We start from the raw sequence: 243,793 nt of genomic DNA, 5'->3' as shown, positions 1-243,793 counted from the left end.
ACAGCATGTGCTTTGCAATTGTAATTAAGTTATTCAAAGTAAACTCCATGTGACTTTCTTGCTTTCACTTGATTACTCAAAGAGATTTTGCCATTTTGAAATTTCTTCTGAGCATGAATTGCTATATTGCTTTCAACTCCGTACTTACAGAATTGCAGGTGAAGACAATCCTATAAAAATCTTCAGTGGTGACTCATGGTGACCTGCCAGGAGAAAAATATCTGATATCAAGAGTATTATTCTTTATATTTGTATAATCTTAGGGCACTGCAGGAAGAAGGAAACAGTTGCCCAGATACAAATTATTAGAAGGTGTATGTAAGCAAGTTCTCTTTTTCACAACTGGGTAGGCTGAAGAATGATTAAAGCAAGGCTGTGTTACAAGTGAGAACATACCCATGTTTCACTACTGCCAGTGGCTCCTGTTTTCATTGGAACTACCCTGCTTCTTCCCAGAATGGAACTTTTAAAACTTTCTTGATAAATTCAGCCAGCTCTTAATTCAGCATGCACTAATACATTCATTCCACTTCCTGGGACACCTGAATGGGGAAAAGGGAACAGGTGGGGCCTCCTTTATTGACTCTTCTGTGTTTACTTATCACATTCAGAGTAGCTTTACTGATCATAAACTGAGCTAGAAGTAGAGAATGGCCTACATGATATTCAGAAAACTGAAACAACAGTCTGGTGACTCAGAAAACTCCATTCCCCACATGGCCTTTGCCCCACTTTAAAGTGGGAAACTGTCTATTACATACAGTGTAGAGTTGTATGTATGTGAACTGAACAAAGATTAGGAAATCATATAATGAAGTGTTTATGACTACTGTTTCTGAATATGGAATTAAGGGTGTGGCAGAATGATCACCACCCCCCTCCCCAGATGTCCACATCCTAATCTCCAGGACCTATGAGAGACAAAGGTGCTGGCTTTGAAGACGCAGGAAGGGGACAAGCCTCAATTAGCTAGAAAAGGCAAGGAAACAGTCTCCCCTAGGCCCTCCGGAATGAACAGAGCCTGTTGATATCTTAATTTTAGCCCATTGAGACCCACTTCAGACTTCTGAGCTCCAGAACTATAAAATACCAAATTTTTTTAAGGTTCAAATTTGCGGAAATTTGTTATAACAACAGTAGGAAACTAATGGGTGATTCTGGTTATCGTCTGGGCGGGGGTTGCTTTTGAAAGGGAAGGTGTTTGATACTTTCTGAGTTTTATATGATGTATATGCTTTACCTTTAAAATTAAGAAAATTTTATGTTTATTTTTTTTTCATATAATACTAAAATAGCAATGAGGGCTATGGTAGAAACTTTTCAGCATTTAGGCTCAAAACTAACAATGCCAAGATTGCTCCTTAAAGTTCTTAATGTCATTTGTTGAGAAAATTGACATAGGAAGATTCACACAAAGTGGTAGTTTATTTTAATCCTCACCTCCTAAACCATTAAAACTTCATTTAATAGTTATTTATGGAGGATCTGCAGAGCATAAGACACCATCTGGGTCCCTCAGCTGACACATATCCTTTCCACATAATTCTGTGAATGAGCAAAGCATGGCATTCTCAAGCAGGACAGCGTGCAACACAGTCTGACACATCTCTCTCACATGAGCTTCCTCTGCTGTGCTTGGTGGCTGTAGTGGTGACTCCAGCATTTGGAGGTGGTGGGGGAGGGAGGTTGTCAGACATGGTGGGTGGAGTTAATGGTGACTTGTGGAAGGGATGGTAGCAGTACGAGTAGGAGAGGGGTTGGAGTGAGCAGAGTGTAACGGACTATTTCACAATTCCTTAATTAGGACACCAGGGCACCCCAAACATGTTCTTGTTTGTTGGACATGTGGCTTTCCTTACTCTTCTCTGGTAATTTTTGATCACAGGTGAACCAAAGAAAAGCTGATGACATGTCTGAAGGGGTGGAGGGGTAAAAATAACCACTGTTTTCCTTGTTTGTTCCCAACTTCATGGCATGTTACACAAAACTACCAGGAATTTGTCTAACAAAACTTCCACATCTTATTTTCTCTCTCCAGGCACCTGTCGTTGGAAGCACACCATCAACTCTTCATTCCCCATTTCCCTCCTGAGCCTCAAACTGCCACCTGTCTTTCTCCAGGCTGCTACCTCAGCCTGGAATACCCTTCTCGGCATTTTAAATTTGTTTTATACTTCAGGGCTCAACTCAAATGCCAACTGATTCTTGAGTCAATAATTGAAACCCTGTGCCAAAAACTTTCATATACATTGTATTATTGAATCCTTTCCATTTGAGTCTTGCTTTCTCAGATGAGAGTGTTTATTTGAACCTGGGGTTTGTCCACTCCTGCATACTGCTACACAAAACTCCATTCAAGCAAGAACCATGGTTGGTCACTCTTGCTTCTTTCCTCCCATAGTTATACAAAAATTTATCCCTATATTATTACTTATTTCATCCTGCTTCACAGTTAGTTACTGTTTTACATGTTTGAATCCTCCCTTCTAACTCCACTGTCAGTTTTTTTAAAACAAATACATTTTCTTACTTATACTCCTATGCCCATGAAGTGTGGCATGTAGGGCTTTATGAAAGGCAGGCAAGCAGGCAGTGTGTATAGATAAATATACACACACACACGTGTGTGTGTGTATTTTTTATAAGTCAAAGATTTCTTTTCCAGCTTCTACTTCCCACGAATTTTGCAGAATCACAAGGTTTCAAAAAGTTTAGAGTTTTCCCTCCACCCTACCACCACTCTTAATATGGTAGGTTCACAATTATGTCTCAGACTGTAGTTAACTAATTTTACTAAAATTGTTACTTGCTGCTATTGTTTTTTTTTTTAAAGGCTTTAGCTAACAGGGCCAGTTGCTTAATGAAGTGTAGTAATGACGCTTGTAGAAATGGCTCAAGGATTTCAAGATGGAGTAGTAGATAATATCACTGGAGAAAGAAGTACAGGGAAATAACTCAAGACCACCCCACCCCTCCCAACTGAACTCACCTTGGTCACGTAAAATGTGCTGGAGGACAGGGGGGAGGGTCGATGGGGCAGACTCTGGGAGACTGGTTTAACCTGCTGGCTTTAATGCTCAGACAAACGAGGCAATGGCAGTTCAGATCTGAGATTCTCAGGCAGTTTATTGAAGAGTTTCAAAGCCAGTTATAGGAAGCTTTTAAGTAAAAAACTAAGTAAATTCCATTCAAATGCTTTTGGTTGTTTGAAGAGAAAGTGGGTCTGATAATTCTTATAGGAAAGAAATTGTTGATGCCTTTCAAGAATGGCATCTCCCCAAATTATGTTGTCAGTTTGCCATTAAGTGAGGCAAGGCTCTAGAAACTAGTACATGTTTACAAAATAAAAACCCTAATGGAAGAAATACAAAGAGATATCTCTTTTGCCAAGATTTGTTTCTAAAGATAAGGGTTATTTTCTATACTTTGAAAGCTTCTCCCTTCCTCTCTCTCTCTTTCTCTCTCTCTTTGCTTCCTTCCTCTCTTACTAAAATCAACTTTTAAAAATATCCTCAAATCAGGATTTTTTTTAAAAAGTAAAGTTTTTTTCATTACCATATCCTGTATTTTGCCATACTATTTAACTTAGAAAAACAAGAAAATACATCTTCCCAAGACGAAGCTTCCTTATACCATTTTTTTTTCCTGAAACAAATATTTCCAGGAGAGACTTCTTTTTGTGGAATGTGTTTTTCTATTTGCAAATGAGATAAAGCGATTAAAAGATCCATAATTCCCTGTCACTGGCTAGAGAAAAAATAAAAAAAAAAAAATCCTTTTTGCTTTCAAGCATCTTCTCTTCTACATCAGGAAGGAATGATTATCAGCGTCCCTCCACACTTTCTGCTGTCTGGTAGTGAGAAGGAAAAGGCTAACAAAAGCCCAGTGCTGCACATTCTGGAACCAGACATACTTAATCTTTAACTATAAAAGTAGAAAGGAGAGGCAATATATAAATACCATCACATAAAAATACCATCATTTTTCTTTCTAGTCTTTTTCTCTGAAACATATATTCGGTTACAAAAATGTTATCCAAAAGGCACATTTTAGAATGCTGAGCAATTTTTACAGGGAGGAGAATGAGAATCCATTTTACAAGCTCTACATTTTACTTACTCTTTTCAATGGTCAATTTTTTTCATTGTCATTTAGAAGTTATGTTATAACTTCAAGATTAATGATGGTTTCCAAGAATGTTGTTGGATCAGAATCCTTCTTACTCTCATTTTTAAGAGAAAACAGTGGAAACAAGAGAAGGAAGGACTGGAGCAGGAGTAAGAAATTTTGCAGACACCTTCTTCATGTTAATTTTTATTGACATTACTAGGCTCCGAGTCACAGTGAACTAACCAAGTCCCAGTTGTAGTTCATGGAGCAAATTTAACCACCTGCAGCAGTAGTGCTCAAGCTTTAGTCCATCAGAATCACCGCAAGTTCTTGTTGAAACACACATCACTGAGCCCACACCCAGAGTCTCATGTTCAGTAGATATGGAGCAGGGCCTCTACCCTTCCAGCTTCTTTTGGCTGGTCTAATAATTAAATTGAAATAGCAGATTAACAGGAGAGAAAAATTCATTACATACATGTAGGGCCTCCATAGGAACAGGAGACCCACAGGCAGTCAGGCATTTGAGCATTCTATGCCATCTGAACTAAGGAGAAGAGAGTAGGGTCTGGGACTTCAATGCAGAGAAAGATGATTTTCAGGAAATGGGGAGAGCAAATGTTTGATAAACAAATATTGGCCACGCAGAGGGAGCAGGGCACTGAGAGGAGTTTGATCTCCCAAGGTGCTGCCAAGCCCCCACAGGCTACCAACACCTGGCCCACACTCTTCATAGTTGTCTCTGGGGATCGCTCTCTTTCTGGGCCAGACCATCTTTCTTTCGGGCTGGCGAAAAAGTTTGTTTGGTTTCTTCCATGAGATGGCTCTAGTAGAGCTTAGTTGTCATTAACTTCACTTAAAACAATCTTGGTGGATTGTATTGTGACAGCTCTCATATCAGTGTGCATTAAAAAATCTTACCAAAATTTGTGAATTTTTGCGTAGCTATTTTAATATTTAAGTTGGAAGGAAATATGCAACACTTTGGAAATATTATGTGTTATTATTTCAAGAAAGGTAAAAACATAACTGAAACACACACAAAAAAGGTTCGTGCAGTGTGTGGAGAAGGTGCCATGACTGATAGAATGTGTCAAAAGTGGTTTATGAAGTTCCATGCTGGACATTTCTCACTGGACGATGCTCCATGGTTGGGTAGACCAGTTGAAGTTGATAGCGATCAAATGGAGACATTAATTGAGAACAATCAATGTTATAATGCATGGGAGATGGCCAACACACTCAAAATATCCAAATCAATGAAGTTATTGGCACAAATAAAAAATGTCTTTTTTATGAAGATTTTATTTATTTCTTTTTAGAGAGAGAGGAAGGGAGGGAAAGAAGAAAAGAAACATCAATATGAGGTTGCCTCTCTCACACCTCCCACAGGGGACCTGGCCCACAACCCAGGCATTTGCCCTGAATGTGAATCTAACTGGTGACCCTTTGTTTCTCAAGGCAGCACTCCACCCACTGAGCCACACCAGCCAGGCTGAAAAATGTCTCTTATTTTATGGAAAACATTAAACAGGCTTTTTAGCCAACCCAATAAATTCTTTTAGATGGTTAAAGGAAAGGTAAACATTTGTTGTTGTTTTTTAATCTGCTGGGTCTTGATTGCCTTTGCTCAAAACATGCCAAAGCTGCACATTTTGGGAAGGCTCCTTCTGAACCGTTTCAGGACTTAAAATTGGACTTTCATGAATGCGCTCAACATATCTTCAGGTGCCCTGCTTCTAAAGTGCATTTTCATAACAAATTCCTAGGTGATAATACTGTTGGTCCAAACGCCCAACTTTGAGAACCACTGTTGTAGAGCTTTTACTTGCAAGACTCTTCTTCCGATGTTTGATAAAATCCTGACAGCTACACCTCACCCTGGGCCCACTGAAACAGAATCTCTGGGCTCGGTCTGGTCAAAGACAAATAAATCTGGCCTCTAGTTAAAGCAGTAAGGATAGATTTTTATTCAGTAATAACTATTGCAGTAGGAAGAGAGCCCAGGATGAAGAAATCAACTTTGTCAAAACAAAAGCAAGAGACTTCTTAAAGTTGATTATGCTAAAGAAAAGGCATTGAGAGGTGTGAAGGGTCCATGTGACCAGGCCATCAGAGTTTGTTGACTGGCTCTTATCCTGAGGAGGAGTAAACTTCTGATATTTTTAAAACAGGAGGCAGTAGTGCAGGTTAAAGCACTGCACCCACCAAAGTTAGCCCCCCCACCCCCTCGCACAGGGTGTGGGAGGGAAAGTTAGATCTTGAATGTTTGTGTTTCAAAGAAAGACCCTTAAGATTCTTGAGAAGCCAATCTAGGTAGTAGAGATTTACTTCGCAGAGGAGCAAAGAAAGCATAATTCTTCCAAGAGGTTTAGGGGCCTATCACCAGGTTTTGGCAGGAACAAACAATAAACTCTTCTGACAATCTTGAACTTTCTCAGGTAGGAATTTGAGGAGTCTGGTGGTATCCTAGCAATGCAGACTTGAGCTGTTAGAAACCATGCTAGTGTTTTTTTCAAGTCTCATAGTGTGTGCATGTGGAAGATGGGGTAAGGAGGCAGGGGATGGATGAAATTATTTATGCTGACAGTCTGTGGTTTTTACAGGCTAAGGTTGAGGCCTAGTGGAAAAGAAGAATTTGACTAGAGTTTGGTCAAGGAAAGAGAGCTCTTGTTAGTCTGGGCATCTGTATGTTGATATTTGTCCATAGATAATTCTAGTGATCAATTGAAAGCCAACTCCTATGGTAAAGAGATTTACAATAGCAGAAGAAAGGCAAAGTTTGCTTAAATGTATTTGTTTTATAGGTTGTTCCTAATACTTACACAACTGCAGAAGCAATTGGCAAACAGGAAAGATTTCTGCACTACTCTGTGGTATAGGCATGTAGCATTTCAGAACAGCTGCAATTACCTTATTTTATAAAGTAATATTTCATTCCAGTCCCAAGTCAAGGATGATAAGGCATTGAGTGGTAGCTACAACAAATATCCTGGCCTTTGTTTTCCCCTCAGTATTTAAAAATACATGTTCAGGGACATCTGACTATTGACTGTGAGAGGCTTCTCTCCAGAGCCACCCCTACACAGACTAGGAGAAATCATATCTGATGACATCTCCTGGCTGCAGCATTTTTGTTCAGGGGAAATTACATAAAAATAAATACTAAATACAACCTTAAATGGGACAAGACTTTTTAAAATGTAGCTTAAGGGGACAATTTTCTTAATGATTGTATGAGTGAACTGGTTATGGGATCTGCTATGGGCTGAATTGTGTTCCCCTCAAATTCATATTTGAAGCCCTAACTAACAATGTGACTATTGGGTGATTAAATCTGTGAGCAAAGAAGGGGGTCCTCACCATAAACCAAATTAGCCTGCGCATGATCTCGGGCTTCCAGCTTGCAGAGAGAACTGTGAGAAATAGACTTCTGTTGTTTAAGCCACCCAATCTATGGTATTTTGTTATGTTAGCCTAAGTAGACTATGTCAGAATCTTTCGTTCATTCATTCATGTTACAACAATCCCTCTTTTAGGCACTGGCAATATAGCAATAATCAAAATAAAGTCCTGAACTTTGAGGAGCTTACCTTCTAGAAGTGAGGAACAAATACTCCAAAATCAAAACAAATAGTGTAGCCCTGGCTGGTGTGGCTCAGGGGACTGAGTGCCAGCCTGTGAATCAAAGGGTCACCAGTTCAACTCCCAGTCTAGAGCACATGCCTGGGTTGCAGGCCAGGTTCCCAGTAGGGAACATGTGAGAGGCAATCAACATGGATGTTTCTCTCCCTCTCTTTCTCCCTCCCTTCCCCTCTCTAAAAATAAATAAAATCTTTTAAAAAAGAAATAAAATAAATAAATAAAAACAAAAAGTGTGACAAATGGTAATCAGCGCTATCAGGAAAAAGCAGAGCAAGAGAGGAATGGGGAGAAGTCATTTTATGTAGTGTGGTCAGGGAAAGCCTTGCTTATTAGATGACTCTTGAGCAGAGACCTGAATGAAGAGGATCATAGGAATGGAAAAATGTAAAGATCTGAAGCAGAGATGCTTCACAAGTTCAGGAAATAGCAGTAAGGCCACCATGGCTGGAGTTGAGCAAGCCAAGAAGAAAGTAGTTAAGTGACCGTGGAGGTCAGTGCATTGTGTATAGTCTTGTGGGTCTGCGTTAGGACTCTGGCTCTTACTCTGAGTAAAAAGGGCAGATGCTGAAGGGTGTTGAATGTAGCTGTGATATGATTTAACTCCCATTCGAGAAGAAATCCATTACTATTAGATAAATGGTGGTGGCATGGGGGAAAGGCCAGAGGCAAGGAGACTTGATTGAAAGTGGATAGGTTCTTATCAAGAGTTTTTTTATTTGGACTTAGCTTTTGAAACAGCATCTCTTTGGGAGTCTCCAGTGATAATTTCTATATTCTTGGGTTATTCACAGATTAAATAGAAAATGTATTACAATCTTAATTACACCCAGGAGCTAGGATTTCCCTTATGACTTTACATTCTATGTTTTTCCTAAGATACTTTTTGGTTCTTTAACAGACTTCACCAAAGCCTGATCAGTGACCTTTCTCTCTGTACCTTGATAGAACGTCAGTTTTCCTAATATCTCAGGGCTATTGGTACTGTCTTCCTCCTGCCTGCTGGAGAAGTACTTCTCACACTTTCAGGTGCACATGAATCCCCATGGGGGATTTTGCTAAAGTGCTGATTCTGATTTGTGATGTCTCCAGTAGAGCACGAGGATTCCGCATTTCTAGACAGCTCCCACCGCTACTGGTTCTCAAAAAATACTTTGAATAGCAAGGTATTAGAGTATTCAAAGAACCCTACACATTCTAAATATTCTTTTTTTGAAGAAAAAAATCAGATAATTTTGTGCAACGAGAAATTTATTCATCAGTGCATTTCTATTGAGTGAGACTGTTGGGCCCCAAGAAGCAAATTGGATTATTTTATTCTCTTTTCAGGCAATTTAAAAATACATAAATACTATTTGCTTGAAAATGGAATAATTTTTATTTATTTTTATTATATGCAATACATTCACAGGTCTCAAAATGTGAGAGATATGAAATGGTCACCATTGATGTATCTCAACTGTCACCCGTGAACACCAGTAGAGATAGTCTAAGCAAATTTAAGTAAATACAGTGCATAACATTCCTCCCATTTATGCACAAAAGATAGTTTATTATGCCTACTATTGAAAGTTTGCTTTTTTATACATAATACATATAAGACCATATCAGTATGCTAAATCATCCTCATTCTTTATGATAGCTACATAGTGAGCCATTAAATGGATGTGCTATAGTTGAACTAGCCTCAAATTAATGTAATTGAAACCAGCAGCTCTTAAAAACTGCAAATGAAAACAAATCACAGTCCTGTTTTCCAGCCACTGGGGGAAAAACATTCATACACATGAAAAAGAATAAATAGTTATTATTGCTATAATAAAAATCAAAATTTTCTTTCTTAAATATTTAAAAAAATAAGCCTTTACATATCAGTGATGATATTTTAAATATTGTTTTTAAAGAAAACAATGTTTGCATTTTCTAATATGTAAGGGATTCCCTTGGGGTTATGAATTGTATGTTAGGAAATTACAGATGCTTTCAGGTTGAAATAGTAGTAAATCATGAAAAAGAGCTTTGAAAGTATGTAAGTGTTTATGGATAGCTTGGAGTCTTGTATAACACCTAGAAAATTCCATTCACGGTCAATCTGGAATATTTAGCCTCTTTACTAACCAGACCCTTCTTCCCAATACTGCTTGATATAGCAAACCTGTGTTTCTCTCAATTACCTAAAAATCTCCAGAATTAGTCATCTTTACCTTATACCCAGTGGGTTCTGATTTACTAGTTTTATAGAAGTAAAATTAACAGTTGGTGTTGTTAAAAGTAGAAGGTTTTTAAAAAGCATCATAGAGCAAAATTGACTTTTCCCTATGAGCAGATCTATGAATTTGAACACATGTATGTATAAATTCATGTAACCACCACCATAATCAGAAATACAAAACATTTCTACCACTCCCCCTCCAGAAAAACCTCCTATGTGCTATCCCTTTATAGACACCTCCTACTTGCACATGCAACAGCTGATGACAACTGTTTTTTGTCCCCATAATTTTCCCTTTTAGAGAATGCCATAGAAATGGATCATACAGAATGAAACCTTTGAGACTGCCTTCTTTTACTTAGCACAATGTCTTGGATGAGATTCATCCAAGTCGTTGCATTTATCAATAATTTGTTTTTTGAGTTTGCTGAATATTATTCCAGTGTATAGATGTATCATTGTTTGTTCATTCATTTACTCAGAGGAAGACATATGAGTTTTTCCCAGTTTCTACTGAGTCTGAATAGAATTTCCATAAATACATGTGAACATGGGTTTTGAAAATTTTAAGAATATGTATTCTAAATACAAGCTGTTTATCAGATATGTGATTTTCAAATATTTTCCCTCATTTTGTAGTTTGTCTTTTTATTCTTTTAACAGTGTCTTTCACAGAGCAAGAGTTTTAAATTTTGCATAGTCCAATTTATCAATATTTTTCAATACATCCTGCTCTTGGTGTCATGACCAAGAACTTCTGTCTAACTCCAGCTCATGAAGATTTCATCCTATATTTATTTCTGAAAGTTTTTTATAGCTTTACATTTTACATTTAGATCTATGACCTATTTGATTTTCTTTTATATAAAGAATGACCTTTAGGTTGAGACTGGGTTTTTTAAATTTTAACTATGGATGTCTAATTGTTTCACCACTAGTTCCTGAAATGACTATACGTTTTTCCCCTAAATTGCTTTCAAATCTTTGTCAAAAATCAACTAGCTACATTTCTATAGGTTTATATATGGACTTTTGCTGGAAACTGCCCTGCCTGGTTTCAGGAGCTGTAACCCCCCCATGGCTAATGCTGAGTGAGTGACCTTCGGACCATAAGCCACTAAGGACACAGAGATTATCCCCCTGGAAGGAGTGCTGCCTCTGTTCCTTTTACTTCACCCTGCCTGGCCCCCAAAGTTTCATCAGTTAGCCAATGATAGGTAAGATTCCTCAAAGGAGGGACGACCTAAGACAGGCATGATCACAGGGGGCCCCCAGGGAAGGACTTGGGGGCTACAGAAAAGGGGTGATGGACCCTTACCCCTTGGCTTTGACATAGCCTGAGTCCTCATTCTGTCTGCAAGAAGTCTCCTAATCTCTTGGCTGCCTTACTTCCCCTGCCTGACTTAAGGCTGAAGCAATGCTGGTAGTGGGTGCAGCCCTGTGCTGGAAAGGGTGGGTTCCCTAGGGCAATCAGGCCAAAAAAGAATATGTGAAATCCTATGCAACCTGCTTTGTTTAGAATGCTCTCAATTAGATGATAAGGGCCTGAGCAGGAAGTGAGTTTGTTCCCCAAAGTTTTATGGCCTTTTATGGCCATTTAGCTATCTGACCCTGACTCAAAATAGGTCCTCAGAGTTCTTGGTATGTTATCTATTGTTTAATCATTTCTGCCTGACAATGATTAATGAGCTTTACATATACACCCTGTATTCGTATGCAAATTGAATCCAATAAAAGCCTGTCAAGGCAAGAGTGGGGTGTTCTCCTCTTGAGAGAGAAGTTGCACATTCCTTTTCCTCCACAGGACCCGGTAGTCCATGTGAATTCATTTCTTCTCATCCATAACGCTTTGGTCACTGCGGGGCCAGTGTCCACATCAGACTTTTGTTCTGTTCTGTGATCAATTTGATCATCCCTTAGCCAGTACCAGAGTGTCTTGATGACCACGACTTCATATTAAAGTTAATATTGAGTATTGTGATTCATCCAATTTTATTCTTTTAAAATAAAACCTGTTATGACTAGTCTAGCTACATTGCCTTTCCACATAAATTTTAGAATCATCTTCTCTATAACTACAGTATTTGAATTGTGTTAAACCTGTAAGATTATTTGTCATTTTTACATTGTCTTTCAATCTATGAACATGATATGTCTCTCCATTTATTTTTAGGCCTTCTTTGAGTTACTAATGAAAGAAAGTATGTAACTTCATTATTTTGTTGTCTTCAGCATAGGATTCTACATATGTTTTGTTAGATGTAAAATTAAGCATTTTATTTTGGGACTCTATTGTAAGTGGGATTTTAAAATTTTTGGTTTCTGATTATACATTCATAACTTATAAAAATGCAAAAAAAAGTATGTATTGACTTTGTAACCTTTGTGAACTTGCTAAACTCAATTGTAAGTTCTAGAAGTTTAGAGACTTTTTTGCTGTTGTAGTTGTTGCTAAGATTCCTTGGGATTTTCTACATAGGCAATTATGCCAACTGCCTTTAACAGTTTGTTTCTTCCATTCCAACCTGTGTGCCTTTTCTTTCCCTTGCTTCATTGTACTGGCTAGGGCTTCCAGAATGATATTGAATTTGAGTAGTGAAAAGGGACATCCTTACCTTGTTTCTCATCTTAGCATTCAGGCTTCCACCACTGAATTTTTTTCACAGTTGAATACGATGTTAGCTTTAGATGGTTCTTTTGAAGATGTCCTTAATCACATTGAGGATGTTCGCTGAGAGTTTTTATCTTGAATAAACATTGAATATTGTCAAGTGCATTTTCCTCATCAACTGATGTGATCATGAGCTTTAACTTTTTAGACCATCAGTGTTGTAACTTACATTGCTTGATTTTCTAACATTGATCCAGCCTGCTTCCCAGCATGACACCCCCATTTGTTGTGATGTATTATTGTTTTATATATTGTTGAATTTTATTTGATAATATTTTGTTGAGGATTCTTATCCCTATGTTCATAGAGGATATTGGTCTGTAGTCCTCTTTTTCATATTACCTTTATCTAGTTTTGGTTTTAAGGTTATGGTGGTCTCACAAGTTAACAAGTATTCTATTTTCTGGAAGAGATGGAATTGTTGTGTGTTTTTTTTTCTTTAAATGTTTGCTAAAATTCACAAGTAAAACCATTTGGGCCTAATATTGTGTGTGGAGGTTTCAAACTACAATTCAATTTCTTTAATAGGCAGTCTTTTAACAAAAATTCCTATTTTTAATTTTTTTGAAAAACCTGACTGCCAGAAAATTAATGCCATACAGCAGTTAATATTTAATACTCAGTTTAGTGTACCAGTTGTTGAAAATAGTTTAAAATAATTATTGTACAATATTGGTAAAAACTCATTTTCAAAGGGATAGATAGGCATATGCAACTAAGAAAGACAGGCTAGAACAATAGTTAAAAGCATTCATGAACTTCGGCAAGTGACAATTTATCTTTGGTTCTGTAACCTTGGGCAATTAACTTCTCTAACCTTTTTTCCTCATTTGTAAAAGAATAATAATAACATATACACATGAAGCTGCTGTGAGCATTAAATGAATTAATACTTGTGAAGGGTATCATAAAGAGTAAGTACCTAATATGTAGTAGGTGTCATTAGTATAACTATATAGGAAAAAATGATAACAATGTAAACAGTAAAGAAGCGAATAGTACCATAGACTCAAAGTAAGTACTTTGTACCACCCTAGAAAATTATATAACATAAAGATTTTGAGGAAATTTAAGTGCTTAGGCTTTCAGTTTTATTGTTCTGTAAAATATTAGTACTTATATTAAAATCCATGGAAAGTCTATTACCTCCAATTTCTGGCTCTAGAATTGTAATTCTTTCTGCAACAACATTCTAATTTTTGGATCTTCACTTCAATTATCAGATACCACAATATAGTCCCTTATTCAATAAAATCTTGTTCTTTCCTCTTATGTTTTCCTTCTAAATGAAATTCTTTAATCTGTCATGCTCCCACTCTATCTGCACTATTCAGTGTATTGATACTTTTCCTGCCTAAGAATGGGCAGGACCTCTGAGTTTGAAGATATATTTTATTCATTTATTTCCCTTAATAAACAAGATAAAAACAAGCAGACTTGATAAAAGAAGAATATCAAATTAGCTTACAAGAAAAGCAAGTAAGCAGACTTGACTTACTTTTGGGATGGCCTTTCTCATATTAGTCATGTCACTATTGTGGTCTCAGCAAAACTGATGTTTCTCTGTTTAAGCAAGGTTTCCCATCTTTTCCTAAGTTGTGCCTCTGTCTTTTCTTATATCCCTGGTCTTCAAAAATCTGCAATCTGTTTAAACACTATCATGGATGTATAATTAGGTATGAGGTACATGATGCTATAAAAGAATGGAGAAGGGAGGGATTGTTGCTGTTGGGGGTAGAGGAAGAAAATTTAGGAGGGGATGAATTTCAAGGAGGCTTTGAAGTTTGGGAGGCCTTTGCGGAGAGCAAACAGAAGAAAGGTGGCAGTGAGTTCTCTGGATTGCAGAAAGATAAAGGCATACTGGTACAGAAAAGCTTGTATGGGTATGTGGAGAAAAGAGAGGAAGAAGAATGAGCTGGAACTTGAGTACCTACTAGGGTATTTCAAGGGAGGAGGCAGTGGGCAGGAAAGGAAGTTGCAAGAAAGGACTATTTTTTTTTAGAGTTTTATTTATTTATTTATTCATGACTTTTTAAATTTTAATTGTTGTTCAAGTACAGTTTTCTGTCTTTTACTCACATCCCAACCCCCCCCCCCCCCCCCCCCCCCCCCGCCCCAGTGAAAAGACTATTTAGAGAGGCAATATAGCTTGGTTGTTTAGAGTACGGGCTCTGGAGCCAGAATTGCCAAACTGTCATCCTGATTCTACCATTAACTGTATGATGTGGGCAAGTTACCTAAATTCTGTTTCTTCATCTATACATCAGGGATAATAATGGAAACATCTTGATTAGTGTGACTGAGCCTGACTCATAATAAGCTCTATATAAACACTAATAATTATTACCATTATTTTTGAGAAATTAGTTTGAAAATCAGGGAAGGGTCAGATTATGGAATATTTTGAAAGCTAATAGCACTGAGACATAATGTGAGAGACTACTTGAAGAATCAGTTTTTTTTCTTTGTCAAGTGAACATGGTATTATTTTTATATTAACTAATATTGGCTTGTAACATCAATCTGATCTACTCAGTGTTCATTAAAATTTTATTCAGATTTTATATAATTTTCATGTTACACTGAACTAAAATCTATATTTCAAAGGGTGATGACAAAACACTTCAACCAGGATGCTAAAACACAGGTTAAAGTCTTGTATTATTTGATATTAAAATCAAAGTGATAATATTACCCAAAGAGAAAAGTCAAGGTAACTAATACGTAGCAAAGTTATAGATGAAAAGGAAAATGATTAGGGGTAATTGATAGTAAAGTTAGATTGCAGACCGGAAAGCAAAAGTGGGTGCAGAAAAGCAATCATGTATAAGAAAAATCTACTTTTAAATTTAGAAGATGACAAGCATTTCAAAAATATAGAACTTGAATGTTTTGAAAACAGCAATGAATGAAATGCAAGTGAATACTGAGACTGAGTTTCTTATTTAAATAGGCTGGATAAGCACTAAGCAACAACGATAATATGGAAACACACAGTGGGGGTGTCCAACCTTTGGTCCTTGGGCCGCGTGCAGCCCAGGATGCCTGTGAATGCAGCCCAACACAAAATCATAAATTTTCTTAAAACATTGTAAGACTTTTTTGTGATTACGTGTTGCAGTGTATTTAATGTGTGGCCCAAGACAACTTCTTCTTCCAGTGTGGCCCAGAGATGTCAAAAGGTTGGAAACCCCTGAGGGAAATATACTCAACATTTTATTTAAAAACTACCTGATTCTGGTACCCCCAAACCCTTCCCCTTCACTTGTGAATAAAAGACTAAAAATATTACCTTTCCTTTTATCTTCTAAGGACATTAGCTTTATTTTATTTTATAGCTTTTAAAAAATATTTTATTTATTGTCAGATACAGGGGAAGGGGGAGAGGGAGAGAAACATCAATGTCCAAGAGAAATATTGATCAGCTGTCTCCCGTATATGCCCTGACTGTGGACACCCCAACTGGGGACTGAACCCACAATGCAGGCATGTGCTGTGACTGGGAATTGAACAGGTGAACAGGTGATCCTTCACTTCACAGAATGACACCCACCATACTGAGCCACACTAGTCAGGGCAATATCAGCTTTATTTTAGTCTTACCCTACCTTTTGCTCCAGGCAACCGAGAGTTAGGTAATATCCTGAGTTTCAGGTTGGGTGAGAGTGACTCTGCCCCCCTCCCCCCAATTTGCACACACCCCTGCCCACCCTATCACAACCACCTTTTGTCTTTTTTTTTTTTTAAGATTTATTTATTTATTTATTTATTTTTGAGAGGGAAGGGAGAGAGAGAGAGGGAGGGAGAGAGAAACATCAATGTGCGCTTGCTGGGGGTTATGGCCTGCAACCCAGGCACGTACCCTAGCTGGGAATGGAACCTGTGACACTTTGGTTCGCAGCCCACGCTCAATCCACTGAGCTATGCCAGCCAGGGCTCACAACCACCTTTTGGGTGAAGTCTTAGACTCAGCCAAGGAGGAGGATGAATTCGTCTCTAGGAGAAAGGAGGATGGAGGCCATCCCTCCTGAGAGGGTTAGGTCATATCTCATAAAACCTGACTTCTTAAACCAAAAACTGCACTCTTACCCTCAAATTTGTTCCTATCCCATAAACAGGCTAGGCCATCTCCACAAACAGCATTTCTACTCATTTACTGGCTCTGGTAGGAAGCATGGCATTTATTCGAGACCTCTTCCTTTCCTCTAGTTTCATTCCAGTTCATTACTAACTTGGTCCATTCTGCCACCATAATATACCTCAAAACTGTCCACATTACTCCATCTCCTCTTTCATCACTTAGATGCCAGTGGTCTGTGTAACATTTATGCAAATTGGAAAAAGGAGCTCCTCTACCTGGACAGATGCTGGGGCTTGACTTCAGCCCCATTTGCCATCTTTATGTTAAGCACGATCTCCAAAATCTTGTGCGGTGGTCCTGGACTCCAGCCCAAACGATGCTGCACTGTGATAACCACCTCCTCACTGTTCTGTCCACATTCACTCTTGTCCCCACACCTCAGTGAGACTGTTCTTAAATCACCAATTTGATCACTTCATTCCTGACTTAATCCTTCAATAGATTTCTATTGCTACTGGGATAAAATCCCAAACTCCTTAATATGGCCTGCAAGGTTCTGTATGATCTGCTTTCCAGTCCCCTCTTTATCTGTACTGGCACCATACCCCCATAACTTTTAGCCACACTGCCTTGTTTTGAGTCTCGAAACTTGCAGCTTCCCCCCTTAACCCAAGAGACTGCCACAAAGTTCCTTGAATTTGGCTAACTTCTATTCTTCCTTCAGGTCCCAGTTCAAATGTTACTCTTTTAGGGAAGCCATCCCTGAATCCAAAATTTAAAGTAGGTGTCCTCATAGCTCTCTGCTCTTTTCTTAAATCACACTTACCACATATATAACTATATATCCACTCACTAGTGATTTACTTGTTTAATATTCTTTTCCCTGCTATAGCTGTAAACTCCACAAAGGTGAGGATCATGCCTGACTTATCCCAGTGTCTTTCATTCATCCAAGTTTCTATTTGAATTTATACCAAATGCTTTCTTGACGCTAGTGACTATACCAAATATCCAGACAAGATGATCAAATTGTGATATGTGCTCTGCAGTAGACTCTGGGATCTTTAAGTGCAGAAATCTCTTTATTCATTAACAAATATCCAGCATAAATATACACATTTTTAAATGGGCTAAATCTGAATGGCTATGCTACACCTAACTACAAGGGAGGCCGGTGAACACAATGTATCTGTGTACTGAGAAGAAGAGTAAATAGATTCGGTGATCAGCTATCACCTTCAAGAGCGACTGGCATAATAAAGAAACAAAGATAGATTAGAAATGGAGCTTGTTCTCAGAAAATTTATAATCTATGTGTGTACATAGAAATCATGTCTGTTGTAGTATACTGAATCTCTAACTTCCAGTAATCTAGAAATAGACTCTACAGTGATAATTAATTGATTTCTCAGGACAAGAAAAGTTTAAAATATTGTCCACTTTAATTCAGTGTCAGCTTCAAAGTTTCTTTTTCTTATTCTTTTTTTTCACCTTTCCCAATCTTGTCACTTCACAGTTTCTTTATTCTTGAGTTTGAATGGTTACATTAACACAAGTCCATTGTCAGAGCAGTCAAATGGAACAGTGAGGCATTTTCTAACAATTTGGGACCCAGTATTGATAGAGCCACACTGTAGCTTTGAACTTAAAGACATACACCTAGACTAACAAGTAAATTCTTTGCATCTATTTAATGGTATTCTTTATAATTTTCTGCTCTGAATAAAACAGAAATTAGAATTATTCTTTGGTACCAAAAGCAGACACACGGTCATGTGTGTGTTTGTGGTAATCAGTCTGCATTTACAGATTTTTCATTCTGAAATTGGTTTTAATATCCTGGCCCAAATCTAAGTATTAAAGGCACAGTGACACAGAACTCTAAGGGACCTCATGAATCAGCATACACCTGTTCGCCTAACTTTCGACTCAATTCAGAATGGATCTGAAATCTAGAGTGTACCGATTTATCCCACAAGGATGAAAAAGTGAAACGTTGCTGAGTCCTTGTCAAATTAGTGACAGTTTACTCGTCCTAAGAAATAATCCTTCCTGACACAGCTGGAGGGCACAGTCCTGGATTAGCAGTTTCCTGTACCTGGTAATAAAATTTAGCGTGTGGCAGGTGTTGATAGTGCGGCTGAGAATGGCCCCGGGAGGGTTCCGCGACCCCTGGAGCAGAAGGGGCTGCGCTCCCACCGAAAGGATCTCCAGAAAATCAGAGAAGTGGGTGTAGCGTAGCCGAGAACCTTGTTGTCGATTGCGAGCACCGGTACCTGGGTGTGGGGGCTCCGTTCCCCTGCAAGGAACCCACAGCGCCCGGCGCGCTGCCGCAGGACACCCGCCCCACGCCACACCCCACCCTGCCCTGCGGGAGAACGCGGGAGGCTGCGAGGCCCCGCCGGGCCACCGTAGCACAGCGCTGCGGCTGAGGCGCTCCTCCCGCGCTGCCCTCCGCCCCCTGCCTCCTAGCGCTGCAGCCGCTCCGGGCCGGCAGAGCCTGCCACCGCGCCGTGGCTTCCTCCTCTGCAGCCGTTCGGCCTCTGCGTGACGCGTCGTTTCCTTCCAACATGGCGGCCGTGGCAGGTTGGCGGTGATGGAGGCCAGTCCGCGGCCGCGGCGGGTGATCGTCCCCACAGCCAGGACATCCGTGCTCTTGTCAGGCCTCTGAGCCTCCACCGTCTCGCTTCTCGACCCCCAGCAGACGGCTGCCCGGGCTGGGCTCCCTCGCTGCCTCCTGGCTGGAGGCGCCAGTGAGGGGGGTGGCCGGGAAGCGACACCCGGACTGGGAGAAGCAGAGGTCCTGCGGCGCGGCCCTCCAGGGGCTACCTCTCGGTGGGGTGGCGAAGACCTCCGCGCCGGCCCGCACCCTGGCTGGTCCTGCCCGCCCCTTCCTGCCCCAGCCGCTGCCCTCCACGCCTCCTCTCCCCTACCTCCACCCCCTCTCCTTTCTCTTTTCTTCTTCCCCCTCCTCCTCCCGTCTAGCCGCTGGGAGCCGCAGGTCTGACGAGCCGCAGCCTCCTTCTCCACGTCCATGTATGAAGGGAAGAAGACGAAGAACATGTTCCTGACACGGGCCCTGGAGAAGATTTTGGCCGACAAGGAAGTGAAGAAGGCGCATCACTCCCAGCTGCGCAAAGCGTGCGAGGTGGCACTAGGTGAGCCGGGAGGAGGCCCGGAGTGGGGGTGGGGTGGGGGCGGGCGGCCAGGATATGGGGTCGCCTGGGGGCTCCCACCAACCGCAGCCTCTGATCTCGGACACCCCTGGCGGAGCGCTTGGCTGTGTGTCTGGAGTTGACAGGAACTCGGCTGCCTTTTGGGGCAGGGGCAAGGTGGAGGAGGAAGGGCAGTGTGCTGGACTCAGGGAAGGCAGCAGGGCTTGGCACCGACTTGAGAGTAGAAGGTTTTGTGGGTGGACTGTGCAGTGCGGCCAGGATATCACCCTTTGTGATAAAGCAGAAACGAGCTGTTGTTTAGTAGCTTGGGAATTCAGGTGGAGCCGATTTGTCAAGCCTGGGCGTGGGAAGGGTTCTGTATCCTGAATTTCAGTAACTTTGTCGTCTGGCGTGGTACTTTGGGAAGATAGTGAAGTTGTTCCCTTGTTGACAGTCTTGAGAAGGGGCTTGCGAGAGGTGCAGCCTGTTCTGACATTTCTCCGCCTCCGCCACAGGGAAAACCGAGTAATGTTGGTTCTGACTGGGTTGACTTGGAAGAACGAGACCAGAGGTTAAGGGGTGGGGGTGGTGATATAAGAGCGTGGAAGGAAAGGAAGCTGGCTTTAATGACAAGGACGGGGAAAGGTTTGAAATAGGGACAGCGAAAAAGACAATGACACCCACTGGCCACATGTCTGGACGCTGGCAGCTGCTCTCCAGCTTGAATTGTGATTTATAGTTCAGACGGACGAGCTCCGGTGTAATGAAGCCCACAGCAGGGAAAATCTAAACAATACTTAGAGTGAGAGCAGGCAGATGAGGAATTGTTATAGAGGGGACACTAATAAATGTGTTGCGTCCATCAAAGGTGAAAAGGACAGACCAGGACATTTAACACAAAGATAAATTACTGATGCTTATGCTTTATTTTATAGCACTGCAAATAGACTAGATCAAATTGACGAGAAAATTAAGCTTGTTAAATGGATTTTGGGGGGGAAAAGCTCCCTAAAGGGGAAGAAATCACGAATAACTTAAATGTGTGCTAAAGTGAAGTCAAGACAGATTAAAACCAACTTTGCCTTTTACTTACTAATAAATAGAAGATGACATTTTAACTTGGTATAAAGTCATAAGCCTTGGTTCCTCTCTTCTTTTTTGGATCCTAGTGTTGCTATGGAAAACATTACAGAAGAAATTTCATTTAAAAAATTTTTTAAATCTTCTATAGTGGGCTTATGTTTAGTTTTTCTGCCCCTCATGGGTCAGAAGTTCACCTTTTGTTATTCTTACAGCTAAGGAAAAACAGGCATATGACAAGACATTTTACATTGGTAAAAATTGAATTTATATCTGGATCTCGAAAACAGTGAATATTAAATTGGGGTGTGATGAGTAAAGGAGTGATTTTCAGAGTTTTTAAAAGAACTGTTATATGTAGGTTTGTGAATAACTTGCAGGTTAAGGCACTTGAGATTCAAAATAAAGTTTTATTTTTTGAGATCAGATTTTCCATATTAGAGTATATTTTAATATGCTAAATTATAAGCATTACACTGAAGAAATGGACTGTGGTGTGTGTGTGTGTGTGTGTGTGTGTATTTTCTCTCCAAAATGCTAATATAAGAAAGTGTGTTTTAATGGAGAGCTCCTTAGAAGTAGAATCTGGGACCCTGGATTTATCCCAGTGATGTTGCATTGTAGAATAGTCAAGTTCCTGGGCCCTAACTTCCTTCTCTGTAAAATTAGGATATTGAACTCAATGATTATAAGGTTATACATCCCCTCTAATGCACCATGAATGTGGGTGTACTGTTCTGTTAACTTGTGCAGTAAGAATTCTTGCCACCCTTGATTAGTATCTCTAGAGGGCTTATAGTTTTGGTCTGTGCCATTTCTAGATACAGGAACTACTTGGTAGTGTGTATACCAGCTGTAGCAGGATTGTCTATTTCAGATTTGCCAGTTTTTACTTTTTTACCCCTCCCCTGTAGTTCGAAGAAGCATGTAATGAGGAATCTGACTGCCCAAGCAGGGGCTAGGCACCATTGTACTTTTTGTACTTGAGATGTTTGAGGCTTTTTCTCACATTTCATTAGTTACATTTAGCCCCCTACAGAACTCATTGAGCAACCTCACAATAGTTAATCCCCAGTGAACCTGATTTCTTCTCTTCTAGTCATCCATATCTACATTATCACCTAAACATAAATTGATAGGGATAACCTATTTCATCTTTGCAGAAAATATACTGCCTTGCAATAAGAAAGTATCCCCAAATATATTTTGTCCCTGGAAACTTATGGACCTCTCCCTTTCATTATTGAGACCCGGATCTGGCCTACTTTGGTCTCTTGATAATCTGTGTGACCATCAGTCAGGATGGGAAAGTGAACTGGAATGACCTGGTTTGGTCATTTTGTAAGTGGGTAGGAGTTGGATGATGGAAGTATAGAGGTGAATGTTACAGCCCTTTAAATACACCTGCCTGCATTCATCTCCTCTCTCCCTTAAACATTTATTGAGCACCTATTATGGAACTAAAGGGAGATGGCCAGTAAACAAGGAAGTATATAGAAAGTCTAACTTTTAATCCTCTGTGTTTTAAAAATCATTTTATTGGCACGTGATTAGATTTCAGAGGGCTGGTACTCAAAATTCAGTTACCTTTTAATACAAAGGCCAGTTATAAAAGGTTTTCTCTAAGTAATGCTCATATTATAATAGTTCATTGCATATTCTTAAGAAAACTTTATTTTTTGTTAAAGTGTAGCTTTTAGGAAATTTTACCTAGCTTAGGAGAGATTTTTACTCATTAAAACAAAATTTATTCTCAAACCACTAAATAAAGGGACTTTTATTTTCAAAAAGAAAAATAGTGAAAGCTTTAAAGGGTGTGCAGGTTATTTAAAACTTTTATCAAATTATCTTATATTTCAGACTTTAAGGAATGGTTAAAAAAGAAAGAAAAGGGAAAGAACAGAACCCTCACACCTACCTTGTTGCAATCAGGATGAAGCCCACAGGCCCAAGAACAGCTCCAGGTTGCCCTCTCTTGGTACCTGCCCACTACAGCTCTGCAGTGATCACTGACTGAACTCTGCAGTGTCAAGGCCTTCTAGGCTGCCCTAGCTTAGCCTGATCCTTTCCTACTTTCTAGAATCTTGAATTAAAAATAGTCTGGCCATCTGCTGGCAGATGAGACAACAGCTGAGCTATTTTTAGTTTCAAAGAATTTAGAATTGTTGTGGGATCTGCTTGAAGGTAGTATTATTTGTCTCATGGGGAGGGTGCAGTTGAGCCATATTCCAAACACCTCTAGGTTTTAGGTGTTTCTTTGAAGTTAGGAGTATGACTATTTCAACTTCTGATTCTAACAATAGATATCTATCAAGATAATCTGCAAATGTTAGGATGAGCAAATTCATGGCTGGAAGCTGGCGCTGATACAGGATAGGAGTGAAAAGGGTGACAAGAAGGTTTTAGTAGCTAGGGAGGAATGCTGGGGCAGCGATAAGTGTGGATTCCCTGCAGAGATTCCAGAGTGATGGAGAAAAAGAGGAATTATTAGGGAAGTGATTTTTATTCCCCATCAGGGTGTTAATTTGTTCATATTCTAAAGTGGCCCTACTGACTTAATTTTCTTATTTATGATGATGTCACCTCTAATGATAGTCACCCCCAGAAATGTAAATATAATATTTAGGCTAAAAATTTATAGAACTTGCCTCCTTCTGCCCCTCCAATCCCACCCTTATTTTAGTTAGTGGGGTAATAAAAAAGGGATAGGTGGATGGAGGGGAAATTACTCAAGTGTTTGTGGCCCCAGTCTTATGCTACTTTTGGTAATTTTATTAATTTTTGTCACTTTACCATTTATGAAAATACAATGACTTACTCCTAAATAATACCCTGAGGACTGTGAACATTTTAATTATAATTTAAATCCATTAACAAGTCTCTCCTTAATGTCTAATGTAAAAGGTGCTTTCAGTAAGCCAGGCTTTCAGAATTTTTGTGATAGCTAGGAAAGAAGAATGTGATGAAATGACTGAAAAGATTCTATTAAGTTTGAGTTGAAACGAGTAAGTTTGTGTTACACTTTCTATTATGGAGACACACTAACCTGCTCAGTTTTACTTAGTGAAGTCTTTCCTCAATTTATTTGACCCTTTTCAGCATCTGCTAATACTGTTAGCACCCCTAGGAAACATTACTCCTTGGAATTTACTATGGGACTCTGTTCAAGGGAATGAAAGGCAAAGCAGATAAAATAGGCCTAACTACTGATGAGAGGATTTCTCCAGAAGAGTTATTGTTTTTGGGAAAGCAGTGTTGACACTGTGGGGAAGAGAAGAAAGTCAGAAATAAGAAGCAATTGGAAAACGGGGTATGGAGACCAGCTGTTTGCTTCCTAGCTCTTTCTTTTCTATCATATTTATGGCATACAATTGCTTGTCTCCCCTGACGATGTTTAACTTCTAGAGAAACTTCTCTTGGTAATTGTTTTTTCAAAGGAGAATAAAAGTGTATTGTAAATGGGAAATAATTGGGGGAAATATTTGTCATATTCTTTACGAAACAGAGGAGATATTTGAAAAGGGGAAAATGCATGAATAAATTATTGTTGCCATTCAAAATTAGGTATATTCTTCATTCAGATATTTGTTGAACTGAACAGTATGTGCCAAATACTGCTTCAGTGAACTAAACATGCATTCATGTTTCATGGAATTTACTTTTTAGTGGGTTGAGTCTGACAGTAAAAACAAACTAATACTGGGTTGACCAAAAAGTCCATTTAGTTTATTCCATAAAATAAAAAACAAATTTTTCATTTTCACCAATAAGTTTATTAATTTGGATTATTTTGAGTATGATGGCTATCTCTCACTATTGGCTTCTAGTAGATAGAAGCTAGGGGTGCTGCTAAACATCTTCCAATGCATGAGACAGCCCCATAGTAAATAATCACTTAGCCAAAATATCAGTGGCCCAAGAAACTTTGCACACCATTTTGGAAACATTCAGTCACAGCACTTGCTCCAAACACTGCACAAATCTTTTTTGTTTGTTTATTTGCATTTCAGTTCTGTTTTTACCTTTCTTGAAATAATAAAGCATAATATGCCAAAAATGTGTATTTTCTTCCATCTTCAATATTAAAATGGTTACACAAAAATTCCCCAATTTTGATGAGTTTTATTTCAAATGCATACTGATATGTTAGCTGTCACAATACAATCTAACAAAATTGTTTTGAATGAAGATAAAGACAACTAAGCACTACTGGAACCATTGTATGGAAAAAACTAAAACGAACCTTTTGGCCAACCTCTAGTATATTATCCGATTGTTATTATCTGAAGAAAAAGTTCAGAAGATTAAAAGGTAGATGACTAGGGATGCAACTTTAGATAAGATGGTTAGGAAAGGTCTTTCTGTGAGGTATAATTTCAATAGAGAAGTGGCAGAAGAAAGATGCTGCCCTTCAGATACCTGGATAAAACAAACAGCGAATAGCAGGATGGGTATGTGCATTCAGAGTGAGAAGAGAAGTAGCAGGAGAAGTGACTTTGGATTTTATTTAATCTGTGACAGAAGCCACTGGAAAGTTGTGTACAGGGGGAGTGACAGCAGATTGACATTTTTAAAAGTTTATTTTGGACAGAGACTCTGGTGATTTAGACCAGGCTGCTGGTAGTAGGAATGAGCATTGGTTATATTTTGAATATATTTTAAAGAAGCCTACAGAAATTGATTTGCAGATGGCTTGGTTGTATGGCACAGTCTTGTAGCCAAAGCTGTACAGCGTTGTTGGAGACAGTATTCATTGCGATGATGATGAACACCAGGAGAGAAATGGTTTGGGAGAAATAAGTTTATATAGTAAAATATTTGCATCTAACTATGTGTGTTTTAGAATTTTTTAGATCTTGATAGAATTTCCTGATTGCCATATAATAGGATATCTTTTACTGAGAATGCACAAAACAATTTCAAATTTGAATTGGCAGGGTTTTTTAGAGATTTTGTTTATTTATCTTTAGAGAGGGAAGAGAGGGAGAAAGAGAGAGAGAGAGAAACATCAATGTGCGGTTGCTGGGGGTCATGGCTTGCAACCAAGGCATGTACCCTGACTGGGAATCGAACTTGCGACACTTCGGTTCACAGCCCACGCTCAATCCACAGAGCTACGCCAGCCAGGGCGGTTTTGTTTTTTTTTTTTTGTTTTTTTTTTAATTGAGGTTTTTTTCCTCAGGAAACAAGCCTTTCACATGGTTTTAATTTTACAGTCCACAATTGGCCTGGGCCCTTACTGGGATAGGATCTTTACAGATGTAATTACTACTAATCTCAAGGTGAAGTCATTTTGGATTTAGGGTGGGTTCTAAATCCAAAGAGTGGTGTCCTCACAAAAAGAGGAAGGAACACAGACACACAAATGAAGAGAGCCATGTGAAAATGGAGGCAGAGATTAAGGTTATTGTGTCTTAAGCCAAGGAACTCCCAGAAGTCTCCAGAAGCTAGGAAGAGGTAAGGAAGGATTCTTCTCTGGATCCTTTAGAAATAGTATGGTCCTGCTGATACACTGAATTCAGACTTCTAGACGGACCTCCCCACACGGACCTCCAGAACTGAGAGAGAGCGAATTTCTGTGGTTTTCAGCCACCAAGTTTATGATAACTTATTAAGTCAGCTCTAGAAAAATAATTAAAGTTCCTTTCGTCCTAACTTTTCAGAACCGGTTTGATCTATTTGAGCTTACATTTATAGAGTATACAATTTTGTTGGGTTTTGCTTTATTGAACTTCACAAATACTGCATCTCTTACAACTCTAAGGTTTGTGGTAACCCTGCATCAGACAAGTTAATGCTGCCAAAAAGATTATGATTTGCTGAAGGCCGAGATGAAGATTAGCATTTTTTAGCAGTGTTTTTTAATTAAGGTGTATGCATTTTTTATATAATGCTATTGATCACTTAATAGACTCTAGTACAGTATAAACATAAATTTTATATGCACTGGGAAACCAAAAAATTCATGTGACTTTCTTTACTGAGATACTCACTTTACATTGTGGTGGTCAAGAACCAAACTCTGATAACTTCTATAAGATATGCTCATTTATGTTTAAATAATCAAATGCTATCTTTGGCTGGTCTCTGTTTAAAAATTCTCAAAAGCAGTTATTCTGAGGCTTTAGTATCCATCAGTATTTTTAAAAATTTCTTTAAAAAGAGAGTCCTGAGTCCAAATATTCAAAAGTTTTGTGTTCTACTTTAGATATTTTCTTTTGCTTAGATTAAGACTTGATAAAACTACATTATTCTATATAGCTTATGTTATCTTCTAATTCAGGAAAGGTTGTGAAAAACAGCCTTTAAAGTAATTTACATCACGATACCTCTGGCAGTATCGTAGGAAAACTTCATGTGGGCCCTGACTGGCACAGCTCAGTTGGTTGGGCTTTGTCTGCAAAGCAACAGGTAGCAAATTTGATTCCATTCAGGGCATATGCCTAGGATGCAGATTCAGTCTTCAGTCCAGGCTCATACCAGAGGCAGCTAGCTGATCAGTGTTTTTCTCTCACATTGATATTTCTCTCCCTCTCGTATAACCTCTATAAAAAACAAAAGCAAGAAAATCAAATTATAGATATAAGTTTGAGACATTGTATGAAGATATTAATGAATAGATACAAAGAATATGGAGTTTAGAAGAGAGTTCTAACCTAGAAGTATAATTTAGGAATCATTAGCACAGAGAGAAAGCATTGATTTGGTGTTCCCCTTATTTGTGTATTAATTAGTTGATTTTTCTATATGCCCTGACAGGGATCAAACCCACAACTCTGGCATATCAGGATGATGCTCTACCCAAATGAGCTACCTGGCCAGAGCCTGTTTACTTTTAATGACACATAAGTCCAGTAAACTTGGCAGTTTATTTTTTTTTAATAGACAATCCTTTTTTCAGACCATTTCAAAAGGAAAACTGGGGGAAAGAAATCACCTACAACATTATTAACTGGAGATAACCATTGTTAACTTTATAAAACAACAACTTTATTGAAATATAGGTGCTATAAAGTCTGCCCATTTTAAATGTAATTATTTTTTACTAAATTCATTGAGTTATACAGCCACCACCATAATCCAGTTTTAGAGTATTTCCATCATCCTAGTAAGACTCCTACTGCACATTTTACAGTAAATTCTTATAGCCCATTTATAGTTACAGTTAATCTCCAGCTCTAGGCATCCAGTAATATACTTTCTATGTCTACATTTGCCTTTTTTCTGGACTTTTCATGTATGCGTAGTCATATATATGTTGCCTTTTGTGTCTGGCTTCTTTCACTTAGCATAATGTTTTTTAAGGTCCGTGTGTCAGTATTTCACTTTTATTGCTAAATAGTATTCCATAGGGTGGAGGTACCACATTTTACTTATTTATTCCCACGTGATGGACCTTTGGGCTGAATGAATAATGCTGCTATGAATATTTGTGTGTAAATGTTTATGTGGACCTAAATTTTTATCTTTTTTGTATAGATGCCTAGGAATGGAATTGCTGGGTCATGTGATAAATTTGTGAATAAATTTTTAAGAAACTAAGTTGTTTTCCCAAGTGGCTGTACTATTTTATATTTGCACCAGCAATATATCAGGATTTCCCATAGATCCTTGCCAGACAACATTTGTTATTGTCTATCTTTTTTATTTTAGCCATCTTGGTTAAAATGAAGTGTTTTGTTGAAACATTGTTTACTTCTTGAGGTGGTTTTTTTTTTTACAAACTTTATTCTACACACATACACATACATGAACAGATGCATTCTTTAAAAAAAAAAAAAAAAAAGAGGTATTTAGCCCTGACTAGTGTGGCTCAGTTGTTTGGGTGTTTTCTTGCAAAGTGAAAGGTTGCTGGTTTGATTCCTAGTTACAGCACATGCCAGGGTTGCAGGTTTGGTCCCCAGTCAGGGTGCATTCGAGTAGCAGTTGATTGATTGATATCTTTCTCTCCCATCGATGTTTCTCTCCCCTTTCTCTCCCTCCCCTACTGTCTCTCTAAAAATAAATAGAATCTTTTAAACACTTTTGAGCTATTTAGTTTCTAAGGCAATAGTAGGAGAGAAATAGCTGACATTATCAATTTTTACTGTATGCTAAGTTCTGTGCCAATGAAGTACTTTATTGGCTTTATCTCAGTTAACCCTTAAAACAACCCTATGTGCTTAGGGTTGGCCAAAAAGTTCATTTTGTTTTTCTCATAAGATGGCTCTAGCAGTGCTTAGCTATACTTAACTTGATTTGAAACAATTTTGTTAGATTGTATTGTGACAGCTGTCAGATCAGAGTACATTAAAAAAAACTTATCAAAATTGGTGAATTTTTGTGTAGCCATTTTAATATTAAAGATGGAAGGAAATATACAATATTTTGGCAGATTATGTTTTATTATTTCAAAGAAGGTAAAATTGCAATTGAAATGCAAAAAAGATTTATACAGTGTATGCAGGAGGTGCTGTGACTGAACATTTTCAAAATGGTTTACAAAATTTCACGCTGGAGATTTTACATTGGATGATGCTCCACAGTCAGGTAGACCAGTTGAAGTTGTTAACAATCAAATCAAGACATTAATTGATATCAATCCATGTTATACCACATGGGAGATAGCCAATGTATTCAAAATATCCAAATCAATAAAGTTTTTAGTGAAAATGAAAAATATGTCCTTTATTTTATGGAAAAAATTAAATGGACTTTTTGGCCAATTCAATGTTATTTTATCTGCATTTTGCAAATAAACTGAAGCTTAGAGCTTGTGTCTGGCAGAGTTGAGTTAGAAATACCTTTTGGCTAAGTACTACCATTCCATCTGCATACTTATTCACACACAGGTATCCAACCTATGGCCTGTGGGCCACATGCGGCCCAGAATGGCTATGAATGCAGCTCAAAAAAAAATTGTAAATTTACTAAAAACCTTTTCTTTGCTCATCAGTTTTTGTTAGTGCTTGTGTGTTTAATGTGTGGCCCAAGACAACTCCTCTTCTTCCAGTGTGACCCAGAGATGCCGAAAGGTTGGATACCTCTGGAAGTAACAAATTACAAAAAGGGAAAGAAGGGCCTTCGTAGAAAGAAAGGCACTGTTAAGGGAAAAAAGGGCAGGATCCAAGATGGTGGCAGAATAGGTGGATGTTACACACACTTCCTCCCAGGACCAAACTGGAATTACAAGTAAAATGTGGAGCAATCAACCTGAATAACCAACTAAAGACTTACTAAAGAGAAGACTAGATAAAGAGAAGTCTTACCAAAGATTTATAGAAGAAGCTACATTGAGACTGGTAGGGAGGACAGAGACACAAAAAGGGCTGGCCCTGCTTCTATGGGCAGCAGCTGACATTCTGGAGGGACATCTCAGCTGTTGGGGGTTTCCTCCTGAGGAGTGGCATCTCAAGCCCAACCTGGGCTCCCCAGCCCAGAGCACCAGAGCCAGGAAAAGGTGTCCACATAATATCTGGATATGAAAGTCAACAGGGATTCTGTATCCCAGGATGAGATGAGAGTCTGCTGAAGACACAGGCTTCCTCTTAAATGGCCAAAATACAAAATCTTGTTTGCAGCCACTCACCTGTGGCTCCAGTGAAGTGGACTGTTCGTGTGAGGAGAGACTGGGGTTTGTGGCTCTGGAGAGAGAGCATGAAGAAACAGCTGCCAGCATACCTGAACTTAATCACTCACCTGCAACAAAACACCATCTTTCTTGGTTGAAGCAGTCTTTTCTTGTGGCATCAGCCTAGAGGAATACAATAGCCCCACCCTGTAGAGCTTGTGCTGGGCCGAGAAGTCAGCTACCTAGGCTGGGATGTAGAGATCTGGGCAGACTCTGGGGGTGATAGTGACTAACTTGTGTGGCTTTGGGGCAGGGGCCATTTCCCCTACTTTCCTGTGAACCTGACTGGTGCCTTCCCGTTATAGAAGATCTCCTAGCCCCACTCTTATTCACTGTAGTACTGGACATCCTAGCCACAGCAACCAGACAAGAAGAAATAAAAGGCATACAACTTGTAAAGGAAGTAAAACTGTCCGTTGCAGATGACATGATACTGAATATAGAGAAACCTAAAAATTCCACCAAAAAAACTACTAAAACTGATAAACGAATTCAATAACGTAGGATGCAGAATAAATATTAAGAAATCACTTGCATTTTTATACAACAGAAATGAACTATTAGAAAGGGAAACTAAAAAAATAATCCCGTTTACAATTTCATAAAAAACAAACAAACCTAGGAATAAATTTAACCAAGGATGTAAAAGACCTGTATTCAGAAAATAAGACACTGAAGAAAGAAACTGAAGATACAAATAAAGTGAAGAATATACCTTGTTCATGGATAGGTATATCCATGAATTAACATCATTAAAATGTCCATGCTACCCAGAGCAATCTATGCAGTCAGCACAATTCCTGTGAAGATACAAATGGCATATTTCACAAAACTAGAATAAATATTCCAAAAATTTATATGGAACCACAAAAGACCCCAGATGGTCATAGCAATCTTGAGGAAAAAAACAAAGATGGAGGAATCACACTACCTGATACCAAAATATACTACAAGGCTATAGGAATCAAAACATCATGCTACTGGCATAAAAATAGACGTACAGATCAGTGGAACAGAATGGAGAGCCCCATAAATAAACCCATACCTTTATGGTCAACTAATATTTGACAGAGGAGGCAAAAACATACAGTGGAGTGAAGATAGTCTTATTCAATTAATGTTGTTGGGAAAATTGGACAGATACATACAAAAAAGAAAGAAAGGGAGGGAGGGAGGGAGGTCAGAAAGAAAAAAGAAAAGAAAAAACTAGACCACCTTCTTACACCATACACAAGAATAAATTCAAAATGGGTTAAAAATAAATGTTAGATTCAAAATCATAAAACTTCTAGAAAAAAACATAGGGAGTAAAATTTCAGACATTTCTTGTAGCAAGGGAAACAAAGGGAAAAGTAAATGGGACTATACAAACTAAAAAATGTTTGCACAGCAAAGGAAACAGTCAACGAAGTGAAAAGACAACTCACTGAGTGGGAGAACATTTGCTAGTGATATATCTGAGAAGGGATTAATATTCAAAATTTATAAAGAACATACACAACTCAACACCAACAAAAAGAAAAGGCCAAGTGCCTGAATACACACTTCTCACAAGAGGACATACAGAAGGACACTATTTATCTTTCCAATAGACATATGGAAAGATAAAATGTTAATTAAAACCACAATAAGATATCACTTTACATCTTTCAGAATGGCTGTCATCAATAAGTCAACAAGAAACAAATGTTGGCAAGGATGTGGAGGAAAGGGACTCCACACTGTTGGTGGAAAGCAGTATGGAGTTACCTCAAAAAATTAAAAATGGAATTGTCTTATGACCCAGTGATTCCACTTCTTAGAATATATCTGAAAAAACCCGAAACAATAATTTGAAAGAATATATTCCCCTCTATGTTCTTTGCAGTATTATTTATAATAGCCAGGATTTGGAAGCAGATCAAGTGTCCATCAGTAGACAAGTGGATAAAAATGCAGTGGTACATTTATATTGCCATAAAAAAAGAAAGAAGTCTTGCCTTTTGCAACAGCATAGGTGGACCTGGAGAGGGTTATTATGTTAAGTAAAATCAGTCAGAGAAAGACATGTGCTGTATGATTTCATTTATATGTGGAGTCTGATGAACAAAAAAACAAAATAGTTCCAGATCCATACATGAAGAAACTAGACTGACAGTTGTCAGAGGGGCTACAGTTGGGGTGCTGGGTGCAAAAGACAAAGAGGTAAAGAAACAATAACAACAAAAACACCTCACAGACAACAGTGTGGTGATTACCAGAGGGAAAGTGGTGCAGTGGGAGGTGTAAGAGGATAAATGGAGGGATAATGGTGATAGAAGGAGACTTGACTTGGGGTGGTATACACCACAATACAGTATGCAGATAATGTATTGTAGATTTGTATACCTGAAACCTATATAATTTTATTAACCAATGTTACACCAATATACTCAATAAAAATTTTTTAAGGGCAAAATACATCAAAAAGAACCATCCAGCAGCAGCACAGGAAAATACTGCTGTATACATTTCAGTGAGCCTTGAGAGTATTTATATGCTGTGTGTTCATAATGGCATGCCTGAGTCCATTATGCAAAAGATCAGGCAGATTCATATGTATATTTCTAAGATTTTAAACAAAACATTTGAAGTAAGATTTTAATAATTTAAGCCATTTGGAAATGTAACTGTCTTGTCACTTTCCCATGGATTCTCAATATGCTGATTTCTATTGTACTTGAATTCCTAACCTTTCAAAAATAACTCTTGCTTTTTATATTTTCTAGCATTTTCAAATTATTTTAATAAATGAAATAAAAATATCTTATTAAAATGTCATGGGAAATTCCAAATAAGACTTTGTTATCTGAAAATAGTGATTATATATCTGAGTGACTTGTTTTTAAACAAGTATATATATGTAATTATTGTGTAATGTCATAATTTTCCATTGTATAGTCTCATCATTATTTCATATGCATTTTCTATATTTAAAATGTGTCATTTGTTTAAATGTTTTTGAGCTTGGAAACATTTAAATTTAAATTTTACTAAACAGATTTTCTTTTATTTTTCATTAATCCCTGCAAAATTCAAGTGTTTATGTGTGTAGAATTAAAAAAAAAAAACTCTTTTATATTGAGCTTACTGGGTTAGAGTATTGTTCACAGCTTTTGTTCCTTAGGCAAAATTGCCATAAGTATACTCTACCTATGCTGGATACAGTGTACAGTAATGTACTGAGGAAAATAAGGTGAAGTATTTGCTATCTTTAGATGTATTGGTTTTGATCTGTTTTTTATGTAACCATTCCCTTTCATCTTTCCTTTGCAGTTTTTTTTTCTGTTTTAAAAGTAGAAAACAAAGACATAAAAACTCTTATTTATAGTTAAGATAGTATTATTTTGTTTTCCATAAATTTATTTAATTTTTTCATACTTTTTAAAAATTTTAATTGTTGTTCAAGTACAGTTTTCTGCCTTTTACCCCCATCCCAGCCCACCCCCCCAACCCTCCTCACCTCCCTCCCATTTTCACCCCCTCCCTTGTTATTGTCCATGTGTCCTTTATAGCAGTTCCTGAAAACCCTTCACCCTTTTCCCCTGAAATTCCCTCCCTTCTCCCCTCTGGTCACGGTCAGCCTGTTCTCAATTTCGGTGTCTTTGGTTATATTTTGCTTGTTTATTTGTTTTGTTGATTAGGTTTCATTAAAAATGAGATCATATGGTACAAATGTCTTTCACTGCCTAGCTTATTTTCGCCTAGCATAATGTTTTCCAGTTCCATCCACTCTGTAGCAAAGGGTAGGAGCTCCTTCTTTCTTTCTGCTGCATAGAATTCCATTATGTAAATGTACCATAGTTTTTTATCTATTCATTTACTGATGGGCACCTAGGTTGCTTCCAGCACTTGGCTATTGTAAATTGTGCTGCTATGAGCATTGGGGTGCATAGGTCCTTTTGGATTGGTGTTTCAGGGTTCTTAGGATATAATCCTAGCAGTGGAATTGCTGGGTCAAAAGGCAGATCCATTTTTAGTTTTCTGAGAAAATTCCATACTGTTTTCATAGTGGTTTTACCAATCTGCATTCCCACCAACAGTGCACTAGGTTTCCCTTTTCTCCACAAACTCTCCAGCACTTATTGTTTGTTGCTTTGTTTATGATGGCCATTCTGACTGGTGTGAAGTGGTATCTCATTGTGGTTTTAATTTGCATCTCTCTGATAGCTAGCAGTACTGAGCATCTTTTCATGTGTCTCTGGATCCCCTTTATGTCCCCTTGGAGAAGTGTCTGTTCAAGGCCTTTGCCCATTTTTTAATTGGGTTGTCTTCTTAGAGTGGAATTGTGTGAGTTCTTTATATATTTTAGAGATTAAACCCTTGTCTGAGGTATCATTGGCAAATATGTTTTCCCATATGGTTCTCTTTTTATTTTAATACTGTTTTCTTTATCCATGCAGAAGCTTTTTATTTTGATGAGATCCCATTTGTTTATTCTTTATGTCCCTTGCTCTAGGGGACATATCAGTGAATTTTCCATACTTTTTTCCATGAGATTTGAGTATAATATGACCTATGTATTGAATAAGTGCATTTCTTTCCTTTGAACTGATAGGTGTTGAAAAGCAGTTACTAAGTAAGTTAAAAAGCATTTTATTACATCTTACTTCATCTTTCATTTTTAATTAATAATAGTGTAGTACCTGACATGGTATCTGATAAGACTGATTTGTCCTCATTGCCCCTTATTTATTTATTATAATGTTGCTTGACTCATTTTCCAAATAATTATATTACTGTCTTTTATGTTCTTTAATGCTTAATCTTAGCATCTTGTTAACATAATACTTAATCAGCATTTCTTACCTTTTATTCTTATATATCAGATAAAAGTGTTAGAGTTGGGAAGAAGTTAATTATTTTGTTGGGTCCTCATACTTCTGTTCCTTAAGTGTTGATTCTTATGTGATAATTGAGAGTGTATTTAATGCAGTGACAAGCAAAAGCTTATGTGAATTTTTTAATTGGCTTGTATCTTCAGAACTGAAAATGGAACCACTTGCATCTTCTAGTAATAGTGAAGAATAGAAATAAGGCGTGTAGCATGTTTGACGACAGTTAATAATTAACAATTAATTGTTAATAATTAAGCTTTCAAAATTTATAGATGTCCGAAGGTGGGATGTTTATAGTGAATACTAACTCTGTGTCTACAACTGTTCTACTAGAAGATACAGGTAGAGAGCTTGAACTTTTTCCTGTCAAGGTCACTCTGTCACTAATGTAGTAGGGCTCAAGAATGGAGATGAGGAGTTGGTAGGCCTGGTGAGAGATGAGGACCTGACCTAAAGAAGTAGCAGGAGGAATGGAGAAATCAAATTCAAGGAGTTATAACTATTCTCATTCTTGGCTGTACACCAAGATCATCTGTTGAGCATCTTGAAAATGCAACTATCGGTAGTTGCATCCCATTACTGGAGTTCCTGATTTTTTAAGTCTGGGTATGGGCCTAAGCATCTTATTTTGCTTTTTAGTTTTGTATTTTATGTCTACATTAACATACAGTAAAATTGACTATTTTTTGGTGGACATTTCTATGAATTTCATCATGTTTGAAGATGTGTGACCTCTACCATAATAGGGGTAAAGAACAATTTTAGCATCTAAAAAAACTCTCCCTTGGTAACTCTTTATAGTCACACCTTTCTCCCCATTTCTAACCCCTGGCAGTCACTGCTTTGTTCTATGTCACCATAATTTTATCTTTTTGAGAATGTCATAGACATTGAATCATATATTATGTAAGCACTTGAGCCAGGTTTCTTGCACTTGGCATGTCTTTGGGATTCATCCAAGTTGTTGCATGTATTAATCATCTGTTCCTTTTTGTTGCTGAATGACATTCCATTATATGGAGGTACTGCAGATTATCTGTTACCTACTGAAGGACATTTGAATTGTTTTAGTTTTTTGGCAGTATGACTAGAGCTACTGTATAGATTTTTATTTGAATTTAAGTTTTCATTCTCTAGAATAGGTAACTGAGGATTCTAAAATTTACCATATGCCAGGCATATGGTAGTATAACTATAATAAACATTCAGAGTGGCTGTACCATTTTAGATTCTCACCATCAATGTCTGAAACTTCCATTTGCTCCACATCCTTACCAACTCCTGCTGGTGTCTATATCTTAACTATTTTTAAACTATTTTAATAGGTGGGTAGTAGTATCATTGTGGTTTTCATTTACATTTTCTTGATGACTAATGGCGTTGAATATATTTTCAGGTATTATTCGCCATGTATATATCCCATTGGTGAGGTGTCTTAAGTCATTTGCTCATTTTAAAATTTGTTTGTTTTCATACTGTTGAGTTTTAAGAATTTTAAAATGTATATATTGAATACACACACACACAAGTCCTCTGTCAGACATGTGATTTGCAAATATTTTCTGTAGCTTACCTTTTCATTTTCTTTTTAAATTTTTTATACTCACCCGAGGACATGCTTATTGATCTTAGAGACAGGGGAAGGAGGGGTGGGCAGGGAGAGGAAAGTATTGGTAAGAGAGAAAAACATCAATTGGTTGACTTTCATACATGCCCTGACTGGAGACCAAACCCACAACCTAGGTATATCCCCTGACTGGGAATTGAACCCTCAACCTTTTCATTTGCAGAGCAGTGCCCAGCCAACTGAGCCATACCAGCCAGGGCCCTTTTCATTATCTTAACAGTGCCTTTTCCAGAACAGAAGTTTTTAATCTTGATACAATCCAATTTATTAACTTTTTTTTGAATGTCTGTCCTTTTTTTCATTGAATTGCCTTTGTACCTTTGTAAAAAATCAGTGGGTTATATTCCTGTGGTCTGTATGTGGACTCTATTTTGTTAGTGGTTTCTGTGTCTATTCCTTCTCCAACACCACATTGTTTTAATTATTAACTTTAAAGTTAAAATGGAATATGGTGTTTCCTCCCACTTTATTTTTTATCATAATTATTTTGTCTACTCTAGTTACATTGCTTTTCCTTGTAAATTTTGGAATCCCCCTTATTTACATACAGAAAATTCTGCTTGAATTGTGATTGGCAGTCAGTTAAATTCAGAGATAAATTTCAGGAGAATTGACATCTTTATTGTATTGAGTCTTCTAATTAATGAATATGATATGTCTCTCCTGTTCTTTAGTTCTTTGATTTCTTTCAGTATACATCCTGTATATGTTTTGTTAGGTTTATATGTAAGAATTTCATTTGGAGGGGAATGATTATGAAAGTATTGTTTTCTTTGAAGTTTTGCTTTCCAATTATTTATTGATACTATATAGAAATTTTATCGATTTTTGTGTGTGTATATGTTAAAACCTTGTTAAATGCACTTAAAAGTTCTGAGAGTTTTTCTTATAGATTTCATGGGAAGTTTTTACTTAGACAGTCATGTCATCTGTAAATAAGAACAGTTTTATTTCTTCCTTTCTAATCTACATGCCTCATTTCTTTTTCTTGCCTGTTTCACTGGCTGGGACATTCAATGCAAAGTTTAATAGAAATGGTGTAAGTAGATACTTGTGCCATGTCCCTGATCTTGGGGAAAATCATTCGTTTTTTTACTGTTAGGGTTGATGTTAACTCATTGGTTTTGTAGCTAATCTTTGGTGTTATCTTAAAGGATTTGTAGCTACTCTTAAAAGTTGAGAAAGTCCCTTTCTATTGCTAGGTTTCTGAGAGTTTTCATCATGAATGAATATTGAATTTTGTAAGATGCATTTTCTTCTGCATCAGTTGATACTATCATGTGATTTTTTTCTCCCTTAGCCTGTTTACGTGGTGGATTACATTGGTGATTTTTTTTTTAATATTGAATTAGCCTTGTATCCTTGGAATATGATTATTTTTAGAGGTTGCTGGATTCTATTTGCTAATGTTTTGTTGAGGATTTTTACATTCATATTCATGAGTGATATTCATCTGTATTTTCTTTTCCTATACTGCCTTTGTTCATGCAATACATTTCTGATACTTAACTACCTGGGGTCAACTCAAATTTGACAAGTTTAGGGCATAGTCTTCCACAAAAGTGTGCTCACTTTAGACACCAGCCCCAAGCTCCAGAGTCTCCAGGCCACCCACATTTCTAACCAACTTGTTGTAAATCCAGGGTTCTCACTATCCCCTGCGGTTTGTTAGAATAACTAAAAGAACTCAGGAAAGTGCTATACTTGGCATTACAGTTTTATTATAAAGAATACAAATCAGGACCGTCTAAGAGACCCATAGGGCAAAGTCTGGGAGAGCTCAAATGCAAAGCTTTCCTGCCAAAGGATACATCACTCTCCCTCCAGATCAACATACTCGTATATCACCAACCAGGTAAGCTTACCACAGCTTTGAATGTCCAGAGTTTTTGTTGCAGTTCCATTACATAGGCATGATTGATTGAATCATTGGCCTGAAATACAACACAGGGCCCTGACTTACAGTGCAGTTCTTGCCATGTTTCCATCACTGCTCCTTCTTTATATCTTACATTGAGCAGAATTTGTGAAATGTCTGATTGTTTAATTACCAAGAATGTTAACACTTAGAGTAAGTGTTATTATTTTCACTGTAGTCACTGCAAGTTGTTAATAGTGAATAGCCACTGCATTCTTTTGTATCTAAATATTAAGTTCTGTTAAAAGATCATTTTCATAATCCATGATTTTTGTAGATGCTCATTCACTTAGTGAGGTTGTTAAAATTTGGTTTTCCTATATTTAATACTTTAGTGTCATTAGACTGGCACTTGATCTGAATCCAGTGAAGGTTTTTATTTTGTATTTTATACATAAAGTCTGGAATGGAAGGTAAATTCCTTTTTAAAGTTTGCAATTACAGTTGATGTTCAGTATTATTTTGTATTAGTTTCAGTTGTACAACATAGTAGTTCAACAATTATAACTTACGATGAGACCCCTCTGATAACTATTACCTACTTGGTACCATACACAGTTGTTACAATATTATTGACTATATTATCTGTGCTGTACTTTATATCCCTATGACTGTTTTATAACTACCAATGTGTACTTAATCCCTTCATCTTTTTCACCTATCTACCCCCACCTTCTAGTCTGTCAATAATCAGTTTGTTCTCTATATCTATGAGTGTGTCTGTTTTGTTTGTTTATTTTGTTGTTTAGATTCCATATATAAGTGAAATCATGTGGTATTTGTCTTTCTCTATCTGACTTAGTTCACTTAGCATAATAACCCTCTAGGTCCATCCATATTGTCACAAATGATAAAAATTCATTCTATTTTATGGTCAAGTGATATTCCATTGTGTGTGTGTATATATATATTGCATCTTCTGTATATAGTCATCTATTGATGAACACTTAGGTGGTTGCTTCTATATCTTGGCTATTGTAAACAGTGCTGCAGTAAATATAGGGATGCATATATCTTTTGAACTAATGTTTTGCATTTCTTTGGATGTGCATGTATATGTGTATGTATGTATGTATGTATATACACCTATATATGTGTATATGCATGTACATATATACCGATATATGTGTATATGTGTGTATATATGTGTGTGTATATAGGTATATGGTCTGTCCAGGAAAAGTCCAGCCATTGTTAATATAATGAGAATGGTGTATGTGACATCGATGTAACCTGGCAGCCAAGGAGAGTGGACTGGAATGCGCATGCATAAACAATGACAACTTCACTGTACTAGTCATTGGGGGTGGTACATGCCCTTGAATGAGCATGTATACTGTGTGGCTGTCACATTCAAAATGACTGAGCCAGTAGAGCAACAAATCTGCACCAAATTTTGCATTAAGCTTGAACATTCCTCCACGGAAACTGTTTGGATGATTCAGAAGGCTGCAGCTGTGTACAACTGGTGATTGGCAGCTTCATCATGACAATGCACCTGCTCATGCCTCAGGTTTAGTGCAGAGTTTTTTTGGTGAAACAACTAATCATCCAGGTGACTCAGACCCCCTACAGCCCACATTTGGTGCCCTGCGAGTTCTGGCTTTTCCAAAGCTAAAATCACCTTCAGAAGGGGAAGAGATTTCAGACCATTAATGAGGTTCAAGAAAATATGATGGGTCAGATGGTGGCAATTGGGAGAACTGTGTGAGGTCCCAAGGTATCTGCTTTGAAGGGGACTGAGGCGTCATTGTCCCATGTACAGTCTTTCTTGTATCCTGTATCTTCTTCAATAAATGTCTCTATTTTCATATTACATGGCTGGATACCTTCTGGACAGACATCTTATACCCAGAAGTGAAATTGCTGGGTCATGAGGTAGTTCTATTTTTAAATTCTGTGGAACCTCCATGCTGTTTTCCATAATGGATGACCTGTTTCTATTTCTACCAACAGTGCACCAGGGTTCCCTTTTCTCTGTATCTTTGCTAACAGTTGTTTATTGATTTATTGGTGATAACCATTCTGACAGGTGTGGGGTGGCATCTCATTGTGATTTTAATTTGCATTTCTCTGACGATTAGTGATGTTGAGCATCTTTTCCTATGTCTGTTGGCCATCTGTATATCCTCTTTGGAGAATGTGAGATTCTTTCCCCATTTTTTAATTACGTTTGTTTGTGTTTTTGGTGTTGATACATCCCTTATGGGATATGTCATTGGTGAGTATCTTCTCCCAGTCAGTAAGTTGTCTTTTCATTTTGTTGATGGTTTCCTTTGCTGTGCCAAAACTTTTAGTTTGATATAGTCCCATTGTTCATTTTTTTGTTGTACTTCCCTTGCCTGAGGACATCTATCAGAAGTAAATACTGCTACAAGAATTGTCAGAGAGTTTACTGTCTGTGTTTTCTTCTGTGTTTTTATGGTTTCAAATCTTACATTTAAGTCTTTAATCCATTTTGAATTTATTCTTTTTTTAAATGTATTTTATTGATTATGCTATTACAGTTGTCACATTTCCCCCCTTCTCTCCCCTCCACCCTGTACCCCCTCTCCCACCCACGTTCCCCCCCTTTAGTTCATGTCCATGTGTCATACTTATGAGTTCTTTAGCTTCTACATTTCCTGTACTATTCTTGCCCTCCCCCTATCTATTTTCAACCTACATTCTATGCTACTTACTCTCTATACCTTTTCCCCCTCTCTCCTCCTCCCACCCCCCTGCTGCTAGCCCTCCATGTGCCCTCCATTTCTGTGGTTCTGTTCCTGTTCTAGTTGTTTACTTAGTTTCTTTTGGTTTTGCTTTAGGTGTGGTTGTTAATAATTGTGAGTTTGCTGTCCTTTTACTATACATGTCTTTTCTTTATCTTCTTTTCTTAGATAAGTCCCTTTAACATTTCATAAAATAAGGGCTTGGTGATGATGAACTCCTTTAACTTGACCTTATCTGAAAAGCACTTTATCTTCCCTTCCATTCTAAATGAGAGCTTTGCTGGATAGAGTAATCTGGGATGTAGGTCCTTGTCTTTCATGACTTGAAAGACATATTTCTTTCCAGCTCCTTCTTGCCTGTAAGATCTCTTTGGAGAAATCAGCTGACAGTCTGATGGGAACTCCTTTGTAGGTGACTGTCCCCTTATCTCTTGCTGCTTCTAGGATTCTCTCCTTCGTTTTTACCTTGGCTAATGTAATTACGATGTGCCTTGGTGTGTTTCTTCTTGGGTCCAACTTTTTTGGGGCTCTCTGAGCTTCTTGCATTTCTTGGAAGACTGTTCCCTTTGCCAGATTGGGGAAGTTCTCCTTTATTATTTGTTCAAATACGTGCTCAATCTGTTGCTTTTCTCCTTCCCATTCTGGCACCCCTATAATTCGGATGTTGGAACGTTTAAAGGTGTCCTGGATGCTCTTAAGCTTTCCCTCGATTTTTTGAATTCTTATTTCATCATGCTTTCCTGCTTGGTTGATTCTATCTTCCTTCTGGTCCACTGTATTATTTTGAGACTCAGATTCCTTCCTTTCACTATTGGCTCTCCTCCGCGTATCTTCCTGCATCTCTTTTATGGTAACCTGCGTCCTTTCATTTAAATTGCGCCCAAAATCAACCAATTCCGTGAGCTTTCTGATCACCAACCAGTGTTTTGAACTGTGCATCTGATAGATTGGCTATTTCTTGGTCGCTCAAAAGGATGAGTCCTGGGGGACTGATCTGTTCTGTTGGAAATATATCTTATGTCTTTCCCTGTCTCTCCTCCTTTTTTTTTTTTCCCCCTGTCTGGTTGCTCTTATGGTGGGCGGCAGAGCCTTAGGTGTTCACTGGGGCTGGGCACTCTGGTCGCTAGATTGTGACGTTATATGTGGGGGCGGGGGCAGGAGCGGGAGGGAACAATGGCAGTTGTTCCGTTCTCCTGGGCTCAGACCCTTCCTTGGGATCCTGGGCTGCGAGCTCTGCCCTGGTCTACAATCGCTGCCCCACTGGGTCCGCCAGCTGCAGCTTGCGTACTCAGGGATCACCGCTGCGTTCTTGCGCCCCGGATGGCTGTCGCGCCGATTTCGCACCAAATTTCCCCTGACCTTCGCATGCCACCGACCCGCGCCAGCCCCGCGCCCACCCGGCTCGTCGTCTCCTACCAGCCTGGATGTACGGGTCCACTTCAACTTCTTGGCTGTCCGACTTCCATTCAGATAAATCCTCTGTCAGTTCTGAGTGATATTCTGTCTGCAAATCATTGTTGTTCTAATCTTGGTTGTGCAAGGAGGCCCGGTGCGTCCACCTATTCCTCCATCTTGCCGGAAGTCCCCCATTTTGAATTTATTCTTGTGTATGGTGTAAGTATGTAGTCTAGTGTCATTTATTCTGCATGCATCTGTACAGTTTTCCCAACAGCGTTTCATAAAGAGACTGCTTTTACCCCATTTTATGTACTTTCGTCCTTTGTCATATATTAATTGTTCATGTAGTCATTGATTTATTTCTGGACTCTCTCTTCTGTCGCATTTATCTGTATCTCTTTTTATGCCAGTACCATGCTGTTTTGATTATTATAGCTTTGTAGTATAGTTTGATATTAGGTAGCGTGAGACTTACAACTTTGTTCTTTTTTTCTCAAGATTGCTTTGGCTATTCAGAGGTCTTTTGTCGTTCCATACAACTCTTTTAATTGTTATCATTTGGTGAAAAATTTCATTGGTATTTTGATAGGCACTGCATTAAATCTATAGATTACTTTGGGTAGTATGGGCATTTTAATGCTGTTAATTTTTTGTATCCATGAACACACTATGTATTTCCATTTATTTATATCTTCTTCAGTTTCTTTCTTCAATGTCTTATCATTTTCTGAGTACAGGTCTTCTACTTCCTTGATTAAATTTATTCCTAGGGGTTATTTTGATGCAGTTGTAAATGGGATTGTTTAATTTCTTTTCCTGATAACACATTGCGTGTTAAGGTACAATCAAATTCTGAATATTTATTTTGTTTCCTTCTATGTTACCCAAATCATTTTATCAGTTCTACTAGTCTTTTTGTAGAATCTTTAGGATTATTTCTATAAATTCAGTATCATGTCATCTGCAAATGACAGTTTTACTTCTTTCAATAATTCAGATACTTTTTTTCCCTTTCTGATTGCTGTGACTAGGATTCTGATACTATGTTGAATAAAAGTGGTGAAAGTAGACATCCTTGTCTTGTTTCTGATATTAAGGAGAACGCTTTTAGGTTTTTTATGTTGAATGTGATGTTAGCTGTGGGTTTGTCATATATAGACTTTATTAAGTATTGTAAGCTGTGTTTCCCCATTCGTGCTTTGCTGAGAGTTTTTATAATAAATGGTGCTCAATTTTGTGAAATGGTTTATCTGCATTTATTGATATGACCATACAATTTTTATCTTTTATTTTGTTTACATGGTGTACTACATTGATTGATTTGTGGATATTGTACCAACCTTACATTCCAGGAATTCCACTTGATCATGACGTGATTTTAAAAAATATATTGCTGGATTTGGTTTGCTGATACTTTGTTGAGGTTCTTTTTATCTGTATTCATCAAATATATTGGCCCATAATACCCTTCCTTCCTTCCCTTTTTTTTTTGTAATTTTTTTGTCTGCTTTTGGAATCAGAATAATGCTGCCCTGAATTTTTTGGACTAGTTTGAGAAGGATAGGTGTTACTTCTTTGAATGTTTGGTGACACTATCTGATCCAGGACTTTCATTTGTTGGGAATCTTCTGTTTACTGATTCAATTTTGTTGGTTGTAATCAGTCTGTTCAGATTCTCTGTTTCTTCTTTACTCAGTTTTGGAAAGTTGTATGTTTCTAGGAATTAATCCATTTCTTCCTGATGTCCAGTTTGTTGGCATACAACTGACTGTGGTATTTTCTTATATTCCTTTGTATTCCTATGGAGTCAGTTATTACTTTTCCTATTTGATTTCCAACTTTATTTATTTGAGTTGTGTCTCTCTTTTCTTGGTGAGGCTGGTTAAAAGTTTTTTAATCTTTGTATTTTTAAAGAATTAGTTCTGGGTTTCGTTCATCTTTGGAAATTTTCTTTAGACTATTTTATTTCCACTCTTACCACTATTATTTCCTTCCTCTTACTTTGGGCTTTGTTTGCTGGTTGTTGGGTTTTTTTCTCCTACTTATTTAGATATAAGGTTCGCTTAATTGAAATTTTTCGTGTATTGAAGTGAGGTAGGCCTGTATTGGTAAGAATATCCCTCTTAGGAGTGCTTCACTGTGTCCCATTGATTTTTGATGGTTGTGTTTTCATTTTCATTTGTCTCAAGGAATCTTTTGATTTCTTTCTTGATTTCACTGTCAGCCCATTTATTGTTTAGGAACATGTTGTTTAGCCTTCATTTGTTTGTGTGTTTTTCAGGGGGGGGTATTTTTGTAACTGATTTCAAGTTGTATATTATGGTCAGGGAAGATGCTTTTAATATGGTTTCGGTCTTAAATTCATTGAGACTTGTTTTGTGACCTCACATGTGGTCTGTCTTGGAAAGTATGTTTTTTGCACTTGAAAAGAATGTATATTCTGCTGCTTTGGGATGAAATATTCTAAAAGTATAATTTAAATCCACCTGGTCCAATTTTTCAAGTAAGGTTGATGATGTTTCCTTGTTGATTTTTCTGTTTGGAAAATCTATCCATTAATATTGATGGGATGTTAAAGTTCCCTACTATGACTGTATTACTGTTGACCTTTCCCTTTATGTTCATCAGTATTTGTTTAATATATTTAGGTGCTCCTATGTTGGGTTCATAAATGTTTACATGGGTTATATCCTCTTGCTGGATCAGTCCCTTTATCATTAGGTAATGTCCTTCTTTGTCTGTTACTGTAGCCTTTGTTTTTAAAGTCTTTTTTTGTCAGTATAATTATTGCTACCCCTGCTTTTTTGTGTTCATTTGCATCAAATATTCAGTCCTTTACTTTTATTCTCTGTGTGTCTTTTCATCTGCTTGTTTTTTAAAGACATATTTTCTTGATTATGCTATTACAGTTGTCCCAGTTTCTGTCCTTTATTCCCCTCCACCCTGCACACCTCCTCCTACCCTCATCCCTCCCCCTTAGTTCATGTACTTGGGTCATACCTGTAATTCTTTGGCTTCTACATTTCCTATACTGTTCTTAACCTCCCCGTGTCTATTTTCTAACTTACCATTTATGCTACTTATTCCCTGTATCTTTTCCTTCACTACCCACTCTCCTTCCTTGCTGATAACCATCCATGTGATCTCCATTTCTGTACTTCTGTTCCTGTTCTAGTTGTTTGCTTAGTTTGTTTTTGTTTTCATATATTTTTTTAGGTTCAGTTGTTGATAGTTGTGAGTTTGTTGTCACTTTACTGTTCATATTTTTTATCTTTTTCTTAGATAAATTCCCTTTAACATTTCATATAATAAGGGGTTGGTGATGATAAACTCTTTTAACTTGACCTTATCTGGGAAGCATCATCTGCCCTTGCATTCTATGATAGCTTTGCTGGATAGAGATAGTCTTGGATGTAGGTCCTTGCCTTTCATGACGTGGAATACTTCCTTCCAACCCCTTCTTGCCTGCAAGGTCTCTTTTGAGAAATCAGCTGACAGTCTTATGGGAACTCCTTTGTAGGTAACTATCTCCTTTACTCTTACTGCTTTTAAGATTCTCTCCTCTTTAATCTTCAGTAATGTAATTATGGTGTGCCTTGCTGTGTGCTTCCTGGGTTCCAACTTCTTTGGAACTCTCTGGGCTTCCCGGACTTCCTTGGAAGTCTATTTCCTTTGTCAGAGTAAGGAAGTTCTCCTTCATTACTTTTTCAAATAAGTTTTTGATTTCTTGCTCTTCCTCTTCTCCTTCTGACACCCCTATGATTCAGATGTTGGAACATTTAAAGTTGTCCCTGAGGTTCCTAAGTCTCTCCTCATTTCTTTGAATTCTTGTTTCTTTATTCTGTTCTGGTCAAATGTTTATTTCTTCCTTCTGGTCCAAACCATTGATTTGAGTCCCAGTTTCCTTCCCGTCACTGTTGGTTCAACCCTGTACATTCTCCTTTATTTCACTTTTCATAGCCTTTACTTTTTCCTCTGTTTTGCAACCATACTGAACCAATTCTGTGAGCATCCTGATTACTAGTGTTTTGAACTGTGCGTCTGATAGGTTGGCTACCTCTTCGTTGCTTAGTTGTATATTTTCTGGAGTTTTGATCTGTTTTCATTTGGGCCTTTTTTTTTTTTTTTTTTTTTTGTGGTCTTGGCAAGCCTGTTATGTAGTAAGGGGCAGAGCTTTAGGTATTGGCCAGGGTGGTGCAAACCAGGTCGCTGCATTGTGGCACTGTATGTGGGGGAGGGTTCTGAGAGGAACATTGCCACTTGTTCAGTCCTCTGCCGGCTTTCAGTCACTTCCTCTGCTACCCACAAGCAAATTGGGCCCTTCTAGTGCTGATTCCCGGGTGGGTGGGTGGGTTTGTGTTCATTCTAGGACTCTGTGGATCTCTACAGTGGAACTCTTCTATGAGGCTGGGAGTTTTTACCTGCCACCTCAACCCCCACAAATCTTTTCAGTCAGAGGTTTTGAGGCTTTATTTCCCCACACTGGAACTCTGGGTTACACAGCCTGTCTCACTCCCCAGTTGTTCCTCCCAATTTATCTGCACACAAATGTGGGACCGCATGCTCTGCCAGCCGCTGCTTCATCCAGTCCACTAACTGCCACCTTGCCCACCCTGATACTTCAGTTGCTACCTTGCTGCTAGTCCTCTCTGCCTAGATGCCCATCTTCTCCCCTCCTGCTGCTCTAGATGAATGTTTCTTCTTGAACTCCTTGGTTATCAGACTTCCATACGGTTCGATTCTGTCAGTTCTGGTTGTTTTTTGTTTTTAAATTTGTTGTCCTCCTTTTGGTTGTGTGAGGAAGCACAGTGTACCTACCTGTGCCTCCATCTTGGCCAGAAGTCTCAATAGGTTTTTTTGTAGACAGTGTATATATGGTGTTATTATCCATTCAGCTACCCTGTCTTTGATGCGAGCATTTAATTAATTTACATGTAGTTATTTTCATTTTATTATTCATATTTGTTTCTTTCTTCCTAAAGAAGTTCTTTTTACATCTCTGTAATCCTGGTTTGATGGTAATTAACTGCTTTAGCTTTTTCTTGCCTAGGAAGCTCTTTATTTTCTCTTCAGTTTTAAATGATAGCTTTTCTGGATAGAGTACTAATGAATTGAATATTTGTCATGTCAGTCCCTTCTGGCCTGAAAAATTTCTTCTGAGAAATTAGGTAACAGTTTTTGTGGGAGCTGTCATGTAGGTAACTTTTTCTCTTGCTGCCTTCAAGATTTTCTTTGGTTTTAATCTTTGCCATTTTAGTTATGATGTCTGTGTGGGCCTCTTTGACTTCTTGTTTAAGACTCCCTGCACTTCCTAGACTTCTGTTTTTGTTTTTTTTCCCCTTCACCAGGTTAGGGAAGTTTTTAGCCATTATTTTTTCAAATAGGTTCTCAATCCCTTGCTCTCTTTTTTGGTACCCCTATGATGCGGATATTGTTACACTTGATGTTGTCCCAGGGATTCCTTAAACTATTCTCATCTGTAAAATTCTTCTTCCTTTTTCTGCTTTGATTGGTTGTTTTCTGCTACTATGTCTTGCACATTACTGATTCAGTCCTCTATTTCTCTAATCTGCCATTGTTTCTTTTTAGTGTGTTTTTTCATTTCTGTTACTGTATTCATTTCTAACTAGTCCTTTTTTATGCTTGCTATCTCTGTTGAAGTTCTCACTCAATTCCTTGAATCCACACAACTCAGTTTCTCCCTGTATGCTTCCAGCCCCCTCCTCCAACTTGACCTGAAGTCCTTGAAAGATTTTTTTTTTTGAAAAGGTGGACACAATACAGGCCCAGGCTGGTTGCTGCCAACAGAGCCTCAGGCCTTGGGAGTTGGGTAGGACAGGCCCTCTAAATCCTCAGGCTGAAGCTAGTAGAGTTCACCAGGCTAATGCCATGTGGGGGAAGGGCCCAAACCAGGAAAGGTGGTACCTGCGGGCCCTTTGGGAAGAGGACTCAACAGAAGAATGTTGGCAGTTATTTTTCCAGCCTTAGCTCTGACGCCACATGGCTCAGTCTCTCCCTTTATGACTCTGGCACCCTCTGCTGTAATCCAGGGTGAGTGCCTGTGGGCAAGAATTTGTGTGTTGTCCCTTTAAGAGGGTGCCTGGGTTTCTAGTAGCCTTTTCTCTCACCCTGCGGGATAGAATCCCTGCTGATTTTATTTTTGGTGGGCTCCTCTTCCCAATATTGCTGTTCCCGGCTGGGGAGTAGGTATGGGGCTGATACCTCTCTCTCCTCAGGGATCACCTTTGCAGCTGAAATATTGCTCTAGATTCTCACTGACACATGTAGGCATGGGGCCAGCCTGTTTCACATCTCTGCCCCTCCTAACCAGTCTCAACCTAGCTTCTTCTGTATATCCTTCATTTCTGTTCAGCTAGTGTTCAGATGGTTAAAACAGGTTGGTTTTTCTATTTAGTTGTAATTTTGATGGGGTCATGGGAGGACATGAGTGCAGCTTCCACCTACACTGCCATCTTGACTGGAACCCTCTGGTATTTGGTTTTAAATTACTTTCTATTTCAATAGAAATCATTTTTTATATATGACTTAGTCATAATTTTGCAAACTAATTTTGTATAGAACCTGCAGATTCTGAGGCTAAGTATATTATGGGAGGATTGGTTTCGGGAACAAGTTCTAGCTGCATTTTATTAAGCATGATACCCCTTAACCATCTGGTTTCCTTATCGAAATTCTAAGAACATTAGAAAAACTTCATTTTCCTGGCAGTGCTTTCATGCTTCTCAGATCTCTCTCCCATTTCCGAGGGAGTTACTTCAAACCTCCTGAAGCCGCCTCAACTCTTTCTGTTCCAGTTATCTGTTTCTGTGTAGTAAACCATGTAAGAGTTAGTGGTGTAACATAGTGATCATTTTGTTAGATCACAGATTATCTGTGTGTCAGGAATTCAGATGGGACATGTTGTTTCAGTGTCTGGGGCGTCAGCTGGGAAGACTCAGATGATGGGGAGATGTGAATGTCTGGGAACTGGAATCCTCTGGAGGGTTCTTTACTCACGTGTCGGATGCCCAGGCTATGGTGACTTGAAAACGGGGCTCAGCTGGGATTATTGAGTGAATCACTTACATGTGGTCTTCATGTTGCTTGGAGCTTCTCGTATCATGGCCATTGGGTTACAAGAGTGGGTGTCTGGAGACCTAGTATTCCAAAGAAATCAGGTAGGAACTGCTTGGCCTTTTCTGACATAATCTTGGCAGTTGTCCACAGTCACTTCCACTGCATTCTGTTGGTTATAATGGATTTCTAAGGACAGTCCAGATTCACAGGGAGGGGAATTAGTCTCTGCCTCTTGGTGGAGGCAAGGGCACTTGCCTAAGGGCAAATGGAATGGAGATAATATAATGACCATTTTGTAAATATAGCCTTCCACTCTATCTCCTGATCTTCAGATAATGAAAGGTGATTCTAAAGTCACTTGACTGGATTTGAAAAAATAAACCTAGCAGAATATATACATCCAAAGGAATGTTATTCTTCAAAGTAATCCCTTACTTGTACGTTTATGTAATATTTTATAAATGTTTTTTTTAAATTGCTTTCATGTATATTGCCATAGTTGATCCAAATCACTGTTCATAATTGATCCTATATCATCTCTATAGTTTGGGTTATATGCTTCTTTGGGAATCTAATGAGAGTTATGTGCTCTTTTTCTAGAACAGTGCTTGTACACACACAACACGAGGTGCTTCACAGAAGCACTGATGTGAAGAACTTTCGTAGTTACCTACCATTCTTGGTTCCATGCCACTTGTGATTAATTGGTAGTTAGAATCTGATTCCCTTTCTAGAGATTTTTCCTTCTGTGAGGTGATTCATTTAAAAAAAGGAAGTGAGCAGGAAAGAACTACAAATAGTGAATTCTACAAATATTTTGGATACAGGAAGTAGTATGATAATTGATACATAATCTCCCAAGTTACTGCTTTGAAGGATATAACACTTGGGATATGTAAGTTCTAATGTGTTTGTTAAAAACTATTCATTTGACTTCAAGGTCTTTCATTAGATTACCAGTTTAGTTTACATTGAGTAAATGCTGTTGCTCTGCAAATTATACTATAATGTAAAACAAAATGATGGCATGAAAGATAGATAAATCATTCATAGTGTACAGATAATAGAATTTGTTGAATTCAAATAAGTATTATTTTGAAGTTTATCTTTGTACTGTCAGTGGGGAAAAACAAAGCTGCTGAGCATTTGATAGTAAAAATAAAGAGAGGGAATATTTAATGTACCTAGGAAATCGGGTATATAACTTACGTATAATCAATTATGTTTTAATTATTCCTTTGTTCATTAAACAAGGCCTTTGCTTTATCAACTGTGTCAACTTAGTTTCAGTCATTTAATGTACCTGAAAGGAATAAAACATGTTTATTTCAAAATATCTTAAAATCTATATTCACAGTGACCAATTTTATCCAATTTTAACCTTTTCTTCTATATATAATGTAGTGGTTGAGTTCCTGGGGTTTTAACAAATATTTGTAAAGTTGGTTCTGAAGGGATAGAGTTCATTGCTACAAGGAATACTTCCTGGAAGAATTCCAATAAAGTTTTTTAAAGGGCTATGACTACACAGTTTAAAAAAGCCTAAATATCCCTCAACAAACAATTCCAGCATCCAGTTTTATCTTTTTTCACTTCAAGAGTGAAGTGATAAGATATGGTTTTTCTTATCACATTCGGTGTTGTATATGTGCATTGTCTGGTATTTCCAGAGCAATGGTCAAAAATAGTTTACTGCTTGTGGTTATCTTGTCAGGATTCTGACTTTAACAGGAAAATATTTCACAACATGAAGCATTTTGTGGTTTTTGGGTTGAGAATTAATTAGTTTATTTCTTGATTGTATTGTTGAAGGCCAACCTTAAGCACACTGTTTCCAAGCTCTAATTTATTAAAATAGAGAGTTAGTTTTCCCAAAGACTGTATTATTGGACATTCATTATATTTTGAGAAAATTGAAAAGGAATTCCCTTTCAGCATAGACTCAAATACTACTCTAAGAAGTCTTAGAGGTACAATAAATGACTGTGGACAAAGGGGTTGAAAACCACCTGTTTTCCCCTTGTTTCTTTTAACCACTTTATAGCATTGATTCTTAAACTTGTTTCTGGTGTATGAGAATCCCCTTGAAGGCTTCATAAAACACCAATTTTAGGACTCCACACTTGGAGTTTCTGATTCAGTAAGTCTGCTGTGGGTCCTGGTGATGCTGATGCTGCTGGCCCTGGGACCACACTTTGAAAACCACTGTTTTATAAGTATTCACATAAGTATTATTTTGAAGTTTCTGTTTGTACTGTCAGTGGGGGAAAACAGAGCTGCTAAGCAACTTGATAGTAAAAATAAAGGGAGGGAATATTTAATGTACTTAGGAAATATCTAAGGCCTTCCATCCAAGGACGTACTGAACAAACGTGGGATTTATTGCAGCTTGGCAATAGTAGAATGAATTTTTCACTTCAGCTGCATCATCGAGTACAAGGTTGCTTAATGTACATAGTTCCTTGACCAAAAGAAGAAAAAAGAAAGCCTATTTTGAGAAAAAGAAATGCTTTGGGAATTAGTAATCTACATTTATACCTATTCTTACTGTTAATTTATATTTCTCGCATCATTATATAAAATTATTTGTGTAAATTAATATGTTTGGCTGCAGTAGAATTTTAGTATTTAATTGTTTCTTGAATTTGTATACTTCCCAATTTGTTATAGAAATTAAAAATTAGTTTACATAGCCTGTAATCAAATTACTTAATGATCTTTCTGTTGTCAAGTGTTCTAATGTATGCTTTTCCCTCTCCAGAGGAAATAAAAGCGGAAACCGAAAAACAGAGGTTAGTGGGGTTTCTATTCCTTAGTGAAAATAATTTGCAGACTTGTCAGTTACCAGACAAGTTACTATTTTGGTCAAAATAGTAACACATTTTGGTCTGTATTATAGTGTGGCAAGTTTTTTCCATGTGATCTGTAAAATAAAATCAATTTTAAAAGTGGTTATTAAGAATTATAATTTTAAGCATGTTTATAAATATAAAAGTATCTCATTAAGTAAGTATATAAGGGAATTTCTGAAATAACATAATTATGCTTTTAAAGTCTTATATTCAAATTACATTAGGAAGATATGTAAATATTGAATTATTTAGTAATTTAACTTATGTAAAGTAAATTATTAATTTCTTTGTTTTCTTGCATTTAGTCACGGCTCTGGCCACTAGTATTTGATTTTTGGCAAATCAGTTAACTTCTGAGCTTGGTTTCCTTGTGTAATAATAAGAGAAGATAAAGACTAGGAAAATTTCTTTTAGAACTGACATTCTGTGTTTTTACATGAATGTATCATCATATGATAAATGTGACATTCTAATCAGACTTTTCTTATTCCTTTAGTCCTCCTCATGGAGAAGCAAAAGTTGGATCAAGCACCCTTCCACCAGTGAAATCAAAGACAAATTTTATTGAAGCAGACAAGTACTTCTTACCCTTTGAGTTGGCCTGCCAGTCCAAATGTCCCCGCATAGTTAGTACATCTCTAGATTGTTTACAGGTATGTGTAAAATGGTGTTAGCTAAAAACCATCTACTAGGAATGTGTCTCTAAACATTACAATTGATTCAGACATTTTCCATGATAGCCTTTAATAATCTTTTTTATGAGAAAACAAATGGTTGTTTATATTCAAGAGAGACAACAGTAGTTGCAAAAATATTTTTACTTTAGCCCTGGCTGGTACAGATAAGTCGGTTGGAGTGTCATCCTGTAGGAAGAGGGGGTTGTGGGTTCCATTCCCAGTCAGGGTTCCATTCCCAGTTGGGGTGTGTACAAGAACAGAATGATGTTTCTCTCACGTCTGTATTTCTCTTCCTCCCTTTCCCTCTCTAAGCATGTCTTCTGGTAAGGATTGAAAAAATGTTTTCAGTTTAAGGGTAACAAAAATCATTAGCTTAGTGAATCACAAAATCTTTACTAGGGTTATCAATAGTGAGAATGTTGATTTGGTCTGTTTTTCCATCAGTGAAATGCAAGAACCATACTTTTAACCTGCTGCTGATGTTACATATGTCATTTTCAAATGATTTTACTAAATGCCTGCTATCCTATATAAAAACAATAGGATAATGTTGACAACTTAATATTGGGTTGGCCAAAAAGTTCATTTGATTTTTTTCTGTAAGATGACTCTGGTAGCGCTTAGTTGTCTTTAATTTTATTCAAAATAATTTTGTTAGATTTTATTGTGACAGCTCTCATATCAGTGTGCATTTAAAAAAAACTCATCAAAATTGGTGAATTTTTGTGTAGCCATTTTAATGTTGAAGATGGAAGAAAATATGCAACATTTTTGGCATATTATGCTTTATTTAAGAAAGTTAAAAATGCAACTGAAATGCAAAAAAAGATTTGTGCGGTATATGGAGAAGGTGCTGTGACTGATCGAATGTGTCAAAAGTGGTTTGCAAAGTTTCGTGCTGGAAAGTTCCCACTGGATGATGCTCCACGGTCAGGTAGACAAGTTGAAGTTGACAGCAATCAAATCGAGACATTAATTGAGAACAATCCGTGTTCTACCATGTAGGTGATAGCCAACATATTCAAAATACCCAAATCAATAGAGTTATTCATGAAAATGAAAAACGTGTCTTTTATTTCATGGGGAAAAAACATACGGAATTTTTAGCCAACCCAATATTTATATTCACTGTTGGACTTTAGCTATGACTTTTATTTATATCAGGAAAATTTCTTAAATCTTGTATTTTATTTTACTTACACATGTGGATTCCCTTACATTTTTAAGACAAACCTCCAGATAGAGAGGTTCTACTCCTTTCAGGTGTTTTCACTGTTGGTGGATTATACCTATTTAACAATTCAGTGATTTGTTCTTAAGATGCGTTAAGGATAAGCTTATTTGATTTGTGATCTTGTTTTCCTTGGAAAATTAAAATTATGATATCTTAAGACCTTCCATCCAGGGATGTACTGAATAAATCTGTGATTTATTGCAGCCAGTATAGAGAAATGAGGTTTTCTGCATGTTTACAGATCTATTGTAATTTGGAAAGAGATTTGGGGTCATTTAAATGAGTGAAGATAGCTTTCACAAAAGTAGCATCAGCAATATTTAGATAGAAAGCAATAAGCTCTTGTAATTCATCAGAGACAAGTTCCAAGGCCTGGCTTTCTCAAAGTTTCATCTGATGGTTTTGTTGTAGTTATTGTTCTATTTTGTGTCTATTAACAGTGTAAATAATTTCACATGTTTATAGCTAGTAAAGTTTTCTTCATGAAGAGTTGGTATTGCCTTGGCTTTGATTACACCATAATGTTTATGTACAAATTTTAATATACATATACAATTACATGTTGTAAAATTTATGTATATTTAATTATTATACATATTAGCTTAATTAGAATCTTTTTCTTTTTCCATTTCAGAAACTTATTGCTTATGGGCACTTGACTGGCAATGCTCCAGACAGTACAACACCAGGCAAAAAATTAATTGATAGAATTATTGAAACAATTTGTGGCTGTTTCCAAGGTCCTCAAACAGACGAAGGAGTTCAGTTGCAAATAATAAAGGTAAATAATTATATAAAGTTATGTTATTTTTATCTATTTTTAAAAAGCCATTTACTTAGAAAATATTTGGAAAGGTCATTTTATGTGCTTTCCAATTATAATAGAGGTCATATGGATGATTTTTAGACCCTATTATCAGAGAATTTTGTTGTTGAATGCCAAGAGTTTCTTAGAGGATTATATTTTTAAATATTTTATTTTGAAGGTCTCAGTTTAGGGTTAGGACCCCAGAGTCTACCAGAGTGTTTCATTTTCTGGCATGTTTACCATACATACTCCATCTCTTGGGCTTTAGAGTCCTATGCAAAAGTCCCGTGACCCCTATAGTTCCTTCTGTACTGCTGTACCCTTTGTAGTTTGCCCTCTAGACCCATGCTTCAGTATGTGGACTCGTTATGTACCAGCTTTCCTGATTTACTTGCACCTATCCATCTGCTGAACCTGCTCAGGTCAGCCCTGTCCTGGGTTCACACTACATTCCTAGATGATTAAACTCCATTAAAGAAAATTACTCAGTTGTGTTTTTAGTCTGTTATAAATATGAATTCTTAATGTTACTGCTAATGGTAGTGGTGGTATGTTTATATACCAGTAAAATTTTCTTGTATTAATAGTACTTCTGAAGTTGTTTGTGTGTGTGTAAAGTATTCCATCATGTGTGGAACTCCTTTCTGAGTTATTCAGTTTCGTTAGCTGTATTGACTTCTCAAGTCATGTAATATCTGTATTGTAAAAAGCTGTCCAGTCTCTTTGGACTGTCATTTGCAGTTTCATGTCAGTCATGGCTTATCAAGCATATGCTTGTATACTCAATGCTGTATCTGCATAGCGTTGTGTGACAGAAAAGGACAAAAGAATGAGTTACTGCTTTTGAGAAATTGCAAGTAAACTGAGGTAAGAAAATTCACATAAAGTTATTCACTTTATTGGGGGATTCACCTTAGGATTATATTCAATTCTTTATTGTAAAACATATGTAAACATCTTTAACAATAACAGTACGTTTAATGAGTCCAGTCTACAAGAAAAGATCTCAGAAAAATTTGGAAGACCTAGGGTCTATCCTCCAAAGTTGACAATCTAGTTCAACAGTTACATCATATGAAGCATATCTGTGCTCCACTGCGACAGACTTTTAACGTTATGCACTTTAATAAAGTAAATTATATTAAAGTGAAACTTGGGTTGAAACAAATGAATTGAATGAGTTTCTAGTGTTCTGTATTTGGGATGTTTATGTGTGAACTATTTATGTCCAGAATGAGGAAAACATATTTTAACAGTTGATGATATATTCAAGGCAGGTAGAAATTTTAGTGAATATTGGAAATTCTGTTAGTATATAACTGAAAGTGGTAATAGTATCTTAAAGTTTTAATTTTAATATAAAAATACTCACATTTTTGTGCTGAAACTCTGGATGCAGAAAATCATTTTAACTTTGTCTTTTTTTCTTAAGGCTTTACTTACTGCAGTAACATCTCAACACATAGAAATTCATGAAGGAACTGTACTGCAAGCTGTGAGAACATGTTACAATATTTATTTAGCAAGCAAAAATCTCATCAATCAGACAACAGCCAAAGCTACTCTTACTCAGATGCTAAATGTTATCTTTGCACGCATGGAAAACCAAGCAGTAAGTATTAAAAAAAAATAGAGAGAGGGGGAGATTGTATAGAACACCACAGGCATCATACATAGAAAAGAGTTTACAGAAATTCATAATGAAATCTTTTGTGTCTATAGAGAAGGATGGCTTTCATTTACGGCCCTACTTACTGGAGATATGCAGTATTGTTCTGTTTTGTTTTGTCCTGAGGTTTACGGACTTGACTTTGGATAAGATATGTTTTTAATTGTTCACAAGTAGAATGTGAATGATACTGCTTGCCGTCATCCTCATGGAAGTGTTTATACATTGATATTTTTATTGCACTCAAGCTTAGTACATGAGTATGATGTTGATATAAAACTACTTAATTCAGTCTATTTTGGTATAAGATTATTTATTCATTAAGCCTTTAAAAACGGTTCCGGGTGGTGTGGCTCAGTGGATTGAGTGCCAGCTTGCGAACTGAAAAGTTGCTGGTTCAACTTCCAGTCAGGGCACATGCCTGGTGTGTGGGCCAGGTCCCCAGTTGGGGGCATGTGAGAGGCAGCAGATTGATGCCACGCAGATTGAGATCTCACGCATTGGTTTCTCTCCATCTCTTTCTCCCTCCCCTCCCCCTCTCTAAAAATAAATAAAAAAATTTAAAAATAAAAACAAAATCCATATCCATATTGATGAAATATATATTTTGGAAGTAAGAGACCAGCAGCTAGAGAATCACTTATAAGTCTTCATAATTGAAAACCATCTTTTAACTTCTTATTTTGAACTAATTTTAAACTTACAGAAAGTTGCAAAAATATTACAGAGAGGTCTTCTTTATCCTGCTTTCCTTAATGCCACCATCTTACATAATGATTTTGTAATGATCAGAAACAGGAATTAACATTGCTATAATACTGTTGAGTCAGTTACACACCTTGGATTTCACCAATTTTCTCACTAATGTCTTTTTTTTCTATTTTAACATTCATGCAGGATCCCACCTTGCATTTAATATCCATTGAGTTGTCTTGACTTAGTATTTTCTAGTTATTGACAACTTCTCAGTCTTCTCCTTGATTCTGTTGAAGGATACTGATCAATTATTTTGTTGAATTTCCCTTAATTTGTCTGGTATTTTCTCATGATTAGAATGAGGTTGTCCATTTTTTGCTAGAATATCTCTGAAGCAATGTTATGTCTTTTTCAGTGCATTATGTCAGGAATGTATGATGTTGGTATGTCTTATACTAGTGATGTTAACCTTGGTTATTTGGTTAAGATGGTATCTGCCAGGTTCTTCTACAATAAAGTTACTAGTTATTCTTTTCAAGTTAATAGATATCTTGGAAGAAACTTTAAATTTATACAGATATCCCATTTCCTCCTCACACTCCCCCAGCTCAACTTAGGTATCATAAATGAATCTTATTGACAACAGGTATTACTATGGGGTTTCCCTAATGGTGATTTTCTGTTTCCCTCTTCTTCTGTATTTATTAATCAGGAATTATTTTCCTCCTTTTGTTTATTCAATTTTTTATTTCTATCACTCTGTATTCATGGTCATTTATTTTATTCTACTAGTTACAGTCCAATACTGTCATTATTTATTTTGTTGCCCAAATTATCCCAGCTTTGACCTGTGTCCTTTTGACAAGTTCCCATGCTTTTTTGAGCACCTCCTTACTTTCTGAAATCTCAAGATGTTGTAGGCTTATTTTGAATTTTCTCTGCTTCAGCTACTTCAGCAGGGGAGCCCTGGCTCCTTCAGCTGGAGAATGGTGATCAGACCAAAATCTGAGTGCTAGGTGTGTTCATCGCCACTGGGATGTTCTTGCTTCTAGGCCCTTTCAGTAGGTAGAACTAGCTGTATACTCACCCCACCTCCCCACTCCCAATTCCCCACACACCTGTATGTGACTGTCTGTGTATATTAAAAACTGAGTGTTTATATAGTTAGTTCTGATTCCAGTCCAATACTACAGGATTCATTTCATCCTTCTTTTATTTATAACTTCCTCTATCTAAACAATAAGAAATATGGCTTACATTTTCTCTGATAAATTGTTTCTTTAGTCCTATTTTATACAAAATAGTTTTAGAATTGCTAACCCATACCACTGTGAGAAGCAAATTTACTAAGTAGATTACAGCATTTTATATATTGTTCTTTTTTTTTTTTTAGCCTTATAGTACCCACTCAAAATATTGTTTTCCAAAGTTACTGTATTAGGTTAGTCCTCCACACTCTTCAGTGGGTTGATGTTATTCGTTTATAATTCAATCAAGTTGACTTATTAATGCCTGTTTTCCATTTCAGTTGCCTCACATCCTTGTTAGTTTTAATTGCTTATTTATTTTTCAAGTATGTTAAACATTACTATGATTTATAAGTCACTGCTACATAAAAGATATACTCAGAAGTTCCGTTTCCTCCTTCCTACCATTTTATTCCTCTTTCCCTCCTCTTTCCACTGCTAGGATGTAGCTAATCTCTTGTTTCTAGGTTTTTTTTCCTGCATTTCTTTACTATAAATAAGAAGATATATGTATGGTTTGATTTATCACCTCTCTTACATGGAAGGTAGCATACTGTATTAGTTATCTATCGCTGCATTAACATATTACCCATCTGGATGCTGGGTGGTTGTGACTTGGTTTCACATGAATTTGCAGTTGACCAAGTGTATCCCCGTATCAGCTGGGGCTGCAGTCATTTAAGGGCTGTGTTGGGCTACAGAGTAATGCTTCCAGGCTCACTCCATGGGCTATTGGTGAAAAGCCTCCATTCTTCACTGTTTTATGACCCAAAAAGCCTGAGTTTCTTAACATGTGGGTCTCGTAGGGCTGCTCACAACATGGCAGCTGGCTTCCCCCTGGGGTCAAGATGATCAGAGAGAGCAAGAAAACAGAAGCTGCAATAATTACCTTATGATTTGAAGTGGTCACCCAGACCATTCTTGGTATAGTGTAGCAGGGGACTCTACAAGGAAGTGAAAATCAAGAGGTAGAGATGATCGTTATTGGCCCTCCTAAAGGCTAGGTACCACACAGGTAATAGTCTTTTATACTTTGCTCTTTTCACTTAGCAATATGTCTAAGAAGTATTCCGTCTTAGTTAGTCCTTAGAGATCTTCCTCATTCTTTTTTACAGATGGACAATACTCTAGGATATACTATAGTCTATCTAGTCACTCTCATGTATTAACATTGAATTATTTCTATTTTGCATCCATCAGTAGTAGTATTGTTGCCTTTTTGAAATGAATGAAAATAATTTTATCACCTTTTTTCTTTAATTTTAGAGGGGAGAAGAAGAGGGAAACATCAATGTGAGAGAGAAACATTGATTTGTTCCCTTCTGAACCTACAATCTGGGTGTGTGTCCTGGATAGGAATCAAACCAGCAACCTTTTCATTTGCGGGGTGACACCCAGTCAACTGAGCCACTCTGGCCAGAGCAATTATATCACTTTTTAATGGCATAAATACAAGTTTCATCTGACTTGCTCAACAAGTTTTTATTACATTCTTTACATGTTCCTAACACTGTTATGGGTCTCAGTTATACAGCACTGAGCAAAACCAACTTGGCCACTACATTCAGAAATTTTTCAAACTGTGGGATGTAGAAGGGTAAGGTGAACCTTAAACAAATGATCACACAAGGGAATATATAACTGAATTGTGATAAAGGCTCTGAACATATTCATGTCACAAAGGATATTTAGTTCTTTGCTATGAGTAGAGAAAAGTATAGAAGGGAAGAGAGAAAACTAAGGGGTGGACAGACTGATTTTAGCTTCCACATTTGCTAAAATTCTAAGCTAAACATCTGTTTTATTTATATATACTACTGAAACCTTTTCCACTGCCCCACCCAGTAAAACTCTATAAAATGTACAGTTCTGAATTTATTTCATTGGAGAAAATGCTGATCTCTTTCTCAAGAACAATGGTTCTCAGCTGGAGAGAGTTTTGTCCCTGAAGCCACATTGGAGACACTTCTGGTGATCATGCCTGGGGTGGGGAGGCATTACTGGGAAGAAGGTAGGGATGTGGCCAAACACCTGCAGTGCACAGGACAGGCCCCCCACAACAACTACCCAAGTCAAAATAGCAGTAGTAGTGATGTTGAGAACCCATACTCTAGAAAGTATAGAAGTATATAGATGTTTTTCATACAACAGCATTTCCTCTGTTTTTCAAGAATATTTCTAGAGTTTTAACATCTTGCTTGTCTGTGATTCCAAACATGTGCTCGTCCCAGTAAATCCTGGTGCAGGTTGGCTGAGGTCAGGCTTGGGGTTGGATTGGATTCCAAGTCATAGATTCCTTACTGTGAATTTGGAAGTTGACTTCCTCATGAATGGGCTAAAGAATTCGTCTGAGAATTCTGTTCTGATTCCACCTGTGCAACTAATTAGTCAGGCCATCAGCTTCCTTATCTGTAAAATAAGTGATTCAGACCATGTAAACAATAGGGTTCTTTCTACTATTAGGCATTAAAATACGTTAATTTAAATTTAGTTTGTAAATTCATAAAATTCCAGTATTTCCACATAACCTGGAATACTACTAGGGAATATGAAGTGTTCATATTTGACACCATAAAGTATTTATCTTTGTAGAAATTAATTTTGTGAGAATCATTTTATTAGGTCATGAGGACCAAAAGAGATGTGTCTAAAAACAGTAAAATGCTAAAAAATGAAACCCTGTGATCCTGATTGTTACTGTTTTTAGTCTTTTAAGTGAGCCAGATTTACAGGTGGTATTATACGTAATAATGACTAGTCCCCTAAAATAAAACTAACATTTGTAGATAGAATTTTTTTCACTTTTATCGAGTGACTGAGCTAGAGCATTTAAGTACTCATTGCAGTTTTATTTATTAAATGTAATTTTGATTTGAATTAAAAAACATTTGATAAAGTAACATAAGAACATACTGTAGAAGGGTAGACACTGAAAAGTTCCCTTCCTAATCCCTACCCCTGTAGGTAACCCTTATTACTAGTTTCTTATTTATCTTTCTAGACTTTGTTTCTGTATGTATAAGTAAAAATGAATGTGTGAGTATTTTATTCCCTCATCCACTTTTCCTCCTCTCTTAATGAAACTTCTATTAGATTTTAGGTAAATCCTTTATTGGCAACAATCCAGTTACTATTCTGAGGCTATTAAAGTTATTTGTTCTTTATTTTGGTGTTGTTTAAGTAATACATTTAAATCATTCAAACACCAAATTGAATGAAAAGAGGATATATAGCAAAAGATTTCCATCTCTGTTCTTTTGTACCAGTTTCCATCTCCTTAAGAAGTGACCACTGTTACTTTTTTGTGTGTTTAGTATATTTTACATTCCTTGTTTCTGGTGGACTATAATTTGTAATGAGTATAACATCCTCCAAATTTTAAATAACTTATTTTACAAATATTAGATGATCCTATTTCTTCCAGTTGCAGGAAGCCAAACAAATGGAAAAAGAAAGGCACCGGCAGCATCACCATCTGTTGCAGTCTCCAGTAAGCCATCACGAGCCTGAATCACCTCACCTTAGATATTTGCCACCTCAGACTGTTGATCATATATCCCAAGAACAAGGAGACCTTGATCCCCATACAAATGATGTGGATAAAAGTCTTCAGGATGACACAGAACCTGAAAATGGATCTGATATTTCCAGTGCAGAAAATGAACAGACCGAAGCTGATCAGGCAACTGCAGCTGAAAGTAATCTTTTTAAGAAGGGGTTTGTGGTGGGTGGTGTGTGTGTGTGTGTGTGTATGTGTGTGCGTGTGTGTGTTAAGGGAAGAGTATAGGAATGCATTTTTTTTGGTAAAGAAATGTGGAAAGGGTAATATGACTTAATGGGTATCAGACATATTGTGGTAATTATGGACTTTCTCCATCCTAGTACTAAAGTTAATTTCACTTCAGCCCACAAGACATCTGTTAATGATACTATGCATTCATTAGCATCTCATGAGCAGTGTGATATATAGACTTGTTTTGGAGGAGATATATGTTACTAAAAAGAGTTCTAAATGTCTGGTTAGCATGTTATATAGGAACTTAAGGTTTGTTTATTTATATACTTATTATCCTCACCCAGGGACATTTTTTTTCATTTCTCTCATAAGGGAGAGAATTTTTCTCTCTCCCTTAAAAAAAGTAGTAAGAGAGATGCGAGAGAGAAGCATCAATTGGTTGCCTCCCATATGCCCCCAGACTAGGGATCAAACTTGCAACCTAGGTATGTGCCCTGACCAGGAATTGAACCCTCAACCTTTTGGTTTGGGGACAATGCTCCAACCAACTGAGCCATAACAGCCTGGGCAGGAACTTTATTTTTCTTATTAAAATTAGTTTTACAGCAAACAAGAGACCCATTTATTTAGTAAGGTTTTATGGAATGTGTCTGAAAATTTTAGAAAATCATTATATTATTCAAAAAAGATTATGGTTAAAATAGCACTGAAATTAAGTATGAAAAACTCTTTTGAGTAATTATCTGACATACAAAAATACTTTTTATTTTTTTAATATTTTATTTTATTTATTTTTAGAGAGAAGGGAAGAGAGGGAGAAAGAAAGGAAGAGAAGCATTGATATGAGAGAGAAACATTTATCAGTTGCTTCTTGTACGCACCCCAATTAGGGACTGAATCCCACAGCCCAGGCATATGTCCTGACCAGGAATCAAACCATCAGCTTTTTGCTTTTTGGTATGATGCCCAGCCAACTGAGCCACACTGGTTAAGGCTCATTTATTTTTATATTGAGATGTTCTCTGACAGCTTTTTCTAAGTACCATATTTTGCCATGTATAACGCACACCCATGTTTTTGTGCTCATTATACACAGGATTATTATGCCCATTGTTAATAGCCATGGTATATAATCATTATACACATGTAAATGCACATTCTTATTTTTCCGTCAGAGATTTGGGCAAAAAAGTGCACAATATACATGGCAAAATATAGTAAATTTATAAGGAAAAGATTATAAGATACAAAATAAATTACATTTATTTATTTTACAAGTTTGTTTCTCTAATAATAGTCACATGAAGTTGTTTATCCCTCCAGATATTATCCTAAGATCCAGCCATTGTCCTATAAAACTGCCAGGGAGTTTGGCTATTTCCCTTTTTCCTCCTTAGGTTGGTATCAGAAAATGATGGAAATTCTGTTGCCTCTTCAATGTGGTCTGTAGAACTATGATTCTTAGGGCTCAATTACAGTTCATCTGAATTCTGTGTTTTTATTTCCATCTTGAAGAAAGACTTCAATAATATATTTTCAGCTTTTGATTTTTTTACCACATCTTTTCCATAACCTAATAGTGGCATGAACATCAGCACGGGCACAGATAGATGCTTTGCCAATTTTAATAGTACGTTATTATTTATTTTCAAAGGCATAATTTTGATAAACCAAGCATGCATTCACAGTACTCAGGCCAATAGGGAATTTATATGGTTTTTACGATTTACATTTTTCTAGCCTGCCCTTGTCAAAATTTTTCCCTTACTTTCACTCTGAGCTTATAAAGGGGCTGAGTCAAAGGGCTAATTTCTAATAAAGCTAGGTGTTTATTTCTTTTTTCTTTATCCATGCATTCAGCATTGATTTAACGTACTCTGTCCTAGGCAGTGTATTAGGGCTTGGGGTTAAAAAGTTGATGGAAGTATAGATAGCTGTTGTTTTTCAGATGCTTGTGGTCTGCCTGAATGGTCCAGCATTGGCCATTGTATGTGAGATGTAATGTCATAAATATCCTGAAAGTTGCATGCACGATGTAATTCTGCTAAGGCAAGTTTGGACATACCTTTGTAGAGAAAGTGACGATGTTTTAGCTAAGCCTTCTTATATAGGGCTAGGTATTGACTAGCTAGAAAATTTAAGAAATTTTCAACAGAAAAAAACAACATGGACTGAGGCCCAAGGAGTGAAAGCATTTACTATACTGTATGTGAGGTTACCACTGCAGGTATCTTATAGGATACAGAATTATAAATAAGACATAATCTCCTGTGGCATAGTCATGATTATGTTGGCTTTAAAGATGTTTTTCTTCCAACAGCTGATACAAATGAAAATTCTGCTTGAGAGCCATTGGTTACAACTGCATGCTCTTGGATTACATTAGCTGCTTTGAGTAACTTACTGGCTGTGTGACTTTGAACATAGTAATTAACTTCTCTAAACATTTCCCATGTGTGATAAGTTTTACTTGCTGTTACTATAATCTGTTTCTGTTAGATGATTTATAGGAGAATTGACTCTTGATCCACTAGTCATTTTGTGCACATTTCAGTGATTGTGTATATTTATGTTGAAAGTCTTAATTTTCAGACTAGCTAATTTTAGCCAAGTAGAGCACAGAAATACAAAGCTTAAGAATGGTAGAAAAATAATCTGTGAAGACATTTATATGTCGATAATCCACAGAATACTCTCAATGTTACAGTTTCGGGATTTTTTTTTTTTTAATAAAATAAGGTAAATGATTTAACATACTTATTTATCAAGTTTCCCCCTGTGGCCATTCAGTGTTTTGTAGAATGCAGCAAATAGTAGGTTAAGGTCAGTGAACAATAGGGAGGACAGACTTCTGGAAGCCAGAATTATAAGTTGTGGTTCTTTTTAGTGCTGTGTGTGTGGTGGGGAATGGAGTGGGGCGGCGTTGTCTAGACAGTAGCACTAACAGCGAACAGGCACTCTGAAGCCATTGATATAGGACAGTAGCTCCCAGAATGAGTTTCTGGTTCCTAAATCACCCTAAAGTACTAACTAATTGAGCCTTCCTGATATATTTTGAACATTTTGAAAAAACAAGTAGAAATCCCATATTTATCTACAGTAGTCCATGCAAGCTAACTGTGATGTCAAGTTTTTTTTTTTTTAAGTCAATAGCTCTTTTGCAGTTCAGAAGTTCTGATTGGCAGTTACATGTTTTTAATTAACATTAAATTGAAGAATCAGTCTATTGTTACTTATTAAATTTTTTTCTTTTTTTAAATATATTTTATTGATTATGATATTACAGTTGTCCCTTTTCCCCCTTCACTCACCCACATTCCTCCCCTTTAGTTCATGTCCATGTCTCATACATATAAGTTCTTGGCTTCTATATTTCCCATGCTATTCTTTCCCTCCCCATCTATTTTCTCCCTACTGTCTATGATACTTATTCTCTGTACCTTTTCCCACTCTCTCCTCCTGCTCCCCTGTTGCTGTCCCTCCATGTGATCTCCATTTCTGTGATTCTGTTCCTGTTCTAGTTGTTTGCTTAGTTTGCTTTTGTTTTAGTTGTGGTTGTTAATAACTGTGAGTTTGCTGTCTTTTTACTGTTCATATTTTTTATCTTCTTTTTCTTATGTAAGTCCCTTTAACATTTCATATAATAAGGGCTTGGTGATGATGGACTCCTTTAACTTGACCTTATCTGAGAAGCGCTTTATCTGCCCTTTATACAGCAATCTTGGATGTAGGTCCTTGCCTTTCAAGACTTGGAATACTTCTTTCTAGCCCCTTCTTGCCTGTAAGGTCTCTTTTGAGAAATCAGCTGATAGTCTGATGGGAACTCCTTTGTAGATGACTGTCCCCTTATCTCTTGCTACTTCTAGAATTCTCTCCTTCATTTTAATCTTGGGTAATGTAATTATGATGTGCCTTGGTGTGTTTCTTCTTGGGTCTAACTTCTTTGGGACTCTGAGCTTCCTGGACTTCCCAGAAGTCTATTTCCTTTGCCAAACTGAGGAAGTTCTCCTTTATTATTTGTTCAAATAAGTTTTCCACTTGTTGCTCTTCCTCTTCCCCTTCTGGTACCCCTATAATTCAGATGTTGGAATGTTTCAAGATGTCCTGGAGGTTCCAAAGCCTCCCCTCATTTTTTTTTGAATTCTTATTTCTTCATTCTTTTCTGATTATATGTTTCTTTCTTCCTTCTGGTCCACTCCATTGATTTGAGACCCAGTTTTCTTCCTATCACTATTGGTTTCCTGTGCATTTTTATTCATTTCACTTAGTGTAGCCTTCATTTTTTCATCTAATTTGTGACCAAAATCAACCAATTCTGTGAGCATCCTGATCACCAGTGCTTTGAACTGTGCATCTGGTAGGTTGACTCTCTCTTGGTTGCTTAAAAGTATTGGCTCTGGGGCTTTGATTTGTTCTTCCATTTGAGCCTTTTTTTTTTTTTTTTTTTTGAGGGGGGCGGGTCTTGTCGCGCCTGTTATGTAGTGAGTAGCAGAGCCTTAGCTGTTCGCTGGGGCAGGGCAACCCAGTCACTGGGTTGTGACACTGTATGTGAGGGCAGGGTCCGAGAGGGAACAATGGTACTTGCTCTGCTCTCTCGGATTTCAGTCCTCTCTGAGGCTTCCCACAAGCAAAAGGGGCCCTTCTGGTGCTGGTTCCCAGGTGCGTGAGCTTGTGTACATTCTAGGACCCTGTGGGTCTCTCCAGTGAACTCTCCTGTGAGGCTGGGAGTCTCTGCCGTCACCTCAACCTCCACAAGAGTTTTCAATCAGTGCTTTTAGGCTTTATTTTCCAGCGCTGGGGCCCTGGGTTGCGTGATCTGTCTCACTGCCCATTTTCTCCTGGTTTCTCTGCACACAAATGTGTGACCTCGGACAGCCAGCTGCCTTGTACGCCTCACTGGGTCTGCTTATTGCCTCCCCACACCCACGCCTGGGGTCTGCCAGCCCCCGCTTTTTCCTGCCTCAACCCTTCTCTGCTGGCCACCATCTCCACCCCTCTTACCGGTCTGGATGAATGGTTGTTGGGACATCCATACAGTTCAATTTTCTGTTGGTTCTGGGGTTTTTTTATTTCTAAATTTTTGTTGTCCTTAATTTTGGTTGTGTAAGGAGGCACCATGTGTCCACCTACGCCTCCATCTTGGCCGGAAGTCTTACTTATTAAATTTAATTTTACATTGGATATGTAGATTCTGTTGGGGAACAAATAGTAAGGAAGGGTTGAAAGTCCCTGGGGGAGGGCAAGATGGCCCAGAGAGACTGCTTCTCCAGGCACCTCACTATATTAGAGCACAGTGATGAGCTTGTTGTTATTGATGAGCCGAATTAATAAAAACAGGCTTTAATTAAATTTAACATACTATTGGGTAAGGGTAGAGCATGTTTGAAATGTTTCATTCAAAATACTTTTAAAAATTTTGGTTCTTAAAAGAATAATCTAGAAAATTTACCGAAGATGTGTAATTGTTTAATAGTTTGTCAAATAAATCAGTTGAAACTGACTTGAATTTATATTTGAAAATTTGATTTGATTATAAATTTTGAAGATTGAACATGTAATTGCTTCTAGTTTTCATTTATTCATTTTTCTTTTATTAATTTTTAAAAGAAAGTTTTTCATTGTAAATGTCTAGAAAAGTTCCTAAAATAATGTTTTCTTCAATTTTTTCTTTTTAAAGCATTATCTAAAAATGATATATTATATGATGGAGAAAACCATGACTGTGAGGAAAAGCCACAAGACATCGTGCAGAGCATTGTAGAAGAGATGGTGAACATTGTGGTTGGAGGTAGTGTATGCCACTAGGAGTTAGTGTGTTCCGTGTGAGGGCACTGCATCTAACTGTGGAGGCGTTTTCATACTGTGGGGACTAGGCAGGGCAAAAATATAAACTCTTTTTCAAATTAGTGAGAGTGCGTATGTATAGGAAATATATTTAAATATCTTTGATTATGGAAGAATACTCCTTTTTTTCCTCCAGCTTCAGCTCCAGTCTTTAAAAAACTCTCTATTCCCCATAGTCCTCAGCCCATTAAAAATAATTAATGCTATTTCATTTTTTGATTTTATGTTTGGTGGTAGGATGCAGGGACATATTCTCCTTCCTCCTAAATGTGCTAAACTTTATAAATTAGAAAATGTTTAAACTGGTTTGCTTTTGAGTATTTTATATCTTTTTTGGGAAAATCAGGATTTCTTATGCCTTCATTACCATGACCAAGTCAGTGGGTATTGGGTCAGTTCCTATGATATGTATTGTATTAAAATGTTTTAGTTTGTTAGGGATTTCACTCACATTTTCATAAACAGTGTTACTGAGATAGGATTAGATTTGAGACCAGTCAACTGAAGCTTACATATTTCATGGTATCTTGCATAGGAATAAGCATAGTACCTCACTACATATTCTTCTAGAAGTATCACTAAATAATCTGATCCTCTAAGACTTGGGCCCATTGATCATATCCTTCTTAATTTTCCAGTGCTATTAAGGACTTTGTCTTTTTTTTATGTTTTTCCTAGTAATTTCAGTGGGGTCTGTCAAAGGAGAAGGTAAATTAGTGGGCTCCATTCACCACCTTGAAAACAGAAGTTGGCACTTATGTTTAGGAGACAATTAAGGGAGAATTAGAGGAAAAAAATGCAGAACAATAATATCTAACTCTGTTTAGTATTTCCGTGGATCTCAAATAATTTTATGGGTCCTTCCCAAATGCTGAGATGTTTAGATACTGTTACTATTCCTTCCCCTTTTTTTAAATTAAATTTATTGATGGGACATGGGTTAATAAGATCATATAGATACTGTTCCCTTTTTCACAAATGAGAAAACTGAGGCACTGAGAAATCAAGTTAACTTGTAGGAAGTGGTGAAATGTAGAGAATGTTTTCAGTTTCTTTGAATAATTTTCTAAGAGGAGAAGGAGGAATCTATTATCAATAAATATCAATTATTCCTTTCAGAAATTTGATAAAAAGGGAGAGAAATGGGCAGTAGCTGAAGTGTGGCAAGAGTTGAAGGAAGATTTTTTTTTTAGCATGAAAAGGTTTGAGTATGTGTTTGTTTAGTAATGGGGAAGATCCAGTCATATGCTTGAAATTGCAAATATATTACAAGAAAGTACTTAGGAGAGGAAGCTACTATTGAAGGGAAGAAGAAATAGATTTGAGGGTGAATGAATGGTTCATTTTAGAAATGCAAAGGGATATTTTTTCCCCTGAAACAAGAGGGAAGAAAAAGATTAAAGTTGATGTCAAGGAACTTTATGATGGAGCAGGAGTGAGTAAGAAAGCCTATGTTAAATTACCTATCTCTTAGCTCAGTGGACAGTGAAAGTCCTTTGTTAAGGGAAGATGGAGGAAGGGCCATGGGAAGAGATGTAACTGGGTGCAGAGAGAAAAAAGGTTTGGAATAAGAGCTTTGAGGAATGATTATCAATTTCCAATGATCATTAAATTTTTAATGATTTCTTCCAGAGAGTTCTTTGCATCTGTATGAACATACTTTATATGTGTAAGATTACCTATATCGTATCTGTAATCATATTTAGCATGTCGGACATCAGCATATTAAAGCTCCAAAAGGCCAGTTGGGGAAGCACCTGTCTTGTTTGTGTAACACAGAGTTACCCAAATATGTTTTACTAACTGAATAGCTTTCATATACCACTTGTTAATTGCAGAACATGCTTGGGAATTATACCATTTAATCTATCCAGGGTATTCTAATTTGGAGAGCAGAAAGCAGTTTCAGAGTAGGATGCCAGATACAGTCCTTTCATTACTTGAAGCAATCAAAAATTGGTCATGTGTTATCAGTTATCAATAAAATTAATAATAGCCTATATTAATGAGAACCAGGTGTGTGTGTGTGTAGTGTGTGTGTGTATGTGTTGGTGATTCCTCATAGACATGATTATCTTTGTTGCGGATGAAAAAACTGAGGCAAAGAAAGATGAAATAACTTACTCAGTTAAATGGTGGAGACATGAATTGAAACACAGTTCTTTCATATTCCAAAATCTGTGCCCCTTGTTGTATAGCACCTTTCCCTCATGCTAGCTTATAGTTTTCTTTTAATTGGTAGCATGAAAGGAGCAGTTTCCTGCTAGATAGTTACTGAGTTATGGCCATCAACATGTTTGTGTTCCTTTTTCACAGAAATATACATCACACCTTAGAGCAATTCTGAAACTTGGTATTATTTCTATTACCTGTATTTGTTCTATCAGAAGTCATTTATTTCTGTTTATATTAATTACAAGTATGATGACTTAAAGTGACATATTGAAAAGTATTCAGGAGTGTAGGCCATTATTGCTATAGTAATGTTCCAAAGAATATGTTATTAGAAGTATTAACAGATATTCTAAAAAGGGGGGAAGGGCTCATAGTAAAATAAATTTGAAAATACTGCATATTTTATATCCCCTTTGGAGAACTCAATGCATATTAGCAAATTAAAGGCTATGACAAAGAAACCTATTTCCCAGCATTTCCCTTTTATTTGATAATTAGGATATTTTTTCAAGGAATTTCTATTACCACCTAAAGGCATTAGCAGTCATTAGAACCCAGTTTAGTAAATGCTGATATAGACTAAAAGTAAGCTTCTGCCCTGGCACATCCTGGTTTGCCTTTCATTGGCTGTGTTTTATTGCTAGAGCTATTTAGGATCATATTTGGATATATTTCAAGTGCATATTTACTTACGAGTAAGTATGCTGACCTTTAAGTGGTGCCAGTACATGTTACTACATATCACTTTCTGCCAGTTTCATTTTAAATACTCCATGATTTTATATATTTCAGTTAAGTCAGACATATTTGCGTGTTTTGTATTGTTACTGTTTTAGATACAGGAGAAAGGACTATAAATGCAACTGCAGATGGCAACATTGGAACGATAGAGGATGGTAGTGACAGTGAAAATATTCAAGCAAACGGAATTCCAGGAACACCAATTTCTGTTGCATATACACCATCCTTACCTGACGACAGATTATCTGTCTCTTCCAATGATACTCAGGTATAAATGTGGGTGGGAAAATTCCATTACTCTTACACATTTCTATGTCACCAGCACCCAGTGGTGAATACATGTAGTTGATAATCCTGGCTGTTTTCCATTTGGGGAGATAAAATCTTGGGTTTTTTTTCTCACTGATACAAATCAGAGCAGTTTATTTTCTTAATAAATTGATAGCTAATTTTCAGTTCTATAGTGTTTGTCATGTATTCACATCTTTCCAAAATGCCCCCTTTGAAATCAATTTTAAAAAGGAAAATTTTTATCAAATATTTATAAAATAATTCTAGTGTCATAGGATGGGAAAGAACTTTCAGAAATCTGGAGAACTTTATCTTACCATTGTTCAAGGCTACAGTGAAATCCATACTATGGTAGTTATAGTTCCTCTTTATTTTTCCTACCTTATACTTTATGTTATCACCCTTTTTAGATAAGGAAGTTCTACATTAAATCATTGTCCCTTACATAGTGGGAAGCTTTCTTGGCCTTGTTGAATTTCATTAGTTAATAACTTTTGAACATTGCTTTGAGGATCTCCATTGTCTTATTTTAGCTGCACAAAGTAAATAAAAAAATAAAATAGAACAAAAGGATAAGGGGTCTGGGTGGAGGTGGAAGAGAATATAAGGGACATAAATGATAATGGAAAAAATACAATAAAAAAAAACATAAAACATCCAGTGATAGATATTGGAAAGTATAGTTTAGGCTATGGATGAAGTATCTTGTTAGGGCATGATGTGCTAATTTTTGTTAGTAATACCAGATTGGCCAAAAAGTCCATTTAGATTTTTTCTATAAAATATACGTTTTTCATTTTCACTAATAACTTGATTGATTTGGATATTTTGAGTATGTCAGCTATCTCCCACTATTGGCTTCTAGTGGGGAGGGGGAGTGCTACTAAACATCTTACAATGCGTAAGACAGCCCCATAGCAAAGAATCATTTGGCTAAAATGTCAGTAGTACCAAGAAACTCCACAAACCACTTTTCACACATTCAGTTAGTCACTCACGTTCAGTCAGTCATGGCACCTTCTCCGTACACTACACAAATCTTCTTTGTGTGTTTCAGTTGTGTTTTTACCTTCCTGGAAATAATAAAGCATAATACACTGAAAATGTTATATATCGTCTTCTGTCTCCAGTATTAAAATTGCTACATAAAAGTTCACCAGTTTTGATAAGTTTTTTTTAATGCATGCTAATATGACAGCTGTTACAATCAAAACAAAATTGTTTTGAATGAGGTTAAAAACAGCTAAGTACTACTGGATCCATTGTATGGAAAAAACTATATTTGGAGACTAAGAGGGAAGATTTTTAAAAGAATGCATTTTAGCAAGGTGTTAAATATTGAAAATATTGAAAATAGGGGTGGGGTGTCGGATTAAAGAAAAACAGTGTGGCAAAGTCCTCATCTGGTTTCCCTCCCAATAGAACTCCACCTATTATTGAATTGAATGAAATGTATAAAAGGCTGAAATGATTTTACACTAGCAAATATCTTTATTTTCATAGTATGTTAACTTGTTTAGGAATCTGGAAATTCTTCAGGACCTTCACCTGGTGCTAAGTTTTCCCACATTTTACAGAAGGATGCCTTTCTAGTATTCAGGTCATTGTGTAAACTGTCAATGAAACCGCTGTCAGATGGACCACCGGATCCAAAGTAAGTCATCAGCTGTTCTGCCTGACAAATAGTTTTAAAGCTCAAAATGTACTGTAAGATAATCTTTGGATTTTCTTTTGTTCCTCTTGTTCTATAAGACCCTTAAAATATATTTTAGGGTTATTTTATTTTAAAAAATACATTGAAAAATAGCGAGTTCCAAATCTGTTAAAGTAGATACCTTACACTATTTCCCAAAGCATACCAACAATGTTATAGAATTGTGCCTGGTATGTAGTAGGTGCTCAGTAGAAATCTAATGATTGAATGAATTCCTATTTCAGTTTTTAAGTAACTTCAGGGCTGCTGTATCCCTGTTACGTGTAGCTTCATGCTAGGCTTCTGAAAGCTACCAGTTGATTTATTAAGAGAGAGAAATCTTAAAAACTATATTGTATATTCACTAAGGTCTGAAAAATGCCCTAAGATGATACCTTCCTCTGTGGGGAACAGGAAGTACTTTACAATGAAAGTTGCTTGTCTGAATCTCATCAAACATAGTAGTTTAAACTGTAGGAAAGTACCATTTTTGTAAGTCATAAACCATCAAAAATATTTCATTTCATCTGAGTCAACTGTAATTCCTGTTTGAGATTGAGTTTGGGAGTTATTAGAGAGGATGCCTTTCTAATGTTGCAGCCTGATGTATTATAGCATGACACATTGAGGAGAACTTTCTAGTGAAAGAAACCTTGGAGAAGGTTTGATTGACTTTGAGAAAGGAATGTTGAAATGAGGGAAATGTAAGCAACATTACTTTATTAAAAACCTAAAGAGCATGTCAGGTTCTAAGTGTCAACTAAGAAGAAAGATTAGAGACAGATCTAATAAAAAGGAAATTTTCTATAGTTTTATTTTACTTTGTCACAAGAATCAGTTGGAAACATCTTCTAGGCCCAGAAGCCTAAATTCTAAAATCTCTTTAGGCTCAACTCCTGAGAGTCAGAAATATAGTTTATTGATTCTTCTGTATTTGGGAAATATGAACTCTATGGAGAAAGGATTAAGGTTTTTCAGATTGCAGTATAAACTTGATTATATCCTACATATTTTATAAGACTGTATTTTTAATATTTTTAATTTTTAAATTCTCAGTATGATGGGAAATGTAACTTTATTCAAAAATTGACAATTTTGACATCTTATTCTGAATTGATGAAGACCTACTTTAAGCATGACAAAACGTAAAAATTTGGCATTATTGTTGAAGACCATTCTTGCCATGATTTTAAAATGTTATTGACGTAAAACCTCAGATGTTTTCTCAAATCAAATATTGTAAATAACATGTTTGAAAAAAGACTATAAACAGAAAAGAGTAAACTGTTTAAATTGCCAAGAATGAAAAGAACATAAAAGAAAATATATAAATACTATGTTGGGGAGGGTGTTTATTTAGCCCTGAAAAAAGAGTAATCCAGTTTTATAAGAAATAATGTAAACTAATTATCCTTCTACTTAGTGGTCTTAAACCAAATATTAGTAATTTTGTTTGTACATTTAAAAAGACATAGCTGACCATCAGGGTCATTAAACATTGGAATTGAATAATGAAAGTGATCACATTTTCACCTCCAGAAACTGTTCTCTTTCCAAAAGAGAGCATATTGTTTTCTAACTTGAATGATTTTTTTTTTCAAAATTAATAAGCTTTTGTATTTATAAAATTTTCTTTTTGTGCCCTGGCTGGCATAGCTCAGTGGACTGAGCACGGGCTGTGAACCAAAGCATTGCAAGTTCAATTCCCAGTCAGGGCACATGCCTGGGTTGCAGGCCACAGCCCCCCAGCAGTCGCACATTGATGTTTCTCTCTCTCTCTCTTTCTCCCTCCCTTCCCTCTCTAAAAATAAATAAAATCTTTAAAAAATAATAAAATGAAATTAAATTAAAAAAGGATGTTTAAAAATTTTTTTCTTTTTGTCTCTGCTTCTCTGTATACTTTGTCGGTTTGCTAAGATGATGATCTAGGAAGTGTTCTTGTACGTTAAATTATAACTTGAAACTATCCCATGAAAAACTGCAGATGTGAAATTTCCAGCCTCTTTTGTCTATCAGAAGTACATGCTATTAACTGGGGGCGGAGGGCAGGTAGGGGTGGAAGGATCGAGCAAAAAGGAAAAAGGACAGAGGGACATGAACAGCAGTGCAGTGATTGCTGTGGGGCAGGGGTGTAAGGAGGTTAAATGGCAATGGAAAAAACACAGTAATTTTTTTAAAAATATGTGCTCTTGTGTTATAGGATAATCATTGCTTCATTAATTAATGCTTATACATAGTAGATATTTAATAAATGCTTAGATGGGTGTATGAATAAACCCATTAATTTTTTTGCATATATACTATGTACAAGGCATTTTGTTAGATGTTAGGGATACAAAAAGAAAACATTTTTCTAACAAGTCATGTTTAAGTGCTACAGGTTTTAATTACTATTAGAATTGAGCAAAAAGTATGATGAGTTAGACTAGGCAGTAGTGGTAGTAGTAGTATATAAACCTTGGAAGGTTTCTGTATGAATGGGAGATAACTTGGCCTACTCCTTATTTTCATATAGCTGTTTGAGGTTTTACCTCTAGCTGTTTCTATCTTGATTTATCTGAGTATTTTTTATAATGCTCTATTTGCTGTGCGCAATCTTAGATTCAGAGGCATAGCCATCCCAGAAACATTACTATGTCATAATGACCCATGATATTGTTGGTTCCAGTTTTATTTCAAAGACAATAATTTTTTGTGGTTCCCATGTACATGAAATTAAATATTCCTTGTTAGAGTTTCTTAGTTTTTTAAAAAATTACCTGACACTTGTAACCATGAACTTTTTTCCTTTTCTTTTTCTTAATCATTTTGTATTGTTATTCTCTTACAATTATCCCAATTTTTTACCCTCCTCCATCCATCCTACCACTCCCACTCCCACAGTCAATTCCCTCACTGTTCATGTAACCATGACAGTTTTTAAGGTAGAAATCAGGAGTGGTTACATTTACTATATGCTGTAAATGTGACTGAATATAGTATTTGGAAGGAAAAAATGAAAAGAACTGGCTGCTAGAGCATTTTAGTGTGTCCTGAATTGGAAGAGTTGCCTGGGATAGATCACCCTGGTTTGTTGGGCCTAAGAGGTGTGTTTCAGTGACAGAAAAACTGTATTTGTGAAATCTGGTCATTAAAATTCTGGGTAGTGATCAGAAGTATGGCATAATATATTGAGCAGAAATAACATTTAAATTTAGGTTGAAAATGTACTTTTTAGTTTTTCACTATGAAAATATTCAGAGTAAATGTGTAAGCTCTTAAGAGTGTAAATGTTCTAAAAGCTTCTTTGTATCTATTTCAAAAAAGAAAAAAGTTAAATAACTCCTGAAAAACTAACCTTGCAGTTGTGCTATAACTTGTTAATGCAACCAAAACTTAATGGGATTTTTGAGTAGCATAACTAGGAATTAAGTACATTGACCTAGTATATACCAAGTATGACATTTAATTGGAGAAGTTTATAATGGTTTCTAAAAAATGAAATATGTCTCTGAAACAAAGGAACAAGGCATGAATCTTGAAGTTATTTTTTTGTTCAAAGGAACATTAGGTTGATGTTAAAAATGTGTGAAAATTGTTTTCCCATTTTAAAAGTTTGTTAAATTTTGTGGTATGAGAGAACATCAGTAGAACTACCCATTATTAGTGTTTAAGCTTGTTCATGTACTGTATTTTTTTTTTTGATGTTGTAGAGTTTTCTGTTTCCCTCTGTTTAAAAGTTTGTGAAGTTTTATGGTACCAGGAACTATCTCAGGAATAACCTGTTATTACCATAATGCTAAACTTGTCCATATACTGTACCTTCTTTTTTACATTTTAGGTCTCATGAGTTACGATCCAAGATTCTTTCATTGCAGTTACTTCTGTCCATTCTGCAGAATGCAGGACCTGTTTTCAGGACAAATGAGATGTTTATTAATGCTATTAAGCAGTATCTCTGTGTTGCACTTTCAAAAAATGGAGTCTCATCTGTTCCAGAAGTTTTTGAGCTTTCTCTTTCCATATTTCTTACTTTGCTGTCAAACTTCAAGACACATCTGAAGATGCAAATTGAGGTATGTTCTTCATTTAGGCATTGTTGCATTTTGATTTGTTTCATGTTAAGTCACATTATTAATACACTGGAAAGTTTTTAAGAATGTGAATAACATTTATGTGTTACATGTACTTCCAGTGAATAAAAAATAATTCACTCATTGTAACGTGAAGCTACAAAGCACTGAGCACTATGTAAGTAAGCAGGAAGAATTAAGACACAGCCCCTGCCTTCAAGAAATATATAGTAGTTGTATGAATGGTTCTAGTTGTCTTGAATTAACTTGGTCCTCACAATAAGTTTGCCATTGTGTATGGAGTATATAATAGTGGTTTTGGTCATCTTAAAAGAATGCTCAAAATATATGCTTTGTGTACATGGTTATAAGCCATTTAAGTTTTTGGCACTTTAAAGATGTGATCGAGAAGGGTTCTATTGTTTTGGCTTATATTTTAGGACATTTGAAATTTTGATTTTTGCTTTATATATTCCTTTGTATTCATTCCAAATTATTATATATTCCTAAATATATTTGGACATAGAATAACTGTCATGTGGTTATAAATATTTCCAGAGACTTGACAGAATTAGGAAATCTTCTGACCAAGTCTGCAAGTGTCACGCAGGTGTAGTCATTCGTGATCTTTTGTTTTCACCTTCAAATAGTTCAGTATTTTAAAATAATACTTTGTGTTTTGCTGACTTAATGGACACCTTTTCTAGCTTGTCATTTCTTAAAATGCTGTTTTGTTTGGGACATTATATATTTTAGAAATACTCAGTTTCATGCTGGTTACTTCTCTTCATGTTATGTTTGGTATGATACACAGGTTACATTATGATTTTTATTAGTTTTATATTTAATCCTAACTGAAGACTAATAACTAATTATCTCATAGGAAAGGATCAATTATTTTTTTCCCAGAATTTTGAGATTGTTAAGATAATTATGTTTGATTAATGTTTTATAGTATCTATTTAAATTCATGAAGAACAGTTGTATGGGAAGAGACAGAATAAGGTCTTAGTATTTTAAGTGAAAAAATTTTCATTTTGGACCACATTTTCGGGGAGGAAACAGTGTCTGGTCCATATGTGGTATCAGATTTTAGAAGTTTGCTACATAGGGAGAGTAATTGTTGGGTGGGGAATGGGAACAACTGTAATGGAACAATAATTTTTTAAAAAGAAAGAAAGTTTGCTGTATGTCTGGTAAAATAATGCAGGGCACTTAACTAACAACAGTTGCTATTTTTATGCAACTTTTCCTTATTTATCTTCAGGAACTAAAAATAAAAAAAGACTTAAAAATAAACCCTTTTGGAACTTTTGCTTCTGTAACTAGCTAAAAGTCTCTTATTTGGTAATGGGGTACTTAAAGTTCCACTAGAGAATTTTGGAAGACTGTGCATACAGTTACAGATTTTTGGACACTGAAATTCTATTTCATTAAGTACTATATAGTAAGCTGTGTGAAATATAAATTCTTAAATGATTTTTGTGATGTTGATTCCTTAAGTTGGGATTACTATTTCCGTGGAGTAAATTTGATATACAAAAATTTTGTAAGCACAAATTTAACAGGAAATGCTTCCAAGAAATTCCCTGTCTGCCCATAGATAGTAGATTCTTACTAGAAAATGGTTGTAGTAATGTTTTTTAAAAAAGATCAGGTACATTCTCCCTTTGGGGAGATTATGAGGGTAAAACAAGGTAAATGTAGATATGCTTTTGAAAATATTAAACATTCAAATGCAAGATGAGCTGTGTTACAGTTGGAGAAAACCCAACATCTGAAAACTTGAATTTCCAAAGCAAAATTGAGATTGTCAAATAAAGATTCATTTTCTGAGAATATTCACCTCAGAGTTTCTATAATGTTGTTTTTCCATGAACATTATCTTATGTGTCTATTTCTGAAAATAAAGCTTTAAATAGTCACAATTACTAACTACTGGAGCGTATGTACCTGTTGGATACCGTACAGCTGTACAGATCTTAGAATCAAATTGGATACTGCCACCCTGTTTCCTATTCTTCATTGATTTTCATTTAGTTCCTGCTTTTTATCATAGCAACCACTAAAACTCAGGTTTGCAAAAATAATGATGTCATTGAAAGGAATGTCATGTGATCTAACTGATCTAATGTTGACACTGAACAATTTTGTGAGGCATCTAACAGCTGTATTTTTCTCTCACTTTTACCTTATAAATTCTCATGACACCCCTTGGGGTTTGCTCTAGCATTCTGGGGCACCTTGGTGAAGTGTTTGGGAACTGTGGTCATGAATATTTATTGAATGCCTACTGTGTGCCATGCAGGGTGGACACAGTGCTTGGCAAGAGAGACCTGGCTCTTCTTAGAGCTTACGATCTTAACAGGAAATACTGACATTAAGCACGTACTGGAAATGTGTTGAGTTTTGTGAAAGAAAAGCACATTAAAGGAAACCTCATCTAAATTGGGAAGAGAAGTTGTTAATCATCATATATTGTAATATGAATTTCTAGGTTCATAATACATATGTTCTATAAATGTTAATACAGTATATTTGTTTCTGTTTTTTTTTTCAGTCATCCCTTCTTTAATCACAGTCACTTTTTCCAAAATAAATTTGAATCTGAAAATTCTTAGCTCTTAAATTGAAATGTATTTACCTAGGTTAAGTCCTTTGTGGTTGACATTATTTGTTATAAAAGAATAGTGAGAAATAGTTTGTAGTTTTCAGACAAGATTTCCACTTGTGTAAGTAATGATAAAAATATAATAGTCTATGAGAATTAGACAATTAGATCTTTTTTATTGTATGGATTACAACATTAATTATTTTTAAATCTGGGAACAGTTAGTCTTGCCCAGTACTGTAATGTCTGAAAAATAACAGGGTGGAGCAAAAGTACATTTATAGTCGTCTGTATGGAAAGTAATAAAATAATTAATAAATAATAATACAAGAATATAAACCCTTGTGTTTTGCATCTCACAACTATATACCCGCTTTTGCCCAACCTGTACAAATGATGAACAGAATATAGTTTATGCTTTCTGGGGTGTTAAAAGAGAATTATGAGTTATATTATTTTTGTAAATATGTTCAAAAACTTATTCAGAGAAACTCCAAATCTTTGTAGATTTCTTTTGTAGCGTTTGTGTGATGGTGAACAAATTAATGTGAAGTGCAGTGCTGCTGTTGCTAGGGCTAGTTTAAGTCACCTGCCCAAGTTATTTTAGCCCCAGTGTTTCAGAGGTAGACTCAAAAGGAGTCGAAATCAGAGAAACCTGCATCCTAATCTCTGCTCTGCAGCTTTGGGATATTTAAAAAGTGATCATATTTATGAATTATAAACAGTATTTTAAACAGTCATTTTCTCCTAATCACAGGTGTTCTTTAAAGAAATTTTCCTATACATTTTGGAAACTTCTACCAGCTCATTTGACCACAAATGGATGGTTATTCAGACATTGACAAGGATTTGTGCAGGTATTTGAAATTATGCATATTATCTTTTTTATAGTGAGTTATTTAAAAGGTTAAATATGCTTATACACCATGTGCCCTTTGTTAATTAATGTATTGTGTTGTTACAGATGCTCAGAGTGTAGTGGATATTTATGTAAACTATGACTGTGATTTAAATGCAGCAAATATATTTGAAAGACTAGTAAATGATCTATCAAAAATTGCTCAAGGACGGGGCAGTCAAGAACTTGGTATGAGTAATGTTCAGGTAAAAACTTTAAAAAGATTTTAAAATTTAAACTTGGCCAAGGAAGTGCTATGTGTTTTGTTTAAAAGATCTTGTTTTTAATTGTAATTCTGAATTATTTTATAGGAATTGAGCCTGAGGAAAAAAGGTTTAGAATGCTTAGTGTCGATTTTGAAGTGCATGGTTGAATGGAGTAAGGATCAGTATGTGAATCCCAACTCACAGACAACTCTTGGTAAGGTGACATTTTAAGAATAATTCTTCATCCTTTTAAGTGAATGATACTTTGGGGGATGGTTGCAAGCTAGTTTCATTATGTCTTTATACATTTAGCTAATGAAGAAGCCTTGTGTATAAGTTAAATAATGAGCTTTAAAATGATGAATTTCTTAATTTATTTAACCACACTTTTTTCTTTCTAAACCTTCCTAGAAGTATTTTGAATGTTATAGAAAAATGATGAATATTTATACAACTTTGTTAAAGTATAGTTATAGAAGAAAAATATAAAAGCCAGTATGTTTTAAGAAGATGGGATTGTTCATACATGTTTGACCTTGATCCTTATTCAGAGAAAGTCTTGTAGCTTCAGGGCTACCCGTTGTTACCTGAGTCAAGAATCCCTTGAAGGAAAACTGGAGGTCATAAGCTAAGAGCAGAAACCCAGTGGACACTCAGCACTGTGACTGCAGACGGGATGCTTTTAATGGTGTAAATTGTACATGCCTTAACAGCTAATATTTCATTTATACTAAACAAATATCTAAGCAACAGTGAAATCTGTTGAATTTGGGGATTTTACCTTTATATTTTCTTTTCTTTGATGAAATAATTTACTGTATCAGTTTTTCTACTTACAGGTCAGGAAAAACCCTCAGAGCAAGAGACAAATGAAATCAAACACCCTGAGACAATAAACAGATATGGAAGTTTAAATTCACTGGAGTCAACATCATCATCAGGAATAGGCAGCTACAGTACACAGATGTCTGGCACTGATAATCCGGAACAATTTGAAGTCCTAAAGCAACAAAAAGAAATAATAGAACAAGGAATAGATTTGTGAGTGTCTGATTTTAAAGAGCAATGTTCTTAAATATTCCTCTGCCCATACTGTGCCACCATTGCCCTGGGTTTCTCTGCGTCTTTGGATTATCTTTATTCTCTTCCAATGACTAAAACAGGTCAAAATTCTGACTTCTTTGGGCTCCTAAATGAGTTCCCCTTATTCATTTCAGTCTAGCCCAAACAGACCCCATAATGCAGATTAAATTATTTTTGCAGCACATTTTATATGCTATTTTTTTGCATCTCTGCAGTTTCGTGTGGTTTATTTAGCTCGGTTATAAAATCCCCCATTATATTTTCTAAGCAGGTGACAACTCAAAAAATTTAAAGTATGAGATTTCTAATAACTAGTGTTGCTCCTTTATAGGTTTACATTTTCTCCACTGGGGTACAAATATGCTAATTTTGTTATTAGTCCATTGTTACTGATTTCATTTTTGTATGTTGATAAGATGATAATGTCCCTTTCCAGTCTGGCTACTCTACCAGACCCTGAACAGGTGACTTCATTTTTCTCACTAAACTGTGTAATATCAACCTGCTCCTGGACTATTTCCTGTCTCATTGCTGCATTCTGCTTTATTGCCTCGCACAGAGATGCTATAAGGAAAAATGAACTTGGTGGCCTTTTCTCCGTGAATCTGTCTACTGTACACTGTAGTTGGCCTACTCCTTCTGCTGTAAAGCATTTCTTCCTGAATCTTAAGCAATGCCTATGATGAATATCTTTTTTCATTGTACGTTTTTGAAAATTGACAAGATGTGTACATATCCTTTGGGATGAAATTATGAAATCCTACAAAATTGCCCAAGAAGTTGCTATTAATACTTCATTCTAATTTTTCAGTCATTATTTACAAAGTGTCATGTGTTCCAGATATTACACAAGGTCTTGGATTGAATGATAAATGAAACAGCCCTTGCTTTTCAGGGGCTCAAGGTCTAGTAGTGTAAACAGATACTTGTACTGAAATTCTGCTCGTCACTCAGCAAACATATATTTGGTACTTGGGACTAAGTGCCAGGCACCATGGAGACACTGGCCCTTATGTTCAGGATTACAGTCTAAATCTGGGCTAAACATTTTTTCCATAGTATTGTGTGAAGTCCATGACAGAGTGATGTACAAAGTACTGCCAAGGTATTATAACTCCATGTGAAGTGCTTAGGAGTCAGAGGGAATCATCATAGGGCTTGAAAGTGAAGGTCTCCCTAGCCTTCAGCCCTCCTTTCCACCACTAGACTTTCTACTTCAGACTTCCATGAGGATGTTCTCATGTTGTGCTCAGGATACTCTTTCACGACTGCTCCTTCCATGACACCACTTTGCCCTGTCCCTTCTTCCAGCTTGATCTTGCCATCACAGCCTTGGTATGGGGTATTTATCTCCTTCATACATCTCAGCACTTCCAAGGTTCTGTCCCTCAGCCTTTTTCTTCCTTTGTAACTTCTCCTAGATGACTGTGTTCTTTTTCATGACTTCAGCTACTATCTATTTACTAACATCTCACTACTCCCAGTTGTTATTTTTAACATAAATACCTCCACTGACATTCAGACTCATGTCTATAATTGCCTGTTAGACCTCTGTACTGGGTATTGCATAGTTTCTCTCTCTCTCTCTCTTTTTTTTTTTGCATAGTTTCTTACACTCAGCAAGTCCATAACCAAATATATCAGGCTCCATTCTCTCCATAATCATCTCCCCAATATTCCTACCAAAAACAAAAGACAAACAGAAAACCCAGTTGTTTCTGTATTTCTTATTGAGGCTCTTAACTCCAGCACGTTACTAAATTTATAAATTAGAAACCTGGGAGTCACCTTAGATTGCCCCTTGGGTCTGTCACTAAATCCTGTTGATTCTTCCTAAATATCTCTTCAGTTTATTCTCATTTGTCTGTCTCCCACAGTTATCCTCTTAAGTCAGAACACCATCATTTCTTGCCTTCACTAGTATAACCTAATTGGTTTACCTTTGTCTGCTCTTATTTATTCTCTGGTCTTTTTTGAACGACCAGACGAGTCGTTCAAAACGTCGTCTTTTTGAACGACGAGTAGTAAGTGGTCTTACTACTATTTTTCCCCACTCTTGCTCTTAAGAGAATAAGGCCACAACTTGGATCTGCCAAACTCTAAGCTTCATCACCTGCCACTTCTTTATCTCACCCCATTGTTCTACCAATGCAGAGTTACATATTATATTATAACATGCTGTTTAATACTTCTGTGTATTACTGTGACCTTTTTTTTGCTTTATCTGGGATGTTTTTTCTTACTGTTTATAAAAATCACTCTTCAAAGCTCAGCTCCACAGTCCCCTTCCCCTGGAAATAAATCATGACCATCTCTGTAAATTAGTCACTTTCTTTTGTGCTGCCTTCTTACCTTGTGAATATATATTTGTTACATTTGTGCCCTTATAATTTTTAAAAAGTCATGTTTCTTTAAAATGAGAGCTTCTACAGAGCAGTGATTGTTTATCTCAGTGAAAAAAGTTTAATTTTTGTTCACAGTGATGGTTGAAGTAGGACTTGACTGGAGAATCACTAGGCTAGAGCAGGGAAGGACATTTCAGACAGAGAATGACAGAGAAAAGGGAGAGCATTTGAGGAGTATTGTTAAGCAGTGGCAGGTCTGGAGTTGGGAAGTGTGTAGTAGCAGGAGATGAAAGCATGCAGTTGGCTCCAGATTACAGAAGGCCTTATACTGTGTGTAAAGGAGTTTTGTGTTGTTCCTCCTGGCATTGGTGTACTATTGAAGGATTTTCAGCAGGGCAGCAGCATCATTAGATTTCTGTTTTGGAAAGATGACTTTCCATCAGCCTGAACAATGGAATAGAAATGTGAACAAAACAAGAGATAGGGAGACCATTTAAGAATTCTTGCAACACCCAGGTGACAGGTGATGAAGTATTAAAGTAATTAATGGTACAATAAAAGTAGAAAGTAAATGATTTGTAAAGAAAGATATGAAACTTGAACTGGATCTCTAAGCATAAAGGAGAGTTCCCCAGTGGGTGGAGCAGGTGAAGAGCCTACAGAGGAACTGGGCTGGGAATGCTTGGCATTTAGGAGATGAGACAGGGAGGGATATGTGGGGGTAGATGAGAGAGGAGATGAGAAACTAACAGGAACCATATCGAGAAAGGTTTTTTGTGCTAGTCTGATTGTTTTGGATTTTATTTTGAAAATATCGAGTATCTAGCCCTGGCCACTGTGGCTCAGTTGGTTGGATCACTGTCCTGTAATCTAAAGGTTGTGGGTTCAATTCCTGGGCAGAGAACATACCTAGGTTGTAGGTTCCATCCCCAGTCAGTCTGGGCTTTAAAAGTATGAGAGTTAAAGTATTCATATCATTATTTGAAGTTCATCTACTACATGCCATTTTCTCAGAGTCTGAAATGATCCATATCAGTGAGAAAGATGCCCTTCCATTTGAGACTTTTTTCTAAAAAGAAATAAATAAACCCTGCATAGTATAATGTTTTATATTTTCATGCATCGATTATGTTAAATAAGTTTCTATTTTCTAAGGGCTGTCAGAAAATTAATTTACTAAGGTCATCTTTTAAGGGAATACAAATGGTTTTTTATTTCTAATGTTTCTATTAACTTTAACATCGTCTAGATTTAATAAGAAACCAAAGAGAGGAATACAATACCTCCAAGAACAAGGGATGCTTGGCACTACACCTGAAGATATCGCCCAATTCTTACATCAAGAGGAAAGATTAGACTCTGTAAGAGTACCATTTTAATTCATTTTAACCTTCTCTATGAATTTTTTTATGTTAATGATACATATTGTGTCCTCTTTAAAATGTCCTTTTAAGTTTTAAGTTAAAGATTAACCTTAGGTATTCTTAATTTTGCTTTTTAATTTTTTTAGCTAAAAAAAATCTGGCTTTTTTCTTATAAACACATTTAGCATATTTAACTTTTAGCTTTATGTTTGAAATAGTTATGCTTATAGTCAAAACCTGTGGATCTTATGTACGTATTTTCTGCCTTTTAAATGGCTGTGTGGCAAGTGTAACTTCCCATCAGGATATCAGTTTTTGTCCTTTGTTCTTTAGACTCAGGTGGGTGAGTTCCTGGGAGATAATGATAAATTTAACAAAGAAGTCATGTATGCATATGTGGACCAACACGACTTTTCAGGAAAGGACTTTGTCTCAGCCCTCCGCATGTTTCTAGAAGGATTCCGTCTTCCAGGGGAAGCTCAGAAAATTGATCGATTGATGGAAAAATTTGCTGCGAGATACCTAGAATGCAACCAAGGGTAAGCAAAATTCAAATTCAAGTATTCATTGTTTGCCAGCTCTATCCAAGACATTTGGCTAGGGAACATCAGGAGACTCAGAATCTCCTGACCCCAGGAAACTTAGGTTGACTGTGGTCTGTAGGTAATAAGATAGTTCCATTGGGGGGAAAATTGTAATATGAGGTAGAACATAAATCCTCAGAAAGAAAATTAAAAGTACTTTGGGGTTTGAGGTGACTAATTTAAATGGAACTATAAAACAATAAAAGTTTATAACATGATACATTTATTTTTCCAGACAAACCCTTTTTGCTAGTGCAGATACTGCTTATGTTTTGGCTTACTCAATCATCATGCTGACCACAGATCTTCACAGTCCACAGGTATGTGTTCTTCCCAGCCAGTTTTATAATAAATAGCACAAATTAAATATGTTCTTTTGAGTTTAATAAGTAATAGTTAAAATTTTAATCTTAAATGGTTAAATATCCCTATTTGGAGATGGGTTTAACTCGGTGTAGTATACATTTTACAACACAGCTTCTGGCAGTAATTGTACTTAGACTTTTAGATAGCTGTAAAAGAAATCTATATTGGTCTGTCTTGTGATTAACAGCTGTATAAGGCTTAAAATAAATTTTAATCTAAGATTATACTATAGTTCTGCCTATGCTTGTTGCAGTGTGGAAAAACACTGTATATAAACTATCTTTTTTTATATGTTTCATATTTAAACATTAGAATGTTCCTGCCTGTGCCTATCACCCAGCTTCCACAGTTACCAACCAAGGGACAATTATGTTCTATTTACATACCCCTCTCCCACAGATCATTTTAAAGCAAATCCCAGGTATCATATCATTTTGTCTGTAGTTATTTCCTTATATATCTTTGAAAGAGAAATAATCTATTTAAACATAGCCCTGATACATTACACAGAAAAATTAATAATTTTAAAATATCAGCCATTTGGGAAGTGTTCAGATTTCATTTCCCTCATAAAATGTATAATTCCTTCCTAAATATTAAGGAATATTACTTGATTTCTGATATCTACTGGAAAAACATTTATTTTAAACATTTTAGGTATTTCATGCTTAGTTTCCAAAAACATGCTTTGATATCCTTGAGAAAAATTATTTATATAAACTAACCTGTTTGTAAGAGTGTCTTAGTACTTCTTAGGGAGAGGTAGCATATGATTTTTCTTATTCTTAGGATGTGAAATAAACTATATACTTACTACTAATCTGAAGTGTATTGCCAAAATTAAAACCTGTTTTGTTTGAGATTAAATTTTGCAATATAGGGATTTTGTGTGTATGTGTGTGTATTTTGAAATGTTTAAAGCAATGTTGATACGGGAAGTCTGTACCAAATATGTATGATGGGAGGATTACATACATAGTTGCTGATAGTTTTAAACACCAGAATTCAACAACCGTGCGTTTATCATGGATTACTTGATTTCATATAGATCTTTTTTTTAAAAAAATGAGTTTACTCATTTAAAATTTTCCTTTGTCATATTAACTGACAGTGTAGTAAAAGCAGCTCACTTTCAGGGTTTTCATTGTCTAGCATAATACTTTTTTCCATGGGTTTATAAGGCATTCTACATTTAAAGACTTACTTGAATATCTTTATATTAGAGTTTTCTGGCTGGTTTTTTGGTCTAAACCAAAAGTACAATTATGTTGTATACTACATCCCTTTGTTTTTAAAATGTTGTCTTTTTAAAAAAATTGGTTCTATACATGAATTGTTAGTGTTATGTGCATCTGTGTCATATTTTCCTATATATATGTACATTCTTATATGTTATTTTGAAGAAATATTAAAACTTCTTTTAATGTTCTTTCATAGCATCCAGATTATTAAAAGTTTCTGAACACATATTGCTTAGGAAGTATTATCTTCAGAACAGTGTTCTGTCATGATGGCACTAGTGGCTGTCTGTGAAACCTGTGCTTGGAGTCCTAGTCTGGCAGTGGTAGCTTATTATCGTGTGCTTCCCTGTCAGACTGCTGGCTAGTGGCATGTGCTGATACACAGCCTGTAGCTCCAGAGCATCATAGGAGTTCCTGTGAAACTAAGTGGCTGCTTAAAAAATTGAACCCATAATTATAACCCCATGTGATATATGCTTCAGGACCATATGAACTGTACCAATGACATCATTGTTAAAGAACAGTTTATTTGTTTATTTATTTTAATCATACAAGAATGTGTTTATTGATTTTAGAGAGGAAGTGGGGGAGAGAGAGAAACATTGATGAGAGAGAGAAACATCAATGTGAGAGAGAAACATTGATCAGTTGCCTGCTGTACGCACCCCAGCTGGAGATTGAACCCACAACCTTTTGGTGTTCAGAATGATGCTCCAACCAACTGAACCACCCGGCCAGGACTAAAGAACACTTTAGAAGAGTCCTTCTCATTCTTAATTTTCAATGTTTAAATATAGGTGAAGTTTAACAGATCATTCATGTTTCTTCTTCACCTAGAATATTCATAATTAACTACCTTTTATATATAGTGTGAATCAGTGAATTTTTAAAAAATTTGAGGTATATTTAGAATACATCTTTTTGTCTTCATCATTAGTAACAACTGCCTTTGATTCATGTGCTCAGTATAGCAAGGTGAATAGTAATATGCCAACACAGGTCTTTTCTACATTGCTGTCATTTCCTATGAATATTTTGTTTCAGTGTGTTTTGTTGAGTATTTTCCACTTCCTGTCTTCAGAGTATTTATAAATTTTCTCATATGAGTATTTAAACTTTTAAAACACAAGTGAATTTTTGTTAATTTTTAGGAATTGTAATGGCTTTTCATTTCTAGGTTAAAAATAAAATGACAAAGGAACAGTACATTAAGATGAATAGAGGTATCAATGACAGTAAAGACCTTCCTGAAGAATATTTATCTGCCATCTACAATGAAATAGCTGGAAAAAAGATATCGATGAAAGAAACAAAAGAACTAACAATCCCTACAAAATCAAGTAAACAAAGTAAGTATCCAAATCATTTGAATCCTGATTGTTTAGGACAAAAAATAAGGGTACTTAAAAGAGTTTTTCCCTTGGGTTAGAGTATTATTTAGGTTGATGAAAAGTATTATAATAGATCATTTGCTGATACAGTTATGTTTTTTCTTACATGCTGAAGAAATGTAGTTCTAACCAATGATTAATGGAAGATGCTACATAATATGCATGGATTAGTATGTGTTTAATATGTACTTGCTCATTTAGCAGTTCATCTCACCAGAGATTTGGAGGTCAGAGAGATTGGTTGGGCAACCTCAAAAGTCAGACTTCAACTCTTAGTCTTTGTTTCTGCCTCCTTATCACCTACAAGTGACAACATATCTATGAGAGGATCTCTTCATATATCATCATAGATAAACGGAAGTTGGAAGTAGGGTTGAGTCATGGGGATGGGGAAGGTTAGGATTGTGGGGTACCTTGTGGAATTGGAAATCACTACTTTAGATGTACCACAGATTGTATCACTGCAGAGTCCTAGATCTACCAGCACCAGTAGCCAGCTGTAGGCCTGGCTCCACTGTAGACTTTCTACACATGTAGACAATTGTGGTTAAATTATATCTCAAATCTGACTACAGGATAAGGCAAGGGTCATGGCTTAAGAATATGACAGTAATGTGGAAAGAGGGTTCCTTCCTTTCTGAGCACATCCACTTGGAAATGAACTCTCAGGCTTTATTCAACAAATTGCAATAGCTAAGTTCTGTTGACAGGAGACAAACAAAAACGCCTATGTGATCTATGTATTTCTAGAAGATGATGAAGAATTATGAGAGTTGGGGACCAGGGAGATGATAATAAAACGAAGAGAGGAGCATAACTGGCCTTATCTTTTGGAATAATATAGGGGATGATCTTAAAGAATTTTAGTAAGTTCTCCCTCAATTTTTAGAGATGAGGAAACTGAAGACTTACGGAATCTATGTTCTGAGTGTAATGTAAAAACTTTTATTAATTCTCTACACCTAAAATCCAAAGAGTGGCAAAGCCAGATGTTGTACTAGGCATCCTTGACTCTTCCTGCAGTCCAGTACCAAAGAGCAGTTTACTTGGGAGTGTTAATTTCAGTTCTTCTGCTCATAACATTAAGTATATTGATGAGTTCATTTTTACACCTAAGTAGATACCAGTTCTCGGATTCAGTTTTCTTCCTCATACCTGTATTATTACATCTTCATATACCTCTTTCTCTGGCCTGTTTTGTATGTTGTGGTAGTAAATCAGAGAGAAACTGGGTATGGGAAGGAGATGGTGGTGTTCTTAAATCCTAAAATCATCCTGGAGTGCCAAAGGCCACCATTTTCTTGTTAACTCATATACTACCATTCAGACATATTGTACAAAGATGCTGTTTCTTCTTAACATCTCTTTTTCTATCCCAGGTTTACATTGTTTCCCTAATACTTTCATTGTGACAGCTTTGTACCTACTTCCTTCCCTCTGCAAAGATTTCCCACTTATCCCTAACTCCTAGTTCATAATTTTTGTATTTTTCATTTTTGGAGTGAAAATCATATAATATAAAATTAACCATTTTGAAGTGAACAGTTAAGTGGCATTTGATACATTCATAATGTTGTGCAACCACCAGCTCTATCCAGATCCAAAACATTTTCATCACATGAAAATAAAACCCTGTTTCCATTAAGCAGTTTCTCCAGGTTTGCTTTCTCTTCCTATGGATTTGCCTACTCTAGATATTTCATACAAGTGGAATTATAATTATGTGACCATTCATTTCTAACATCTTAGGACTATTTATAATTAGTGTTAATTGGCATTTATTATAGCAAACTATCAAAATCGCATTTTTAAATGCTTTCTAGTTTAAGTGCTAATGGTGTTTGCTGCTTCAGATGTAGCCAGTGAAAAACAAAGGAGACTTCTGTACAACTTAGAAATGGAACAGATGGCTAAGACAGCTAAAGCACTCATGGAAGCTGTGAGCCACGTACAAGCACCTTTTACAAGTGCAACACATTTGGAGCATGTGAGACCCATGTTTAAGGTAAGAGTTGCTAGTAACTTCTGGTTGTAGTATACACTTATATATAACTTTATTCAGTATATTTTTCAGCTAAGGAAATATAGTGATATAGCCCATTAGTGTAGACCTGAAAGCAAATTAAACCTTTGGAGTTACCTAAAATTCCAAAGGATCATGAGCCCCCCTTGCTCTCTTTCAGTGTTTCTGGCACAGGAAGTGATAGGAGGGTTTTAAGTGAACCTGGAGCCCAGAAAGGAGAGTAAGGAATAGCAGGGAGCATTATTTATGTTTATAGGTTGATCTATTGAGAATGATACTGGTTCTTTACATTTTGATTTCTCATTCCTTTTTCATTTTCTGTTTTTTTTTTCTATCCTTTCTCCAGATTCTAGAATGAGTAAGCAGTACAGCATAAGAATTGTAGGGAATCGGAGAGGAGTCTGGTTGTTCGAGAAGGGAAAATGGGTAAAGCGTATTCCAGTTTGTGAGAAAGTGTGGGAAGATGGTCAGTGGAGGCTAAAGATCACAACTGAAGTTCTAAAGCAGACAGACATTCACTATGGAATGTGCTAAAAATAACAAGATTTCAGTCCTTCCTTTTAGCTGTAAAATTTTAAAATTACTTCTACCCCTACTTCAAGATCTGTGTGACAATATTTCCAAAAGTTGATAGAGAATTATAGGATGGAGGGGCTCTAAGGAGGTAATGTTAGAAGGAATAGTGTAGTACAACTAGCCTTATTGTTTGGAATATAATATAGAAAATGATGTTGAAATACAAAAAACACCTTTTCTTCTTATGAAATAAATTTTATAAAGCAGACTTTGTTTTGTTTTGAATAATCTTACACCCTTATTTTGTTTTTCTTTTTAGATGTTTTTAGTAAGGGGAGGTGGATAAAACAAAGAATAAGAAATGACCTGTAATTTAGCACTCAGAAAAAACTCATGTTAATATGTTTTGATACTACTTTTTTATCTTAAACATTTGTGATCATACTATGTATAGAATTTGTATATCTTGCTGATTCTCACTTAAGTATTCCCCGTTTCATTAAAAATTCACCAATAACTTTTATGATCTGCATTAGGCATAGTTTATGTAAATATCCTGTAAGCACTGCCATTATTCTCTTCAAACGCTCTCATTTCTTGCTCTTATTGCCATAGCGTCCTCTTAACTGATGTCCTCATGCCTACTTTTGTGTTCCTCTTATCCACTTACAGAGGCCAGATTGATCTTTTAAAAAAAAAAATGCAGTGTCACCTTCTTTAAGGCCCTTCACTGACTTTGCATGATACTGTGATGAAACTAACACACAAGGGGATCTGCAGTCACAGTGGCATTCTTTAGATCCAGAATGTCTTAAATCTTTCTCCTTTTAGAGCATTCTTACAAGCTGTGTCCTGTGTCTAGAGTACTCTTTTTCTCCTTTGTCTGAGGAGTTTCCACTTTGAATGTTACCTTCTCAGAGAGTTCTGCCCTGACCCTTATAATCAAAAGTAGGTCCCTTTTTTTGGCATGCTATTCTTCATTGTACTTAATAACAATTTGTATGTATACTTATTTTAATATATGTATTAACATATATATCTAGTGTCTCTCTTTACTCAACTTTAAGCTTTATGAGGCAAGGGACTACATCTGCTCTATTTACTTTTCCCAACATCTAGCACAATTGCAGGCTTGTCATAAGTGCTTGGTAAATAAGCACTGACTGGGTAAAGGGATGTATGAGAGATTTCTAGAATGGGTTATACTATGAGGGATATAAACATTACTAGGAATCTTTCTACATGTTGCCAAACTACATTCTGTGAATGTTTTATGCAGTTAATGAGTGGGCAATTTAATTCCACTGCCCCTTGGATATTATTCGGTGTGATTTGATTGGAGAAATCATTGTCTTTAATTTCTAATGGAGTTAAACATTTTTTCACTGGCTTATGGACCATTTATACTTCTCATATAAAATATTATACAGGGTTTTAAATGATATTCTGTTTCTTATCATAGAATATATAACTTACTACTTTTATGTATTACTTTATATTTTTAAAGTTTCTGCACTTCATATACTGCCCACAGCATCTCTGCAGTTGTAGTCTAGATATTAAACAGGAAGAAATGTGAGGTTCAGAGAGATTAAATAAATGGCAAAGCTAAGCCTACAAGTTAGGTATTATGGTTTATGCTCCTTTGTTAGGGGTTATGTCCTTTTATTTCCAGACTTTCTGGTGTTACAAGGAAAGCTTTGTATTTTCCTTCACAATGCTAAAAACTTTTTAGGTCTTTTAATCATTTCAGTTGTCATTTCTATAACACTCTCATGTAAACATTTTTTCATTCATATGGCTATCTGATTGTATAGTTCTCCTTCATCATGGCTTATTAAAAGCAAATACTTTTGCATCAGACAAGTCAAGCTCATACACACATGCACACACTAATATACGCTTATGTTTTGATATTAAGATTTTCAGTAATCAGAAGGTATCTCTTTGTTGTTGTTTTCCATTTCAATTTCTCTAAGTATTCTGGTTTTTTTTTTTTAAATGTTTTATTATTTAGTTTTAGAGAGAGGGAAAGGGAAGGAGAAAGAGAAGGAGAGAAACATTGATGTGTGAGAGACACATCAATCAGTTGTCTCTTGCACATGCTGCATGCCAGGTCCCCAGTTGGACCAGCCCCAACCCAGGCATGTGCCTTGACCTGGAATCAAACCAGTGACCTTTTGCTTTGGGGGATGACACCCAGTCAACTGAGCTACACTGGTCAGGGCTAGGTATCCAGTTTTTGTAGTAAAATTGAGTGTTTGTTGTCTTTCACTGTCTGTAATGAAGAAATATTTTATTGGACTTTATTTTTAAAGTATTGCCCAACTAGGAACCAGAGATATCACTGATGTCTCAATGTAAAATACTTGACTACAAAAAAATAATAATAATAAGCCTAAATGATGTCCAGGGAGCAGCTTAAAGTATAGAAAGTAATATAATTTGCAAGTAGAAAATGGCTGAAGGATTTTCTTGGAATTAAGAAGTCCATGATATTGCAAGGGACAAAGCTTATGAAGAAGATGAGTTCTCAAGTCAGGAGTAAAGCAAATATTTATGAATATTGAATATCCCATTTTTATTGATGTGAATAATTTATAAGTGCTTCAAATATGCCTAGGGCCTTCTACTGAATCTGTAATCTTGTCCTCACATTTATTTAAGCCCAGGCAGCATTATATAGTTTTTTTTTTTCCTTTCATCTAAGAAAGCTTTCCAAATAGCTGTGCTGATAAACTCATTGCTTTTTGTTTTTTCAGGACTTCCTCAAATCATTTATTGTCTGAAAGCCATGAGAAATACTAATGTAGTATTTTCATAGTTTTTAGTTAGCACTTGCTGTCCATGATATATTATTTTAAATTTTGATTATCCTAGTTGGCTTGGACACCGTTTCTCGCTGCGTTCAGTGTGGGTCTACAAGACTGCGATGACACGGACGTAGCCTCTCTTTGCCTGGAAGGTATACGATGCGCAATCAGAATTGCATGCATTTTCAGCATTCAGGTAACAAAGAATTTTGCCTTCATAGCCAGTCTGGAAAACGTAAATTACTTATGCCATCACTATAGTTTAAATCCATTTTTATGTCTGACTTATGAGAAACTAATTCCAAGTTTATGATGTAATTCAAGTGAATCTTAATATTTAAGTTTGTGAGAAGCTGTGACAAGTAGGGTAGCTCCATACTGGTGTGTCTAAAATTCATCATAAGTTTAGTTTACAATTTTCTTCAAGACTTTAAATTTCTGTATGTTAATTCATATAGCTTATTTAAATATGTTGCAAATTCATACTTATATTTTTTACGGGGTGGGGCAAAAGTAGGTTTACAGTTGTTTGGAAACTAATACAAGCATAAATAATAATACAGTAATAAATTGTGTTTCAAGTACTCACGGCTGTAAACCTACTTTTAACTCACCCTGTGATTATGTATATCACTTAACCCTGAGAACAAGTTGTCTTTAAGAGAACCAGGTATGTAGTATGTAATTTTCTGATAGACAGCCCCTTCTGGTATTTTATATGCTTTGTATGATAAGTTAGCAAGAAAGCTTGCTTTCTTTTTTTAAAACCTATTTCATATTTGATTATGAATGTTAGGGCTTAAAAAGCACAGCCTAGCTGTGGTGAAAAAGGAGCACATTTATAAATCAGGTTTCTGCTAGTTCACACAGTACTTGAAACAGAAGTACTCAGTGAATGTTTTTTACTATATGAATTTATTTGTTATTAATAAAATCTTGATTTGATACCATCGTCACCTTTGGTTTTTAGAAAAAAAAATTTCATTTATCTTAAAATTTAAAAAACTTTTTAAAGGTATGTAACTCATGACACATCAGTTAAAAACTTACTACACAAGTAAATAGTTTGTCATTGCGGATTGAGGATCACTCTGTTATGTTCATAGCCATATAAACTATACTTTGCTCTTTTTTATAGCTGGAAAGAGATGCCTATGTCCAGGCACTAGCAAGATTTACCTTACTTACAGTGAGTTCTGGTATTACTGAAATGAAGCAGAAGAACATTGACACAATTAAAACACTTATCACAGTGGCTCATACAGATGGAAATTATTTAGGAAATTCATGGCATGAGGTATAAGCAATTTCTTTATATTCAACTTTGCAATTTGGTTTATAAAATCAGCTAACCTAATTCTAAATATTCTATCACTGACACGCTTAAGTGTTTGGGGAGAAAATTAAAATAGTACATTCAGGATAAGTACATTTAGCTTTTTATAATGATTTATAATGTAGCCTATGTTTAAATCGTGACCGCATACATTTAAATATTTTTGCAAACATTTTTAACATGGACTTAATTTTATTCTTTTTTTTTTTAATTAAGATTCTGAAGTGCATCAGTCAGTTGGAGCTTGCACAGCTTATAGGAACTGGAGTGAAGCCTCGATACATTTCTGGAACAGTGCGAGGCAGAGAAGGATCCCTTACTGGAACAAAAGATCAAGCTCCTGATGAGTTTGTGGGGCTGGGGCTGGGTGAGCATTTTTAAAATTATTTTTATGAAGTAGCAAAAATTGTTTTTAACTTGCTCAATGTAAGTAACTTTATTTTAGCAATGAAATATAATTGGAGGGACATGATAAAATGCCCTGTGGCTAACGTTACAAGGAAAAGCAAGATGACTGTGTAGAGAATTAAGTCCTTTTTATCTGGAATGGTTGGCAACATTAAATGACCCTTAGTCTTAATCTCAGAGTTGGAGGTATAAGAAAGGTACAGTTTAAAGTTATCGGTTTTTAAGACTAAGTAGATAACTTAAATGAGTGAAGGCTTGTGTAAGATGATAAATAGTTGGGGCCACTGGAGAAAGCATTCGCATTCAGATTTTTCAAAGGTACTGTGCACACCTAACTAAACTCTTCTGCCAACATGAAAACTTCTCCACAGTTCCCCATGTGCTCAATCTGGCCAGAAACTTTCCGATTTAACCCAACAGAACAAAGGAAAATAGTGAAAGTAGATACAGAAGAACCAAAGACTATGCAGTTTTAGTCATAAATGGAAAAGGTTCCATCAGGAAGAAGCGAAGTTAAGGCTGTCTTTGACTTGTTTAGACTGTCTTTGATTTTGAAAACTAATACTTCTGGGTATGAATTCTATATATTTCTTCCTTACTGTGTACAAGAAACTTTAATTCTTTAAGATTTGGTGTCCTGTTTTGCAAACTAATGGTAATATCTACTTACAGATTTGTTAGGATTAAATAAGAATATAAATAAATGGACTAGTACAGCAGCTAATATAATAATAGTTTCTGGATTATTCTCTAGTCTTCTTCCCCACCCCACTCAAACCAAGAAATCTAGACATATGATTTAGAGAGCAGGAAGGAGTACACTTGAGATCTAGGAGTATTTAACTTTTAAGGCTTTGTACTGTAGTATATATTTCTGGACATTTTCTGTCTTTTTATCTCATAGTTGCTTGCAGTAAAAATTCTTAGGAAATCCAAAAGAATTTCAAGCTTAAAAAATGACCCATAGTGAAGTAAAGACCAGGATCATGTTGTGGCTTTAAGCTGGACTAGGGATATTAGTTCCCAGTGGTTATCCAACTTTGTCAGCCAGCAGTGCAGTCCGTACCTCGGTTGTGTCTTAGATGCAGTAGTCCTGGGAGATGCAGGTGTAGGCCTAATAACTTGGTGACGCAGCAGCAGGATTTAGAACTGCCTGAGCACCTGTGTGGTGACTTGTGTAACCTGGAAGTCTGACTTGGAGCATTAGAACTATAACTACTCCAGTAGATAGCACAAGATACAGATGAAAAATGTTTACAGACAAGTGAAATGAATGTGTATTGATAGATTCAATAGCATTTTAAAGGCTTATTTTTTTTTAATACCTACAGAGTGTGGGAAAGCCAAAATAATGACAGGTAAAAATTGCTGGGGCTTAATTTTGCCAAATAACAGAAGTGAAGTATTTTATCTTCTGAAAATTTAGTCAAACAAGAAATGACGATACATGCTGATAATGTGTATTAGTATTTTTGAAAGTGAATTAAAATTAATTTGATCTAAATGCTGTTGTGCTACTTAAGTTGCAAGGATATGAGATGACCTCCCTTTTCCTGAAAGGAGAAGGGAATTCATAGGAAAATAGACACATTATGGATCTGGAAATAAAAATTTGGGGCTTCTAAGCCCCTCAAGCAATCTTCCACCTCTCTTTCATGCTTTATCTAGGCTTTTTGTTGTGTCATCTACTTCTCTCTTTGGCTTGCCCCATTCTCCACTCACTCCTGATTGATCATTTTGGATCACATTCAAAATGGAGCCAGTCTGTTGACTTGGGGCCTGTGGGACAGAGCCCTCCCTTTAGGCTGCCTCATTGGTTAACCCAGTGTAGCTGCTGTTCACCCCTGTACATCTGTGCCCTGTCACCTCCTGGACAACAAACAGATGCTTTCTACAGCAGGATGCTGTAGTCAGAATTTAAGTTAGAAGAGGATGTGGAACAGACAGTCAAGTTGGTTTAGTCTGTATATTCAATGAGGTCTGTCTGGAAAAAGTCCAGCCATTGTTAATATAACAAGAACAGTTTGCACAACATTGATGGAACCTGACAGCCAAGGAGAGTGGACTGGAAGGCTCATGTGTGAACAATGACAACCTCACTGTACTGGTCAGTGGGGGAGGTAGATGCCATTGAGTGAGCATGTATGCTGTGCAGCTGTCCTACTCAAAATGACCGAGCAAGTAAAGCAACGAATCTGCATCAAATTTTGTATTAAGCTTGAACATCCCTCCATGGAAACTATTCAAATGATGCAGAAGGCCACAGCTATGGGCAACTGATGACTCTTAGCTTCATGACAACGCACCCGCTCATACATCACATCTCGTGCAGAATTTTTTGGTGAAACATCAAACCCACCTATAGCCCAGATTTGGCACCCTGTGGCTTCTGGCTTTTCTCAGAACTAAACTCACCTTTGAAAGGGAAGAGATTACAGACTGTCAACGAGATTCAGGAAAATACAGTGGGGCAGCAGATGGTGACTGGGAGAACTGTGTGAGGTCCTAAAGTGACTGCTTTGAAGGGGACTGAGGCATCATTGTCCTGTGTACAATGTTTCTTGTATCTTGTATCTTCGTCAATAAATATGTCTGTCTTTCATAGTGCATGACTGGATACCTTCAGACAGACCTCTTATGTATACATATTAAATAAAATAATAGGCTCCATTATTAACAGCATTTAATAATGCAGCAAGTATTACACCAGTATAAATTGCACACCAATACAAATTATGCACAATTAATTTATTAATGTATCAAGTATTCCATGTAACCAGGTTAATAGGGCTGTCAATATATTTATCTGACTTTTTGACTGATCCACTTGCATACTTCCAGTACTTCCAGTACTTTTTTTTTTAATCCTCATCTGAGGATATGTTTATTGATTTTAGAGAGAAAAGAAGGGGGAAAGAGAGAGAGAAACACCGATATGAGAGAAACATTGATTGGTTGCCTCCCATTTGCGCCCTGACCAGGCATCGAACCTGCAACCTAGGTATGTGCCCTGACCGGGGATTGAACCCCCAACTGTTTTGGTGTATAGGATGATGCTCCAACCAACTGAGCCACCCGGCCAGGGCCATACTTCTTATACTTAATGTATCCTGCTCCTTCTGTCTGAATTACTGTTCATTCTTCCTCCTTTCCCACATAATCATTCTCTTGGGTCTACCTTAATATTTCTTCATATTTGAAGCCTTTCTATCAGTTAACACCCCCATGTTCCTTTACCCTATGAGAATTAGTTCTGTTTAGCAAAACTTGTATGTAATTAGTTCATTTCAGCCATGAAGTAGTCATTGCACTACTGAAGATGGTTGTAAGTCAAGTCTTTCTTTCCTGGTGACTTAACTCTATGATCACAGGATATCTTTTTTTTTTTAAGATTTTATTTATTTATTTTTAGAGAGGGAAGGGAGGGAGAAAGAGAGAGAGAGAAACATCAATGTGCGGTTGCTGGGGGTCATGGCCTGCAACCCAGGCATGTACCCTGGCTGGGAATCGAACCTGGGACACTTTGGTTCCCAGCCGGCACTCAATCCACTGAGCTACGCCAGCCAGGGCAGGGCATCTTTTTTACATTGTTTAGTTACTAGAATAGAATTTGAGTCCAGCTGGTTTAAATAACATCATCTGTCATGTTTGCTTTTTTTAACACATTTACTGAGTGTCTGGTCAGTCGAGTCAACAAGCATTTGTTGATCATCTGCTTTGGACTTAATAATCAGTAAGGTGTAGGGGAATACAACAAAAAAAGTGCATGACCTTAGTGAACTTTTTATCTGGCTGAGAAGGCAACATTAACACTGAAAAGTAATTTATTTTGAAACTGTATGAAAGAAATTCTGATTTAAGTAGTACTTTAAGTGAATGCTTAGTTCAGAGGAAGATTAGAACAATGGAGAGGAATACCTCACTGAGAACTCAAATTGCCTTTGATAGATAGGTTTTAGATGTGGCCTAAATAGAAACATATATTGGCTAGAATGTTAAAGGGAACTGCCTTAAATGCTGTGCTGAAAAGTTTATACTTTACCCTGAAAGTGGTAGTACGAAAAATGAAGCTGATGATTTAGGAAAAATTAATCTGGCAGGAGAATGAAGGAGAGATTGATGAGGGGAAACATTAGTGGCAAGGAAAACAGTCAGGAAACTACCTGGGCCCGAAGTTGAAAATGTCTAAACTGAGTAGGAATGAAAATGAGTCAATGATACGAAAATAGGTCAAAGGAAAGATTTAGTGACTAGTGGAGAAAGGGAAAGATCTCCAAGATGATTGTAGGTTAAGAGTTTGAAAATGTAAGGAAGTTGTTCTGCTGTCCAACATATGGAACCAGTTTGGGGGGAAATGATTCTTTTGAATAAGAGGATGTTAGAACATACAGGTAGAATTTCCAATAAGCTTTATAAATGGGACTGGAGATTAAATCACAGGGGAGATCTAATTATATGGAATCAGGACTCACCCTAAGAAGGTATCATTGGAACCTGGATTATTGCTGTGTTTCTTAAACATTAACAGTAATTATGCCTAATGCCATTAAGTTTGTGATCTAAATTCTCAGTGGCTCTTAATTTGTGTAATATTTGCAAACACAGTTTGTGTTTTTATAACCATGTCTGTATACATTAGTATACTATAGCTCATTAAGCACATTTGGCCTTGATAAAGGTCACTGATGCCAAATGAATTATTCACCCAAATCATTATTTCTTTTATTAGGAAAGTAACTGATTTCAGAAATGTGTTTTAGAACTCTAAGTGTATTCTTCACAGAACTCCTTTCCAACTGAAGTGACTCTCTTTTATGTGTGGTAGTTGGAGGAAATGTGGACTGGAAGCAGATAGCGAGTATTCAGGAGTCCATTGGAGAAACCAGTTCTCAGAGTGTTGTTGTTGCTGTAGACAGGTAAGGCAATCAGCTTATTCTCTTTTCAGATGAATATATTCTTTTAATTCTGTAGCATTTAGATATATTTTGCTCAAAAGTAAACAAAAAAATTATTGCCAAAATAACTTTCTTTAAGTATTATGGCAGTATTGTGATATGATGTGATTTAGAAAATGAAGCACCTGTAATTTTGCATTTTAGATAATAGAATATAGGAAGGAAATAAGCAGTATGATAATGTAAGTCACAGTAGAAATAGTACCCTTGATGAAAAAGAACACACATGTTTCGTTTCCTATATAGAAAACATTCCCCTTGCTATCCCTATGAGAAAATAGAGTGTACTTGTCTTGCTGAACCTGTGACAGCGGACTGTATTATGGGTAAAATGAAGGGATTTGCTGGCAATTCTTGATATAAGCTTCTTTGAAAAGAACTTTGGAATTAGTGTATTATAGACATGACCAGGTATTCCTCATTTTTAGTTTATGTTCTAAAAGAAAACACATACTGTGGTTTATTTTACTATTGGATTATTTAGTTTATTTCAGATTTTTAAAATGTCCAGTATGTAGAATAACATTTAATGTTCTTTTGAAGATTAGTTTTTTCCAGATGAATGCCCCCAAATTTGAAACTTAACATTTTATGATTTTGGCATCAAATTTTTTTTGTCATTTGTATGAAAACTTTTGAAAATGTAAATATAATATGTAATATTTTTTTGGTGCTTAGAGACTCGACTCATGTTGATTTATTATTTTACTTTGCATTAAATGAAACTTTTTGCTCCAAGTATAGACAGAACTACAGTGTTCCAGGTTACTGACCCTGGAAGTACTTCATGGAAGTTTTTCCTTGAAAAGAATTCTTAATGTCCACTTGCAATCTTTCTTGTTGTTGTTGTTGTTGTTGTTGTTGTTGTTGTTGGGGGGGGCGGGTCAGGAAGGCTGAAGAAAGATTATGTATCATCTTATTATACCTGTTATGCAACCTGAAGGTTTACCATGTGCTTGGTATTTTTCAGAGTCCTTTATATGTATTATTTCATTTAATTCTTTGGCCTCATGAGATGAGTATTATTATTGTCCTCAGTTTCCAAATAAGGAAACCGAGACATGGGGGAATTGAATAACTTGCTCATCCCCACAACTAGGCTAACTTGGTCTTGATTGTTTTAATAACCATTTCACCCATAGAGAATTCTGAGGAGTGGAGCCAGGGTTTACACTCAGGCGGCATATCTTGAGTGTGCACACTTAACCTCTCTGCCTGCACGTACAACAGCAGAACTATGAAGGGTGATCTCTGCCCTTCCACCATCAGGGTAGCTTTCTTCCAAGTGGTTTTTGTTTCTGCTTTCCAGAAAATCATCTTTACTGTCATTATGAGAATCATTCAGGCAAGAGTCAACATTTTACCTACTATTTCTGTTTCCACAATATGCTTTGAATGACCATACCTAGTTCTGATTTATCCAACTATCCACTACTGTTTGGTACAGGTAAACATGTCCCTCATTTGAACAGATAATACACCTCTCTGTTTTAAGAATTTCTGCTGTCTCAGAGGTGTCTTAGCACAAGTACTATTAGTACTGTGTCATGTCAAACTCATCATCCCCAAAGACTTCTACAAACATAAATTTAATGTACAATTTTATACAAAACCTCAGTATTTAAATATTAGCTTATAATGAAAACAAAAGTTACATATTTGATTTATTATAAGACTATTATTGTGTGGTGCATTTCACTTTTTTATTAAATTCTTCCGAATTTCTTCTCAAGTATCTGAGTTTATTTTCATATGTAATATTCTGACTCTGTTCTATAAACTAACTCAATGAGATTACCCTGGTATTTAAGACAGTGGTGAGAATATTATTGGGAACATCCTGGAAAGCTCTGTACTTGTTCGGCCAAAAAAAAGAAAGTTATTTTCCTGTCCTTAGGCCTATTGTTTTGAAAAATCATTTATGACAAGTTTAGGAAGGAACTAAACCTGAAAAATAAAAATAATTATTCTTTGCTTAATTATTTATAGCTTCTGTTTTTTAATCAGAAAACTATCTGATTTTATTAAAAACTTGAAGATAAAATTTTCTAATTATCTCCACTTTTTTTTTATTAGGAATCCTGTACAATTAGAATTTAGGAGAATATTGGGCACTTCGGTGTGGAGTACCTGATTCTCTAGGATTTGTTAGGCACTGCTAAACTAGACCAGTTTTATAATGTTACTAAACTATGCAGAGATAGATTTTTATCTAGAATGATTTATCTCTAGAGGATACAAAATAGTTATTTAGTAGCATAGTTTTTGTTTTTGTTTTTGTTTTTATTTTTTAAAGATTTTTTTTTATTTTTATTTATTTTTAGAGAGGGAAGGGAGGAAGACAGAGAGAAACATCAATGTGCGGTTGCTAGGGGTTATGGCCAGCAACCCAGGCACGTACCCTGGCTGGGAATCGAACCTGCGACACTTTGGTTCGCAGCCTGCGCTCAATCCACTGAGCTACACCAGCCAGGCTGTTTTTAATTTTTTTTTTTAAGCACATCAGATCTAGATTTGTGAAATTGGCCCATCACACATTTTGGGACATTCTGTCACCTTTCAGAAATGTATGCAGCTCAGCCCCCACTGTGTTTGCTCTTAAATATCTTTAAGTTAGATCTAAGAATTAAATGTTACCTCTGCTGTTTTCACTGTGAGAACTTTTTATGTAGACAGTAATTTTCTTTGCCTGTGTGTTGCCTACAGTTTAAAGTTTATTTGATCCAGAATCTGCAAGTTGTGTCAAACTTTTTTTTTTTGCATTGCTCTATTACTATCATAATATGGATGAAGCAGTAATCTGTTGGATTTATTTTTCTACTCATGCTTTCCAGGAAATGTCCTTTAGTATTAGCATACAAGGTCCTCATGCTGCTGTCCTTTGCTTTCCATACAGGGACTGTAGAATCCATTTTGTAGACTGATTTTGTGAAACATAGCTCCATTCTCCTGCCTTAGTATACTAAGGCTTAATTTTAAATGCCTCCACAGACTGCTGTGCTCTCCATATGACTTGTCTTTAGTGGAGCATTACTAGACATAGAGCACCCCTCAGAGGCTACCAAAGTGAGTAGGCATTTGAATGCCCTTTCCCAGGATGCATGCTTCCACTACCTTTCAACATCACCGGAGTCTATGGAACCCATCTGATTGCTGCTACAACTTCTCTGTCCTGTGGCCTTTGTCCTCCATTATTTCACTGCCTTCAGAAAATGTGTTGCTTATTTTCCCCGTAGTTACATATACTGTCCATCTGTGCTACTGTTTTTTTACACCTTCAACTCTGCCATTTGCTTCCTTCTCTGTTAAAAACTTTTTCCTTTGTTTCTCTTGCTGTTGCTTCTCCTATACTGTTTAGTTTTGACTCTATTTTTTGTTTTGTTTTGTTTATTGCCCCCCATGGGGATACCTCTAGTTTGAGAAATTGGCTAATGAAATGCAGTCTGGCAATTTCTATTTTTGTTCATATGAGAGCTTTGTACAAATGATTTGTATATTTTCATTTCTGGATCCAATCAAACCACTGGATTAAGTGGGGGCTTATTACTCTTGTTTTTTTCTCCCCAATTGTGTTTTCAGTCAGATCTTTGAATTGTTGTTTTGTTCTACTGACAAGAGCATTGTGGGAAATCTCAAAGATATTCCTTTAGTAGGAGGTTATATCCTGAGTTATCATGTTAATCAGTTTTTAATTTATTTTTTCAGTCTTGTTTTCGTTACTCATTGCCAGAACACACATACAGACATTCAGGGGCACAAAGATTATAACAAGTATGATATACTCAGAACATTTAGATTATGGTAGCAGGAAAAAGCTAGAATATATTTAAAATATGTATGTTTTGCTCGGGTAAGTGTGGGGCAGTGTAGCACAGTGATTAAGAAAGTAGACTCTGGAGTCAGCATGACCTGGTTTGAATCTTGGCTTCAGCACTTACTAGTACTGTGACTTCAAGGAAATTTATATGGTTATAAAACTGGAAGTAGAATGGTACCTACTTCCCAGGGTATTTGTTACTATTTTGAGAGGATATATATGAAGCAGTTAGAACAATACCCACCTTGTGATTGTTGGTAGCTGTTAATGTTACTATGACTATTTTTATTTCTTTTTTAAATTATTTTTTATTGTTTTTCAATTACAGTTATCCCCATTTTCCTCCCACTACTGTCCCCACCCTACCCACACCTTATTTTTTTTTTCTAAGTTTAATATTTGACCAGCACTTGTCTTTAAGGTATATTTTTTATCATGCAAATTTTATGGTGATAATTTTAAATTGAGGAATATTGGTACATGCTGGAAGTCACATTCAAACCCTTGGTTACAAACCCAATGCAGACTTTAAAAAAGAGGACTAAGATGTTTATGCTGAAGTCTTTTATGAAACTTGGAAAAAGAAAAAGAGCTCAGTGAAGAAGGCTGGGCAAAGCTGGACAGCATAGCTTAACACTGCGTATTTGAATGTCCTAAGAAAGTTGGTTAGCTCCTTCTTGGTTAAACTGTTAGAGACTCTTTACAAGGTTCTATTAAATCATTTGTAACTTAACATAAATGAATTTTCTAATCACACACAGTACTTGTAGAAATGCAGTGGAATTTTTCATTTTAAAAATGTGATGTTAGTAGGTAATCAGGAAAAAATTGAAAAATTTTCTGTTTTAGTGTTCCAGTTATTAGTTTTACAATTTAATAGTTTTCTATTCCCAGAGCCTTATAACTATCTAGTGTTTATAAATTTACTAATAAAATTAGAACCATATATTCTTACTTTATATATCATTGAATGCAAAGGAAGGGAAAGAGGAACATCAAGCCATACTTATTAAACTGTATAATAATAAAAAATATTTATTTGACTACCTAATTTTTCTTGTTCCTTTAAAACAGCTCAAAGTAGCTAGTACCCCCTGTCACTTACATTTGAATTGATGTAACATATATGAGATTATATTTTTTCCAGACTATACATTTTTGAGTAATTTTTTTTTCTTTAGAATATTTACAGGGTCTACAAGACTAGATGGAAATGCTATTGGTAAGTGTATATATTTATTTCACTTACGAACTAGTTGTTTGGCTCAAAGACTTAAATGTTAAGCTAAAAAATTATAAATCTATTTGTGTTATAGTGGATTTTGTCCGTTGGCTCTGTGCTGTGTCTATGGACGAATTACTTTCCACTACACACCCAAGAATGTTTAGTCTACAAAAAATAGTAGAAATATCGTATTACAACATGGGAAGAATAAGACTGCAGTGGTCTCGAATTTGGGAAGTTATTGGAGATCATTTTAATAAGGTATTTGGATAATTATAGGATTCGTTTGCATTTGGATAATTATAGCATTCATTTACATTCATTTATTATTTTTCATTGTTTAAAATTTCCTTGTCATACTCTAATTGAGATTTTTTTTGTTCCAAGCAATTTTTTAAATTGTTTTTATGATTAAATTTAGAGAACCCTTTGAATCCTGTTATTCTTTAGCTCTAAAATTGAAGAATTTAGTTAAAATAATGTTTTTCTTATTGTGAAATATTGTTAGCACCTAGTACCTTTATGGAGAACCTTAGGGTTGATTTATCTGTGCTATAAATGATATACTCTCTCTAAAATGAAAACAAAAAATTATAGAGTTCTACTGTTGACATTAACACCTTCTATTTCTGTTGCCATTGCAGGTTGGCTGTAATCCTAATGAAGACGTAGCTATTTTTGCAGTAGATTCCTTGAGGCAGTTGTCAATGAAGTTCTTAGAGAAAGGGGAGCTTGCTAATTTCAGATTCCAGAAGGATTTCTTAAGACCTTTCGAGCATATAATGAAACGGAACAGGTATTTTATTTGATGAATTGCTTAATATCAGAAAAATACTATATTATTTTTGACAGCACGGGGAAACACAAGAAAGAGGGAAAGAAAACAGTAAGTTTTTATCTGTATGCATAGCCAAGCAATTATATTAATATTTTAGGTCTCCAACCATATTTTTATTAGGTCTCCAACCATTCGAGATATGGTTGTACGGTGTATCGCACAGATGGTGAATTCTCAGGCTGCTAACATTCGGTCTGGATGGAAGAACATTTTCTCTGTATTTCATCTAGCTGCATCTGATCAAGATGAAAGCATAGTGGAACTTGCATTCCAGACAACAGGGCACATTGTCAGTAAGTATTTCTTTTTAGCTGTGTTTAAGTTTAAAAAAAAAAAGAAACTATAATGTGTTCAGAAGATATTCAAGTATAAAGTTATGGGCCTTAGGCCTATTATGGTTTTTAAGTTTACCAAGTTTTGCCACATAAGCAGAGTGAATAATGAGGTTTTTATAGTTAACATTTTTTTAATGTTTACTATGTGGCAGGGACTGTAATTACTCTGCATGTATTTTCTTAAGTCCCCCAACTCTATGAGATAAGTGTGAGGAAGCTCAGGCCTGGTGAGGTTAAGTAATGCACCTAAGGGCACAGAACTAGTGAGTGAGACAGCTGGGATTCGGAGCCAGGGAGCTTTAAGACAAAGCCTGTGTTTTGAACCACTGCACTCCACAGCTTCCTTTGACTTTGAGGGAAAAGAAAATATTAAAGATATAAGTTAAAGCTGACCAGAAGATTATAATTATGATCATCAGCATCAGCATCAAGAATGACATCATCATAGCTGTCATTTATTGAGTGCTTGCTTGAATTATTGTACTAAGTACTTTTTACTTAAGTTTATTTAGTGATTACAAGTATCCTGTGGGCATTATTATCCTTATTTTATAGATTAGGAAACTGAGATACAGAGAGATTAAACATAATTTTGTATCACTCAACTGTTAATACAGTACCTGCTGTATGCCAGTCACTATATTAGCTGCTGGGTTGATAGTAGAAACCACAGGCCTGTTTCCCTGTCCGTACTGCTTAGGATGGTCAAGTAAGTGGTCACCACAGACTTGAACCCTGTCTGTTGGACACTAGAGCCTTTAACCTTTAAGAAGTATACATCACATCCAGAGAAGTTAATGTATTTTTTGGTGTAATTAAGTAACTGAAAAATTATAATTATTTTGATATCTTTCCCATTTTATTTTAGCCCTTGTGTTTGAAAAACACTTTCCAGCAACCATTGATTCTTTCCAGGATGCGGTGAAGTGTTTGTCTGAATTTGCATGCAATGCAGCTTTCCCAGACACAAGCATGGAAGCCATTCGACTTATTCGCCATTGTGCAAAATATGTGTCTGACAGACCTCAGGTATAGTGTCATTTGGTAAACATAATTTTACTGAATATTTATCCCCAGCATAATAGTGACTGAATGTTAAACTTACTGCGATCTAAGTTGATTTGGAAATTAAGAGGATATGAAGCTTTTATTTTTCAGTAAACCCCAACTTTATCTGAGCTTGATTCTGAGTTATACTAGGTAGTAGTAGTGATAGCCAGCGTTTATTGAAGATACCAGATATTTTTCTGAGTGTTTCACCTGTATTAACTTGTTTAACCTTCATTATCACTTTATGGGATAGGTAATGTTACAGCCCCATAGTGATAAAGAATCTGAGGAAAAAGAAGTTGAAAAGTGTGTCTGTGATTGCTGGACTAGGAAAGGAGACTGAGGGTGTGAACTCGGGCCTGCACTGTTGGCCATTACCCTGCACCGCTTCCTGCCTGTGGTGCTGAAGCTGAATGTCAGGGGATGAGTGTGGGCTTTGCCACTGGAGTCAGAGCATGATTGACAGCCTGCCTGCCAGCTCTAACACACATATTTGAATCTGTCTTTACAACTCCCATAAGGAGAAGTGATACATCGTAGACCTGGTAATAAGATTTTTACTGCATACTGACGTGGACTTACGGTGTGCTGAGTACTTTTTATATATATAAGCATCGACTCATTTGACCTCCATCCCTCCCCATTGTGGTTAGTGTGGTTGCATGGTGCTGTAACCAAATGATAAAAATGAAAACCTGATGTAACCTGGTTAATAATGCAGAAAGCTGGTAACAGAGTTGAAGCTGAAACCAACTTTTGTGGTCTAGTCCAGTGCTCTTTATAGGCAGTTATATCTCCTTTTTTATATATGTATGAATTACCATGTTTTATCAGATTGTTCACTTTTATTTGTAACTGTCATTTTTTAAAGTTTCAGAAATATGCTTAATGTAGGTATTATGTTTTACCTTTAATAACCCTACCTTTCTTGAAGGCTTTCAAGGAATACACAAGCGACGATATGAATGTGGCTCCTGAAGACAGAGTGTGGGTGAGAGGATGGTTCCCGATCCTCTTTGAGCTATCCTGTATCATCAACAGGTGCAAATTAGATGTAAGAACCAGGTAACAATCAGTATTCGCAATTAAAATTTTGTAAGGCTTATTTTAACTTTAATCAAATTAATGTTTTTTATGTGAACAGAAGTTCCATTGTGAAAGGCCATAAATCATTAGCTTTATCAAATATAGCAATTATCAGAAAGGCAAATTTTAAAACATGTTAAAATAGAGCAGTGATAAAAAATAGAAATACATTACTTTTCCTTAAAATTTGTAGCCTACTTTCAGTTTTATTTCTATGTTAATTAAATACTTTACAGATTCTGTCTTTTCATACATGTACTTCAAATCAGAAGTAGAAGTTAGTGGCAAAATTTATTTCCTGGTGAATGATAGAAGAATTTCCAAATGTGCATCCTTGATGGATTTTAAGTAAAGAATCTTTTCTCTAAAGACTGATCAGTAACAGTTTTGAATACTGTTGGTCTATTCAAAAAGAATTGAACTCTTTCCAAAGTATATTCTCAATAAAAGATCTATATGAAAATACCAGTTTGTAAAGAAACTGTTGTGGATATAATGTAACCAGACAAGCACTCAATATAAACTTCTGGTGTTATAGCTCATATCAATCACATAAGATCATTTTTCTCATTCTGTGTTTTTGATACCAAATTGATATGGCCAACTTGTATTTCAGTATCTGTGAAAGGTTTGAGTGCATTATGAGTTTAGTTTTATGTTAAAATCCCTCTTTTAATTATCCCATGTTCTTTATAGGGAGAATCATTAGTTACTTAGACTGTTTAGAGAACTTGTTGAAATCAGAAAGGTGGAACAGACCTCTAACAAATCAATGATAGAAATGTAAAGAAAAGGTGAATCCTTCCTCCCCTTGTGCCAGAACCACACCTGCCCCCACCCGAGGTTAAGTTTGATTTATTTCCTAAGAAACTTCACTTTTATAGTATTATTTGTTATGACAAAGTTTAATGGCATAGATAAGTCATCCAAAGTAGTATCAAACTTGGACTTAAACCTTGGGAATTTTTCACGGAGCTTAGTAATCACAAGAGCAGTGTGCAGTGTTTTATCTTGACACAGGATCTTCTTGCTTTTGTAGCTTGTCTGGGACCATGCAACCTTGCTTCTCGCCCTCACTTATATTCAGATTATGGATGGGTTCTGGTTGTTAAGGAAAAGAGAAAAGATGAGTTCTGATTAGTAAAGGAAAGGGAAAGTATGAGTAAACTCTTCAGTGATGGCTTTCATTTTCTTCACCCCACTGTCTGTGAGAGCTGTTATTTAGATTCCCTGTAAAAATGTAGCATTATGATTTTTAACACATGTGTTCTCATTTGATTACCTCAAAATTCTGCAGATTTACAGTTAAAGAGTTAACCCCTTAAGTCCCAAATATTCTTTTCTCCTATACTAGCAACCTGTGTAGATCTGTGTTTGCTTTAGGGGCCTAGAAAAAGCAGAATTTCCTGTGCCCCCTTCTCCCCAGACATAGGGGTGGAACCTGGTTACTTGGAGTGAGAGGAAAACTGATTTCAATCTCAGGAAATGTTGAGGAAGTGGAAGCCTTTTCCATTGTGGAGGGGAATGTGGAACTAGTTTTTTACTGCTGCTCATTGCACATTAGGTATCTTATGTGTGAGATAAACTGTTGTGAACTTATAGGACTGAACTTATTTTATGTTATTCTTACACATTTATTTAACAAATACTTATTTTGATCCTCTTATGTACCAGGGATATACTAGGCCTGGGGGTAGCATAGCAGCAAATGAGCTAGACAGTGTACCATCTTTATGGAGGCTTTCAAAGAAACTTTTGTTCTGGCCTATCATCAGACATTTGGAAATATAAGCCTTTCCTAAATTGAAGGATACCTATATTTTGCTAGGAGAAAGTAACATATAGAGGAAGCATCAAGCTTTTTAATGCTTACGTGAAGGGTTTTTTTTCTTAATTTCAAGAAAGATAATAAAGAATCAGGAAGGCAGTTTTGAGTTGTAATTTTAACACTTATCTGAGGACAGTGAATGTGATACTAAGGTCTCGACTCACTGAACAACTGTTGCCACATGCCTCTTAGGTGACAGGCGGTGCTCCACACCTGAGGTAAAGCAGGCATAGATCCCGCCCTGTCTTAGTGGATTGGTTTTCCAAGTTCTTTTTGTTCGAGGACAATTATAGTATTAGCTAAAATTTCCTATAGCTCTTTGAAAAAGATTTTCCAAAATCTGATTTTTATTTATTCTTAGACTGTTTTTGATGTATTTTTCTCCCTTGGCCATAGTGCCACAAAATTAATATTCACTAATATGATGATCTTTCTCAATCTGTAATTTTATTTACTATTTTTAAATGCTGGATGATGGGATGGGAGTGGAGGAAAAGTAAAATAAAGAAAAATTTTAAGGTTAAGGACTTTGAAGTTTTTTGCTAAATTATGCATTCTAAGGAAAGCTGTATAACAAAATTCTTAAAACTCAGTATCATGTGTTAATTTAAAACATTTAAAAAACTGATCTTAAACTTTGTTTTCTATAGCTTTGTAAACTATAACAATTATTTTAGGAGGGAGATTCTGATGTGCAGTGCTTTTTTGTTTTATAGTTTTCCTATTTATGTTCTGTCACTTTAGGGGCTTAACAGTAATGTTTGAAATAATGAAAACTTATGGCCACACTTATGAAAAACACTGGTGGCAAGATTTATTTAGAATCGTTTTCAGAATCTTTGACAACATGAAACTGCCAGAACAGCAGACAGAGGTAAGAAGACACTTAATTTTCACTTAACATAGTGAAGTCAAGAGGTTCTTAATCGTTTCCCTAATATAATACATTGTGGTATTTCAGATTAAGACATTGAACAGAATAAAATTCCTATAAAGTTTTTTCTTAAGGCATTATAATAAATTGTCTTTATAAACAAGAACACTATCTAGGGGTAGAACCAAGTTAATTAATTGATTGGTTGTTTTCAATGTTTTTGTTGAACTTCAGTTTCTTTTCCTTATTTTAATATTGTCTTTAGTATTTATAGTGACTTCTTATTCTGAATTGAATAAAAACTACCTAGAAATAAGTAACATATGTATGCACTAGCACAAAACTGTATATGAAAACTATCAGTTCAGATTATTCCATTATGCATTTGAGAAAAATAAATTACACGTATTTTGCACATTCCTTTTTGGTTTTTTAAATAACTACTTCACAAAAGTCAGCTTAATTGTAAAGGTATGTTAACCCACTCGGATAAATTCTTATCCTTTTCTTCCTCTTTATTTCTCTTTCACGTTAGATCATATTCTGGAACAAGGCCAGCTGTTATTCATGCATATTGTTTGAAAAGTCATAATGCTAATAGCAAAATAATACAGTGATAGTTCTTTACAGTCAAAGCAAGCATTGCAAAAATAGTTAAATTATTTTATACATAAGTGGTTATGGCATAATGGAGAAAACACGTAGCAGTAGATTACATATTAAGTGAGTTGAAGGTAGTGTTCTAGAGCAGCTGTCTCCTACCTTTTTGGCACCATGGACCAGTTGGAAGACATGGGGGCAGGGGGAGGCAGAGCTCAGGTGAGCTTTGCTGGGGACTCGGTTTCTAACAGGCCTGGGCCCTGGGGGTTGGGGACCCTGTTCTAAAGGGAAGTAAGAGTCTGAAAGGAACAGGACAGGCTGGCATTTTACATGTGCAAACATACTTCTTTTTTAATTCTAGTAGTTGATGAATGGTCTGACCTTCCTAATGACATTTTTCCCCTAGAAAGCTGAATGGATGACAACGACCTGTAATCATGCACTTTATGCCATCTGTGATGTATTCACCCAGTATTTAGAAGTACTCAGTGATGTACTTTTGGATGATATTTTTGCCCAGCTATTCTGGTGTGTGCAGCAAGGTACGTCTGTACCAGATAAGTGACACAAAGTGTTAAATGCAACCCTGGTAACATAGAAATGAATTGCTCTTTTCTTTTCTAGACAATGAGCAGTTAGCACGATCTGGTACAAACTGCTTAGAGAATGTTGTTATCCTGAATGGTGAAAAATTTACCCTAGAAATCTGGGATAAAACTTGTAACTGCACACTGGATATCTTCAAAACCACAATCCCACATGCGTAAGATGATTTTATATGACTTTATATATTAAATGATGGACATAAAATGTTTAAAGTAATGAGTGATTTCTCATAACAGAATTCTTCTAAAAAATATCTCATTGTTCCATGAATTTGTATTTATTAAACATCAAACTCCTATAAACTATAACAAATACATGATTTAAATTCCTTATAAACCAAAATCTTTAGTCTGATCCTCTAAAACTGGGGTCATAATTATGTGATTCCACTTTTATAGGGTTTTATTTATCCAGGGGTCTTGAATTTTTTTAAAAAAGGAAAATTTATTTGCACCTATTACCTTTACATTAATTTTCATTTTTTAAAAGGATAAGTTTGGAGTTGTAGTGAAGGAGTTTTTATTAGCAGGAAACTAACATGTAGTCTGGCTAAGTGGCTGACAACACCTGGACTTTTTGCAGGACACACGTGAACTCACTTCCCAGCTCTACCTTGGGCATTCTCTGACCTGCACAGAGTTTCACCTTACATCTGCGATTTTTACATCTACTTAATAAGATGTTTTAAATCTTATCGAAAACATCTTATCAAGTAGACATACATGAATGCACTGGCATAAAACTATATATGAAAACTGTCAGTCCACATTTTTAAACACAATGAACTTTTTCTTGATGTGAATTAAATATGTTTGCCCTGGTGTGATCCCTTTGTAAATATCCTTGTCAATAGCAAATAGGAAGCCATACAAAAGGAGCACACCCCTAGGAAAGAGTCTCTAGGCAGGACTACACTAAAAGGGCACACCGTCATTCCCTTGGCCTATTCATAATTATTTGACAGTTCTTATTTTTTGGTGCACATTTTGTTGGATCAATGTAACTAACAAATACCCGTTATTGTCATCGTTTATCTATGGTTGCTATTGTATGAATTTTTGCCTAGCTGTTGTCCCTATGAAGTCTTTATAAAAGCCAGTCAGGGTGAATTTTTTTTTAAGAACTGCTTCTGTTTTAATTCATTGGATGCACACACTCAGGATATATGACCTTAGAGATCATCATAAGAACATCTTTCATATAGCCTTACCAGAGTTCTTTCCATGTTGAACTGAAATGATGTGGTCAGCCACTCTCTCTGCTCAATTCCTGAGGAGCTTCTGCTTCTCAAAAGCAAGAACTTAGGCCTCAGTCATCTTTCTGTCCCAAGCAGCTGATCGAGTTAGTGTAAACTGGTAACCATGGTACCCTTTTAATTATATTAAATGTGAATTGTTTTCTGGAAGTACATATTTTAAACTTCTCACTTTTTAAAAAATTTTTTCCAGCAAATTGGTCTTAGCAATAGTCAAAGAAGGAATATGTTGCTTTGGGTATATCATGTGACAAAGCATATTAGATGTGGCACGTTTCACACTGAATGATTTGTGTGATTTTGTTATTTTTAAAGGCTCTTGACCTGGCGTCCCACTTCTGGAGAAACTGTTCCTCCACCTTCCTCTCCCGTGAGTGAAAAACAGCTGGTAAGTTCTGACAAATAAAGCATGCTTTAAATTATTTAATTATTTGTGGTAAGTAATTTTTACCATGGGCCAAATTCTTTTCCATGAGCCCAGCTCTTTTAAAAAGAAGGCATGAATATACTGTGTAGAATTCTCAGGTTAAATTTCATGGTAGCATATTTCCCAGGAAGCTAAAATTTATCTGTTAGTGCCATGAAGGAGGCATTTTAAATTGTTTGATATTATGCATGGTCTGGGACATAGAGTAAAATGATTTCAAGAGTTTTAAGTGGCAGGCACCAGATTATGTATGGATCTCCCTGCCAACCTGAACATATTATTAGATATTATTTAAACTTTTAATTGTGATATAATTTGACCTTAGAGAAAAGTCACATACAGACAATTCTAATATTCCCCTCATGTAGTGTATTTGTTTAACTAGGTCTGTCACAACAAATTACCACAAACTTAGTGGCTTAAAACAGCAGAGGTTTATTTTTTCATAGTCCTAGAGACAAAAGGTCCGAAGTCAAGGCGTCAGCAGAGCCACTTCCCTTCGAAGCCTTTAAGGGAGAATCCTTTTCTGCTTCTCTCAGCTTCTGGTGGCTGCTGGCAGCCCTTGACAGTCTTTGTCTTGTACTCACATCACTCCAGTCCTTCCAACAACTTTTTGAACCAGGTTTGGTATATGTTACCCCATTTTATATAGAACAGGGAATAAAAGATTATAAACTGCAGTATTTTAAGTTAAAATATTATTTTGATTAGCACTATTTTTTGGGAATGCAGGTCCTGTGTTTATTCAGCAACGTAGGTGAGATTGCTTCCCACTGGGATATTATGTCAGAAGTCTGTCTTCTTGAAACCACATTTTTGTCTTCTCGCTGAGTGTACTGGACCGCTATAACAAAGTAAAGCTAGGGCTGCAGTGGTGTCAGCTGCCATGCATTAGCTGACACTGTGCCGGGGCTTCGCACTTACTGTGTGAGCCTCAGACAGTGACAACCGTGTGGAAAGTGTCCTCTCCATCATCAGATCAGAAAACCTCAGTTCAGGAAGATTCATTGCTGTTTCAAAGTTACACTTAGTAACTCTGGGGCAGAATTCTAGATTTAGCTCTGTTGGAGTTGAATGTTCAGCTTCTCTTCCTGACACCGCACTTGTAGTTGGTCATCTTCTCAACTGACCACAGCTGCTGGTTCCTTGAGTGACAGATCATCCTTCCCTAAAATCACCCCTAAAAAGCTTCCCTGAGCTCAGCCGGCACAAAGCTCACAGAGACCCTCCCTGTCTCTGCCGCATGTGGGCTCTCTTGCGAGTTCATGGCACTTTGTGGGTGCTGTTGACTACTTTTCCCACACGGGGAAACGTAGCATTTTTATCTCTTGCCCTAGGGTGGTCTCAGGCCCAAGCTGGGGGTTGGAAAGGAAGCTTTTCTCTTAAAGACTGTTTATTAGCTCCATCCATGTATAGGTAATTTTAAATAATTTTCTCATTGTGTCTGTAATCGCAGTGTGTAAAATGTCATTTTTCGTAGGGATACAAAAAAGCACAGCATAATAGAAACTATTTTTATTCTTAAGCTTTATTCATTGTACATATAGTGAATTTTTTTTATTTTATTAGGATACATTATCACAGAAATCTGTAGATATCCATGATTCTATTCAACCAAGATCTGCAGATAATAGACAGCAAGCAACATTGGCTTCTGTCTCTACTGTGAATGAAGAAGCCAACAAAATTAAACCTTCAGCAAGTGAGTTATTTCTCTTAGTAAAAATAAATTGTGTGGTGTATTCTATGTAGGAAAGGGGTGAAATTTTGCTTATTATTAACAAATATACTGTAATCAATCATGTGGTCACTTTGTTACTGTGTTTGTTCCAACCTGAGCATCATCTGCTAGATAGATGCTCACCTGGAGATGGTCAGGAGCTCTGCTAACACCTGCCATGCCAGCTTTTTCCACAAGGCTTTCAGCTAATGTTTGTGTTGAGCTTGAATCTTCCCTCTCCACCCCCTTCTTCATGACAGCCCCATATTTTTTCTACAAAAGTGGAACTTGATGGGCCCTCTTCTACCTGTCTGTGAGGGGCCAGTGCTTTCCAAGCAGGAGCCCCCAGTCTCTGAAGGGCAAGCCTGCTCTCCACCCTGCTGCCCCACACCCATGTCGCCTTTGCTGCTGTCCTTGCCTTCTCAGTTCTTTTCACAAAGAAGGGGAGCCCCTTCTGTTCTTTACTAAATTGGTTCAGTTTTGTTTACTGAAGGAGGATTATAACACTGAGGAAAGACTACCCCCTCCCTAGAGGAAAACAGGACAGCTTTAATTGCTTTTTAAAAAAAGATTTTATTTATTTATTTCTAGAGAGGGGGAAGGGAGGGAGGGAGGAAGGAAGTGAGAGAAACATCAATGTGTGGTTTCCTTTCTCATGCCCCCTCCTGGGAACCTGGCCCAAAACCCAGGCATGTGCCCTGACTGGGAGTTGAACCAGCAACCCTTTGGTTTGCAGGCCCTCAGTGGACTGGTTTGCCAGCATTCAGTCCACTGAGCCACACCAGCCAGGGCTTTAATTGCTTTCTTAAATTGAAGTGAAATTCACATAAGTAACTGTTTTAAAGTGAACAATTCAGTGGCATTTTGTAAATTCACAATGTTATACAGTTGCCACTTTTATTTAATTCCAAATCATTTTTTTATCCTCACTGGAAGACATGCCCTTTGATTCTAGAGAGAGGGAGGGAGAGAAACATCAATGTCAGAAAGAAACATCTATCAGCCATGTCTGACTAGGGACCAAACATGAAACCTGGGCATGTGCCCTGACCAAGGATCAGACCTGCAACCCTTGGGTTTACAGGATGGCACTCCAACCAACTGAACCACACTGGCTAGGGCCTACAACATCTTCATTTCCCCAAAAGAAAGCCCTAATAGGGGGAACACTGTTTCCTCCACTTGTTTCCTAGTGGAGGAAACAACCACTAGGCTGTTCCTCCATGTGCTCTAGCTCCCCAGCCCTCAGTGTATACTAGTCTGATTTCTGTGTTCGGATTTTCTGTTCTGCACATTTCATATAATGAAATCATGTAGTATGTGATTTTTTTATGTCTGACTTTTATTTAGCATAACATTTCAAAGTCTTTTACATTGTAAAATGGATCAGTAACTCCTTTGTATGATAAAATAATTGTCATTTGTATGAAATATGCCACATTTTATTTATCCATTCATCTGTTGATGAACATTTGAGTTCATTCTCCTTTTGGTTATCTTGGAAAAGGCTGCTACAACTGTCTGTTTACAGGTATTAGTGCCTATTTCTGACTCTTTTGGGTATATTCATAAGGCTAGAATCACTAGCTCCTATGATAATTCTATATTTCACTTTTTGAGGAACCACTGAAATGTGTTCCAGAGTGGCTACACCACTTTACTTTCCCACCAGCGATCTACATTTTTCCACATCTTCACCAGCATTACTACTTTTCTCTGTGTGATAGCTATTGAGTGGTGTGAAGTGGCACCTCATTGCAGATTTGATTTGCATTTCTCTAATGATGAATGGTGTTGAGTATCGTTTCATGTGCTTATTGGCCATTCGTATATCTTCTCTGGAGAAATATCTATTCATGCCCTTGCTCATTTTTAGTTGGGCTGTTTGTCTTTTTGTTACTGAGTTATAAGAGGTTGTTACATGCTCTATGTACTGCACCCATATCAGATACAGGATTTGCATTTTCTCCCATTCAGTAGATTATCTTTTCATTTCTCTGATAATGTCCTCTGTTACACAAAAGTTTTTAATTTTGATGAAGTCCAGTTTATCTTTTTTTTCCTTTTGTTGCTCATGTGTTTAGTGTCATAGCTAAGAACCCATTAACAGGCATGAAGATTTTCTTCATGTTGTTTTCTTCTAAGAGTTTTATACTTCTAGCTTTTATATTTAGGCCACTGGTCCATTTTGAGTCAGGTTGGTTTTTTTTTTTTCAGGGAATTTTTAATTAATCCTAGGTGCTTTCGTTTGTTCTTGAGAGAAGACAGATTTGCTGTCCTACTTGAGAGGAGCTTCTAGCTTCAGTCACTGTGTCTTGCTAACTTCTTAGGAGGGAGATAGATGGTGGTGAGTGGCCCATGTTCTCCAGAGAACAGCATGGCTCATGCAGGAATTCATGACAGCGTTAGTCTGCACTGGAGGATGCCGCGAGGACAGACTAGTGAGTGGCTTTCCTCTCTCTCAGCCCCAAGCCTGACCTTAAGTTTACTTAGCCTTGTGAAGGAAGGGTTCGGTGTTTACACATTAGAAAGCTTTCACTTGGCTGATCTGAGACTATACCTTTGACAGAGCAAGGGTGCTGCGCCACTGCCACCCTGAGCGGAGCCTCTTGTCCTCTGCCAGACGTCCTGCTCTCACTCCCCTTCAAATTCCTCAGGAAAAATTCACCATGGAACTGTTGACTCAGAAAAGTCAGAGCTGGAGGAAGAGTGAGTGGCCACCGTCTTCCTGTGGGCTCATCCACTCAGTGCCAGGTTGTGGTTCCTGTTGGAGGAGGAGGCCATCTGCTGTCTGACTGTCTCCTACCCGGAGACTGAGCACTTCGCTGTGCCCGAAGGGTGGCTGTCCCACTCTTTCTGCACTTGCAAAAAGCACCACCGCCCCCCTAGTCTCAACTCGAGTCTGGGCTCGGAGCCTGCTGCTCCACGTAGTTCATCTTTGCTTAGCCTCGCTCCCTGTTCTTCGGTGACTCGTGAATGAGTCCATTACAACCCTGGCAGATCAGCCCTTGTCATGAGTAAAATTTGTCCAATAGAGATTGACCCCATCTGTGCTGCTGGTCCTTCTAGTGAGACCGAAGGTAGAATCTGCATCCTCCAGTTATGAAAGGCCACCAGAAACTGGAGAGTCCCAGCTCCCCTCGTTTGGTTAGAATGGAGCCTCATCGGCCTGCTCTCACTTCACCCTGCTGACAGCACTTAACCCCTGCACAGCTGAGGTGGGAGCTGAGGAGAGCACATCTCATTAGATAGCAGCCTGCTCACGGGTCCCTGCAGGGATCCCCGCTGGGCTGCCTGGAGTCTTGCTCCAGCCACTGAGGATGTTTCTATGCCTTGAATGAGGGGGGTGAATGAAAGATTGGTGCACTTAAAGCCGTGACTGGATTGCAGGAACAGGAAGAAGATATGTAAGAGGAAGAGACAACCGTGGAACTTGTGTGTTTGTTTTCTGACTTGAGATCTATTACTAAAAACTAAGTGTTAAATACAACAGCCTTTCTGAAAACTTCATGGAAAAGAGCCTTTATTAATGACATAAATAAGAATAAGTTTGAGCAAGGTTTTTGCTACAAACCAAAATACCTAAAACATGAATTTAACTTACACAAATCAGAGTTCAGAAAAGAGAATTTGTAAAGAAAAGTAGAAAAAAACTGAAGGATTATAAGTCTTCTGATGCCAAAGCCAGTGCCCTGACACAGAATAGCAGTCACCTTCCTCCAGGGAAGCTCCCGGGAAGGCTGCCCCTGAGACTCAGCATCAAGGTGTGGCCGTGGGGCTGAGCCGTCCCCGTAGCCACCGGTCAGCGCTGCTGAGCTCTTGCAGCTCTCAGTAGCTGCGCCATCTTTCCTAACCCTGGCCTTCTACATTTGCTTAACATGAGATGGTCAATGAAATGGAAAACAGTGTTTTAAAGATTTTATTTATTTATTTTTAGAGAGAAGGGAAGGGAGAGAGAAAGAGGGAGAGAAAGAAACACCACTGCATGAGAGAGAATCGTCAGTCAGTTGCCTCTTGTACACGGGAACCCCAGCACCCCAGGCCTGTACGCTGACCAGAAATCGAACCAATGACCTTTCGGTTTGTGGGAGGACGCCCGCCCCACCGAGCCACACCAGGCAGAGTGGAGAATTCTTTTATGAGTCTGTCCTTATGGGCAGCGGAGCATTAGAAACGTCCTCCCGTCCTCCCACTGAGCAAGTTTGCCTGCTAGGAGGGTGTTAGCTCTGGCACAGCTCACCTGGGCCACGTGGAAAACACTTTTGTTTTATGATTCGGTTACTTCTGTAGCAACGCACTTAGCGTAACTTTTTATAGACTTCTTTGCTAATGGATCTATTTGAGGAGATAAGGTTATTTTAGCTACAACGCCTAACTTGGATCCAAGTAAAATATGTACTATGGTTAATCCACAGTATTGCCCCATTTGTCAGAATTCCTGACTATTTCTCACTTCTTGTCTTATGGGTCGAGTTCCTGTTGTTTTCTTTTGGTATAGGTTTTTATGTTCCCTGTATTTTGAGGTCAAACTCAGGTTTACAGTTAAAGTTTAAGTTTCAGCTTTCAATCCATTTGCTACATTTTATTAAAGAATAACCTAAATCTAATTTTAAAATGTGTAGTGGAAACTTCTTGAACATATTCACTATTCTGAGTGATTTGGAATACTTTATTTAAAAAAATTAACTTTCTATGGCTTTTCTGAATATTGATTAAACTTTTACTGAAGAGTGGTTATGTGCCGAAGCAGTAGATAGGTGTGTCCTGCTCAGGGTGATATGTGCAGGGTACTTTAATACGTGTTAATGTTTCCTTAGCATTATAATGTCAGAGAAATTACAAAGGATTCAAAATAATTGTTGTTTGCATGTGCATTGGGGTGGGTTTCCTCACAGAATATCCAGAACAAAAATTGTTTGCCGCCCTGTTGATTAAATGTGTTGTGCAGCTGGAACTCATCCAGACTATCGACAACATTGTGTTCTTCCCAGCCACAAGTAAGAAGGAAGATGCAGAAAACTTAGCAGCCGCTCAGGTAAGGAGGCGTGAGGAGGGAAGTCAGCTCCAGCGGTCTGGGATTCGGAGCTGAGGCAAACTAGAGCTTTAACTCGGGGGTGGGGGTGGGTCTTCATCACACTGACCTCAGTTTAAACCATGGCACTGGATGACATGACCGAGGCAGTGAGTGTGGACAGAACTGAGAGGAGGGTTGGGGACTGAGCCCTGGAGGCCTCTGAGGGTTATAGCTCCTGGTGATGAGGCCACTGGAGACCACACACCAGGGAGGCATGAGGAGACCAAGAGACAGTGTTGTCCTAGAAATCGAATGAAGGGAGTATCTTAACAAGAAGGGTATTGTCCATTCTGTCCCGTGCTCAAATGGTCAAGTAATATTCTGTCTGAGAATTGCCCTGTAGCAATTCAGTACTTTAGTGATTTTGACATTGTGTTTCATTGTAATGTTAATTATTACTCTTGGTACAAGAGAAGAGAGGAATTGAAGATAGCAAATATTGATAACCCTGTCACGAGTTTTGCTGCCAAGGGGTACAGAGAAATGGGGTAATAGCTGGAGGAGGATGAGGAAGAGAAGGGGATGCTTCGTTTTGTCTTTAAGATTAGCAGTATCGCAGCATGTTCCCGGAGAAGAGCTTTCCAGGAGAGGAAAACCAAGTGCCGAAGAGAGGGCCAGTGACTGGAGCAGTCTTTTGAGTGAATGGAGACGGAGCCTAGTGCAAAGTCCCCGGGGCAGGGGGTTGTCTTGGACAGAAGCACAGACAGTTCATGCATTTTAACAGGAAGGCGAACAGAGTGGGTGGGTTATAAATATAGGAAGGCTGGTCCATTTGCTCATGGGAGTTGTTCAGAGATCTGATAGCTTTTGGTTTCTCATTGAGATAGGAAGTCATCCACCTAGTAAGGTTGGGAAGAAAGCTTTAGCTGCTTGCAGAGATAATGAAAATAGGAGGCAGTGGTCCAGAGAAGTAGAAGAGGGAAGCACAGGAGGCTTGCCGGGCAGCACCCAGAGCCCACTGAATGTGAAGAGAAATCAGTCCGTTTTCCTTCAGTCACCTTTAGAATGTGGGCATAGATGTGCAATAGGCAGCTTTGCCAAACACTCTAAAGAGGAGGTGAGGGGTTATGCAAGGGAATAATTACAATCACATGGACTCCAGCCTGGTGAAGAAGAGAGGCGAGGGACAGGGATGGGCTTTTGGAGTCAGGAATTATGAGGCAGGCACTAGAAAGACAGGAGGTAGTACTTTGCGACTAGTGTGCGTGGAATGAAGGCTCTGGTAATTAGGTAACAAAAGATGGACCTTTCCCAATTTTCTATTGAGATAGAACAGATTACATACCAGGGCTTGTTCGTAAATCTGGTTTTGGGGGAGCATTGAGTTCTGAACTTACTGAAATCTGTGACTGTGTGTGTGTGTGTGCACTTATGTGCGTATGTGCACTGTGGTGGTTTGTTCCCAAAGAGAGATGCTGTGGACTTTGATGTTCGAGTTGATACTCAAGACCAAGGAATGTACCGCTTTTTAACATCACAACAACTCTTTAAGCTACTGGACTGCTTGTTAGAGTCACATCGGTTTGCAAAAGCATTTAATTCCAACAATGAACAGAGGACTGCACTCTGGAAAGCAGGTGAGCTGCACGGGTCCCGCATGGCCGTGTCTACCGTTAATGCACGTACAGCAGGGAGTTACTTTCATCAGCATCACTGATTGTGTCCTCAGGCCTGTGCATGCCACTGTTTGAACTTCCACCTTAACAGTTAAAATAGGAAGGCAATCACCAAACACGTTCTCTTGGGTCTTCAATAAGCAAATAACTGCCTAGGTATATTTGTTTTCCCCTTGTTCAGTCAACCTGTTACTTGATTGAATTGACCAATTGCCTTTTCATCTTGTTTACCAGCCAGGCCTTGCTGTTGATACTGGCAGCACACTGAACTCTGCCCTTTTATGATGAACAGTGGGCGTGGTGCCCCCCCCCCCCGCCAACACAGAATCTGGCCTGTGTTCAAAAGGCGTCTCCCATCTCCCCGGCCATGGTCGTGTCTCAGAATGAGAGCGAATGGTTTGAAATGGGGAGGTGTATTTGTTTTAGAACGTTAGAAATTTTAAATTTTAAAAAAGCTTCATAACTTATTGACATCGTTAATTTTTTTTTAAGAAATAGTTACTCAGTGCCTATTTGCTGCAAAACAGTGCCCATTTGGGCGCGGAGGCAATAGAATCTGGCAGGAAAAGAAAGAGGGGAGCTGACGTTCACTGAGTGTCGAACCGTCAGACGGGTATGGGGTTGTTTTCCACCTGCGTTTTTCATGTAATCTAGAGTGTCTCACTCCTAGTTCAACCCATGGCTCTGTTCATCCTCCTCCCTGTACAACCTAACTTCAGGAAAGAGTTACTTTTTTCCCCTTCACCCCAAGTTCTTACCACTCTCCTACCAGGACTGTTAGCACATGCACTTGGCCCTTCATACCACTGGCCTTGAACGCAGCCTCACTGCTACATGGTCTGCTCTGTTCATCGGGGAGCTGAGCTGCAGGCTGCACGGGGCTTTCAAGTAGTTTCCCGTGAAGAGTTCCACGTTCCCAGGCCGGAAATTGTTTTTCATCTCACGTCCCCAGCTTGAAAGGGGAGGGATGTCTAAACATAGAAATTACGTTCAAGTGGGTCCTTCATCCCAGCTTGGTCTCCCCTGCAGAGCCTGGGGCACGCCTTCTCAGTGTGGCTCAGGGCAGCGCTGCTTTGGAAGAAGCGTGATGACCGAACGGTACCAAATGTGCTGCCACACAGGCTGTTGTACCTTTGTGTCAGATACCTTCCCGATTCATTCCGGAAATTTCCCCTTTCTGCAGGCTTTAAAGGCAAATCCAAACCCAACCTTCTGAAACAGGAGACGAGCAGCCTGGCCTGTGGGCTGCGCATTCTCTTCCGGATGTACATGGACGAGAGCCGGGTTAGCGCCTGGGAGGAGGTCCAGCAGAGGCTTTTAAAGTAAGACTCTTGGCTGAGTTTCTGCCTTTCCCTTGTGCAACTGCTTGGTGCAGAGCAGGAAGGGGCGGCCGAGGTTTGCACGGGATCCAAGTCCACAGCCACCCTGTGGTTAGGAGCTGCAGGACCGAGCAGATAACCTGGGCCCTAAGGAATTGATTATAGTCTTAAAGAGGAATGCGCTTTTGCAGTCAGTGACAGATTAACAAGTCGTGTCTGTTGTTGCTGGCAGGACAGGAGAACGTTTTCTCAAAATTTTTAAAATTTTATGTTATAGCTTTTAGGGTTTTTTGGTGTCATATAGCTCAATTTTTATAAACCAGTCATTTGTGAAAGTGCAAACCTGCCTGCCTGTATTTAGTTTGAAAATATATTTGGAGTTTTCTTTCTGGATGTTACTTCTTTTGCATTCTGTTTTTACTTAGTGAAAACTTCCTATTCCGTCCTCTAACAGTTAAACTCACACTAAGGATGAAGCGTGGCATTCAGACAGACTGCTGTCATCTGAATTGTGTTTTGTGTGTTTGTGGGGAACAGGTGGTCTCAGAGACCTGCTAAATACATTTTTAAACTTTAAGAGGTCTCATCTCTGTTCCCCATTTTATTGATGAGACTTTTAAGACCGCAGAAGACTCTAAACCCGCGCAGCTCGTGAGAGGAAGAGCCCACCCAGGCGTCAGCCCAGGTCTCTTAACACAAGCTTGCAAATGCGCTGCTGCACGTTCATTTTGAATTCAGTGAAACTTAGAAAATTGGGAAATGTGGGTTTCCTGATAAGTTGCCGTGCCTTCTTTTAATATTGGGGTTTCTTCTTAATTTGAAAACATAAGTATTTATGCTGATGTTCTTTAATAAACAGTTCCACCCTGGCCAGGTGGCTCAGTTGGTTGGAACGTCATCCTGCACACCAAACGGCTGCGGCTGTGATCCCCAGTCAGGGCACGTGCCTTGGTGGTGGGTTGGATCCCCGGTTGGGGCACGCCCAGGAGGCAGCCAGTCAAAGTCTCTCTCACCTCATGTCTGTCTGTCTGTCTCCTGTCCTCTCTAAAATCAACAAATTTGATTTGATTCAAATTTGGACTCAAAAGGAGGACTCAAAAAAATTTCATATGTGTATGTATGTGTGTGTATATGTGTATGGTCTGTCCAGAAGGTATCCAGCCATGTAAAATGAGAAAGAGACATTGAAGAAGAAACAAACAAACAGTGTCCATAGGACAATCATGCCTCATTCTCCCTCAAAGTAGGCACCTTGGGACCTCACACAGTTCTCCCAGTCTTCATCAGCTGCCCCATTGTATTTTCCTGAATCTCATCAACAGTCTGAAATCTCTTCCCTTTCAAAGGTGATTTTAGTTTGGGGAAGAGCCAGAGTCACGGCACCAAACCTGGGTGATTTGATGTTGCACCAAAAAAACTCTTCATGAGCTGTGAGGTATGAGCAGGCACATTGTTGTGATGAAGCTGCCAATTACCAGTTGCCCATAGCTGCAGCCTTCTGAATTATCCTAATAGTGTCTGCAGAGGAATGTTCAAGCTTAATGCAAAATTTGATTCAGATTCGTTGCTGTACTGGCTCAGTCATTTTGAACGCATTGGCCACACAGCACACATGCTCACTCAATGGCATCTACCACCCCCACTGACTAGGACAGTGAGTTGTCATTGCTCACACATGTGCATTCCAGTCCACTCTCCTTGGCTGCCAGGTTATAGCAATGTTGTGCAGACTGTTCTCATTTTGTTAACAATGGCTGGACTTTTATGTGTGTGTGTGTGTGTGTGTAAATAGGTTCCTAACAGTCAGTCTTCATTACCCTACATGTCATCTTTAAAAGTTTTTTAAATTGATTTTATAGAGAGAGAAACATCAATTTGTTATTCCAGTTATTTATTTACTCATTGGCTGATTCTTGTATGTGCCCTGACCAGGCATCAAACCCACAACCTTGGTGTTTCGGGACAACACTCTAACCCAACAATTTTTAACTAGGGTCACGCTGGTGTTACACAAGAATTTAAAACATGCAACACCTGACTACTTAGGTGCCCTGAGCTCTTTTCCCTCAGGTGGTTAAATTAAAAAATGACAGCCTACACAATAGCCATTTAGTGTGAATAAGTCAAATTTATACCTATTATTTTTGTCAGAATGACAAATATTTTTTGCCTCGTGGAAGAATTTTGATAGTTTATGTGTGCCACAAGACGAAAAAGGCTAAAAATTGCTGCTCTTTGAACCAACTGAGCTACCCAGCCAGGGCTTTATCCTTCATGTCTTAGTGGTTCTTCCTCAGTGAGTGTCCATACAGCAGGTGTGCGAGCACTTGTGCGAGTGAACCTTTTCTGTTGCAGTGTGTGCAGTGAAGCGCTGAGCTACTTCCTCACTCTGACATCAGAGAGTCATCGGGAGGCCTGGACCAACTTGCTGCTTTTGTTTCTAACTAAAGTTCTAAAGATAAGTGATAACAGGGTAAGTATGAGACAGCATATCCAGCCCAGCATTTCTAGCTTAATAAAGTATATCAGTTCCAGACTATGAATGTATCATCTTTGCCTGGAGATTGAATAGCTTATTCTGCAAGGTAGAATTTCTCCTGAAAATTAAAATTTTATTGAATAAAAGATAGTTTCAGTAACCTATATATATATAGGTTATTGGTATATATATATAGGTATAGGGGTGTGTGTGTGTGTGTGTGTATAATAGCTCATAAAACTCAACTGGTTTCAGCTGGGCCTCTTTTGTTTATTGTCTGGAAGAAACAGTGACAAATACTGAAAGTTTGTCAAGGAAATGTAGTGGAAGATGTTTTTTATAATAAGGCAGATAACCAAGTGAACAGTGTGTGTATGAAGTGAGTCTTGTGGAAGCCTCTGGTCTTTCAGTTGCATCATCAGCGCATCATTGCTTCATGCAGACACTTCCCTGTCTGCAGTGGCCAGGGCTCCCCCCACAGGGATTTGACACTGAAGGGAGTTTCAGGTCCTGGGGTTTGGCATGCAAGCACTACTAATGGAGAAATTCGTTTTCCCTCCCAGTTTAAAGCTCATGCATCATTCTACTACCCTCTCTTATGTGAAATTATGCAATTTGACTTGATTCCTGAACTTCGTGCTGTTCTTAGAAGATTTTTTCTGCGAATTGGAGTAGTTTTCCAGATATCACAACCATCTGAACAGGAACTCGGAATACACAAGCAATGATGGCAACTTAATATATTTTTTTCTCTTGGCGTTTACATCCCTCTGCTCTCTAAAAGGACCCTGGAGCTGAGGTTTTCTACCTGAAAAATGGTTTCTCTGAATTTCAGCGTCTACGGGTTACTGGTACAAATGCTTAGAACTAGAGCTCAGTCTTGCAACTCTCCAGTCCCTCTCAGTGGTGGATCCCGTTTGCCATGTTGAGCTCACGTGGAACAGAAAGCCCGTGTCCAGTGTCAGCTTATGCTCACGTCCTTCCCTGTCTTCAGTGGCAGGGAGAACCCTGCATATTTTTGGCAGTTATGGAAGTGAAACTTACCCAAAGAACTATAGATGTAAAGATTTGAACTTCTGCAAGAAGTACAACTCAGGAGAGCTGTATTTTGAAGGATAAAATGTTTATAACTGGGGAGTGGGGGGAGAAGAAATTATTGTTCATGGTAAAAGATATTTAGCAACTATGGTATTCTTATTCTGAAATTTTTGCACACTCAGGCTATCTGAGATACTGGTAATCATCCTTCTGTGAAAAATGTACAGAGATGCAGGTCTGTAATATAAAAATCTTAAACATTATATAGTTCTTCTTGCACTGTTTTATTTCTTTATTTTCTTATTCATTTGCTAAATACCTATAATAATTTGTCAGATGCACTAAGAATTCTGGGTTGTACATTTTATCTTTTTTTATTTTGTGGGGATTTTGGTTTTGCCCTTTGCGAGGGGGTTGGTACTTGTGGAGGGTTAACACGCCCAGGCGCTGTCATGGCCGACACCCGTCATGACCAACAACAGCAGAAGTGGGAGATATCCCTGCTGACACAACTACCTGTGACATACTTCTCTTAGGGCTTTTACAGACGAGCCATTAAAATAGAGTGATCCTTCATGGACCGAAACTTGAATCACTGCAAAATGAATCTAGGTCGCTGTCTCTTTTCTTTTGGGTGGCGGGGCTTGATGTAGATTTTACTCTTATGTACAGAATTTAATGTTGAATATATTAAAGTAACAACTCTGGCATGGTTTAAGGAGGTTAGATTTACTGGAAATGTATTCATACTGTGAATTGTGTTCTGATGGTTAAAAAATGACAAGATTGTCAAGCATTCCGTGTTAACAGTGGATGTAGAAAATTTTTTCAGATGGATAAAATGTATATGGTACAGATGTAAAGTTTTCTATGTAAAAAATTCTGTACAACTTTCTGTACAATATTGATTCTCATCTGGCATATTCTAATCAGGTTATAGATCAATAAAGTTTTTGGATTATTTCATCAGTGCAATCAAAACCTGTGTAATCCATGGCCCCATGTTTTATTGATTTTTAATTTTATTTTTTTTACTAAAAGACAGACAATTAAGGGAAGGATGTATTCTGCCAGAACTAAAAATTCAGAATTCTTTAGTTCTAAAATTTCTAGTTTCTGACATTAGATTCGCCCCCATTACCCTGCTTTTCAACCATAAGATATTTATAATTTAGTATTTTGTGTATTTATTGATAACCCAGAATAATGCTACACTATTTGAATAGTGAGAAAAAGCAGTAATACTTCTTTGGGGCAGTTGGCAGTAGGGCATGTGTGTCCTAGAAGTCAGTTCAAGTTGTGTGGTACAATGGCATTAACAAGGAAAATCAACATGCTAAAATAATTTCTTTAAAGGCTATATTCAAAAACAAGTGTTCAGTCTTTGCTCGCACATCTCTTAGAAAATGAGTAGTTTCTGAACTATGCATTTTAAGTTGACTATTACCCCCAAGATGGAGCCTGTTTCAGCTCAGCTGGGTACTACAGCTGGGAGTCACCCACATAGGTAGCTCGGAGCCTCCGTGACCTTCCTGTCTGAGAGGTGTTTCCAGTAACCTGGCGGTTTATTATTTCATGGTATAAAGATTTTCCCTAAAGGAGACAGAGGCCTTCATCTAACTTTTAGTTGAAGATATAACAAGAAAAATCTTTATAGAAAAAGAAGATTAGATTACAAGTTGAGTATAAAATTTACATGCAGCTAAAATTCAAAGTATGAGAAATTATACTCGAGGGAAGCGAATCTGATCTTCTCTGCCATTGATGATGTCAGCGGGAGGGAGTGTGCAGGAAGCAGCGCTGTGGTATCTTGGCTGTTGTGCTAAAGGTGTTAAATAATTATTTCCCAAAACTGAATTTTTTAAAAGATACTTCTTATGGAGTGACTAGAAAGACTGAGTCTCTTAGTCAAGAGTCCATGGGGGTGCAGCGAGGATGCCAGTTCATCCTTGACTCTGGGCGCCCCCACCTCTCTCCAACGTCTAGAACACCTTGTCTAGAGACATCAATTCCAGTTAAAATAAGAAACCAGGACTGATAGTAAAATATAATTTATTTCTTCTATCAAGAAGTTAAATCATATAAATTAGTAAACTTAATTGGCACAAAAACAGAGGCAGAAAGATGTAACATTTAGTGCATGGCTCATGGAAATAAAATCAATTATGACTCCCATCATTTATACTGACTTAGTAGTTATAAATGACAGGGAAATAATTTGATTCTCTCATTACATAGCAACTGGAATAGTCACAGCTACAGCCAATGTATTCACTAATGAATTATTTTCAATAGCAATAACAAATATACATATAATAGGTTTCCCGGTTTTACAGGTCTGTTTAGATACTTGTGTTTTATTCATCTTACAAACAGAATTTACAATAGTGCACATAACGTTAGTTCATTACCACCCTGATTTATGGCAAAATTGTGCAAAAATAATTCTATACAATTGTATATAAATTAATCATGGCCTTTTATTTATGTACATACTGTACATTATATACACCACCATGGAAATACACCTTATATGCAGATGGAACATAAATAACTTCCAGGAAGTGGTCAGAGTAGCACATAAAGGTTCGGAGTAAACATTCCTTTCTCCTTAAAAGGCACTGCTGAGCCCAACAAAGATTTATTTTAACCATGTGCAGTAGACAGGCCCTGCCAATTGTAAGTGCCTGGTTTTCCAGGAACCTGCTGCTGCTCTTGGTCCAGCTGCTCTGCCATGAATCGTTTCAGCGTTTCTGAGGTGCCCGGGCGGAGCCAGGGTTCGGTTGCTACAGAGCTTGATCCGTCGTCACCCACGTGTTTCATGATGTCTTCAGGGTCAACCAATGAACTCTCATCATCTAAAGGAGGCAAGAGAGACATGACTCAGGTGGGTGGCAGGCAGGTGATGTGAACATAGATCAGTCTTCCTCCGCAATATTATGTTCTCAACTGCACGGGTTTTGACCAAACAGCCCTCGTTCTAGAGGTAGGAAAGTGAGCCCGGGAAGGGAGCCAACATTAGAAAACAAAAAACACAACCGAAGGTGACTCCGCGGCACTTGTGCCCCAGGGACCCTCCCTAGGATGGCAGAGGCAACCACAGCCAACGTAAGTGGGAGGTAGGAGTGCTCTTTTATTTTGTCACCTTCAGGAGGAACCCAATGGACACCATGGAAAACTTTGTTTTGATTTAACAGGATTTTGGAAATTCTCCCAACCTACAACACGGCTATAAGGAAATTAAAAGTCATTTCAGGAAGCACTAGATGGGGGTGAAATGACTTCCATTTGTATATCATTCTAAGAGGTGGTGTCTGCTCCATTAAGAGAAAGCTTTTTAATTTGCTTTATTTTTAATTGAATTGATTGTACTCCTATATCTGTGTTTTACTTATAGATACAATAATAGGAAAATCTGTCTTCCTACCCTGTGATGTCAATTTCTTTTTGGTTTTTAAATAACATCTCCTGGTCTGTGAAGGATTACCCAGCAAAGGAACCTGTGCAATCAATTTAATGAGCAATCAATCCACATCGTACCAAAAAGATCCTGTTTGAAAGGACAGTATTAAAAAAAAAAGTTTAGAAGTTGAACACCTTCTGAAAGAGTAAATTCTTATAATGCTGTCTCCTCAATTTAATAATATCACTGTTAAATATTTAACTTACTGATTCTAAAAGAAATTGAGGAACAGGAAACTTACAATACAAATTAAATGTTTTTTAGCTAAAAAAACACTGCTTTCCCACTTGCATATTTTTCTAGGTATGATATGAAAAGCACTATTCCATCAATTCTCTGCTGATATATGGTATGGAATTATCAGAACAGATGACACCTTGACTGCTAGCAAGAGTGTGCAAGTAGTTTTAAATTAAATAGAGCATTAAAGGTAAGATCTAAAAAATCTCATGAAAATTGCTATAAGAAAATTAATGTAGCTTAACAGACTAAAGAAAATTGTCCAACCAGACTATTATTTGCTAAAACTAACAATACAATAGAACTTGCGCATTATAAAATTACCCCATTATCCAAACAACTTATAATATCAACATTAAAAAGGTGGTCCCGGGCTGGCAGAAGAGATCATTGGCCACCTAAGGAACTGTCCAGCCTGCCTGTGCTTGTCACTAAAGCAGTGATAGCAAAGCCCCACAGGATTTGAAAACTAAACTTTGACTTATGAAAAGGAAAATTAACCTGAGGCTACTGTGTCCAGAGTACAAAAAGCCAACTAAAAAGGTGAAAAAGCCCTGACTGGTGTGGCTCAGTCGGTTGGGCATCGTCCCACACAGCAAAGGGTCAGGTCACCAAGTTCCCGGTCAGGGCAATGCCTGGGTTTTTGAGTTTGTCCCACTAGGGGCACGTACAATCTTCAAAAAAATGTTTTATAAAAAGGTAAAACTATTTTTGTAGTACTACATACTAATATAATGTATATGTTATCTTAAAAACTCAAAAGGGTTTTTTTTTTAGTTAAACATTTATTCAGACTGGTTATTTGATATAATTTTAAGTATGAAGGTTTTTTTATTGTTCAAGTAACTTCAGATAATCTCTCACTTCAGTGAGAGAACTGTGATGCTGATACTGACGGTCATCTTCCCCGCTGAAATACCCTCCTCTCTGGTAGAAAGAATCGGAGGTAACATTAATCCTGAGTCCTGGTTTTGCTGGATAGTTGTGTTATAGGCCCTACAACCCAAAGGGATTTGAAAATTCATTGCCTCAGTTCCCCAGCCACAAGTGAAAACTTCCATGCAAGCAGGTTGAAAGTCCTTACAGAATCTGCTATAGGTCCTTAAAGTTGGCCATTTACCTGTATTAATAGGTTTATTCTGAAGTTCATTCAATCTTCGCATTCGTTCCTCATTTCTCATTCTAATCTGATCAACATTTACACTGGATTCAGATTTTAAAGAGAGACCGTCTGACAGCACATCAGGACGACTGTTATCCTGTAGTCAGAGAACAAGTTCAGAAATGATCGTCAATGTGAAGCATGTTCAGAATAAATGAGTGAATCAACACAGGTTGTTGCCCTTGCTAAGTATACAGTGTGATCAACAAAATAAAACAAGTGAGATCTGTGGCATGCACTTACACTCTAACTCCAGGCTGAGATGCAGGCATTGCACTTGTGACAACACAGACACTACCAGACTGGACAGAGATAGAAAACGCAGTTACCCCAAACCCAGCAATTTTAGGTATATACACAAAAGAGATGAAAACATCAAAAAGAAACTTGTGCACGAATGTTAAAAGCAGCCATATTCGTAACAGACAAAAAGTGGAAACAACCTAAATGTCCATCAGGTGCTGAACAGATTTAAAGTGTGGAATATCCATTAATGAAATATTGTTCAGCATTAAAAAGGAGTCCAGGCAGGGTGCATGTGCTCTGTTGGACCACACCGGTTTAGCATGGGCCAGAACCCAGACCTCACCCCTAAACTGAAAAGGGAGAAAAGGAGAATTCATACGTACAAAGGCCAGTCCTTTCAATTTGCTCCTCCTGCGCTCCCTAGCAGAGGGCAGCTGTGAGGGCGGAAGGACAGCATCCTCTTCAAAGGCAGGATAGGTCTCCCCGTAAGCACCTAGAAACAGCACATGAGGGAGAAGTTGTAAGCACCGCCCACTTCAATCATTTTACTCAGCTAAACCAAGATAGCTTTTTCTTAGCTGTTAATAAAATTCACCCACTATAAATGTGCATAGTTCAATGGCTTTTATAGAATTGTACAATCGTCATTATGATCTAGTTTTAGAACATTTCTGTCACTTCAGAAAGTTCCCTTGTGCTCAATGGCAATCACTCCCCCACGCCCACCTGCCCAGCCCATGTAAACACGGGTCTGCCTTCATCTCAATGGACTCCCCTTCCCTGAGATTCCATGGAAGAGTCATTATGCAATGCAGTATGTTGTCTTTCACTTAGCATACGTTTGAGGCTCATCTATGCTGTGACATATATCAGCAGTTCATTCTTTTTTCATTGTTGAACAGTATTTACCAGTTGATGGACATTTTAATTGTTTCTAGTTGGCAATTATTAATGCTATTACGAACATTCACGTACATGTCTTTTTGTGGTCATGTTTTCGTTTCTTTGCAGTGTATTCCTAGGAGTGAAATTGCTGGGAAATTCTACATTTATCTTTTTTCAAGAACTGCCAAACCATTTGCATAAGTGGTTCTACCCATTTCACATTATGACAAAGTTCTAGTTTCCCCACGTATTCACCAACATTTGGTGTTGTCAATATTTTTTTAATTTTTAAAAAACTATTCAGCCCTGGCTGGTGTAGCTCAGTGGATTGAGCGTGGGCTGTGAACCAAAGTGTCGCAGGTTCGATTCCCAGTCAGGGTACATGCCTGGGTTGCAGGCCATAACCCCCAGCAACCGCACATTGATGCCTCTCTCTCTCTATCTCTATCTCCCTCCCTTCCCTCTCTAAAATAAAATCTTAAAAAACGATTCAATGTTATTCATAGTTGACATTCAGTAGTATATCAGTTTCAGGTGTACAGCATGGTGGCTAAACATTTATACCAAGCAGTGCAATTGCTGTATGGTACAGTAAGAGTATCTTTGCTTTTGTACAAAACCACCTTCCCATCTTCCAAAGTGTTTGTACCACTTTGTAGTCCACCACCAAGCAGTGAGAATTCCTGTTGCTCCATATCCTTACCAGCATTTGGTGTTGTCAGTGTTTTAGATTTTGGCCATTAAATAGGTGTGTAGTGGTATCTCATTGTTTCATTCATTTGCATTTCCCTGATGACATATAATGTGGAGTATCTCTTCATATGCTTATTTAATGAAGTGTCTGGATCTTTTGCCCATCTTTTAACTAGATTATTCTTATTAATGAGCTTTAAGAGTGCTTTGGATATTTTGGATAAGAGTCCTATATCAGAGGTATCTTTTCCAAATATTTTTCCCCACTCTGTGGCTTGTCTTCTCATTTTCTTGACATTATCTTTTACAGAACATTGATTTTCGATGAAGTCTGGTTATCTATTTCTCATGGATCGTACTATTGTTGTTGTATCAAAAAAGTCACTGCCATACCCAACTTCTTGTAGGTTTTCTCCTATGTTATCTTCTAGTTTTATAGTAATGCATTTTACATTTAGGTCTAAGGTCCCTTTTAGTTGATTTTTGCATTGGATGTAAGGTCTTCATTGAGATCCTTCCTTCCTTCTTTTTTTTGGGGGGGCGGCGGGATGTAGGCGTCCAGTTCTAGAAGCATCGTTAAGAGTTTTTAGTTGTCTTCATATTAATGTTTTTGGGGGGGATTTATAGAAGTATTTCTTTTTGGGGGGAATGCTAATATAAATGATCTTATGGGGTGTTTGGGTTTTTTTTTCTTTACTGAGGTAACACTGGTTAATAACAAATTTCAGGTGTACAACATTATAATTTGAACCTTATACTCGAACGCACATTCATCACCAAAAGTCTAGTTTCCTTCCATTACCATATAGCTGACGTGCTTTACCTATTTCACGTTCCCCCTACCCTTATTCCCCACAGGTAATGCCCATTCTGTTCTCTGTGTGTATGACTTTGGTTTTTTTGTTTTATTAGTTCATATGCTACTTTTGTTTTATATTTCACATGAGTGAACTCATATGGACTTTGTCCCTTTCCCTCTGACTTATTTCACTTAAGATAATCCTACAAGATCCATCCACACTGTTCCAAATGGCAACATTTCATCTTTTTTGTACCTTAGTAATACTCCATTGTGAATATTCTATATATATATATATATATATATATATATATATAGTCACATCTTCTTTTTCCACTCATCCACTAATGGACATTCAAGTTATTTCCACTCTTGGCTACTGTAAATAATGCTGCAGTGAACCTGGGGGTGCATTTATCTTTTCTGGTACTTCCTTATCGGAAGCAGAATTTACAAATATCTTCTATTTAATTGGTTGCCTTTTGGTTTTGTTAATGGTTTCTTTTGCCATGTAGGAATTTTCCATTTGCTGCAATCCCACTTACTTATTTTTGCTTTTGTTTCCCTAGCCTTTGAAGTCAGATTCCCTGAAACACCACAAAGACAAATATTTTAGAGACTCAGTGCCTGTGTTTTCTTCTATGTATTTAAAGGATTCTCCTTTCTCCAGTGTATATTGGCTCCTTTGCCATAAATTAGTTGCCTACATATATGTGGGTTTATTCCTGGGCTGTAAATTCTGTTCCATTGGTCTGTGTACCTTTTTCTGCCAATATTATACTGTTTTAACTACCTTAGCTTTATGGTATGATTTGAAATTGAGGAGTGTGATAGCTCCAGTTTTGTTCATTTTTCTCAGGATTGCTTTGGCTATTCAAGGTCTTTTTGTGGTTCCATTCCAACATTATTCTATTTCTGTGAATGATGCCATAAGGATTTTGATAGGGATTGCAGTGACTCTGTAGATTGCTTTAGGTAACATGGACATTTTAATAACATCAATTCTTCCAGTCCATGAGCACAGAGTATCTTTTTATTTCTTCCTGTCTTCAATTTCTTTCAATGTCTTATAGTTTTCAGTGTACAGGTCTTTCACCTTCTTTGTTCAGTTTCTTTCTACGCATTTCATTCTTTTTATTGCAACTGTAAATGGAATTGTTTTCATTTCTTTTTCTGATAGTTCATTGTCAGTATACAGAAACACTACAGACTTCCATATGTTGAGTTTTCTGTCTTGTAGTTACTCGTAGTTGATTTCTAGTTTCATACTATTGTGGGTGAAGAAGCTTGGCATGATTTCAGTCATAAGTTTATGGGGACTTGTTTTGTATGCCAACATATGGTCTATCCTTGAGAATGTTTCATATGCACTTGAGAAGAATGTATATTATGTTTTTGGATGAAAAGTTTTATAAATATCTATTCTAATGTGTCTTTTAAAATGGCTATTGTTCATCTGATCTAATATTAAGTCATTTAAGGCTGCTCTTTTCTTGTTGACTTTGTCTGTATGATCTGACCATTGGTGTAAGTGGAATATTAAAGTTTCCTCCTATTAATGCATCACTATGTACATCTCTCTTTATATCTAATGATAATTGCTTTAGCCCTGGCCAGTGTGGCTCAGAGTGTCATCCTGTAAGCAAACAGGTCACTGGTTTGATTCCCAGTCATGGCACATGCCTAGGTCGCAGGTTTGTTTCCGGGTCAGGGCACATACGAGGCAAAAGATCAATGTCTTTCTCCCTCGCCTCTCTCTCTAGAATCAATAACCATGTCCTGTGGTGAGGATAAAATAATTGCTTTATATATTTTGGTGCTCCTAGGTTGGTAACAAGAGATATAAGTATGGCTACACCCACTTTTCTCTGGATACCATTTGCCGTATCATCCTCTACCCCTTCACTTTGAGTCTGTGTTTGTCTTTGGAGCTGAGATGGTCTCTTGAAGGTAGCACATAGTCAGGTCTTTTTTTAAAAAATCCATCCAGCTATCTCTGTCTTTTGACTGGAGAGTTCAGTCCATTTACACTTATGGTGATTACTGATATATAAGGACTTACTACTGCCATTGTATCTTTTGTTTTCTCATTGTTCTGTATCACCATTGTTCCTTTATCCTTGTGTTTTTGTCTGCTCTTGTAGTTTGGTAGTTTTCTGTTTGTCTCCATTTCTATGTTTCATGTCTCAGCTCTGCATTTGTGTGGTTACCATGAGGTTTATATCAAGTGTCTCATGGATAAAAAGTCCTTTTTCATCTTTAGCATCTTAACCTTCATTCATCATACAAATTCCATCTTTTTCCTCCTCTCCTTTTTTGTTGTCACAAATTATGCCCATCTGTGTGTTCATTACCAAACTACAGTAGCTATAGTTATTTTAGTGCTTTTGCCTCCTTTTAACCTTTGTTATACAATTGTCGAACACCCTATTCTGAAAGAGTTGCTCTTTTCTGCTTCCATCACCTTACTCCAAGTTTTGTGCACTTTCATCTTGTTTCAGGTGAAGATCCTTTTAACATTTTTTATAATGAATAAATTACCCAAGCTTTTGTTTAAATCCTTTATTTCTCCTTTATATAAAGGGTAGTCTTACTGGGTATATTATTCTTGGCTAGTGGTTTCTGTCTTTCAATATTTTGAATATATGATTCCAGTCTCCTAGTTGTTGGGTTTCTGATGAAAAATCTGGTAACCTGATGGGGTTTCCTTTGTAGGTATTGTCTTTTTCCATGACTGCCTTCAACATTCTCTATCGTTAACTTTTTCAATATAATGTGTTGGAGAATGTCTTCTTGTACCTGTATGTCCAGTTCTTCCTTAAGTTAGGGAAGTTCTCGTCCGTTATTTTTTGAGTAGGCTTTCCGATCCCTTCTCCCTCCCTTCTCCTCCTGAGATACTCATTATCCTTATTGTTGTCCTTTCTAATAGAGTCCGCTAGTTCTTGTAGAGTTCTTTCATTTTTTAAAATTCTTAGTTCTTCTTCTACCTGAATTGTTCCTAGATTTTTATCCTGAGCTCACTAATTCTCTTTCATGTGGTCTCCTCTATGTCCAATACTTTCTAATGCATTCTTCATCTTATTTTATTGAATTCTTCAGCTGCAGAATTTTTTGAAAGTGTCAATTTCTATGATAAAGTACTGCTGATCATTAATTTTATTCAATGAGAACTGCCCTTCTAAGGTGTTTTTGTGTCTTGTTGACATTTCATGTGACTGATTCTGTGAATTCTCCATCACTCAGATCAGTCTTCCAGAACTTAGAATTTGATTTCTTGGTGGTTCATGTGACTGAGAGGTTGTTCCTGTGCAGGCGTATTTGAATTAGCAATATCTTTCTTAGGTGCCATTTTGATTTTATCAATTCAGTAGGTTGACAATTAGAGGTCACTTTTCCATAAATAGTGCTACAGCATAAATTTTTTTCTCTTACATGCTGTACTTGCCCCTCTGGGTGGTGACAGGGCTGTGATCATGGCAGTCACCACCTGGGTGACTGGGGGAGGTCAGTGTTTCTGCTGTGTCCAGGTCACCTGGGTATCAGGCAGCCACCACCCTGGTAGGGGATGTGGCTGGTTTGAGGGAGCCAGGTTCTCAGGTCCACTGCTACCTGGTTCCCATGGCAGCTGGTGCCACTGTGTTGTAGTCGGGAGGCCATAGACACGTTTTGACCGCTGCTGCCAGGCTCTTCCATAATCAGGGCAGAAAGCTGGATCCTCAGGGACCAAAGCAGCTTCTTGCCCACTGCCAGGCCACCTGATGGTTGTTACAATGTGAGTTGAGACTAGTCACTGCTTGTGCAAGGCTTGGGACCACTTAGCAAAAGGTACAAGGTACACAGAGGCCAGCACTCCTCTTCTCAGGGGTCTGTGTACCTTTAAGATTTGAGGCGAATCCACAGTATTGAGCGGAGACAGGTTGCTTGTGTGGAGCAGCTTACTGTTGGAGGCTCCGGCAGGGAATGCGTGTTGGGTAGGGCGAACAGTATTAACCAGATTAATGGAGAGCTTAGATTCGGTGCCAGCCTGCGACAATGGAAGAGTGACGCTCGCTCACACTTCCTTCCTGGGAGAGAGCTGCCTTGATCCCTGGCACTTTTCAAGCTGCTGCCCCTGCTAGTTTCAAGCAAGTTGAGTTTGTGTGTCCAGGCACAAGGCCCCTCAAGAGAACTGCCTGGGACCCCAGAAGTCCTCCATATCATTCAACCAAAACCCCACTGGTTTTTACAGCCAGATGTTACAGGGACTTCTTTTCCCAGCTCTGGTGTCCCGGGCTGGAGAATGCCGTGTGGAGCTGGAACCCCTTCTTCCTCAGGGGGAACCTCTGCAGCCAAAGTGTCCCTCCTGGTTTCTTAATCACCCACTGTGTGTGGGACCTGCCCGTTCCATATCTCCACCCTTCTTACCACTATTGATGTGGCTGCTTCTTTATGTCCTTGCTTGTAAGATTTCTGTTCAGCCGGCTTTCAGGTGGTTCTCCATGACTGCTTTCTATGATCTAGTTGTAATTTTGATGTGGTTGTGGAAGGAAGCAGGCATAATGTCTACCTATGTTGCCATTTGGATTGGAAGTCCTTCCTATGACTTGCTAAGTTAATTTTAATTATTCTGATTTCAAAAACATTATAAGCCATGTTTTATAACAAACAGATTGGTAAAATATACTCACCAATAAAAGCACTATCAGATTCCAATAATGAATTTTTCAAGAAATCATTAGTGTCATCTCTGGGCTAAAAAAAACATCATATATTAATTACTATTTTTACTAGTCCCACGTGGGAAAACATTCGTACTAAGAGGCATATGTTTCCACACTGTCCCAAAAACTAGCAAAATAGGATGGGGAGAGGGAAGACTGGCTGTTTCCCTCCCATACTACATTCCAGGGCTCAGAAAATATAGGAAAAATCCTTCTCTTAAGGGTTATGTTACTGCTGATGAAAACGGAATATGAAGCAATGAACCTAATTAAACATTATAAATCTTTAAATCATTGCTGAGATTCAGTCAGTCTTTCAGTAAATCTGTACAGTGCTCGATTTCTCCATGCTAGGAAATGGAGAAGCAGAAATGAGTAAAAGATTTTCTGCCCTGGAGCAGATCATAGTTCCGTGGGGGGAGAGGCCTGTCCTCTGATAATGGCAGCCTTATGGGGCCACGGTTGCCACAAAGGTATGGCACAGATCTACAGGGACCGGAGGAGGCTAAAAAAATAATGCTGGAGGAGTTGGGTTTCTAACAACACAAAATGAGAGGTAACTTCACCTCCCTGCACCCCCACACCAGATTCTAAGATGTGCTGGAACACTCCAGTTAAGAGCTGTCATTTTTCAAGGAAACACATTCTGCTGATTATCCTCCACACACTTAATTTAAATCTCCTTTTTAACACCATTGACTCTGCTGCTTTCCAGCTTGATAACTGTGAGGAGGAGGATGGCATCTAACGTTTACCAAATGGTCTGTGCCAGCTGTTCCTGCCCACCCTCTGTCCCGCACCACTGCCCTTCACACAGCTGAGCGGTGTGCTGGGGTCCACCTGGGCCCTAGCTTCTCCGTGACAGTCTCCCAGATTCATCTTATAGTTTCCATCTCATCCAGTTCCTAGGAAAATGAGGATCCCCAAATTTGAGCTTTTTTGTAAAAGCCAAGATAAACCCGTGTCTTATGCTGAGTTTCTACTCAACAGAATATGGTATTATCATCTTAACCAAAAATCTAAATGTTAAATTTGAATATACTTTCACTGAGAAATATGGTCACCATATATGAAGAAACCTGCCACCTGCACAGTATCCAGGACGAGGTGTCAGTACATCTCAGGCCACACAGTGTGGAGACAAGGAGCTCTAGTGTGCAGCCCGGGTTCGAATCTGGGTTTTACTGCTTGCTGGCTGGGACCATGGGCTAGCAGTGTCCTCTCAGATAAATAGGGATAAGCATGCCTTGGTGTGCCCTTCAGAGAAGTAAATGTTAAATACCTGGCACAGGTACAGTGTGTGCTGTGGTAGCTATTAGCAACATTGTCATCATTGTCAGTTTAAAACAAAGCACCCACAGCTACCAACTAGTAACCCCGAGCAACTAGCAACCTAGCCGGGCTTTACTTCTACAACCTGAAAATGAGGATAATACTTCCTGCACCAGTAATGTGTGTGAAAATTAAATTTATTTCCACACATGATCTTTTCACCCGAACTCTGTCTCCTATCTACCTACTTGTAAGCCACAACTACTTGTCTAATAGCCATCTCAAACTTACCACATCTAAAACTAAGTTCCTGATTTTCTCCCCCCGCCTTAACTTTTTTTTTTCTATTTTTCAACCTCTGTAAATAGCAACCCCCAACAAAAACCTTGAAGCCCATCTTTGCATCCTCGCATTCCCCACATTCATTACATCCAGAATCCTATCCGGTCTCCTTTGCACGTCCCCTGCTCTGGCCCAGGCTACATCACCTCTCTCCCCTAGATTATAGCTGTAGCTTCCTGTCCCCTCTGTCCTCAATGAATAGTAGTCAGTGATCATGGTAAAGCATGAAATAAATCACATCACTCCTTTGCTCAAAAACTTTGGAAGCTTCTCAACACATTCACCATGTAAAAGGCAATATCCTACGTCAGCCTGCGAGGCCCTGCGGTCCAGCCCATCCCCTGTCCCCCCTCCCTGGAGGACTCAGTGTTCTCCAGCCTCCCAGGCCTTCGCCCCCTTGCCCCACCCCAACTGGGGCCTCGGCTGTGTCCCACCTCCCTGAGGCCCTTGCTGGAATGTTACCTGCTTGCATGACCACTGTACTTCAAACTGCACACTGTTTCACCCTGGGACTCCCAGCACTCCCCAGGACCCCCTTCCCCAGCTATCTCTTCTCCAGAACTCCACAACTTAAGATACTAATTTTATATATTTGTTATTGTCGCTCCCTCTTACCAGAAAGTCAGTCCCCAGAGGGCAGGGATTTTTGCTCTTTCCGTTCACTCCTCTATCTCCAGCACCTTGAATAGTATCTGGTCCATAGTAAGTATTCAGTAAATATTTGTTGAGTGAAAATGGTTCATCCCTTACTTTTCTTCAGTCTTTGCACAGATGTCACCTCCTCAGGATAAGAGTGACACCCTTACCTTGCTTATTTTCTGTACAGGCCTGACCACTACAGCTAATACTGACAGCAAACACTTATACTACACACTCATTATGGGCCAGGTCCTATTCTAGGGGCTCTTAATGTAATACCTCAATTCTCACAATGCTTGAGTTCTTTATTACTTTTTTAATAAACATTAAATTATTATATGCTAGGCCATTAATATGTGTCTTGCAAATATTAATGAATTTAATTCTTATGACCACCCACAGAGGCAAGTACAGTTAACCCATTTCACGGATTAGGAAGCTGAGTCACAGAAAGATTAAATAACTTGCCTGAAGTCACACAGCAAAAAACAAACTAGAGTCTTGTTCTTAGCTCTTTTAATATGCTTTCTCTACTAGTACATCTCTAGCTATCCACTGCACTGATGAGACAAGATTTAAAATCCTTAATTCAATATGCCTGAAAATTCAAAATTGGAATAGTCACTGGTCATGTTCCTAAAAAATTTTATCCCCCAAAAACGAGCTTGAAAAATTAGAACTGGTCCCTTACCATTCCGTGGTCTCGTGTTTTAGTGTTTGGGATGGCATCCGGGTCCACTGTCGTCAATGGAGAACAAAAACAAATGAAAAGGTTAGAAAACATTTAAAAAGTAGAATAAATTTTAGAGTATCTTTTGTAACTAACTCTGATAGAAATTACTTTTCAACCATCACATTACAGGATGTTTTTATTACTTGCTTACGAATAAATGCAACCCAGTATTCATTCTAGCTGGATAAAACCCCTGTTCACGTTAATCAATATGAATAAATAAAATCAGTGTGAATTTGAACCTGATGCCTACAGAAAAAAAAAACAATGCAGGATTCTTCACCATCTTCTCAGAGTTCTACAGTCTGTGTAGAAAGTTGTTAAGTGGTATTAGTGGGGGCTTCCACACATCTGATCAAAGGAAGCTAACTCACTTCCAGCCCCCTGGCCCAGGGGCAAAGATTTTGAATCGGGTATCCCCAAGGCCCCTCTACAATGCGACCAGCATCTCTGCATGTTCTTCTGAATAGTGCATTTTCTCCTTTTAGATACTGCTACCGGGAACAAATAGATAGCCTGTATTCGCACACCTCCTCAGACTATCTTATAGACATGTTTGTGATCGTCTTACAGTTAAACTATATGCTTGTGAATTGAGGTGTCAGAGTGTTTGTTAGAAGCTGAGGTGAGTGCTGTTGGGGACAGATACCCTCGGTGCTAAAATGCACCTGTGTCCAACTGGGGACTACTTTTGGGTCTACCAGAGAAAAATTCCACTGAAACAGACAGAAAGGTTGAAGAATGTACCTGCTTCTCTCTCCTCTCCTGACAACATGCCCACTGTTTATCACAGAATTTGGATTATCCTGCTGTCACAGATTCCGTGGGTGATCTACGGAACCACTGTTTAAAATTCTGTGTCAGGTGGAAAGAAAACTTCCCCTACATCAGTCGTCACCCAAGTCTTCAGACCTGTGATACAGGCCTAAAAGGCCCCATGCCTCTTACTCCTGTGATCCCCTCACGTGGTCGAGAAAGGCTCCTCAGATGTGCAGGCCACAGCAGCCTGCCAAGGTAGGGCCTGAAATTTTCCTAAATACAACCAACAGGACCAGCGCTTCCTAATCTCGTTACATAACTTGCATTTTTATGAGTCATGTTCTATGGCCACCTTCAAAGGCCTGAAGGCTGGCAGAGCTGGTGACACACGTGTGAGAGGCATGCAGTCACCCACCCCGTCAACAGGGATCACAGATGCTCTGACGCAACCAGCCAGAGTGGGGCTCACTCTGCCTCCAGGTACCGACCACCCCGAGTTACACTCACAAGGGACCCTGGCTTCCTCCCTTGCAGCATTCATTGTCAGCCTTACACTTTTTAACATATGACTTCTCCAACAGAATATAAGCTGATACTTTGGACTTAGTGCCATATCAAAATTTAAAACACACACACAAGAGAGAAATGCCCTACAGGGCACTGAATGTTTGCCCAGCACTCCTTCCCTTGGGTCCTAGTTCCTGGTGCCACGGGGCCTAGTCCAGGCACTCAGTCCTCCTGGTTATAAGTGAATGGCTAGGCCCTGCTCGTGCATGGATACCTGACCCCAGCTGAGCCAATCAGAGCCTTTTATGGGACTGAAGGCCAAAGGGTCATGAGATAACAGAGCTGCCAGCAGAAGGAGCCCACTTGGGACTGAAATTAATACAAAAGATGGAGAAAGAAAGCAGGCAACAAAACCCATTGCTCCTGTTGGAAATAGTAATGATTATTTCTTACCTTCAGCACTCTCCTGCATTTTCAGTCTGTTCAGCCTCTTCTGCTGCGCTCTCAACAGGGCTTGCTGCTGAATCTCTAAGGTGTAATGATCTCTTGGAGGATCCGGGTACATAAGTTTCAGATCAAGTCGTGTTTCTGAATCTGGTAAAAAAAATAAAAGTTATAAAATTTAAATATTCAAACAAGATTTTCTGAAACTTCACTGTAACATATGAGTAACGTTAATTTCAAAATCAAGGAACAATATAATGGGGCATCACCAAAGTCAAAGGACATTAAAATCATAATAAAACTAAACACAAAGTCAGTATTCTTTAAAGAAATGCCTTTTCACAAAACTAGCAACATTGTAAAGAAGCCTCCAGAACAAGCAACAGCTTACTGATGCATTTGCTCTCCCCACCACACGTCTCCCTCGAGATGCCACTCAGAGCAGACAGCGGGCAACCGAGGACAGATACAGCCCACAATCTGTTGTGTGGCTGAAACACGGGCAGCCGTGAGGCAGTGTACTCACAGCCAATCCCTGTTACACAAAGGAAGAATGGAAATATTATGTATTGGCCAATTAATATCTTAGCCCTTGCAAATATGCAAAAAGCAAGATAAAAGCAGACTGGCTAGAACTTTAGGAGGCACATCATTACTGGAGGAAATAATGCTTAAGAATTCACCTATGCTCCCTAAGCACTGGGCGGGGGGGGGGGGGGGGGGGGGGGCTGGGATGGGAGTAAAAGAAAACTATTTGAACAATTAAAATTTTTTTAAATGTTAAAAAAAAAAGAATTCACCAATGCTTCAAATTCAGAAAGATCAATTTATCAGAATGAAAATGTTAAACATCAATTTTTTAAATCTTGAGAATATAAATAGTTCATACATTCTAAAAGCCTTGAAAATATTCCTTTCATCCACTCATTATACAGCTGTATTATAATTTAAAGAAATGATCCTAACTATGTAAAAAGCTTTATGATGATCAGAAATTGTCAAAATAATAGTGAAAAATGGAAACCATGTAGAATACCTAAGATCTGAAAAATGGTTAAGAGCAAGGTTAACAGAAGAGACCCTGGACACAAACTCAGTGGGACTGGGCCCTGACTTCACTAACTTCAGACTTGGTTTAAACATGAGATATTAGGACTTCCAGCAAGATGGAGGCATAGGTGGATGCACCGTACCTCCATGCACAACCAAGATTAGAACAACAACAATTTAGAGCCAGAATAACACCCAGGACTGACAGAGAATTTATCTGAATGGAGGTCAGACAGCCAAGAGGCTGAAATGGACCCGTTCATCCAAACCAGTAAGAGGGGAGGAGAGGCGGAGAGGGTGCAGGTCGCGGAGATCAGGGAGAACTGCGCGCAAAAGGCAACTGGGAGTGCATAAGCCCTCTGGGACGTGCAAGTTTGCAGCGGTGGACCCTGAGTACCCAAATGGTAGCTGGCGGACCCAGTGAGGCAGCGAGTGTGGACCAGGGCAGAGCATGCAGCCCAGGATCCCAGAGAAGGGACTGAGATCCCAGGAGAACAGAGCTACCGCCATTGTTCCCTCCCGCCCCCGCCCCCACGTACAACGTCACAATCCAGCGACTGGGGTGCCCAGCCCAGGTGAACACCTAAGGCTCCGCCCCTCACCGTAACAAGAGCAACCAGACCAAGAAAAAAAAAAAAGGGAGAGACAGAAAGAGATATGTCTCCAACAGAAGAACAGATCAGTCCCCCAGGACTCATCCTTCTGAGCGACCAAGAGATAGCCAATCTATCAGATGCACAGTTCAAAACACTGGTGATCAGGAAACTCATGGAATTGATTGATTTTGGGCACAAATTAGATGAAAAAATGCAGGTTACCATAAAAGAGATGAAGGAAGATGCACGGAGAACCAATAGTGAAGGGAAGGAAACTGGGACTCAAAACAATAGAGTGGACCAGAAGGAAGGAAAAAACAACTAAGCAGGAAAGAATGAAGAAATAAGAATTCAAAAAAACGAGGAGAAGCTTAGGAACCTCCAGAACATCTTTAAACATTCCAACATCCGGATTATAGGGGTATCAGAAGGGGATGAGGAAAAGCAACAGATTGAGCACATATTTGAACAAATAATAAAGGAGAACTTCCCCATTCTGGCAAAGGAAATAGACTTCCAAGAAATCCAGGAAGCTCAGAGAGCCCCAAAGAAGTTGGACCCAAGAAGAAGCACACCAAGGCACATCATAATTACATTAGCCAAGGTAAAAATGAAGAAGAGAATCCTAGAAGCAGTAAGAGATAAGGGGACAGTAACCTACAAAGGAGTTCCCATCAGACTGTCAGCTGATTTCTCCAAAGAGACCTTACAGGCAAGAAGGGGCTGGAAAGAAATATTCCAAGTCATAAAAGACAAGGACCTACATCCAAGATTGCTCTATCCAGCAAAGCTCTCATTTAGGATGGAAGGGCAGATAAAGTGCTTCTCAGATAAGGTCAAGTTAAAGGAGTTCATCATCACCAAGCCCTTATTTTATGAAATGTTAAAGGGACTTATTTAAGAAAAGAAGATACAGAAAAAACATGTATAGTAAAAGGACAACAAACTCAAAATTATTAACAACCACACCTAAAGCAAAACCAAAAGAAACTAAGCAAACAACTAGAACAGGAACAGAACCACAGAAATGGAGGGCACATGGAGGCTTAGCAGCAGGGGGGTGGGAGGAGGAGAGAGGGGGAAAAGGTACAGCAAATAAGTAGCATGGAATGTAGGCTGAAAATAGATAGGAGGAGGGTAAGAATAGTATGGGAAATGTAGAAGCTAAAGAACTTATAAGTATGACACATGGACATGACTAAAGGGGGGATGTGGGTGGGAGAGGGTGTACAGGGTGGAGGGGAGTGAAGGGGGGAAATGGGACAACTGTAATAGCATAATTAATAAAATATATTTTTTAAAAAACATGAGATATTAACAACTAAGTCATACAACGAATGAGAATTTGATGTCATAATTACAGGGAAATGAATGGTTCAGTTTTATGGTTTAAACCTTTCTGGTCTTAAGGCCTCTTCATTCTCTTAAAAGTTGAGGACTTTAATATCTGTCTCTCTCTTACACACACCATCTTAGAAAATCAACACTAACAAGTTTTTAAAACAGGGGTATAGACGCGCACAAATTCTGTTAACTTCAGACCAGTGAAGTCATCACATGCCATGGAGAGAATAAAAATGAAACACACAAATAATATCTTAGTTGTAATAAAAACAGTTTTCACCTCACAGGTTCCCTGACCAAACTGCCTTAACACAATGCCTGGAATATAGTAAATAATCAATAAATTATAGCACAAAAATTAACTACAGTGTATGTAATTGATAATACTTGTAAATCTAAGAAAATAAAAAGAGAAAATAACAATTATGTCTTTTTTTACATTTTTTCTTTAAATTAGTCTCAGAAAGACTAGAAAACATCCAGAAAGTGATTTTCCCCTCTTTTATCTGTCTATTCAAAACTCCCTGCAATAGATACTACTTTTTAAAATAAGAAAAAGAGTGGGAAGTCTGGTTTAGCTGGCAGAGGCCATCAGCGCACACGTCCAGCAGTCTGCTCCCCGAATCCGGCGCTCACTCTGTGGAAAGCCCCTGAAGAAGTACCACACGCAACACTGATTTTCGCTCTGCTCGGCCCATGTACCTTGGCGGTGCTCTTTCCCCAGTAAGCCTTCTCTCCTCCTACAACTACATCAAACCTTCTCTACTCTCTTCCTTCAAACATCCTGCATTTCTTCCTGTCTACTCAGGGGCCCTGGTCGCTCCCACTCCTGTGTCTGAACCCTTTCCTATTAACAGCTCTACATATTAGCATCCAGAAAGTTCCTCCAGCTCTGGACCCTTCTCTCCTTCCCAGCCTACTTCCAAGGCTTGTTCTGTGCTAATTCTTCCAACATGTTGCCTAATTATTTGGCTTCTGATCCCATAATTCCACAGAAAAGACCTAGCTGAAGTCACCAATGGCTTCTCACCCAACTGACACTGTCCAATATTCATCTGAGACCATGCTTCTCCGACGCATCCTCTTCCCTCAGCTCTCAGGATACCACATTCTCCAATCATGCTGGCTTTTCCTTCTTAGTATCTTTCCTGGGCTCCTCTTGCTCTGTCCACCCTCCATGAAATTCTAAGGGCCATTCTTCACACTTTGCTGTGCGATTCGATCAACTGCCGAGGCTCTAACAGCATAGTCAGCCAAGGTAAGGCTTCAGACGGGTGGACTGAAGAACTACGTTATGCCAAGTATTATTCACTTAAAACTCAGATCATAAATAAAACCCTTACTTTAGAAAAAGGATATGAACATGTCTAAAGATCCCTGAATACGGGTAGAACTCTCTTGCCATACCTTTAAAAGACAGTGTTCTACTCACCTCTGTCTTTCAGCTCATTAAAGTCATAAATATTCTGAAGAGTGGCAGGGTCTAAGCCCTTCGGGGACTGTCTTCTGACAGGAGCCTGCAACCGATGTCGAGCCATGTCAAATACATCCATGGGGTTCCTTTCTCTTTTCCTGTAAGTGACACATTATGATAAATGTATGTTCTATGGGAAGAAATTCTAGTTCATGTTTCAGTCAAGAAATGTAGCATCTTTCATCAGAGTATATTATAAACATTCTAATATCTGTTACTTCAATGCCTTTTATTGAAAAACTAGGGTATTTATAAGGTCATTGTTTATAAACTTTCAAAGTACCAGATGCAAAGTACTTTGTTGTAAGAGTAAAATGATTTAGCTTTACATTAAGATGTTCATGTCATAGAAGGACCAGTCTTTGAGGTCAGAGACACCAAGATTCAAAGGCCTGCTCTGCTGCTTATTAGCAATTTAGCTTTGATTTCAGCATCTGTGAGAGGCAGACAGTACCTACCCCTTTTATTTAGTCTTAAGAGTATGAGGATTAAGTGCAATTATATACTGTAAGTACCCAGCATAGTGCTGGACATGTATTAGGTACTCAATGTTACCTTCCCCCCCCAGCCTAAAACAGAAATTATACAGAAAAATACAGTATTAATATGGTGCCCAATATAATGAGTTATTATTGAAAGCCCCCAACAGTAGTTTTACAATAGGCTTTCAGAAAACTTGATACCTAGTTAATACTCTACTCCTGTGGTACCTAGGGAATTAATGTAATAGGCAGCTAGCTCAGAAAGGGAGTTTTCTTCTAGGGCTTTTGGGGGAGTGTTGTTAAGAGAGGACAGGGATGGGGCATGGTGCTCTAGCCCCGAAAATAAAATGAAACCAGCCATTTGCAGCTGTTTCCCTCAGCACTAGTTTTAAAGATGCAGCTCTAAGCCACAGGTGTAAGAGTTGGCCAGACCGCTGCCTTACTTGACTCACTGAATCTTCCCTGGCATCTGGAGGGGAGTGCTGGGGTCCCAACAGGCATCACCCCTGCTCTCCTGGAATTAAGTTTCCTTTCAGGGATATGGACTCAGCAGGGCCACAAAACCACCTCATCACGGCTGACCCAGACCTCTAACAGTGAACTACCTAGGGTCATAGGAACTGCAGCGGAGGCTCATCAAAATGTAAAACGAGCACAAGAAGGCCATTAAATACAGAAGTCCTACCTACTTTCATTAACGCCAACAGTTAAATAGGCTGCTACATTAGGAATTAAGTTATTAGATCTGTGCATGTGAGTGAGCTTGTGTTTGTTTGTGTCTGGTCCACAGTAGAAGCTCAATAGTGTGGTGAATTTAATAAGTTTCTTTATGTGGAACTATTACAAAATTGGAATAAAGAGCCAACTGTGAGGTGTCTCTGATTATGATACATAATTAAAATTATACCAAATAATAAATGTATTTAACCAATTCTTACAAAGTGACTGTAATTCTAACATATCTAACTTAACATGTAGAATTTCCAAGGCATTTTCAAATATGCACATTTATTTATTCTTCACTAGAACCTCAGGGGGCAGAAGTCACCGTGTGTGGTTTGCGAATGAGAAACCTGAAAAGCTGCCTAGTTTCTCATTCATTTAAGTTCCACACTGGTTTGCCACAAGAAAGCACGGTCTTCAATTTCCAAATGAAAATAAAATATCAACAATCCACTGACTGAATTAAATATGCTTGCTTAGACTATAGAAGCAGCAAGAATTAAGGCATTAATAATAACATAAAAGTAAATATTAAAAAAACATACTGATCTCTCAGTTACTAAGTAGTAGTTGGCCTACTATGGATGAATTATTCATTGAAAATTGCCACCTCAGCTTAACATTTCATTATCTAGCCAGGCTGTCTTGAAATCTCCTACGTAAACTTTACTTAGCCAGAACATGCTTGGAGAATGCCAACAACAATCTAAGCAAAGCATAATTAAGCAGGTTAACATGCCACATTAAAATCCTACCACATATGAGATTAGAGTCCAAGACAGCATGAACATAAATTATAGCCCTGGCTGGTGGGGCTCAGTGGGTTGGAGCACCATCCCGTAAACCAAATTGTCATGGGCTCAATTCCTGGTCAGGGCACGTGCTTAGGTTGCAAGTTTGGTCCCAGGTCGGGGCATGTAAGGGAGAGGTGTTTCTCTCTCACATGGATGTTTCCCTCCCTCTCTTCCTCCCATCCCTCTCTCTAAAATCAATAAGCATGTCCTTGGGTGAGGACAAAAATAAAATTAAGTAAATTACATACAAACTGTTAAACACAGGAACAATGATAGATATGTTTAAGACTGAGTATACATATATGTATTATCCTGCTCTGTCCAAGGCCTAGAAGCAATGACAGTAGCAACAACCAGCATGCAGAGCTTCGTTTCTAAATACCATTCCCCAAGAGGAACCGGGGCCCTTCAGAGGAATGTTGCTTCTTGGGCTGGGGCAGGGGCAATACAAGGCAATCCTCCACTGTCTTGTAGAACCAGAAAGTAAGGAAGTGTTCAAAAAAAAAAAAAAAGGATGGGGACATGTCAAAGGGACACAGGAGCCAGCCTTGAAAGAGCTCCCAATATTGGGCCAATGCTGCAACTCTCTGAGAGACAACATAAATAGTCTAGTACTGGATTATAACCCCAAGTACAAAATAGATACACATGAGACAACAGTGATATAAATAAATGACTGCATAAATCAATAAAGGGGGAAGAAGAAATCAATCTTTCTTACAGAATTCTAAAAAAATGCATTAGGTATGTAACATCTGCTCCATGAGATGGAGCTTAGTCCCACCCCACCCCACTCCTAGTGACGCATGTGCACAGGACAGTAACTGAGGCACAGAACCTGGCAAATAGTACCGTAACCAAACAAGGAGGGTTCCCATCCCAGGCATGTCATGTACCCATGATATGCTGTGATGAGGGGGCACGCTGTGCTATTCTTTCCAAAAACCCTTAATCCCAGACTGATTATGATAATGCCAGAGAAACCCAGATGGGCAGCCATTCTACAAAACACCTGGCTGGCCCTGCTCTAGACAGTCACAGTCATGAAAACCAGGGAGAGACTGAGAAACTGCCCCAGAGCACGGGACACTAGGAGACACGACAAGTGCAGGCAGTGTGGTCCCTGGCTTGATTGGATCCTGGGACAGAAAGAGGACATTACAGAAAAACTGAAGAAATCCAAAAAGTCTGAAATCCAGTTAGCAGTAACATTCCAATGCCCCCTTCTCAGTTGTGCAATAATGCAGATGTACTCGGGTGCCTTGAGAAACAGTCACACGGCAAGCTGGGTGAGGGGTACATGGGAACTCGCTGTACTGTCTGCAAGTTTTCTGTAATCTAAAATTATGCCAAAATAGACTGTTTAAGAAAAAACCCTGTATGTTACCCACTACATTGATTTTATAATCTACTAGAAGAGTGCAACAATTTGAAGAACACTGCCTTAGAAAATTTCTGAGTCCTTTTGGCAAAAATGTTCAGAAATAGTTGGTTGTCTGTAAGTTACTCTGCTGGAAAATAAGTATTTCAGAAAAAATACACTGTTAAAGGAAAATGTAAAAATAGCCCTCATAATGTTATTGTGATAATTCCAACTCTGACATTTTCCATTCCTCTATCATTTTCCTCACAAGGACCAAATTTCTGCCTGATTCTGCAGAAGACTAAGAAAGGGAGGGAAGCAGACTGTTTCTGTAATGTCTAGTCTGTGTCTGCTTCTAGTCCTGTTTCCACTCCCCCTCCCATCCTGGGCTTCCTCAACACTTACGTTAGATTACAAAGCACCTTCGACATTCATCCACCTAGGGTACACAAAGTCCCAATTAGTCAATTATTTTTCATTCACTAGTTTCTGCAGCAGACAATTCAACATAAAGACAGAGCTTAAAGAATGGCTGCTCCCAATACTGATTTTTCACAAACCTAACACTATTAAACAGTTTGTGGTTAGGGATAGTATTTTTAGTTCTCCTTCAAGAAATGCTACTTCATTCTTCCTTTGCTTTCTTCCTTCTCTTCCCAACTCCTCTGTCAATACCACCACCATAAATACAGGCTCTGGCAGAAGTAATGCCATTGAGTGTGGTTGGTAGGGTACGTGAATGTCTCACATGAAATGGACAGCAATTTGAACATTTCACCTAAAATGCCATATGGGGCTTGAGTATGATACTGTTATGTTCCAAAATTACATGCTTATGATTTTGTAATCAAAGATTTTGTAATAAAAAAGGGGATTTATGCTGGACCCTGTGTAGTATTGGCAGTACAAAAGGACAGTTACAATGCTCAATGTAAATATCTAATATTAGGTTAAATACATATTCATTAAAAAGCCCCAATCTCAACAGTGAATAAACTCAACAACTGTGGATAAAAAATTTATGAAGGCAACTTTACCTAAAGTTGAGGAAAGTTAGTCAAAAGCATATTCATTTTAAAATGACTTTTGACTTTGACAAAATGACTTTGCCAAAAAAGGCAGGGGAGAAAACCTACCCACCATATAATATGCTACAAACAATAAACAGACTCAAAAGTCACACACTATTTTTGTATTAGTTGCACTGAATCCCTCTGCACTAGAAAACTTGTATAATTATTTAGCTAGATTTCTCTTGGGAGAAAAGGCTATTTCAGTCATTAAAACTTCACCAACAATCTGTTAAAAACACTGTCAAGCATGCAAACTATCCATTCTATCTAATCAAGAGGGCTTTACCATAAAGATTAATTAACCCTGGTCCAAAACTAGAATTACTGGATTGGTTCTGATTGACACCAACTCCTCATCCTGAACACAAACATTCAGGAACAAATAAAAAGGGCAGCTCGAAACTCACTTTATATGAATTTCATCATCACTGTCCAAGTGTCGCAACCGCCCCTGTAGACGCCGCTCTTCACTACGAAGCTGTTTTCTCATTTCCGATAATTCCATAATCACATTTTTTTTCTCCTCTGAAAATTCCCATGGAGAAGCAAAAAAATAAGACAGGTATAAGAACAGAAGATTAAGCATCAAAACATGGACTGACATCATAAAGCTAAAATGCTGAGACATTTTTATGATTATCTTTAATGTTTTCCATATACAGATCACATTTATAAACATCATTAAGACCCACAAACACATTTCTGATAACACAGGACTTTCTACAGTTAAGAAACATTTGGGGGCTGGGGGAGAATGCCACCATAAGGAGCCGCACAGGGGTTCCCTCTGCAGTGGTGGAACAGCTCCGTGCCTTGGCTGTATGGTGGTCACACAAATCCATGCAGTAAGAATGCAGGGAACTACACACACACAACACAGAACAATGCAGGTGACACTGGGGAAGCCTGGAGGATGCCTACGGAGTGCCGCAGCGTCCATTTCCTGGTGGTGACCCTGTACTAGGCAAGATGTTACCACCGGGAGAAACGCAAAGGGTACCCAGGACCTGTCTAGCTCTATATTGTTTTGCAATGTTCTGAGCCTATAATTATTTGGAAATAAAGGGCTAAAAAATGTCCTAGATTACAGGTTTAACAGTGAACTCTACCTTCTGCACGGAGCTGATTTTTCCTGGCAGGTACCGGCGGAGACTGAGCCCGGGACACAGAACGTTCCTGTTTAACAATCATGACAGATGCACTCAGGATGTCATCCCTACTCAGGACTCGAAAAGTACACTTTTTTTGAAGTATCTATATGTGGAAAAAAAAACCCTCCCCACTATCCTACCTGTAAACTTACCTACATCCATTTTTCCTTCCCACCACAATGGGAAGGAAATGGGAAGTCCTTGTCCCATTCAAAATAACCCCTTAACCTGCACCCTGTAGCTGGTGACTGACTCCATAAATTGGTCCCTTTTCTCCTTTTCCTCTCTCCTTAATCTCAACTATGCTTAAAAATCTCTCCCTTCTTTAAAAAAATTCTCATCTCACCTTTCATCACTATCTCTTGTCCATCCCCTCCTTCCCTTCAGAAACTTGCAGCTTTAAAGATGAGAAATGCAGTACATAAGGTGTCTACATCCTTATTCCCACCCACTTTTCACCACCCAGCTACCACCTTTGTCTGCACCGCACTACCCTGTTCTCCACTAATCCTGTTCTCTCCAAAATCACCAGGTGATCCCAAGTGATGCACTCAATAGGCACTTTAAGCTGCTATTTTACTTGGCCAGTAGAATGCACATCACTGCCGCTCACTGCCACCTTTCTTTCTGTCTCCTTCCTCTGCTTCTCAAATGTTGGCAATTCCCTAGTTTTACATCTTCAGCCCTCTTTACAGCCTCTGAACTCATCCTGGACAGTCAACTTGACATGGATATTCACTTGACAAGCAACAACGTTCACAATTTCCACACCTACAAATCCAGGCCAGACCTCTATTTTCAACCAGCTAGTCTTTAACCTCACCAGAAACTTGACAGCTATGACTGACTCCTACCCACCACAGTCAGTACCACTATCTGTCTCTTGAATGCATCTTAACACTGGCACCCCTTCTCAGTTCTTATTGTCACTGCCTTTGTTTAGACAAGCAAAGTCTCACATCAGAATTTCTGCAAAAGCATCCTGGCCTCCAACATACATCTCCACACCACTGCCTGAGAGAACATTATGCAACACAAGTCTGGCCATGTTCTTCTCCTATTTAAATGTTATAATGAATTCCCAGACATTATCTACCACAGACCTACCAAATCAGAATCTCAGAGGGTGGGATTCAGGAAGGTGTTCTGCTAATGCTTGTCTGTTCTGGTAATTAATCTGGCAGCCACTCGTCTGGAATAATCAAACCCCTTTCCACTCCATACTACACCCTGCATCTGTTCTGTCCACGTCCCCCACTACCTTGCCCAGGTATTACCAGACCCAGATCACACCATGTTGTATTCTCCACATGAGCCACATGCCTTACACTTCCCTCCCTGATTTTCATGTGCTGAAAGTCCGTCATCCTCCTCTTTATGGCAAAGTTCTATGCATTCTTCAAGAGTCAACTCCAGGATCAACCCTTCCAAAACATTTTCCCAGCTTCCTTTTGACTACATAAGGGACTTCATTAGCGTGAAGGGATTTCATTAGGAGTTAAAAGATACATTACTGAAGAAAAGACCTTGGAAGCCTTGACAAAAAAAAATGTGCTAAATTATGATTTGTCAACAAATTTAAACTTTAAGGCACCAAGACCTATCAGTTACAACCAAAGCAGCAGACAAGTTAATGTAGACGTTATCTATATTTCAGATTTCACCTAGCTAAATACCATGAATAAGAAAATCTCATTCAATTCCCCCAACCAAAAATAACTTAGATAAGACTAACAAATCATAAGAAAAAGTACATACTTGAATATAGGAATTTATAATGCTGTCAACTGAAGGAGGTCTTTGGACTTTGCTTGCAATTTTGTTCTGAAGAGCAGGAACCACAGGAGAAGGCTGTCTCAAGCGCTGAAAAAAAGAAATGCATACATATGCACACACATACCAGTAATCACATGTGCACACACATGTACACATACTATGTGTGAGTGTGCATATACACACACCCTTAATACTTGATCATATAAGTTCAGAATGTTCTTGATTTTATTTAATCCTTTTTACCAAAAAAGTCAGAAAAACAGTTACATAAGATCAAATATATCAGTTATGATAAACATAAATGGATTTAGATATCCTTATTAAAATATTACTCTCAGATCAGGAAAAAATAACTCAACAAACTTAAGTAAAGCAACAGCATACTGAGTATAGGAAAGTAATGAAAAGAAAAGTACAGCCAAAGTAAAAAATCACCCTAACAAAAAGAAACAGCACAGCCCTGGCTGGTGTGGCTCAATGGACTGAGCACCAGCCTGTGAACCAAAGGGTTGCTGGTTCGATTCCCAGTCAGGACACATGCCTGGGTTTCGGGACAGGTCCCTAGTCAGAGGGCATGTGAAAGGCAACCACACATTGATGTTTCTCTCCCTTTCTTTCACCCTTCCTTTCCCTCTGCCCAAAAATAAATAAATAAATAAATAAATAAATAAAAAGAAATTACACAATACAAGAAATAAACAAACCCCTTTTCTGGAAAACAACAGTACATCAACACCTAAAATCTCAATCCCTTGTCACCAAAAGCATCATGGATGAAGAAATTTTCCAGATCACAATGTGGTTCTGTGTCTCCATACGAAAATAAAACAGAATTTCAGTTTATAGTGTAATAAAGCTAACAATTTCCAACTTCACATTAAAATCAAAATGCCGAAAACATAAAAACTCCCAACAAAATGCAGTAATAATTATCAGGGTAAAAAAACCTCTCTAGACCAGAGTACATGTGCAGATGTTAAACTGTTCATTTTGCACAGTAAAAAATCAAATATTACATTCATTGGTGACTTCGATAAAATTAGAAATATATATTGTAAAAAAGACCTTTTTTCAAAAAACTTCTAGATGACTACTAGCAGTGTCTTAAAGACAAGGTTATGGTCCTAAAAACAAATTCAAAAACTAAATAAATGTACAAGGCAACTAAAAAAAAAAAATGGTGACAAGTAAAAACTAAAGGAGTAACAAAAACATGTATTGGAGAAGCATAAATAAGGAAAAATGGCATCTAGCAATGATAGTCTCAGAATTAAGGGCAAAATGCATTAAACAGATCAAAGCTGGTTTAAAACTTCATGGTACTTCACAATTAAACTTTAACAGTCATAAAATTATATTTTATAATTTTGCTAAGAAATTGCTAAGAAATAGCATTTTCTTCTTAAACATAATTAGAAATTAGCAGAAACACAACTGTGGGAAACTAACAAGTCTCTTTCATTCTAAATAACCTAATTAGCAATGAAATATTGTGTTCCCCACCCAATTTTGTTGTAGACCTAACACTGCTCTAAAACTAAACTTTATTAATTACAAAGCAGTAATATGACATTTGAGTAATACATTTTAAAAGGTTTAACAAATAAATATATACACCCAACTTTTTATCCTAAGAATGAAGACCATTGCCTAACATTCCTAGAACACTGAAAATAAAACAAAACATAATGATCTTATTTATAAATTTCTTTCAAAGTCATCTTTCTGTGAGTCTGCTTAGAAGAAACAATGTTTGTATAAATCTAAATTTTTAAAAACGTCTGGACAAAACCTACAAGACATGCAGGCTTTTTAAAAAATGTGGTCCACAAGCTGATTACATCTGAACCCTTCAGTATGCTTGTAAAAATGCAGATTCTTGGGATGACCTTATACCCAGTAAATCAGGTACTTTGTAGGTGAGATCCAAGAAAATACATTTTTAACAAGTCCTTCATGATACTAATGCATACAGAATTTTAAATACAGCTTCGAAATGTGGGTACGGGTGTAAACTAAACCCTCTAAGGAGCAAGTAGCTTTCTAGAGAGAAAACCTGTCTAGTAATGTTGATTCATGCCCCTAACTGTGAACTTCAACTCCCCTATTTCGGAGATGCAGACTTCAACTCAGTCTGTGGTGAGCCACCAGTTTTTCTTCTTTAATTTCCAATCCATGCAATGCATCGAGGACAAATTTGCAGAGTCAGAACACATTAGTAGATAAATGAAAATTTTTAAAAAGACATTACACAATTCAAGCCCAACCTGTTATTAGTAGATTTAACAGATACCAAATTACTGTGACAAACTGCTACATAAGTTTCCAAACACTCTCAATTTCTATACTTACTCTTGTCATGATCGATCTGGAGGCTGCTGGTCCATAGACCATGGGAACAACACAAGAGGAGCTAAGTAACCCTATTACACTCATGGGGGAAATAGCAACCCAGCCCAGGGACATCGTCTCATACAGGAAGTTAGTGCGTGCACCCAGAGGCCACTGTAAAACAAAAAAGACAAGTGCCCCTCCTCTGCTCTCTGCCTTATGCTAGTAACTCCACAACTTTCACACCAAAAGTGGTTACCCTACAGGTTTAACGGGCATTTCTATCTGAAACTGACCTTTGTTTCTTCCCCAATTATATTTTCTCTTTCATAGTAGTGCTGAAGTTGTTGTTTATGTTTTTCTTCTTCTTCTTTCTTCTTTTTTTCTGCTTCTTTTCGTCTTTCTTCAGCTAACCGAATAAGCTCTTCATTTTTCAGTCTTTGCTTTAAAATAAAGAGAAAATATATATACACTCCATATATACATTCTTATAGCCCATTCAAAAATGTGCTGCCTATTTGTCTGAAATAGTGATGCACAATTGAAGATATAGATGATACGGTGTTCTTAACATCAAGAAATTGTCTGCTTAACAATAAAAAATTAAAGCATCTTCTTTAACATCTTTAGACAGCCTAAACTATTTTTTAGCTTAAAAAGTCATCACTTATATCTTCTTAACTTAGTCTTTCATTTTAATAAAATAATAACCAATGAATGAATACTGATCTGGTATTTTCTAAATGTACACCAAGACTGGTCTCCTCTGTAAGTAATAAATATTTTTTCAAGTCAGAATAAAATTTTCATTTTCAGACTAAGTAGAAAAATAGAGTAGGGAAAAAATGCACCTCCTCCTCTTTCTCCCTTTTCTTTTCCTGTTCCTCTTCATACTCTTGCTGGATCCGTGCTCTCTGTTCTGCAAGCCGTTTTTCTTCTTTTTCTTCTGCAATCCTCAGCCTTTCACGCTCTGCTTCCTCTCTTTGTTTCTTCTCTTCAATCTAAAGAATTAAATCTAGTTATTTCTTTGTAAACTACTGAAAAGTTGGAATGCCACTTAATTTTTCATAGCAGCCTATGAATTCAATATTTGTATCATCTTTATGCAAGTTAAATTGACCTCTTCAATTTTTCATTTTCCTATACTTTATTAGGGAGGCTACATGATGTAATCTTCAGAGCTATGAGTAAAAGTCCAGCTCCACCAAATATTTTAAAACTGTGTGACCTTAAGAAACTTTCCTGCGGGCTGCGAACCAAAGTGTCGCAGGTTCGATCCCCAGTCAGGGTACATGCCTGGGTTGCAGGTCATGACCCCCAGCAACCGCACATTGATGTTTCTCTATCTCCCTTCCTTCCCTCTCTAAAAATAAATAAATAAAATCTTAAAAAAAATAAACAAAACTTTCCTGTTCGCCTAGTTGGTGTGGCTCAGTGGATTGTGTGCCCGCCTGTGAACCAAAGGGTTGCCAGTTGGATTCCCAGTCAAGGCATGTGCCTGAGTTGTAGGCCAGGTCCTCAGTAGGGCCTCTCAAGAGGCAACCATACTTGGATGTTTCTCTCCCTCTCTGTCTCTCTCCCTTCCCCTCTCTAAAAATAAAATCTTAAAAAAAAAGTTTCCTGTTCGACTCTCTCCTCTTATAAAAAGTTGTTAATGTCTGTATCTCAAAGGATAGCTCAAAGAATGAAAGTAAAGAAAATGTATGTAAAAAAAACAGAAAAGTTCCTCCTGCATAAAAGGTACTTAGCAAATAATTCATGATTATATTATTGTATAACAGCTGATAAATAGATGTCTCAAAGGTCCTTGGCTTGATTAGTATCCTGAAACAACAGCAGAATCAATATTTCAGCATTCAATCATTCTTTATGCAGGAATGCCCTTTCTTCTTTTTTATCTACTGCCAGCCTGTAAGGTAAAAGAGGATTTTGGCCACAAGGACTCATAATTAAATTTCATCTTGAATGCCACCTATGGCATGCAGTGCTGAATACTCAGGGAATATCCCAACGCAGAGTCCAAGGTCTGAAGGAAGGGAATCCTCAGATAGAGTCTGCGTCCTCCCTGTGTGAAGTAGGGAAGCATGTGTACTGGGTATCCAATAGATTTGTTACTCTTAAGGATGCCTTGATTATGGCTATTCATATTATTTTATTGTTCTTATCTGCAATACATCTAGCTTCAAGCCTGTTATATCTAGTGCTGTCAATCTTTTGAGCTATAAGAACTTGAATCTTCCTACATGCTCCATGGTTTTGCATGCTAGAGCTTTTTTCAACACTATCTCACAATACTATTGAATATGCAGCACAATCCTAATATTTAGTACTAAGCAGTGTGCACATAATTATTTCTCCTACAGGAAACATCACTTATGGACTATATGACAAAACCTCACATTTAACAATCAGTTCCCCATTTCTTCCTACTCCATGAAGAAAAATGATAATCAGGGTCATTAAGGATCACAATCATAAGTGGATCACACACCCAGTGAATCCTCAGAAATGTCATTCCAACAGAAATGCTGCATAGTCGTTCAATGGAAAGAGGAAAACCAGCTTCTAGGTGAATGGTTTTCAAACCGTATGGCACAAAAATGCTTCAAGGCTCCTGTAAATAGTCTATTAAATGTATTTTTTTAAAGGTCTAATTAAAAATGGTATCTGAAAACTCCCATGTGTTATTTACCAAATTAAAATTTTGGTAAACAACTATATGAAGACTTCTACTGTATTAACTTATATCTTTGGTGCAGACATGGAGCCAAGGCTTCTGTTGCCATCTTTGTGCACAGATTTGAACATTTTATAACAGCTCTTTTAACAGTTAAGTTTGAGGATATTTTTTGTAGACACTATACTAAATACCATTTAGCCAGTTCTGTGTTAGGCTTTGAGGGAAAAATGGGGAAGGTTAAGAGGCTGCTAAAAGAAAAATATGTAAACCACCATCTGAGGGCAATCCACTAATGGGTCCACTAAGGGTTTACAGGGAGGCCTGAAAGCTGGACTTACTCTGAAACTGAGAGAGTCAAAGCTTCCCCATTACTAGTAGATTTCTCCAGAAGGGAAGACTTCTTAGAATTGCCTAGAGACACAAGTTCTGCACCTGCAGATGTGATCCTGAGTCAGGAGACTTAGTTCCAGCACTGGCCTCCCACTTGCTAGTTCTGCCACCATGGATGCACCTCTTTGCCTGTATTTTAGTTGCATGTAAAAAATTAAATGCGCTCCTCAGAGGGTTTTAAGGTTTAATGAGATACTACATGTAAAAGTATCTTATAAATAGTAACAAGCCATACAATTTCAAGATTTTAGTTTATTTATTTCCTGAACTCTACCCTAGACCATGTGACACTTGCTAAGTACAATAGAAGCTACTTAAATTTTGAGTTGTCATTATGGACACCACACCACGGGGTCTTTCAAGTTCAATAGGTTCACTCTATGACCCTCAAAATGCTGCTGCCTGATTTCAGTGGCTAACACCTTTGGGGCCTCTAGTGCCACTCTCTTACATTCAATATCTCCATTCATTCTGGCGATCCTCAGAAAGGTCTTTCCCTCCATTTCTATTGTTACCACTCTTAGTAAAATACCCCCTGCTTCAAAACTTTTCAAAACTCCCAACAATACCTCCTAAGCACTAATGCAAGATCAGTCATCCTTAAGACAGCTGCCTTATGTAAGCATCCACAAAATTAGGATTAGAAAGATGACATGACATGTTAGAGTAGAATCTCTATAAGAGGAAGTTAAGAAATTGGGATTAAGCCCTGGCTAGCATAGCTCAGTGGATTGAGTGCAGGCTGGGAACCAAAGTGTCCCAGGTTCGATTCCCAGCCAGGGTACATTCCTGGGTTGCGGGCCATAACCCCCAGCAACCGCACATTGATGTTTCTCTCTCTCTCTCTCTCTCCCCATCCCTTCCTCCCTCCCCTCTCTAAAAATAAATAAATAAAATCTTTAAAAAAAAAAAAAAAGAAAGAAAAGAAATTGGGATTAGACTGGACAGCCTTAAATGTCAGACTAAGGACAATGGAAATTCCTGTAGGAAAAGAAAGCTGCTACCAGTTCTTTGAGTAAAAAAGAGTAATATGTGAAGTCATATAAAAGGAAGATTAAGCAGGCCACAGGAGTAATCTGAAACTGGAAAGTCAGTGTGGGAGTGGAGGGGAGAGGAAACTGAGTCCCTCATGAGCAGGTCTCTCATTCATCACAGGAGCCCTCCGTAGTATCCAGCACGAGGGTGGACAGGGTACAGGAGTTCAGTAATTTTGCTTAATAAACACGTGATGATCAAATGCCTTCTCTGGGCATTTTTAGTATTTTAAATGCTACTTGTTTACATACATAAATGCAGCAAATAAATGCAGATGTGATTACATCAAATTTTTAGTTATTTATAACTATACTACTGAGTCAAGAATATCAAATCCTTTGGGGAAAAAAATGATTGACTTTCTAATACATAAGCATCTAGAAAGACTATGCCTAAAAGATGAATATTAAGTCTTTCAGTTTTAGAAATTTCAGCACTTTAACAATTAGTGATTTTAAAAAGTTTAGAAAAGATTAAGTCAACTGATATACCTAACATGTGTCCTTATTCTTTTCTCAGATATGTGACATAATTTTATTACTACCTATACCTGATATACATTAGACATTGTAGATAACTGCATGGCATTTGAGAATTTATTCTTTACCCTGTGGATAAAATTGCAGCAAGTTTAGTTTAATAACTCTTATGAAATTTTTCAACTATGATCAAGTAAACATTTCACCTGAAACCGAAGAAAATTCTTGTATAATTCTTGCTGTCTAATCTGAAGTTCAGTTGGAGGCTCACCAAATACATTTCCTCGAGCAAAAGGAGAGCTCTGTGTTTGTATATGACCTTGAAAGAGAAATTTTGCAAAAACATTTCATTAGCCAATGCTTAGAAAATGTAAACATTAAAAAATAGTTAGCTACTAAATTCATATTTTGAAAAAAATGTGCTAAATATGGAAGTCTAGAGGTTACAATCAGAAAAGGAAAACTGAGATTGGAATCTGAAGTAACAAAAAGCAATGAAAGAAAAAAAATAGTGAAACTAAAATAAAATTAAGAGTTGAAGAATCATAATATATCTGTACCTGAAGGACAACAAGAAAACTTAAAAGCTAAATACCTCTGATTACAGCAAAGGCTTTAAAGTAAAACTTATGAGAAGAAAAATAAACATTTAAGTTCTTATAGGTATAAATATCTTTTTCTTAAGAATACTGCTTAATTATATACTAAAACATATTATGTATACATATATAAAAATATCTAAATTGTCTAAAGAATTAGTAAGTCCAAAAGTCTTCCCATCCATGGTTAAAACAATAAATAAGAAAGTAAGGTCTAAAAACATTCTAAAAATTAAAATGACTCCTCGTGATTGCAATTATTTTTTAAAGATTTTAATTTATTTATTTTTAGAGAGGGAAGGGAGGGAGGGAGGGAGGGAGAGAGACAGAGAGAGAGAGAGAGAGAGGTGGGGAGAGAGGGGGGGTGGGCAGGCATCAATGTGCGGTTGCTGGGGGTTATGGCCTGCAACCCAGGAATGTACCCTGGCTGGGAATCAAACCTGGGACACTTTGGTTCCCAGCCTGCGCTCAATCCACTGAGCTACGCCAGCCAGGGCTGATTGCAATATTTTTTAATTCTATCGAATTAATGGGATACAAACATGAATAATAAAATGTTATCTAAGTATTACACATTCTGAGAAAGGAAAAATATTATTTCATAAAAGTTAAAAAATAATTATACCCCAAAAGTCTCTGTGAATGCGGAAAGAAATAAATGGTATTTAAATTTAAGCCTCATATAACTTTTTGTATTATTTTTCATTTACTGACTCATTCTTTATACCATAAATCTAAAGCATTTATTTCTCTCACTTATGTGGTTTGTGTAGGCTGACTGTTGGCAAGTTGAGCTGCCATGCAGGTCTCTTTGCCTCCATATTTAAATTTATTAATGGTCCCCCTTCAACCCCCCTATAAGGGGACTAAATGGTAATGGGATAAAATCCAAGAAAGATTAAATTTTAAAAATGTACTTACTTTAAGAAAACACTACTAAATAAGTAAACAAATAAATAAATTTATTAATGCTTATTCAAATAGATCAGCAGAAAGCCAAATCAATACTTATAAGTACTTTATAATCTTATGCTATGGTGGAAAAGCTGATTGGCAAAACAAAATAGAATGGGATGTTTCACTTTAATGATTACTCAAATTCTAAGCCTTTGTAGCAATTAGAGAAGAAATATTAAAGACAGGAAAAGACAAAATAAATAAATTATAAAAATAAAACCAGAGGGAAACATTTGTTCTACACAAAATAAACAGGCATCATGATAAGCTAAAAAATAAGTTTAAGTCAAATTACTATGACTCCATAAATATGGTTCTTCATCCAAGAACCATAAAAGGGGAAAAAATGAATGTTAGAAAGGGCCTCACAACAGACTTAATGAAGACAAAACATTCCGGATGATGAACCTTAAGCATGCATTATAATATTCAATTTTCAGATATATTCAAGTTCCCTAAGGCCTTTAAAATATTGAATGTACATATGTGTATAAACACACACATAATACACATATATGTATACATACACATATATATGAAGGCATAGCAACAAATTAGATGACTTAGCTTCTTACACTCAGAAAGTCTATTTTAGGCTATTAGGGAATAAAAATTAATTTAGGAAATTTCAACTCACAAAAAAAGGGGGGAATCCTGGCAGCGTGCAGAATGGCCATAGACAACAAATTCTGAGCACATGCAATCATCACGCTTGAGCTCTCTCTCAGAAAGGGGTTGTGGAAACTGTTTATTTTTCCAGGATTTGCTGGCAAGCAGAGCTACATGCTTATTACTAACACAGAGAAAAGTCCTAGGCTGAGACAGAACTACAAACAATACAGGGTGTGGGAGAAAAGGGCAGAGAATAGCATCTGAAGCACAGAGATGTCAATTCAGACTACTAGAAGAAAAGGTAAATGAAGAGAAAAATAATGATAATCAGAAAGAAGCCAAAATTCTCTACGCAGCAATAATGTGAAAAGGAGTTTTGGTGCTCCTATCGCACAATGAATTATTACAGACCCACAGTGACAGCCAAATGAATAATTTCATCAAAATCAAAAGTTCCAATTTCTAGCGCTCCCCAAATCAAAAGTGGATCTGCTGGGTAAAATCTATTGTGGATCAGAGGACAAAAGCATTTCTGGTAATTAGGAATCAAACAGTGGTTCAGGCTGCCACGGAAACAACAAACCCTCCATCTGCCGAGCGTTCTGGAAGGCTGCACGGAGTAGCGCTACCATTAAGGCTTGAAAGAGGCAAGGCTAGTGATTCTAATCACAGCTTCCCATTTAATCTGCCTGTCTGGCTAATCAGTCCTATGAGTTAAAAATAAAAAAAAGTTAAAGTCCAGGATATTTTAGAAGGACTTCCTAATGAAAATTTTTTCTACTCTAAAATAAAAACTTTCTAATGTAAAATTCTTTCTACTCTAAAATAAAAACTTCTGTACTTTTTTGAAAGTACAAAAGCAGAATTTATAGCAAATAAATGGCTACTTTTATAGCATCAACTTCCTTTGATTTTTAGATATGTAACATATTTCCATATACCCTTGACAAAGAAAAATGATGACAATTTTTCCTGGCAAGTCATAAAGAAAGCTGATGAGTAATTTTCAATTTACAGAACTCTCAACTGAAGGGTATTTGCTTAATGGCAAACCAAAGATATTTGCTTAAAAAAGGAGGATGTGACCAGGTATCAAATTAAATATGTAATTATTCGGTTCTGTGTACATTGTAGTTTTATAAGGGAGAGCAAATGATTATTACAAACAAGGAAAAAATTATTTCATTGTACAATTCATCATACCACATCTGATACTTCTCACCAATTCAATCAAACAGTTATGGGTATGAGAAGCCAAGTGCATGTGTGAAAAGGCTATTTCATTTTAAGCAATGTACTCCTACTAGCAAACAAAAACAGAAGCCACAGCTAAAATATATCTAAGCAAATTACAAAGCTGAGAAGAAATGACATTAATTAAGAAACAAACTACATTTCCCTACTCACTTTTTTCAAAATACCTATGAAGAAAAGGTAACAAAAAGCACAAATAACATGTTATACTTCCTGACTCAGAATAATCATATTCTCAAAATATAATAACACTATCAGAGAACAGAAACGTTACTGAACTTTAGAAATGTAAAGAAAACATAGAATGTGATTAAACACCTGAGTTTTTATTTGCAGAATCTTCTAGGTTCTCAGCATTTGAAGTGGCTAAATTTTGTTCTAGTGATACAACAGCCCTTTTATCTTCATGTGGTCTTGCATCTGGGTTATGGTAGGCATCTATATTTTGTCTGTGCATCCTATTCAAATCAGCTGAGAGGGAAAAATAAGCCATTTATTTCAATAAATACATTTCTATAATTAGTATGCTTAATACATTTTCTCAAAGTAGGAAATCTGGGAGAAAACAACAGGACAGAGCTGAAATAATTCAATGATATCTTGGTGCCCTGAAAACAGAACCAAAATTACCAAAACATAGAAAATTAAAAAAAAAAACCCTTATAAACTCAAAATCAGTAGAAAACTTAAGAACATATGACAACCCATAAAAATCACATTTATCTACTCAAAACCTGGAATCTCTTTAATATATGAAATACAGCAACAACTCAAAGCAAGTCATAGTGAAATTTACCCAAAATCATTAGCATTCCTAGTGAAAAGCCATAATTGTGTGCAGTTTCAAAACATATCACCAAATTCTTTGACAATACTCCCTTTAAAGATGGAGCTCAGTTCCCTTCCCCTGAGTGTGGGCCATCATCTGTAATTCGCTCTCAAGAACAGATACTGCAGAACGATGGTATATGACTTCCGAAGCTACTTCATGAAAGACGTTACGATCTCCACCTTGTCTGATCTGCATCACTCACTCTGAGGAAAGCCAGTTACTGCATCACAGGGACACTGAAGGAGCCCAAGGGAAAGGCCCACGTGACAGAAACTGAGGCTTTGGGGGCCCTTTAAGGGAGCCAGATTGGAAACAGACTACACAGACGCAGTCAAGGCTTCAGATGACTACAAACCACACCGTGACGTGTTGGACTGCAACCCCGTGAGAATCACTGACACAGAGCCATCCAGCTAAACCACTCACAAAGTACTGACTCACAGAACTGCAAGATAATAAATGTTATTTTAGAACAGTACACGTTGGGCCAATGTTACACAGCAACAGCACATACACATGGCGAAAATCTGAGCATGTGGGACTAGGTCAAACAACCAGTTAATCTTCAAAACAGACCCAAATGACTGAAGAACTCAAAATTTTAACATAAACAATTTGGACAGTATTGCAGCAATGACAGCAAACTTAAACCTGGATATGAAAAGTAGTCAGCAGGAAGCCTGTTATGTTCAAGAACGTGTTACAAACATAAATTGTAATTAGGACACGAGAGAGAACATGGTAAATAACAAGGGAATGTTACCAATGAGAATGGGAGTTCAGAATCAGGGACACTCATATCCTATTGCAACGTTTAGGACAGGATGGACATAGAGCTTCACAGATAAAGGTGGGTGGGAAAGCTTAAAAACGAAATGGGCAGTATGAGAAACAGTTCCAAGGAGGTCAACATGAAAAGTGTCCTGGCAACATTAAAGTAGTCCAGCTTGACTAGAGCACAAAACGAATAAAGGAATGAGAAATAAAGTAGGAAAATACAGGCTGGGTGCCTATTCTGGAATATTCTGAAACATAAGCTGATGATTCTCAATTCTGTTCTATTCTGATAGTGAAGACAGTTTTGTTAGTTATGTTAGTACTAGTAATAATGGCAGCTAACACTTAGTATTCAATATTTTTATATTCTATATAACCTATATGATATGGTACTATTACTTTCACCTAAGTATTATAGATGAGAAAATTAAATTAAATTAATTTGCTCAAAGACCACAAAGCCTGTAAAGGGCAGAACAAGAATGTGAACTCAGCCAGTCAGATTCCAGAATCCTCAATGATTCTGAGTATGGAATGATCAAATTGGGTATATTTTTGATACATATAGCTCAGTTATAGAAAACAGAGGGGGAAGAATGAAGAAGTAATGAGGAAATGGCAAAAGCCCAAGTAAGACATAAATCTCAGTTGTGGTGGTAGCATGGACAAAAATGAAGAGAATTCAAAGAACACTGAAGAGGCAGAACCTATACATTTGTCTTATTAACTGACTGGTCATAAGGAATCAAAAGAACTCTGTAGTTTTTAGTTTGAATGATCAGAATTATGATGCATTTACAGAAAAAGGCAATGATGAGCTGGACTTACAAATGAAGTTTGGTTTTGCAAACTCGGTGTGCATAATCCACCAAGCCTCAGGTGCAGAGATTCAGAAGACAGGTTGGAGCTGAAGAAGAATTTTAAAAGTGGTCAGAGACCAAGAAAAGGATATTAAGATCATCCACAGAGTAGGCCTAAAGAGAAACACAGGAGAATTCAGAGACGAAGAGGGAGAGAATGGATGGAGAAAGAGCATATCTAACTTAAGGAGCACACAATATTAAAACACAGTCCTAGAACAAAGGTGTTCACAGACCTAGCTAGAAGCATTAAACTGGTTCATAACATGCACCTAATGTCAGCTGAAGAGAGGACACAAAAGAAGGAAGGAACTGACAACCCAGTTCAAGGGAAGAAGACTAGCCCTGGCAGGGTAGCTCAGGTGGTTAGAGCATCATCCCCATACCCCAACGTTGTAGGTTTGATCCCCAGTCAGGGGATCCTGACTGTGCATACAAGAATCAAGCAATGAATGCATAAATAAGTGGAACAAGTAGTTATTTCTCTCTCTTTATCTCTCTCCTCTTCCTCCTTACTCCTTCCCTCTGGCTCTTTCTAAATCAATAAAATTTTGTTTAAAAGGAGGAAGAGGACTGACAACAGTAAAAACCATGGATTAGAAGTCAGGACATCAGTTATTTCTGAAAACATAGCACTGGCAGAGCAGTGGCAGCCAGAAGTCATATTACGGAACACGAAGCAATAGAGGCACGACTGGCAGCAACAAGCACAGACTACTTTTGGAATGTGGTTTATATGATAAGGGAAGCATAACAAGGTCAAGAGTTCTGTTTGTGTTTAAGAATACAAGTACCCTGTCTACGGCCATACCACCCTGAACGTGCCCGATCTCGTCTGATCTCGGAAGCTAAGCAAGGTCGGGCCTGGTTAGTACTTGGATGGGAGAATACAAGTACCCTAAGTATGTAAAAAATGGACATGAGAAATGAGTAGAAAAACTGAAAATGTAAGAAGGGACTGGGTGAAATCACGGAGAAAAGCTGATTACAAGAAAATTACCAAGTGCCAGGGATGGTAAAACAAGAATTAGCTAGATGCTCCTGAAATCACCACCAAATCCTGAGATCTACCTGGATGTGGGAGTGAAATGAAAACAGAAACGATGAGAAAACTGAGGTCTCTAAAAAAGTCACAAAAATGGAATAATTTAAATGGGAAATCAATAATCTCATTGTCATCCAATTTGCTAGAATAGCCAGTCTACAAAAATGAGAAGTCACACAAATAATAATACAAATAGGATTTTTTTTATCACAAGATACAGGATATCAAGCTCACTCCTTCCAGATGATACTCACAGCTGTGGCTGTTACCTACTAGTGAGTGCTTAGGGACTGTAACCTCATTCTAATATTCACCTACACAAACCATAAATTAAGAGGTAAATACCCTATAAGTAAACAAACACTATGATAAGTTTCAAAATTAGTAACATGCTATAATTTACTGTTGTGATTATACATGATCCTCTCAATTAGAATAGTCAATGTACTTACATAAAAATAAAATTAGTTTCATCAGACTTCATAATTATTATTTAAGATTCAAGACTATCAGATTCAGCAATCAAAACAAATCTATTTTGATATTTTACTAGAAAAAATGATTTGTCAATCAACTGTCACTCCTTTATCTTTCAGTGGGATAATAAAAAGTTTGAAGTCAGCTAAAAAGTGAAAATAAAAAAGGTAAATTTGTCAAGAGTGTAATTTGCCAAATGCAAAGATGTCACTGAAAAGGGGACTTTATTTCAAATGTAAATCATATCATTTAATACAAAATTGCTAGCATTACAAGAATAATTCCACAACATACCGAAGAATAAAAGAAAATGTCACAGATTCACAAATGGGAAAATAACTCTACTCCCTAAACAATTTATTACACCATGGCTAATTACATGATACCTACAGAAAAACAATGCAAAACAATACAAAAACAATACATAAATAGTACTTAATTTTTTCATTCCTTATTTTTATATGAATTAAACACAATATCCCTTGCCCACTATTCCAGATCACTTATTTTAAAGATATCTTACTAGTTTTATATACATATGCATATATACATTTTAAAACCCTTGTAATAAGGGTTTTATTATTTTTACTAGGAAACTCTTTTTTTAAAGATTTTATTTATTTTTAGAGAAAGGGGAAGTGAGGGAGATAGCGGGAGAGAAACGTCACTGTGAGAAACATTGATCGGTTACCTTCTCGTATGTACCGCAAACAAGGACTGAACCCTCAACCCGGGCATGTGCTGTGACTGGGAATCTAACCAGGGGCCTTTCACTTTGCAGGACAATGCCCAACCAACTGAGCCACACTGGTCAGAGCACTAGGAAATTCTTTAAAATTCTAACTACTAATTTAGGTATAAACTTGCCAACTAACATGAGCTCTTCTCTGCAATTAAGTTACCATCATCAGAGGATAGACAATTTATAATAAAAATAAATAAATAGTACTCTGAAGAAGACAAGCTTTCTAACCTATTATACTATTTATCAAAATACCTCTTTTGCATGAAGCTACATAAAAAGAGACTTTGCCTTACAGGCTATGATTTGCACTCCTTTCTACTCTCCAGTCTTTTCAAAAGTTAATAATTTAGTTTCTTTTTTTGTTTTCATAGTGACTTTTTGTGTTTAGTACATGGAGTATTCCTGAACTGTCATCAAGCCAGCACTTATGACCACTTTAGAAAAAAAAAGTTTACTAACAGAAAACTATAACGTCATCCAGGTCTTGATGGAGGGACAAGGGCAGACAAGAGAAGAGAGTATAAATGATCTTAAAAAATAGAGATCCATTTGCTGAGATGTGAGGACAGAGCAGAGAGAAGGCGCTTCCTCGTGGAGGTCTGAACCCAACACCAACATAGCATTTCTCAGTGCCCAGTCCAACTTTAGAGAGACCGGGCTTTCTGTGGATAACGAAGTGGGCCTTCAATTTTGTCTTAGAACTTACCCTGCGCATCTCCACAACAGGAATTCTCTCGATGTCCATGTCCCCGGGCTAAAGACTAAATCAAATCAGCCCAAGTTTTTACCATTTTAGAAATAAAGTCCATAAAATATGTTTCAGATCTCAGCTGGCATATTATTGCAAAATTTCTTTATAGCTAAAAAAGAAAAAAGCCCTAAAACATATTTAGTTTCTTTTAAAAACAACGAATCAACGGAACTAACGTACTTATCAGGTTTCCCTCCGCGTCCCTGAGAGGGGCACCACCTCCACCTTTCCCCCAAGGGTTGTAAGTTCTCATCTCAGCCTCTAGTTTAGCTTCATATTCTTCCTTTTCTTCACGTTCTTTCTTCCTTCTTTCTTCTCTTTCTCGAATCTTGACAACATAAGAAATATTCACAGTAAGTGCTGACAAGTATTCTGATACAAAAAGTTAGTTTTAATAATTCATTTTATTTTTCTTAGCAGAGAAGAAACTGGAGATTTATCTTCGGTATGCTTCACTATAAAATTTTAAATCACAAATATAGGTAACACCAAATTTTAAAAGACTTTGATGGCTGGACTACATGGCTGCTGCTCCCTCACATCATGCCACTAGGTTCCTGTTCAGCCACTGATGCCACTTTGGACTACGCCAACACCTCCCTCCCACCTGCAACATCGACCTGAGCCATTCCCTCTCTGACCTCACCAGTCCCATGGGGACCAAGGGTCTCTCTACTTTCATTTTTCACCCACCCTTTCTTGGGCCCTGGCCGGCCACAAGCGACTCCCCACTCCTCACCAGGTCTACTCTATCCTGGGCAAACTCCACTTCCAGAATTCAAAAAGGTAGCCAGCTCAAAGCTCTCTGGGGGATGCTGGGCCATTTAAAATACAGTCTCACCATCATCAATTATGGGTACTAGATTGTTCTCTAGAAATAAGGACAGGCAATGAACAAGTACCTACATTTTGGAAAATTACTTTTAAAATTATAACCATTTGTATGAAAAATTTAAGCAACCACTCCAGCAAGGTAAAGGAAATCATCACATACATAAAATATAATTTTGGAGTTAGAAAATCTACTTTTGTCAGTGATGTTTTTAACATGCTCACTTGAAAACAGAACATAAATTCACTTTTTTGTAGAACCCAAGCATACAAAAAATAATGTTGGTAATTCTTTAACTTTAAAAAATCCATTTTTCAAGAAGGCTGCCCATGTAAAAACTGAACAAAAGGAGCTTTACAAGAAATCCAAGTGAAACTTTACAGAAAACCACCATAGGCAGACATATACCTACCAAGAATTCCAGGATCCTCTCAGCAATAATAGGTATTCCCCTGAAGACCACATACATTTGATAGTTACTCTTCAGTGAACTCTCTTCAAACATTACAAACTACCACAGAACCCCTTGTCCTCCTCCCTAAAAGTATCCTACCTCCTTTCTACCTGCCTTAGTTCATTTGCCTCATTCTTCTCCTGGACAACACTCAAAATTGCCTTCAAACTTGTTCTTTCTCATTCCCTGTACCTAAGTCCTATACCCGAAATCCCAGTATTCTCTCTTGGATGTCCTCCCTATGTAGCCACATTGGATGTTCAGGGCTTCATTAGCTCCTGGCTAGACTGCCTCAATGCCTTACTAAAAGATCTCTCTGCCACATCTCTTTCCCAGTCGTCCATGTCACAAACAGGTAACTTCCTAAAAGCAAAGTCTGCTCACATCAACTACTCCCTTCACTCTGAAGCTTAAACATCTTCCCTTCGGCTCTCCAAAGCAGAATGAAACTGAAAGCCCCTCACAGCTAGTCCTTCACAATCCAGCACAATCTAACACTCCAGCCCTTTCTCCCAAATCCATCCCATTCCCTGAATATACCAGGAATTTCAAATCTATTCAATGTATGCAGTTCAAATATCAACAACCACGTGAGGCCCCCTAACCACCCAAGCAATTTTCTCCCCCTCTTATGCATGCAACAGTACTTTAGTCTATCTACATCAAAATTTATCACAGTGAATTATAAATAACTGGTGTCCGACTGTGCAAACACATAGAATGTTTAACATTAAGTGGATGAATAAACAGATGAATCAATGAATACCTGCTGCTGCAAAGCTTCTTGGTAAGACTGAAGTAACTGCTTTGAAGGCTTTGGTTTATCTTCAAAAAACAATCCCAAGTTCATTGCTTGATCACATGTAATTTTCAACTCATTCTCTCCAACTGTGTTCCTACATCAAATACACAATTAATAATTTGAATCCATTTATGACCAAGCAAGAAGAAAATGCAACACTCCTTTGAAGCAGCATGCTATATATAAGTTGTACATTCAAAAATAGGTCAAAGAGAAATCCTTAAGTAAAAGACCCCTTCCTAAGCAATTCCCCAGTCTCTGCTGTCAAAAGTTGTGAAACTTTTAAATTGACTGTACCTATTTCTTGACTGAGGGGTAATTACATGAGGGTGAAAATACAGTGATAATTCATCAAACAGTATACATGTGGCTTATTATTATTACTAAATGAACAGTAATAATAATTATTACTCCAACGAGTAATTCACTTAAGTTGGAGAAGTCCTCCAACTAATGATTTACTTAATATACTCCAATATAAAACAGTAACTTCCTAGCCACTTCAAGAATAAAACAATATAATTACAGTAAAAAGCCTGTCTCAAATAAAGATTTTTGAAAAACTTACAAAGAAATGAAAAGGAAAATTTAAAACATATCACAATGATATAACTCCCAAGCATTAAAGTGCTATTGCCTTAAATACAACACGTTAAGTAAAATTCTAGTGGTGTTTCCATACAAACAGCCTATTTTGACCATGCTACAGATTCTCCTAAAATCTTTGAAACAAGAAGCATCTGGCCTTGGTGGGCCTCATACCTCTTACTAAGTAGATGCAAGCCCAGCACTACCAATAGCCAGAGTTGGTTCACAGCTTGGCCTCATTACCAGGAACCTCCAGGCCCAGCATAAGTAGCATCCATCTGCAAATCACCTTATAGCTCTTGCAAGGTGACCCCAGGGCAGGGCACACAGGGGTAGATGACTTTGGTCTTCACCTTCTGGGAGGCCCCAGAGCCAGCACACCCAGTGGACAGCTTTAAACTATGCCAAGGCACCACTCAACCCCTTCTACAAGTGACACACTCAGGGGCAGATTCAGTGGGCATCAGAGCCCCACTGAAGTGAGTCCCACTCCACAGAATCCACCTCTTCACAGTAGAAGATCCTCCACAGTGGTTATGGCCAATCCTTGCAGCCGACGGCCTGGCAGTAAATCCCTCCCACTGACATGACAAAAGCAATCAAAGCTCAACTACAACAGAAGCACACAGCCCACAGGAGGGGCACACTTCGAGTGTGTGGCTCCAGTGACCAGGGAGGCTGTGCCACTGGGCCATACAGGATACCTACTACATAAGACCGCTCTACCAAAACCAGAAGATGTATCAGCTCTACCTAATACATAGAGATGACCACAAGGAGGCAACCAAAATGAGGAGACAAAGAAACATGTCCCAAATGAAAAAAATAGAACAAAACTCCAAAAGAAGGGAACATACAAGATGGAGATAAGCAATCCAGCAGATACAGATTTCAAAACACTGGATATAAAAACGCTCAATGAACACAGGGCAAGAGTAGATGAACTTGGTGAGAACTTCAACAAAGAGATGGGAAACATAAAAATGGAGACAGAAAACATAAAAAAGTATCAGGTACAAATGAAGATACACTAACTAAAACAAAGATTACATTACAGGGAATGAACAGTAGAGCAGATGAAGCAGAGGACCAAATCAGTGATATGGAAGATACAGAAGCAGAAAATACCCAATCACATAAGAAAAAAAAATGAATCCAAAAAAATGAGGATAGTGTAAGGAACCTCTGGACAACTTCAAGCATCAATATTCACATCATGGGGGTACTGGAAAAGAATGAGAGTGAAGAACTGAACACTTATTTGAAAAAATAATGACAAAAAATTTCCCCAACCCAATAGAGAAAACAGACATACCAGTCCAGGAATTGCAGAGTTCCCAAACAAAATGAACCTAAAGAGGTCCACACCAAGGCACATTATAATTAAAATGGCAAAGGTTAAAGACAAGAGAGAATCTTACAAGCAGTTAGTTACCCACAGGGAAGCTCCCCTAAGACTGTCAGCTGAATTCTCAACAGAAAATTTGCAAGTCAGAAGGGAATGGCACAAAATATTCAAAGGATGAAAAGCAAACACCTATGATGAAGATCATTCTACCCAGCAAAGTTATCATTTAGAATCGAAGGACAAATAAAGAGCTTCCCAGATAAGAAAAAACAAAAGCAGTTCATCATCACCTAACCAGTATAAAGGAAATATTAAAGTATCTTCTTTAAGAAGGAAAAAAAGATAAAAATATGAATAAGTGGCAATAAATACATATCTACCAACAATTATTTTAAATGTAAATAGATTAAATGCTCCATTCAAAAGACATATGGTGGCTGAATGGATAACAAAACGAGATCCTTACATATTGCTGTCTAAAAGAGACTCACTTCCATCAGAAAATGTGCAAAAGACATCAAGAAACAATTCACCAATTGTTTATAGATGACAAATAAATACATGAAAAGATATTCTACATCATTATCATAAAAAATATGAATTAAAATCTCAACAATGTAAAACTACACACCTATTAGAACAAAATAAAGAAAAGTCACAAAAATGCTGGTGAAGATGTGAAGAAACCAGGTTCTTAAAAAACTGCTGATATGAATGAAAAATGTTACAATCTTTCTAAAAACAGTTTGGCAGCTTCTTACAAAACCAAACTTGTAACTACCACATGAGCCAACAATGATACTCCTGGGCAATTATGTTCAAGAAATGAAAGTTATATTCACACAAAAACCTGTGCACAAATGTATATAGCAGTTCTATTCATAATAACTTAAATGTTGTTCAATGAGTGAACAGTTAAACAAACTGAAGTACGTCTATACCACAGAATGCTACTCAGCAATAGGAACAAGCTATTCGTGCAACAACCTGGATGAATCTCCAATGAATTATGCTAATTTTAAAAAGTCAACCTTAAATGTTACATATTTTATAACTATTTATATTACATTCTTAAAATGAGATTATAGAAATGGGGAACAGAACAGTTTTGTCAGTGGCTGAGGAGGCTGTGGGGGCAAGAGGGAACTAGGCATGGCTATAAAAGGGCATCATAAGGGATCTTCGTGATGACAAAAGTGTGCTATATCTTGACTGGACCCTATGTTATATATCTGGGTTGTGATACATGATACATCTTTCCAAAAGAAACTGGTAAAGGGTACACACAATGTCTCTAAGTCATTTCCAATAATTCCACCGTGGGAATCTATAATAATCTCTAAATATAAAAAGTTCCATTTTTTAAAATGATACTATAGAAGTACACTTCTTGACATGGAAAATGTTTATAATATACTATTAATCTTAAAATCAGGTTATAAAACATACATTTTGCTGTGTGTTATGTGTATAATTTTATAAGTTTGTATATGTATACACAGAAAGACTTCCTGAATGCATACTGAGATATGTCCCTATCTGGATTAATGAGATTTTAGGTGATTTCGATGTTTTGCAGATGTTTGTTTGCATTCTTATTTACATTAATATGCATGCATGCCTTTCCTAATGAGAGAAAGTGAGTTTATTCTTAATTTTTAAAAATGCTCTTTGTAGGAAACACTGACTTACAAGCAATACTGTGAACACACTGGTTATGCAACAATTAGGAATGAAAGTTAAGTTTTTTTTGTTCAAAAGGAAAAAATGAGTTGAGTTATACAGGGCCTATGGAAGAAAATTAATTGTGAAAGATGCTATCACGTTCACAATGACTTACACAAGAGGCGGTGCTGGCCGGTGGGTGACAGGAGCACTCACATGAGTTGCAGGCTGCACTCCCATCATTCCTGAACCATCTTAAAAAAACACACACATATTTATTCCAGAGTACCCATTGAATGACACTTTATCTCTAAGAGAAAAGTCACATACTGAAAATGTTACCTAAGGAAAAATCATATTTCCTCCTGGGTTAGGAGTTAGCAAAGAACAATGCAAGAAAACACAATATAATTATTTCTGAACTCTAGATAAAAAGGAAATAACTATAAAAAATAACAGTTTTCCAACAGAACATTTATTAATTGATAAATACACTTGCATTAAGTACAGCTGTCCTTTTCTCATTTATATATTTCTGCTTGCACAAAAAATTATTTTCCTGACTGAACCAGTGGAAAAAATGTTTACACTATAGATAACTTACAATAAGCAAGACTAGGATCCATAGTATTCCTGGCTCCATAAAAATAGTATGCATCATCATAAGGAGTTCGATAGTTAGTAGCCAAAGGTGGTAGTAGGGGTGGTGGAGCCAGAGGTACAATCCTGTATCGAAAGAAAATTGGAAAATCCTTCTCATATTTCATTGCAATTTTCTAAAAATAAAGATATCATTTTGCAAAAATGTTACTGAAAATCTAATTGCTGCTTCAGAAAAAGCTACAACACTTATGTAAAAAAGAAACTTCAGATTTTATTCAATCAATTAATATCTCATATGCCAGTACTGAACAAATATAGACCCTGTCCCTTCGAAATAATATAGAAATAAACAGACAAGTACAGCAAAGGACAGCAAATGAAACCATACAAGAGACAGGGTGCTACAGGAATGTGGAGTAGAGACATTTAAATCACCCCAGCAACAGGAGGGAAGCATAAGGGAGGCTTTCTATTGTAGAGAAGGCAATGCTTCAGCCATGCTGCTAGAGTGAGTGAGACAGAGACAGGAAGGATATAGTTCAGGGAAAAACAGGCAAAGAGATACAAAATGGGATTAAAAATGGTCCATTCGACTGGAAGAAGAGGTGCATTTTTTAACTATAAAAATGTATTGTTCTCTCAAAGGAAGTTAACCATAATGTGAAACAGATACCACTTATATATCAACAGTAAAGTCTTGACACAATTGTTAGTATTTCATAAAGTTGAAACATCTAACTCAGCACACTACTGATTAGGAAATGTCACTGTATCTCCACCAAGACAATCTTCTCCAATAGTAAAACTGAAGAAAAGGCGAATCCCTTTAGCTGAACAGAAAGAGAGAAGACACATCCTAGAAGGTTTGCGCTTTTAAGTGTTGTCTTAGCATGTCCTTCCCACTGTATACTTCAAAACAATTCTGCAGAGCTATGAAGACATTCACCATTCTCTTCTGTTGTGAATATATTCTACATTTACTAGTCAATGTGTCTAACCTTACTATCCTCACTCCATAGATACATCAACAAAGCACTTGAAAAGCTGTCATGAAAAACTGTCAACATCATTAAATCTTACATTTTTATTCAGATTTATTTCAGATTTAATCCTCATAATAACCCTGTAATCATAAACAAGGAAAAAAATACTACTACTGCACTTTTACAAAGGAGAAAACTAAAGTTCATTAAAGGTGTGGTTTGCCCAAAATCCAGACAGTGAAGCCCACCATTGTAATCCCTAACCTAGTGATTATCAACCTTTTTTGTCTCATGGCACAACAACTAATTACTAAATTCTGTGGTACACCAAAAAATAAATTTTTTGCCAATCTGACAAAAAAAATTTAGTATAGTTTTGATACATTCACACTGGACAGCTATTGTTGTGTTGGCTGTTGTCATTCTTTTATTTGACAATCTAGGGGAAGAGAGGTACTGCACATTTTTAAAAAACTCCTGTGGCACACTGGTTGGAAATCACTGCCTTGCCCAGTGCTCAGACCATCATACCATGCTCTGCAATTCCAGCTCCACCTCATCTTTCCAGGAAGAAAGCCACTGGTAAAAGAAAATGCCTGATAAATACAGTAAATGGCAGTCCTACTACTTGTTAGTATTAAATAAAAGAATAAGATCAAGTCCCACTGAAAGCACACCCCGGAAAATATCACTATTAAAAAAGAAAAACACCTGATTAAATACACCACTATAATTAATATTTCATGACAAGGAAAAGAAAACCCAAATCCTACTAAGAGAAAAAAGTACAGCCCAGAAAATACCAAATGTAAACTGCAGGATTTTCCTTATGTAGATAGTCTAGTATAGCATGATGCCTTTTACCAACAGAAATCAACTCTTTTCGGTAACACCTAAATTACAGGTTTTATAATCTCAACAGTTTTCATTTCAGGTAGGTGAGTTGCATTGCCCATAAGTAATCACAGAGAAAGAGTTGAATGAAACAGAAGTCAGAATAAAGTAATATATGTAAAAGCCACATTAGAAACTTTTGCTGTATAAACTAAAGGAAGTATTCAATGTTTGCCAAGTGGAATTACAAAATTGAAGAAAATGTACATCTATTACGTGTTAAAAGACATTTAAAATATTAAAAAATATGACCTAAAACTAAATACTAAATGTACTTATGCATTCTAAAAATTCTAAAACATCTTTAAACAATTAAAGAATGTTATAAGGATTTCCCTTATTTTTATAATAACAGAGAATAGTCCAACAATGAAAATACTTCAGGAGTAATTATTTGACATAAGTCATTAGTTACACAAAAATCTCTGATGGTTAACGTTATTTGCTTCAGCAAATCCTTCTAAACATAAAATACAGTGATACCTTACCAAATTCCCAAACGTAAAACATTTTAATAAGCACCTGGAAGGCACTATTTCACCAAGGGTGCTGCTGAGTCCACTGTGCAGATCTTCACTTTGCAATGGGATGGACTGAACCGGTGGGAAGGGTGGGGCAGGGGGTGTCGATAAAGGAGGGAGAGGGGTCTGGAAAGCTACTCTGGGTCTTTCAGGTGGGATCTTCTCTTCAAGGTGTCTTGGTGCCACACTGAACTGCTTTAGTCTATCAGGCTAAAATAAAGAAAAAAAATCTGTTTGTTAAATAAAATCATAAACTTAAAAGTGGAGGTGACCTCAAAGACCCTCTGTCCCAGACTGCCAGGACACACTTGAATTAATTACCAAGTAACAGAATTTTATAGCTACATGATTTTGAAGATCTAATCCTTATTTTGTAAATGGGATAATTGAGACTCCCTGGAAGTATACAAAAGCACCTAATGTCTCACCACTAATAAATAATCAGGCAAGGATAAGAGCCAGATATTAACTCTAAATAAAAAACTCTATTATACTACAATACTGTGCTGCTTCTCTATCCAAATACCATTTCTGGCACAATATCCTCCAGTCAGCAAACATTTTTTGTGAAGAACCAGATAGTAAACACATCAAGCCATACTACTCGACTCAGTCATAGTACTAAAGTAACCCAAAACGGTATGTTGAAGAGCGAGGGTGTGCTGCAATAAAACATTTACAAAAATCAGCAGAACTGGACTTGGCCAAAGGCTATATATACTTTGTTACCTCCTGCCCTACAACATCATTTATGTGTCCTTTTCTAAGATCTGTACATCGAAAATAAACCTAAAAGTAATAGTTAACTATTATGTCTAATATTTTTTGTATTTATTGTAGTAAAACAACTAGACACTGTAAAGGTAGTTTCATCCAGATATAAATAAGAAGGTCTGTCAAATATAACTATAAATCCAAGTTTAAGAGGCCACCATATTATATTAAAAAGATTAATATTTTTTAAAAAATCTTTTTGATTGTGAAAACTATTTCATAGGTATTTATTGATAGAAGAAAATATATTTAGTTTTGAAATGCTAAATTCCCCCTTTTTTTCCCCACCATGTTTATCTTTCCCAGGAATGACTTCTTGGATTAATCTAAAAGTTTTATTCCATGAGCAGTCTAAAAGCACATGGGGAGTGAATGGTGCTGCTGAAGTACTTAACTTTTTTTAAACAGATAAACCCCTGGGATAAAAACTTAATATAGGTAAAAAAGTAAATCAAAAGTTGCCTATACTTGAATAAGTTGCTGTATTCTTTTAAAGAAATTTTTGATGAAATTAAAGTTTCTTAATTATCATTCAAAGATGAAACTAAAACTCTCCTTAGCAAGTAAATTCTATCTATCCAACTATAAGAAAAGTACACTGCGAGAAAAGCAATAAATTATTACCTTCTCCTTCCTTAACTGTAATAAGTAATTCATTCTACTTAATGAGGAAAATTATTACAAAATTAAAGTAAAAATAAGGTTTTCTCTCTAGTTTTACATTTTAAAAAAGTTACTAAAATGCTCACAGTCTAGGATTAAAGATTTCAGTTTCTTTGGAATCACTCAATTATAAGAAAGGCAGTAAAGATATACTCAAGAACAATATTAACAGCTTTTGTAAGTTATACTGAGATAACTCCCCCATGGGATAGTAAGGGGAACAAAAGTACAAAGAACTAATTTGAAACAACCTAATAAAAGGTGCATATGTGAAAAAGGAAAAATTAGCTTAGCAAAATAAACAAGTTTAGTTTATTAGTGTTCAAACTGATCTACACTTACACTTCCCTATGTATCTTTTCTCTCTGTCCCCATCTGATGCCACAGTTGAGACTTATGTGAATGAAAGATTTAACATTAAAAGATGCCAGGAATCCTTACCGACTTCTCAGGGTCTTGGGCTCCAGAAGCTGCAACCAGGAGTTCCAAATCTTTTTCTCTAAGCAAAATTAAAGTTTTATATATTAAAAATTTGTAATAAATACTATCAAAACCATAATCATTACTGAAACAAATTTATAAACAAAGTTGATGCAGTAACATCTCCAAATACAAATAATTCCTTTAACTAACAACAAGCCTTAAATAATTCTGAAAAGTAAATTTTCCTAATTTGGTGTAAAGTAGAATTCACAAGTAAAATGACTTGAATAAGTATCTCTAACCAGTGCCAGGGGTACTTCAAAGACTAAGCAATTTATGCAGAGTAAAGTACAGAAGTAAAATAAAATCTACTTTCTTTTAGGGTACATGTATATTTTCAGTTCACCAAAAGAAGGGTAAAAAATTATAAATTAATACTATAAGTGTTAGTAAGAGTTTTTATGAAAATGCTTATGATGGCTAATATCAGACAGTAGATACTGGCTTCCTCAAAGATAAAAGAAAAATGACAAAACTAAAAGATCATGAGTCTCAAATTTTCTAAAACCAAGATATCTATTCCTAATTTTACACTCTAATTATTTCACAGTAATTTCTACAAGAAAAATTACAAATACTGAGACTTGTACACCATATAAATATCTGTGGACTCATCAATGATCATTTTTATACTGTATATATATGTACCATTTTACATTAAAAGACAAAATTATTTTATATTTCTTACTATATATAAGTGGACATATAGATAGCATTTAATGTTTCCCTAAATCAATATTGAAGAAATTAATGCAGGTATGTAAAAGGCCTGTTCTGAATATATGCATCATTTGTTACCAATAACAAAGAAGATGAATGAACACTGAGAATATTTATTACCCTGCTGATTCACTATGTGCAGATTGAAATTGAAATGATTTATAAATACAAAAGCATATTTGGAAAAATATCCTCTTGTTTTACTATGTAATAGTTACCACCATGTCATTTTATACAAATGCATTTTAAATTCAAACCATCTCTTTTATTTTATTTTTTCCAAATCATCTCTTTCAAATGCAAACTTTCATTACCGTCTCTTGTTGTTCTTTTGTTCAGCCATTTGTTCCAACAGTTCCTGTCTATATTTTTCTTTCCTTCTCTGAACAACTTCTCGATCTTCACCTCCTAGAAAATGGTGAGAAAAAAATGCAGCCTTGACTCTTGAGCACATATGCAACTAAAAACTCAAATTTTTAAAAATCTCCATTTTTAATTACTAGATCAAAGAGGAATTGCTGTATAAGCTGGAAAGATGGAAAGGAAAATCATATTTATCATACAAAGTTATCATTTATCCCTGGGTGGTGTGGCTCAGTGGATTGAACACCAGCCTGTGAACCAAAAGGTCACCAGTTTGATTCCCAGTCAGGGCACATGCCTGGGTTGCAGGCCAGGTCCCCAACAAGGGGTACATGAGAGGCAACTGCACATTGATGTTTCTCTCCCCCTATCTCTCTCTCCCTTCCCCTCTCTAAAATAAATAAATAAAATCTTTAAAAAAAACTCACAAAGGTTTAAAAGTTATCATTTAATCAATTAATTTCATAATGGATCTCTACTTTGTATCAAAGACATTAATTCTTCATCTTAGTAAAAAATCTTAAGTAAGACAATACTCTAACCCTCATCCTTATTGTTTCAATAATTGAGATACTAGCTCCACTAATATCTCCCACAAGTCCCTTAAATTGAGCAAGTGTGTCCAAATTGAACACCCCAGAAGCAACTGCCTCTCTCTATTCTGTTAATGGTCTGATAATCGAGCCTCAAAACCTCACTGTAACTTTGACTGCTCATCCTCTCATTCACCCCATATGAGGGCCCTCTTTCCTATTCTTATGGCCATTAACCTTGGATAGGACCTCTCCATATTTCACCAGGATTGCAGCAATAACCTAAGTAGTCTCCCAAGCTTCCCTCTCCCTACTTCAGTCCATCCAGCACACTAATGTAAGACCAACTGTCTTAAAATACAACACTGATCACCCTGGCACCCTGCTCAAACACTTCAATGGCTACCTTGATTCTAAAAAAACAAAACAAAAAAAAACCCTATAAAATTCTCACCTCTCACCCTGGTATCACTTATGTAAAAATCCAGGTGTGCAAACATTTTGGATCCACTGAAGATTATTATGTATGTTAATGACACAAAATCACCTCTTAATCAAGATATGCATTATCAAAGCACTATAAAAATCAGAGGACATCAAAAATGCAACTAAACCAGCAAGGCCTTTACTATCTTAATTATATCTTAGCCTCCCAATTAATAATTAAGTGGACAGACAGCATCTGAGTCTGTCCATTCAGCATAGATGTCAGCCATAGCGGAGTTCCTGTAGGGGGAAACGTGGATTACATTAAGATCAATAATAATGCTTTATCAAGTGGCTATAGCCATTCTGCTTCTGATCATGATAGAGTAACAAGCACAGAACTTAACCTCCCACCATAAAAATAAATAAGCAAACAAATAATCTATCTACACAAAATACATGAAATAACTTTTTCAAACATTGGACAAAAGGTAACACAGGCCTGTATACCTGAGAGAAGAAAAATAAATGAGGTGAGCCCTTTACACACCCTATTTCTGCCTGAATGCAAGTTCCAGGCTGTGGGTACAGAGAAGGAGAACCCAAACCAAGCTGGGAAACTGAGCTATATTAAGCAGATAATGATCAAAATTCAGGAAGGCTAACATGGCCAGAAGTTTAGGGCAAAGATCCAAAAAGAACCATATAAAGAGCGTTAGAAATCCATAGACATGTTCCTTCCAACTTTACTATGCACTAGTCTGTAGATGCACAGAGTGAAATTCCATTAGGCTGGGCAGAATCACTATGGAGGACACATTAATTGAACAATTCTCAGACCTCAAAGTGGAGAAAAATGTAAGCGCCAGCCAGCTAGAGTGGAATTCTTGGGGATCCCCTAGGGTCTTCAGGGAAGACCCCAAAAAGGTCACTGCATAGTAGTAGGGTTGAACTACCTCTGGAAGAAAGGCTACTCTAAATGACTCTAGCTAAGCTCAAAATAAGGCCTCAAAAAGACTAGTCCTTATATCAAAAAAACTTGACTGAGGTAGGCAAAATTCTAAGACAGAACTTATGTTCCCTGCTTTCTGGTGTTGACTCACTCCCTCTACAAACTGCTCCTCTTGAGTACGGGCACAACTTCTTTCTAGACAATAGTATATGGCAAAGGTGAGATGAATTTGCAGATGTGATTAAGGTACTAAGTCAAGTCTGGATTTATCAAAAGAGATTATCTTGGGTGAGCCTGATCTAACTAATCAGGTAAAAGCCCTCCCTGAGTATTGGGTCTCCTGGCTGGCATGTTAAAGTGAGCAGCCAAAGTGAGGAAGCCTACATGGCAAAAAACAGTGGCCAGCCCATAGCAGTTGTGGGCAGTCTCCAGCTGACATCCAGTAAGTAGCTAGGATGCTTAGTAATACAACCGAAAGGAAATGAAATCTTCCAACATTCTGAATGGGCTTAGAAGTAGATTCTTCCCCAGTCAAGCCTCTGTCCTGGATAAAACCTGGACTATAGCTTTGTGAGACCATGAGCAGAGGACCCAAATAAATTCCTGACCCATAGAAACTGTGAGATAATGTGCAATGTTTTCAGTCACTAAATGTGTGCTAATCTGTGATGTAGCAATAGAAAATTAATACAGTGACCCACAACCATTATAAAAGTTAGTCAATAAAAAAGCACATAAACAGAGATGATGGAACAACAAACAAGGATGTTAAAATAACTCCCATAACTATGTCCAAGTATTTAAGTGAAAATAGCACCATTATGAGGAGGAAATAGAAGCTATTGTAAAGAACCAAGTAGCGAGTTCTGCTTCCGCATAGAAAGAGAACGCCACAACATTGCTCTGGCCCTACAATAAGGAAAAAGCTCAATCATCTACAAAATCTGAACTTTACAAAAGTCCATCGAGCATCTATTGGTACATGAGAGGATAAAACAACTATGGGACAGTTATATGGTGGAATACTACTCGGCCATAGAAAAAGAAAATTTTACCCTTTGCTTGGATGAACCTGGACAGCATTATACTAAGTGAAATACACCAGTCAGAGAAAGACGAATACCACAGGATTTCACTTATATGTGGAATTTAATGAACAAAATAGACTAACAAGCAAATCAGAGACTAAAAGATAGCAGGCTGAGAGCTCTGGGGTGGGAGGAGGTTAAGGGTTGCAAGGATCAAGTGAAAAGGAAAAAGAACTCATGGACATGGACAGCAGTATAGTGATTGCGGGGGGCAGGGGTATAAGGGGGATAAATAGTAATAAAAATATACAATAAAATTAAAAAGCCCATCAGATTGCTGAGGTTACAAGGAACCAGTTAAACTGAATTTCAAAAGGTATAAAAACCATCCAGAAATGGAACAATCCAAGTTTTTACCTGTATCAGAAAACGAGCAAATAGACAGCTGCCTTACAATCAGGTAAAAAAAATAGCTGAAATATTAATGTATTCCTAAAGGGTCTGTGTGGGTTGCAAGACGATGTAGATGCCTGAAGTCCAGACACAAGAGGACTCTGCCCTCAGTACCGCCCTCCTGCAGAATGCTCACAAGAAACACCAGACATGGGGCAACACAGGAGACCCAAAAAAACCCTTCCATGGTAAAAACAAAATCAAAAACAGAAACAAAAGAAAAACACCACTGCTTGTTTTCCAGACTCTTCTTTCATACAAAGCAATAACGGTTGGAAGTTATTTGAAAGGCAGAAAACCTGCTCAGACCCAGCATTCTACACTACATGCAAAGACCTGTTAAGTGAGGGGAAGGGCAGAAAATTCTCACACAAGACCCTCCACAGACATAAAGAAGAGTTTTGCTACCACTCTAAGGAGAGGCAGGAACACCAAGAAAGACTCATGTCTGGAAACCAGATGCACAGGGCCAGCCTTGCACCAATGGAACAAGCAACACGAATCCACTGAGGAAGGAAGGAGAAAAGTGAGGAAAGAGACACCCTCTCTGTTGGGGGCATTGAGGCCTTACTGAAAACTGAGGAAGGTACAGGGACACAGAAAAGCCCTTCAGCACTCCAGGCCTCTCACTAAGAATAAGGTAGTCAGAGAATTTACCATTTCTCTCTCAGCAACTGTTGCAAAGTACAGTTAAAAATCATTAAGGATGTATAAGGCATGAACATTACTATAAACCAATACACACATTGCACATTCTTTCCAGTACACACTAAACATGCACCAAAGTAAACTATATTTTGAGTCATTAAGAAAATTCAAATTTGAAATAATTGAAATTACTTTCTCAGACCACAGGAGAATTAAATAAACAGTTGAGAACAAAAAGCAGAAAAATCTCCAAATATTTGGAAATTTAAAAACATACTTCTAAATAAACCATGATTTGGTTATAAATCCTACAATGTATTATTTTTGCTCTAGCAGCCAATTACCTTAACTTTTTAAATAAAGCAAAGGGCTCTAAATGATATCACTGGGCAAAATTACAGCAAGACAAATCTCAGTTCAGGTGAAATGAGAACACTGGAACAATCAGAGCCACTGAAAGGTGGAATGTGCTGCCACAGACGAGTAAATTCCCTATGGGTATATACAAATGTAGGCTGGAAAAAATTACATATAACCCTGAGATAATCACTGGATTAAATGACTTGAATTATTTGTTTCAAACATCAGTTATTATCTCACTGAATATTCATCAATAATTCCTAGATGGCATTAATGAAAGGTTCATGCCGTTCACCTTAAAAATGTTTTTTACTTTTTATCCTCACCTGAGGACATGTTTATTGACTTTAGAGAGTGGGTAAGGGAGGGAGAGGGAGAGGGAGAGAGAAACATGATCAGTTGCCTCTCCAATGTGCCCTGACTGAGGACCTAACCCACTACCTACAGATATGTGCCCTGACCAGGAATCGAACCTACAACCCTTCAGTTTACAGAACAATGCCCCAACCAAGTGAGCCACACCAGCCAGGGCTAATATTCCAAAGCCATTTCTCCAATTTGTATCATGTTTAACAAAGACATTGTCCTGACTGGCGTAGCTCAGTGGATTGAGCGCGGGCTGGGAACCAAAGTGTCCCAGGTTCGATTCCCAGCCAGGGTACATTCCTGGGTTGCAGGCCATAACCCCCAGCAACTGCACATTGATCTTTCTCTCTCTCTCTCTCTCTCTCTCTCTCTCTCTCTCTCTCTCTCTCTCCCTCTCTCTCTCTCTCCCCCTCTCGCTCTCTCTCCCTCTCTCTCTCTCTCTCCCCCTCCCCCCTCCCTTCCCTCTCTAAAAATAAATAAATAAAATCTTTAAAAAATTAAAAAAAAAAACAAAGACATTGTAAGAATTAAGCCTTCTGATCTACTGATGGGTTAAACTGGTCAATTCCCACTTAAAGACACAACACTGGAATAAAAGTCTAGGTGTTGTGCCACTTTTCTCACAACAGCCATTTCAAAGAAACAGAGGTCTGAGAATCACATGCAATTTCACCTATCTAAGCCAAGATTTAAATCACTGATGGTTTTCAGGTGGAATGAACCTAAACTGTTAATAACAACTTTCTCTTATACTTCACTAACAACAAATTTCAAGTAATTTTTTCTAATAGTTTTTACACAAAAAACAGTGTTATTTTCTATTTAAAGTTACACACAGGAAATAAGGCTCTCTTTATTATGATAAGTAAATAGAGCAAATCAACACGCTTATGTGAAGCTATGTCCTTCACTTCTTTAAAGTAAAGACAAAGTGTAGATTATGATCGTAATTTGAACAAAACACCTTCTCAGAAACTACATGGAAAGAACATGGGGAAGGGTGTCTATCAAAATATTAAAAAGTTTAGTTAAGGGGAACTGCACTAAAATATAAGGCAATTTTGTGCTAGCTAAAGAAACAAGAAAAAAATGAAAAAACTCTCCCATATAAAACAGAATATAATAAACAGCCACACTACAACAAAGTACTAATAAAATATGAAATTAAAAGTTTATACTAAAATTAATATTTCATTTACCTTCTGTAGAAAACTCCACCACTAAATAAAAGTTATTCCATTTTAAAATTGTTATACACAGTTACATAATACATGTTAAATGCTTAGCGTACTGCCAATTCTAAAGCAAGCACTAGACAAATGTTTTGTATTAGTGGTAATTACAACTGTGCATCCTCACTAAAGACCTTTTATAGAACACTCTCCAAGTCTAATCGACTGGAAATTCGCACATACCAAAGAGCATCCCTGCAAAGGGACTACAGATCTCTCGGGTAGGTCTGGATGCTTCATTGTCTCGAGCACTAAAACAAAATGAAAAGAATTAAAATTTAAATAATTTTCAGGAAACAAAAATTAGAGTAAAATGTAAGTATGAATTATTTGCCTTTTAAAGTACTACACATACTCCTAACTAATAGTTACATATTTTTAAAGTTAGGGTAAAACCATGGCATTTTATATATTTATATAGTGGGACCTCAGTGTATCCAGGCTCTATAAATACATAACCTTTTTCTTCAGCCTGCTTCACTGGCTCTGTAGATTCCCAATAAAGCCTTTTGTTTTAAAAAAATAAGAAGTTACCTCAGTAAAGAAAATGAATATCAGTACATATAAATCTTAAAAAAAAAGGAAAAAGGTGATTCCTATACATATACCTGGAAAAGAAGATCCATCCCTAAAAGACTCCTTCCTAGAAAGGCAAATCCTCATTAATTAGACCCAAAAGGCAAATTCTCTTATCTCAAGCAATTTTATGAATTATTTTTCTTCAAAGAAAATAGACTATTTCTGACAATCACAATATTATCTTCATTACACACTATAGATTTGGAAGCACTCATCCTTATGTATGATAGAAGAAAGCCACCAGAATAATAAAAAGCTATAAATAGAAAAAAAATATAATATAAAATGCATACATTTTCCTTTCTTTTCAACATGACTGAATTATATATGATAACCCATCTTACAATGTAAGCATAAAAGTTATCTACTCAATAAGGTGAAAATCAAAAACAGACTTTTGAAAGGAAAATTCATTGCAGGAACATTTTCAATGTATTTCCAGTTAAGCTACAACACCCCCCATAATTACAAGATATTTTAATTTGATTTTAAGTTCATTAAATTATGTTTATTTCTCCTTTCATTACTTCAAACAAATTAATACACTTTAAAATGATAGAAACTTATTTAGAATACCTTGGCACAGTTTATGATCAAAATTTGCTCTTTAAAAGAATGCTGTAAAGTACTGAAAATTTTCATTTAACTAAACTCTCCACTTCCAAACCCTTTTTCCTTTTAATTCCTTTCTTACTGCTAAGGAAAGCTGTTAAGATACTGTATCTTTCTACTTTCCAGTAAGCCAGTTAGCACGTGCTGTTTCACACTGTATGTAATGACTGAAGGGCAGAATTTGTGTTACATACCATACCTTGTATTTCCAGCAGATGAAATTCGTATGTTTGACTGGTCTGTGACATCACCACCATACGCCATAGGAGGCACATTCCCTTGTCTGTTCCCGTACATCCTTAAAAATATATTAGCTTATAGAGCTTGTTCCACATACAGTGGACCTTCTTATATGTCTTTGGTGTTTTTGCATTTGATGTTGGAAATATTAAAAGGAACAAAGTGTTATAATAAAGTTTTACTGTAAATACATTCTAAAATTAATTTGAATGAGATTTGACTCAAGTATGATCTGCTGGTTAGTAAGAGACACTAAGAGTTTATATTTAGCCATCTTTAAAACAAAAGGTCATTATAAATTATTTCAATATAACTTCTAGAAATCTTTAACTTGGAAACTACACATGTATTATATACTTTTCTATCATTCCTTTCTTCAAAGTATATTTATTGAGTACCTACTACATGCCAAATTCAATTCTAGGCACAGGGTATATGGACATGGTCCCTTATCTTCATGAAGATTATAGTCAAATTTCAAAATGAGATCATTTTCTTATTCAAAACTCATATATACTGGGAATTATTTCATTGTATATACACACAAACCTTTTTAACTTAAAAATATAGCAGCGGACTTACAGTTTAATTATACCAAATGTAGCAAGTTGCATTTGCTAACAGTATAAATCACATGAAAGAATAAGGTGCATAGAAAACATCATAAACTGATACATGGCCAGAAAATGATTACTTAGTCATAACAACAAAAAAATTAGAATTTTTAATTTCCTTCTTAATCCTTTTCAGAAAATAATTTTTTTAATGTGCTTTCCAATTAGTCTTTTTTCCATTTGGCAAACATTGATTTCTTTAGCTTAAATTCTCATACCAGAAAAACATGACTATTTACTTAACATTTATCAGCATCCATGAAAATTATCATTTCCTAAATCATTTCTTTACATGGCTATTAAACTACATTGTCTCTCAGGAGGACTATTAGGAAAAAATATGGCTGTTAAAGTGTTGTTCAATATTTTAGGTGAATTTCATTATCACATTAAGAAAAATGGCACTTTTCAGAAGAAAAGGAGCTTCTCACTATCCACAGAGATAGCAATTCTTCATTTGTTTCCACCACACAAGCATTGTCGGTATCATCTGTGGGGAAGAAAACTTTACAGCATTGTAACCTTACTAATGTAAGACCTGGTACGGTATAAATGCCTCCCATTTTTTACGCATATCTAAACAACAGAACCCTCCACAAGCCCTTTCTTTCAAAAAAGAATTTCAAAGTTATTTCAATTTATCAAAACATGACTGGTTTTATATCTGAAGACTAGATGCTTGAATCTCTTTTAAACTGACCCAGTTTAGAGTTATTGTCTACTTCTACCAACATGAAGAACAAGTAAATATAAATTCAAATTCAAATTTGTAATTAACAACACCAGGCAACCAGATTTAGTTATACTGGACCTATATAAATACACACGTGCAGAAAAGAGTTAACAGAGCAGGCCTGTACCAAGGTCACAAAAGCATCTATACAAAAACATGTTTTATGGGTTCTTCAGTGTATAGATAGATATCTTAATAAAGCAAACACCCTAAGAACAAAAGGTCATTTTCAAAGTTCACTCTAAATTAAGGAAAGTTAAGGAATGATTTTATTTATGTATAAGGTCAAGTTCTCTTTGCTAAGTTCTACAGTATAATCACAAAGACTCCTAATGAGCAGTCCATGTGAAAGATAGTTGAAGGTGGGCATTTTCAATAAAGACAAAAATTTTATTTACAAAATTTTAAAAGTCCCCCAATCACAGGTAATTACAATAAAGTGAAAACTGGAAAAATGTTGAGTCCAAAATAGAGCAGAGAGACATATTTTACTAAGAAGCATAAAATAAAATCTTAAGGCATCCTATTCAATTTTATAAAATGACTGATATAATTTTAAATTACTAACTTGAGACCTAAAAAAAATAAAAAACTAGAAGGGAACCTAACAAGCTGTAAAGCCAAATTATAGTTTGGAAGGTTAGCCACCTTATTATCTATTAAAATAACTGTATACTTGTAATGAAATTGTCTTCATTTATTGATGTTTCTGTTATATTTCTAATAAATTTAGCATGTAATCACTCTTAGTTATCCCTGTTAGTTCACTTTAACAGCTTTTATGGTGATCTTACAATTTATTTTAGAAAACTTCATGGAGGTACATGAAGTCCTCTCTATAAATGGGAACTGGTGAAAGCCAGCATGGTTTGACCACCGTCTCTCTCTTGAAACAACTTAAAAGTCAATGACACAAGGTAATCTCTACAAGTAATGAACTCAATAGTCTAAACACAGCCTGACGCTAGTCAAATGCAGGAATTTGGCTGAAGTCCAGTTTGTCCCCAAGAAGTCCTTTCGATGTAGCTGTGGCTTTAGAACCAGTACCAGATTAACACTATCCCTGCGACCCAGAACTAAATTTTCCATGACTTTAAATCCACAGGTTCACTTACCACACCTCAATCCACTGGGTTTTGTCAGCAAGGGACAGACCTCATAAAAGAAAAAATTTGCTTAATTTGACACAACAAATCAGATTTGCATGAGGGAATAATTGTAAAATAGTTTTACCATCCTACTATCAAAAAACAAAAAGTTAAAGGTTATGTTAAGTGGAAAAAGCTTTTTTCTGTTTCCTTGAATTAGGTTCAAATCTCAATGCCCAAAGAAACCAAGTATAGGCTAGAGGCCAAGTTTACTCTAAAGATTAACAGGTTGCTTATCTTATTTAAAAAATTACTCTCTCTCTTACAGAAAAAAAGTGAATTGTTTGAAACCACAGGTATTTTCAGCTAACCAACTTACATGTGAATAAACAACTAAATGATTCACTTCATCTGTTTTCCTTAATAAACCACAGAATCAAACAAGCTACTTGAGAAAAAAATTTACTTTGTTTATACTACCAAGAAAAACATATTATGAAAATAAAATATTTACCATCCGTTAGTCCTAAATTGATACAGTTCATATGGAGGAAAAACCAAATGTCTCCTTACTTAAAAGAAATCACCATATACTAAAGGTAACACCACCTTGTTTTCACACCAAGAATTTCTCTAATGTCAGAGTTCCTAAGTCTATTAGAGGTACTCTAGACCACAAAAGTTAAAAGAAAAATACAGAGTTACTGTTTTTTCTCATTGTTTTCACTTCTTTCCCAATTTTTATATGGGAAATGTTTTAAAAACATTTACACTTTAAATGTTTTTAAGATTTTATTTATTTTTAGAGAAAGGGGAAGGGAGGGAGAAAAAGAGTGAAAGAAACATCGCTGTGACTCCTGGCTGGTGTGGCTCAGTGGTTTGAGTGCTGGCCTGCAAAACAAAGGGTCACAGGTTTGATTCCCAGTCAGGGAACATGTCTGAGTTGCTGGCCAGGGCCCTAGCAGGAGTCATGTGAGAGGCAACCACATATTGATGTTTCTCTCCCTCCCTTTCCCTCTCTAAAAGTAAGTAAATAATATCTTATTAAAAAAAAATTTAAAAGAAACATCAATGTGAGAGAGAAATATCAATCAGTTGCTTCTTGTATGTGCCCCAACTGGGAATGGAACTCAAAACCCAGGCAGGCATGTGCCCTGAGAATCAAATCAGGGACGAAGCCCAACCAACTGAGCCATACCAGTTGGGGCAATTTTTATATTTACTTAAATTCCATAACAGTATTTTAAAGTGGGAAAAATAATTAATATTAAAATGGTCCATCCAAAGATAAATGAAAATTAACTATAAGGAAAGAAGTTATACCAAATTAAGCAACTCATGTTCTAATAAGATATTTCTCATCATTTATGTCTTCATATTAAGCATGTGTACTTCTTAGAACATCCTACACTAAAAACTATGTGACTAATACACAGACTCTAATTTCAGATGGAGTGTTATCTCAGAATTTTAAAAATGACTTAAGATTACAAACTAGCAAATATCAAGAGTTAAAAAGAAGTACTAACTGCATTAATCACATAAAAACTAAAAAAAAAACCTTCAGCATATTTTACAGCTGAAAATATCCTTTACTTATTAACAGTGGTTATAAAGTTAAATATAAGATGGTAACATATTAACTTCTATAACTCAGGTTAATAAATAATAAAGACTAGGATGACTATATTTAAAAAGTGCCTATAAACTCCTAAGTATTGTAAGATTCACTACTACCTTCAACTTAGAAAGCCCCTAAAACATTATAAAATTTACTTAAGTTGGTAAATATGTATAAACAAATAATACATTCAGACAGAATACAACTGTCAAGGAAAGTGTTAACCATCTTAGTAACTATCAAAAACATTGCCAAAGATTAATAATTAGTTTAGAAAAATAAAATCATTTCTGGGCTTTGGCTTCCTTTCTGTATTTAAAGTGGGGAAATGTATCACTAATAAATACATTATTGTATATGAAAAAGGTTATAGGATAATAAGAAAAGAACTGAGACTAAAAATTAAAAATTAAAAATTATTAAAAATCAGAACTAGAATTTATCACATACTGAATTTTAGAAAAAAAATACAGAAGAGAAACTCAGAATGAAGGAAAATTAATTTTGTATTTCTCACAACCCTTTATAATTATTCTTGTCAAGAATTTCTGGGTAAGATTACAATATATTAAAAATTAGTGGTTAGAGCAAAACATTATCTGCAGTTGCACATTCCTTTGGTTTCAAAAAGTTCACTGACAAGTCATTTTCCTGTCAACCACTCTCCTGTGAAATAAAAACTATTGAATGATCAATGTGATTTTTTTTTTTGCTGGAAATAAGAAATCCACAAACCTAAAATGTAGATATTCAATTTTAACCTCAATTGCTATGCAGACATATGTGAAAAACCTTACATATAGAGATATATGCATTAACAAAATGGAAGTAACGCATAATAAAAATTTACATTTTTAAAAACACTTTTAAAAACTTTGGAATGTATGACAAATTATTCTCATTCATCTTCATGTTTAAACTAATCTGGAAATACTACTTGGAGAAGATAATATAGAAAGAATTCATTTCATTTATGGGATACATAAGAAAATAAAATAGTGCTCAAATAATTAGGCTGAAATTCATTTGTTAGTTCATGTATAAAATTATTACAGGGTATAATTACAAATAGAATAGATTAAAATATATTAAAAAAAACAAAGGAACAACCTCATAATAAGTTTCTTAAAATTCCAAACTTAAAAAGTATGCATTACATTACACTCTAAAGGTAAATAAACACAGTAAGGAAAAAAAGTTCCCATGTACAAAGAAGGCAGCACCCAAAGTCTGAGATTACCTGTAGTTCCCCAACTGAGAGCTTTTTACGTTAGGTAGCCTTTGACTACCTTCTGATGTAAACATTTTCAAATATAACACAACAAAGGATTTGGAGCATTTTCTAAAGTACAAACAATTGGATTCAAATCAGAGACAATTAATTATAGTTAGCACTGCAAAATTCTAATCCTTCACTCAAATTACTTAAATCATAGTAAATATTTAAAAAATTGGGTGAGTAGAACATAATAGCTATGGAATAAAGAGAAGACAGAAAACTGTAAATGTTTTGTATTATCAATAATTAGAATACTGAATGTGCAGCATTACATCTCAGAAAATTTCCTAAAATATTAAAAAAAGTAATTTAAGGAGGGAAGATGGGGGACATCTGTAACGATGTCAACAATAAAAAAAAGAACTCTATTTGGAGAAATAAATGAAAGAAGTCCCATTTAACTGCTTCCAATTTAGACTTAGCCCTTTCAAGTTACTATGTCAATGACAAATATGGGACCCTGCCATATTTCTATCTCCAAATCAAAAGTCAGATTAAAGACAGCAAGTTTTATGTATTAAGACAAATGACTAAACAAAAATAAGAAATTAACAAATAGCATTACAAAAACAATCATCCAAACTGAAAAACATGTGAAAATCTGACCAGAACAAATCGGTGCCATTTCACTTAAATAAATATTCAGTAAGTAACTTGAAAACAAAGAAATATATTGATAAAAGGATTTAGAGCATAGGAATATTAAAGGGATAAACTGTATTTCATCTATTTTAAGGTGTTCTTTCTTCCCCACGTTCTAATATCTAAAACTAGCCATCGACCTGGTTTTTGGTCGAGTTACTGCAGAGAGGAGTTACTGTCCCCTGCCAGTCACCTAGAAGCACTATGAATGTGAGACAACTCAAATTCTCCCAAGGTTTGTTTTTTTTTTTTGGGGGGGGGGCGGACAATACTGGCAACATGAATCTGGACTGCAAACCTGAATCAGTACTGGCTGACCATTCAGCTCACAAGGAAGTTATACTTTACTCCCTCTACTCAGTGCCAAACTTGAGACATGGAAGTTTTTCTTTTCTGTACATTTCTGTGTGCAAGTTTACTTCCCTTTTAATTTTACATAAAGGCTGTAGCTTTTCAGTGTTCCAGCTTTAAGACAGAGTCCTTTTCTCCCCATTCTGGGTGTTTTCTTTGTTCCCCCAGGGGCACATTAAATAATGGTGTACCTCAAAGCTGACAGTATCTTAGAATTAAATATGTAAATCAAATGGAACTGCTTCTCCCTAACATAATTGATAAAAAGTAACTACAATAATACTAAGCAAGTAAAGAAAATAAAAATGAAGTTGTAAATACCTGTCACTTGTATATACTCTCAAAGGTCTTCTATCATAATCACTTTCATATCTAAACCTCTCGTCCATTTCTTCACTTACTTCAGGATCTTGGTCTGGTCTATGATAGCGTCTGTCCAAGACACGATGCTCATGAAACCTGTCAAATCTTCTATCTGGGACGTCCACCTTGCTGGCATACCTTTGATGTTTTTTATTGGAAATGTCCACTTCTTCATTCCTTTTTTTAATGATTCTTCTATTCCTTAATTCAATTTCATCATCAAGGTGTCGGTATCTGTCCTCTTCTAGTCGTCTTTGGTTTAAAAGTTCTTCATATGCCTCGGAAGGAGTTAAGACGTCTCTCCTGGGATCCTCTAAATTTTGGTAAGATGTTTGTATTTGTGAAGGTAAATCAGATTTAACCTGACTAATAGGTTTTTTATTCCTTTGACTTTTGTGCTGGTCAATTAAAAGAAAGAAAGAAAGAAATAGATCTTAATGAGATGTTATTTCTTAAAAGGTAGTTAAACCTTCAAATGATCCTTAGTCTCTCATCTCAACTCTAAGGCTTTATCACCCATAAGAGATACTTATTTATCATTGAAATTTATCATTTAATAACACTTAATATTTATCAAATATACAGGCAACAGTAATATGGATAAATAGCTATAAAAAGAGAAAATAAACTAAATGCCAATTCCTACCCTAGGAGATATTGGACATACTTTAGGAATTAAATATTGCTTCAAAATATTTCAAATAAAATTTTTTCTCAACACAAAGAAAGGAGATGATAAATTTTTTGACCCTAGTAATATTAACCATCCTTAAATTTGGGAAAAATATCACACAGCTAGAAACTGTCAATATAAAAAACACTTAAAATAGACAAAAATAACTTAAAACCAATCTCTAAAATTAAAATGAAGTTAAAAGGTATGGTAAGTTCTTCAACATAAGACAAAACCATTTACAAAACTAAATATTTAAATATCCTATTTAATACAATTCAGCTTATTTTTTAAATAACTCAATAAAACCAATCGATGTGTATAACATAAAAATATTTCAAGTACAAAATATTCATCTTGTAGTGTTACAGATTTACTTTAAAAGCAATACCTACCTCAGTACTCTTTTCTATCTGTCTGAGCTTTTCAGTAGATTCTTCCTTACCCCTGAGAAATTGATTGTATTCTTTGTTGCGTTCAAGTTTCAATCTTTCCTTGAAATAGACACCAAACGGCAATGTTAACTTCATTTCAGGAAAAAGTATCTTCATGTTAAATGAGACACATAAATCAGAGATCTTGCCTACAATCATGTTTTACTAATAATTTCAAGGACAGTAGTAGTTGCAAGGCACAGGAGAAACAGGAAGTTACAGACCATCAGTGCAATTCCCCTTTCTTGTCATGTTAAAACATGCATTACAACATACTTAGGCCCAGTTTAACACAAGGTCTCTAATAAAAGGGAGCTGCTTCGGTTGTGAAACATCTCCATTCCACAGTCCAGTAGTTGTAAGCTCAGGTTACATTTTCCAAGGAGCAATGCTGCATAAATCCATGGATTCTAGGTTTGTTTACCAACACCAATCCTAGACAATCCAGATGCACTATGTCAAAAGCATAAGTAAATCTTTCCCACTACTAAACACATGATGTGTTTGCTAGGAAGTCTGTCATTAGCATGTTCTCAAGACCTGACCAGGTAACTTTCCTTATTTCCTTCTCAGGGCAATCTCCTGCTCTCACCCTTCATCCCCCTCCCTAAAGACCTGCTGCCAACCATTCTTTCCCAGGCTAAAGAAGGATCCTGGTTTTATGTATGTATATATGTATGTGTGTTTGTATGTATTTATCACCCATCCATCCTCACTCGAGGACATGCTGATTGATTTTAAAGAGAGGGGAAGGAAGGGAGAGAGAGAGAGAGAGGGAGAAAAACATCAATGGGGTAGAGAAACATCAATAGGTTGCCTTTCCTACAAATCCAGATTGAGGACCTAACTTGCAACCTACACATGTGCCCTGACTGGGAATCAAACCTCAGACCCTTTGATTTAAGAGACAATGTTCCAACCAACTGAGCCACACTGGCCAAGGACAGATCTTCATTATATTTTAACATAAAAAGGTTAAATTATTATAGTCAGTAAAATGTCATAATGCAAAACTGCTTTTGAAGCCTCTAAAGAATATGTACATGTATTTGTAAAGTGACAAAAACAGACTTCCCAATCTCCCCACACCCTCACCCTACATAAAAGCTCAGTATACTCTCCACTCATCTCACTGTGCTACAGAGCATAAACTTCACAGCTCAGGAACTAGTGCTGTATATTCAATTGATCAACATATTAAAGAAATATATCACATTTCATGGTTACAAATGTAATGTTCAAAAAATTTAGTACAATTAGAGACTCTACAGGCTTTTGGAAAACATACATTTCAAGTATAGAAACTGATATAATCTGTTTGAATTTAAATCAGGAATATGGTTAAATCAGGAATAATTTTGATCCCTCATAAAACTGCCACCCAGAATAACTACTCCTATCCACCTACCTTGGCAGATAACCTGTCACCAATAGGAAGAGAAACTCCAAGAGTAGATGGATCTGTTTCACTCGTGGACAGAAAATTTTTCTGTATATATACACATTAAAAAAATATATTACCTAATTGCCTTTATAAATGTTTCATAAACTGTCTTTAATTTCTATATTCTAAGCTATTACATTATGCAGAACAAAGGAATGAAATGGAGATGAAGACAGAAACCACAAATATATAGAGATCATATTAGAAAAAAAGAGAATTTTCCTCCAATCAACAACTCTCTGAAGAGGAGAATCAGGTCTTCGTTTTCATTTGTAACACATATATAACTATTGATTCAAGATGATTTTATAAAGCATAAGATAAAAAAGAAACTTTCTTAATTCATATTTCTCTTCTAAACACATTATCCTTCATTCTCAATGCCCTACTATTCTCGTTATGGAAAATTTAAACTTCCTCATGAATATCCTATGCATGCTGCAGTAATGTTTCTTTCTATTTTTCCTGCAATTATGAGCGAATAGCTACTAAAACACCAGAAGATATAAACTATGAAGACTGTTTCTTTATATGCCCCCTCATTTCTGTTCAGTGAACATTTAGGTAATGCAGTGTAGTAGAGAGAGCATCAGACAAGAAGTCAAAAGAGCTAGGCTCTAGGAGTAGCCCCAACACTTCTTAGTCATGCCGCACTGAGCAAGTCACTTAACCTCCCTGACCCAGATTTTCTTCTTCTGTAAAATGGGGTGGCTTCTGCCTACTGAAGCTGGTATAAGGAACCAGGAAGACAAAAAATGTAATATCTCTTTGAATAACTATAAGGCAAACACAAGGAATTAGTGAAAAATTTACACAATCCTCAGTAGTATATAATCTGCTGCTTAGTAGTATATAATCTAGAATAAATTATTTAATTTCTCTGCCTCAGTTTCTCTGCCTGTAAAACAGGGGTGTTATTTATATGAGTAGGTTTTAAGGATTAAAAAATCAATAGTTATTAACCTGTCCAGCTCCATGCCCCTCATTTATTCATTAAACAAGCAATTATTGACCATCTAATAGTTTTCAGTTTTTTAAGGTGGTTGGGAGACAAAGAATATATGTTCCCTATACTCAAGAGATTTACAGCTCAGTCAGGGAAACAAACGTGTAAACAAACATGTAAACAAACTACCAAACAATGTACTAACAGCTTCAATAAAGTTATTTTCAAAACATTACAGAAACAGATTAATAAAACTAAATTAATGATGTTTCATTAAATCTAAATTTATGAATAACTTAATGTGTCCTACAAAAGCTAATCTGAAAGTTGGTAGAACTCTAAATTTACTTGTCAAGGGGAATAATATGACAGTTACCATATATACCAAATAATATGGCAGTCCCTATATACCAAAATACACTATAACCTTAATCATTTTGTAGAGTTATACACAAAACACATTCAAGTTCTAACCCTAGGAAGACAAAAAGAGAGCACATATCACTCCTTCACTGAGCAATTCCCCACTCTCAATCCAGGTCCAGGATGATGTTTGAAATTTTTCATAAAATGAATAACACAAACAGTAAGGGCAACACAGTGAGTGTTGCAAAGAGCTGAATTTTAGTTACTCATTCATTCAATAAATATCGAGTGTCTACAATGTCCCAAACTGTTTGATACACTTGAGATTCATCGATAAAGAGAACAGATAAAATTCCTGCCTTGCTGAAGCTTACATGCAAGCAGGGGAAACTGACAAAAAGTAATAAACATAAAGGTACATTAGAAGGTGATAAGTGCTATAACATAATAAGAAAATTAAAAGAACTGGCTACAGGTAGTCCCGGTTTCTAGGTAAGAGGAGGGGGAAAAACAGAAATCTGGCATTCCCCTGTAGATGTGTTCAACCTAAGACATCCATTAGATTTCTGAGTGAAGATGTCACATAGGCAGCCATATAGAAAATCTGAAGTTCAGAGGAGAGACTTGGGCTGAAATTATAAATTTACTGATTCAACTTAACAACATTCTTCTGAGAATATGTCTTTTCTGTATTGTTAGATGCTCAAGTGCCTTTTATTCTAAAAAGATGAAAGGAGATGGTAGAGAGGGTAGTTATATATTTTCATGGTTCTCATTGACAAATTTAAAGGTTTGATTTTTTGGTAATATCCATGCAATCTACAAGCCTAGATTGTACAAGAAACACAGAAAGAACAGGCCTTGGAAAGTGCATATAACCCCAGTGTCAATGAAACCACTGAAGCCATCTCCCAACATCCTATGCAACTTTCTCTTTCCTTTGCTTTCCTTTTACTCCCACTTTCTCAGATATCAACCAAAATTGTCTCTTTCATATTAGGGGACTATTGTTCCTTTACCACAACTGCATTCTTGATAACCAACACCAAAAACTCCTGGACATCACTTTGAATTTAAACATCTGTACTCCTTGATCTCTTTTCTTTTCACAAAGGCAATTTCTTCTTATGCCTCCCACCACTGTTCTTTTTTAAAATCACACACCTATGAAGAAATGTAAAATCTAAGCCCTGGCTGGCGTAGCTCAGTGGATTGAGCGCGGGCTGGGAACCAAAGTGTCCCAGGTTCGATTTCCAGCCAGGGTACATTCCTGGGTTGCAGGCCAGAACCCCCAGCAACCGCACACTGATGTTTCTCTCTTTCTCTCTCTCTCTGTATCTCCCTCCCTTCCCTCTCTAAAAATAAATAAATAAAATCTTTAAAAAAAAAAAAGAAATGTAAAATCTACAAGTGAAAATGGCAGCTGTCAGAGGAAAATCCAACCCAATTAAGAGGGGAGCAGGTAGGATAACAAGGTACAAGGCCAGGGAGGTGGGCTGGAACATGAAAGCCCTCAAGTGCCATCCTACAGAATTCGAATTTTTATCCTGAAGACAGTGAAAAGACACGGAGGTATTTAAGTCAGTACAGGGCAGGATGATTCTGGAAAGCAGAATAGAGAATGGACTAAGAATTAATGGGAGAGATCAGGTAAAAATCTGTAGTACTAATTTAGGATAATAAGATGAGTCTCTAACTTGCAGAACTGTGTAAAGCAGCTACCAAGCTCCTCACAGGCTGCTTCAGGAGGTAAATGTTTCACCACTGCCTTTCACACACCAAGTAAAAACATCTGACTGACTTCTACAGGATCCTATCCTCTCTATCATTACATCATTACTTCCTACTACTCCCAGAAAGAATCCAACTCAGTCAGGCTGGTAAACCTAATATGCCTCATTCATACAGAACGAAGGTCTACATCACAAATTTGCTGTTATTCTATATTTGCTATCTGAAAAGCTTCCTTCCTCTCCACAATCAATTCGCCCTCTAACATCCAACTCTACCTATCCCATAATGTCTTACAAAATAACACCGTGAGGCCTTTCCTAATCATTCTATCCTTCTTGTTCAAGTTGTCACTTCTGAACTGCATGAATGTTATCTCTACAGCTAGATTCTAAGTCCCTCAAAGATAGGATGCATACCTAATTTTTCATGGTGTTTAAAAAGTGTTGGTTAAATGATGAATGAATGTGAAATTCTTTTTAAAAGGTTTTATAAAATCACAATTATAAAATTATAAAATTGTTTGTCTTTGTTTTACAATATAAATTTACAAATGCAATCCACATGTTTGGATGCAAAAATATCAAGTGATCCAAATCCTGACAACATGTAGTTCAGAAACATCTTAGAATATCTTGAATATCCTATTATTTTATTTGTCTTAATGTGATTATAGCATAATTTGAAGAACAAAGCTGGCATGATGAAAACAAATGGACTCACAATAGATGTGGAATATTTCTAAAGGACAGCGTAAGAAAGCAACAAAAACAAATGCAAGCATCAAAAAGAATGCTTAACTGAATTAAAGAAAAATTAGAATGTCACCTCACTAAATGCAAAAATACAAAATGGTACCATTCAAAACTCTGAAAATCACGATAAAGCTATTTTTCTCATAGGAGAACAGCAGTATCGAAGGTGCCAATGACTGCAAGCTACTAGATCTAAAAAAAAAAATCTAAAGGAGAACATTTTGCAAGCAAGCCTACCTTTCTCTTTGCTTCTGTAATACCCTAAAGGGAAACAAACCATTGATAAAATATATTCAAAGTCCTTTCTCATCATGTACAAATCAGAATAAAAGAGAACTTAGAAATTTGGAACAAGTGTTATAAAGTAGTTAAAAAAATAAAGAATATCTGGGATGACTACAAACATCATGCTTGTTTAAAATAATTTTATAATCAAAATGTAAATTGCATTTTAAAACTTAAAATAAATCTTTAATGTAGCTATTACATAATTTAACAATACACTTAAGAGTTCTGCTTAAGTATGCAGATTAAATCATAAAGCAAAGAGTTTGTGATTAAATATGTTAAAGTTTTATAAACTTAGCTCATAGAAAAATAATAAGCAACTAGAACTCCATGTGTTATTTTAATACATGGTTGGGGGAATAAGGAGTAGGAAATCCTAACTGGGCTATCTTAAACCATAATTTTATGGAAAACATAAACAATCAGAATTTATGATTTCATTTAAAATTAGAAACCACTGCCCTACTCGAAAAACCAAGAGTCTGCTATTCCATGGCACCAGTTTTCAGCACCATTTTTTTCTGTCAATGTCATATATGTTACTCAGCTTTCTCTACAATATCCTGCTGCTGATGCTACTGAAAACCTAAAAATTAATACATATAACTAAATCTCAGGAAAACAAATTTAGGACATGACTTCTGAAGCATAAGACTCAACTAATTTACAGAAACCTACCTGAGTAAGATAGCGTCTGTAGTCTTGCCGCAATTCTTCTTTTAGTTTATGTTTCTTCCGTTCATAGTCTTCCCCAAGTGGTAAACTCAATCCATAATCAAGTCCTAGAAAGAAAACAACTTCTTAAAGTAATGTAGCTCATTTTCAAACCAATCTCAATTTCAATACAATCTCCTGTAACAAAGCACAGTAGGAAGGAATATAGTCATGTTCATTCTGAAGACTAAGATCAGGATTAAAAAAAAAAAACCTTTTTATTTAAAATGTTTCAACGGTTAATATACCCATATATTGGAAAATATCACTTCTACCCATGAACCCGAGCTACCCAGCTCTCCTGCCCAGAACAACCAACATTCCTGCTTCTTTCACTCCTTCCAGAGACTTTTTATGCATCTATAAATAAATACTTTTCACTATCGTGTGCCTGCATGTTCTTTTGTGTTTCATATTACTCCTTCCCCCTTTAGATAGCGGTTCTGCACTGCTTAGTATCTTGGTTTATCAAGGAGAGTAAACTTAAAACAAAGAAAAGCTTTATTTCAGTTAATTCCACTGATAATTCTACAAAAATGACTACAGCAATTTTAATGTCTGTTTTCAGTCCAAAAATTAATACCATGATTTTTAACCAATAAGAACATCCTTGCTATATATAACATGTCTGAGACAAATTAGGACCAAAATAGCTCAGACTGAAATTTCCAAAAACTTTCAAAGTTAAGCCACCAATTCTGATTTCACATAAATGGACATTAATTATTACTGTGCAAAAATTTTATATTACATAATATAGAATTTACCACTTTAATTACTTTAAACATAAAATTCAGTGTCATTAAGTTCATTCAAAACATTGTGCAACCACCATTTCATTTTTTATTTTTTTATATTTTATGCTATTAGAGTTGTCCCAATTTTTCCCCCTTTTTGCTCCCCCAGGCACCCACAACTCCCTCCACAACCCCCACTCCTTTGTTCATGTCCATAGGTCATGCATATAAGTTCTTTGACTATTCCATTTCCTATACTTGCTCTTAACATCCCCCTGCCTATTCTGTAACTACCAATTTGTACTTCTTAATCCCTGATCCTTTTCCCCCACCCCCCAGACCTGTCCCCACTGACCACCATCCCAATGTTCTCCATATCTGATTCCATTTTTGTTCTGCTTGTTTGCTTAGTTTGTTTTTTACATTCAATTGTTGATAGTTATGTATTTATTGACATTTTAATGTTCATAGTTTTGATCTTCTTTTTCTTAAATAAGTCCCTTTAACATCTCATATAATAATGGGTTGGTGATAATGAATTCCTTTAGATTTTTCTTGCCTGGGAAGCACTTTATTTGCCCTTCGAGTCTAACTGGTAGCTTTGCTGGGTAAAGCAATCTAGGTCATAGATTCTTGCTTTACATTACTTTGAATATTTTTTGCCAGTCCCTTCTAGCCTGCAAACCTTCTTTTGAGAAATCAGCTGACAGTCTAAAGGAACTCCTTTGTAGGTAGCTGTCTGCTTTTCTCTTGCTGCTTTTAGATTTTCTCTTTATCTTTAACCTTTAGCATTTTAATTATGATGTGTCTTGGTGTGGGCCTGTTTGCAACCATCTTATTTGGGACTCTGTGCTTCCTGGACTTGCATGTCCATTTCCTTCACCAAATTAGGGCAGTTTTCTTCCATTATTTTTTCAGATAGGTTTCCAGTTTCTTGTTCTCTTCTCCTTCTGGAACCCTTATGATGCTTATGTTGAAACACTTGAAATTGTCCCAGAGGCTGCTTATACTATCCTTGTTTTTTGGATTTTTTCTTCTTGCTATTCTGATTGGATGTTTTTTGGTTCCTTATGTTCCAAATCATGGATCTGATTCTCAGCTTCATCCACTCTACTGTTGATTCCCTCTAAATTGTTTTTTACTTCAATTAGTGTTCATTATTTCAAATAATCCTTCATTTCTGATTGGATCGTTTTTACACTGTTGAAGTACTCACTGTGTTCCTTGAACATCCTTATAACCAGTGTTTTCAATTCTGCACCTGATAGATTGCTTTTTTTTTTTTTTCATTTTGTTTAGTTCTTTTTCTGGAGTATTGTTCTGTTCTTTCATTTGGGCCATGTTTGTGTCCTCATTTTGGTAGCCTCCCTTTATTTGTTTCTATGTATTAGGTAGACTTGGTTTGACTCTGTGTCTTGGTGGTGTGGCCTAATGTAGTAGGTGTCCTGTAGGGCAGTGGCACAGCATCCCTCATCCCCCTTCCCCCAAGCTGGGTACTGGAGGTACACCCTATGTGTTGACTGAGTACTCCCACCCCTTGTAACGGAGTCTTAAATGCTGTTCAGCAGGTCAACAGGAGGGATTTACCCAAGCCAGACAGCTGGTAGGACTGGCTGTGACCAGAAGCCACCAATCTCCTCCCTCTGTGGCTGATGGAATCGGTTGGGTTTTGGTGATCTGACATGGTGTGTAATAGTCCACTGGGTGCACAGGCTCTGCGGTTTTCCAGGTGGTACAAGCCAGTGTCAGCTACTACCTGCGTTCTGTCTGGTGCCTCTTCGTGTAAGCTATAAAGCAATCTGCAGATGGCTGCTGCTGGTGCCGGGCCCGGGGCCACTCAGAGAGAGGGACAGACGCTTGACTCAGCTGATACTTGTTTGAGATTTAGGAAAGTCTGAAGCCATAAGAATGGCTGGGCTAGACACATTCTTAAAAGCCACTGTTACCAGCTTGGGTAGGCTGGTACTTGGCATGGGGTGGAGCCTTGGTTAATCATCAGGACAGGGCTAACTGTGTGAGTCAGAATGATAAGAACCTCAGATATGGTGCTGCCACACTGGGCTCTGTAGCGAGGAAGGCTCAGAAAAGGAATAGTGGCTGCTGTCTACAGTTCTGTCCTGGAGAAAGCTGTGCCCCAGCTCTCGCCCTGGTGCCAAACACTTCAGTCCTCCCCATATGCCACTAGTGCCCCAAAGGTATTTCGCCAGTGCTGGAGTCCAGTGGGAATGTCTGAGTAAGTCTATGTGCAGGGCTCTCCAAAAATAGACACCTGAGAATTCCGCAGTTTCTTCCACCAACCCAACTGCTCCACAGATTTTACAGCCAGAAGTTATGGGGACTTATCTTCCTAACAATGGAATGCTAGGCTGGGTGGTCTGGTATGGGGCTGGGTTCCCTTGCTCCCAAGATATCCCCTCGATTTATATCCACCACACATGGGTATGGGATCAGCCTGTTCTGTGTCTTTGCATCTCTGCCCCTCCTACCTGTCTGGACGAATGTGGTTTCATTAATTCCTTAGTTGTCAGAGTTCTATACAGCTCAATTTTCTGATAGTTCTGAGTGATATCTGTTTTGGAATTCAGCTGTAATTTTGCTATGGTTGTGCTAGGAGGCAGGCTGCATTTACCTACACCTCCATCTTGACTGAAAGTCACCTTACCACTATCTATTTCATCATTCCAAACAAAAACTCTGTAAAAGGATAATTTTTTTAAGAAAAACTTCAATTTTCAGCAGTGTTTCCTTACATAGAGTTCAAAAGTAAAATTACATTTTGGGGCGATGACATGAGTGATAGCTGCACAACTTATAAATACACTAAAAACCACTAAATTGCACAATTTAAATGGGTAAACTTTATGCTATGCCATAGACACCTCAATAAAGCTGTTGTAATCATATTACATACTTTTCAAATATTTTAAATAATAAAATACTATGTCAGGAAGCACAGATATCAGAGAAGTATTTGATTTCTGAAGCCCCCTACCTTTTTTTTTGTGCTACTATGTAATACTAGAGTATAAAAAATTATCTTTTCTAAACAAAATAAAAATTTTCCTTGGAGAGTCAGCTACAACCAATATAGATAAAGTAATTGACTGCAATATGAACTGATAAGGGTATCACCACTTTTTTTTTTGCCTAGTCTTTACAGTGCAGCTAAATGATGGGCACTTAGCATGAATGTGTCAAATCAATGCTTTATTACATAACGGAAATATTTTAGGGACAAAAAGGCCAATGTCTATTGATTTTTCTGCAATGCTAAATTCCACTTTCTACTATAAACACTCTGGAATTCTTTTTATAGACATTTCTGACCTCCTTAAATCCTGTTGAATAAGGGGATTCCTTATGTTGAACAGAGGATTCCTGAGGACACCTCTCCCTCAGGTTCCCAGCTCTCTTTCAAAAAGAAATCTAAAGCATTCCATATGCCTGGAATGTCAACTCATTTTAGAAGGGCGTTTTATCCTCACAAAGGAATCTAAACTTTATTTTTAAAGATTCAGAACTTAAGCTTAAAGACAGAACATTTTAATTCTTACTTTTAGAATGGAGTACCACAAAGAAACTATAAAATCCACTAAAGCCTAGTCCATGCTTTATTCAATCTTATAATGCCTGGCACACCTTGTACCCAGAAATGTTCACTGAATAAAGGTGTGAATGAATATATGAATGAATGTCTAAGTATGAGGAAGGAACGAGAGAAAGGAAGAACACACTATTCTAAGTACCTCATTTTTGCTTTTAGTCTGATAATGTAGAGGCAGGAAGCATAACTAGTAACCAGTCCCCTAGCTCTAGTTACGTAGTCACAAAGGATGCTCTGTTGTGTCAAAAAGAAGGAAAAAAAACATGCAGCAATGATGATGCCTCCCAACATACTCAGCTTTCCTCTCAGGGAACAAGTAATTTACAGTTTTCAAATACTGCCATACCAAACCATAATCAAAGAATTAGCATGGCTGCAGTATCAACTTCTTTAAAATTCCAATACAGTCATCAATCATTAAAATTGTCTTTCACCAAATAGCACTTTGTATCCATTAAGCATATTTCTTTGATTTATAAATAAAAGTCCACCATTTCTATTCAATAATTAACATACTTTCTCTTGCTCACTCACTCTCTCTCATGCACACACACAAACTCTATTCAGATTCTTCAATTAATTTTTAATTAGTTATACTTACTGCTACAATTTCCACAAATCATAATAAAGGCAATAACATTTTAAAAGTTACAAGGTTCTCAGTATGTTATATTGCACATGTAGTCCATTTGTCACATATAAGATTTGAGAAAGAGTTACCAGGACTCCATGAATATCTTTTTTTTCTGACAAGACAAAGCTCTTTCATAACAGTCTACTAGGAATATCTTAAAAAATCAATTTAGCACACCTAATGACATACCTAAGGAACCCCTGGTCTGTTGACTGTTTGGTGGAATGTTTTCCTTAGCCATGGAGATTAATATTTTACTGTTTTCAGAAAGTTTCTCTGATGACTTTCCCTGCAAGAGATGTAATATTTACAAAAGCAGAAGGAAAAAAACCCCTACAAAATAGAAAATTCATCTCAGTACTTTTATTAAACAACTTGACAAAATTACATGGTATATCCTAGAAGAAATTTAAGTTTGTGGAATTAACCAAACATTTAATACTATAATAAATGTTCTAATATTTAGCTTATTCACTTATCAACAGGCACTTAAGTTCTTGCCAGGCACTGTCCCAGGCATTGGAAATGCATGAATGAAAAAAATTATAATAATCTGTGCCATCATGGAGCTTACAAACTACTGTGGAGACAAACAAAAACCATAATACATACTCACTCTATGAAATATGTAGAGTGGTAGAGAGGGACTATGGAAAAAAACACAGCAGGGTATAGAGGCCCAAAAATGATGGGGCACATACTACAAAGCCTCACTGAGCAGGTGACACCTTAACTAAGACTTACAGGTTATTATCTTTGTATTATTTAATATTAGAAATTATAATAAAGCTGTACTTAAACACTGTAAGCCAGTCCTAAGTACTGGAGAGTGATTAAGAGCATGGGCTGTGGAGCTGGACGCATCACTGAATCCACCACGGTGTGTACCTGGACAAATTACTTAACCCCCTTTAGCCTCACTTTCCTGATCTGCCAAAAATAAAGAAAAATTCCATCTACTTCACAGGGATATTATCATTAAATGAGAATACATGTAAAGTCTTTTGCACAATTCTTTGTACGTGGCAGGTATTTTGGCAGAAAGACAACCTAGAATGGTAGTTAAGAGACCAAGCACAGGATTCATGTTGCCAGGGATCAAAGCCCCATTCTACTATTGCTTTAGTCACATTACTTAACTTCTTCATGCCACAGTTTACTCATTTGTAAAATGATAATAATAACAGTACTTATCTCATAGACTCATGTGAAATATCCAAGTAACCCCGTAAGCCTTGGCCTCATCCATATTTTGCACACAATAAATGTTAACTATGTAAGTTCCTATATAATTAGAGTGCCCATAGTATTTATCATCTCAACCAAGATGCCTTTGTCCAGGACAAAGATGAGACACTGGGACCAGTGTCTAAACCAGATGAGACACTGGGACAACAGGTAAACCAGGACTGTCTTGGACAAACCAGTACAAGTGGTTACCCTCCTTACAATGGACCATGTGGCATAGATTAATCTACATCCACTATCTTATTACATGTACTGAGCCCATGAGAAAAGGTGCCACATCTGTCTAGATTAGTGCTGTGCTGCCCGAGCCTAGCACAGTACCTAGCAGAGTCTTAATAACTATTTGCTAAAATTTGTTGAATAACTTTCAACAAAAATAGGAAAGTTTAAGAAAGTTTTTTCTGCCCTGGCTGGCGTAGCTCAGTGGATTGAGCGCCAGTTACAAACCAAAGTGTCGCAGGTTCGATTCCCAGTCAGGGTACATGCCTGGGTTGCAGGCCATGACTCCCAGCAACCGCACATTGATGCCTCTCTCCCTCTTTCTCCCTCTCTCTCTCTCTCTCTCTCTCTCTCTCTCTCTCCTTCACCCTCCCTTCCCTCTCTAAAAATAAATAAATAAAATCTTTAAAAAAAAAAAGAAAGCTTTTTCTGAACTGCTTTCGGAAACATTTTAACAAATTTATATTCAGAAAAGCATACAATAAAACAAATACTATCAACATACTATCCTAATAAATTCACTTTTGTAGGCTTCAAAAAATGTTAAAACAATGACTCATTAAAATACTGAACTTTTCCACATAGAATGAAAAGCTGCTTTTAGATCTACTCTGCTTCTATTCTGAAAGTACCCTGTACTAGAAGTAGTCTCTTAATCATTTTATGAAGCACATACAGAATTAACTAAAACTCTAATAAGGGGGAGGAGAAACTGTGAGATATAAAACACCACAAACAAAACACTGCATTTAAATCACTGAAACCTTGTCCAGAATCAGCACAGCCACACTACAGTGTGAAAGTGAAGAGTCAACTCAGAGAAGAGGATGCTTGCATTTACACAGGGTTAACCTTCAAAACCAATTTTAATGAAACAGGTTGGAAGAAAATGCTTAACCTTACCTTCATTTCCATGTAAGGTGGATCGCTTTCCAATTCTGCTTTGTCTTTCGCCAGTTTGGCTTTGCACTCTTCAATAAATTTATCCAAATTATCAGCCATTTTTCAGATACTTAAAAACAACAACAAAAAAAACCACCGCAATGAGCATAGCTACAACTATTGGAATATTTGGGGGCTAATTATTAATATACAGGCTTAGCCTACATTTGGTATTCAATCTCACTTATCAAATTGAGAACTTCAAGCAAGCCTGACCAAAATATTCCTGCCTTCTTTCTCTCACAACTCCCCCAAAACACCTACAATATACTTTAAAATATCTGAATATAAATAAAAAAAAAACAGCCACCACTACCATCCCCACCACATATACATCCAAAAAAAAAAAAAAAACAAAACCCTCTGAACCTTAAGTCAAAACACTTTAAAAAGTTTTTTTTAACTGTTTGGAGGTAATTTTGAACTTGCATAAAAGTTGCTACAATAAGAATGGCACAAAGAACAACTGTATACTTTTTATCTATTGTTAAGAATTTTCATTACCTTCTTGTGGCGTTCACACAAGTTCTCTCTTTGCACACTTAATTTTTTTCTAAAATTAGTCAGAGGGTAAATTACATATATAATGGCCCTTTATCCCTAAATGTTTCAAAATATGTTAAGAATTAGGTTATTCTCACCCTGGCCAGGTGGTTCAATTGGTTGGGGCATCATCCCATGCACCAGAATGTTGTGGGCTCAATCCCCAGTCAGGGCACATACCTAGGTTGCAAATTCAATCCCAGTCTGAGTGCATACAGGAGGCAACCAATCAATTTTTCTCTCTCATTCTACTCCCCCCACCCCTTTCTTCTCTCTCTACAATCAATATGCATATTCTCAGGTAAGGATAAAAAATTATTTTAAAAACAGAATTAGGTTATTCTCTTATATAATCTCAATGCAATTATCAACTTCAGTAACACTAATTTTTTTTAATCTACTGCTCATGTTCCAATGTTGTCATCTGACCTAATAGTGTCCTTTACAACATATTTTTCTCTCTCCAGCTCAGGATCCATTCTAAGTTAGGTATTACATTTCATTCTTATGTCTCTTTAGCCTTCTTTAATTTGAAACATTTCCATACTTTCCTTTGTCTTTTATAACATTGATATTTTTTAATACAGCCTACCCAACAATCCTTCTTTGAGGTTTGCCTGATGTTTCTTCATGGTTAACTTCAGGTTATGCATCCTCAGGAAAAATACTCCTTAGATGGTGATGTGTCCTCAAAGTGTCAATAAAATTAGTGATACATGATGTCCATGTGTCCTTTATTAGTGGTTATTTTTGATCACCTGGTCTAGATGTTTGATTTCTGTACTACCTTTTTCTTGTAACTATGAGCAATCTAAGGGAGATACTTCCAGACCATGAAAATATCCTGCTCCTAATCAGAATGTCTAAGATTTAACATCAATTGATGGTTCTTGATTAAATCTCTAATTCTAAATGGCTGCCAAATGCTGATTTTCCAATTTCGCCACTCCTTGCACTTATTTACCCACTGGCCTTCTATTTTATTCTAACAGCCCTTCCTTCATCTGCATTTATTTATTGGCTTATTATCAGTATAGACCCATACATTCATTTTTTTCATTAAGCCCTAGAATTGTTTTTAAATTCATAAGTGGTTGTTTTATTGAAGAAACTTATATACCATAAAATTCACCCATTAGAGTGAACAACTCTGTAAGTTGCTAGTAAATTCATCCAGTTATGCACATCACCACAAACACTCTTTGTAATGCTTCCATCAGCCCCAAAATTTTCTCATGCCTTTTTGCAGTTGATCCTCACTCTCAACCCCAACTCAGGCAACTGTCAATCTGTTTTCTGTTTCTATAGTTTTGTTAAATCTAGAAATTTCATATAAATCATACAATATGTAATCTTTTGTGTCTGGTGTTTTTCACTTAACCATAATACTCTTTTTTAAATTTTTATTTCTTGATTTTAGAAAGAGGGAGATGAGAGAGGGAGACAGAGAGAGAAAGAGAGAAACATCAATTAGTTGTTCATTGGTTGATTCTTGCATGTGCCCTGACCAGGGATCAAACCCACAACCTTGGCACATCAGGATGACATTCTAACCAACTGAGTTACCCAGCCAGGGCCTACCATAATGTTTTTGAGATTCATCCTTGCAGGTGCATCTGTTAATAAATAGTTATTTTTTAATTATTAGGTACTTTCCATTGTACGAAAATACCACATTTTGTTCATTCACCCACTCCTGGACATGTGGGTTATTTCCATTTTTTGGCTATTAAGAATAATTCTGCTACGAACATTCATGTACAGGTATTTGTGTGGACATATGTTAGTTCTCTTTAATACAAACCTAGGAGAGCAACTACTGAGTCCTCTGTAACTCTGACTTTCACATTTTTAGGAACTGTAAACGGTTCCTGAAAGTGTAAAGTGGCTGTATCATTTACATTCCAACCAGCACTGTTGCAAAAATTAACTCAAAACAGACTTACATATACAAGAGAAAAACTATGAAACTTCTAAACTAAAACATAGAAAAAATATTTGTGACCTTGGGCTAGGCAAAAATTTCTTACATATTTCACAAAAAGCACAACTGATTAAAAATTTATAAAAAATAAAAAATCTCTCTTGAATGAGAGTTGCAATTTCTACACCTCTTCACCAATTCTTGGGTATTTTCAGTCTTTTTTATATTAGTCATTATATTAGGTGTGCAAGACCACAATATCTCACTGGGGTTTTAACTTACATTTTTCTAACAACTATGACGTTGAGCAACTTTTCATGTGCTTATTTGCCATCTGTACATCCATATATAGCCACCGGCAAAATGTCTTCAAATATTCTACCTATTTAAAAAATTAAATAGTTTTTTACTATTGAGCTTTAAGATTTTTTTATGTATACTTAAGTCCTTTATCAAGTATGGTTTATAGGTATTTTCTCCTGGTCTATGGTTTATTTTTAAGTTTTCTTAATCATGTCTTCTTCTTCAAGGCTTTATAGTTTAGAGCAGTTTTAAATTCAGAGCAAAAGTGAGAAGGTACACGTTTACCTCATATGCCCTGCCCTACTCAAGCATAGCATCCCCCATTATCAACATCTCCCACCACAGTGGTACATTTGTTTACAATCAATGAACCCACATTGACACATCCAGTTTACATTAGAATCCATTCTTGGTATTGTATACTCCATGGGTTTGGGCATACAAGGCCTGTCCAGAAATTATCCAGCCATATACTATGAAAAATAGAGATATTTATTAAAGAAAATATAAGAGACAAGAAACATTGTACATAGGACAATGAATGTCTCAGTCCCCTTCAAAGTAGGCATCTTGGGACCTCACAGAGTTCTCCTTATCATCATTAGCTGTCCTGTCGTATTTTCTTGACTCTTGTCAACAGTCTGAAATCTCTTCCCTTTCAAAGGTGATTTTAGTTTGGGAAAAATCCAGAAGTTCCAGGGTGCCAAATCTGGGCTGCAGTGGGGCTGTGTCACCTGGGTGATCTGATGTTTTGCCAAATAACTCTGCACCAGATGTAATGCATGAGTGGGTGCACTGTTGTGATGAAGCTGCCAATCACTAGTTGCCCATAGCTGCAGTCTTCTGAATTATCCTAATAGTTTCCATGTAGGAATGTTCAAGCTTAATGCAAAATTTGATGCAGATTCACTGTTCTACTTGCACAGTCATTTTGAATGTGACAGCCACACAGTATACATGTTCACTCAAGGGCGTCTACCGCCCTCGCTGACTAGTACAGTGGTCATCATTGTTCACACATGCGCATTCCAGTCCATTCTCCTTGGCTGCCAGGTTACATCAATGTCATGCAAACCATTCTCGTTATATTAACAACAGCTGAACTTTTTTCAGACAGACTTTGTATGCATAATGACATGCATCCACCATTGTAGAATCCTAAATGTCCTCTGGGCTCCACTTTTTCATCCCTCCCTCCCAACTGATCTTTCTACTCTCTCCATAGTTTCGTCTTTTCCAGAATGTCATACAGTTGTTAGCATATAGTATTGATTTCTTTCCCTGACCAGTATGCACTACTTAGGCCTCTTGTAGTCTTTTCATGGCTTGTTCACTCACTTTTTTGATGCTGAATCATTCTTTCACCTACTGAAGGACATCTTGGTTCCTTCCAATTTGGGGGCCATTATAAATAAAGCTGCTATAAATATTTGCGTGATGTTCTTAAGAGCAAAAGTTTTTAATTTTTGAAGTCTAATTTACCCATATTTCATCAACTTTTAACCTACTGTTTGCTTGTGTGTCATATGTAAGAAATTCTTGCCTAGCCCAAGATCATAAATATTTCCTCCTATGCCCTCTTTTAGAAGTTTTATAGTTTTCTTTCTTACACCTAAGTCTATGATCTATTCTGAGTTAATTTTTGCAAATGGTGTAAGGTAAGGGCTACCAAGGTCCTGTTTTGTTTGGGTTTTTTTTTTTTTTGCATATGGACATAAAACTATTGCAGTGCCATTTTTTGAAAAGTCTATCCTTTCCTCATTAAACCTACAACTTTTTTTTAAAAAAGACATTTTCTAAAAACCCATAAAACTCAGGGACTAACTGGTTATATAGCAAGAAAGGAGCCACTGGTTAACCAAAATTTTAAGTCCTAGAAACTAAATGTGGATGGAATCCTGGCCAGAAATAAATCAGAAGAACCTGGCTGGTTTGCAAAAGTTTGGTTTAGGTATGATAAGTTGGAGACAGTTGAATGTCCAGCTGATAGTTAGAAATTCAAGACTCAAATTCAAGGCAGGATATTAGATATGTTTATTTAAGAATTAACTACTTCAAAGATAATAGCTGAGGGTGTGGTAAATGAGTACAGACAGCGGGAAAGCAATGGGCCAGAACCAAATGCTAGGCAATGTTCCGCTGAGGAGGTGACAAAAGAATTGAGGTAGAAAAAATACAAAGAACTAATCTAATTAAAGATATAAAGAAAACCAAGTGAAAATAATTCATGCAGAATAAAAAATATGAGAAAGAACCAGCCAGCAATATCACAAGCAAAAGAGTTAAAAAAAAAAAAAAAGATCTACTGAATTTAATATTTGGGGGATAATAATTTGTAAAAAATGCAGAAATGCTATCTTTACCCAAAAGAAATATGTTGAAACTTGTATCAGTTAAGTAGTACATAATACAAACTTCATTCTATTATTTAACTTCCAAAAAGGACACTGTTTTTAAAATATGGCTATAGCAAAATATAACCCATGCCAACAAAAGTTAATGTATTTAGCCATTTTTAATTTGTTCTTTGTCACAAGAGATTTTTCTAGTAGATATTCAAAAGAGCTCCAGAGCAAACAGTAGTTTTCATGCTAAAAAAAAATTCCCAAATTTTCCTAAATATTTTGTCTGATAGAAATAAAAGATAATCATGGGATTATATGTATATATATACATATTACTTTGCTACAGGACTTTAATTCAGGCAGAAATGTCACTAATCTAAAAAAAGTAACAAACTTGTTTCAATTCTGACCTAAGGCCTTCAAATAATTAACAATTACTAATATAACATGTTTGTTTCTTTGTTTCACTAGACTTTGAAAGATCTCTCCCTTGAATTTATAGGTACTTAAATTTCCCTTTACTATAATTTAATATCAATTATAAATTCTGGAATTGATTTTATACAATACTAACCATAGTAATAAAACACATTTTTAAACAATGGTAGTGAGTATAATATATGCTCATGACACATGAGATTTACCAGGTATAAGTTTATGTTTAATCATTTCTAATTTTGTTCTACTGTCTAATCTGATTAGAGGCATCTCTACTATTAAACTGAAGAGTCAAAGATACTAATAAGCTTCCTCCTGGCAATGTTCTTCACATAAAGAACACAGGAACCCTACTGTAGTTAAATGAGTTGGGCCTATTCCTCATTGCATCAAGACATGCATCCTTGATGTCCACCATGGGGAACGGGAATATTTTAGTAAGAGGGTGTTAGAAAAGACTTACAGGATTTGGGATTGTGTTAGGTGATTTGGAGGAGGGTTTTAGGAAGTGAAGCTTTGCTCTGGATTTAATGCTGTCAGGAAGTGAGGATAATTCTGTGATTGAACAACTTAGCAAAATCGTTATCTACAGGGTAAGGCTAAAGCTGTAACTGGTGGAGGCAGCTGTCACTCATACTAGGTGGGAGAGGGGATATCTGGCATTTTGAGGCTTGGACAACATTCATGTTTTGTCTGTGTTTGGATGTGATTATGAAGTGGTATTGTTTTTGTCTTGACCCATCAGGGACACAAAGCAGCCTTGGCCTAATGTTGATGTTCTATGCAACTGTTTATCTTCAGCAGAAGAACACCAAGCCTAGGGAGTATTGTCAGGCCAGCTCCTAGCAACACCAAGGCCTTGGTGATTATGCAGTCAGCTTCTAACAGTTGTAACTACTTTCTCTTTCTTACTCCTAAAGCATTTGGCAACTTACATAAAACAACTTCAACTAAAAAATGATTCAAGACTTAGTGATTTAAAGAGACTGAATTAATGAGTACAGTCTAAGTACAAAATAGAGTAAGAATATTTATAATTTAAAGATTGTTATAAGAAAGATCAATTCAAACAAACCTAAATAGGATTCTTTATCTTCCTTTACTCTACAATGTAAAATTACAATTTTTTCAGGACATTACCAGATTTTTTCCCCAGTAGCAATGTACACAGTATGTAGAAGACAAATAGTTTTCAGGAAAATCATTTAACTGAAAGACTTGGATTTGAAACCCAATTCAATCACTGATTTTATGTAACTGACCTCAAAAATATTCCTTAGCCTCTGTATCCCTCAGTTTCCTCTTCTGTAAAATGGAAATATCTACTCCAGCGTGGTTATAAAGAAAAAAAAAAAACAAAATGATCCATATAAAATATATGGCACACCTGACACTCAGAAATTATTAAATCACCAGTTCTATTAATTCTTGTTATATTTTCATAGTCTTTGTATGCATCATTACTCATCTTTATATTTTAAAAGCCTCCAAAGTACACAGGGATATAAATCACCAATAACTGACAGCTGTTTATCATAACACAAATTAACATCTTTAAATCTTAAACTTAGGCCCTTTACACTTATCATAGACAGAAATAAAAGCAAGCCAGAAATATTCACTCTGCTAAGTTTATGCAAATCTGAAAAACAAAGGACCCAGAAATAATTGAGCATGCCCGATTCTTTCTCCTACTTTCCTCACTCACAAAAGGGAAAAATGTTGCTCCCATCCTTTTCCCTTCTTGAGTAAAGTGCAAATTTCCTCCCCATTAAGTAAGTATGAGGAATAGAAAATACATAATGCCCCAACTAAAGGAAGGCTTTAAGGTTCTGGTGCTAGGAGATGAACTGAAACACAGTTCAATCACTAATACAATATGAGCCTTGCTCCCCAATTTGGGACAGAATATCAGAGAGTGGTAACATATGGATGTAGGGTGCCAGGAGGAGTCTGTGAAAGAGCCCCAGAAGAGATGGAGGGATGAGGTGAATCAAGACAATGTTTCTCATTTCCCCCACCAATCCTGATATCTTTCCATCAGATGAAAGATGCTCAATCTTTTTCTCCTGACAGATGAGCAACTTGCTTCCATGGGCAGACCCCAATTTCAACAAATCCCCCTAAATGCTGCTAAGTGAACACCCTGTTGCTGGGGGCAGAAGGCAGTTAGGAATTGGGATACAGAGAAAGTGAACACAGGCACACCTCATTGTATAGTGCTTCACTTTATTGAACTTCACAGATGTTGCATTTTTTACAAATCGAAGGCAAGACCCACCACCTGCAAAAAGATTAGGACTAGCTTTGTTGTGGTGGTCTGGAACTGAACCCACAATTATCTCCAAGGTATACCTGTATATAAAAGCACTATTAAGTCTGTTAGCAGTTAATACATCATTAATGATGACCTAGGACAGTAGCATAAATTAGCCAGTCTTTAGGTAATGCAAAATTGCCAAAACATTTGCTCAAATACTTTTGTCTCCCACTCAGGAAAGCAGTCAGAATGATGTTAAAAAAGTAACCCAAGCCCTAGCCGGGTGGCTGGAGCATCTGCAGGTACACCAAAAGGTTTCAGGTTCATATCCCCAGTCTGGGCACATACCTAGCTGGTGGGATCCATCCCTGGAACTGATGTTTCTCTCCTTGCCTTCCTCCCTCTCTAAAATCAATAAAACCTATCCTCGGTTCAGGATTAAAAAAAAAAAAGTAACCCATAGTCTGTCTGAAGTTTGTTACAGTTAAAACACATTTGTCTGAAAACTTCACTTGAGAAAATCTGTACTGGAAGCCTCCGGGTTCAATTCATCCCATCTAAAAGCACCTGCTCCCTTCCAGAAGGTCACCTGTACTGCAGGAGACCCAAAATTTCATCCCTGGGTTGCATTTCAGCAGATATTTAACCAACAGAAAATCACTGTCCTCCTAGGGAAAAGAATAATGCAGGGCGGAAATCAGCATGTCACTGATTTCCATGGGATTCCTTTTAGCTTATCAACATGAAAAGCCATTGTTTCATTTAAAATAGGACCTCTGAGGATAATTATCTTTTTACAAATTCATGATGGTTGCTATTAGGCTCTTGCATTTTCAGAGCTGTTTGTAAACTAGGTGATGGTTTGTTTCACAATTTAGCCTTCTCAGAAATCCCAGCTAAACTTTTTAACCCTAAAATTTTGAGAGCCAGCCTCTGTCGAAAGATGAGTCCCATGGCTATCACTAATAAGTGAATTCCAATCCCAGATAACAAAGTTAGAATCAAAGCAGCTGTAACAGGTTCAAACTCAAGGAGTCAGATGGATCCAGGACCAAAATAGTACCGACCTCACAAAGCGGTGATCAAATAAATTGTACTAGCAAAGCAAAACGCTGGCAACAGGGCCGGGCGCACAAATACTCAGTAACGTTAACATTTAACCAGCACCGGGGAAGAGGGAAAGTGCTTAGGCAGACTTAGCGGAACAGCGGAGACCCAGCTGGGGCGAAGGGACAGCGACCGGGAGCGGAGCAAAACTACTCAGCGGGCTGTGGGTGGCGTGCTCACAGAGAAGCGTCAACGCGTTGTCAGGCAACCGGGTCTCTACGGCACCGCGGACTGCGGCGCTGGATGTGACCGGGCGCGATCAGACCGCAGAACCAGGGCACCGCCCCCGGCGAGACCCCCACCCTCAGGGAACCCCAAGCCCGGCAGCCAAGCACCGGCCCCGGCCCTGCTGCGAGACCCTGAACCCATAACTCGACCACCGCTCCTAGCCTGGCGGCCTCGAGAACTACCCCTAGCAGGGAATCCGGCCCACCAACCCTCATAAACCCGACACCGCCGCCAACCTGGCAGCCGCGAGACCTCGGCCCCCCGCGAACCCCTGTCCCGGGACATCCCCTCCCGCCAAACCGCGCCAGGCCCGTTCCCAGCCCGAGGCCGGCTAACGCTTACTCCGGTGAGTTGGATCGCGTCCTGGGAGACGGACAGCCCTCTAGCGAGGTTCTTCGCAGTCCGAGGAGGTGGCGGTGACCGCCCGTCTCGGGCTCCGCCTCTTAGGCCGAGCCCTCCACCCGCCTTTCGTCAACTGCCAAGCGCGGCACCGCCCCACTCGGAGGAACTCGGAGGAAGGCCGTGCGTCTGGAGGCGACCCCTGCCGGCCCGGAGGCCACACAGCCGCCTAGCGGTTCACGGAGCTGTTCCACACCCAGGCTGGGTACTCCACCGCCGGGTTCACCTGCTCCACCTATGGGCTGCTACCCCGCGGGAGCCATTTCCCAGGCTAAATTGATTCCAGTCCGTTCAATCCCTGCAAGTCCTAGCTGGCCTGGGAACAGGTCACGGCCTGGAAAGAAAAAAGGAGAGTGTTGGCAGTGTCAGAAAAACTGTTGGCATACCTCTTCAGGGCATTTAATTACTCTTCTCCCAGGAGTCTGGTCAACGTTTTGTTCTGGGCTTTTATTACCAAATTCAACATATCCAATTCACCCCTATATTGGGTGCTACCACTAGAAGAGAGTCCTAGTTTCCATGAAAAGTAGAACTAAGAATCCTTTATCCTAAACCACTTTGTAAAAGAGTTTTAAAGACATTTTCTTTTCCAAGTCTATCAAAACCCCGGTGAGAATTTGATCATTCTAATGTTTTTATTTTAACTGTATGCTGCACACACCATATTAGTGGAATACCCTGCACTCTAAAACTTACAGTAGGAAGAAAAACTTCGAAGTAAACAATACAATGCAAAATAAGTTATAGAAGCACTTACAGACACTTTGGAAGGAATGATTATGGAGACAGGAGGAAGAAAGATATAGTAAAGATCTCTGAGTTATCTTTTCAAAGATTAATAGGAGTTCCCAGGTAGAAAAGTCGGGGGGGGTGCCTTTTAGTGCTAGCCAAATATGCAAAATTTCAAGGGTGACTTAGAAAAGATATAGCCAGAGAGGTGCTATTCTCCCACTTCCTTGTTTCCCCCTTTCTTCCACCCCTGCCCCCAGCAAAAAAAAAAAAAAAAATATATATATATATATATGTGTGTGTGTGTGTGTGTGTGTGTATATAAACATCTCGGTGTTTAAAACAAGGAATAAGACCAGGTTTGTGTTCCATGTTTTATCCCTAAAACTGTGATTTAGGACTTAGAATCTAGTGCGGAGTGGGAGAGAGGAAGCAAAGAAAGAATACGTAAAACAAGCAAAAACAAAATAAGTAAACACCATATTAATGTTACTGGAGCTCTGTTCTTCCCGCCGACACAGTAAAGGATTGAAGATCAGCGAAACGAAATAGACGAGTAAAAGTTTTATTTACATTCTCAAGGGAGAGAAGGGGCGCTGCCGATGATAGCAAAGCGGGGACCCTTGCCTCTCAGGTCTGGAGACTTAAATGTAAAGCAGTGAGTGCCAGCCAAGGTTTTGTATGCTTTCCGGGAGTGCAGTCCCTAACTTGATTGATGGGTCCTGGGGTGGGGAGCGAGGAAACAGCAATGTTGATTCAGGTTAATTATTATGTAAGTATAGGTTATCTGGGGTCCTGGCAAAGGCTGTCAGTGCGCATGCTTTAAGCGGGACATTTCTCTTGTGGCTCCTAGCTTCTTGCTGTTTCTTCTGCTAGACTATGATAAAGTCAGCAGTTAAGCCGCAATCGACCACCCTGACTGCCCCACCTCTCCCTCTCGGCCGCAAATTCCTGATACCTAGCATTACCTGTTGGAAGAAAACAGGCTGTTGAGATTAATTCGGTCTCGAGGACAGGGGTAATTTCCCGGAGTAATGCTGAATATTAAACTTTAAAATATCACAGGAACTGGACACTGAACTTTTTCGGAACACTAGTAAATCATACACATATTCTCTGGCCTTGCCGGATAGCTGAAGAACGCGTGGAGCCAAACCAACACGAGCCCGTGGGATTCTAAGCTTGAGCATCGGTTCTTCAGCAAGTCAATTAAGATGCCACGTTTACCTTTCAACCAGCATCCAGGCCTACTTACATGTCAGCTTTTTCGCATACATTCCAATTTTTTAATCTTTCAGTAGTCTTAATTCATATAAGGTGCCTAAAACCTCATAGAAAGAGTTTCCCCACCCCCCCCCCCCCCCCCCGCGCCCGTACTCCAGGTTAAGGATCTACCCACTTTAATATGGCGGAGACTGAGCCTGCGCAGTACGAACAAAGGAGGACCCTTCCAATTTCTGGCAAAACAGTTAACATTCCCATCTTCCGGTGCGGAAGGCTATACCATTCTCATATTTAATAACTTTTTTGTCATAATTCACACATGTTACTTTCCAAGATAATAAGTCCTCCTCTACGCTACAAGAAGACTCCACTGTCTCTATCTATTGTGTAAGTGCTAATTACATGTTCGAGCCTGTGAAGGGCCCCGCCATCCCGGAATGGTCTGCACCAACTTCACCTCCGGTTCCAGGTGTCATGGCTGCCTCGAGAGGCTAGTACGAATTTGCACCCGTGGTGCGGGGTCCGAAGCCCACACCCGGAAATCCAGCGAGGTAAAGTTGCAGCTTGGTTGTGGAGGCGACAGCTTCTCGGTTTCCTGGAGATGGCGACGTCCGGGAGTTGTATGGCGCAGAAAACCTGGGAATTGGCCAATAACATGCAGGAAGCCCAGAGCATCGATGAAATCTACAAATACGACAAGAAACAGCAGCAAGAAATCCTGGCGGCGAAGCCCTGGACTAAGGAGTGAGGAGGTCCCTGGCGAGATGCAGGGGAGGGAAGGGGCGGCGGGAGTTTAGGAGACCCAGAGGGAGTGGGAATTGAATGGGGTGGAGACCTTGGTTTTTCATGAACAGGGAGTAGAAAGAATATGCAATTGAAAACTTCTGGTCTTTTATTCCCACGACTAGAGCCTAAGCCCCACCACTGGGGCTTTCTTCGTCTCCCCTTTCTGTTTAACACTTTTGTCTCCGAAGGATGGAAGAGGAAAACGGCAAGCAGTGATTTGGGGTGTCCCTTCTGAACATCCGTATTTGTAATATATGCGACACACTGCCTTGAACTTTATGTCAATATATACCTTGTTGGGACCTTCACCTTATCCCAGACTGTGGAGACAGCAGCTGTCTTCAGAAATTGAGCCAGCCTAAGGGTCTCTAACTATTAGCCATCTTTTAAAGATCTATAATCCTTTGATTGCTGGTCGTTATTTCAGAAACACACGAGGGTCTCCCCCGTCTCCCAAAATGTTACTCCACGAGTTCACAAAAGCTAAAGGTCATATCGATAGAACTTAAGGCTTTTTGCACCTTAGCAAAATCCCTGTGGGAGTGATGACAAGTTAAGGATTCTTTCACCTGAGAGCAGATTTTCTTAGGAAGAGAGTAAAAAGCACAGTCTCTCTAATGGAGAGAGAGAAAAGAGAGCCATGGTCACCATACAAAAAACATACTTCATCTGTCTCACAGTTTTTTACAAGGCAAACTTTAACGGTCAGTATTCAGATCCAGTAATGTTTATTGAATACCTAATATGGGCTGAGCACAGAGCTGGAAATTTCCATGTCATTTAATCTTCATGACAACCCGGTACTGTATTTTCATTCTTTTGCAAATAAGAAAATAAGCAAATACAATAAGGAACTTATTTCATGATCACAGAGGCAAAAAACTCCTAAGTGACCAATCGTCAGGCCTAAGATCAAATCTCACTATTGTCACTAGTTGATTGGCCCTAGGAAATTTACTTATCCATCTTTATCTTTTTATTTGTGAAATGGAAATAAGACCATTGGTGATGTCATGAAGATTAGATAAGGTAACATATAAAAAGGATGTACTAGATAAAGTAATATAAAAAAGGATGTCTAGAATGTATGTAAGAAGAGCACAGTAACTGTTTTTTTCCTTTTCCCCAGTAAATGGAGGAGCCAAGATTTTCATTCATATCTTGGTTCCCAAAAGCAAGTCTCCATGTCTTCAATTTATAATTGAAACCTGTGGACAGACATCTTAAAAAGGCTTCTCAGAAACATTGACTGACCACTCTATACAGATTGGTTAGTTTGCCTGGTTGTCTGCTTTCTTCTATAGCAGGCTATGCATTTTAGGTTGATACAGCCAATTAGATATTTGGAAGCTGCCAGCTTGCCTCACTGTCTGATTATAGCTCTACTTGTACTCATCTTAGCTGTCTGGGGCTGTATCAGTGAGATGGAAAATATAATTTTATTCAAGAGCAGTTTACTCACATCCACAGAATAACAAACTAAAATAATGATTATAGTAGAACTAAAGATATTAGGGTTGCATTTTTAATTTTGAGGCTGATACCATAGAAGTTGAGTATGTGTCAGGCACTAAGCTAAGTGCTTTTCATACATTACTTCATTTTAGTTTATTTCCTCCTGACAACTCTGTGAAATGTCCTATTTTCAGATGAGAATACTGGGGCACAGATATTAAGTGGTTATTTCAAGGGCACAGCTAGGACCTGGCAGTGCAAGGATGCAAACCTTGGCAGATGGATGTCAGAACCCACATTCTTAACCATGAGGCCAGAGGTTAGGACTGAGAATAGTTAGGTACAACCATCCAACCACAATCACAGTCAGAGTTGGTAATTCCAAAATTAAGAAGAAAAAGTCTTCTGAACTGGTCATGTACTTACCTCTTTTCTACTTGAGCAGTATATTCTAAAAAACTATCTCATACTCTTTCTTCCCCTAAGGGGAAATATTTGGCAGGACTCTGACATGTTTATCATTTCTATCCCCCTGCAGACTCTTTCCTTTTCTACTTTTTTCTTTCCCACATTCTACACTTTCTCCCCCTTCTACCATTATAAATTTCTTTGATACTCATTATCTTCACACACAGTCTTGAAATTGTACTTTATATAAGAAAGTTAATTACACCATGCTTTTGTTTTGTAGTCACCATTACTTTAAGTACTGCAAAATCTCAGCATTGGCTCTACTGAAAATGGTGATGCACGCCAGATCAGGAGGCAACTTGGAAGTGATGGGCTTGATGCTGGGAAAGGTGGATGGTGAAACAATGATCATTATGGACAGTTTTGCTTTGCCTGTAGAGGGCACTGAAACCCGAGTAAATGCTCAGGCTGCCGCATATGAGTACATGGCTGCATACATAGAAAATGCCAAACAGGTAAAAATGTTGTTCCTTTAAGTTTAGTTACTGCAGATAAAAGAGTCTTGTGGTGACTTTTGACTTTCTATACTTAAAGCTATCCTCTTTACATTAAGTTTATGTTTTAAGTTATTTTTCAATAATTCTATATAAAATGTATATATTAGCATAAATTTTTAACATAAATCCTCACACTTGAGAGAGTAGATCTTAAAAGTTTTTATCACAAGAAATAAATAACTGTGGTGATAGATTTTAATTGACACTTATTGTGATCAATTCCCAATTTATACATATCAAATCACTACATTGTATACCTGAACTAATATAGTGTTATATGTCAATTATATCCAAATAAAATTTTTTTAAATCTCATACTCATTATCAGATGTGTGTTTAAAACCCAAAACTTCAGAAGTAACCTAAAATTACTGAATATAAAATTGATTCAATAAATTATGGTATAGCCATACAATGAACTGCCAACCAGTAGTTATATATAATATGAAACAAACCCCAGAATATTTTCAGTGAAGAAGCAAAGTGTAGAATACTATATGTGGTATGCCATCAGGTTTGCTTTTAATTAATCTACATATGTGCAAAGAACATCTCTGGACAATACTATATAAGCAGCTGGGTATAGTAGTAATATCTGGCCTGAGAAACTGGATAATTGGGGGGAAAGAGGTAGGAAGGAGACTGAATAACCTTTATATCTTGTTAATTTTGTGCTTTGGGCATGTGTTATCTATTCAACATCTTTTTTTACTTGAAAGCAGCATATTCTATGAATTATTCTGCATACTACTTATTTTACTATAATGCTATATAAACAGACCATAAGTGTTTCTAAGATTAAACAGGAACCTCAAGCTCCCTTGCCCTCTTCATTTGTTAGGTTGGCCGCCTTGAAAATGCAATTGGCTGGTATCATAGCCACCCTGGCTATGGCTGCTGGCTTTCTGGGATTGATGTTAGTACTCAGATGCTCAATCAGCAGTTCCAGGAACCATTCGTAGCAGTGGTGGTAAGTATTTTTACAAACAATTATAATTAAGTTCTTCATAAAGATTACTAAAGCTGGTGTTCATTGAGAAGTAAAACAAGCATGGTAAGAACAAGGCTCTGTTGTCAGTTTGCCTACGTTTGAATCTGAATTTTACCTCTTAGAAATTGGGACTTTCAAACAAATTACTGAACCTCTCAGTGTCTCTCCCCCCACTCTGTAAAATGAAGATGATCCCGGCACCTGTGTCTCAGTTCCCTGCACACTGTAGGCATTGAGTCAATGTTGAATGAATTGAGTAAATCAGGAATTGCTAAAGCAGCCCTTGCTATGTTCAGTGTTCTAGATGCAATCCAGGCTACTATGAGGAAGGTAGAAATTGTTCATCTATTAAAAGAAAAAAAAATTTTTTGAAAAAGAGGAGCAAATATTCTGATAGTATTCTTAAATAGTATAATAACTAGATCTAATCTCTAAAGTAACTGAGACATTGCTATACTTAGCACTTTGTTGAACTTTTACAGATTTTTAATTTGGTTTATTCCTATTATTTGGTTATTTTAATTGTATGTCTATTGTGTTATATGTACATATGTATTTCTAGATTTATAATGTTTAAACAAATGGAAGTATATAAAGATTCTGTCATCAGCAGATATTAAATATATTTTATTGTAGATTGACCCAACAAGAACAATATCTGCAGGGAAAGTGAATCTTGGAGCCTTTAGGACATACCCAAAGGTAATTTTTGAAATTACAAGTCCATATAACTTTTTAAATTCCAAATATTTGACTTATTTTTTAAGATGTGTTATAGTTAACAAAAATGGAGATCACGTGGAGGGTTCGCAACAGGGGAGTGGGAAGAGGAGAGAGGGAGAGAAGTTACGGAGAATAAATAGCATAGATGGTAGGTAGAAAATAGACAGGGGGAGGGCAAGAATAGTATGGGAAATGTAGAAGCTAAAGAACTTATGACACATGGACATGAACTAAAGGGGGGGAATGTGGGTGGGAGAGAGTGTGCAGGGTGGAGAGGAATGAAGGGGGGGAATGGGACAACTGTAATAGCATAATCAATAAAATATATTTTAAAAAGATGTATTATGGTTAGTGTCTTGTCTTGTTCTAAGACAATTTAATAACACTTTTAAAATAGCAGGCAAATTGTCTTTAGCACTAGTTGTCCTTAGCAGAAAACAATACATTTGTGTTTATATAGTTAATTTCATTGGAAAAGCAGTCTCCATTTGTTAATGAGTATGTGTGTGTCCGTGGTATTCTAACAGGTACTAGAGAAATAAGCTACATATATCTTTTTCCTTCCCTGCTAAAATAGTTATTAGCACAAGTGTACCTCACCAAAGAACAAGAAAAATAAATGTAGAGCAAATCCAGTTTTCCACCCCATCTGGAATTGACAGACAATATAAATAATATACATTGTAGAATGTTTAGGTTCAATATTTGGCTCCCCAAAATTAATGTTTCTATAAATATAAAGCTACATGTAAAACATTGTTTTTCCTTTGATTTGCTTTGTTTAATTTTCTATTTTCTTCATTTTTATTTAGGGCTACAAACCTCCTGATGAAGGACCTTCTGAGTACCAGACTATCCCACTTAATAAAATAGAAGACTTTGGTGTACACTGCAAACAGTAAGTAATTTAAAAATGTATGTACCCTGGCTGGTTGTAGCTCAGTGGATTGAGCGTGGGCCTGTGAACCTTGAGGTTGCTGGTTGATTCCCAGTCAGGGCACATCCCTGGGTTGCAGGCTGGGTCCCTAGTGGGGGGCTGTTGGTAGGCAACCACACATTGATGTTTCTCTCTATCTCTTTCTCCTTGCCTTCCCCATCTCTAAAAATAAATAAATAAAATCTTATTGAAAAAAAAATGTATCTGATGCCAGAGTCATAAGAAACCCAAGATATACAGGCCAAGCCCCTTACAGACAAGAATAAAAGGTTCAGGCAAATTCCTTTCATAATACCTTTTGAAATAGTGGTAAGAATGTACAAATTTAGAATAATGTTTGAATTTTTATTAATAATTGTTTTAATCTAATGTATTTTTCTTTCACACAATCATAAACATTTTATCAATATACAAGATATGTAGTCCAATATATAAGATATTAACAGTTGAAAAAAATTGTAATCAGGACCAGCCTAACACTAGCCTATCTGCAACCTAAAGTACCCAGGTTTCGCTAAGTAAAAATTCTTAACATTTTCACTCCAAAAGTTAAAGAAACCATACTGAAAACCTGTGAATTGCATACTTCTTTAACGTAGTGAATCTTATGAACCTTATGATATGAGTTACATCTCAGTTTTTTAAAGTGTTAAGAGAAACCAATGAGGGCAGTTTTCTCCACCTTCTAAATGTATCTTGCCACCTTTCATTATCTTGTCCCAAGCCACCTGGAGCCTGAATCAGAGTGTTAGCCTTCTAACCAGTCTTCCTGCTTCTGCCTTTTAGCCCTTTAGGTCTTTTGTCCACCAAGTTGATTCTGCTAAAGCCCACCCTATCTAAAATAGCATCTTCCTGTCGTTCTGTGTTCCTTTTCCCTCTTTATTTTGCTTAGCACTTGACACCAACTGATAGGTTTTTACTTCCTTGTTGTCAGCTGCATTAGAAAGTGAACTTCATGAAAGTAGAATTGATTTTCTGTTGTATCCTAACATTTGAAGTAGAACATGGCACATAGAGGGATCAGCAACCTCCAAAAAAAGTGTTGCTTAAATGATTATCTAGTATCCCCTTTACTCCATACTTCATATCCCCACTTCAAGGGATACCTGGACTGCTCATGTGCTACGACCACTCTTATTTTTCTGTTTAGAAATTCTTATTCAGGAACTACTATAAAGGACACATGGACAAAACCAAGGGGGAGGATGGAAGCAAGGGAGGGCGGTGGTTTGGCTGGGGTGGGGAGGAGTTGTGGGGCGAAATGCAGACAACTGTAATTAAACAATAAAATAATTTTTTAAAAGTTCTTAGAAAATTCCAGAATTTCTAAAATCGAGGTTTTAAATATAAGCGGTTTTCAGTCATCCTCGAGATAGGTCTGAATAAAAAAAATCCACTTTATTTTTCAGTTAAAGGTTTAGGATTAATCACTTAATTTACCCTATCGAGAAGAATTTAAGACATTCCCATATGAGAGAATGGCTCCTGGGCACAGAAACACCTTTGTTGTGATAATTGCATTTTCAGAATAACCAAGTCAGTTTTTTCTTTTATTTATACTGAGTTGTAGTGGTAAAAGCTTATACTTTTAACACCTACTCTACTTTTTTTCATCACTACCAGCAGCTTTTGAAACAAAAAAGACAGCAGCAGGCTATGCTTTCTGTATCCAAACAAGGCTACATTTCCTGTTTTACTGAAATAGGAGCCTACCAGAGAGGAATGGCCACTTTCTAGCTACCTAGAATTTTGAATCTGAAATTGCTTGCATATTCAAAGATGTACTCTTACCTAGTTTATCCTTTTTCACAAGGCAAATAAGTGTCTTAATTTATTTTTATTTCAAAATGATTTGAAATACTGCCAAATTGAAAGAGCAGCGTTCTGTGCAGGTTGGATATAGAGCCATTTTGTGAAATATTTGCTCATGAGCTACTATTTACAGTTTATGTTGACCTTTCTTTTTTCTTTCCTACCTTAAAGTCTGCTTTAAACATAGAATCTAATGTAGATATTAATATTTTTAACTTCGAAGAATCTTAGTGAAAATAAGAGTTTCTTAATTATCTTGCATGTTACCAGTGTTTTACAAGCATATAGTTTAAAAAGTAAAATGGTTCCACGAAACTTGCTATGAAGAACAAGTCTTGTACTCTTCCCTTTCCCACCCCCCAGACACAGTCATTTAAACTGTTACAGTTACTACTTTAAGCATTTACCCGAATACCTTTAAACAGCATGCTGATAGTGATGCTTCTTGATTTTCAGTTCTAGGCAGGATCTGTTACTGACTTATACAGAAGGTGAGGATTAGCTCCATGAATTGTTTCAAATGTTCTTGTTTTCAACTCAGCTACTCAAAAAAAATATATATTGTATCAACCTGAGGAATTAAAACAGAAATTACATTAAGGTGATCCACCTTAAAAATCATAAAAATCTATTTAGAGCCTCAAATTTGAGTGCCCTTATATAAATCTAAATATCTGTTGCAGTACCCACCCTCTCATCCAGCAATTTTCAACAGGTGTGCCACAAGAATTTTTAAAACCTGCAGTACCTGCCTGTTTTAGTCAAAGGTACTGACTTCATGTCCCTTAGATTGTCAAATGAAAAATGACAACAGCCAGCACAATAGCTATTGAATGAATCAAAATTACATATTTTTCTTCCAGATTGGCAAAAAATACATTTTTTATGTGTTCAGAATTTTAATAACTAGTTTACATGTGCCATGAGATGAAAAGGTTGGGAATCCCTGCCCTGGTCTCTTTTTTTCATCAGGGATCAGAAGTGCCTGTCCCCTTTCCACACCTGACCCTCACTCTTGGGGCCTCGCTGCCTAAATACTCTCATAAATGCCTACACTCTGGATGTAAAAATAAAGACCAGAACATTTTTGGTAATAAACATAACTTTTCATAGCCTATCTCTGCCACTTACTTGCTATGTGGCTTTAAGCAAGGTCTTCACTCTCAGTCTGTTTCCTTGTCTGTAGAATGGGAAAAAAATAAATCCTTCCTATATGATTAGAAGGAAGATAAATGAGAATGCATGGAAAGTACCTAAGACATAACAGGTGCTCAAGAAAAACGCTGTTCCTCTTCCGAATTTTACTAGCTGTGTCCTTCTAGAAATGCACAGATAACTGTGAAAACACCTTCACTTTATTCTGATGTCATTAAATTCTCATCCTTTTTTATTTCTTCACTCCTAAACTTAACCGACAAGCATTTTTGTTCTGTTCATGTGTCATGGTCTTTTGTACCACTCACTTGAGCCTGTACCTTTACCCCTTCACGCCTGCCCTGCTGCATGGCATCCTTTGTGGGATCCATGCCCCCAGTTTCTCCCCTCTATACATCCTGCTACAGCCAGCTTTCTAAAGCCCTCTTTGGCCATGTCACTGGTCTGCTCAAACACCTTCCATGAGTCCCAAATACCTAAAAGATAAAGGTTAAATTTCTTAGCCTTTTATGTAATATTCTGTACCAACTAGACCCCAACAGTTTTCTAGGTTTTCCTCATGTAATTCTGCTCTTGCTGAATTGTCCATGGCTATCCTTTTCTTGAATCAATGCTCTCTGCCTGATGCCCTCCTTGCTCTCGAGATCCCCACACCATAAACTCATGTAGGGGTCACTCTAATCCTGTTTTCTCCCTGCAGCTTCTCAGGCAGTCTGTTGACACTAAAAGCACTCATTATTTCTAACAGTTAATTCGTAGGTGATTGATTTTATATATGCACTATAATAGTATCACATACTGTTATTCAGTATATGTCATCTAACTGGTTGTGGATTCATACCACATCTTCTGTATAAATGGTAAGCTTGTTAAGATAAAGAACTCCCTTGTGTTTCTGTGTATCCATTGATGTACAGAACCTAGACATTTAAATATTTAGTACTTGAAAAAAGTATGTTTTTCAGACATTTAAGCAAAATTTCTTTGCTATAACTGATTATAAGTTAGATACCTTTGGGAGTAATAGTAATTTTTTTAGGTGCTTTAAGGACCTACTTTATACCTTACTTTTCCAAAAAGCAGTAGCTCCTAATTAGGGGATTAGAATGGGGAGAACAGGACATCCACATGTCATATGCAGTATTTTTAAAAGCCTACAAAAACACTTGACCCTAGGCAGGCAGTTCGTGAAGCTTATGTGCTATTGTCTAAAACTAATAAATACTCATATCATGGATAATTGTGTTATTCAGAAATTCAGATTGGTTGTTGATGACTTCTTGGAAATTTCTGGGCGCTACAGAGGGAGAAAATACAACACCAGAAAGTTTAGCAAGTAGATTTTTTAAACCATGACCCTGAAAAGTAAAGAAACCATGGTTACCTGTTGTTCTCTTGGACTAAAAAGTTAAATTTGGCTATAACTTTTATATGATGTGGTTGAATTTTTTTATTTATTTAATTTGTACTTTTGTTTCATAGATATTATGCCTTAGAAGTCTCATATTTCAAATCCTCTTTGGATCGCAAATTGCTTGAGCTTTTATGGAATAAATACTGGGTTAATACGCTGAGCTCCTCTAGCTTGCTTACTGTAAGTACTCTGCTTCCAAGGAATGCATTTGAATTTTATCTAAGTTACATAAGATGTTTAATAATTTAAATTCTTTTTCATGGAATGACTATACCTGACTTGGCCAACACATCAGGGCTGGGGTCGGATTCTGCCTGACCAGAGCTTGATTGGGATAATAGGCCAAGCAGAGATCTGCGTCATGTACTCTTGAGACCAAGTCTAAATGGCAAGCACAGTGCCCAAATGAAGGTGATATCTACTTCTGCCTCAGAGACTTACAGAGAGAAAATACAAATACTGTTTTTTTGTTGTGCTTGGTATTTCAGGTAGGACCCTAGTTACAAGTGACAGGAGACCCAACCAAACTGACTTAAAGAGAATCGTATAAGCTGCAAAGTTCAGGAGTAAAGCTTATTAGTGTAGCCTCAGCTAAGTTTGCATTCAAACAATATTGTGAGGTCTTGATCCTTCTCTCACAGCTTAGATTTTATGTCATTTGGCTTCAGTTCCAGGCTTCATGTGAAAGGAAGATGGCAATTAGCTTCAGACTTCGTAGCCTCTCAGTGTCACATTCAAAAGGGAAGATCAAGATACACACACCTTTCCCTTTCTGTCTTTCTGCCTCTCTCCCTTTCTCCCCAAGGTGAAGCCTTATTGTGTCTGAGCTTTGCTTAAGTCACATGCCCATGCTTACACCTGATCTGGGCCAAGGCAAGTGTTTGACTACTGAGCAGGAGTAGAAGAAACCCTTTCAGGAGTACATGGACAGAGGATGGGGAATCAGAATAGCATTACCTTAAAGCAGCAGATGCCAGGCCAAAAAGAAAAAAGTCATTAAAACCTGATATAATTAGGATATTTATTTAACAAACTTCTATGTATTCTATCTAGAGCTTAGCCAGGAATATAGTATTTATGTTTGGTTGGTTGGTATGTATTTTGTTTTAACTTTTTTTAAAAGTGGCCACTTCATACAGTACAGTTTAGCATAATGGTTAGAACCACAAAATTTGGAATAAAATTAACTCAGTTCATGTAACTGTACCACTTTACTGGCTGTTTGTGACCTTCAGAAAATTTTTTAATGTGACCAAGCCTTTCTTGGGCTCTATGGTAATACTACCTCCATCATTAACTACATTGAGAATCAGTGAAATACTTTATATAAAGCAGTTAGCAAAGTGCCTGGCATATAATAAAGCCTCAATACATTTTGTTGTTGTTGTTGTTGTTTGGTTCATTGTATTAAGGGGAAAAGCCCTTACTTGGACATATTTACTGGTACTTGAAACACAATTCTGAGAAGTTTTCTGTTCTTATTTTTTATTGTCAACAGTCAGAAGTAGCAAATGAGAAGGAAGGAAAATGATCATAACAGCAAACATTTATTAAGAGTTTCCTATCCTCCAGACACTGCTAAATGCTTTATATGTGTTGTTTCCTTAGAGGCAAGTGCACTCATAGCAGCCAGAAGTGACACATGATGGCAAGGGGAGAAAACACTAAGACCAGAGCAGCCTGAACCTTTTTGTAAAGGCAAACCTACCTACTCAGCCTATGGCTGTCCCTGTATTCCAGCACTGCATATATTGAGGACATTAATAATCAAGAAAAGGTTAAACTATATTTCTTCCTTTCTTACAGTTTTATATGTAGTTCATTGCAGCATTTTAAGTAAAAAATACATAAATATATATTCAACTCATCTCCTTTCCCAGCTAAAGCATGTAACCTAAAAGCTACCAGGAAAAAAAGTAATTTTCTGATTTAAAAAATTAGTTCCCTATATTTATTCTCTATGTGTCTGAAATGTAATTGATGTCATTTTATTTCATTTTAACAGTATAACTTTTTCTGCCATCCTACATTTTCATGGCATGAACTAAATCTTCCAAATATAAAGTGGTCTAGAAACCCTTATAAACCTTAGGGTTTTCTCATAATTGTGTGTGTGGTGGGGGATGGAGGGTGGAGTTGGTGGTGATATTGGTACCCTAAGCCATTTAGATCCAAAGTGAATATAATCACACGTTTAAAAAATACAAGTTTGTAAAATCATCAAAAAGCTAGTAGCATTTTATTCTTATATATTCATTTGTTTGTTTATTTATTTATTTTTACCTTGTTTAAAACTAGCCCATGTGCTATAGAGCAGACTATAAGTACTGTGAGGCCAGCTTCAGTATTACTTTTCCTCCTTTTAAGCAATCAGCAAGCCTGGTATTCAGATCCAATGGGAAAGGGAACTGGAGGTTGAGCTGATAGTATTTTATAGGGCCCTCTGTAGTAACTGTGATGACAGCAAGTAACTTCTCATGTTTGGTGATTGAACTGTGTTTCTCGTACACCATCCTATACACTAAGCAAATAGAATAATAACACACTGATTGTTGCCAAGTTGTTTGTTAAATCTTCATGCTCTTCTCTTGAAGTTATAGGAAAGAAATGGAATATATACTTTACAACTGATCTTTGTGAAAATTTGTTTTGTATTTCAGACACATTCTCAAAAAGATGTCCCACAGAAATCTTTTTAAAAATATTACAGTTACATGTAGATGTGTAACTATAAAAATTTTTCTTTCTGAAAAGTAAGAAATGTTGAAGGACAAAATGGTGTATACAAGGGTGGGTAAAAATAGGTTTACAGGTTTTGAGAACACAAAGCGCAAGGTTTATTTGCTCTTGTCGTAATCATAACCTGCTGTCTTCCATACATACAACTGCAAACCTACTTTTGCTCCTGCTTTTCCCCCCTCTGTGTGTATTCCAGCTTACCAAATATAGGTGCACATGTGAGCATATAGCAGTACTCTAACATAGAACCGTGGTTTTAGCTAGGTGGAGGAATTATATGTGTTTCTTTTCTCCCTTATATTACTCTATGTTTTCCAAATATTCTGCAGTAGTATTTTATAATCAGAACAGCTAAAACAGTGTTATTTTTTAAATATGTCATAAGTGCTGATTCTGGAAGTTCAACAAGAGCAAATAACAAAATGTCATCTTCCATCTACAGGATGTATTGCACAAGAGATGTTAAATGAATGTCCTTCTTTATATAAATGAGTTATTCCAAATAAAAGCAAAATTTAATTAAATTTTTAAAAAAAGAACAAATAGCAAAACTAGCTAATAATTATGAAGGCTTTGCCAGGTACCATGAACAGTCCTAAGAGCTTTATGTTTGTTATTTAATTTGATCTTCACAATAGCCTTAAGGTAGAAATTAATAGTCTTCATCCTCCATTTTCAAAAGAGTACTTAAAGGCACTCTGAAGGCCTCCCAGCTAATCTGTAGCAGAACCAGAACCTGGGCTCAAATCTGTGAAAGCTCATTATAATAAATACTGGATTTCAGCAAAGGAGAAATTTCAAATCTAATCTTGAAATTATAAAAGGGTGAAAAACTATCTACTTGCACTGCTTGAACTTTGGAGTTAGTTTTTGCAAGTTTCATTTGACTTTTTAATTCATTCACTATTCACTTAGACTTCATGGTGGAATTCCTTATAAATGCCATATTCTATATTGAATAAAACTAATTTACATTAAAAATGTCTAATAGTAGGCTTGTATAGTATACTGACACAATAACATTTTCCCTATAGAATGCAGACTATACCACTGGCCAGGTCTTTGATTTGTCTGAAAAATTAGAACAGTCAGAAGCCCAGCTGGGACGAGGGAGTTTCATGTTGGGTTTAGAAACGCACGACCGAAAGTCAGAAGATAAACTTGCCAAAGCTACACGAGACAGGTAAGAGCAAATCTATTCCTGCCCCTCTTTTTTGTTTCAATATTTGCAAATAATAGCCCTGACTGATGTAGCTCAGTGAGTTGGGCATTGTCCCGCAAACCAAAAGGTGTCAGGTTCAATTCCAGTCAGGGCATATGCCTGGGTTGCAGGCCAGGTCCCCAGTTGGGGGCATATGGGAGGCAACCGATCGATGTTTTTCTCATACATCTATGTTTCTCTCCCTCTTTCCTTCCCTTCCCCTCTCTCTAAAATTAAATAAATAAAGTCTTTTTAAAAATTTGCAAATAATAATAGGATTCAAATTCCTTATGGTTTAACTTTTTTATAACTTAGAATGGCACCTGAATATTAACTTCTTGGGACCTTTAAGAGTTGTCAAGGGCTGATTTTAACTTTGAAAATTTAGTATACATTAGATAAGAACATTAAAGGCTTAAAGTCTAGTTAATGTTATGAAAAACTCTCAGTCATCTTTTCCAGGCTCAGCTAGAAAGTGTAACAAAGGAAACCAATCAGTCACTGAATTTTTTTTAAAAAAAAAGCTTCTGCAAAAGGATGTCCTAATCCATTCTACTGTTATCATTTTCTGGTGGATTAAAGTGGGATTTCTAAAATAGATCAAATTTTCAATTTTTTAAAAGTTTAAATCTAGCCCTGGCTGGCATAGCTCAGCGGATTGAGTGCGGGCTGCGAACCAAAGTGTCGCAGGTCCGATTCCCAGTCAGGGCACATGCCTGGGTTGCAGGCCATGACCCCCAGCAACCACACATTGATGTTTCTCTCTCTCTCTCTCTATCTCCCTACCTTCCCTCTCTAAAAAATAAATAAATAAAATAAAAATCTTTAAAAAAAAGTTAAAAAAAAAGTTTAAATCCCTAATCAGTACAGGAATGATTGTATCTCCCTTGTTATTCTTCTGAAATGATTTTTTATTTAGTATCCCAAATTTCACTAACAAGATTTGTTAGGAACAAACTTTGGATATGTTCTCTGATAACTTAGGATATAATTATGTGGCCCTTCAGATACATACAGGATTAGGAAGACTACCCTAAATAACATTTATTTTCACAAATATTTGAATTTTAATGTGATAATTAGGGACAGAGACGAAGGGGAAAGTATGTTGACATCTGTATAAACCTGAAACCTTGGTATCTATTTTAAGAAAAACTGGACTGGTGGGTGGGATGGAGAAAGGAGAAGGGAAGACAAAAGTGTATTAGAAGCAGAAGCCCTCTTGAGTTAGAATTACCTCATTACTTTGTTCTCCATGGATTTTTGGAAAGTATAGATAGAGCTAGCAACCTGGATACAAATTATGTTTTCCTTATATTAGGTCTCAGTTTTGGTACATGCTCTGAATGTGTGTTTTTCCTCATTCATCTCTATAAGTCTGTGATTTGTAATTTTATCTACATTTATACTTCAATTTCTTTTGAAGCAAAAATTTCACTATGGGAAAGCCTCCAATTACATAAGAAGAACAAAAGTAGTAGTTTAAAAGTAAAGAATTTTCCTTTTTTGTGTAACTTCATAAGAATTGTATCTTTTCTGAATACTGGTAGGTTTTTAGCATTTTGGAGAGTTGCTTTTTATTTTTTATCAATTCTAAAATGTAAGTCCAGCCCTGGCTGGTGTGGCTCAGTGGATTGAGTGCCGGCCTGCAAACCAAAGGGTTGCTGGTTCCATTCTCAGTCAGGGCACATGCCTGGGTTGTGGGCTAGGTCCCCAGTGGGAGGCACGTGAGAGGCAATGATACATTGGTGTTTCGCTCCCTCTCTTTCTCCTTTCCTTCTCCTCTCTCTAAAAATAAATAAAATCTTTAAAAATAAATAAAATAAAATGTAAGTCCACTCACTAACCTAACTTTGACGTCTAATTATTTGAAGGATGTTTGTGGTTATTTTAGGAAAAAAGCAGAAGATTCTTTAAAATCATTTAAAAAATTATTCTAAGTAATAAACAAGGACAGGAATAACAGATTTTAATGTAATACTGGAGTCAATATCATTATGAATTATGTATAATTTAGTGACCTTCTAGAACAGAACTTTTCCCAAAGCAGCTGATAAGTAACAAATTAACTTATGAATTATATCAAATTTTACTTTGTTACTCCTTGTGAAGATGCTCTTAAGTAGTGAAATGGTCAAAAGATATTCAGGAGGCTAAAAATAATGAGAGTAAAATGTACATTGATATGGTTTGGGGAGTATGAATAGAACTGAAAATCATTATTGGGAGTGCAAGTATGGAAATAGAAGGGACTTCTGTATTTGAAATAGTTTTCAGGTTGTATGACATTATGTGATGTGTTTTTTCTTTCCAGCTGTAAAACTACCATAGAAGCTATCCACGGATTGATGTCTCAGGTTATTAAGGATAAACTGTTTAATCAAATTAACATCTCTTAAACAATCCCTAAGTAGTACTTTTGCTTGAAAGCCAGTATGAGAAAAATACTCAAGTAACACTTTAAAACCAGTTACCAAAAATCTGCTTAGAAGTATAAGGTGCTCTGAAGTGTGCTGAACATATTAACATCCTGTAATAAAAGTCTTTGAAATCAAATTGTTCTTTCATTTTCTTGAGGGAGGGGTTACAGTATTTTTCTAGTGTCCTTTAGTGTTCTTGAATTAAGGGAAAGAAACTAGAACCTTCCTATTTTCTAAAGAGTCCTGTCTTTCTAAATTAGTCAAAGAATTTCAGCATCTCACTTGCCATACTGATTATCAGAGCCTCTTTTCAATTTGCCTGTACATTAAATCCTCACAGAAGGTCTTCTGGAACTGCAGCAAAACCAATTTTACCATAGGATAAATGACATAAACAAGAGTTCAGTTCTTAGGGCATCTCAACAACATTAAATGAAATGATATTGAATTAAAGTGTGATTTGAGGACCTCCTTTTGATAGCCCATTAGTAAAAATATGTAACTTAACATGGTATTTTTGTCTTCTTAGGAAAAATTAACCAAGTAATACCATAAATTATTTTCCTGAAAATCAGATAACACATTTGAGACAGAGCCCAGCACAGGGTATCTAATCATTCAAATACTCACGAAGTGCCTTTACTGAACCACGCCCAGTTGTACTCTCTGGAGATGTTTGGAACAAGATAGACAGGACCACTGTCCTCACAGAACTAAGTAAACAAGAATCAAAGTATATTGCTCTGAAAGAGAAACTGTGCTGGGGAACTCTTGGGAAAAATACTTACCCAGTTATGCCTCCTGAAGGAAGTGCCTGACATTAGGCTGAACGTTGAAAGGTAGGAAGAGTAGCCAGAAAAAGCATAATGGGGAGACAATTACTTCTACAGGCAGAGAGTACAGCAATGTGTGGAAGGCCAGAGGCAGAGAACAAGAACTTAAGAACCTTCAAGAGCTAGATTCAGTTAGACTTGAGTGTCGAATAGAATGTGAAGAGTGGCAAGAGATAACTGATTAGATGAGGGTAGATCCTGCAGGGACTTTTCAGACTCCTAACAGCAATGGGGAGTTAACAAGTCTTAGACAGCAGAAATGTGCTAGATGTTTCTAAGTACACTCTTAAGAGATGTGGGGGTGAGGGCTGGGTGAAAGCAGATGAGGTGATCTATGGCAAAGAGTGAGAAGAGGACCCAAGACGAATCAAGAAAACATTAAATTTTAAAATGGCAGAGGGAGAGGAGATCACAGGAGCAGAAGAGTAAAGTTTTCAGAAGTATTTACCAGTGACTTCGAAAGCTGCCAAGGAGTCAAGGAAAGCAAAAAAAAAAAAAAAAAAAGCCTAAAAGTTTTCCATTAGATACAGCAATGAGGTGGTCTTTGGCAAGATGAGGAAGCAAATTACCTTTAGTATCCAAAACCT

General features: G+C 37.1%; 3 protein-coding genes and 1 pseudogene across 18 annotated transcripts; 2 read left to right on the top strand and 2 right to left on the bottom strand.

Moving 5' to 3' along the window:
• Window positions 1-19,173: 19,173 nt before the first annotated feature.
• Window positions 19,174-130,171, top strand: ARFGEF1 (ADP ribosylation factor guanine nucleotide exchange factor 1). Its single transcript, XM_028533871.2, has 39 exons — window positions 19,174-19,874; window positions 52,910-52,940; window positions 53,497-53,653; window positions 55,546-55,692; window positions 57,152-57,331; window positions 62,756-63,029; window positions 68,745-68,855; window positions 71,923-72,095; window positions 73,639-73,772; window positions 77,632-77,866; window positions 81,232-81,331; window positions 81,439-81,578; window positions 81,684-81,792; window positions 82,418-82,619; window positions 86,256-86,367; window positions 86,704-86,909; window positions 87,190-87,274; window positions 89,739-89,910; window positions 91,806-91,957; window positions 95,372-95,500; window positions 96,443-96,601; window positions 96,857-97,007; window positions 101,874-101,964; window positions 107,002-107,042; window positions 107,137-107,306; window positions 107,690-107,841; window positions 108,004-108,176; window positions 109,087-109,247; window positions 110,203-110,333; window positions 112,927-113,056; window positions 114,063-114,198; window positions 114,281-114,419; window positions 115,833-115,905; window positions 117,514-117,646; window positions 122,560-122,699; window positions 124,147-124,315; window positions 125,538-125,676; window positions 128,029-128,146; window positions 128,716-130,171. Exons 1-39 carry the CDS (start codon window positions 19,751-19,753, stop codon window positions 128,878-128,880), a joined length of 5,544 nt encoding a protein of 1,847 aa, XP_028389672.1. The 5' UTR covers window positions 19,174-19,750; the 3' UTR covers window positions 128,881-130,171.
• A 1,054-nt stretch (window positions 130,172-131,225) lies between these two features.
• CSPP1 (centrosome and spindle pole associated protein 1) lies at window positions 131,226-223,901 on the bottom strand. Of its 15 annotated transcripts, none has more exons than XM_036031188.1 (31): window positions 223,763-223,899; window positions 214,234-214,342; window positions 212,053-212,152; window positions 206,853-206,956; window positions 206,124-206,147; window positions 202,053-202,133; window positions 200,606-200,704; window positions 199,496-199,935; window positions 192,806-192,904; window positions 191,599-191,666; window positions 185,369-185,462; window positions 184,293-184,350; window positions 182,416-182,624; window positions 180,018-180,139; window positions 179,589-179,667; window positions 175,777-175,906; window positions 173,905-174,052; window positions 168,556-168,708; window positions 165,022-165,134; window positions 161,083-161,232; window positions 160,528-160,674; window positions 157,883-157,987; window positions 156,083-156,149; window positions 155,381-155,498; window positions 150,497-150,636; window positions 146,084-146,224; window positions 144,323-144,369; window positions 141,346-141,409; window positions 134,685-134,794; window positions 134,014-134,152; window positions 131,837-132,048 (listed from the first exon to the last, which is right to left on the bottom strand). In XM_036031188.1, the coding sequence occupies exons 2-31, from the start codon at window positions 214,330-214,332 to the stop codon at window positions 131,837-131,839; spliced, it is 3,660 nt and encodes a 1,219-aa protein (XP_035887081.1). In that variant the 5' UTR covers window positions 214,333-214,342; window positions 223,763-223,899. The 15 variants fall into 15 exon arrangements, 14 of the variants coding, with proteins under 14 accessions (XP_035887082.1, XP_035887084.1, XP_035887081.1 ...); XR_004904374.1 differs by lacking the exon at window positions 223,763-223,899 and adding an exon at window positions 132,618-132,740 and having other exon boundaries at window positions 131,919-132,048; window positions 214,234-214,332; XM_036031189.1 differs by lacking the exon at window positions 223,763-223,899 and having other exon boundaries at window positions 131,226-132,048; window positions 214,234-214,332.
• A 2,310-nt stretch (window positions 223,902-226,211) lies between these two features.
• On the top strand, window positions 226,212-242,509 carry COPS5 (COP9 signalosome subunit 5). Of its 2 annotated transcripts, none has more exons than XM_028533655.2 (8): window positions 226,212-226,516; window positions 228,705-228,939; window positions 229,823-229,951; window positions 230,609-230,674; window positions 231,508-231,593; window positions 236,082-236,193; window positions 239,787-239,935; window positions 242,268-242,499. In XM_028533655.2, the coding sequence occupies exons 1-8, from the start codon at window positions 226,374-226,376 to the stop codon at window positions 242,350-242,352; spliced, it is 1,005 nt and encodes a 334-aa protein (XP_028389456.1). In that variant the 5' UTR covers window positions 226,212-226,373; the 3' UTR covers window positions 242,353-242,499. The 2 variants fall into 2 exon arrangements, with proteins under 2 accessions (XP_028389456.1, XP_028389457.1); XM_028533656.2 differs by having other exon boundaries at window positions 226,386-226,524; window positions 242,268-242,509.
• Window positions 238,296-238,430, bottom strand: LOC114514898 (annotated as a pseudogene).
• Window positions 242,510-243,793: the final 1,284 nt, after the last annotated feature.

This window comes from Phyllostomus discolor, chromosome 7, assembly GCF_004126475.2.
Source record: "Phyllostomus discolor isolate MPI-MPIP mPhyDis1 chromosome 7, mPhyDis1.pri.v3, whole genome shotgun sequence".
NCBI classification, from domain to species: Eukaryota; Metazoa; Chordata; class Mammalia; order Chiroptera; family Phyllostomidae; genus Phyllostomus; species Phyllostomus discolor.
This window is presented reverse-complemented; position numbering and strand designations above follow the sequence as displayed.

Coding starts and splice junctions, on each gene's coding strand:
- ARFGEF1 (XM_028533871.2), top strand. CDS start 19,751: ATGTATGAAGGGAAGAAGACGAAGAACATGTTCCTGACACGGGCCCTG. Junction 55,693..57,151: donor TTCAGTTGCAAATAATAAAG/GTAAATAATTAT, acceptor TTTTTTCTTAAG/GCTTTACTTACTGCAGTAAC. Junction 110,334..112,926: donor AAATTAGATGTAAGAACCAG/GTAACAATCAGT, acceptor CTGTCACTTTAG/GGGCTTAACAGTAATGTTTG.
- CSPP1 (XM_036031188.1), bottom strand. CDS start 214,332: ATGGCTGATAATTTGGATAAATTTATTGAAGAGTGCAAAGCCAAACTG. Junction 212,153..214,233: donor CACCTTACATGGAAATGAAG/GTAAGGTTAAGC, acceptor CATCTCTTGCAG/GGAAAGTCATCAGAGAAACT. Junction 155,499..156,082: donor AAATCAGCTCCGTGCAGAAG/GTAGAGTTCACT, acceptor GGGAATTTTCAG/AGGAGAAAAAAAATGTGATT.
- COPS5 (XM_028533655.2), top strand. CDS start 226,374: ATGGCGACGTCCGGGAGTTGTATGGCGCAGAAAACCTGGGAATTGGCC. Junction 229,952..230,608: donor AACCATTCGTAGCAGTGGTG/GTAAGTATTTTT, acceptor ATTTTATTGTAG/ATTGACCCAACAAGAACAAT. Junction 231,594..236,081: donor TTTGGTGTACACTGCAAACA/GTAAGTAATTTA, acceptor TTTGTTTCATAG/ATATTATGCCTTAGAAGTCT.